Raw genomic sequence first — 234,834 nt, forward strand, 5'->3', positions numbered from 1 at the left:
TCACACAAGATGCAGCAACTGCAACGCACTCAAAGTCGTGCTGGTAGGCACGTGAATGCACTGCGCGGACAACACAAACACTTGACCGGCGCGCTTCAATCAACACAAACACAACGAGGCGAGCACGAAACGAATCAACCTGTTCCAAGACGACCGTAGGAACTCCGGATTGCGTAATGTTTTGTGGCGTTTGTGGCGCGCTTAAACTGTTTACCAATTGTAATTTAATTCTTTTCACAAACTGTGTCTATATCACATTTAAAAAAAGTTTCTTTTAATCTCCTATTTGTTGTTGTTTGTATCGTTTCCCTTTTGAAACACACTTGCAAATGTCACCATCGTGACTTTACGCTTGAAGACTTGACGACCGGTGACACTGAACTAGATTCACAAATCCTGAGAAAGAAAAGAAACACGGATAACGACAAGATAGTTTGGTTTTCCTGCAGATTTAATGCAGGGAGCGAAACATTTGCAAGCTTCTAACAAAAGAAAGGAAAGCAAAAACTCAAACTCAACAAACAAAGCTCGAAATTAAGTCGCTGAAAGCTTTCAACCCATTGATCGTGGGAGCATACATAAGAAGCGAAACAACAAAATGCGCACTTGAAAACAACATCGAGCAAACAAGCTTTACGCACACACCGACACGAGCATGCACACGCGCTGGGTGGAATGAAAACAAACCAATAAACATGGCAGAGAAGGTGGAACGCGATCAAGAGTAAGAAAGAAAAAAAAAACACAGCTACGAATTAGGCTCTCCGTGGCATGCCGTGGACACGCAACGCAACACTGGTGAAAAAGTGTAAAAGGCGATCGATGCTTGTGGGGAGATTTCTGAAACCTTTTTCGCTCGAGCGTTGGAGTTAGGCTAGGAGAAGTGTCCAAGCGCGGGTCTTTTGATTCTGACGAATGGAAACAGGTTTACCGTCCGTGTCTCAGACAGTTACAATCCATTCCGGAGCTACAACATCACACAAAAAAGTGTCAAGAAAACCCGAAAAATAGATATAATGTGATGAGGAAACGGTACAACTATTGATGCGTAAAGTGAAAAGCTGTTAAGCTATCTTGGGCCTCAAACAAGCGTAAACATTGGCGCACAACTTTAACAAATTTAATGCTAACTGAGATTCTCTTCTGGACTCTTGTGTTGCACACTCGAAACAGCCACGAAGCTAACGCCTTATCACTTGAAGCAAAAAAACCTAAACAGCACAGCATCAAAAACTTTCAGTTTCCGGCGAACACTCACTACGAAGTCTCACGAGCAGCTTATCAAACAGGGACCAGGGACCAATCTGGACAAATTGAAACAAAATCTTTAAACTTCAAACTTCGCGATCACTTGCGGGATCTAAACTTCCTGCAAAACGATATCACACACTACGGGGACACACGCGCGGAAACACTGAACCGTTCCGATGCAGGACGAAGTAGTGTCTGTCGGTTCGCCCGGCTGTCCGGTTGAAAATGGTTGTTCGCGGCGCTCGAAACAAAACCCGTAGCAGGCAGACACGCTGCGCTTGTGTGTTCTGGCGCGGATCGCTACCGCGCATCGTCCCCAGGCAGGGCGCAAAAAAAAAAACAGGGAGAAACAAACGCAAAACATCTACACCCCTCCCCCGTATGCACCCAAACAACCCACCCCCGAGAGGGTGGCGTTTCGGGACGTGACGACGTTGACGACGCGAGATCATGCAACAGGGCTGCTGCGTTGTTGTGTGCGAGAGCGGGAATTTGTAAGGGTGCGCGACCGCTGTGAGTGAGAGTGCATGAGTGCGTGATGAAGGTGATGTGGGGCGCGATCGCGAACCCGTTCCGGAATCATTCGTGTATGTGTGTGTGTGTTTGTGGGATGGACAGTCGAACGCTTGAAAAAATAGAGGTTGGGGAGGGGTGAATAGACGGGTGGTAAATCTTTTCGAAACGAGTTCCACCAACACATCGACAGAGGGGGTGATCGTGTTACCCACAACAACACACACTTCGTATAGGGCGATCGCGATCAGATGCGTTTAATGTCCAGCTGGTATCGATGAGTTTATGATCGCTCTCTCTCTCTTTCTCTCCCTCTGGAGAAACCGCCGATTTCATGATTGAAAATCGGTGGTTTTAGTGTTACACACACACACACGCACTTACACACACTGATCAAAAAGATCTTACACGTCGATCGCGAAGATGCGTATGCGTCTACCTCAGTGTGACGTTTTGTGTTTTTTCTTCTGTTTGTTGTGCTGTTGTTGTTCTCCCCTATCGGCTTTACCCCCCCCCCCCCTCCTCTCCCCTCTTCTCAACAGCCTAAACACGATAGCGTTAACGCATAATCATCACACGGCGCACGGTGATCCAAAAAGCGCAAGTCTCGTGAATGGGAAAATCCTTACGTTTGGGTTTTACCGGGCACACGACGACGGTGACTTCAAAAACCGGGAAGAGTGTGACCGATTAAAAATAAAATGACATCAATGGGGTAGCTAGGTGGTAGGGAAACACCGGGAAGGACTTCTCTCTCATCACTGCCACTCGTCTGCCTTTCAAAAGATACTGAAGGCTAGGATCGTGCACTTATGCTCTGTCGCACTTGTTCACCTATCGATGCTGCTGATCTCGTGCTGATCGTGTGGGTTGTTAAGTGTTGCGGGCAATTAATTAAGAGTACCGGTCACTATAGATGAGCCTCCCTAAGGAAGGGAGCTGAAAGCGACAGAGAGAGGGGGATAAAATGCGCCAGACGAGGACGATCGTATTCTTGAAGGGGAGAGTGCAAATGGCTTAACCGGTTTTGTAGCCGCTTGATAGAAGCTGGTAGTGTGGGCATTTCCCAAGGTTTTGGACACACCAGGCGTCTGAGCGACCGATAAGGCATTTTATTGTTGTGTTGGTGGTTAGGAACGAATCCTAAGGGAAAGTTTGTGTTTGCGGGAAAATTGTGCCACTGACCGGGATCTCGGGCCACAGGAAGGTGGGTGTGTGCATGTGTTTAGAATGTTGGTTTTACCCCCTGTTTTGGGTTCTATGCTGGTGCGATTACGGCTTTATAGGAAACGCGCGTTTTTTTTTGTTTTAATGTGGGAATCGAAAGCGAAAGGTGGGAAACTACAGATGCGTGAAAATGAGTGACGCTGGGGGTCTTGAGCACACTCGTGAGTGCGGTTTGCTGAGTTCCACTGCTACAGAGTTCGAGTACGGAGTTGGGTTCTGCGGGTAATTGATTAGTTACTTATTTTTACGGCGATTAACGCTAACTTTTAACGCTTTTTGCAGCATCAGGATGACTTGAGAAAACAAACTATCCAATGTACGGAAATAGGCCTTGGGGAAAACATAAAAATATAGGGCTAATGCCCGGATTATTGTATTCTGGTTTCCTTCCAACAAGTTCCATTCTTTCGATCGATGTGATCGTAACGTGTCATTGTGCTTATCTTTCACTTTGAGTATTTTAAAAAATGGGATCATATTTAGACATTCGGCTCTTGATTACGCTTCAAGTCGTGCTTAACTGATCGTTAAGCGAATGAAACAAAAATAAGGATTGGAAACAGCTGATTTCTGACAAATAATTAGATAAAACTCATGGTCGGTTGGTTTGCTAGTTTAGATAGAGGCTTTGAGTCATTATACTTCATTCGTCTGTCAGACAAAACTCGTATAACACTGGTTCCGGGTTAAAAGACTGCTTGCAAGATACAAACTCAAAGCAAGATTTAAACTTCGATATTGACTTTAGAAACAACCTCAATATTTCCACGAATCTAATATCTTCGAGGGCAACCTCACTATTATGAAATTTCTTCCAACTCAGCCACGATCGAGTTGCATGTCAGCACGAAGACACCCAGCGAACACATCGAAACATGCGTTATTGCATTGCAAAGTGTGAATAAGTAAAGCTAACTTTGGCGGGGAGTTAGTGGCCTCCGCGATTTGAGGAGTGGTGTGGAACACACTAAACGGAAGCGATGATTCATCCAATCAAAGTTGGGCGGTGGGAGAGGTTTGGTAGGTTGGTGTCCGGAATTTATTGCGCCAACTCAAGTGATCAAGTGTTCGATTGGGGGTTGAAATAGGAGAAGCAGCGATAGATAGGAGAGCGAGAGAAATGACTGCTCGTGAGGTGGTTTGGGTGGTAAATAACATAAATAACGTGCGAATCGATGAGTGTAGTGCTAGTCTATGGGTGAAATGTGCGATTTTTTTTTTCGATCGTGCTGATTCAAAATAATTGAAGTAATATTAAAGAAATCGGCATAAAATAAGCGACTTACCGTATGAAATACCAACTGTTGGAGAAGCAAAAACTGTACTGGTTTCTTGATGTTTTTGTCCGGAACGTGCAATCAGTTTATGATGGTAGGATTAATGAATCTTCGGTTAACTTGACGGCGACTTACTACACACACTAAACACACTTGAACACTGGGACACTGCACTCGGCACGCACTCTTACTCAAACTCTTAACTTGTGATAACACGAAGACAAATTGTTGGAGCTCCCGTTTTAGGAAACGGCTGTTCCAAAATCGGTTCCTTTTTATTAACTGGAAGTAAATCCGAGAAGAGAAAGAAAAGAGAGAGAGAAAAAAAAACAACCGATCAGTCTTGGTAAGCGTACTGACCTTCGACGTGGTACGTCAATAAACGTTGGCAATAATTCGGTAAAACCTGCCGACCCTTCCCAACCTCTCCCCTGTATGAGGCCCCTCTGAGGGAACCCTTACGAGAGCAAATCAATGATAAGAGAACCTGAAATCGTTCATTCAGGTAGCGCACCGATTCAGTTTAGATAAGTGAAGGAGGCTCAAGAGTAGCAACAGCTTCTAAAGCACCCAGCAAGATAAGATACTTGTGGGCTGCGAGCCTCCCGGTTTTGCTATGGGCAGGTGTCTGGTTAGGTTAGTGAGACGAGAACTGCTGCTACACTGTTGCAGTGGTGGCCAGGTGGTAGCCTTTTCAGTGTTTAGTATGTTTGTTGATTGTTTTTTCTTCTTTCTGTGCTTGTACGCGGGAAAGTACAACCAAACTGTTCCCATATGACGACACACACGCGATGCATCGGTGCGTTGATGCATCAGCCAGTCAGTCAAACGAAAACAAAGAACGGGGCTGCATTGTGAGTGTTTCGTGATCGAAAGAATAGCGAAAGGGACTTGGGAGAGACTGCACAAAAAAACCCCGTTCCGAACAACTAATCGACGTTAATTGTTTTGACAGATGAACCTAGGTTTCTGTCGCAGGTTTCGAAAACACACATAGACATACATATCTACGTTTGGGTCTAGGTCTAAGTCATCTTAATCGACCGTAAATTCCTAACCTGTAAAATGACGCCGTCTCCTAATCGTAAGCCCGAACGACGCTGATCGTGGCAAAACGATGATCCAGTGCTAGATACTGTATTTATTTGTTTGTTGTTTAAGAAAAAAAATGTTATTCTTCCAATCAAAACACACACGCACCAAAAACACGCGATCACTTTTATCTGTCAAAAAGACTGGGGTTGCTTTTTTTCTCCACACACTTTGCTCGATCAAACAACTGCACAAAACACACACTTTTTCTGCACTTGACGTTGGCTTGACAGAGCAGATAATACGCCTACTGGGATGTTTGGTTCTCGACTATTGTGCCGCTGTTCGAGACTGGGATCCGCTCTGGTTGACGTTTGCAAAGCTTCTGTCGCACGGTGTTGGGAAAAGTGTTCTAGTGTCCTTCCCAGTGCCAGTGCCGGCCGGTCGGAAAAGCGAGTGGAAATGCTGCTGGTTACACGTTCACACACATAGACGATTCGAAGACGGGAAAAGAAGCAACCACACACTACACTGGTAAGTCTCGAGGCCCAACGACGACGGGTTGGAGCAGTCGCGCGCGCGTTTACTCGTCCGAGTCACAATTTACACTCACGCGTGTACAAAGACGGGGAAGGGCCGCAACACTGAACGGGTGTTACTAACACCGTGATTGCGAATACTACTACCAACATCCGCTCAATCACTACTACTAGAAGCGAGGCGCCTCCACAGCAGAAGCGGATGCTGAAGACGCTGTTGTTCGTGGTAGTAAGCCACACCACTATGGTACATCCGCGTTTCGCACATCCAATGGATTCAATGTGCGAGACCATCGTTCGCCAACGTACCGTGCCATCGGCCCTTCCTTTCGCGAGGTAGAAACCGACGTTGCTGTTTGGCTTACTGGCATCGTTCCAACATGTGTGTGGGATAGAGAGAGCGTGCGACGAACGACGGTCTTCGCACTGTAGTAGGGCTGGTTCGTTCCTTCGTACGGGCAACATGCAACATGACCAATACTGATGTGCTATACTTTATGATGTCATCATATGTTGGCAGTACCAGTTTGGTTCGCACAGTGGAATGCACGCAATGTGGGACATACGTTTTGTGGAAAATAAAGTACACAATATTTGAAATTTGTACTAGTTAGAAAGGAAGTTATAATAGTCAAAACTTTATTTTTTCTTGTCATTAAATTTCTTTTATTTTTGAGCAATATTTTCACCCAAAAGAACAATTGTTTACACGCGCTTGTGCTTGCTGCCAGCTTCCTCTACACGTACACGCGGTTGCACCGGTTTCATAATACGTTGCCTACTTAGATTCCCATTAGTGAGCGACGCGGGAAAGCGAATCGGTTTGCTGGCACGGATGGTGGTGTGTTGTGATTTTGTCTACACCACACCGTTCGCTGTGTGCGTGCGTTGTATGCGTGCGGGGCGCTTGCGCATCAACAATACAAATTAAATCAACATTCATTCGACGCGCTACCTGTTTATCGGCCACATATTTGCGGTACGCGGGGCTCGATCCGGAAAATCCAGAACCCGGGCAGGACCCCTACCCATGTCGCTTGCCCCCTTTTTTTCGGACCGTTCGAGATGGGCGCATAGATCGAATTATGGTGGGTTGATGGTAATTGAGAGGTGTTCAATTTGTAGGTAAAAAAAAAATTAACGGGAACGGGCTGGGTACTGTATTTTTTATTTTTTTGGTTAATTTTTTTTTGCAGATTTAACTATGTTGAGTTAAATAGACCTAATAGGTCACGCCGGCTATCGAATGGCTTATTAGACTTGCTGATAGCACGTAGTTTAATCGTCAGTCCTCATTACGGGTGAACGGTCCAGACAAGAGTTAAACCCCGGCCTTGCCGTGTGAAAAAAGGAGCCGCTGTTGCGTGTACGAGCGGAATGCCCCATATGAAAAAAATTTACTGCAGATACTGGCAGTTTATTGAAGGGTAACAAGATACATTTTATTATGATGCCTCGTATCAAACTATCCACAGATGAATGAGTCATCTAGTGAATGTTTAGGGTAGACAATGTTTACTTACATTGGTGAATCATCTTTACTATAGGTCAACAGTATCCATTTACTGTCAAAGAGTGAAAGGCTGCACGAGGTTTAATACAGACAGTTAGGAACACCACACAAAAAAACGGTCCGAAGAGCTGGAATTACTAAGCAAGAACATGAATAATACACTCTTATGTATCTAGGGTTAGAATTCCGATCCCTATTGGAAATGATACTTTGCTACTTAATTGTGCTCTCTTAGTCATACACCACGTGGTAAGGATATGGCGACATCGAGTATCGCCAGGGAATAGTCGCGCCAAGATGACTCCTACCGGCGAAGGAGTCACCTGCCCAAGAAACCAAACAAATACGCGAGGTGCCCTTTCGTCGCTTGTGATTAGTATTTTAACATACAACACGCTTTGCGTGAGAACTTATGTTGCACCGGAATTCCGATTCCTACTCCCACTGGTCGGGCTGACTTTATCAAGCCTGATTATGCTACCGGATGACTCATCACTGCGGAGCATACTTTAAAGATTCGTTAGACTACGAGTCCTTTCCAAACCGTCTTGCAATCTTTAAAGCAATTCTTTGCTGAACCGTATCGTTGACATCATACTGGTCCGTGATTGGTTGGCGCCCTTCAGGCAGCATGGTTCGTTGATGTGAATTTGTTTTTTTTTGTTTGGTGCGTTCCCAAAAAAACCGCGCAAGTCCACGACCGTACACACCAACACAGACGCTTCATTCATGTTTTTCCCGTACATCGACCGAGCAATGCGAAGAACGAGCATGTGTTTGAGCGTGTTCGTTTGTATGGACATGAGGTGCTTTTAAGGGGGAAGTAAGGAAAGTATTGCCTGGCTGGGTGTCAGGCAGGCAAAAGTGTACATAATCCTTGGATGAGTTCTAGGAATTCTGGTGTTCTGACTAACAGACCCCCGGAGTTGACCGGGCGGAGCCTCGATGGAACGGGAAAATGGTGCTTCGCTCTGTAGCGGCATAGTGCTGATTCACGCGACCTGGTGAAGCTTTTCCGACATTCCCGCTACCAAGGAAAGTGAGAAGTTTTCACCAACCATTTCCTTCGTGTGGGGCCACCAGGGGCTTGGTAAGTTGCCGGTAATTAGGTACATTTTTCAATCGATTTCTTGTCATGCTTAAATCATTAGAATGGCGGTGAAATGCATGTGTGGGAAGAATGTGCATTTTGTGTACTGCGTAAAGCCTTTTGGGCCAGAATGTCCTTCGGGGGATGTTTTTTTTTTGTTTCGCGATAAAGAAACCGATTTACGACTCCAGAAGGTTCTGTTGGTAAATTTCTAAGAATTGAAGTGCAAAGTTTTGGCAGAATTTTTTGGCAATGGAAAAAGGTTGTTTGATTTCTAGGAATTGGATGCTACATTGATACCAGGACGCTGGTGCGTGGCTTGAAACTTTATTGATTTTACCGAGAACTCTCGCGTGACATTGAACCTGAACCCAGGCCAGAGCAGTTAAGGATGGGATTTTCCCGCCGGCAGATTATGGTATTGTTTCCAAGGCATACTGAAAGGTGGGTCAACATATTCCGGCGAATGTTTTGTGATTTATTCTGTTGTCATACTAAAGTTATGCTTCAATCGTTGGGATGTACACGTATCACGGGAAAAGGATAAAATTCTTAGAATCAGTTAAAATGACAGAACGTGCATCGACAGAACGTTAAACGACAGAAAATGCAATTTAGAGGTAGTTCGAGTATCAATAATGCAGCACGAAGACGTTTTCACTAGGGCAAGTGGGCATTTATTTTCAAATTTATTAATTTTATACGAAAAGAGATTTGTGCTTCCATGCTTAATCCTAGACTGAATTTACTTCCTTAGTAATAGGACTTCTTTTACTCTTTCTTAATGACAAAAAGGGTTGGAAGTTATATTGCAAAGACCGTTGATAAACATGTTTGGTTGAGAATTGTGTTTTTATCTTGGTTTGTGAAGAATAAACTCAAACAAGTCAAATAAAGAGGACTTTTACACCTGCTTTTGACTTGTCTGTTAATCCAAGCATAGCCAATGATGGCACACTTGCCTGCATTTAATGAAATTTTCCTCAAAATTCGCTTTTAAACGGCTTTTAAGTTGGTATCACTGAATATGGAATACAACCAGGTCAAGATTGAAGGTGTTTGGTGTACGCAACTTGCTCTTTCTCAACTCATGCATACTGAGAAAGCAATATGCAGCATAAATCGAAATATAAATGTAATAATTGTAATTTTATGTTCAAATCTTATGGGACGGACCAGTCGCAAGGGCGACAGTGCACACGGCAGGACCGGAGTCTAGTACGTCTAGGAAAGTCTAGTAAGCCATTCGATGGCCGGCGTGACCTAGAAGGACGTTAAGCCAAGAAGATGAAAAGATATTTAATACTAAATTAGTAAATTAGAATCAGAACAAAACTAAAACAGACAGTTTTCCATATCTTTGTTAAAAAAAGCAAAGAAAGTCGTAAAAGAGTAAACCACCCATATCATTTTTAAGTGTTCAGCGATGATGTTATTTTTGGAATATTTGAAGAAAGGTTTTTTACAATTTCCTTACCAATTGGCATCGCTGTTTACATTGCTCCAAATTAATAATTTATTTTAAACGTTATTGTTATTGTCCAAAGGTTGAGAAAATTAAACTGAATAATTGAGACCAGCATATTTTAGAAGCACCCTGTGCCATTGGTGAAAAGGAAAAGAGGTTTGAAATATTTCATGATTTGAATGAAACATTTCATACGAAACTTAAATTTTAATTTCACACGTTTTAGCACTTGAGAGAAGCGTTGAGGAAGTTTCTGTTTTAAATTGAACAACATTCAAAATTTATTGTAATATTATCAAAACACAAATCATATGAAACACAACAAAACATGCCTAAATCTTGGTTCCTAATCCGTTCGATTATGCACTAATATTTATTTCATTCCACTCGAAACAGTCTAACGCTTACACATTTTTGTCTGTTGCTTACAGTGAGAGTGATGCCTAAGAGATTGCGTTCATCTAACAAATGTATTACTGTTTTCAATGTTATCAATCTTCCATCTCCCAGCTCCACCCTCTCCTCACCTTTCCCATCGCTCTGTCACGTGCACGTGCGAGCTCACATACACACACACACACATACACGAAAAGGAAAACAAAAATCGTCGGCATATTCTTTTCTTATTGCTTGCCGCGATGGCACACGATGGTCAAGCGGGAAAATACATCAATTCCTCACACCGCACCTGCTGGGCAAAAAATCACTTCCCTAAACTCCCTCCCCGTCCCCGTCATATATCCGCAGCAAATGGCTAAGCGCACCGGTGGCAAATTGTGTGTGTGTTTGTGTAAGTGTGTTTTATTCTTTACGGCTAGCTGCTTGCATGCATGCTGCTTAGTGGTGTTCTGGTTTACAAATAAACGACGAGTGGAAAATCTCACTTCCGATCACGTGTGATCACCATTTGATCATGGTTATTCGAGTAATTTTTTGGGGTTTCTCTTCCTCGTGGGACTTTAATAGGATGATTTTGTAAAAGTTTTTATTTACTCCCTTTAACAAAGCCAACATTGCTTCATGCTGGCTCAACGAAAAGATCTTTCGAAAACATGTTCCCATTGAAACGTTCCTCTGCTCACTGCGTCATCGGTTATTACTCTACCGGTGTAGGCCCTTCCTGTATTGTGTTATTTGTGTATTATAGGGCTTTGTTTACATAGATTAAATATTTAACATCTAAATTTTGAACTCGAATTAAAAGCTTTTGTATGTGGTTCCACTATCTGTCACATCCGTCATGCCCATCCTGACACAAGCCCATGTATTAGTAGGACCCTCCTTGGTGACAGTAGACAAAACGTATATTTGATAAATGTATGATAAACATGTGTTATTGAACCCTCAACTGGTACGCTTCTCTTTTTGATATCGCTCGCTTACTGTCGGGAACTGGAATCGAAAAACAATTCACGGGAAATTAGTACATTTTTCCGTGCCAGATGATCCATTTCTTGTAGTGGTAGAAGAGGAAACTTCCCAATAAATACTCAACTTCTCATCGCAAAGTGGAGGAGTTTTAAAGGTTCTAAATATTAGAATTTTGAGTGTTTGGTTGGTTCGTACTAGAAGTAGGATGTTGGCGTTGCGTTTAGATTTTCTTAAGTATCACAGAATCAGCAGTATTTGCTTGTATTCGGTTCCAGTTTTAAATCGTTCGTGTTTAAAGGGAGACAACTGTGTTTGGACTGGTTTTGGAGTTCATCATTTGAATATTAATCTTATCATTTAATGCCCAGTGCTCCCTGGAACTTCGACCATCGTTTTCTTTCGCATTTTGACACGAACGTAAAGATATGGAATGAATGAGGTTGACGTAGAAATGAATGCCACCACGCACTATGCTACGACGCTTTGGGCTATAAGTATGGCTCTCAACGCAACGGCTAAGCACAGCAGAAGCATCGAACGGACACTTACGGTGCAAAACATTGCCCCTAATGGAAGCGCACACCACCTACAAGGGTGTGTATGTGTTTGTCAATATGCTCTAGGATCGTTACAAACAAACGCTACGGAAACTGGTTTAATTGGTGTCTAATCATGTGTTCTATAATCCTTATTTGTCGTTCAAACATTTCCAAATAATCCAATCAATTTTCCCCATTTAAACGCATATCGGGTAGGCCATTCAAGCGTTGGATCTGGATGGCTGATCTGATCCACATAAATGCAACTAGAGTAGACAGGAGTTTGGCACAGAAGAGGTTTGGTAATGGGGATTGTGCAGGGATTGTGTGTATCCTGATGCATTGGGTGAAGATCCAGAAGATCCTTACCGAATCGGTTGGATACAGAGAGGAATGTAGTAGTAGTGGTAGTAGTATTAGTAGTAGGGAGTAGAGAAAAATACAACCAAACCGATTTGGCACCAAAGAGAAAACGAAGTACAGAACGGTGCCATGCAGGTGTGTCCGGATGTACCATCATCAAAGAAGAATGTTTAGACCATGCCAAAACCTTCGGTTCCCTCGCTGATGGCGAACATAAGGGCTTTTTCAAAGTGTTCATAACTTTCGTAGTCTGGCAAGCAGAGTTGGTTGAAACTGAAAATGAGATATTAGAGTGATTAGTGCTGTAGAAAGAAAGGGGTTCTTCCGCAGTTCCTTACCAAGTGTGAGCCGTTGGGAGGTTACCAAACGTGGGAGCTGCAGTTATTTGAAACCTGGGATTTAACTCCTGAAATAACATAACATAAAGACGCTATTAATTGAGAGAGTTCTTAGAGCTATTGAATTAATTCTTAGGTTACCTGAAAGCCTCCTGGAGGTAATTGAGAGCAACCAGTAGTGAACTGTAGCAGACGTGCCATTTCTGTTTGGGAAAAATTACCGACAGCAGCCCAGAACCAACCAAGAACTCGACGGAACTCTGCTGAACCTCCGTTTACGATGTGATTTGCTCGGAAATCGGCAATAGAGTACTCGCCCGTACCACAAAGAAGTAGCTGCAAGAAGTATGTTGGAAATATCTTAGACCCTTACTTAAAAAGTATACATTTCAAGAACCTACCTCCAGCTCGTTCTCATCAAAAATGCTCAACAAATTATCAGGAATGATCCCATTCAACCCTTTCAGAAAGCTATCAATCTCCTCACGCACATTATTGCAGAGACGCTGCTGAGCCAACGCATCCAGGTACTGGTTCTTGGTAGCGTTCGTAACCCGCACCTTCGCCCCGTTCGGGATGAGCTCAACGGTTTTCTGCAGTTGGCCACTTTGGTCGTACATTTCCTCCACAAAGTATAGCTCCAAATTTTCGCTAGTGTCCAGATCGGTTTCGAGAATGTACTTGATCTTCGATAGGTATAGATCGGGATCATCCTGCTCGAAGTACTTGTAGTGTACGCGTAGTCCAATCAACTGTGCCAGAAAGGAGCGTGAAAAGCGTGCCCGTACGAGCTGTCGGTACGTTCCACCGAGGGCCGATTCGTACAAACACTTGCCGACGACTTTGCCCGCAAACTCGAAGTGTTTCAGCTTTAGATGGGGTGGACGGTTTGGGTTCGGGTGGACCAGCGCCTGGCGTTTGTCGTGGAATGTACAGAAAAGACCACCACGGGGGTCAAATAGGGCACTGCATACCAGCTCAAACCATTCGCGCCGTAAGCCACCCCAATCAATTCCTGGAGAAGGAAAGAATTGTATGAGTAGCTGGTGGAGTTTAACATCTTTGTAGATCTACTACCTTGCTCTCCTTGGAATGTAACCTCAAAATTACCACACCAATCGGATACCGAAAAGTTCTTCGTGGCCTTCATGCTCGACTCCAGAATTTTGTCCCGCTGTACCTTCAGGGATAGCTTCTCATGGTAATAGTTGGAATGGAACTTACGGACCTGAAACATTTGAAAATGGGAAAAAAGAACAAACCCTAACATAAGCACGCAGTGTCAGCTTGTATGGGGTTGCGTACAAGTCGCACTTCATGGTAGAAGAAGTCTTGCTTGTCTTTGAACGTTTCCGAGCCGCCAATGTTCTTCAGCAGAAAATGTGTGAAGGTGGCCGCGATGACGTTACGCTCCTTGGATGCCAGCTCGATCTTCGGCTGACAGCCATCGTCAATGATGAAGATTGCACCGTGGCTGTTATTCATTTGGATGGTTGATGGTGGAAGAAAATGGAACTGAAAGACAGAGTGACTCGTCGTTAGCTAGGCGGAGATTACTTCCTACCGTTGTTCATACTCACTTTTGTGGAAGGACAGAGTCGAAACGTTGCGATACGCTTGGGAATGATTTTAAGGATCATCTCCTTAATGGTGACCTGTTTCGGTCCCACGTAACAAAGCACTTTACGGGGCTTGGTCCACCGTTGCTGGCCATAGATGCTAAACAGCTTGGCCTCATAGCAGATGTTGTGCTTGCGCGAAGCAATATTCTTGTGTACGAGTGTCGTATCACTGCTGCTCAGCACAATAATGTCAAAGTCTCCGTTCGGTATCGGATGCGCTTCGTAGCTTACTATCGCCCGGAGACATACCGGTTCGGGAAACAGGGCCGTAAGACTAATGCGTGCGTTTACCTTATCGTACGAGAATGTGACCGCACTGCCAAACTTATCACTATGGTTACCGTAGAGATCGAAGATGTCGATACTGTAGCCCTTGATCGGATCACAGTCCGCCTCAAACTGGCACGTATTGCCGTGCTCATCGCGAGGCTCAATGTGCAGGAAGGTTGGTGCACCGGCACAACAAACCACCGTACTGGCTGGCCGGATAAGTCTCGAACGCCGTGCATCCATTGGTCCCGGGGCAAACGTCTTCACGAACGGGCTTCCCGCGATATGGCTGGACCCGATGAGGACCGAAATTTTGTACTGACCGGCAGTACGCACCGTAAACTTAACCTTCGCTATGTTGGCATTGTTCGGATCGGTAGGCGAACCGAGCTCACTGATCGTGACGATCTTGCGCGTACCCTCGGTAACCTCGACGAAGAACTGATCCGTATCACAGATGGGATATGCCTGACCGTTGCGCTGGTGAAATCGCACGGTAAAGCACATCGTACCACCGACCCGGGCCGGATCGGTCCAGTCCCAGTGTACCTTACAGTTGGCTGGCAGCAGATACTTCCCAGTCACGTACTGTAGCAGCGAGTGGCGTGCTTCTGGCGCAAGTGAGGGTTGCGTCATGGCGGCGAGTGTAACGAGACCGGCCACCGAGACCGATACCACCAGCATGCCGCCCCACGTCCATGCATCCTGATGCTGGCTCGACTTCACAACTGTGGACCACAGGTCGGCTTTTAAGGCTTCCAGGTTGGCTTTGGAGGTTGGCAGTTTTTGGCGGGCGGCCGACCAGATCGGCCAGTCCTTGCCGAGGATTTGGCTTGCCCGGGAATCTTCCAGCCAGTACACATCTTCCAGTGCCGTAACCTCGATGGCAACCAATCTGCAATGACAGTGATAGATTGTAAGTTATGGCAGGGTAGGATTGAAATGCTTAGTGTCAGGCCAGTCGTACCTGGAGTAATGATGCTGCAGTCGATGCTCCTTAAGCCACTCGCGAAGTATTAATTTCTGTTGTAGATTCAAGGCAGCTCGCTGAAGACGCTGTTCATCTCCCGGTGGTAGCTCCGGCAGGCGCTCTGGATCTCCGCAGCTCGAGAGCGTCGAGATACCTGCAAGTAGGTCATTATAAATTGTATGCCGCATTAGTATCGAGTTGTTGCTTTTTTTATTTTTATTATTGTGGTCATCATCTGGAGAATTGTGGACTGTTCACACAATATTCGTACTTTTAGATATTATTTAATAAAATTTCCCTAAAGTATGCAATTCGTACAACAAAGTCATCATTATGAAATCATTTTAAGTGCCAATTAGCAGCATTTCAGCTCTTTGTGTGCATTATTCGTATCAAAAAAGCCCAAACTAATGCAAATGGCAAAAAAGCCCGTATTGAAGCATGTGAGCATTCACTTTCCGCAGTCTAACTGTGATATTGCGCAATGAAACACTCGGACGTCGTCAGGACCTTTGCTTGTTGTGTTTGGGGGTGCGTAGGAGGATCCTGCCCCAAACTATCGCTTCCTATCGCCAGAGGGTTGTTGTGTCGATATCCCCAGTACTCCGGGTCGAGCTATCATGATGTCGGTAGTGCGTGCTACACGGTCAGGAATGCCCGGTAAAACGCAAAAAGCCCCCACATTTTAATGGACGCCGAGTGCACACCGTTCGCGTGGTGCATATTCCCGCGGAACCGATGCACATGAGCGTGTTTTATGGGTATTACGAAATTTAATTTACGCAAATGAAGCCGTTTCCTCGCCTAGATCTTTGGAAGGGAGGGTGATGACCGGGAGCCAGGGGACTAGGAATTGCATGCAATCGTTAGCAATGCAGCAGCAGCAGTAGTTTGCGGTCCTCACCGGCAACCTTTGAAAACAGAAGTTAGTGCAGCGAGAACCGCCAGCAAAAGGTTAATACAATTTAATTTTATTTTTATTGCTTCCCACATACACACATACAGCTAGCTTCGCACATACATATACAAACATTTCATTCCACTGTTGGGCGGAAATGGTTGGAAAGTAATAATGGCACCATCATGGGGCACCAAAAATTGAGCGATTGTTTATGTCTTCTTCGCCAACCGCACCACGAGCGAGTTCCACGAGCTACTTCCGGGTTTGTTGGCAAGGAGCGGACGTGGGGAAGCACGTATTAGATGCATAAAAATTCAAAATATGTATTACAAATGGCACATTCCGCGAAAATGGCGTTGTCATTGATTGCTAGTCGCGCTGCACTTACGCCAGTCAGCGCCGTGCGAGCGCTTTACTGCGTGAAACTAAGTTGCCCAGTAATGGGCCCAATGTATTATGAGCACGTACCCCGAATGTATAATGGTAGCAAAACTATTATTCCCACCATATGGTACGCTCGAAACGCTTCGTCAAGGACACAACGGACGGTGCTCACGCTCATACACACTTGTTTTGTTCCGACCGGTGTGTTTTGAAAAGAAGGCCCCCGTTTTCGGTATCAAATTCCGGTACCGGGCATCGATTTCACCAATCGTTTCGTACAAATCGAACCGGAACACACAAGCACAGGCAGGTTGGAACCACTCAAACCACTGCATTTATTGCCCCCTCTTGCTGCCTACCATCGATCGATGGAGCGCTTAGGATGAGCGCTAGCGAATGGTGGCTTTTTCTTGGAAAATGGTTTCAAATTTCCGAGTCTGTCCCATTTCTTCACCACATTTACCATTCGTAACAGCATGACTTCCACCCATCCGCCGGTCGGTTAATGGTTAGCCGAAGGGAATACTTAGGCTAAAGGTTATCATTTATGTGGAGGACACCCGAGGGTGTTCCCGATATGGCTGAACGTCGATCAGACCCAACAGGGGAGTGATTGAGCTGCCAAGTAGATTGTAGATGGACGCCTTTATTTACTCACGGTTAATCTTTTTTTTTTTTGTTGCTCTACCGGAAGAGAAAAAGAACGGAAGAAGATAACCACACTCAAACACGTTTATCGTGGGGTGAATGACAATAAAGGCTTGCTGCTGCACATAACATATTTATGGAAAGCAAAGTTTTTCATGTGGCCACAATTTGTTTTGGATAGCGTTTCGATGCTATAAAAGCACAGTTTGAAGGATTTCTTTTCGTACGATGTTCGTTTCTTTCCAAAAGGTGATTGTTTCGAGTGAAAAGGCAAACTATCAAATCAAACGAGGCGTTTCGAAGCGGTATTTCGATATTAAATTTGTATTCTGCATGCTTAATATCGAAACAAAGATGTAGATACAGGGTTTACCAAGGTCTAACGTCTTACGATTTGAACATAAATCACGTCAAGTTTGAGACTCAGGTCGGTAAGACTGCTCAGTCGTAAGCGTCTTGGCCGTACGATTATTCAAATTTTTGCATAAGATTAGACAGATGAAGTAGGATGACAATTTTGATTGCAAATTGTTTGATTTTGGATTTTGGGTTATTTCCTTTACAGCAAGAATGAGATCATCAATCACAGATGAACTTCTTCTTGGTTTTATTGACTCACTACGGAGGAATGAGGTTCGGATGAAATTTGACTCCCGGTCCTGTCAATACTGTTTCAATACTGTTTCAGGCCTGTCGATTTTAGATGAACATTGGTTCAAGAAATGTTCCTTATTTGTACAGTTTTTGTCAGTGCCGGTGAAATAACAATTAAATATACATCGGGCAAAACAACTGCATCTTCGCTTATAAGTAAGTACTGGTCATGGCTTCAAAGTTTTAGCTTTTTTCTTATACAGTTCCGGTTTTTCTTCAATTCATGTAGGATGACCTGGCCAGAACAATCTGACATAAGATTTTTTTGTGTCTGTCCTACTTTGTATGATAAACATTGATGATTTGGCCGGCCGTGAATTTTCCACCATATCTTATGCCATAAGCTATTTCTCTGAACATACGCGACAATCCTATCACCCGACAAACAGCATCAGAACCGGCTTATTGGATTTTGACGTATCAGCAATTTATGTGGAGAAATTGAGGAAATAGATTTAACTTTTTACTAGGCATAGATGCAATAGTTTAATATAATAAACATGCCAAATCCGCAAAAGGTAGCCAAAATAATGTGATTTATGTCTAATTCCCCGAGTAATGGTTATCACTAATCCTACACTTGTTTTAAATGTGTGATCATCCGCTATTTGGCATGGGAAAACACTGCAAAAGAAAAAAATAAACCGCAACAGAAAAGCGCACGCAAAGCACACGGAACTTCTTTAATTCCGTATGCCGGCATGCAAGGAAGTCGAAGGTTATGGGTTAGAAAAACAAGAACTTTTTAATTAAACTTGCCCTAACGGCTTTCTTTTCAAATTTTCTTGCCTGCATCGTTTTTGTTTTTTTGCCTTTAGGATAAACTTTCTATGGCGCAATGCAAAACACAGAGAAAGCGGGCATGAAATTCGATTTCAGTCCGAGAACGCGCGCAAAGTTGCCGTTTTCATTTCATTCACCATTAGGATTCAAATGCAAAAAAAAAAACCTAATGACAGCAACTAGCCAAAAAGTAGATCACAAAAAGCAAGATGAACCATGAAATGGAATGGTAATATTGTGTGCACAGGTGATCTGACGCTCGGTATGACATCTTCGTGACTTGTGGACACTTTTCGCTAAAGAAAAAAAATGGGGGAAAAGAACACTTTCTTTGGGTTTCTTGGCGTACAAGAAAAGCAAACACCAATCATTGGCACCGTGTTCCATTCCTTCTAACCCTATGGGTTTGCGTGCCGATGGGAATGTTTTATAAGCAATCGTTTACATCGTTACTCACGCCCGACCCGGTACGTGTTGAATTGCGAAATGAAGCGCGGTGGAATGTGGTATTAAACTCCCAAATAGGTATCACCTGATGCGAATGCGGGGGAGAAACTTTGTTGTTGAATGCCCGTTTTCTTAATGTTTGATTTTTAATGATTTTTCATCAACCAGTACCGTGTCACGTCGCTTAATTACAAACACTTCACGATCGCGCTGATGTTCCGTTTTTCGAGAGTTCAGATGTCAATGTCAAGGTTACGGGGGGGGTTTTGGGTTCGTTTTCTTGAAGAAACACGGTGTCTTTTGAGAAGGGTTGAAAATTTGAACCACAGCCAATATGAAGGGACTGTAAAGGGCACTTTCAAACGGCTTGGATTAGAGTTCTTGGAAGAAACTTCACATTCCCATCAATGGAGCAATGGATACATACAGAACTTATCTTTCGATCGAAGGCACATCCTCTAAATCGACACACCTGCACATGCACATTTGTCACGCAACAATCTTGCTTTGGCTTCGAGCTACACATTACTTTTTCGGTTAGCTCTGGCGCTTCGGGGGTTGCGTTGGCAGCGATAGTAATGGCCATCGATTTATGGCTCCCTAACGAAGGAAATATGGAGCAAGCTTCCGGACACGTTCGAGACGGTGCCAAACAACAAGTGCCTCGTAAAGCGAACTTATTGAGCTCAACGTTTCTCAATCACATAAAATGCTACCTCTTCACGAAGGCGAACGAATTTCGTGAAGGTCTCATTATGTGGTAACTTCAACCCTTTGCTTGAGGATAGTAAAAACGAAACTCGGGAAGAAACTTCCTTAAACTTGCCCAATCGCAGGCCGAAGTAACGGGGGTTACCATAACCACTCACGCAAAGCATCAAAATACCGTCACGATTCTGTCCGATGAAAAATACCCCCTTGAAATCACTGATATACTGACGAACGACCGGTACCGATGATATGGATCTGTGGAACTTGTGGCTTAAAATAAGTCCCAACATGTTCGTTTTGTTCGGGCAAGCAAACGAGCATTGCGAGCGTAAGGGTGAAAGGAAAAGCGTGACGTGAAAAACATCAGCGCGACGTGAAGTAATGCCAGTTTTCCAAATAGACACCTCCGGACGGGTTGGGTGCACCGGCGTTTGTTTTTGGAGGTCATAGGGTGAGCTCGGCTATATACCGAGTTTGCCGAGCCGAGTCCGTACGGCGCTAACGATCTGACTCAATGCAACTGGGATTGTTGGCCCCAACGCGCGGCGACGGCGTGTCAAGGATGCACCGGTGCCAGTGAAATTGCAGTAGCGTTCCCAGCAGTAGCAACAGCAGTAGCGCAAAGGTAAACGTCGAGCACTCACTCCGATTGCGAACGGTGAGGTGTTTAATTCGTTGCCGGATCTGGAAGCCATACACACGGTGAACTGACTTCGGCCATACGGTCGATGGAAGGTGGATCGGAGGCGGACGGTTTGGATATGATTAATTTCAATCAGATTTTCATTCCCCCACATCGGTTTGCAACAAATCCGACCTGATTGACGTTGGATTTTCACGCAGAGCCGTGGTTCAAGGTAAGGAGTGATGGTTGAGAGTGGTTTTTGTTGAGGGTTCTTTGTGCATTAAGTATCGATCACTTGTGTGCTTTGCTGCCGTTAGGATTTGTTGAGAGTGGAGTTGAAGGAGTTGGGGGAAAGCAAGGAATAGACAAAACAATCAGCCAGATTGATAAGTTGTTGTTCAATTTATCGCCGTACAATGTTGTACTGAACTACGGTAAAATGTAATATTTATTACACACAACATTTTAATTTCCTTTACATTTGTTTTTCCTTTAGGGCTTGTCTAATCGTCTATAATTTCTACCTATCAGAATTAATGAATGAACTTATTAGATAGAAATTATAAAGTATTCTTTAAATAGGTTACGTTAGAGAGCAGTTCTCTGATTATTTATTGTATCAAGTATTATGGCAGACGTATTTATGCACACATGCAATTGGAGTCGACTTCAAGCCGGAGCTGAACGCGTTAGAGGGCTGAGACGTGATATGCAATCACAGCTTGTTCCATGTTGCGACTGGATATCGTCAGTAGCGGTCGCCTAGGGCCTCGTCACCTGCTTGGTGCAAAGGGCCTAGTAAAAACGGCCACACGTTAGTAGCTTTGCAGTAGTAGCTTCGTTGTAATCGCCTTGTATTGGGGGCACTGCTTACGGGAATAACGGGCTCGCATACGTTAAGGGTCTCCTCAAAAGAAAAAGAAAGCTACCAACGGTCAACACTTTTGTTATGGATATGACATGGGCCCCAACATCTAAGCCACCTAGGGTCTACAACTACAACAATCCGCCACTGGATAATGTGCTACTTGGGTTAATCGTTCGATTATCTTCCCAAGCATAGGCTTCCGGGGGTGACCCGGTGTAGATGCGACAGCTGCGCCGGTGTTCACACGGCAGGACCGGAATCGAAAGCCCATTGAAACCGTTCCCGTGTTGTGAGGACTGACTACGTATGACTAGTATGTTTAGGAGGCCATTCGATCGCAGGTGGGACCTTCCACTGAGACTTTCCATGATGAGGAAATGACGAAATTGGAGTTGAGCAGGAGAGCCTATTAACTCTTTTAGGAGATTCCAGAAGATGTACTCAACCATAATCGAGCCTTATGGATAGTTTTTTTAAGACTTATTTTAAAATATTTTAATTCTCAGCACCAGATAATTGATGATTTTCTGAAACAATGAAAGATTGGAACTCAAAACTACGAGTTTTTTTTAGGTGAAATTAGACCGTTTCATTAGTTGGGTTGTTGCATCTTTAGCTAAACAATAACTTTTGTTATAGCAGAGATAATACCAAGTGATTATGAGGAATTATTACTACTCAAGAGGATTTTTGACCCTGCGCTGAAGTTGACAGTTTACAGGAAAGAAATATTTCAGTCTTCTCAATGCTGAATGTGGTATTTCGAAATGATGCTTTTGAAATATCTAATATTTTCTCATAACTCAATCTCACCCATTGTGTTTAGAATTGAATATTGATTTTGCTTTCTGTATAATGTAAAACAGATTAGAAATGACCGTTAATGAGCTAAGATAGTTCAATCTATATCGTCTTTGCCGAGTGAAATATCCCAATAAAACTGTAACAAAACGTTTTATCCACATTCGAACAACGATTGTACAATTCCAAAATACAAATTCATTCAATTTCCTTCCTTACGCCTTAAAAGGTGCAACGTTACCCAACATCCATCCTTCAACGTAACGCTTAATGCTAGTCAAACTTCAATTATTCCCTTTAATGGTACCCAAACTAACGATCATTTCCTTACACAATACCGGTCAAAAGCGGAAAGCTTTGCCAACTGTCCACTGATCGATGGTGTCGATAGGGTGTTGAGCAAACGCCCTATTATTCGCTCGCAGAAGGTGCGCTTTTTGGCAGTGGCTCAAAATCCATATGAAACATTTATCCCTTCGAAAAAAAAAAACAACGACAATTTGAACAGACTCAACGTCAACCATCAGCCTTCTCCGTGAGCCGCATTTCTCCGCTTGGCAAGCCGACGTGATTGGACAGTGTTTAGAAGGCGTATAAAAACGAAAAACAAAAACCAAATGCCCCAGTTACGCCATGTTACGTGGTTTTCCAAAAGGCCCAGCAAGCTTCATGTTGTTGTGTGGTTTGAATATTTTACAAACTCGACTCGTCTCGATGGGAAACGACAGCACACATCTCGACGGGTTAGCTATTCGTTTCCCGTTGCACTAATCTTACCCATTGCAGTGGCCTTTTTCGCTGAGGATGCTTTTTTGGTTGACTGCCAATCGAGCGAAACGAATTGAAGACTTTTACCGCACCGCATACGGTACGAAGCCAGATCCAGGGCTAGGCGAGCAAGCACGACGATACAAAAACCAGCCACATTTTGGAATGCGGTTCATACCCAAAGAATCCGGACGGTAGTAAAGCCTCGATCGGGAGGTGCCGCGTCTCCCAATGCGGCACTATCGATGATTGTGGAACCTGTGTGTGGGAGTTGGATGCCCACTTGCAGTGGCAGGTGGTTGCCAGCCAGCAGAAAAATCAATCAAGAAGCGTTAAAAAGGAAATAAAATATTGAAGGTCAGCGCACAATAACTTCCTTCTCCGAACTTATGTTTAATCTTCAAAACGCGCTATCTATTTACAGTTGCAGCAACGTGTTACAGTCGAGATAGTGGGACAAGATGCCGTCACGGTTAATTATTTGAATTTGCAAAACACCATAGCAAAAACGTGATCGGTGGCATCACGCCACTTGTGCAGCTGCAAGTAGTAGGAACAGTGATAAGAACGGAAAGCTTCCTCTATTGGCATGCTTGAAATAGCATTGTTAAATATTGTCCTAAGCTTCGTGACTGTTTCAAGTGGAAAGACATTTTAATCATGAAACACTGTATACAGGCCGCATACTCAAAACCCAGCCCCGTTTGATTAAAGTTTCTTGTGACTGCAATGCGCAAAAGTTCGGTGATAAAAAGCGGTAGAGCTATCGATAGTCTACACATCCCGATACCGCTGCTCACAAATTATATGATTGTGCAATCATTTAAATTGGTATGGTGCGAACATTAAAATTTCTTTCCCCATCTTTTGCCGCACTTTTCATCGTATGCACATTTGATTATGGACGATGTGCGACCTTGGTTGAAGGGTCACACACACACCGAGTGTATGAAACTCGATGCTTAATTAAGCGGCCTTCTACAATTTGCATAAATACACCCCCATCAAGGGTGCACGTTGTGGTGGGGTGTCCTGATACGAACCGATGATGGTTCTGTAGCTTTTTCTGTTCACTCTGACACACCAGCAAAAGATTATGACAGAGAGTTGAAATGGCTCCCGGTGTGTGTGTGTGTGTGTTGGATCGGATAGATGGGCTTCAATGTCGGTGGTTCGTGAATATGTATGGTAGCTTCATACGTACGGGAAGGTCCCTCGAGGCGTCAAATGGCCCCTTTGGTGGTAGTGTGACGTCGCTGTCGAGGAGGATTCCGGACTCCAAAAGCTTGGTTGACAGCGTGTGTTTGCGTTTTGTTTTTTACATAAATACATACTCTTGCTCGTAAAATGAAGCAAGAGCTAATAACGTATCTTATCTAATGCATATAAATCGAATCGTTTTTTTTTGGGGTGGAGTGAGACTGATTGTGCCAACGTGCTTGTGTCAGTTTTTGCCAGATAAAAAAAATCGTTGAATGAACCTTTAACCTTTTGAAGGCGAAATGGTTCTGTTTTTTTATAGTTTCCGATGAGTTGAGGACAAATAAGCAGAAGTAAATAAGAGAAGGACTAGAAGGATGAAAGCATAAAATGGTTCGCCGCCATCGTGGCTAGACAGGAATAGCGCGAGTTTCTTAGCAGAAGCAGCCCTGGCGATTAGAGCAAACGGAAAGGCAATTCTTCCCACTAAACCGAACCAAACCGGACATTAACTTGAGGATTATACGAGCTTGAGCAAAGTACTGCACAAAAAGTTTGGTGACAATTTACCGTTCCTTTGAATAGGGGAGGAATAAAATCCACAATCCGCTTCGCCTCGAATGAATATTCCTTACAATTCCATGTGACGGATAAAATGGGGAGAAGGAACAAACAACAAACATAAATTCCTATTTTTGCATTCGAACGCATCAAAGTACGTTTTATAGCGCCTCAGGGGAGTCAGTCTGTCTGTGGGGAAGCAACCATCACCACGAGTCCTGTTTGTTTGGTCCCGATGAATCGATACATCGGTACTTCTCCCCACACCAAGAGACACTTCACAAAAGACGTCACTCCACTAGAGCTAATAAATCGATATGAATACGATTGTGACGGGCAGTGCTATTGACAGGTTTAAAGCATGACACACAACAAACGATTAAAGCTTGCTCTACTTTTTTTTGTTTGCTTCATAGTTGTAATTTAATTCCTTGCTTGAAACTTGAACCGTTTTGTAGTGAGCGTAATGGGGCGTAATAAGCACATCGCCTGGTGTTAAAAAGAAAATTGAAATTAATATGTACTAGATGATGATGATGGGGACATTTTTCATCGTACTTTGTGCGTGCGTGTTTAAGTGCCATTCCATTTAATGGGTTCGGTATTTAAGAGGTATGACATTTGAATTGATGAACTTGCTTCTTTGGGAGCATTTTTTTTCTACTCCCTCTAGCGTCACAAGCAAACCAGTTACCAATTTTCTTTTGCTTCTTCCGTTCGGTGCAAAAACTAAAACAAAAAACTCATTTCCCCTGCACAAAGAAGAGGTGATTGTACATTTCCACCAATTAGAGCAATTTGAATAATTCACTTCCTGCATCATTTCTTCGTCGTCGTCGTCGTCATCGTCATGCCGGCAAGGGTAACACATTCGTACCATTTTCCCCCTTTTTCTGTGCCTCTTTCCCTTTCGAACGGATGCAAATCATTAAACTTTGCCCTTAACGTTGAACCAGCCTGGTGCTGAATACACTTACAACCAGGGCGCCAAAAGACCAAAAGGCTTGAGCGTTGGGGTATAAAACACCACACTAGCTTTGCGTGTGGTGTAAATGGGCTGTACGGTTCTACTACGGTGAACCCCTTTTTTCCGAAAACCATTTGCCAGGTAGTGCGGCACGTTTCCTTACAATACTTCTTTGTGTATTTTGTGTGTGTGTGTGCATTCTTCTTTATTTTTTCCACCCAAATGAAAGAAAAATTCAACTTGTTCGAGACTTGTTGAATCATTGAGCTTTTCTTTGATTTTTCGAGCCTTATTACTTTAATTTGGTTGGTGTGAAAATAAACAAAGTTAATTTCATCAACCACGCCCGTGCGCTGTTCCGGTCCACCAACAACCTTCCTTTTTTTTCGATCTGCTTCAGCAGTGTTTCAGTATCAGATTTTGAGGGGACGGCAAGGGACGCCTGTGAGGATAAAGATTATTTGTTTATTCATCAACACCTGCCCCGAAGCGCAGGTGAAGCGAAAGCGGACGCCTGGTAGATGGAGGCGCCTGGTGAGTGATGAAATTTTTGTGATTTTCATACCTTTTGGCACGTGGCAGACGGTGCTACTGGAAAGGAAGCGGCGAGTGTACTCTTCTTCCCCCACCATCCAGGGGCTCGTTATTAATACGGTATGAATCATAAATGTGTGAACGGTCGGCATGGTAGGTGCTTGCTGTAAGCTTGTCTGGCTGACAGCGAGGGCGATGCGATTTTCGTTGTTGCTTTCCTTAGCGAGAATCCGTTATAAGCTTTTTACCTCTTGACAAACGCGGGAACTTGGCGAAAGGGACATTACATATGCCCGATCATAAGCCGAAAACTGCTTATTAATGTGGTTGAACGAGAAAGGGATTCGATGATGCAGCAGAAAAATGGCAAGCAAGGGTTGAAAAATTAAATTTTCCTCTACTCATCGATTGGAAAGTGTTGGAAAATTGAATTTTCTTCTCCATTGTATAAGGCTTCTCCATTGTGATGCAAGCCCTCAGTGTGAAATGCCACAATAAAAGGTTGTTCGTCACTGTGCAGTAAATTTACTGTGCGTGTGTGTGTCTAGTGGCAGCCGCCATTGGTCCATGTCCGTGGCGGTGAATAATTAATAGAGACAGAGTTGACCGATATTCATTACATGCTTTATATAGCGGACGGTGGCGTACCGCGGCCCAATCGACCTATGCCCTTTACAGACAATGGTGTAACGTTGTGGCACAAGGCTGACTTGGGGTGTGTGTTTTTTTGTTGTATATCACCACCACTCAATCCGGAAGCTTGGAAGGAGCTAAAAAATGACTCCCAATCAAAAGGAAGGCTAGTACGAGGTTCTACATACAGACACACACAGACATAAAGGAAGAAAACTACTTCCTACTTGAAGGGAAGAATCATTCCGTGAGCATAATCCATTTGCCAGACCCAAGCAGAGAAGGCGCAATGATAATGATGGGTCGGGTGGAAGCAAATGCGCCACAAAGTCTGGCCGTGCTTAGTGGAAAGCTCCGGCGCGTACTCACCCCGCTCTGGGCGACCTGGTGTGCGGTGGCCCGCTGAAGGTCATCTCTTGTGATAATCAAAAACCCAACCTTGGCAAATGGAAGTGTAAAGCGGAAGTGGGAAAGTGTTTGCGGAAGAATGGGAGCCAGAAGGGATGAAGAAGAATGCTTCATGGAGGCACTTTTTTTTCTCCCACCGGTGTATGTGTGTGTGTTTGGGGGTAGTTTATCAAGGAACATATTTTATTCTTATCTTTCTCATTCTGGTTCGATGCTTTTCTCTTCAACTTTTTTTTCTTACCCCACTGTGTTCAATTGAATGGTTGCATAACTTAGCGGAGGTTGGTTTTGCTGATAGTGAAAGATTTCCTGCTGATAGAAAAAGTGGCTAGAGCAGGAGAAACAAAAATGACTGACTGAGATTCTTCGACAAACGAGCCAAACATTCGTGATTGGAAAGCAGCAGATTCTTGTTATTGAGAAGAAAGAAAAAAAGCGAGCAAAAACGCATTATTGATCGTCCAATTGGCTACATTACGTACCAAAAGAAGCAAGAAAAGGCTAAAACATTTCAGCTCAGCAAAACAGAACGCCCGATTTCGCCTTCCTCAGGGAAAGGACGAAGCGCTTCTTATCCTAGGTGTCAAAAGCGCTTTGGCAAACGAACACGTGAAGACTGTTTATGCAAAATTTATGTCCCAAATTTGTTTATGCTTGATTTCTTTTGTCGAAAACAGTCAACGCGCAGTGGAGTGGTGGTTTAAGGTGGAGCTGCCGTACAAACAGTTTCGTGTGCCCAGCCCAGTATGGCAATAAATTTTATTAGTCCAAATATCGTACTTTTGGTGAAGCTGATGACTAGGAAACGGACAAACTCGGAACCGTACCGAGTGCCTCACTGGATTGGGGGATGATTTATGGTCCAAACTATTTCGTACCCAGAGAGCAGTGGTGGACAGGTTCGCGTGAGTCTCGTGCCCTGGATACCTCATAAGCAGGAAGGAGAATAAGCACCCTGTCACACTGAGAATAAGCTCGGTAGCTCAATAAGTGTGGCTGTCGGGTAGCTCGGAAAAGTTGGTGCTCCAAAAGTACACTAGGATATGATAAATATTGCGGAAAATACACCACACGTACTGACCATTTGTTTTCATATTGAAGACATACGGCGATTTTGTAGTGTCTGGGTGTTGTGTTTGAATTGAACCTCTAAACAAGATCACTCTCAGCTGAGCACCCTTTAAATATGGCTTTAGATCGTTTCGGGATGTGAAGCGCCTTGAAGTATGCAATCCGCATCAAAAAACTTGCTTTCATAGCAAGGTGTAGCCACCGATCCATCTTGGATTTTGAAACTGACAAGACAGCAAACAATAAGTTAAATTATCCACAGATAAAAAATTTAACTTAGTCATACGATACGTAGTTTCGCAGATATAAATGTAGAGTCCAGGTGTTTTTATAACACAACCTTAAAACCTCTCCTGGAGATGTATATAGCACTGACCTAAAAAACCTACAAATATCTCACTTTCAAAATTAGCATCCGGTGATAATAATGCCTCTTTCAACAGTCGGTGTGGCAATTTTCGTGACAACGGTATGGTTTATTGCAGTGTCTAATATACGGTGCAAACGTTCACTTTGAATTGCTCTTATCAGCTATATTTGAGTCTCACAGTGATACTGCACTTTTTTCGGTCGGTCGGCATGGTCGGCTTCGGAAAAAAAAAGAATTGCCAAACCCACATGATAAAAGTGCTCACAACGTCCGGTAATAGTAACAACGGACGCTTATCCAAGGCAAAGACTCGCGTACGGCATCGTTAAATAATGAACAGCTAACAAGAGCAAAGTACAGTGAGCTCCACATGAGCCTGTAAGTGTGATGAACAAGGAGAAGTAGAAGCACACGGACACCGTCGCCAGTATTTTCATAACCCAAACAAAGTGCAATTAAACAAGAATAGAGTCGAAGGGCAACAGGAGCTAGGATGCTTAAGGATGCGCTCCCCGTTGTGCCAATTTTCATGAGCCCCCTTGTAGTGGGATTTAAACCACACCAGAAACACCAAGCAGGTGTAGGACCTTTTCCAATTATCTCTCTACATGTCGCTGGTAGCAACCGGCACACTAATAGTGTAACTCCGGCACTTTGGTGGTACATGATGCACTCGTTTTGCATGCGCCCGCTTCGGCACACAGAAAAACGAGCAATCTACTCCACACGGTCGGTGAGTGAGCAAAAGGACACTCTATTAGCCAGTGTGAAGGCGGACTGGCTGTCAGGCCACAATGGGTAATATGATAAAAAATAGGTGTCCAAGCGGCAACCGGTAGTGTGGAAACGGAAACCCTTCGTCACCGAACAGGATATGGGAATATGTAAAACAGGACTGAAGGCCCGTTGGTCGTTGTTCGTTTGGATATGCAACGCCAGAAGCAAGGCTGACGGATTACCGTGTGCTTGGGCTTGTACAGTGGGCAGCAAACAGGGTAGGACAAACTGGCAGCTGGTTGGCCCAATTCTAAAAGCGAGTGGATAAAAGATTATCGCAATTTGTTTCTGAACATCCTCATTCCAGAAAGATGAGTTGGTGTTTCACGACGTCACAGTAGCAGCCGGTTTAGCGTTTTGTGTAGTAGTACAGGTAGAGGTGCTATCAACGCGATTCCATTTTTCAATTAAACCATCCGTGCACGGTTGAAGGAGTGAGTGCTTATATAAATCAACGACTCGCCTCGTCTTTGAGGGAGGTTGTTCCACCCAAAAAAAAAAAAAAAAACATCCTAGAGTTCACTGTCACAAAACGAAAGAAAGAACGGAAATGGAAAGTGAAAACAAATCACACACTAGCCTCAAGGTACAAATCAGTAAATAAATAGCAATAAATTCCCTTTAGCTGTAGTAAATAAACAATTGCTTCTACGATGGTACGTGGCGTTCGGTACGGCGTGTTTCATAACGCATCGCATTGGTGGGATGATCGTACGGGAATGTTTACAGAATTAATCGCATTCAGTTTGACTGCTGTGATCTAACGCTGTGTACGAGGTGATGAAAGATTCAATTGATGCACATGACTCATAAGCTAGACTCACAAGGCACAGGGTTTTTGGAAGTGTTTTGCTGCTGCTATTAAAGAGTAATTTCGAGCTAGTTTGCAAACGTGTGGAATGTGTTTGATGTTACGAATTGTGTCTGTTCCAATGGGAAATGTTGGCATTGGGCCATGCTTTTTATATAAGGCGAATTGTTATTCTTCGAATAGAAACTTGGTGGGGGCTGTTGTAGGTTATTGGATATTGTTTTCATGAAACATTTATTGCATACACAAAATTCTCTTATTCATATCAGGAATCATGAGGATCTTCTTCTTCGTTTTGGCTTAACGATCACACCGGCCAACTAATGGCTTACTTGACTTGCTGATACGATGTAGTTGGGTATTTAGTACCGGGGAATAATGGTCCAGATAGGATTAGAAGGCCGGTTCTGCCGTTTGAATACCGGCGCGGCTGTCGCTCTCCCACCACAGGATCGTAGTGTATCCCCATGAGGATACACACCTGAACAAAGACTTGCAGAGAGGACAATTTTGGGGAGGGACTACTGACAAAATAGGGCTGTCCAAGGTCACCTTGAGCAGATGAGACTCGTACAGGGTACTACAGCGTAGGCGGGGTACTGCTCGGAATGTGCAGAAGTCAAAGAAATACCAGATCATGTCTAGATGGTCTAGTTCCATCGTTACTTCGACCTAGCGTTTGTCCAGTTTAACTTGAACACTGTCTAGAAACGGCAACGGTTGTCCAACCTGCTAGCTGTCCAGTTCATCTTGAGCGTTGTCTAGAAATGCACTCGCACTTGTCTAGTTCTACTCAGAAACCCTATATATTGATTATCGCTATTTCGCCTAAACTATTCGTTGGCTTCACACTTCTTCTTCTTGTTCTTCTTGGATTAACGACCCAATAGATAATGCCGGTCGTCTAACGGCCTACTCGACTTATTGGTTCCAGATAGTTGCATGGTCAGTCCTCACTATGTGAGACTGATACGGATGGGAAGTGAACCCCGGTTCTGCCGTGTGAAGATCATTGCCGCTGCCTGGACTGGATGAGACCGGACCACGCTTGGGTCACACACATAGTAACGAAATGGAATACTTTGTTGACACCATACACAATTTTTTGTTTAGGAGAGTTTTTTTTGTGAACAGAGATCAAAACATCTTTAAGATTAAGATTAAATATATTACATACATTCAGACGTTATGCCCTGATAATTAAACCCTTATACTTATTAATGACAGAAACCATGTACAAACACAAAAGATACGGAAGTAATATATGTAATTCTAGAAAAACATCAAATACCTACCAGACGAAACTGACACCGAATGACGGATGTTGGTAAAGGCAATCGAGTTGATTTCCGATTCCGGAGCCCACATGTTGTACATGTTGGCTTTGTGCGTTTCTTAAGCACTAGAGCTATATCACACAGCAAATACACAATCGCACACGCAACAATACTGATGTTTTGAACGAATAATTTACGGTTTGTATTTTTTTTTTTTGTTTCGCTAAATCACACGCAAACGCTTGCCACGTTCGTTCACGCGAAATACAATATAAATGTGCGCTCGCTGCATTCGCGGGAACTATCGCATATTATTGGCATATAGACGGGCGGTTTTGAATAATATGGCGCCGGCCACGCTTATTCCTATTGCACCACCGGTAACAATGCACTGTTTATTAAAGCTTTCGATTGCGACACGACCACCGACCGCTGGCGGTGGATGGTCTGACGTGGGCGCTGTGGACAATACGCAGCTAGGCACCTTGACATTGTCCGACGGCACGGCTCGGCAACAGTGAGTTTGCCGCAAAAAAACACCCCGTTTTCTACCCGTGATGTTTGATCACTCTTATCACACTGCTAAAATGGATGTTGATTTTCGACTTAGGCCACTGGCTAGGGATGGTTGGATGGCTCGCTCGCTATGTCTTTCGGTTTTGTATCACTTTAGTTTCTCAGCCACACAGGCAGCACAGGGTGCTCCGAAGGGGAAGGGATGAAAAACTTGGGCTATGCGGATGGTTACAAAATTGTTTGAACACTAATTGTTTCCTTGTGGTGAACATGTGCCACCCACTTGGTGTGTTTGCTTTGAATTGACAGTTTGACTTTCTTTTGTTCCGGTTTGTTGGTTTGTTGATCTAAATGCTAAATTAATAAGATTGGGGATTTAGTGGAGCACGCTATGGTGGTTGAGCTGAGAAAGCAATTCAATCGTATTAGACCAGGGTGCAGCAACCGGTGTGAATCGGTTTCGTACTATTGCCTAAGAATTATAAGTTTTTAGGAAATTTTCAAGGACGCTGTAAAGGAATATTAGTATTCTACTTCAATGATGAACCTTCATCAATGTTGGTTTATATTTAAATTATTTAAAGTAGTTTTCGCTTTTAGTTTCCTCTCTCAACTATATTTAAAGGGTCATTCGTTTAGAATTCGGTCACTCATCGCAGGCTGTGAAACGAGACATTTTTAACGTAGAAATATAATTTTTACATCAAACGGAAGGTTTTTTTATTGTTTTTTAACACAAAATTCAAGAAAATATATATTTCTTTATGTACGGATGATTTTTAGCAACTTTCTTTTGATAACTCTCACAGACTTCCGCACAAACGGTTTATCCACTTCAGCAACTGTTTTTTTCCAATAAGATGCGTGTTGGGCGGCTGGCAAATCTGGCCAGAGCTTAATTGGGTCATTATGAACTTTAATAAAAAGCAAAACATACTTTTACAGGCCATGATTTTCATAAACTGTCGAGTTGATAAAATGATTTGTTATAAAAACCCGTTTTTTGTGACCACAGCTGCAGATTGCTTGTCACAACATAACTTTGCGGGCAAATTTGTCAGCAAAAACGAAATTATATTTGTTGGGAACATCGCCCCGTGCTGTGGCTACATAACATTTTTGCCTCAAATGTATTTTTATGTACGTTTCGTCATCCATAAGAACGCAATGTAATTATGCTTCAGAGTTCTGTTTGGTTGCTTTGAGACACGAAAAGAGCGACAGTCTGCACTCAATCCGATTCTTCCGACGGTACTTATGCTGCACCGTATTTTTTTTTTAATATCCCCATCCGAAAGTCCAAGGTCAACCTGTAATGCTCTCAACATCTCCCAGTTCAGCTGACATTGTTCCTGTACGACAATTTTGTTCAACCAATCTAGCTACGGTTTGACGTTTCCAAAACCGTTTCCAAATTTATTCAAAAGCAGAAGACGCGTTTTTAAGGACTTTTCTTATTTTTCTCTCGAGCCAAGTTGAATTTTCTAACTGGGTGTGCACAATTAATTGTCTACGTTGCAGTTCCATCGTTAATAATAACTGAAACAAGCACGATCATGCCAAAACCACTCCATAAGAGGGAAGAGTGCTCCAATACTCATAGATGTCGAAAAATTCCATATAGCACCACTGGGAGCTTTATTTTACATAAGATAGAGTGACCGAGTTCTAAATGAACAATTCTTTAGTTGGCGCCGAAAAGTATGTAAACACATTTTATAATTTTTATTTACTTTTAAATCTACTTTTCAGATTACAAACAGAACTAATATAGCTCTTCAGTTGCTCATCCCTGGCAATATAAACCAAACAAAAGTCCGCAAATCCAAACAAATCGCAATGCAATACGTAATAACCTCGTTCGCTTATCTTTTGCAGCTGCGAATGCTTATTCCTTCTTCTAATGCATTAAGATGATTCATAGCTAGCTTTCTGAACTATTTTCTCTTGAAACGATTCATAGGCAAAAAAAAAGAATGATCAAAGTAATTACGGTTTTAAATACCATTAACTAAAGCACTTTTTCTTCAAGTTTGCTCCCAAAACAGTCATGGAGCGAAGGTTAGCACCTAACCTTTCCAAAATTGATCGCCTTCTGTATGTATTGTGTAATGCAGGTTTCTACTCGGACTGGTTGGTGTGTCGTTGGCAGTAGTTCAAAATTCGTTCCCTTCCCTTAAAGCTACAGCAATAAGGCAACGGCGAGAATAATCGCCGAATGGAAAACATGTGTTGAAGCGAAGCTGCTTATCATACGGAGAGTATGGTGATTTATCGTTAAAACTTAAAACGCTTTCAAGTGAGTTTTGTACCGATGCGAATCGTATCGCTTTACAGTAGCACTTTTTGCGAAATTTTGAGCTGACACAACAGCTAATTCAATCAGAACAGTGAGGTGGATAAATTGATTGAATTAACAACGAAAAACACAAAAAAAAAAAGAGCAGCCAAGCGAAATGTTTATCTGTGCGATGGGTTTTTGTTTTTTCTATTTTGCTAAAGATTATCAGACCCACATAAACTGATTTGTCTCTGTCAAATGAGATGGAAAGCACCATCAGCGACGGGCACCAAGCGTGTGGTAAATGAGATGGAAAGAAAGTGCTATCATTAGCAAATGGGTAGCCGAAAGCGCTGACGAAGACATTTAGAGAATGGAATATTGGATGACAAAAAGACAACTTAGAATAAACACAGGGAGTGAAAAAATTTCACATTAAAGTACGTCAGATGCTCAAGGTCGTGGGATTCAATTACATTTTGGAGTGATGAGAAGAGACTCATTTATGGAACATTATTCTTTGCAGGAAAAAATGTAGATTTTTTATTTTTTTTCTATAAAAAAATATCCCAACTTTGCTAATTAACAGGAGCAATCAGCATTAAATCAATCTCATTGCTCATTGCAATACAAACACGGTACTTCAACGATGAATTCGTCTTCATCATGCTTCCACGCATAGAATGTCCCAATATAAGCCAAACTACCACGCTTGACGAAATGATGAAAGGACAAACAACACTTGATTGACAGCTGCAAGCTACCCTCTAGTGGCTAAATGTCATTGCCAACAAAGCCGACGGAAACAAAAAGGGATACGTCGAAGTGTGTTATCAAATGTTAGGGAGTTTGGCGTTTTTCTGTTTTTTTTTTTTTGGCGCAACCCGAATTCGGAAGGAAGCGCAAAATCATTCGGCAAACGCGTGACTTGTCTCGCGCGTGGATGTGATTTTTCGCCATGCTCCAAAGATCATCTTGAGCGACTGAGAAGGATTGGCCTCTAACGATCAATCAAAGTCCGTCAGACTAGAAGGTAGAAAAGTCGAGGACAGAAGAGCTAGGGAAAAACCACGTTTCGCAAATACATACACACAGACTCAATTTTGTGTTTGTGTGTGAAAAACAAATAAACCTAAATGGACGTTTATTTTGCGAATAGAAGAAGCATTTTCCTTTTACACCTTTTGTCTTGGTTTTCTCCTTTGTTGTGCCATTTTCCAACAAGACAAGACATTTCACCATCGGGCGCGTGTGAAGAAGTGGTATTGATTTCCGTTTGTTTTTCTTTTTGGGAGAGAGATGGGTTGGAAAACTGATTTTGCAAGGCATTACAGCATACACATGGTTTGTTCAGCCTCCACGTGCCGTATTTAGCTAGCTATTTTGTGTTGGTGAAAAGGTGCAAACACTTCGACCGGGGAGATAAAGAAGGGAAGGCAAAAAGGGAAGAAAAATCCTCCAAAAAGGTGAATCTCAGCATCATCATAGAAGAAACCGAACACCGTAGAATGTGTTGTGTACGCAAGACGCGATACACAATGCGTCGTGTCATCGGTGTCGTTTGTTCTCGGTTCACTCGCTCCCTGTTGGGGAGCACACACACGCACAAACACAAACAAAACCACCCCAAAAAAAAAAAACGCTGCGTTACTGCAGTGTGTGGAACGTTGAATGAAATTTTCTCCCGAAAAATGCGAGTAACACAATCGAGTTTTCCTTGCGCTTTTATCATCAGCGCCGGTCGCCCCGCTCGGGATGAATGGGAAACAAAGGCAAGCGAAGCAAGCGTTTTGTGTGTGTGCGCGCATCTTTTGTGTCGTGTCATTGTTTGTAGTGGTAGTGTGAAACGGGTAAACATAACACCCGCCCGGTGGTTGTTCATATCGAAAACGTGGAAAATGAATAAGAAAGATGTGGAAAATCTTTAGCCCCTAGGCCGTATCGTTGGATTTGTTTGGATGTGCAGAAAACAAGAGCTACTGAGATCATTTAAATTCTCATTTGCGGTGACTTTTGCTAGATCTGGCTTCAAACAAAGCGTTGGTCTTTTACATTAACCCAGAAACTATTTTGTAAAATAAGTAATTTCGTTTTTGAACGAATTGTTCCGACATTTTACATCATTGGACACACAAAACTCACGTTCTCTTCGCAGCGCAACTTCACAAACTATTCACTTTAATCGCTACAATCCCATTTCCATTAACTATTCGCACACTTGCCCACGAAGAATACGCGAGTTTTGTTTTGCTATTTCCGGTTCATTCACTTCACACTTCATCACTCTCTTCAGCACTTAGTACGCTCGATTTTTAGGGGAACAACAGGCAGGACATCGGGATAACAGGATGATACACTGAGGACACGCGGATACTTCTTGCGTGCTTTGGCAGCCATGAACGAACGCGAAAGGCACAATGCACACTGTGGTAGGGATCTGGAGAGATCCACACAACTGCTTCAAGGAAGCGCCACAAAAAACTGAGGAGATGATAAAGGGTCTTCTTGGGTGAGCAATGTAACTCAAAAGGGCTGCGATGACTGCGTCGATGGAAACAGGGACAGACCCAGCCGATGGGCTGTCATCCTTTTGATCTTGAACACACTCTTGAACACCTTCAGCACACTAAAAGAGAGCTTAGTAGGCGAGGAAAAAGTGTCAGCCAGCGACAGACACAGAGAGAAAGTGAGAGAGAGAGAGAGTGTGTTTTTTCTAGGGGGCCTCTGCAGTCACCACACGCGCGTGTATATTGGCGTTTTGTTTGTTTGTACGCTTGTTTTCCTTCTTCTTTTGTTGCTTTTACTGGGGATGGTGTGCGAGAAGAAAAACACGGAAAAACGGTGCAACCAGGAAACGGAGATCAAATATCACACACACGCACGCACGCAAGGGATAACGCAACCGAAAAACGGGAACTGCGACCACAGTGGGGCAATGAACGTAGAGGGGTGGGAGTTCGAACAAGGGTTGTGGAGCAAACAAAAAAACAAGGTTTTGGGCTGAATGGAGTTAGAACTGGACTGGAGGATATGTTGCGATCTTCCAGGAGGTCGCACTCCGTATCGGACGAACGACTTACAACGAATGAGCAGCCGGAGAGTAGCGTCGATGGTTGTTAGTGTATATAGCTTCTGTTCTTTCGCTGCGAGGGGTGACCCACACGCTCTACCGTGAGCCAGTCGCCAGTCTCCCAACCCGCGGGTCATCGCGCGCTACAGAAATCGCGATGTATCTCGGCTGTTAGCGATGCGATATCTCTGTTGCGTTGCGTTTTTTAGAGCGTGCACCTACGAGTGAACGAGCCGGTTGTGCCCGAGATGGAGCCATGTTTAAGCGGGATAGCAACAGCGGGAGAGACACATGCGCGTGGCAACGGAATGCGGTGAGAATACATGTGAGAATTCGGAACAATCACATGACGGGTGGGTTGAAAAGTTTGTATGCCACGGCCATGTAGGCATTGTTGAAAATTAGAATTACAATTTTTTATGAAAATTGGTTAGTGTTCGGTTTGGTTTTTTTTAATCAAAATTGTAATTTAAATTATTCAATTTCTTAGCACAAAAATTTATTTGATGTTTGGGGAATTCTTACGATAAAACACTATCAATGTTAGTCTAAAACAATTAATTCACTTTATATTATGAAATTGACTATTCGATAATATAAGAACGATTAATGTTAATTAAGTCAATAGTTTAAAACTGTTTTATGAATGAGAAACAAAGATTTTGGTTTAGTTATTTACGGTCGAGCAAACTAGCTCTTCAGAGACCCCCAATATCAAGATTTAATTTCAAACAGCTTCATTGCTGGTTAAGAGTGACAATGTGGCGTCATGGAACATTAAAGCCCTTAAATCGGCTTTGTATGACAGGAAGTATTTAAAAATTTTATAGATAGAGCTCTTAAGTAAATAACCGTAAAGACTCCAAGTAAATTTCCAATAAGCATCAGTAATGACACATTACAATCAAACCGTCTTTGGACCTCGACCTCGATTGACAAAGGAGTAGGATATAAAACTATTGCATGAAGCCAAGTCCTTATGTTATTGCGGATACTTAGTTTCCGAAAGCATTAATAATAAAAACACCGAATGCCATTATCCCACTTGTTAAGACCCTATTAAGGATTTCAGACCCGTGTTAGTTAAATAATTAGTTGTAAGCAACGATCAAAAACATTTTGAAAATTTGAGATTTAATCCAAAAATTGCATTTCATCAATATCAATAATACTTATATGAGGAATTATAGGATAAGAGCGTCAACTAAAGCCCGATTAATTTTGATTTTTGAAGAGAATATCTTTTAACATAAAAACATACTATAACTAAGAACAGAAATCGACCATAACACTTATGTTCGAAAATAGATTTGGAAGACATTAAAAATAGAATTTCAATTTGAGTTTTTACCCTCAAACTTTTTCTTCTCTATTTCAAAGCCTTTTATAAGGACTTGTAACATTACTGTGGTCTAACATTTACACTTACGAACTATCTTTATCCAGACACTTTTATCAGAAATGTTGTCATGTTCATCAACCGTGCCCGGTGGAACATGACGATGTAGTACCTCACATTAATTTATGTTCTTCACCTCGCCCAGGTACGAGATAAGCAGCACACGCTGACCTGTTTTGCGGTCAGAACCATGCTGTAGGCTCTCGGCGTAGGTCTGGACACAAATGGACCTGTCCGATAAGGCAAGAATCTTTCTTTTCGCTGTTTAAACAACGAAACTTCAGGTCATGGAAATGGTCCCATAGATGTAGGACGATGTCATAGAGCGTTTTGATTTACTGTAATTGTGCTAGATGGGACATAAATCTAGCATTTGATACGTTTCTGCAAATGATTTAGTGTGCAAGTTGGTGTGCGGCGGGACGAACAGCAAACTCGTCCAGAAGACCGGGAAGTATCGGTAAAATTTTGTAAACAAATCGATGTCAACTCCGGTAATTCGTAGCATGCGCATTCGCTTGTGAACATTGCCAATAGCAACCTTTGCAACTAACCTGTACCAACCAACAGGTACTGGGGTGAATTTGGGGAAAACGATTTATAGTAGAACCTGCCAGCTTGATTCTACACCATTGCAATCTATGGTTCGAGAGCGTTGAACCATAGGAATCAAATATCACAGGTGGCGCGTCGCTTGGTGGAGGCGATGAACGTTTTAACCTAATTGAATTATCCACACGAAATGGGAGCTTCCCGGGTTTGAAATTTGGCAAGAATCGTCGGCCCCTTGGTATCTATTGGGAAAAGTTTGGTAATGAAAATGGATCCGATACACGAAAACTTACCTCTGTCACGGAAGAGTTGTTTGTATTTCCCCAGCTGATTGTGATCGAGCCACTCGTCCACGATGGTTGGCGTGTGCCGTTGGTACGAACCCGCCGACGGGTTGGAGGAGGGTGACGGTCCCAGGCGTCCAGCGCCTGGGTAGGATGTGAAAATTTCGTAATCCGCGGCATCCGCATTAAACCACCCGTTCCAAATGCAAAGGACCAGCTTCGACAGCGAGATGGTAAACGTCAAACTAAGCACAACAGCTACGAGAATTTTGATGCAACGCACCAGCATACTTTGATTGCACTGACCAGAACGTTCAACAGCACGTACACACACAGACAAGGACAAGGAGACAGACACACGCCACACGATTACCACATCAATCTTTCTCCAAAGGTCGAACTGTGGGAAAAGCGGAAAACTGTTCACGAAAATGTTTTCTACGTCCTCACGTACTTGAGGAACACACGCAACAGACACACCGCGAGCAGAAGAGTCTTCTTTTTCGGGTGGTTCCACTACATCCTGCTGTTGTTGTTGTGTTGTTTGCTGCTAAACAATCGTTTCACCATATCCAAATCAGTGCTCACGATTTCGCCATTTTGCCTGTCAACTGAAACCCCTTGCGCGTCGAGCCGCCGACGTTCCCGGTGTAGAACTCACACTGTTTCCCTGACTCGCTCCAAATGCGTTTGTCCCCGTTTATTTTCTTTTTTTGTAAGCAGGATGTGTTAGGCAACACACTGAAACTGAAACGTTGCTCACAGTAGGCCACGGGAGAGAGAAAAAGCGCACACAGAGTACATTCCGGTGTTTTTATTCCTTTTTTTGGAGTCCGAGTTTTCCCTCCCACAGCCCTGAGAGCGATTTTTCCGGCGAGTAGAGGTTGTGGGTTTGCGTTTGCAAACAATAGCACGTGGTGGAAATGAGAAACCGATGCGCTATTTTACTGGTGAGAGAATGTTCTCTTTTTCTCTCTCTCTCTAGCTGTGGTACCTTTTCAGAACTCTCTTCTGATTAGAAGGAATGTTAATGGCGTTTTTGGGTAGGACATGTGGTCATGAGGGTGACAATTTGCTGAAACCACATTTGTTTTCTAATATTTTGTAAGAAAGAAAACAAGAATTCTGACAGCAGTTCCCAAAAAAACTTTTTTTTAAATACTCTGTAAAAACAAAGTTCAATACAGAGTTTTTTGGGATGAACTAGAAACGTTCGAACGAGATCTGGATTATTTTCGAGATGCAGTATAGAATTTACCAGCGGGCTTGTGAGTATTTGGAAAATTGTTCCATTCTGCATGTAAATTATCGAGCGAGCCCTAATCCTGCGAGCGAGTCTCAGTTCTGGCAGCAAATTGTCAACTTCTTGAGCAGATTCCTGAACTGGTTTGACCATCACTAGTTCAGCTTGGAAATATATGAAGATTGCAGCACATTTTACCTATTTTTTAACTATTTAACCTAGCTCAAGAAAAATTAGTTATGTTACCGGTAGAACTGGACAATTTAAGACAGGTTTAACGGGAAGATTTTTAAAAATTTGTACCTATTACAATTTTTTTACAGTAAACAGAGTTGAAATATTTGTTAGAATTGTCTGATGGATAATGAGAAGGCATGAAACCAATCCAACCTCTAAATTGCCCTTTTAATTTTGAACATAGACAAGAATTGGCTGGAACATTACTAGCTCATCTTGGATACCCTGTATCAACGTGAATCAATGCGGCCAGAAAGTTCCTCAGGTTTACAGGAAAAAAACTCATAATTTTTTTAAATGGAAATAGTTAGTCAAGGTTTAAATAAATTTTTTCCTTCAATTTTCCTCCACAAGAAGTATCTCCCCAAGAAATCCAGCACCGTCAAAGCTTTTCTTTTCAAACTGCCAAAAGCACATCGTCAAAGTCTGAAAGTTTCGATTCAAATTGAAATATTTCAAGCCAGAATAAAATATCCTTTTCCAGTTGCACTGCTACCGATTCCTTTGAAGGATTTCTTTCGCATTTACAAAACTACAAAATTCACATCAATCACACAGCATTTGAATGTTAGGGAGAGATATCCGATTTATTCCAGTGTGTATGAATTTCGGGTTGTCATTTTGCGTGCAGTGTATCGTTTATCCGAATGGTCCAAATCATCCTGTTTCCGTTTCCGAGGTCCTATGGTATAAGGGGGGAGCGTTTACAGATAGGTAAGGGGAGCGTAAGCCGAGTAGGTGGCAGCAGCTGGGGCGTAGGCAGAGTAAGCGGCCGGTACATAGGCACCCGAGCTGTAGACGGTGGCAGCGGCCGGAGCAGCATACGTGTTGTACGCACTGTAAGCCGTCGGCGTGTAGAGGAACTGCGGCTTGGGGGCAGCGAAGACGGCGGCAATCAGGGCCAGAACAACGATCACCTGTTGCAGGAATGTGCGTTAGGTTTAACTCTTCCTCTTCAGCGAAGACTTCTACGCCAGTACTTACGTATTTGAACATGTTGAGTGTTTGGTGTTTGTTTTGGAGCTTTCGAACGAGCGAGCGCTAGATGCGATTGGTTTGTAGTCTTGCGTTTGACTGATGCTTTGGGAAGGATTTCGTTGCCTTTTTATACTGCATCGCTGTCATTCGAGCCGGTGCGTACGCATGGGAAGCGTATATACAAAACACAAGTATCCTTTTGCATTGTTCCCGTGAATCGATCGATCGGGAACACATGAGCGCCTCGACACCGGAGACGTCTTAGAACCAGTTTTTGGCTGTGGATTGGATGATCTTTTTATTTTGCCCCTCTACCTCACCTATCCATTAATAACTGGTACGCAGTGCTACGGGGGCTTGTTTTAGCTCCCGACCAGCCATTATTGTGGGCGAACGGTACAATGGGGCAATAAGTACGGGCTTAAAGAACAAATTTTAAGAACGTTCTTTTTAAGCAAGCAAGCCAGCGAAGGTAGCTCGTACATATGCGATAGACCAACCCGGTGGCAAGATCATGCAGGATCGTATGTTGTTTTTTATTTGTTTCTACCCTCCCAGTGCGTACAGAGCGTGAAAGATCAACGTTCTTTGGGCAGTGTACGAGATAAGTTTTAAAGTTCAAGGGCAAGATTCCTTTTTTGAGACCCGGCCCTATCACGTACGGATGAGATGGGACGATGTCTTAGCAAGCGAACGGTAATTGGAGCAGTGTGAAGAGTAAACGGCGTTGGCGGTTAATACTTGAGTCATGTTTTGTTTAGAATATTGTAGAGGGAAAAGGATTATTTGTTCAAATTAAGCTTTAAAGCTTTAATTAAGCAAATGGAATTAAATAGGATTTGAATGGTGTTAAGGTTTACGTTTTTAAAATTGGGTATTATTAGACTAAGTGTTTAAAAGCACACGTACTTGTTTTGTTTTTTTATTGTTTGAGAAACGGAGATCAAATCTCATCTGTAAATGGTTTAGTTTTAAGAAACTTTAGTCATTATTTCGTGGTCGTTAAGCCAAGAAGTGTTCCTTCTAGGATCTTTTTTCCACAAATATTTAAGTATCCCTATTCGGCGCAACATTAACAATGAGTATGTTGAAAAAGTTTAATATCAAATTAAGTGAATTTAACAAGACTTTAGCGAGTGCAATAAGACGTAAGAGAAAATATTTCAGAATTTTAAGAACGGTGCTGGACTTCACTCGGCAATATCGGAGATTCAATTACATCTGACCCGTCCCCTGTAATGAGGACTGCTTATCCAGGTCGTTAAGGCATGAAGGGAAACATTAAAATATTTTATTGCTGGCTTCTTATATTATGTAACTGCTTGCTCAAATGTCATTCATATTTATCAACACTTTTTTATCAAAGTTCTTTTCCTTTTTCTTCGCTAAACGTCCTACTAGGTCACGCGGGCAACACCGAAACCGCGTAGCTGGATAGTCTGTTCTCACTGCTGGGGAACAGTTAGGATGAGATGTGAACCCCGGTCCTGCGGATCGCATCTCAAAGTTCTTCTGCTTCTTGGCTTAATGTCCTGTTAAGGTGACCCGTATGGCTTACAAGACTTGCTGATACCATGGAGTTGAATAGCCAGTCCACACTAAGGGCGAACGGTCTGGTGGGATTTGAACTCTTGCCAGCCGTACCGTGTGAAGATCAGCGCCATTGTCGCTTTACCATCAGGCCGCATCTCACAGTTAAAAAAAAAAATTGACAATTGTTGATTTTAGTAGACGAATCGAAATAAAACAGAACTTAACATTAAAAGCTTAAATTCAAAATGCTTTTTCTCTGGTAAAATTTGTTTACTTCAATTAAATATTTTAATTATTCATAGGGAAACCCTTTAAAAATAATCAAGTTAAGCTGACAAACAGATTTTGTATAAAATGCTTCAAATTGTTTTGCGAGAATAGCAATTTAAATAAAGTATATAATTTCATGTATAATTTCATAAAATATTATGTGTGTTGTGCAGTTGTTAAAGTATGGTTGAACTTTTCTGTCCTCAGGACAAGAGAGAATTTTAGTTACTTACTCACCCAGTTTTATGTAGTACCAACAAGCGAGAGTGTAATGAACCATGCAAAGCTATTATATATTTATTTGTTCATTTAGTTGGGACTGGTTTGGATCGTGTGTCTTCTATAACTCGCAGTTCGTGCGTCCATTTATCAGAACCAGTTCCTTCCCGAAAGATTCTCTTCCCTTCCCAACAAGCTCTGAGGAGTTGATGGTCCTATCCTTCTTGAAGGGTTAACCGTGTCTTTGCTATATAAACCTCAGTGAAGGCTTGGTTCTAGTATCAGTTTTTGTGCAACCTCCAGCAGTGAAACACAACACAAACCACAAACCCCCAAACTTCAAGATGTTCAAATACGTAAGTTAAGAGTGGATGTTATGGCTAAAAAGAGGTGGGCTCTATCTAAACTTTATCATCTCAGATTGTTGTCCTGATGGCTCTGATTGCCGCCGTGTTTGCCGCACCCAAGCCTCAGTTCCTGTATGCACCGGCGTCCTACAGCTACAGCGAGAGCTACCGTCAGCCAGCTGCTACGGTGTACTCCAGCAGTGCTTACAGTGCTCCGATCGCTTACACCTCGTACGCTGCTCCTGCCGTGTACAGTGCACCCTATCAGGCTGCATATGTGTACTAAACCAGCACACCAGACCAGACCCGCTCGATACGAAACCCTGACGAGATCTCCGAACCGGATGCGCCAAAACTCTATGCACAGCTCTAGAAGCGCCCTCAGTCACATTAAACAGAAGAGTAGAGAAAAAAATGTAATAAAAATTGCTTCTTTTCGGTATTAAAACTAGTCACGGATGGTGTGTCTTAATTTTCGATTCTGGAACATTTCCGATCGTGCTTCCGTAGGTGGTGAATTGATGGTGTAATCGCGATTGACACCATTGACGTCCCGTTTATATGAGCGACACGTCGTTTCGAGCTGTGATTGATGCGTGTACAATCGTTGATTTGTATTCATTCTACAACCCAGCGCTGGTGTCCAAATCTGCTCCGCCTTGCGTTGATCTTCACTGATCCGATTTTGTTTATATCTACCAGGGATCGGCACACTTTAGAACTTCAATCTATTAGACAGTAATCTTTTTGGTGTTTAAAGTCCAGTTTTGAATTGTTGTTTAAAAAAAAATCAAACTTAATTTTATAGTATTTGTTCATAATGAAGCAGATTTATTAAATTTACCTGTTTTGCTGTGAGCTGAACATGCCAACGTTTATTATAAAGGATATTTTCAAAAACAACAGACTGTTGTTCCTGAACTTGTTCAGTACTGAAATGTACGAGCAAAGTATTACGAGTTACAATAATTGATAGCAGAACCGGTGAGTCGATTCGATCATCCAAAAGATCCACTACAAAGGGTCTCTGATTGTCAAGGGCTTGCTGCCGCAGCGCGTCGAGCGAAGGTACGCACAGTGCGATCAGTAGAACGTTTTGTCGAACGTGTCGAAGCCGGAACACCTAGATCTTGCGCTAGAAGCTTCAGTGGGCCAGCAAGCTATTTGCCGATGATGATGTGCTTTAGCTGATCATAGAAGATGAAAACGATAATTTCAAGGAGCACTTCAAAGCTCTTGACGGAACGTTTACGTTCGATTATTACACCGTTTACATTGTGGGAATAAAGCAGAATGTCTCTCTTGCTGGTAAAATACAAGGCAATGCACTTCTCGGCCCATAACTCTAGGCCATTTGTCTGGTACGTCAGTTCTGAAATTCCTCCAAGAAAAACTTCAACCAGTAGTTGGTCAGTTCGGGAGCGGGTTGGAAGGTAGATACCGACGAAGTGCTTAAGATTCTCAGGACCCTTTTGGTTGTATTGGGTCAGCACAGCTGAAACACGATTATTCGATGAGCACTCGGAATTTTAAACAAGAAACGATTATCTTATCTCAGACTATTAAGAATACGCTAGGAAGCATCCCTATCAATATTTCATACCAAGCAATATTTAAAAAGGATTAACGTATTTGTTAAGAAAAAAGTATTTAAACAAAGTTGGTGGGACAACGTTGGACAAGGACGTTGATTTCTTCTACAAACATTCACTCGGCGTCCAATTAAATCAGCTGATCGGCTCGATATCTTTTGCGGACCATGATTTGCCTACCCCTGGTTTAAACAACGAATTCTGCAAGCGTGCAAAACCAAAAACCGTCAACCGTTCAAGTGCAAGGTCGTACTGAAGAACCTTTAAAAGCAAGGTACAAAACAAACGCCCCGATCAGCTGCAAATCGAAGGTGGCATTGGTTGTTTGCGTTTGTGCGCGAAAGTGTGTACAAATCCGTGCGCTTACGCCTTCACAGAGGAGAGTGGTGTGTAGTGAACTAGTTCACATTTACCAAGTCTGGTCAGTGTTGTTACTCCCTTCTCTTTCGGATGTCATTCGCGCGCAAATCCAAAAATATAAACTTCAATGATGCCAATTCTGCCAACAGGCAGTTTGTGTAGTCTTGTTTTGTTCTGTTGGATTTATTATTTCATTCTCAATGTTTTCGTTCCGTTTAATTGGTTTTATTTTACGTTTCATTTACTTTTAATCGCTAGTTGATTTTTCTCCCTTTTTCTTTTTCATTTACCGCTTGTCACATTTCACTTTTCTGCCTCGTATTTCGTCGTTTCGTTTGTGGTGATTAGTTAATTAATGACGTTTTTTAGCTTACCAGAATCGCACCATTTCATCACCATGCGTTTATGTCGGTTTTACTTTTTTTTTTATCATAGTTTTCCATTTGTGTTATTTTTTCCTTTTTACAAATTCTAAGTTTGGTTTTTGAATCTCCCTTTTCGTTTTCCTCTCTTTTCTCTCAATAAGTCTTTTAGATTTAGTTTTCTTGTTTCGTTTTACTGCTTACAACATAGTTCTGTTAGTGTTTTCTGTCTTTTTCTTGTTGTTGTTTTTTTTACTAGCATTCGTTTCCACTACTATTTCCTAATGATTACCGGGAAAAGGACAAGAAAGAGAGTGTTTGTGGTGTATCTTCTAAATGCTGTTTTCTTTCGATTTTCTTGTGGTGTTTATTATCTTTTTTTCTTTTATGTTTCGATTTTAGAGAGTGTTATGCGAGATTGGCACAAAATTATTTAAAAACCAACTAAAACTTTGACCTTTTCTTCAGTTTTAAGCATGTAATTTGGTTCGATACGACAACAGATTGTAATTGGCAGTATCTTTGTCACAATCAATCAGAATCAGAAGCACACGCACCGATTACGGGGCGAATTGTGTTCCACAATCACGCCAATCCCTTGCGTTTTGATTGTTTAATAATTTGTTGCATTTGATACATCAGAGACACAGGGAGCGAGAATGTGTCAGGGATTGGTTTAATGGGTACTTCCATCACTGCGTTGTATATTGTTGGTGATAATAATTTTAATTACTAGCAATTAACAAGCACCGACTGCGACAAGTAGGGGTTGGTAGCTGCCCCGTTTTTTTTCTCTTGTTTTTCCATTTTACTTTGTTTCACATTCGTACTAACCACTGCCATCATCACCAACAACAATATGCCATAGCATTGATCCTGTGTTGAAGTCGAGCGACCGTTTGTGGATGAATAATTAAATTAACCCTTTCCGTGCCTTGTTTGGCTGGGAATGGCTGGTAGAGTACGGTGGAAAGATCATTCCTCAGTAATTGTAAATTTAACCTCTCGTTTTCTCGTTCTCCTATTTTTACTGTTCAATTCAATTTCCTGCTAACCACCCACAGCAACTGTCCGATTGCTCGATGAGTTATGGTTGATTTAATCCAAATTTTATTTACTCATAATTAACCATCCACGATAGCAGCAGCATTCGGAGTACTGCTGGGCGCATTGAAACGATAATGATACAAAGCGGATTTAAACAATAGGAACATAAAAAAAACAAGCAGAAAACTTCATGCTGCTTAATTATTTTATCCATTTTGATAGAGTAATGATCGATGTCGATTACGATTAATGCAGTGATTGGAGGAATCTGATTAGTGTGGGAGGTTTGATGCCTTATTTTTTGTTGCTTAATTTTATTTATTCACAACTAATTTAAAACAATACTCTTTAGAAATGCATAGGCATAGGTGAAGCTCTTTACTAGTCGATTTCAATGATAGTTTTCTTTTAATGAGGGTGTCCTTTCAAACTCGTACCACCAAATTATCATTCTAATTGATTTTTTATTTGAATGCTCAATTAAAATGCTCTGGCTAGTACGAAAACCTAAACATGGAAATGCGAAACGTTCGATATTTTAATGTTCAAATTTACATACACCTATTCACATTGATTTGCTAGCAACACACGCCCTGAAACATACAGCGCACACCACACGATTTAACAATTCCACGGCTACCAAAACACCACGGCAAGACATGGTAATGGACAAGCAACAGGAGCTTACCGGAGAAGCATTTTTGAATATGGCACTAATTATTCACAGCATAGAGTATTTAAAGACTGATCTCGAACACACAAAACATACATACGATCACTACGAAGCACAGAACCGTTCATGTACGGCGTGCGAAAAACATAATTATTTGAGAGAAAAACCAAAGGAAAAAATGAGATAACACACACACACGGAGAATGTTGATATTACCACACGGTTTGGGGCTCGTGCGTAATGAATAAATCATTTGTGTGGCGATAGGACGGTCGAGTTTATGTATGCAAGCACACATACACACCGAGCGGATTCATATGGTCCAATTCCGGTAGTTGTTTTAAGGGATGAATTTTTATTTCCTCTCGTGAGTGTTCTCGATAAAAAGGAATAAATGGGCGCAACCAAACCATCGCTTCTCTTATTGGTTAAAACTGACCATAAAAGAAATTAAAACTGCAAGAAGATTTCAAAACTGCATCACCTCATGTGCCTTGTCCTTAATGAAGTGCTTTAAAAAAGCTTTTCACAAGTAAAAATTATTATAAATCTATGAAATTTTAATGGTGATTAATAATTTGGTGTAAGATTTACAACAAAAAAGAATTTTTCAATTGTTACATTCTATGTTATTTATAAAAAAGGAACTTTCAGAAGGTTTGGAATCGAGAAGGGCTTTCAAGGCTTAAAATAAAGGTTTTATTGAAGAAAACTTGCATAATTTAGGCGTTTAGTAAGACAAAAGCGATTTTTATGGAGAAGGTTGTTTTAAGAAATTAATATTAAACAAGGAACATATTTTTCACACACTCATAAAACAGATGTAGTTCTCTAGCAATAGCAAAAGAAATTAAATATATTAAAATGCATAAAGAATTATTTCATTTGAAGTAATCTTCTTTAATATTTTATCATGAATTTTTAATAAAAGACCTGCAGACTTGACATGAAACTCGTCAGATATCTCAATATCCAAACTTTAGGCACATTACCAAAATAATTGCACACACTAAGGCTGTATTTGAATAAATAAAAAACTTTATCTTTGATTTTCTCAAATAAAAAACCTCAAAATATAAGTAAATTTCGTTTTTAAACTCGTGAAGCATCTCAAACACGGCTGTCAGTTGCGTACAGCTCAACTTATTGCATTATAATCCCGGTTGTGCCTGGTAAAATAAAGCAAAATGATAAATAAATTAATAGCCACCCGTATTCCCGTATTTCCCATCAGTTCCGCCCAGTCCGGTACATGCTATTTATTCGAAACTATAACATCCTTTCGCTTTAGATACCGGTCACCGGCGATGTTCAATCAAACAAAAAATTGAAAAGAGGAAACAACACCGAAATAAGATAAAAACACAACGATTCACCAAAGCGGAAACTCGGGGCCAGTGATTTTTTTCTCCATTTCCAATTCGTTTGCTGTGCAATGTTCAATACTCTGCTACGTCTGGCCAGAGGTCTGGTCGGTTGTTGGTCAAATCAATTGCATCTGTTAGAGCCGTTGAGCATCAACCGATTTTAAGCGGCCTTCCGGGGTTTTTGCACCCTCATGAATTCCGTCCCTCCGAGGGATTGTGGTTAGCTCGAAATGGTTTTTAATCGCGATATTCAATTTTCTACGCGCTGTTTTTACGTTTTTTTTTACTTGTTATAAATGAAGGAAAGCATACAACTGATGAAAAAAAAAACCGGAAAAAACATCCAGAAGAATGGAAAACAAATGTATAAAAAGCGGTCGTAAGTTTACCCTCCGAACCGTATGGTGGGCCTTGTTTGGGTTTTGGATCCGATTCCGAGGGTCCCTTGGTTGTATCTGGCAGCTGTTCCTTTCCGTTCTGTGCTGGGATTTAATTTAAATTTTTCTTCCCTCCCTTCCCTGTTTTTGCACCACCAAACCGGGGTAAAAGTTGCCTTTTCACCGTCATAAGATCGCAAACAGATCGCCATACTAGGAAATATCATAAATTATGATACGAACGATCATCAGCTCATCTCATCGCATGGTCGTCATGCTGGAAGCTCACTTTGAACATGCATTCCAACGAGTTATCCCACCCCACAAAGACGACGGTCGTCCGATGCTTAAAATGATAAGCAGTAAAGTTATCTTAATGCCGCTCTTCGTTAGCTGCCTTTGCTGTACATCGTCATCACCGATGAAGTGCAAAGCTGCTGCAAACGACAAGCGAATCTTCCCGAAAAGTTTGTCATTTTTCGATGCACTTTTCCACATCCACTGGGAGGGAAGATGGGGAAATTCGAGAAAGGAAAAAGGGCTCAAAAGCGAGGGGTGAAAACATTGTGCAAAGAAAATTTTAATTTAAACTTTATGAACGCGCGTTCGCGTGCGAAGGTGCAGCGCGTCCCCAATGACACGACGCTGCGACGGAACGCGTTCTGTTTAAACAATAACCTTTTTTTTTTTTGCTGATGCACTTAAGGAAAAAGAAGGAAGCAAAAAAAGGTGCAAAAAACACCTTCTGATCAATTTATAATTTGGAAATTCCTGCTTGTTTTTTTCCCTGGGAATAAATTGAGTTTATTTAATAAGTGAAATGCAATTATTATATCACTGGAAGGGTATGCCGAGGGATTGCATCAGCAAGGTCGAATGCATTTTACGCGATTCGTATTTACTGGGGCGAGTAAATAAATGTGCCCCTGTGCCGCAAACTGGCTGGCTGACGCTTCGTATGAATTTAATATTTTTGTTCCATTCGGTGCGCTTTTGTTTTTATCGGCGTTTGTTCTTCTCCTTCCATCGTGCTTATTTCTGTTTTAAAGAGTCACAATGAATTTTGTATGATTCGGTCTTGTTTTGATGCTTCTTTCTTTCTTACTTTTGCTTTGTTTCACGAGAGTGCTTGTTTGCTGGTCTGTGACAAACATTTCTAGAATTTCGTCTAGAAGTCGTTTGATGTCGGTTGGTTGTTATTTGGTTGAAGAAAAAAAAAATGGAAACATTTTCTTTTAAACAAAAAAAAGCTACATCAACGACATCAGAAAAGCTGCTCAACATCAATCTCCACGTGATGGTTTGCATGTGCATGTGTGGCCGTTCCATTGCTTTCAAACATTCATTGCTCGTCCTCGTAGAGGAGCTTTTGCAGCCAGCGAACGGAGTGTTTCAGCATTTGGGTTTTTTTTTTAACTACAAAACTATCTTTTCGTGTGCCGTTCTAACCGTACGCTTCGCACGATAACAGCGAGCCGTTGTTTATGAGCGAGGTTTCTTCTTTGATAAGGGACACTAGCAGCGTCGAACATGAATGCAAATCAGGCGGAATTCACTCGCCGACTGCCGTGGCACAGGCTAGCAAGGGAAATGGGTGACGGTTCTGTTTTCCATTTTCGCTTTCGTGTTAGAGTTTTAAATTTATTCATCACAGAAGTGGGATTTGGAAATTTTTGAAACCCTCACAACAAGCTTTGAAGGCGTGCTGCAGTTTAAAACGAAACCAAAGAAATGGAAATGTGTCAACGAAGTGCAAAATTCCGCTCTGTCCTGAATGAGTGAGAAGACATAGAAACTGGAGGAAATGCAAGCTTTCGACATACCTACAAACCTACACACACACACACACACACACACACACACATACAGATCGTTCCACTCGAATCGTGGCGCGGAATGAATTGAAACCTTTTTATCTAGTTAATTGCATCTGCAAAGTACTACCGCCGGTGCATCCTCTCGAGCTGCTGCACAGCTTGGGGACACTGTGCTTGTGCACAGTTGTTTCGTGTGACTGCAACGTCGGAACGACTGCAACGTACTCACGTCACCCGGACTCACCCAGGAACAAGGACAAGACGGCATTGAAAGTCGAAGGATTAGATACTTTCAACCAGTGTTTCGGTGCAACTGCAAAGGGAGAAACACTGGTAAAAAAGACATTCACCAAGAAGCTAAACCGTTTGTTAGGAAACGTATTTCACGCTCGTCTGTTTCCTCGGCATCAGGTAACAACAACCCACCCGAGTGTACTTAGCGCTCAAGGGAGGGATTATATGTGTTGGGATAGTTTTTTTTTTCCACCACTCTTCTCTTTCTGGAATCGTTCTCTATTTGAACAACGCTTATCCGTTGCCAAAAACCTGAGCTGGAAGCCTGCTGCACTGTTTCCACTAATGAGCTTATCCTAGGGGAAGGGAGGGAAAAAATAAAGACGGGGGGGTCAAGAATTTAATAAACGAAGCACATTTTGAACGATAATTGAGTGGAGCTGGGCTTAAAGGTTTCCCTTTGCTGATTTTTATTTCTTCCTTGCTTTTTGCTGCCTCTCTGTTTTGGTGACCCTTTTATCCAAAGGTGGGGAAAGTGACTGTGTCGTTTGCAATAGCATAGAGAAGTTAGTGTTTTGCTATTTTTTTGCTTTCAACAACGATAAATGTACTCCGTTTTACTTACGCTCGTGTAGCTCGTTTACAATACGCTCGTTATTGGGGTTGAAAATTTTTGAACGCTTTTTTTTCGCTTTTTATAAACAACAGATATCAAAAACACAACAGACCATAACTTTCGTTCTAGCTAGAGCTCATTCTTCTAGTAACTTTTCGCTTACATTCACATAAACACGTACACAATCATATTTGCCCAGCTATTAGTGTTTTAGCTGGGTTTGCCGTCCTACCTGCACCGTTTCGCTATTCAAAATGTACACATAAAACAAACGGCTGAGAAGTTGTTGCTTTTCAATATATCTAATCTACTAAGGGACCGGTTCCATTGGCTATAAGGATGTATGTGTGAGTGTTTGGTGGTGTGTTTGTGAGTGTTTTATTTATCCCAAGAGACCGCTTTGCTAAGGCAAAGTAATAAACTGTAGAAAGAATCAGAATAAGGTAAACGTTGTAATGCAAATTGCAGAACTTTAGGCGTTTTACAGGGTAGTGAGATGGCGTTCAATACAAATTTTGCCCAATTTTAATTTTAAAATCGGTGGCGTTAATTGCAATGTTTTTTTTGATAATCTTTCACAAAAGAAGCTGTCGCTTTGTCGTCATAAATTTGTGTACCAACATTCCGAGGAGTGTTGCTGGAATCCGGTATTAGACGTGACACCCTTCGCTCCTTAGTGTGGAGTGACAAGCCAACTACGTGGTATTAACATATTTATCAAGCCATTCGTTACCTGGTGTGACCTAATGGGTCGTTTAGCCAAGAAGAAGTAAAACCAGGAACGTGTGGTGCTTCTTGACTTGATTATAACAGAAGTTGAATCGTAAGTCTGAGGTCAGTCTAATACGATTGGTGATTTTCATGAAGAAACTGCTGTAAAAAAATATTTCACGATTAAGTGTCTAATTTTGAAAACGTCAATGATGAAACAAATCGAAAAAGTGTACAACTCTATTGCCAATATCCTGGTTTTTTAGTGTTGCATACTTGTAGGCGTAGCTTTCTTCCTAGAAATCAGATCAATGCACAATACTCGCTTATCAAAGTGCCTGTATTCTTACATATTTGCACCACAACCGATGCTTTTTTATGACCTTTTCAACAGCTTGTTACGTCCCTTCTTACACAAAGCTTTCTCCATCAAAGTGTATAAAGAGTAGTGTGTGAGTCTGAGTGTGTCGGTATGTGTCTGTGTGTCAATAAGGAATGCGATTTTCCTAATGATGATACTGCGCTGTTGGAGACACGCACACAGGCTCAAATGCTTTTTCTCTCAAAGTCTATTTTAACCTTGGCTGATGATGCATTGCCAGGGTTTCCTTATTCCAGGTTTTTTTTTTTTTCATTTGTTCACAGACTTCATCATGGAAGTAGTACCTCCACCATCTCCACACAAACGAGTCTAATTTCCGTAAAGTGACACTAAAAACTTTTCTCATCATGTCGCGACGTACCGATCGATCATTCGGCATCAGTGCGCTGCGTGTTGTTTGCTGGCATGCTGCTGCTGCTGGCCATTACGAAACGATGCGGAAGTTTTGCTCCATTGCCGTTTACCGTAGCGAGAGTTGCCAATTTCTCCTACCTTGTTTAATTTCCCGCCAAGGCCCAAGGGTAGTGTGTCGCGCGATGTGTCCGCGCCATATGCTTCACTTTTAGAACCTATTTAGGATTTATCTAGTTCGCTGTTTGCTAGTAGCTGGATTTTGGGAAAGGAATAGCAGGATCGTGTGTGGGACGTTAGCGGTGACCTAGAATCGAGCCTTGGTTAGGTCGGCGAATCGGTGATGCGTGATGGATAGGGCCGCCGGGAGCGCAACGGCCAAGAACCAAACGAACTTGAAGCACACGTCGGTGGGGTTCGCGTGTGCAATCGGACCACTCGACCCGCTCGTACCGTGCGGCTGCAGTGGATGGGTCGAGAATTCCTTCACCTCGGTCCAATCGCTCAGGCCGGCTGCGTTGCGAGCAGCGACCCGGATGAGGTACTTGGTGTCGGGTATGAGCTGCACCAGCAGATACGTTGCACCATCGGCCACGTCGAAGTCACGTCGGCTTGCCCGGTCCCAGGAGCGGGACTTTAAGTATTCGTCCGTCGGCATCAGCTCGAACCGGTACCCGATGACGGTGGTCGGATCGGGCGGAATGTCATGGGATTTGGTCGCACCGACGTCGATGTCGAGCGTGTCCGAGTTGACACCACGTAGCTGAAACTGTACGCCCGCATAAAGCAGCGGCCCCAGCCCAGAAGTGGAAGGCAAAAGAAAATGTCACGTTGAGCCGGATGTTGGAATGTTCCCACTGCCACTACTCACCAGACTCGGTGGGTCAGGTTTGGTGCCCTCCTTCAGGTGGATTTCCTGCGTAACGGTGCCGAGTTCGTTTTTAGCCTCACACTTGTACTTGCCGAATATGCTGCTGGTTTTTATCATGATCTGAAATGGTGCAGGAAAGAAACGGAAAACGGTAAAGAATTCTTTGCCCGGTGTCAGAGGTGTCACCCGGCACTACTGCAGGTTACCTGCAGCATCGACACGTGGCGCCCGTTGTAGATGATGTGGCTTTTCGGGGTGAGCTTTTTATTGTTGGCCGACCAGCTGAAGTTGGCCGGTGGTTCGGCGGTAGCTTCACACGTAAGATTAACCACACCGCCAACGTACCCGTACGCGTCCGTTACGGATGGTTTCCAGGCCGGTAGGTAGGGTTTATCTGCAATAGGAAGAATCGAATCGAGGAGGGTTGCATTGCTTGAACCGTACCCGCTTGCGCACATATGTACGTACGTTTGATGTTGAGTCGAATCGTCTTCTCCTCGAAGCTGCTTCCGGTGGCCGAGATCTGGAAAGCCTTGCACGTATACTCGCCGCTATCGTTCTGCACCACCTTCTTGATGGACATTCCGTCCGCCAGCTTGCTGTAGCGTCCGTTGTTCGAGACTGCGAGCACGGGCGGCCAGGTTTTGTGTTAACAAGGTGAAAAGTGAAGCGAATTTAAATAAAGATCTCTCGGGGTTGTCCGGAGGTCCGGAACAATCAAATTGTTGTTAGCATTCAAATTATATGCTAATGAGTGAACTGGGTGTAGGGAAGTTGTGCGCTGGGTGTGGTTCCGATAGCGATCGATAGCAATGTCAAGGCGACGGAAGGTGTGAATGTCATTTGCATGATATAGTCCTTCTTCCCTAAGGTAGGTACAAACAAGCTGCACTGAAATGGTTCCAATATCGTGAATGTGTCATGCGTATTGCATACTTTGAGGCGAATAAGTTACCTCGATGAAATAGAGCGCCCAAAACTATGCAATCGGAATAGTAAAATCTCTCCTGTGCTGTTTTGTTAGTCACACATTTTGTACGTGATTGGCGACATCAGAACAGTCGCTTTTGCACCGTTCTCGTAGTTTTCTTTTTCTCCCCTGAATGGAGACGCCTGGTGTTTTCTTGTACCATGTTTACACTCTTGTTCAACAAGCAAAGCATTGCAAAATACTGTAACGAGCTTTTCGCTTCTCACCTTCCAATGCAAACGTCATCGAGACTAATGAGTTTTTTTTTTGCTTGCCACTCCAACAAACGGAAAACCGAAAGGCACCACCGAAGTGGTAACTGAGTTTGGTAAGAAAAGTCGAACCTCGGCCAGGGAATCATTTCCCGGGAAGTTTGTGGCACGAGGAAGGGACACACTCACTCAGGGATGACTTTTTGTTTTTGCCTCTATATTAAATGTGCAAAAGCCCGTGGGTACCCGAGGCGTACCCGTGCGCCAGAAAGCCATTGAAGCGTGGAAGTTTTTCTTCCGGTGCTTCCTGGTTGTGGTTCTAGTTCTAGTTTCTTCCGGCAAGTGCTTGCACCTTATGGTCGCACCCTACGTCGAGCCTTCTACCACCCGCTGGCTTATCTGATGGAGTATTTTGTTTGTATGTTTTATTTATCGCCTTGTTCCGCTTTGGCGAGCGAGGCCGTGGGGTGGTTGGTTGGGTTCCGGTTCTTGCTGTAACAATTAATTTGAGGCACAACTTCTGACGCTTCCAACGCTAGAGGGTGGAGCGCCCGGTCGACTCATGATGCGATTTATGTGGTTTATCGTTTTCTTCTCGAGATCGTTCGCCAGTGTTTGCGAGCAAAGCGAGTTTGGTGGGAACATCGTTGCGCCAGATAGTTGCCGTTTCGGTAAGTTGTTGTTGGCAGTAAAAAGTGGTTTAGCTGCTGTGTACGGTGGGCTGTAAAGCAGCAGTGCGGTTTCACTTCCTGAACTGTATGGCGCGGCTTTTGTTGATAGTGGGAAAGATCGGTTATTCGGCGACGGAAATTGTAGCCTTTTCGAATAAGAAAATACACACACAGAAGCATACAAACGCTCCTGGAAGGTTGCTTGCTTGTTTAAGTAGTTATCCAAGTTGTTGTTGTTTGACTGCTTGGTTGCATCATTATCAGGCGAAGATATCTAAACAAGCAGCTATTGCTTCGAGTTTCAAGCATGTATTCGAGGAAAGTTTTGAGGATTCATTGAAATTCTTTAACAGCAGTTGCCATGAATTGTTATGGGTTGTGTGTATCCATTTTTAGTGAATAGGGAATGGAAAAAAGTTTCTTGAAATAGTTTCACATAGACGGTTTGGCTTTAGTTTCAAAACCAAAACCACAAAAATAAAAGGATTGTGTTATAGTGCATACATTTAGGCGCTCACATATGAAAATTATGCTTAGGTGGTTTTTGTTGTCAGTGGAACATAAATGAGATGATTAAATCTAAATCGATTGTGTGAATACCGACAACCACCATTTTTCACCTCTTTCCACATTATGTGGTATTGTTTCATAATCCATCATCATATAGGGCAATCTTGCATAATTATAAGAATGATTTTTTTTATATAACTATATTGTTTTGCCTAAAAGAATTATCTTTTATGATGGCCAAGCCTTATTGCTTTATAAAATATTTAATTTATAACATATTAACATTAAACGAATTTTTAAAAGCCTGCATGCAAAGCTTGTTCCATACGATAATATTAGGAAAAGTCAGGAATTTTAGAATAATTTCCTTGTTTTTTGCCTTATCCCGGGCACATTCGGTTGAATATAATTAACAAATAAATAAAAGCATTCAGTAAGGTGACACAGCTTTTAATTGTCTCTTGAAATCATCAACAATAGACAGAAAAGAAAAGTAGTAATTTAAAATGGGTATGAATGAATTGAATTGGAAATAAAATAAAATTTAAATTGTTATTTAACACAATCGAATTCTAATCCAGCTTCTTCGCTCATTGTTTGGTAGAGCATATTTGTATTGTTTTATTTATTCAAAAAACCAAAATTCTTCGTAAAGCCTGTACAATATTCAAACACATAAAACAATCGATAAAAACACAACACACAATAGCACACGCTCGTACCACTTTCTAAATTGAAAGGAAAACTATGAAACTTCACAAATGCTTACAACAAAAAAAAAAGCTTCTATCAATGGTAGCCAGTTTTGTTCTTGTTGTCCTCTCGTGTGCACGTGCATTGTGTTGGCTGTTGTGTGCTGCCTGATGTGCACTCACGTTTTATACAGCATTCAATTTCAATTGCCATGGAAAGAGGCACTGTTGGGATAAAACCCCTTTTATGAATCATTTGCTGTTAAGAAATCTGTTCCACGTCGGTGATGCTTTTTTTTTGTAACGTACACGAGCGACCCGTTGTACAGTGCCGCACACACATACACACAGTAGATGTACGTGGAAAAAAAAAACACACCATCATGGGTGAAAAGCTTTTAAAATCGTTGCCCCGTCAACGCGTACGTACGGTGCAGTGAGCCCGCCTGCAATATGGCGAAGACATCGTTCATCGCTGTACCATCAGCAACGAAACAATGCATGCTTCTTCACCATAATCATTGTTCTCTCTTTCCCTCTCCGCTTCCTTGGCACGGTAGCCCAGGTTGAAGGGTGCCAATGACAAGTAGACGGTGTAAAAGATGGCCATCATGAACCGGTAGCAATGAAGAGACATAAATTCTACCGCACGCTGCACGCCATTATACCTCTGCAGGCGATCAGGTGAGCGAGCGAGAGCTTTGAAAGCTTTCGGTGTGTGTGTGTGTGTGTGTGTGTGTGTGTGTGTGTGTGTGTGTGTGTGTGTGTGTGTGTGTGTGTGTGTGTGTGTGTGTGTGTGTGTGTGTGTGTGTGTGTGTGTGTGTGTGTGTGTGTGTGTGTGTGTGTGTGTGTGTGTGTGTGTGTGTGTGTGTGTGTGTGTGTGTGTGTGTGTGTGTGTGTGTGTGTGTGTGTGTGTGTGTGTGTGTGTGTGTGTGTGTGTGTGTGTGTGTGTGTGTGTGTGTGTGTGTGTGTGTGTGTGTGTGTGTGTGTGTGTGTGTGTGTGTGTGTGTGTGTGTGTGTGTGTGTGTGTGTGTGTGTGTGTGTGTGTGTGTGTGTGTGTGTGTGTGTGTGTGTGTGTGTGTGTGTGTGTGTGTGTGTGTGTGTGTGTGTGTGTGTGTGTGTGTGTGTGTGTGTGTGTGTGTGTGTGTGTGTGTGTGTGTGTGTGTGTGTGTGTGTGTGTGTGTGTGTGTGTGTGTGTGTGTGTGTGTGTGTGTGTGTGTGTGTGTGTGTGTGTGTGTGTGTGTGTGTGTGTGTGTGTGTGTGTGTGTGTGTGTGTGTGTGTGTGTGTGTGTGTGTGTGTGTGTGTGTGTGTGTGTGTGTGTGTGTGTGTGTGTGTGTGTGTGTGTGTGTGTGTGTGTGTGTGTGTGTGTGTGTGTGTGTGTGTGTGTGTGTGTATGTGTGTGTGTGTGTGTGTGTGTGTGTGTGTGTGTGTGTGGAATGAACAACATAAAAATGTTTTCGTTGGGCTCAGTGGCAATGTTTCATCCGGCAACGTTTTGTGTTGATGAGGTATGGGTAATGGCAATGAAGAGTGAAATGTAGCACTGAACTTACAGAACAGAGGTTGGCCGTTAAAGTACCAGGATACGGACGGTTCCGGATGTCCTTTTACCTCACAGCGGATGGTTGCGTCCTTATCTTCGACGGCAGTTTGCACCGTGCTTGTATCCCGGAAAGAAATGGGTTCTGTAGAAGTGCAACAGCAAAGAGTTAGAGGGAAAAAGAGGTTACGGGCAAAAAAAAAAAAAAAACGCGCAGCCAGCGTGCAGTAACATCGTTACACACGCTGTTATCCTTCATGGGTCATTTTTCTTATCCCTTACCGTAAACGATCATTTTAAAGGATTTTCGTAGCGCCGGAACGCTCACCCGACCCTCGGTTGCTGTGGCCGTCCCGTCCACATCCACCTCGCACGTCCAGTTGCCCTGATCCGACCGGGCGATCGCTTCAAATATCAGCACAAGCGAATCACCCTTGTCCTCGATGTGCACCCGGCCCTTGGTTTCGCTAATGACGACATTTTTCGGATTTCGCCACTTTAGCTTCACTTCCTGGTTCGTGTGGCTGCAGGTGACCATGCGCGACTGGTCGACGAAGTGGGCCGTCTCTTCCTCGGGGGCAAGCCTTAGCGTGTCGGCTACCGGGGCGGTCCGCTTGGAGATTTGTTGATTGCCATTAATGGAGGATGCTGCTGGAATGGGATGAGCGTATGGTAAAAAGGATTTATTATAAAATACACATTGTCAAACGAAAATCTGAAACAGCAGCAAAAACAGGGTCCAATAAATTTTGAGTCATCACATCGGAGATAAGGTGATTCAGCCAGATGCTCTTTTTGACCGTGCTTAGGAAACGCCTGTCCCCAAGCGCATGAATCATCTTCGCCATTGCTTTCGACGCTTCGTCCGATTAATTGTGTCAATTACTGGGCACCAACAGTACGGCTATGGGTGAAATTTGTTGTGGAGACGGATTGGAAGAGCGTGCGAGATAAAAGATTAATTTACCGCCAGAGAGTTTTGTGTGGGCTGTATCGCTCCTGTGGAATGACATTTTCATGCTTTCGTTGCCATTCTTTTCTAAACTCCCCTTTAGCCAAATGACCTTTGGGGTTAGTGCGTTCTGTTGGTGCCCCAGTGGGAATTGGTGCTAATGACGCACAGCTCTCAGTCGACAAGCATCTGATAAAGAGTGACAAATAAGAGGTGCTAACGGTGGTTTGTATTTTTAAAGACAGCTATGATAAACTACGCCTTAAAGTATGCATTGGGCGTAGCATAAAGTCGATAATAATCATCGTTTCAAATTGTTTGCTTAACAACACATAAAATAATAAATAATAATAATACAAAAGGGGCGACCCGGTGGTATAGGCGACAGCGGCGCCGGTCTTCAAACCGCAGGACCGGGGTTCAAATCCCATCCGGACCGTCCCCCCGTAGTAAGGACTGACTTACCTCACTACGTGGTATTCATAAGTCAATAAGGCCAGGCCGTTCTTACGAAGAAAAAGAAACACATAAAATACAGTAATATGGATTGACCAGATGCATTGAGGGAGTGAAGCCAGTTGGTAACATCAAATTACGTGCGGATAGAGTCAATATTCGGGATCAAAAATTCATGTTTCTCTCGGAGAAAACTAGGAGGAAATAATCAGATTTGGACTGGGTCTCTGAGGTGCAGGAGAGCCCTGATCTTTTTAGATTATATATTTTTGACGTTTTGAATGGACGTTTTGACATCTCATCGTTTAATGTAACTGATTGACTGACTAATTGGGCTTATTTTTGATCACAGATAGCTGACCGACGTCAAAGATTCGATTACTTATCTAAACATCACCCCTTCATAAATCAGGGGTATCAATGCTACTGGTAGAGTCATCTTTCAGTTAGGATTTCGACTCATTGATCTTAAACCCGAGCTTTCTCGTTGCCTATTCGATCTTGTGATGATCTTCTGCTGCATAGCATAACCATAGACAATGATGATTGTGCCTTCAGCGTATACCAGGATCTGGAATCCCTTCTAAAACGCTGGTTTTCTAAGTTTTCTTCCCTGAACATCAGATCAGAAAAAAGACAGGGAAACATATTTCCTTGACATAAGCCCTTTGGAGGAAGCAGTTTTTCACCTGGTGAGTTGATCATTGGCATTCTGATAATGCCAATGTGGCTTAAAACACAATCATTCAATAGTGTAATAGCCCTGCTGTTGCTGTACTCAAGCTTCCTTGTTGAATATTTAGGTAGGACGTCGATGACCGCAAGTTTCTAATCGATTTACTAAGCCATATATGAGTGAAAATTCTTCTTTTAAACCACCATAAAAAACAGCGAAAGAGAGCGTGCGTCAACGCCTCTTGGTATGCAATATGCATAATATTTTGCTTTTTATTTATAATTATATTTTAATTTTTTATTTCATGAGTTCGTTCCAAAACAAACAAAACCAAAGCGTGCAATTGGTGTTTGATTAAAATGAAGGAAATTTATAGATGATCAAAAAACACAAATATTAAAATGGAATTAAACGGTTTCATTAGTTTTGCTTTAGCTCTGAAAACACCATTCCCTTGGCGTCCGTAATGGAACACACTCATCAGCACGAAGCACAAATAATCACTCGATAATAATCAACAATCAGCAGCTCGATTGTTGGATTTGGCCGCCGGTTCAAGTGATCATCGCCATGGCCGAAATGGATACTGAGTAAATATGATTGTGGTGGTAGCATTGATAGTGGAGGTAGCTTTGGAATTGAAAAGTGTGCCACATTAAATTATACGATTGTGATTAGGGTGGTGTTAGCGTCACTTGTGCGAAACAATAGATGTGGCACAAAACCACAGGAGAAGCTTTAATGTAAGCGCGCATTAATATATGCATTTGTTTAACTAAACTTTGTGGCAAATGTGGTGCGCATTGAATGCAAATGTGATGGAAAATCTAATCATATTTAATTTGTATCGATTGTGTGTACATTCGGTGAAGCAGGAGCACGATGAGGAACAATAAACAGTCAATGATTATACGGCGTACGTTCGTGACCTACCGCATCAATGGGATCAATCGCAAAGTAAAGGTTCCGTTCGAAAATTGGCTTATTTCTATTTTCCAATGAGCATTCCATTTATGATTGTTGAGCTTGCAAAACCGGGCTTATCTAACGTTATCGCGTAAGAGCTCTTTTGTAATGTTGGATTGATTTAATTTAAAATCATCCTAATCATCTCTGCTTGCACTTTTTCCGCCACTCTTTTCGCCCGGCCCGTTTGTGAATCTCACTGCAAACCGGTGAGGCATTGGTTTGAATTTATGGATACTAGCAAAACAACGAATCGTAATTAATTGCTTAACGGCTTCCGAACGGCTTCATAGTGAGTGGTGAAAATAGGGCATAATGTGGTATAATGGACTATACGGTACGGTCAAGTACAGCGAGTACAACTCTGTAAACGTGTATCGGAGCAGCACCATGAACATGATAGAAACAGACGATCTATAAATTACATTCAACCACACTGACCACTGCGAATGGTGAAGCCCATAAAGAGGCCACGGGACGACGACGTCGACGAACGCCTTTTCGATTCCTTAAGAAGCAATAGGGATTTATTTGCGGCATCGGTGAGAACGGTTCGGAACGATTGTGTTTGGTGTTTGAGGGGTGGTTTTGGAGGGTGACAGGATTGGTAGAGATACGGAAGCGGAAGGATGTTTGTTACGAAACAGTGCAATTGCATACATCGGTTGAAGGATGTGGCCATTACGAGGCGTATTAGGTGAGCGTAAGGAAATGACCAAGCCAACACAACTTACCTTGTTTTATGTGATAAGAATGCTACTGACTAGGCCCACCCTAGTAAGTTGATGATGCAGTTTTACGAGCTTTAGTAAGCTTTCGAACGTAAGCGCCTGCCAGTATGCAATCTGGAGAGCAAAATGCGTCTTCTTGGCGATTTTAACCACATCGCACGTGTTACGAGATCAACTATTTGTTAGCGTCATGTTGTAGTGAAATTAATAATCCCGGAACCCCGGCGTAAATTTATCCTGTCCAAAATGTGGTTGCCCTTCACAGTTCCAAGCGTTCCCGGTGGCAAGAACGCCGGAAATGAAGTGGTTCCCGAAAGAAACTTACCATCCCACGCGGATGAAAGGTAGAAGACGGTTTCGATTGCCTGCCCTTAAAAGCTCTCATGATGGTTGCAATCAATCAAGGCTTTGGGTGCAAAAAAAGGGGGGCACTCAAAGTGTGAGTCTACACGGTTAAGCTGACGAGGCGGAAAAATGAAGCTGTTTCGAAGCGACCCGCATAAGTTTCGTTCCGATTTATCACCCGCTCGCTGTCAGTTTTTTGATAAATGTGTGCATGAAGATCATGAAAAGTAGATCGTCAACGGTGCTGAGTGGGATGCTAGAATGGAACGTTGAAGAAAGTGGTGAAATGAAAGCGATCTGTGGTTGTTGGGGGTCGGGTGGATCTGTCCCCGGTGGATTGAATCCAACTACACGAAATAGTGTAGTTGCGGTGTGTCACAGAAATTGCTTATTCACTCCTTACGGTCGTAATTCGACCAGAAACCGTTCCGGGACAGAACGGCTCAGAAAACCTCACTCAGTTGTGAATGTCGTGCCGCGAACGGGAGACGATTACTTGCAACATGAAGAAGCCCTTGAAAGGTTAGGAGTGCACGCATTACGAAGCGTTGGAATGACGATTGACTTGTTATCACCAAGTTGCTCGGTGTGTGACAGCGACTAGAAAGCGAGTGGTTGGGATAAGGGGACGCGTGACGGGGATGAGATTCAATTTTCGGATTTGTTCAGAATAGTTTGCATACGCGACGCCTCGTCCTTGCGTTTGTAGGTACGTGTGCGCCTTGCGGTTGTGCTGAGCAGTCGACACACACACACACACACACACGCACACACAGGAGTGACAGTTTGCTTTGATTAGCGATGGATGTAATCAAAGTTGGCCTGCTTCTGTGGAGCTATCGCAGGCACATATAGAACACGAAGTTCTTTTGATGTTCGGAGCATAGTAGGAATGGATGGAAGAATGACTCGTGGTAGCAAGAACTGTCGACCAAGGTTTTGTATTACCCTAGGACACATTTTCATATCCCTACATGCTTCGTGTGGTTAAAGGGAAGGCTCTAAGGCTAAAGCGAAGAACATCTATACGAGTGCAAGAGAACAGGTTGTAGCGGGAAAATCTGCAACATATCCAGTTTAGAAATCCCTCAATCAGATCCTGCTCCCTACAGGATAATTACCGCAGTAATCGTGTTTGTAGCACTGCATATTGTGCTTTTGGTTTGGTTCATCGATACCATGCCGTCGACCGGCTCACTGCACATTGTCACAATAATAATCATTCCATTCAATGAACTTCAACTCCGGGGGGAAAATGTGGAAACTTTGACGCATTCCATTGTGCTGGCAGATTCAGGTAGATTGTGTACTGTCTTCACGCATCTAGTATCAATTGCCAGGAGGAATGTTGAATCCTTTCATTGAGATTGACGTACCGCGAAGAACGTCTTTCGGGCTCTTTCTCTCCCTTTTGCAGATTGCTCTCGATAACATGCAATTTGAGATGTGATAGCTCTTCAGTTGCAGTGAATCTCAACACACACACACACATATATACAAATATATTGGATCATCAAAAGGATCTTCCACCGCAACCCAGTACAGCGTGTGGGAACAATGTGAAAGTTGTTTTGTTATGGCTTTACTTTATGGCATACTTTACGGCGCGTGTTCACCGTACGCGTTTTTAGAACGACTGTTAAATGGAGCTTTGAAGCACGCTTTTGTTGACGAGTGTGTGTGTGTGTGTGGTCTTGTGAGAGCTGAAACTCGAACCTTAGAAAGCTGGCCATGCGTTGAGGTAGGCTCTCGGTCGGTTTTGCTGGTGGCCGGCTGGAATAGTTGGAAAATTTTAATAAATACTTTACCAAACTACCGCCGCTATGCGATGTAATTGGACAGAGTTGAAGATGGGAAGGTAAACTTTTCCCTCTTTTAACCATCCATTAGCGAAGGAATAAAAACATAAGAGAACCTGTCAGGAAAAAAAAGCTGGTACCGTGGACGTGGACGAGAAGAAAGTAAAGTAAAACAGAAAGGTGGAAAAATAATGCAAAGTTTCGCATAATCTTTCACAAGCACATATTACAGAACTTTTGGCCCCGTGTTGACCTGTGAAAAAGTGATCTTTGGGGAGGGGGGGGGGGGGGAGTGGGGAGTTTTGGTATTTTTTCTTTTTGTAGAAACTTTCTTTTCTGAGGTTATTTTGGAATTGTGTATGAACGTTTTGGGAGGCAGTATTTCGTTTCTGAACTTACTAAATGTCTGTGTTTGGGTGTGTATTTGTGTTTTTTAGTAGTTATTTGCGACTTTTCGCATTCCTTTCCAGCTGCTTTACGAAAGGCAAACTTCATTTTTATCGAGTGCACGAAATGTATGCTCCAAACATGTATTTATCCAACAACCATCGAACGATCAGAAACAGCACAAATATGGCGCTTAAGCCTCCCTGTCTAGGGAGAATAAAATTTGATCAGCTGTTCTTTTTTTTTGTCCGTGAAGATTGTGGCAATGTTTTTGGCAGCTTCGGGGAAGCTCACTGCACTATTTATCACCGGTGGGATCGTTTGGACTACTCCGGACTGCATTTGCCCGGTTCGCGTGGTTTGATGTTCTTGTGCAAATGGTAAAGTTTTCCTACCAACGGCTCTCGGCATTATGGTCAGATATTTTTTTTACCATATTCCACGTACGAAACTGAGGGTTTTTTTGGCTTCATTTCCTCCTTTTTTTTTGCATGGAACAATTCTTTATTTTCCATCTGTTTCGCAGCTTTTTAGCTGCCGGCAGGGCTTTCTTTTAGGAAATGCAGACAAAATGAAAAGGAAGGAAAAACTTTTTTGATTAATTCCGATTCCCAGCTCCGTTTCCGATGGGATGCTTTTAAATATTTAACTGTCCCGACTCGATGGGCATTTTTGTTTTCCACTCGCGCTCTTTAGTTTGTCGTCTTCTGCACACGACCTCACCGGAAGGAAAGTGATGTATTTACACAACAAAACCCCGGATTCTTTTGATCTAACGGAGTGGTCTCTGGTCCGGCCATCCGGATGCTGCAGCTCGTGTGACAGTGGTCGATGTTTTCCAGTCGTGTCGGAACTGGTTCTTGTCGTTTTTTTTTTTGTTGCCAACCAAATCCCACCAAAACTAAACCAGAATAAATGTGACCAAATTTGGAAATTGTGCTGTCGTGTTTACAGTGTGGCTTTCTAGCAAACGGCGGGAACAGCTGTGGAAGAGGATGACCAGCGGTTCAAGGGTCGAAAGTTTTATCGCCGTTTGCATTGCATAGTAACAGGGTGATAAAGAGTGGTGTTTGAGGGGTGGGAGGGAGAATGGTTGGTCATTTTACCTCCTGCCGCTTAGTATCGTAAGCCGGAAGTTTTTGGCCAAAATCCTGAACTGGACTGGTGATGAATAAATAATCGTTTAGTTTTGGTCCTGCTTTATTTTTCTTACCAAAAGTGAGCGAGCACTCTCGTGCCCTTTAGCGTGGTGGCCTGGTGTTGAGGTAGGTCGTGGACAAGTGGAGACAAGGGGAAGTATGTGAATGTGTTCCAAGCTTCACAGCACACAGTTCGAAGTACAGTTTGAGTTTCTGGCTGAAAGGGTAATTGGGATTGATAGCAGCAAGATAAATGTTTCTCTAATGGATACATGCCCACCCGCACAGATTTGTCGGGAGCTGCACTGGCGAGAATGGAACATGCACAAGCGGACAGTCAGCTTTTCTTTCCCTTTGGTACATATTAAACAGGGCAGGGAGTGCAAAAACCGTTTAGCTGCAACGATCGTGCACACATTAATTTCCGGATTTAAGAAATAGTGGAGCTCGATCGACGATTTGTGCAAGGATGCGAGAGACAGAGAGAGAGAGAGAGAGAGAAAACTCTCACTTCCCAGGAAGTTTCCCAGGATATACAGACGCACACACACACACACATAGTTCATCCCATCCATACACGTCTAGTAAAGCAAACGGGACGGAGGAAAATTTATGTCGAACCGCGCCAAGGGCTTGTAGAACAAGGGCTTGGCGTATTAAAAATTCATTCCCGAATCATGCATTTCTGCAAAGTCCGTTGTCCGGACATGAATCAGCAATGAGCGTGTGGAGGTTGATTCTAATGGCTGTAAATCATGGGATAAATGTGGGCCAAACCCGGCCCAGCCCCTTGCCTGCACAGATAAAAACGAACCGTGAATTTAAATGTGGCACACCAAAGCGACAAAGTGCGGTCGTTCGGATCGAACAACGGCGTAGCGTAAGAAAGTGGTAGGAAAATGAAAAATAAATATCAAATGTCGAGACAAACGAGCCGGATGGTAAAGAAAAAAAAACCTGTAAGCAAAGATTTTAAGGACGAGTGTGTCGTGTGTGTGTGTGTGTTTGTTTTTTAACGTTGCTCTCACTCTCAACCCACTTTGAAGGATGTCTTTTTACGGTTCGTCGTTTCATCACAATCTCGACGACGGTGTACGGAGAACCGTCCGTCCTGCCGAGTTGTGCACAGAAATAGGCCGTTATCAATCATGAGTGATGGGTTTGGGAAGGAAAAATAGGAACATTTTTCATGCGTGGAATGGGGTGGATCGCGTTGCCGTTGGGTTAGGATCGGGGATTGAATGATAGGTGAATTATTTGAGGTTGTTAATCAATTTCCGCTTCCGTAGATTTCTTATCGGATATGCGACAACCGTTCGTGGGGGTTGATAAATTTTAAACCCGTGACGTTTGGGCATTTCAAACGATGGTGCGGTTCGTTTATTGTTTTTTTTATAGCTTATTTGTAGTAAATTGGAAGGGACGATTTTGTACAGTAATTTTCATTATAAAACTGTTTATTTCTTACAACTGCGAATCGATTCGAACATAGATAATTCGCTTCTGTGGCATACGTCATTGGAGCCGCCTTCACGCAAATGCATCACACAAATGTATGCATAGTCCGGGCATGATCATTTCTGCGAAGCTCAATGCAATAACAAAACAACTCGTAATCAAATGTATAGATTATGGGAACCTAGATGTCTAGCTTTTAAGCATACAGTGTTCGTAGAACCTTTCGCAAGAAGTTGATACTGAGTGAATTTGAAACATTCTTGGAAACTTTGTGTTTTTTTTTTAATAATTGATAGAAGAATTGTACAGTAAACAGCCGTAGACAAGACTATCGCATAAAAGTGTACGTAAACAGTTTCTAGCGTGATTGGTGTAATGTATTGTGGAATTTAATTGTTTTTTATGCTGGTGAGTTTGTTCCAGCTACAAGTCTGTGATGCAAAATTAAGGTTTGAGTGAAAAATTTCTCCTACTTTTTCGGTAACAGGTGAAAACTCCCTTGAGCTTGAATTTCTTGCCTGGCAAGGAGTAAATTGCCCCTGTTTTAGAATCCATAACCACAACGAGGAACTGCTGAATACAGAAGTATTCAGCAGTTCTTGATAAATTTGTTCCAATTGTATAACCTTCCCCTTTTCATTTAGTTTTACTGCCTGCCATTTCTGGGTATCTGACTTGTCTTGATGCTGGGTGTTTGATACCGTTAAAACAACGTTTATAAATGATAAAATGTAGTATAAACTGGTTACTTTCAAACTAAAACTGGTTGCTAAAATCTGTTGGAAAATAGTTAAGACGAGGGCTAGTCAATCCATTTCATGTGCGTGGATTCTACACATGGTTTTTGGATGATCTAGTTGGACTGTGGAATCCTTCCTGCTTGTGCTAGCAAGCTACTAGCAGTGTTCATATGGGATCACAATATTGTAGTTGAAAATATAGATAATAAATTACAGTGAAGCTAAACTAGAAACCCAATTACGGCGCGGTGCAATGAAAGTCTTGTTCGTTATTCATATAAATTTCATAACATTCACCAACATGAAGTAACAGGTTGGCTGATAAGTCCCCGGTCTAACAAAGAAAAACGTTTTTTTGTCAAAATTCGTTTTTATTATTCAACATAGTTCCCTTCAAGAGCGATACAACGATTATAACAACCTTCCAATTTTTTGATACCATTTTGGTAGTACTCCTTCGGTTTTGCCTCAAAATAGGCCTCAGTTTCGGCGACCACCTCTTCATTGCAGCCAAATTTTTTCCCTGCGAGCATCCTTTTGAGGTCTGAGAACAAGAAAAAGTCGCTGGGGGCCAGATCTGGAGAATACGGTGGGTGGGGAAGCAATTCGAAGCCCAATTCATGAATTTTTGCCATCGTTCTCAATGACTTGTGGCACGGTGCGTTGTCTTGGTGGAACAACACTTTTTTCTTCTTCGTTCTTTTTTCGTTCGTCAAGCAACCAAAAGTTGCTTGACAAAAGACGCTCTGTCTCACAAACTAATTGACATACAGACGTCAAATTTTGACACGAATCATTTGAAGGTTGGTGCTATATAAAAATAATATGCATTTAATACTAGCGGCGCCATCTATGGGCCAGACCGGGGACTTATCAGCCAATCTGTTAGATCGACAAGAATTACAAGAAATTCAATAGAAAATAAAAAAAGGCACATGTTCCACAGACGATTTCTTGAGAATTTAATTTCATACTACAAAGAAGGGGACTGCTTTCAGTTTAATTAAATCTGATGTTTGTTGAAATATTTCTTTTTAAATTGTAGAAAGTATCTTTTCTTTTAAGAGTTAATTTGCTCTTTAAAAAAACGACTCTCCTTTGTTGCGTGTTCAGAACATCCGCTGCACCTTCTCCGAAGACAAATAAAAATAATGCGATGATAATTTACACCCAAGGAAGGAAGCATATTGCCACCCAAAAGTGCGAAAGGGTGTCACCGTTGATGCATCATAAAGAAGTGTTTCCGTTCCAGCTGCTTGCTGCAAATGCGAAATGAAACAACAACAAAAATCCTGGGTGCGTCTGCCTTTGTCAGATACTCTGATTGGCACCATATAACTGAGGGGACCATCTAGAACAGTGCAGAACCGCATACACACACACACACACTGCACCAAGAATAGAACATAAAATTCCATTTGTATGGCAGGGTGCAATCACCAAATCGCGATGGTGTCTGTTTCACTCACTGTTCACTGAACAAAGAATCGCGAGAATGGCCATGACCGCAAACGTACACACTCCACACTGCTGTGTGGCGTCGTGCGTGTAGTGTGACAATTTCGTGACAGTTGGCCCTTGAAGAAAAAAGGGGATGGAAAAGGAGAAGGGAAACATTTTCCGAAACAGAAATCGCGACCAACTCCGTATGTTTCGTTGCTAGCAGTGTTCCATTCATCTTCCTGTCACAACTTCGATACCAGACGCGACAATGCGATTAGTTCGTCCAAAAAACAGCGCCTTTGGACTCGAAGGTTTTTTGTTTTTTTTGTTTTTTTTTTTTCGAGCACCAGAACACAACAATGACCTTGAGCAATTCGCGTGTTTCGAACGAAAAGTTTAGTTTAAAAGCAAGAACATAAACGCATACAGGACAGAGCACACACACATACACAACATCTGCTTATCCGTCTGTTGTTTGTTCTTTTTTTGTTCAATCCCTTAAGTCGCTCCATTCTCGAAAGGGCCACCACGCGACACATGGAACACTGGATGGAACATTTCCGGACCGAGCCAATCCAATTAGCTTTGCCGGGACAGACGACGATTGGAGTGTGTTTTTGAAACAACTCGAGCCAATTGTATGACCCACGACGGTACGATCTTGGTTGCGCGTAGTTCGCGACATTCACGACGATCTTCTTCAGTAACACTCACCAGCAATAAGAAGCAGGAAATTGAATCCAAAGTGCATCCGAGTCATGGTAATCCGGGGAGCAATCATTGTCGGCCGTTTTGGGTGCAGCACTGCAAAACACCGGGCAAGCTATAATCCTTTCCAGACGTTGCCTATTGTTTCACCACACCGACTCGCACTGACTTACTGGCCGCTGGTGCGATTTCTGGCGTTGTCACTAAAGGCTCGCGATAGCAACTGCACTCTTCACAGCATGGCTTGCATAGCAAAATTTTTTAACCACAGGCGCATTACAGGATCAACTTCTTTGCAATAGCAAAACATTGGCTCACACTCGCATACAATTATAGCAAACACTTGCAAAAACGTTGGAGAATCGAGTGGAAAACGTGAACACGTTAATTGGATTATATTCGATTATCGAAGTCTCCAGCCGTCCAGCAAAGCACTTGTAAAGGTGAGGGACATATGCACACACACACACTAAGATATTGAAACACCACTTCCTTGTGGATTGTGTCACCGATCGATGGATTTGTTTCACTTCGAATTTGGCACGAATGACGCGTGGTTCAATAACCGGCCCACCACTTTTCCCGTGGTGTCTGGATTCGGCCCACACAAGACACTTAAGACACTTGCAGATGCACACCGCACACAGAACTCGCTTAATTAGTGAACGAGCATCATCAGCAACACTAACTCCACTCACCAACCTCCACTCACTTGTTCACCAGCTAAACTCCAGCTAACCGAGGGTACCCAAGACACCACCCAAGACCACATACACTTGTCGAAATAAATTGAATTATCGTTTCGAGCCGGTCGCAGTCCGAAAACGCCTGGAAACCACTTAGGAGTGGGTAATTTTGCTCACCATCAATCTTCAATTTTACTCTTAGGAGCTTGGCATCACTTTAGAACGATCCGATGATCACTCCTACACCCGCTTCACGCTTCACACTCGGAATCGGTTTAATTTTATTCGATCAATCAATGTACACACACACAAGCACGCACAATCCCGCACACCCAACACTGCTCTTTCCACCACCTAACCTGTTGACCCTATCCCTTTGCCCTTTTATCACAAACCGTGACACTTTTGATTAGAAAATCGACTCCTCAACGATCGCGTGCAACGATGCTGTGGGGGACCTGCGCTTCCGTGTTTTGGGTTTCGTTGCGTGTGTGTTTCTTTTTTTTTATCTTCCTTCCTTTTGCACCAGCTTGCACCGAGACGACACTCCGCACGAGATTGAATACGGTCGCAGCAGTGAAAGGGCCACCATCCGCTAAAAACCCATTCCCGATGCGAAGGTTTGTAGGATGAACAACAACAACGCGTGAACTGCAATCGGTTCACCCGAACGGTTCGGGGCGGCGAAATGAACTACCACAAACCCGATTCTGGAAAGGATGAACGCGTGCGCTGTTCATCACCCACCGGGATGAGTGAATCGGTGAATTTGGAAATGGTCATCTGTTTGCGATTTAAAAAAAACGGATTCTGCATCGACACCAGAAGTGGCTCAAATCGTGCACGGCAAGCGGTCGTTTGTGTGTGCTCCATGAAATTACATAACCATCATCTACGAATGCCCTATACACGCACCGCTTGTCACATCGATCCAGGTGGCCGTGTGTCATATGTGAAGGGAGCTATGCTTTTTTTCTCGAGGGCGTACAAGACACGAGATTAGAATAATAACACCCGAGCAAGCTCGTTCAAGTGCAAACACATCAAAGTGTATTTTTGTTCCATCTATCAGCTTCCATGGCTTCCATTCGGCTGATGTGAAGTCCCGATCATTTGAGAGTGGTTTTGCAATTGCAACCATTTTCGAAAAGCAAGACAAAATCCGGCTTCCGTTTTTAGCTGCAGAAAGCTTCGTGGACAGATGGGGAGAATAATGCACAAGTGGTAAAGATTGAATTTCTATCATTTTAATTACAACCCAGTGCAGGATTGCATTCGCTGGTCGCAATGTGTCCGAAGCCTTTGATGGTTGGCAATTCAAGCCGCTTCATCTTATGCATTTCTGTGCTGTGCTTCTTGGCTTTCCAGTTCGTCTCGGTGCAGTGATTGAAAAGTTGTCCACCGATAAGTTGGAGGCGCGAAAGTTTTCCCTACCAAACGATCGGGCAAATGAACAACTTCAAGCGAGCCTAACTTTATGGTGCTGTCAGTTTCAGCGTGTTCGATATTTCTTTCCCACACACACACACACTCCACACGCATTCAATGCTTGGTGATGTGGCGCCATCAAGACGATCTGCCCATACTGTCTCTTGGGGCCGATGGGGAAGAGCAAAAAGCGGAGTGGGTGTGTAACTTACTGACAGGTGTCTTTTTTTTTGCTGTTGGTTGAATTGTAGTAGCTTTTATCATCTTCCATGTTGTACAAGGCAAGTTCGCTTTTTTTTCTTTTGCTGCAGAAATTATGAAGAAAAAAAAAACGTGTAGATGTCACAGCGTACAAAACGCCACAGCACAGTGTTCTACTAGGGAAAACATTGTCCCCATTTTTTTTTACACTTCCACAAGTGGAAAGGCACGTGATAACCATGATGGACGTTAATCGTGCACAAAGTTATAATAATTCCTACAACTGCTGTGTTTGTTTTATGCTTGCGTGTGAGTGAGTGTGTGTGTGTGTGCGCGCACGTGTAAGTGTTTGCGTCAGGCAGAAAAGACAGCTTTCTGCCCCTACAACATGCCGAAGGTAGGTCGAGATCATTGTTGGCTTCCAAAGCTTTTTTTTTTATTGCTGTTGTTTCGGTTGTCTTGCTGTACGCAAACACTCTTGTTTTTCTCTTTCTTTTGGTCGCTTCCACTGTATTTATCTTCTACCACCTTAACTGTAACAACCACAGCACAAAACACACTGGACAAGGAATTGAAGTGCGGTGTTTTAATGAATCTTTTTTATCCATTAGGACCGGGCGGTTCTGGTTATCTTGTGTGTTTTCTTGATGCCATTAAAGGTGAGGAGTGTATGCAAACAGTCCTCAAATTAGCGCGAATCGGCGAGCGTTAATGTGGTGCTAGTGAATGTTTCCTACTTCTTGGGAAATTATGCTTGGGGGGAGGTAAGCGTTTTTGGGACAAATAAGGCGGTTGAAGAGCGAAACGCAAAATGGTTCTTTTGCAGGACATTCCGAGGTGACGAAAATTTGAGCTTTTTTGCCATTAGAAAAGAAGTTCAATGGAAAGTGATTCGTCATTGAAATTGCATACCTTAAGGGGTACATCGGTGGAAGCGCCTAAAGATATGCAATTTATCTATTTCTTCAGAATCGCCCATGTCACCTGGGCTTTCCGCGGCACGAAAGTAGTGCACTAAACTCAAAATGTATCACAAGAAACTTTCACAACGCATTGAAGAACTCGTCTCGCAACCGATGGCAGCTGTCGAACTGATGAAGGGAAGCAGTGCGTCCAGGAAATGTCAAGAGTGGTCGAGAATAGCGGACAGAGGACAACATACACGTTCGAGATAGGAGAGCAATTAGTGTGTGCTTTGGAACGTTCCGAAAGACCTGCCCTCCCCCGCACAGGGTTCCCCAAAGAAACACCCGGAAAGCGTATTGTTCTCGCAGTAGTACAGTTGAACAAGAAACTTCGGGTAGTGTATGGCGCGGTTTTCTAGTTCTTCTCCTCTGTTCGAAATACTGTTTCCTGGAAGGCACAATCCTTTCACATCACTGGGACAACTGTGTGTCGGGAGATACACACACACACACACACAGACGCTTTTAACTGGCGTCGGAACGAACGTTCACTTATCATCGTCTCCACAGATACAACACTGTTTTGGAGCCTGGAGTTCCTCCGGTTGCTCGTCGCTTCCGTTTGCTTTTTGCTGCAGCTCTGCTCATCAGCTCACAGCTGTCCCGTTGTTCGTCAGGATGTATGCAAAAGCGGTGCGGTGTTGAGGGTTGCGTGAAAATAGAACGCGCGGACTGCGACTAGCAGCATCAGAAAGATTACCGGGGAGCGCCCATTGAAAAGAACTATCCCCGTTCGGCTCTCGGCGGGGGCGAGTGTGTGTGTGTGTGTGTGTAGTTTTCATTGAGATAACTGTAAATTATTAAGCATCGCTTACGTTAGCTCGGCGGTAGTGTGGAGTATTGTTTTCAAGTTTCCTCATACCATTGAAAAGGCTTCTTTTTTTTATTTGTGTGCCGATGAGCTGGATGTGAGAGTTCGTGTTCATGGTCGACCACCCTTGGAGCTAGAAGTTTTCGCTTACACGGATGCGATGATGCCACACGTGTTGTGCAGTTTTGCTGAAACAAAAGATAACGAAAGTCACGTAACGCAAATGAAACCGCCACCGACGAATGGCGAGTGGAATCCTACGGGAATGTGTTTGTGCGCCTTGGTTGGAACCATTTCCTTTTGGTAGCAAGCAAGCGATCTTTCGTCTCCATTGTGCGTGTTTGGTTCGTTTTCAGCACATCATTCACAGTTACAATTGATGGTTGTGTATTTTTGCGATTCTTCTGTGCTGGGCGATGCTTAAAGACATCCTCCCCCTTTGGGGTGTATAGAGTAGACGCAGTGATCAAATTTATGTTGTACACTCACAGGTTCTCCCCAATCATGAGGCTGCGATAGCATTAACTAAACCGATTCGGGTTTTGAGGTCAAACGCAGCAAAAACCCGATGGCTTTTGCTACAGTCCTACGGTACATTTGTGTTTTATTTTTCATGCACGTTCAGCATCCTAGCATGGCAAGCATGATGCTGAACATATTTGTGCACTTTTGCTCCATTGGTACCAAAAGTCTATCCAGTTCGGCAGCACTCGAAGGACCCGATGTAGGGCAGGTTCGTGCGTCAATGCACCAACGCTCACGGGGTGGAAAGTGCCGAGCGTCGCTAGAACTAGCGTGCAAAAGGAAAACCATTTTCCTGAAAATTGGATAATAAATTGAGCGACACAAATCAAATTTAGATACACGGAAAATTTGATCAGGAAAAGTGAGTAAATTCCAGTGACGACGGAGCATGGCACGGATGCGCACGGTGCTGGAAAATGGTATCGAAAAGGGAATAAAAATTCTTGATATGTGTCTCGGCGAAGGCACATCGAAGGCACTGCTTGAGAAGGGGCAAAAAAAAGGGGTGCATTTCCTGGTGAGTGTGAAAAGAAAGATTTTGCACAACGTGCCCGCCCGTTACCCGTCCGTTACGAAAATGGTGTGCCCTCCGATATTGCGCGAATGAATGATCAATATTTTAAAAATCAATTTTACACAAATCTTCCCTCCATTTACGTCCGCAGTCGAAAACGAAAACGTAGTGCGGGAGAAGTCAATGCGACGCTACCAGTGATGGAACGAAAGCAAAGAGAGAAAAAAAAAACACCTACTACAAACGTCAACCCGTTTCAAGAAAGCTCAAGATGCTATCCGTGTGAGTGAGTGTTGGTTGCCATGGTAACAGATGGTGGTTGCCTTGTGTTTGATTTTCCCAATGGGGAAAATCACACCGGTGAGCAAGCAAAGCGTTCCGATCGTGGCGACCCTGTTGCAGCGCAGGTGGATATGTTAGGTGCATTGACGACGGCTCAATCTGTGCACGGTTGGTTAGGAACAGGTGGTTGAAAAAGGGCATTCAAGGCTGCTTTATGGATCGTTTGAGTGTACTTGCACGGCTTGACGATGTTTCATGGGCAAGAATTACTCTTCGAGGAAAAAGGTGATGACGTCGTGTCAGTAAATAATATGCTTGAAGTGGTTTATGCTGGGAATTTTAAAATGTATTGTATAACTTTAGGCACATGTTGTACAGTGAGTCCCAAAAGTATTGGTCTAGTTGCGTATTTTATTCTAACAAGGGAAGTTTTAAGGTGATATGAACCTTCCAATAAGATTTGATGGCTGATTCATTGTGACTGACCCTGTTGTGAGGACTGACTTTAGAACAACTTGATGGCAGCAAATCTAGCAAGCCATTAGATTGCCAGCTCAAACATTATTCATTAAGCAACGAAGAAGTCGAAATTAATATATTAAAACATGTTTTGGTTCAAAATTAAAAAAAAAGTAAAATTATAATAATTTTACAACAATATTAAAAACAGCCTTAATCAATACTTCATCGAGTTTTCATATGTATCTGTGACTAATTATCGTTTTCCTTGCATCAGAATGATTAAAATTCACCCACCGATCATTCCACTTTTAGCTTCGACTATTCTGCTCTTTGCTTGATGCAAATGTGCTTTTGAAGATGAAACGTTTTTCGTTGAGCAAATTTTATGGTAAAACGAACCACCGTGATGCTTGTTTTTGTGAATGTGTTGCCAACTATATGTTTTTTAAATAAAAATTTTACAAACAATTCATGCTAGCCACCAAAAAGTTTGCAATCAGTTGCTTTATTTTCAATTTATAACTCAGCGTAAGCGCTGGGATTCATTTTTGCCGTAAAATATTTAATCCATTAGTCCAGCCTTCCAGGCATAAATGAACGATATGAAGCGGTGTTCAACTGTTTGATTTAATTTTTGTTTTCTCAAAATGAGTTGTAGATCATATAAAAACGATGAATTTGTTAGATTGCACAAATCACTTCATTATTTCCATTTCTTTGTTTGTTTCTTATGTCATAAATTTTTTTAAACTTTCTCTTTAATTTAAAACAATATTTGTTTAGTTTATATAATAAATAATACAAATAAAATTGAGTTCAAAACTTAAGGTTTTGCTGATTGGAACATGGTAGTACCTTGAATTAGTATGAAGAGCATTCGTTACAAAAATCGACTATAAGGATGCTCTTATCCTTTTGTCTGTAACTGTACATTCAGGCGACATAGTAATCAATCCACTGAAAGCACCCTGTGACTGTATGGAATTTACTATTTCTTCAACAACTATCTTGTTACGGCGCTTGTTAGTCTTCTACAGTAAAGATCCTGTCAACGCAGGACCGAAGTAAATAATGCAAAAGTTTTAATGAATGAAAGTTATGGACACAGATAAATGTAAGCTGTAAGTTTTTTTTTTTTGAAAGTGTTATCAGCTAAATGAGTCGATCTAAATCCCAAAAACTTATCACTATCCACTGGATGCACTGGATGGATACGGAATGGAAAGTTTTTCCTACCATCTTTGCTTTGCTGTTCAGTTTCAGCCCCAGAAGAAGAAGCAAGTGTAAATGGACATTTAGCCACGGCACAGATAGCTAGCGGGTAGGGGTGAAAAATAAGTTTTTCCTCATCCGCTACGAATCGCTTTTGTCGCATCTGCTTAATGTTTTCCGTTATTTGTTCCAACTGGTTGCAAGAAAGTACTAAACTTTGTGTCCAATTCAATCGGTTTTCCGTTTTGCGTGTCTGGTACGGTGGAGAAAGATGCATCACTGCAACGGCACTGTTATTTATTATCATTTTACAGATGAATTGAATGTCTGCTTTGTGTGAATATCCATGCGACCTTTATAGGTTAGAAAGAAAAAGTACGTACGTTTTGAGGACACTGAAAGAGAACAACCGTTGAATGAAAGTAGTACGAAAAGGAGCGACAAATTGTCGCTGGCAACAAACTTCCCTCTTTCGGTTGAAAAGAAACAACAAGCACATACAAACACAGAGAGCAAACTGCTCCCGGGGTCACTGGCAAACTCCGAAGCAACCGCAAGAAATAGAAACATTTTTGGGGGTTTTTTCGGGTACAGGGTAAAGTTTTCCGTGTGGCAAAACTTTTAATCTGATCGGAAGTTTGCAGGCGCACAGAATGTTCATTTCTGTGTCCAACCCAGGGCTGGGCGTCAGTTGTGTTGTGTGCAACATTGAGTCCCGGTGAAACCTATTTCTTTCCTGTGGCACTTTGAAAAGGGGGAAAAAAGCAAAACAAAACGACCTCCAAAAAACGGGGACATGTTCGAATCAATCGATAAATTAGTGCGAAGCAACATTTTGTAGTGTGATGTGATGCACTTTTATTGGTTGTGAGAATGGGAGCGGGAACGTTGGGGAGTGTGTGTCTGTGGGGACACAGACATTGGATTGGGAGCAACATTAGTACCAACTGAGTGTGCGTGTGAACCAATGAAATGAAGACAAGCTGTAAATTAGTGTGAACTAATGAAGTCATTGAAATGGAAATACGATACCGAAAACAAGAAAAGCACGTTGAAAAGGGATGGGTAGATAATTGTGATCATTGGATGCTCTGTTGCTCTCTTTTTTCCTTTCTTTTTATGCGTTCTATTCGTTGCTATCATGCATTCCTTTCAAAATGCACAGTGGTAATCGTGAAAGACATGTAAGAATTAAATTTTTTTCATGGCTTGCTTAGTTTATTCAAACAATAAAATCAAAGACAAACTATATTTTATCGTTCATTAACGTGTTTTGAGGCTACGGCGGAAAATTGCGCTTATCAAAAGTATTTTGCTTGTATTTTATTGAAAGTGTCACTGAATGTCAGCCAAATAATGGCAACGTTTTTTACTTATTTTTTGAACAAGATTATTAATTTTCTAAAATTTATGCTTCTACTTGGTTTATTTATTCAACCTATCACTATCACAACAGTATCTTAGCCATTTCTTGGGTAGCTTAAGATTAAGTGTTGTAAGTCATTTAGGTGTACAATAAATTAACGTTTTTAGCTACAAATCAAATGTTTCTTGAAATTTTTTTTTTGCATGGCTGTGTCAATGATATGCTTGCAAGTAACGCTCTTCATTTTTTGATGGAAGGTTGTCCTTTAAACTAACAAAATATTCATGGAGACGCCTAGTGGATGTAAACGCCCAGTGAATGGAGACGCCTAGTCATTTACGCAATTTTCAATAGGTTGACTATATGATTTAGTGAGGGGCGGCCTGGTGATGTAAGCGACAGCGGCGCCGGTCTTCAAACGGCAGAACAGGGGTTCAAATCCCATCCGCTCCGTTCCTCCGTAGTGAGTAAAAATCCAATTATGTGGTCGGAGAGTTTAGTACGCGACTCGATGGCTGACATGATCTTAGAAGGTCGTTGAGTCAAGAAGAAGAAGGCTATATGAGTAAAAGCAAGCAAAATTACTTCACCCAGAACTACAAAATGCATCAAGAAGACAAATTTAGTTTAGTAGTAAACATGTGTCAAATTAGCATTCTGATTACCGCTGAAGCATTTGAATCAATTGATCGAAATGTTTGTGTAGTTAGAATTTGAATAGAGCAACGTTAAGCCTCTTGAACTTGAAATTTAAAAACAATGTTATACTAAGTGCTACCAAATTTACCTAAATCAGTATTATTATTTGACATTTTCTATGGTAAAATCATACTAAAGCAAGAGTCCCATTAAATGAATCAAAACTCTTAAATGATCTGGGAACTCTTATCTCGCTCAATGCCCACTGTGAAATGATCATCTCGATGGATGTATGGTAATGGACACTACATTTTTATTTCTCTTTGCACATGTATGGTGTGCCTTGGGGAATGCACAGCGTCATTTACACTAAAATGTGTGGGAATTGTGGCAGTCGCACCCGCATCAGCACCAACAGGCAGCAATTCGTTCAATCTAAAGAGCGTTGTAAATAAAACCATAGAAGAACATAAAACCCATGGATCTATGCTTCTTTCGGGAGTGCTTTTAAACCTTCCTTTAGCAGTGCTTCATATCGTCCCCTTTCATAATGATATGTGGACTTGTGAGTGTTGTGGAAACTGATATGCTTAGTATGACTAATTTTAACTAGCACGTTTAGTATTTCTACTTTTCAGAACAGCTTTGTTGGAGCTTTAAATGATATAGATTACAAAATTTCGACAAATACATGAGCACTTTTGATTAAAAATCAAGCTTTTGAGCTGGGTTTTTTTTTCCCGAACATTATTTTGTGCAAATTGACGTTCTATGAATGCTTCCACTAACAATTTTCCGGAATGCCTAGGTGAGTGCAGTTTGACGTTGAGATATCGTTTCAGAAAAAGCTAGATGCATTGCTGTTGTGGTGGTTTTGTAAAATTGCATTCAATTGAAGAATAAACTCATTAAATCCTCGCCTCCAGTTTGTGTGAAGTGACGTAGGCTCGTGTCCGGTTCTGCTTTTCCTGACAGTAGTAAAACCAACAGCAAAACACTGATGGTCATCACCAGCAATGTTCAAAATATCGATTGTGCATTTCCGGGGGCGAGTTTAGAATATGCAAAACACAAAAACTCTCCGACACCGACATTTTCCATGGGACGAATTTTTGGAAACGAAAGCTGATCAAACTATGTGACCGATATTTGGAATGCGTTATGTTCGTACCGAAAGCATTAGAGCGAGTAGAAGGCAGCACAAAAAAAAAGTAGGTCCACTTCATGATTGCATTTCGCGAAAACGAGCTTGCGGATTGTTTGACTTTTCTTTCAACTTTGGTGTGCTCGATTTTTTCTGGTGGTCTTTCTAGTCCTTCATGTTAACTTTATCGTTTACACGTTCTCGAGTTTTCGAAAGCAGGTGGTGGATTTTTTTTTGGTGCGTGCAGTAGCACTCGCATTGCTCGAAGCTTTTTCTCTGTGTGCATCGGAAACTGTCCACTTGGATGACATTTCGCTCCTTTACGCAGGGGGCTGCAGCCTACAAATTCTGTCTCGTAGGTGTAGGAACACTTTCGGGCGCCAGTGGTGGCTGAGCACGAAATTCGGGTGATGATGTGATGATGTGACAAATGGATTCATCAACGCTATCGGACATGGCCGGATGTCTGCCGGCGCTGTCGTTGCTGGGCACATTGAAGAGGCAAAAAAGATGTCCCCTTTTCACCACTATTCCAGCACACTCCAGAGAGACAGCGCACATCGACCAGGGATTTGCGATGATCAATTCATGAGAATTGTTGCAATATGTGAGTGATATTGATGAAGGTCGACATTGGTGGCGCTGGTGGTTGGATGCGACACAGTGGCTGTTCGACTTTCCTTCGCTAGCAGCGCAGAACGGGCTGGAAGCCCTAGGTTTGCTCATTGAAATGCATTGAATGTGGCAATGCTCCATTGGGCGACCAAACGGTTCACCGTTCGTGACTATCGTGCGGAAAAGCTTCCGAGCGACGCCCAAACACACACACACACATACAGTCCGTTAGCTTTGGATAAAGTTCTTGGGGTTGTCGAGTGACACATACATGCGATTTGCGATCGATCTTTAGCACCATGTTGGATGGAATGTGTGGTATCACACTTAGAACCGGGATAATCTTGCCTCATGTGCACTTCAGAGTGAATTAAAACACATTCCCAACACGCGTGAAGTAGCACAGCGAGAATATTTAAATTTCATCCATCTTTCAGTTTTGATTGCTTGAAAAGGCGATTTTTTGGTTCGATGATGTTGGAAAATTGATTTCGCAGCTGAAATACTTGCTAAATAAGTATGAAACAATTACACAAAATATTTCCAACAAAAAAACTTCAATTTTAGCCTGAAAACGCCTAAAGTTATGCATTTTGCATAACACGCTACTGCTGTGCAAACGGTTTTGATTTTAATATTCGTACGTTTGCTCTATCGATTTGAACCGCAATAAATGTCTCGAAGCATAATTATCGACCTTCGATTCGCATAATCCTTGCATGTGCCATAACCACAAACACCTCAAATCGCAGCACGCAACCAACACATATGGCACGAATGGCGGCCTGTGCCATGCGGAAGCCGATGTGTGATTGTTTTGCTTTTTGAAACACACGCAGCCACACATGCACACGAAGAACCACCTATGGTAAACCACATACTCACACGCACACATGGCATAACAACAGGTTGGAGAGTTCCAAAGGCGTCACTGCTTAGGGAAGTAATGCATTAATTTTCTAATTTATATTCATCCCATAGTTCAAAAGTTCGGCTTAGGATTGAAACTTTCGGGCAAAACGGTTGGGGGGGAAAAACTCCGTAAGATTTCCACTCCAGTAAGAAAACATTCCGGGTGCCGAAACCGGTGTTTCTTTTGCGGGTGTGTTAATGAGAAGCATTTTCGACTTCATCAGCTTCTGCTTGGGGTAATCCGTGTCGAAGTGTTTCCACCGAAAGGACTGCAGAAAGGAGTTCGGGTTGACGGTGACGGGCTGCTTATGAGGTGATACATCATCCCTTCTCTTATCTACTACCTGCTCCCTGGCTGCTGCTGCTGCTACTGTAGACCAGAAGTTGTGGCTTTTCAGTAGTGAAAACTGACAAAATGACAGATCGGGGAATAATATAATACCAACCTTACTTGCGAAGCTGTCTGATTTCGGCAACTGGGGCTGATTTCATTCATATTCATGAGCGCGAATGGGTGGGAGAAGGGTGCTCATTTGGGAAGGATCTAAGTCCCGGCTTGGTAAGCCTCACGTAGTTCCCTGTTTTGTCCCTTCCTTTAACATTCGACTCGCTGGTTCGCGAATTGCGGCCGCAAACCTTGGGGCTCTAAGAGTAATGACTCGAAACACTCGAGTTCAGTTGCTGCAGTTGATTCGGCGAGTCAAAGAAGGCAAAACTTTTCACCACTTGAACAACCAACCGACCACAACTTTAGCTATTATTCGTTGTTGGGGGAGGCGCAAAGTCGTAGATCTAGTTCCTCCCGCCCAAAAAAAAAAAAGGAAACTTGAATGTGGACTTCGGGATACACACGCGGCACGGGCGCTCATGTAATCTCTTCCGTTGATGAGTTTTTAAGCAGTTGGGTGGATTGACCGGGAAGCTATCGATGTCACTCATAATTCAGCTTCAAACACCGCACACAAGACGTAAAAGCGACAGCGGTTCACCAACTGCAGAACTCTAGCGCCAAACAACAAAACCGAACCTATAAGCAAGAAGAGAAAGTCAAAAAACAATCGAAAGGAAGCGGTAGCAGAATCGAGACCAAAGGCACAATCCAGCACAAATCCCGTTGGCCATCGCAAAAAGCGATAACAAGTGTGCTAAATCTTTCCACGCGAACTGGCACCGTTTCAAGAGGCACCGACGAAGCCTTCCATTGCAGCACAGTGTGCGTTTTGCGAACACCGACGTTTTGCTTTCTGCTTTTGTTCTCCTCGATTCGATCGCCATGCAGCGAGCTGTTCCGCGTTATTGCAGGAGCTGGTTTTATAGAGGGTGGTCGTGGTAAAAAATGTTTCCATTTTTCAAGCGCTTTATCGAGTGGATCGAGTGTCAGTCAGTATGGAAGCCAAGCGAAAGTCGCTCGAATCGTTGCCTTTTCCTTTAATGCAGGACCCGGCTGGGAAGCTTCTTAAGTACTGGAGAAAAGAAGCATCTAACGAGGTTTTAATGTAAAAAATTACGTACATTTAGACTCGGTTTAAGTTTTCTGCAAAGCATATAGCAAATATACGCCCAAAAGTATGCAATTTTCGGTATAAATATTTTAAACAGATATTTTGATAAGAGAATTAATACCTTTATAAATCCTTTCTAAAGGCTTATTCACCCTCAGGCAACAAGTTTGTCAGTGGGACTATCTTTCTTACAAAAAATCCTCCCTGTCTTCGAACTGAACGTCTAGTCTAGTGCAATATCCACTTGCTTGCTGCTGGAGACTTCTTATGTCTTCGTGCAAAAGTACGCTGGACGAAGGATTTTGTAATTGCCAACCATTTATTCTACTTATTGTAGATTTTACAGCAAACAACCACTTCATCCTTGGACCAGTTCTTGGCCAGCGGGGATTGCCAATGGAATGCTTTGGGAGAGGGAAAAGTTAATTCAAATACCCCAAGTTGACGTTTGCGTTCTATACGCCAATTTATCAACGATTCAATGTAGAGTTCAATTCGTTAGATCAAATTGTACCCCACCCGCTTGCCACCTCCTTGCGTGATGGAGTTTGAGTAAATCTTTTAAAATGTTTTATTTTTTTATTTTACAACTCTTGAAAAGAAGATAAAAATAAAAAAAATCGATTGGAACAATTGAACGACTACATAATTCTTCCTCAACAAAGAAAGATGGGGAACAAATTTGCTCCCAGTGCCCCCAATCACATCCATCCAACTTCATGCCATCGAGCCCATTCTACAGGAGGAAAACGGAAAATTGATTGTAATCAAATTAATTGAGTGGGTTGTTGGCTCGTTGTCGGTCATGCTTTATTTCTAGGGCTACTGCCCCAATGCCCTTTCGAAAAGCCAACCCATGACCCGAAAAAGCGGAACAACTGCTCGAGGGCACACGAAAAGTGATACTTTACATTCCCGGCACAGTGGCACGCGGGATAATTGTTTATTCGTTGATGATGGATTCCAAAACCGGACGACCGGGATGGTGTATATTTTTCGATGTATCCATTTCCGATCACAGAAAGCACTTGGACTCCTGTGCTCTAAACAGTATTACTGTTACATTACTTACTTGCGTATTTAAAGTCGTCAGCTGAAAGACAAAGCAGCTTGAAGAAGGGAAAGGACAATACAGATTGCTATCGGGTCGATAATAATTACAGTAATGTTACGTTAAGTAATGATAGATACCTCCCAGATACTAGGCTTAAGCTCGGGAAGACACAGACGGTAAATAAGTTGGTAAGCCATTGTGATGCTTATCGACCTTCTGTCCGGACATTGTAGCACTCAGCACGATCTGATACTTTAATCGAATCCCTGACAAAGCTAGGGGGGGTCATGTTTTACATACACACACGCACATCCTCCAACGTACGTGAACCACGTTGGTCAAGGACTATTTTGCTATCCTTTTCCCAATCGGGACGAGATCTGGCAACAGGCCAACTATTCTTGGAACCACCGGTGAAAGTATTTTACAAAATCCAGAAAACACACAGAAACACACCTTTAGCGATCACGTCTTGCGGTGGCCGGTGTTCCGTTGTGCCGAGCTCCCGAGGCATCGGTGTGGTGTGGTTTTGAAAAGTTTTTAAACCTTCGTCCCAATGCCGTTGTGGTTGTTTTGTGGAACCACACTGTGTAGGGGAACAATGCGCCGACTTCAGAGTTTTCCTTCATGGTGAGAAAGAGCGAGAAAGCGTCCACAAATAGGCCGACCGAGGCACAGTGGAGATTGTGCAGAACAGAACAAACGGACGTTTCTGCGTTTGTGTGTGTGCTTTTTTAACTTCTGTCAAATTCAGTATCAGTTGCAGCGGGAAAGTGTCAGGATTAACAAAGATCATGCAAATGATAGTTTAAAATTTTATTGTAGAATGTTTCTCTTGAATATTTCGTTCAGTTGCTTTTATTATTTATTGTTTATGCGACAACATAAAATAGTTAGAATACTCTAGCGGGTGGGGTCTGGACAGAGGCAGGCCATTTGATACGATTGATAAAATCTGTAGAGGATATCCCGACCTCGAACATATCCGAAATAGCAGGGACCTGCCAGTTGACAGAAAATATGTATATGTGCTCAACAGTCGATTTGTCCATCGAGTCGTCGATTAGTGCTTGAGACGATGATCCCAGGAACACGATATCCTGCATTTGTACGGACTCCAGTCGCTTGAGCGCCCGACAAGTGGCAGTATAGTGTATAGTGATTCTACAGGCATTGGAAGATAAAGCTGTTGCATTACAATGATGACCTATCCAAGCAGTTGGCAATACCTTGAGACAACGAGATTTTTAAAGCATCTTGTCAAGAAAATCGTTGTATAGAAATCTAGAAATTGCCCAGATTCAATACACAATATTGTCTTTTAAGGTGCTGTCTGTTCTAAGTGTAAATGAAGACTTTTGGTGATTGTGATCGACTGAATTCGATCGCTATAGATTTGACGACGCAAAGATTTAACGTATGACGCTTGTACTAGCTGTTAATCTCGCTCAATTAGAGCAGTAATTAAGGATTCTCAAAATCTCAAGGATTAGTCTGAATATTTAAGCTTCGTTCACTGATAACAGGTAATTGCCATCATTAAATCATCATAGACGGAACATTTATGTACAACAGCAATGGTCGGAGGAGGCTACACTGAGGGACGCCGGAGGTTGCACAAATTGTATTTGACAAGTAAGGACTCATCTTCACAGAATAGGATCGATCATTCAGGTTGTAGCTGATCCAGTTCGTCAAGAACCCAGCTAGTCCAAGTAATTCTGGCAACCAGTGTCGATAGATTTGTTTGTGGCTGTCGAATTTCTCGACATAAAACCGTGCTGGTGTATACGGATGTAGCTGCAGGAGCAGGCTCGTGGACCAAAAGTTCATACGCTTTGGTAGAAGCGCATAAAGAAGTAATAATCACGATAGCCTAAAGGCTAAAAGTGCTTCACTAGTAAATCTGACACTGACTCGGTTGGAAGTTGACCATTGGATAACCGACTTCCGATAAAAATAGATTTAAAATGCGTCGAAGGTATACTAGGGCTTAATTAAGTATCATAGTGCAACTATGTTGAATATAATCATTTTGTTCAATAACAGTTCATTTGGGCTATGGTGTGCTTTCCTTAAACTTAAAGTAATGATTGCAGAACAAAAAAGCTTGCTGAAAGCTAAAAAGCAAAATGTCGCTAAATAATCTATTAATTGATTTTACTTGATACAATCTATTAATTGATACTACTTGATTTTTTTCATGATTTTTGTCCGCTTTTCGTCCTAGCGTGATGGTTTGCGAGAACATATTTCATGTATTAATACCCTGTATGTTGTACACACAGTACCACCCAAAGCTTGTATTGAAGTGGGTTTTCCTCCCAGGGGACAAGCTTATACCCGGCGCTGAACACATACAGGGAGGCCAGCAGAAGAGGAGACGCAACATCAGTTTGGCGTTCGTTTTAAGCTCATTGTTGCCAAAAAGGTCCGCAGGCTATTCATATGTGTTGTGAACATAGACGTTCATTCGTATGCGTGCGCTTATCGTCTGCTGTTGGTTCGAACTCGAATGACCTTTTCGAATGTGTTGCAATGCAATTTACTTAACTCGGTCGCAGTCATTCCTCCGCTGAACCGTATGCAGAAAGGGGAATCTTAGCCCTCGGCACCATCCGGATTGAGCATGAGACTGTGTCTGATTGTAAGTGTGTCGTCTTTCCTTACCCTTTCTTCCCAGCTAGCAGGCTGGTAGATCCATTTCCATGAGCAAGAAATGCTCCTCACGGGGGACATGTTGGCACCCTTGTTCGGAAAAGTGTAACTCGAAATGCTGCTACGGAATGAGTTGCACTTGCAGTCGGCTGCACAGGACGACTTAGCTGTTGACGGTTGCAGACAAATCGTGTTATGATCTGTTAAAATGCAATAAAATAAGTCATAAGGATGGGACGGGAAGTGAATGAATATGCAATAGAGAAAGCAAAGTTTTGAGAAGAGCGTTCCCTTTTTTGATAGGCGTATGATGTGATAAGTGATGCCGAGAACAGATAGCTTGTGGTGGAATTTATAATTTAATTAAAATGTGTGTCTGCGTGTGTTTGATCCATCCAAATACAAATATGGCTTGCGAAAGCTCCTATCCGTATAAAAAAGCCTTTAGCTTACATGCTCCAGAAATTCAACAATTTGCCCTACGCCAAGCCGTGACATTTTTGCACATTATACCGCATGGTTTGCAAGAGTGGTTCAAGATACGAGCGTTGTTCTAGGCTGCAAGTAGTAAAAAGCATCAGCAGGACTGTTTCCGTGCCGTCTAAACCCAAAACCCCGGCATGGCATGGCATGACACACGAGTAGCTGCTCTACGCAATGGTGCCAATTGTGTTAGGGCGTATGACAAACGAGGCAGTCCTCCTCGATGTTTGTCCCTTCCCGTGAAAAAGGAGGGGAAAGAAACATGCAGAACTGATTGCAGCAACACGTGAATCGACAGTTCGGTCGGAGAAGTCGGTGGTACAACGGCCTGGAATTAAAAAGTGACGAGAATATGCTACACAGAGCATGTGATCCTAAAGTGTCAGTGTTTTTGCCCCATGAATGCTCATTGCACCGGCAAAGACAACCAACCTAACCCAACATTACGGCAAGTCAAGTATGGTTCGTCCTAGGCCACGCAAGGACTTTCTTTTCACAGCACTTTCCGGCCACAAGCACAAGTGAATGTGTCTGTGTATGTGTCTGTGTGTGTGTGTGTGTGCGTGTGATGTGGTCGATAGATGGGATGAAAATTTGTCATATCAGCTGCACGTCAGGACACCGTGTTGGGACACAGTAACTCTTGCTACAGTAAATCTTCCCCCACGGTTTCACAGAGATAGGACACACATTTTCTAGCTGATGGAAAGGATGGTACGTCGTCGTGTGCTCTTGTGCTACATTGTACATATTTCATACGCATTCGGTATGACACGCGTGTGTGAAGAAAAACACTGGGACCTGATACTGCTAGAAATCATCACATCCGGTTCGAACTGATGAGAAAGCCGGCGGTACGTTCGCTGCACGGCACACAAAACCGGGACCCAATTTCACATTGGAATTGATTCGGTGCAATATCCGGCACACCATGAATGTGTCACCACCTTCCAATGGCAATCTTGGTGATTTGTGCCGTACTTTATTAAACCGTTACCGTTACGCGCCACCATGCGCCTCCATCGCGTTGAGCACGTGTTTACGATTATGAGCGATCGCCGACAAAAGGCATTATAATGTGAAACGCAAACGCGTCTCGGAACAATGCACTTCAACACAGATACATCACACCAAGGCAAGGGTGTTTAGTTGTTTTGTACTGCTCATAACAACGCTTCCTTCCAGAGTTCCGGCTTTGATTCACTACTGGCACTATGAACTGGACTCGACACAAAAGCAGAGCAAATTTAAAAAAAAGCAAATGTGAAATCCAATATAAAACATGAATTAAATAGGAAACCAAAAAATTAAACACGGCGTACTGATCGTACATCGGGAAATCAATTCCTATTTCATGGCCGCCGCAATTCAATTCCCTTTTTGCTCATGTTTTGCTGACCAAAACGGCACAAAAAAAAACTGTAACTAAACGGTGCAAAAGTGCATATTGAACCTAATAATAGTGCAAAGTTGATCTGTGTGTGCGTGTTTTATGGAGCAGCAAAAAAAAAAACGAGTGGACAGATAATAATAAAACCGCCCCGATAGATTCGTTGTTCGATAAACCATTTGCAGCTGCATCAAACGATTGTACCGGGTTCGCCTGCAGCAATAGAACCGATTTATTTGTTAACCACTCACGGGAAACGGGATCAATAATGGCACCAGCAAAAAAAAAAGCATAAAACTCCCCAAGTGCGTATGGGAGAAATTTCAATTGCAAGCGGAAATTTGATATAATCACGTGAGTGCGTTTTGAACTAGGAATAGGTCAAATGGTAGTTGAATAAAAAAAAAACAACATACTGAGGACCACACACGAGTTCGGGATGGTAATAAAACTGTTAAATAATTTTCAGCAATTGGTTTACACTTGTGAAAAACCGCTGCTGGACCAGATTGAAACGATTGATTAATTTAAACGATGGTAATAAAATTAAAATAAAAGACTTGCATCCTGTGCTTTTTTTGTTGCTTCATTTATTTTTCAAATTGTTGATTTGCAGAAAAATCAGTTACCAATAGTTTTTCGTATAGTTTGTTTGTATAAGATACTTTTAGGTCTGTTGTCCATTTTTTCAGTGTATCGTTTTATGATTTGGAATATATTTATTTAGCTTATTTAGTATTATTCGACTGTGAACACACTTATTTGTTTCTTTCTATAATAATTTATTGATATTTAAACAGTTTTGTAATGCACCTGTTAAATTTTATGTTTCTTTATCAGATTTTTTCTATACTTGAAAAACGTTGATTATTTATTTATTTACTTTCAATTAATTTTGACGTTATTATGCCGTTTTAAGTAAATTTAACATTTTCTTTGCCTATTATTGTTTTCATTTAACGATTTTTTACCATCGATCAGACACACTTGAGTCTTTGAGATTATTTTGTTTTTATAATAAAGAATCCTTAGAAAAAGATGCAAATTTTTACTGCCTAAAATATTGCTTAGAAATTTTGAAAAATTTTACATATTCAAATCAACTTTACGTGAGTGATTCTATAAATAACTGATAGACTATCTTCTACATACTTTATTTTTGAAGAAAGTTATAAAAAAACGCTATGAATGAAACAAAAATAAAATTATGAAACAGTCACGATAAGAAAACTAATGACAAAAAAAAAATCATAAAACAAAATCATGCTTAAAATTCGAAGAATCTGAAAACGTTCATCAAAAGTTCATGCTTCGTGAATCACACGGATGGCGCACCTGCGCAGAATCGTTCGTCGCCCTTCGGTTCAACACGAGTTCATTCGCTGATGTTTCTTCACGTTGATGGACTGGTTAGCGGATGTTGATGGAATCAACAAGAGGATGTGGCAGACCGATCTACTCAAAAGCAGAACCGTTGTAAGCCGAACCCCAATGCCTAATCCATACTCAATTGCCATAAAGGTTGGATTGTGTCAATGTCGTAGAGTAATTGATAATGATGGTATGCCGTTTGATCCGAGATGCAATTTATGAATGAAAGTCCACTGCCACTTACACAATAGAGAGCATAACAAACCGGGCTTGCTGGTGGAAGCTCGGTGCTCTCCGCGTGTCGAAGATGGCAAGGACGATGGCAGCCAAAACAGCAGGTCGATCGGCGCCACACTGTCGGATACGCCTTTCCGTTCGCGAGCCGTGCTTCCAGCGGGAAAGGGCAAAAGGCCACCGACAAAGAGGAAAATCGTTAGAAGCATAACGGCAAAATATGAGCAATCGACCTTCAGCGCGGTACGTCGGAGCGTGATGGGTGGGAAGCTGCAGCTGGCGACGGAATGGCCACTGATTGTTGTTGCCCGGGTGAGAAAGGCAAACTTCCTCCGCACTGTTGATTCCATTACAAGGACTCTCCTGGAAGCGACGCGGTTCGAAATGAAGCAAATCGAATCACACCACGGGGTAAGAGCGCACGAGAGTAGATGCGCTATTTCATCAACCATTGCCTTCGCCGCCATTTGCTTGCACGAGTGGACGAGTCGGGCGGCAGATCAATGATGATTAAAACGATCGAACTCAGCTATACCCTTGGACTGGTTGGGAGACTGTTTGTCTGTTTGCTTTACCATTCGTTGGGCTGTGTGGGCCGTGCGGGCTGTGTGATGGCCGTCCGATGAGAGATGATAGATGATGTTGTGTAAATAATGAAAGGCGAAACCGTAGGTCATTTTTTCCCGGGAAGAAAAGTTGAGCATCGCCATTCGGTGGGGGTTTGGTAGAAATCGAAGGGTTTATGCTCTTATGCTCTCGTCCCGTCCCGTTCGATTTGGTCAGGGTTGGAGTCGATATGCTCTCAAATATAATAATGCACCTAATCTTCCGAGCTGGAAAAGCGAGAACACCATCCCGTTATGGGAATGTCAAAATGATGAGGTTTTCAGGGGAATTTTAGGTAGCAAAGGTGCACCGATGCTAGCATCTTACCATTAATAATGAGCACCGGGTTGGATGGCTTTGAAGCTGATGAGATCGAGTTTGAGGTTAAACCGGACAGCTAAGACGCATGAATGTGCATTAATAATTTACCATCGGGTAGATTTTAATACTAAATTTGAAATGTGCCAAATTGTTGCCAAAGGGTTGTCACCAAACTGTGATACGCAACGGCACAGTTTCTATAAAACTTTTCCAATATGCTGTAAAATCGGTGACCGGTTGTGGAAGGATATTGTTGCTTATGCGATCTATTTTTGTAAGCCGTTTCAAAAGGGTTCGAGTTTACTTAGGAAACATATCGAAAGGTCATCATCGGTGATGAAGGATGGTTCTTTATAATGAATCAAAAAACAACCTAAATCGTTTCCAAGAAATAATATTTATGCTAGTCGATTTCACATGAAGGAAGACGCTTTTTGAATTATGATTTCGACATACTGAAGCTTGTTTAGGGCTGCTGCTGCTGTCGAATGCATTGTTAAAAAAATATCGCGGAAATCACAAGAAACTATAAACGATAATGTATTGACAATACGGTGTAAGTCGTCATACTTAAAATAAACAAATCAACAATGTCTTTTGAAGTTTGTTTATATTACAGCAGGGAAAATACGATGACCATGGTTGTCCAGATGCTGAAGTATTATGAGAACCATTCTTCACAGAAAGGAAGGATATGTTATGAACAGATATATTGTAATAAATAGTTTGAAATTCAGCATGAAATGAGGAAATTTTGTAAGTTAATGATGAAGTGTTGCTTATAAAAGATTGATTTCATGAAACAAAATATAAAAACAGTTTTTTTATCAGGAAGATTTCTTTATTCAATCACCTCCCAAGTGTCTTTGAAGTCTTGGTTCCACGGCATCTGACGAGATCGTGCGTTCATTTGATGATGCCTACGCTAAGGTCTAATCGTTTCGTTTTGAGCGCGAATCTACAGCGCATAGGACAGGTCGACACCAAATCGTGTTACTCGGATACCACGGCGTAGATAATCTTTTATAGTCGACTCATCTTATTCGAAACAGCACAGGGCTTGGAAGGTTACTGAATGTTCCAATACGGTACCTATTTAGAGGCTGTGACGAGGCTTACGTGATTATTGGTGTGATCCCGTCCATTCCCACAACTCCTACTGTTTGTCCGTCTTAAGTACGATGTGTGAAGGGCATACAGCACAAACAACACGCTGTTGCGTCGATCGAACCACGTGATGGACAAATCAACATGAAGAGCCAAGGAGACCACAAATATAGCTCCAAGCTACAGCGCATGGAATTTAAATATGGACCCTCGCTATGGGCAGTACTTCTCTCATTCATTACGGGACGATCGATAACGAAGCGTCTGATACACCCAAAGAACTCGCAAAGTAATATGACAAGGCCGTTCCATCGGAATAAAAAAAGTTAACAGTTTTCTGTATCGTAGGAGAATAGCAGAGAATCTTTTTACTATTGCACAATCAGTCAATCTTGCGTACGGTGTTACAGTTTGGACGGGAACCGTCACCCAACAATGCCGCGTAAAGGTCGGCTTGATGCCAAATTGAATAAAATAATAAAATAAATACCATTAGTGGAGCATCCACGGTGGCTTTAGCCTAAAACTCTAATACGAATTAGACATATTGACTGCTAAACACCATAATCTTGCAATATTGTTCGAACACTAAATGTGCTCGGGGTGGCCCGGGGGTATTGGGAACAGAGGTGCAGGCCTTCACATGGCAGAACCGGGGTTCAAATCCCTTCCGGACCGTCCCACGGTAGTGAGGGCTGGCTTTCCAACTACGTGGAATCAGCAAGTCTAGTAAGCCATTAGATGAATGACGTCACCTAACAGGTTGGCTGATAAGTCCCCGGTCTAACAAAGAAAAACACATTTTTTTGTCTAAATTCGTTTTTATTATTCAACATAGTTCCCTTCAAGAGCGATACAACGATTATAACGACCTTCCAATTTTTTGATACCATTTTGGTAGTACTCCTTCGGTTTTGCCTCAAAATAGGCCTCAGTTTCGGGCACCCACCTCTTCATTGCAGCCAAATTTTTTCCCTGCGAGCATCCTTTTGAGGTCTGAGAACAAGAAAAAGTCGCTGGGGGCCAGATCAGGAGAATACGGTGGGTGGGGAAGCAATTCGAAGCCCAATTCATGAATTTTTGCCATCGTTCTCAATGAGTTGTGGCACGGTGCGTTGTCTTGGTGGAACAACATTTTTTTCTTCTTCGTTCTTTTTTCGTTCGTCAAGCAACCAAAAGTTGCTTGACAAAAGACGCTCTGTCTCACAAACTAATTGACATACAGACGTCAAATTTTGACACGAATCATTTGAAGGTTGGTGCTATATAAAAATAATATGCATTTAATACTAGCGCCGCCATCTATGTGTCAGACCGGGGACTTATCAGCCAACCTGTTAGAAGGTCGTTAAGTCAAGAAGAATAAGAAGAAGAATGTACCAAAACTCAACAAAAACTTATTGTTAAAATGCATTTCGAGGTGTTATAGAGCTTGAATATTTTTTTTATTATTTCCATGCCATCATTGACCTGAGTTTCCTGCCAAAGAAGCTCGAAAATAAAACCAAAACAAATTTGAATTGTGTTAGACATAACTTGAATGCTTTTAGCGCTGGCTAGTTTTTGACTGTCAGTGTCTATCGGAAACAGAACGTATCGTTTTAGCCTCCCAAACGTCAAAATATATATAAAAATCGGCGTAGCTAATTTTTTTTTCTACTTGTTCCGCTTCCTCTTGACTTAAATGCATAATAATCAATAATAAAAACGAACCTTTCAGTTAGTTTCATGTCTTGAATCATTAAATAATAAAAAAAGTAAATCTTTAGTTTCTTTGATCGCTGTGTAAATGGTTGATTGCTTCAAATAAATGTTGAAAAATAAATCTAAAATTTGTATGAACTAAAACATATGCGTACTGCCATATTGTTACATATTATTTATAACAAAAATCCTATCTTACTTCTTTGACTAAAATGTTTTTTTAAAAATATTTTCAACCACAATAATATGAAAAAATGTTCCAAACCAGTTCATCCTGCTCACGTAGCAGTGATCCATTTATCTGTTGACAAAATATGCAACGCTTCATGATTGATAATGTCAATTTGTCTATGTTATAGTGTTTTTCCGCCTTCCAATCCTCGATGAGCTTTATTTTTTCTGAAAGCTTTTTTTCATGTGTAACCCAAATCTGTGGATTTCTTTTTCTTTCGCTGGTTGAAATGTGTGCATCCACACCAGCGGATGAGTGGAGTATGCTTTTTTTTCCAAACCCATAGTGCTCTGTTTTGTGTTATTTTCTTCTTCATTGCCCTGCAAATCTTACACCCACGACCCCACGACGACGCGAAAGCAATTTAACACGCGACCCAACAATGGAGTAAGACATGCTAAACTTTTACTATCTCCGCCTGCCGCAACAATCTTTCACCGCTGGGCTGTGATGTGCTGCAGCCCGTGATGTGCTTAGGGAGGGAGCATCTTAAACCCCAAATTGAATTTGTTCATTCTCATTTTCGGTGCAGTGGCAGCCGAAAGGACCAAATGCCTGAACCGGAAGGACCCTTTTCTGCAAGAAGGCATCTTCCTACGCACGCACACACACACACATACACACGGTGAAAGAAGGTGTGGAATGTTGGGGGAAAAAAATGGTGCAGAAAAGCGGCTGCTTTCCTGTGGTTTTCCATCGCGGTCGTCGGTGCACATTTAGCCGTGGCAAAAGCGAGTGAAACTACAAAACTGGCAGCTGTAAATTGAAATTTATTTCACTCTTTTGAACAGTGGCGCAAAACTTCATTTGACGCAGTCAGTCCGAGCAACACTGGCGCCATACTGCGCGCTGCCAGCTTCCTGCTTGGGAAGGGGTGAAGAAGAAAGGTGAAGAAGAAATAACCGGCAACACCATCAATGGTGGCGAGCAATGGTAAACCGGTTCCGGCGACGGTGCGTTGGTTCCGTGGCTCGTAATTTATGATAAACAACAATCGAATGAACTTTTGTGTGCGATATAGCGCCGGAACGTGGGAATTTATAAACTTATTTAAAATGCAGCACATTTATTTGCATCGTGCTGAGGGGATGAGGCGAAGTGGGCTCATTTGAATGCTGAAGCTTACACGACAAGCTTAGGCGAACCCAACCACAATTCAACACGTAAGCAGTGGCAATAAAAAAAAAAAACAAAAAACTATTGCGACTACACTTTGGCAACTACTTTTTGGAATAATAAATGAAACACTTCATGCACTCCTGTGCTGTGTGGATGATGAAACGGAGAGTGCTCACCCGTCCCACCCAAGGATTATGCACAGTTGTCGGTCGTGAGTGCATATTGTAACAAAAAAAAAGGCTTCAATGTGTGGAAGTGGTTTGAGCGTTACAAATTTCCTCAACAACACAAAGTTTTAAACAGCTGAAACATACAGGTTACTTCCGTGTAAAAATATCGGATTGAATAATTGATTGGTTTAATTGAATTTTCATAACATCAGATGTGCTTTTTTCTGTGCGAGCTTTCGCCCAACTGCTACCATCACCACCAATCAACCGATCGATCACAGCAAGCCTTGCGTTACAAGGTGTAGCAAAGTTTATCGGGTCGATTGTGCTGTGTCGGTCCAAGTAGCTCAGCAGCAGTATCCCTTGGCAACTTGACTGGATTGTTTGGAAAAGTTGCACCGTGTGCATCGGGTTGTGTACAGCGCACAGGGTTTGAATAAGTCAAACGATTTTTGTTTCTCGTCTCCTCCTTCAAGCTAGTCCATTTTTTCCATGTGTACCAAGTGATTGCCATAAGGTTAACTTTGTGCAGCAAAAGCTCGAAGCGATAATGTGGGAATGTGATGGATGTGAAGCGTTGTAGATGAAGTGCAGCGCGCCATTTTACTGCACCATCGAGTATCATGTTCTCCGAGACATGTTATGGCACGGGAGAAGCATAACGAGAGTCGTAAGAGGCGTTGGTGGTCTTGTTTCAGTAAACAGATGGTGCAGATATGTGTATGCTAAAAGCAGACTGTCCGTCCGTGCAATTTGTATGAGTTTAGTTAAGTTTAGTTTGATTGGATGATTAAAAATTATTTTTAGAAACCCAAAACAATCATAGAAAAAATCTATAATGAGCTGTATTCAACTTGTAAGGAAATTTAAAACCCCTGAAAGTATGCAAAGTTTTCCCATTGGTGCAAATGACAAAAGCAAAGTAAGTTTTTCATTAATTGCAATAATGAACAATGTGGCTTAGCATTGTATTGATAGCAAATAAGCAATCAAACCACACTTCTTAAGGCATTCAAACCGCTGGACCAAATCCGTTTTTAGGAACTATGTCAAAGAGCAATATTAAGTAAATAGCATCAAAATGGTATAAATAAAAAAAATGCATTTTGCGCAATAAAATTTTTATGATATTGTTATATTTATACACGCAAACTCAATTTTTATGTTCCATACATCACGTAAGAAACCCGTCTAAAGTGTACCAAATGAAGTACACAAAATACGCTAACGTATGCGATTTGAACAACCAAGCACTGGCTTATGTACTGTTTAAAAAAGCAGCTTTAATTGACTTGACAAACTTAGACTGAACAAATTGACGATGGGACCTAATAATGCCATTAAAACAGAATACAATCAAAGCTACTAAAAGTGATTAATTACCATCACTAAATGCATTTTGCCATCTACTTCACGAAAAACTCGACTGGGTGTAACTTAAAAATTGGCAATTAGTTGATAAGGTAAGCAAAACCTGTCCTAAATGTATGCAAAATAAACTACAAAGCATTCTTCTTATACTGCTTACACAATTTCAAATATTTAATATGTTTCAACAACGCTCTTCATGCTAATACAACGTACATCAACGTGCTGCAATTTGACCGATGCAATCGATAGTCTGCTCGACTTTCTTAGTTATTTCCACCCGGAGCGAACGACACCCCTTCATAGCACGGGAGGATCATTTTAAGCGAAGCATTAGTTTACTAATTTATTCAATAAGATCCATGTTCCGGCATCGCACTCGAGGCGTTCTGCTATTTTTCCCTGTGCGAGTGACTCTTGAACTAGGAGAAGTTTTTTTTTTCACAAAATTTGCATTCCCTGCTATATCAGCATACCGATAGGATCGGACAAGATAAAGTTGTTGAAATGATAAATTAAATCGCAACTCCAAACGCACACACACACACACACACACACACACACACACACACACACACACACACACACACACACACACACACACACACACACAAACACATACATACCTAGCTGTTAGAAGCAGTAGTTGATGTGCAATCGGTTCGTCCGAGCGTGTTTATGTTGCTTGCCAAACCAACAGTCAGCCCGTGTCGCTGCGTTGATGCTTAACTGTGATGAAAAGTTGTTTGAAAAGTGATTTTAATTTGCAGCTTTCAGCTTAGCTCGGTGTTGTCAGCTGTCGGTAGTGTTTGTTTGGAGTGTTTTTTTTATTTAAGTTTTGTTTTGTGCTTAGAAATTGTCAAACTTTGAGGCGACGAGAATGCGCTGTAAGAAGTTTTTGTGTTTGTATTGATTCGTGGAAGGCGTCAGGAAGTAGATTTGCATACCTTCAGCCGTAATTAAGGTGGAAGCCCCCTTTCAACCATGCTGATGGTACCGGTGCATGCACAAGGTACGAAAGTTCGATATTGCTATTTTCGTTGCACAATAGCACGCTTACACAGTGTGCTGCACTAGCTACTGCCTCAGAAAACCAACTAATCACTCCACCTAAATTATTCAGCCTCCGGATACCGGTGGATGCCAGCGAAATGGGGAGTGTGAGGTGATCATTTATTTCCTTCCATAGTTGAGTGTGTGTGTGTGTGTGTACTCTTTTTCCATTTCGTGGTAGCTGTACAAGGCTAATTATTATAGCGTTTGGGCTACTACGATCGCCCGGCTTGCTACATGCTACACCGGAATGTGAGTGCAAAAGGTGAGCTGTGAAATGAATTCAAATTAATCATGCCTCAACGGTATCAGAGAGAGTGTGTTGTGTGTGTGTGTGTGTGTGTGGCCTGAATGTTGGAAAGGTGAAATGAATGTCTTTCAATTCGTTCGAGTCAACACGGACAATAAAGGGCCCGCGCACAGATGGGTATTATTCGAAGAAGGTGTGGCCCGCATAGGTCATGGTGAAATTAAAGCTTATATTAAGATAGCAAAACTAAACTAGCCAAGTGGTACCGTTTAGTTTTACATTTCTAAAGTCTCCAAAGGTTTACCCTTTACATACCGAGAACGATGAAGCACACAGAGTAACGTTCACGACTAATAGCACGGTTGCGAAATTCTCGTGAGAGAAAACGAACTCCCCAGAAGCTCCGATGGATTGGTCGAGCCTCCGAGGAAACGGATTTTACCGTTCAATTTCCTTCCCGCAACTAACTGCCAGAAAATCCGAACTACTCAACCTGTGGCCCGAACCGACTGATGCCCAATTAGGCGTTGCGATGTTGCAAAGTTAGTCCAGCGCTCGGAAAGTACACTTGCCCAGGATAGTTAACCTCGTGTGCTACTCTGGGGAGAGCTGCTCACCGAATGGAGCCACCGACCAAGGCCGGACCATTAGTCGATCTAAATAAGGCTTAAAATATTCATACCATCAAAAGCATCTGCCACGGTTTGCAGGTTTGCAAACACTCCCGCGAAAGCGAATATTTTTATGATGAACTTCACGTTCTGCACGCCGAACTTTTGATGGGTTTTGGCCTTGTTGGTAAGGTATGATAAATTTGGTCGATTGTTTTTGGCGCATTGTTAAAAGGCACAGCCCGCTGTTGTGCTGTGTGTTAAAATTTGTGCAGATAATAGATGTGTGGCTTTCATGTGCATTAAGGTTGAGTGCCGAAGAAGGTGGAATGCAAATTAGTTTATGTATTTACGCTCGTTAGCGATACGCAAACAGTACACCACGTCTAAATCGGCGTGCTCAAACAAGCGCACACTCTGACGGTCCTGGTAGTACTTGGCGAGGAGCGGTTTTCTGCCGTCCTTAGGAGCGTTGAGCGAGAAGTTGGTTGGTTAGAATGCGCGTCTCTGATTTCGGTTAACCGTGGGAACAACTTCTTGCCATGAAAATCGGGCGTGAAAAGCGTTAGAAATGCATGCTATCATTAGCGCTTCAGATGAGTCGCTGGAAGGGTTCTGCGGGTATGTGTGTAGGTGTACTGCGGCGCCTAATGACAAGCATCTGACAACACTTTGAAACAGCTGAAATAAATCAAATTTGCATTCATTATCCTTCCTTCCCGGGGTGAAGTTCTCGAGGTTCAACCATTCCCGGCGGTGGGTTGCTCGGCTGCTCCTCTTATCTTCTGTGGGTGAACGCAGGCAGGCAAAGGAACCAACACGGGACAGGTAGTAATGAAATAAGCAGCATGGACCACTGATTCTCTGCTTCAAAGTGTGCGTTATTGCCAAGTGCGGCCATCCCGCTAAAGCACCAACTTAAAGCTGTCCGTGTCAGGTGTCTGCAATAGGGCTTTCCGTTTTGGTTTGGGGAGAAAAACCTTTGTTTGGGAAACATGTTTTCGGTACTGGCATCGTTTCATCCCTTTGCCTGGCAGCTCGGTAACAAATATGACTGACTGAGATTGTGTTTTAAAATGGAAAAGTTCAGTTCAATTAGTGAAAATCTGTCTGCCAGTTCGTCAGTACTGTTTGGAGGTTTTGCGGTAAGCATCCATTAGCTGATTAGTGTGGGTGCAGCAATGTGAGCGGACTACTTTCTGCTCCACAACATCATCAACATCATCATCATCACCGTGCGTGCGTGCGTTGTTATTGATTTCTTGGAGCTGGTTTACTCTGTTTGCGAAAAGGTGGTTAACAAGTTATTGCACCAAATTTTCTACGCCATAACGAAAATTCGTGGAACTTCGTTTTCTGCTCTTGCACTGTTATAGAAGAATACTAAAACACAACAGACCCATCCCAACGATACGGTGGTTAACCTGATGAAATGTAAATTATTGTATGTGTTCGATCAGTTCACTGGCAAAGGCATCCGGGCCAAACGCATCGGCTAGTGAATCCTGTTTGAAGTGAGCTTTGCCATCGTTCCGAGACGGGTCGAAATGCTTCTGGATTGATCATGGTGGCTGATGGCGTTACCATCGCCTGTCGCAAGCAACGGGGCAATATTCTGCTGATGTACATCGCATGCCCATCGTTCCGGCGCACATGCAGCATCGTCTCGTGTATGGAGCAACCCATTTCCACGTGGCGAACTATCAACTTACGGTGCATCCTGGGCAGAATTTTATATTCTCTGTGTTGCCTGTGATGAGCGGATGCAGTGTTGTGTCTAAAATCGCACAGTATGTAGCTTTCGATAGCTTCGGAACAATTTCCCAGAATGCTCAACAATAGCTGAGCGTGTGCTATGTAACGGATTCTGGGCGAACCTTAGCTGGAATGTAATGAGAAAAAGTGTACAGTACCTTGTCTTATTTGTTGCTAGAAGGGGTGATCAACAATTACAGGGAAATGTGCATGGGTTTTAATTATCGAAACGATTTCCGGAAACCTTATGATCGTAAGCATGATTGCTGAGTTTGTCTGCAGATAGCGGTTATTTAGGTTTATTTAAAATATTCTGTCTTACCCCATTTATGTGTTTATCTACAGAGTGATAAACAGATCACGGAAGGGGGTTTAACAAGCGAAATTTTGTTAAAAGCTTATCATAGCATACATTTCGGCGAGCTCGAAGTACATAATATGATGCAGATAAGGCAGCAGTCATAATAATGTTTTACGAGTTGTTAACAAACCGATAGAAAGAAACAAACGAATGCAACATTCACTCATTGTTAATTAGTGGTTATGTGACAGCAGTTCTAGTCTTCACACGGCAGAATCGGGGATAAATTGCCATCCGTACAGTTCTTGCAAAGTAAGGGCTCATTATCCAACTCCTTGCTAGAAATACTCAAGTGTAGATCGATTACTTTCGTGATCTAAGAGGTCGTTCTTTCAAGATTAGGAAGATGTGTTAGAAGAAATAGAAAAGGGAAAAGTTAATTAAAGTAAAAAAATATTGAAAATTACTTCATGCAATAATAATCGAAAAGAAATCATGGATCATTCAGCATTGTTATGGGTAAAAAATAAATAAAACTTTTTTTTGTTAAATTTGCTTAAATTAACACAAGGTACTCATTGCATACATTCAGGCGAATTGAGAATGAAAAAATTAAATTCCTGCCTTCGTATAGGTCACACCGGCCGCACATAATACGCACTCCTACCTTCTAGAAAAATCCAGTCCTCCACTCTGCAGTTTCTGTGGTGTTGACATCACCGTCCGCCACATCCTCACCGATTGCCATGGATACACGACACACCGAGCCACTTGTCAACTAGAAACTGATTTAACGACAATCCTATCACCCGACAAACTCCAGCAGAACCGGCTCATTAGATTTTTATGCATCAGTCATTTATACAACGAAATTTAAGCAATAGTTCAAACTTATACGATACCATATGCCATAATAGTTTCCATAGTTTATTAGTTTAATAGTTTTCCATAATATTTAAGCCACATATGCCATAGTTTTGTATTACATTAAACCATCCTTTTTTATACAGTAGAGAGGTGAATGTAGTCTCTAAGACTCAAAGCCTCTATAAATAAACGAAAAAAAAATATCATCACACTCAAATCAAGCTCTTGATAAGCTCCTAACAAATGAATATCTTGTTGTAAAGCATTGATTTGAACATATAAAAAAATGCTAGTCGCATAAAATTTCACATAGGGCAGCAATACTACAAATCACACATTGCTTACATTTTGGCGCAGCTGAGTTAAAAAAAAACACACACATTTTAAGTAAGACTGTGCTTCAAAGTACTAGGAGAAATTGAAAAGATTTTTTGTATTGATGTGTGCATACTTTACAACGCCACAGAATTTAGTGAAATTTTTATACGTAAGTTACTTTTTTACTTTTAGAATTTTTAAATGGGTTATTTATAGAGGCATTGAATTTCTAAAACTACATTCACCTCTCTACATTCATTTGAGTATTCTTAAAGCAATTTTTGTCTGACCTAAACGGAATAATTGCTCTAAGAAGTCGCTAAAGTTTAGCGATGGTAAATTTTCGATGCATGAAATTTGCACTCAAAATCAGTGGAAATCAAATTTGTAAACCACATCAAATCGTAGCACTTTACCAGCCTCCGCCAAACTCCAACTACAGGCACTCCACCATTCGTTCGTAGCAGCGATTGACAATTACAGTTTTAATTAAACATTTCCATGTTATCCATCCGTGCCCGACACGGGCAAGAGTTGCGTCGGTATTTGCGACGGATCGGGCATGTTGTAGCACACAACCCGTACCATAAGCTTCGAAAGCAACACAGCGAAAGTCGGTCGGTTGGTTGCGTCCCTGCCGAGCGCTTCGCACATCCAGGCAGGCTGGGCTGCCTGTTTCATTCATTTTTTCTTTCTCCCTCGTTTTGTGTGGTCGTCTTGTCGAAGCTGCAACTACTATTCGTAGCCGAAGGATGAGCCTTTTTGCTGGTGCAATGGAATTAGAAGCAAAAACCTCGGTACTACCAAACAATGATACAATCTGGCGTCGGGTTGGGCAGGAAGGAAACTGTGTTTGTTGGTCATGTTTTTGCATAGTTGTAGCTTGATAACTAACCCCATCATCATTCCCGGCGCTTAAGCATTCGGGTAGGAGACGGTGCTTAGTGGAAGTGTATATGAATTTGTAAAATAAAAACCTAAACAATACCAACCCGGGAAAGGAATCGGCTGTGCAGTCGTTCAAAGCAGGTTTCAAGCCCCAAGCCCCAAGCACAAACACACACACGTATCGTGCCGTGTTGGCTTAGTTTCAATTAACATGGAAATGAAGTAGCAGTACTACGAGTGGCAACAGTATCCTCTGTTTTACTCCCATTTACGCGAACGCGAACGTATTTTCCATCCCTTTGTTCTGTGCAGTGAATCGAACATTTACTTTCAACCGCATCAACGAACGACTTTTCGGGAGGGGGGTTTTTTTTTTTGGGAAGGGAAAGTTTAGCCTCATCCTTGATTGCATACGAAGCAAAGGACAATAATGCAGCTTTGCAGCAGCTTTCTTTGAGCAGTTTGTTTTGTTTTATTTTTTTTTCGTTTACGTACGAGTGAGTTTGTCCAGGATAAGAGATTTGGTGATGGTGGTGATAACTTTTCGCGGAATCAAATGGGATAAAAATGGCAACTTTGTGACGGCTAATGGTGTTTGATGATGGTGCTGAGATGTTGAAGAACTGTGACGGTGATGGCTTCGCAGTATGCAAAGTTTTTAGTTGTACACTCGTCGGAGCAGTGTAAAGTATGAGTAGGACACGTTGAGCAGCTTTTGAAACATTTCCAGCGTCATCGGGTACACGTTGCCCACTTTTATCTGCAAAGGAGAGAAGAATAAGCTGATTTCTTTTGGTCTTTAGAAGTGTTTAAAAATACATTTTTCATTATTTTAAAACAACAATAAAGTAAGAAAAAGGTAAGTTTGTTTGAAAATGGCATACTTTTAGGCGCTCTATTGTAGCTTGAAAAAATGAAGCCCCTAAAGTTATGCAAAGCAGGTAATTTAAAAAAAAACCTACCGACATTGGCCGCTGAGCTCGCGCAATGATGAGAACCAGCTTTTTTCTTATGTGTTCGTCATAGTCTGGCCAGGTTCCGTTGTAAATCGCATCTCCAATACCGAGACTCTGCAAAAAGCATGCATTCGACGGGCATTGTAAAGCACAAGCAGGTGAACCTTTAACCAACGTACCTGTTCCAGCACTTCATTCGCATGCCAGTAGAAGGCAAACATCTGCGAGAGTATCATGAAGATGTACGATCCAATCATTATCATCTGCGCCAACTGATTGCTCTATCGAAAGTCAGAATGAATGAATGGCCGCCCATCATGAGTGTGATGTGAATGTTTTTCTAAAGCGGAATCGCAACTTACAATGCTGAGCAAAAATAGCAGTGCGCACAACATCATCCCAAACGACAGAAACTCCAGCAAGCATAGATGGGTGACGAGCGAGTTAAGATCCTGCACGTATCTGTTCCGCGGTGGGAGAGAGAGAGAGAGAATCGATTGAGGGGAGGATTAATGGCTTCCGTTGCGGACCAAAGCGGACGATAGGAGGTCAATCCCGATCCATTCTACTTACTGGATGATTTGTTTGTGATACTTTAGACACTCCTTCAGCTCGGCGAACAGTGTGCCCGGGTTGCGACCGGTGACCGACGCGTCCAGCTGCAATCGTCCAAGCCGCTGCTTCAGTGCCGCTATCTGGACGAGCGCGAACAGTGTACAGGTCGCATAGAAGCTGGTGAACGGGATGTACATACAGCAGGCCGGGAAGGTAAGGTAAACCTGCAGGATAAACAGCACCTCGTAGGTCGGTGTGGCGAGTACGTCCACACCCGGCACGGTGACGCCGTACGGTAAGCCGCGCCCGGGCACAAACAGAGGATAGGTCACAAAGCAGGCACTAATGAACGCGCCGAGCCACAGGTTCGATATCGATAGCATGCGTCCGCGCCGTGTGTACCGCTCGAGCACGGGTCGAATTTCGTCATTTTTCTACCGAGTCGCGAGGCGAGTCCAATGCAAACAAAAGGGACGCATAATTTCGTCAGCTAATGGTAAACAAAAGCAGCGAATGCCTTACCTCGAGCAGCTTGTACTCTGCGGCAACGCCTTCGAAAAATGTCTCAAATTTCCGTCGATTGATCACGAGAAACGAGGTACGCAACTGTCCGGGAGCATCCGGTGCGATCCATTTTTAGGCGAGCGTAAATGTACACAAGAAGCAGCGGTACATGTAGGTAATGCGGTAGAGTGGGTGTATTTGCAGCAAGACCACTTACGACGAGGTTAAAGTACAGCACCGTAAAATATCCGTTGATAATGAGCTCGCTCATGTCACCCCAGGAGGAGTATAGCTTCAAGAACTGAAACACATTCAGTATGGCGACCGGTATGCAACCGACCAGGAACCGGGATAACCGCGGACGCCGCAAATACGACCAAAACAGCCACACTTTTACGTTGACGCCAATTATCGGGCACTCTTCGATGAGCATTTTCGTGCGAGACGTTTCCTCGTTGGAGGTGGTTAGACCAAACAGTCCGGAATATTGGTGCCGGCGAGTATTTATAAGGACGGCATTGTGGTGCTTTATAGCATTTACCCCGAGGGGCGGCCGATGGAAGGAGAGCAAAGTTTTCGGAGGGATCGAAATTGATTATAATCAAATTAATTGAGTACCGTGACTTTTTGAGCAAATGATAGGCTTCACTGACCACTGACTGCGCCGGTGCCTTGGTGGCCTTTTCCATGGGAAAACGAACAGTTGGGTGCATGTTTTTAAAGCTGCTTCGAACTTTGATTCCTGCAGCAATGAAACTGAATTGGGATAGGAAATTGTATCAACGTTTATCGATATCTCATTACATGCTTGAGGTTTAGATTTCCGTTTTGCGCCTGTGTGTTCGGTCCTTTTAAAGTGTAGCTTGTCTTGTCGAAAGGTGCTGGAACTTTTGCCATCAGCCGCTATTACCCCGTAGGTTGTGTGCCTATCCGGACGGAGACGTTCCAATACAGCACCAAACCTCTGCCAGTCATCTGCCGGCTGCGAGAAAATGTACGAATAACTACATCACAAGAGCCAAAGGGAATAAGGTCTACCCAGATATCGTCGAAGCGGAAGCATAGAAATGAAGCTCGATTCCGGAAATGCATTCAATGCAGCAGCCTGCGGTGAAGCATACTTTTTATTTCGGTCACTGGTAGAATAAAACACACTCGCACAGAAAAAGGGAACCACGAAGAAACGACACGAAAACGCCATGTGTTTGTTCAATTGAGACTCCTTTTTGTCCTTCTCTCTTGGTCAGGTCGGTCGGGAGACGAGAAGTTCCATAGCCGGGAGCACAGCGTCCAGACCAACACCGAGTGGGCATGTTCAGATTGGGCCGTGTTTTGACGATGCATTCTATTCATTTTAGTGTACCCCTTGGACCCGACCGGAGCTATGTATGGCAATGTGACTTTCTGCTTCCTTCATTCGGAACGTTTCGCAGCTCGGCGCAGAACAAAAACGCCTCCCGACACACTGGCAGAAGGAAGCATAAAATCCCATTTTGGAGTAGTGCCAGTAGTAGCCGGTCAACGAACATGAGGGCACGGAAGTAGGCAAGACGTTTGCTTTTTTCTTCTTCAATTTCCTTTCCTTTTAGAGATGCTTCAACGAACTGCAACTCTACTAGCGCACACATGCCACAGCGATGCGGCGAGCGGCAAGTAATGGAAATCCAAGAGGGAGTTTGGGGGGGAAAGGGGGCAAACGATTTTCCTCCGAATCTTTTGACTTTGTTCCCGTACTGGATTTCGTTTTTTTTTGTGTGTGTTCTCGTTCGCGAAAAAAAAAAACGCATCCACCAAACCGAGTTCGAGTTGGCGGTGCACATGTGAGGTTATGTCGTGGTAGATTCAAAACCATTCAATTCAAATTACGGCCCACCATATACAGTGCATCCCCGGGTGCACGCTTGGTTAGCCGCAGGCGCCCAGCCCGGTACACCGTGAGTGGAGTTGATTTTCATATCCCAATAAATTATCGTTCGTTTGCCAGTTTTTCTCTGCAACTGTGGGTTCAGTGCAAAAGGAGGCGGAAGTAGCATATTGGAAATTTATGAGGCTCGGTGAGGCAAGCGGATAGATGCAGCTGAGGCGTTACTTGTGATGCAACATTCTTTACAATCATTAAATCGCATGTATAAAATTGAGAACGAAATCATTTTCGTTTTTTTTTCTTTTTGCTATTGCCCTGAAGCTGCTTTGTGAACGAAATATTGGCGAAATGTGTGTCAGTAGCAGTGAGTACTCTTAGAAGGGCCATAATTTGGTGTGCTTTATGTGGATACTTATGTGAATAGTTATGTGATAAGTAATAAAGAGAAGAAATTCATGCTGAAAAGAGCAAACTAAAGATATTATATGAAGGCAATGTTATGCTCTAACTTCGATAGCTCGTAGTAGAGTTATGCCATCTCAAATACAATCCCATACATACCATTGAGTTTCAGGCCTTCCTTTAACGCTTGACAAGGGTCAGAAGGCACTCTCGAAGGGTTCAAGGTTTTCATTGACTGATTGCCGAAGTAAAAACTAGGTTACATACCTTTAGTTTGTCACTCAAATGAATGCAAGACTCTCTATGCAAAGGAGTATTTGAAGCAGATTGTGGTACAGTTTTGTTAGTATTTGTTTGTACTAGTTTTGTTTTATTTCCATTATGACGACTTAATGCCGCTTGGTCGTTTGTTAATAATTATTTCATTCCTTTGTTTATACTCATTTAAGTATACAATGCATCCACCGGGCAGGTAAATGTTACTTGAAAACATTTATTTATTTGTCTTTTTGCTTTTATTACATCAGAAACCATGTGTCTAAACGAAATTTTTATTTATAATTAATAATGATGGTCCAGTGCCGTATTGTCATGTGTCTATACGAAATGTGAGCTTGAAAATTTTAAAGCTTTTATGGGTGGGTTAAGTTGTAGTTCAACTGGGTCGATCGTGTCTTAGACACAAGCTGATATTTACATTTTTTCCAATGGAAAATAATACAATTCCCTTTCATGTTCTTCTTCATCAAAGGATTGCATTCTGACGAAGTTCCTCAGAAGAGAATAATATTTGAATTGAAATGAAGTTAAGTAGAGTCTGCAATTCGGATCGCATCATTGGTTTAAGGATCTGTAGAGGAATTTAAATTGATATTATAGACTTGTTGGCAACCTTTGTAGGCTTTCCAACGCCCTGACAGTAAGAAAGCGATAAGTAAATATGGAAAGAACGAAAGGAAGTAAAAAGAGCGTGAAAGGTTAGGATGCACTTGCGCTGGACTCGGTCAGCCGCCAGTCAGATATCAGAAAGCTGAAAAACTAAGCAAAGACTATATTTATGATTTTCTAAGGAATGAATCAATATCCAAAAAACTCTACGGCGTTTTGAAACACAAATTGTTTGAGGAAAAGGTTGTTCGTTCGTTGGGCAACGAATAAACAATTAAAAATTGTGCTGCGCTTTGCATACTTTCTGGCGCTTTCTGTGAAATGTATCAACAAAAACAAAAACGGTTCTCACTTTCATGAGAATATTTAAAGGCAACCGTGAAAATAGCATTAAAATTTACCTTTCCATTGCTGTATTACTGGATTACTGTAATTTAATTGTTTATACTGACGATAGGAATGAATTTGATCATTTTTGGTTTAGAAATACGCACCCGAAATGATATCCAAACAAACCATCGAAGCTCATTCCATTCATTAGCGTCCGTTTAATGATTCCTTGTGCAATGAAACAAACCATTGCCCATTGCCATCCGCACTTGTTCGCTATTCATAGCTCCTGTTTTGATGAATTATAAATCCAATTGCATAACTCAACCACCAGAAAAGCTGCAAATAAAACTGCTAACATTCCACACCTTTCGCAAAGGCGTGCCAACGAACAACTCGCAGTTCATTCGTGTTCGTGCGTGTGCTTGCAAAAAGTTTGGTCGCGTGCATGATGTGTAGTTGTTCCATAATTAATTACAATGCGTTGGCGCTGGGTGTGGGCATACCGTGCTGTGCTGCATTCGTACACCCGCCACACTACTAATCGGTTGTTAGTTTATTTGTTGATTCAAATTTAATGAAACTTCTAATGGGCAGGTGAAATTGAGCGTACCGCACTGGGCGCGCGTGCCGTTCGTGACGCTGCTACTGCTCCTGTTGCTTCCATTGGCCGTTGTTCTGCCGGGGACTGCTTCCCGGAAGGGCAGGAAGTTTTCATAAATTTATAAATTATGCATCCACCCAACCACTCGCCGTTCGCTTCTACCTGGTCTGGTCTGAGCTACCAACACGGGAGAGTGAAGCGTATTTGTTCCGCTAGCTTTTCAAACTTATTTCCGAGCTGACTGTGCTGAGCTGACGGAATGGTAAGCGCATGGTTGCATATTGTATGAGCCGAATTTAGCAAAACAGTTGTCGGTGCTTAGCGCGGCGATTGATAAAACATTGATTTGCTCAAGCAAGCCGATAGCCACCCCTTTCTCGTTGGTTTCAATGTTGGATTTAGCTATAAACGATCCACTTTTAGGGCATGTATTTTTCTCATTTCCTTTGCCATCTCATTTTGAATGCCGCTTGATTGAAACAACGAGCATTAGCGAGGAAGCTTTAACCGTAAGCCATCTTCATCGGAGAACTCTTTAAAAACAAGTGGATGCAAATTAACGCGCAGGAAGTAGCGGACTGCAGTGAGTACCGTTTTCCGCCGAATTTAATTGTCCATCATTTCGTGTACGGTAATTTGATTAGCATTACCACTTTCGCACCACCCAAAATGCAATTTGCATTCCAACCGTGAGCAACCGTAGCAGTTTCAAGCGATCCCTCGACTGGTAATGGTATTTTGGCAAAAGTTCGCGCTCGCATCCAAAAAGGACCAACTTTTCCAATATACGTGTGGCAAGTTCGCCCACACACCTCGCACGAGGGTATGCCGGTGTCTCGCACGAGACTGTTTTTGTGTGCATGTGGGTGATGGGATTGCTTGCCGCGATGCCTCATTTCGTGTGAATGTGTGTGACGAAGTGAGTCCGTAATTTGTGTTAGCCAAAGTTTCGCACGTGCTGCTCGCGGGTGGTAGCAAAAAGGTACTTCACATGGGACAATCTTACTGCGTAAGAATATTAGTAGTTTTGTCTTATAATTCTGCTCTCATCTCTTGCTATCACCTATCAAGTGTGGAATTGCCCAGGAATGAATTGAATCCTTGTTAAATGGGGCTGAAAAGCGCATCAAAGGCTCAGAAGAATTATTAAATTGCATAATTTTAGGCGTCTTCCGAAAATTTCTCATCCTAAGATAAATCCGCCTGAATGTATGCATTTTAAACTGAAAATCATATGAATCCTGTGTAAAAACCTTATCAACAACATTCTAGTGTTCTCTAACGATCGCCAGCTGCCTGCTGGGAACTTATTACGGTCGACATGACCATGTATGCGCGTATTTGGTCCCCTTCTAGTACCAAAAGGTGATCATTTGCTGCGTGCACGTGCTTTTACACCATAACATTTCCATAGCACCTGACCCCGAGAATCTACCGGTGTGCTGGTACAAGACAAAAGTTGCTGCTTGGTGCATCGAAAACACAAAAGTTCACTTTATTTCGTTAAAAGTTTCGTGATTGTTTCCATTCTCCAGCGATGGATGCATTGCCTCGCTCTCAGCCGTGATGCGAAATCGGAAAACAGTAAAGTTGTGTAACGATTTACGGTTCGCCCGGGTGTGTGGTCCTACTGGGGTTAACTTTTTCCTCTGCAATCAAACTGCCGAAGTTACAGAACCACTGAGATACAAAGCAATTGCTAAGAGAAAGTGGGGAGTGTTATATGTATATCTTGATGGAATTCGCTAACCAGAACGTGAATCACCGGGAGGGTTTTTGTGACACAAAGTGCAAACTCTTCAATCGATGCGCGAAGAAATGCAATCAATCAGTGGAATGCACTTTCTTTGCTATCTCTCCCCTTGCCCGGAGCGTCATTACATTTGTTCTCTTTGATGAAATGAATGAACGGTTCTGATTACAAATGAGATAGAAGTGAGTGGGATTGGATAAGAACAACTCGGTTTGGAAGATGTTTTTTCTTCGTTGCTCGAAAATCACAACTCAAGACTAGTGTAGTGCACAGTGTTACGATTGAAAACGTACTAAGAGAAAGCTGTCATCACCGCATGTGCAACCAAATCGTTCAGCTGAGCTTGAATTTTTCTTCTTTTCAAACCAAAATTCAGTCTTGTTGTTAACGAGAAAGAAGAAAGAACGATACCAAGACCAAGTGCATCAACCACAAACGAGAGGAAGAGAAAAGCTTGGAACCGCACACACACACACACATCCAGTTCGAACTGCATGCTGCCTGAGACCGATAGCAGTGTTGCCTCTATTGATTTCCAACCCATTTCCAATAGAATAACGATTCAAACGTTGATGGCAGATACTTACCACAGCTGGGAACAGTTGGCTACAGCACTCGGGCATTGATGGTTGGTTGTGGAGGGTCGAGATTTGATAGGTCAAACCCACTCCTCGATCAACTGTGGGTGATGAAATCGAGCGAGAAACGGAAACCAAAAACATGCTGTCTGTTGGTACGGTTAGGTTTGTGAGCTGAAGCACACAGGATACGTACACATAATGAGATTATTTGAGGGTTTTGGTATTGGCCAAAGTGAGTTGTTCGTATCGTCCGTGTGGGCAAACATTAGCATGACCAGTTCTTCGTTTAATGTTGTGTTTCGATTTGGAGCAAGCGTTTGAAGGCAAGGCAATTTTTGTAGGTTAGTACTAGGCGTCCTTAAATAGAAGGTTGATTTCGAACGATGAAAACAAAGAAAGCAGAGTTGATTTAATAAAGAATTCTATTTGATATTTCCGCTGTCCTTCATAGGAGTGAAAATCAAAATCCCAATTGGTGTTTATGCAATGCGCAGAGTATAACTTCAGACGGTTGTTAAGAAGCTAATAGAACATCCGGTAAAATTCGAACACAAGTTTGGTCAGCTTTTTTTTTATAATCGCGCGCAACACTTTCCCAAGCATACAGTGAATGATAACTATGGGAGAATTTTCGCAAAAAGATCAGTTTTATCGTAATTTTTCGAAGCTTTAAGAAAAATACACCAAAGTTTGTTACATTCTGTAATTTATCATAGTTATGTGATCACTCACTCACTCATGTTGGCCTGCTCTTTTAAATCCCTGGCTGCAGCTTCCCATCCATGTAGGCACCCGATCTCCGATAGGTCTTCACCTTCACCTGATCCAGCCAACGAACTCGCTTTTCTCCCCGACGTCTCGTGCCGAACTGGGGGTCGCTGACGAATAGCTTCTTGGCGGAGCATGAGTCCGGCATCCTCATAACATGCCCCAGCCATTGTATCCTGCCGGGTTTGATATCTGCTCCGTCAGGATATCTGCACTGCCAAACAGCTCAGCTAGCTCGTGGTTCATCCTTTTCCTCCACACTCCATGCTCGAACACACCGCCAAAGATGGTCCGGAGGATGCGACGCTTAAACACGCCAAGAGCGTTTGCGTCCTCCGCTCGGATAGCCATATAGGACCACCGGTCGAATCAGTGTGCGATATATCTCACATTTCGTACGGTCTCGAAGTCTTCTAGATCTCAGCAGACGGTGAAGGCCATAGTAGGCACGATTCCCCTGCACAATGCGTCGACTAACACGCTGCTTCCCACTCGGGCTCTATCACGATCAGAGCCTCCGGTAAGTAGGTATTTCGTCTTCGTCGCATTGATCATCAATCCAATTCATGATATCTTTCCAAATTTAAAATATGTGATGAATATCTTAAGGTCTAGAGTTTTAAAATATGTGATAAATATTTTAAAACTCAAGTATTATAAAATGTGGTAACAGTAGTGAAATATCACCACATTATTTTTAATTTACGATTACAAGCATATAAACAATATTATTAGTAAAATTCTTACAGAGTTAAAAGTGAGTTACAGCGACTCAAAAGTATTCTGCACCACAAGGATTTCGAACAAAAATCCCCTACATTTCACTATTTACTTTAAAACGCACATTTTTCATCATTTTCGCATCAATCATCTACCATTTTCTTCTATCTTGGTGACCATTTTACTTTTCTATACCATTTTAAAACAGTTGATACATTTTCCATACGCCTTTTAGGCATTTATTAATTATTTTATGTATTGGCTACTGTTGACAATACGGCAACGTGCCCTCATACTTACTTACTTGCTTATCAGGCGCTACTACCGCTTTGCGGTCTTGGCCTGGCACTACAGAATCCGGAATCGCTCAAAGTCCCGCGCCGTCGTCCGCCAATCCGTTAACTCGGCGTTGATGGTGGATGATTTCACGGCATCCTCTAACCTCAATCTGGGCCTACCACGCCTCCTCTGTCCGTGTGGACGGCCTAAAAGGACTTTTTGAGCTGGGTCGTCCGGTACCATGCGTCGGTCCCATCAGAACCTGGCGAGTCTGATTCGCTGCACGACGGTGAGGTCGTCATACAGTTCGTACAGCTCATCGTTGTAGCGGCTCCTCCATTGTCCTTCCACACATACGGGGCCAACGATCCTTCTGAGCCAACGATCCTCTTGAACGTGGCATGTCTCAGAGGCGTATGTGAGTACTGGGACTATAAAGGTACGATACAGTCCCAGCTTCGACCGTCGCGACAGATATTTTAAGGTGAGATGTTTCCTCAGGCTGTAGAAAGATCGGCTGGCCGCCAGCATCCTAGCGCGCAACTCCATCTCTATGCTGTTTTCGGTGCTGACTTTTGACCCGAGATAGTTGAAGTTTCGAACGACTTCCAAATTGCAGTTACCTATCCGTACATCACCCCGACGTAGTTCCAGGTTTCTTAGAAGGGCCGCTGATGGTGCCACTATCAATTTGATCTTTGCCTCGTTAATCTTCAACCCAAGGTTTTCTGCCGCCTGCTCGATCCTTTGGTAAGTCTCTGATACCTGGGAGAGTCGCAGACCAATGATGTCTATATCATCTGACACGGCACGGATGGCCCTCTCTAGCGCCAAGTTGAATAGGAGACAGGCGAGCCCATCTGCCTGACGCAGACCTTTGGTGGTAGTAAAAGAACCCTGACAGTTTTCCATCCACTTTCACCTGACATGTGACGTTGGTCATGGTCATTCTATGGTTGGCCGTCATACTTAATAATAAATAAATATTTTCTACTGTTTCATAGTAACATTTTCAGCCATTTGCATCATCTGTATAACTACGGTGCAAAAAACGCCTAAAGGTATGCAATTGCTGAACATTACACTGACCAAATCAATTTGAGGCTTCTTGATTCTAAGCAGCAAAGTGGGTAAAGAGACTAGGTGGGCACACCGTTTTGGCGGGAATCTCTGTTCATAATAATAAAAGCCGAAATTTTATCAAACATAGAACGCTGTAACGCTAAGCTACTGTCCTTCACATGCAAACACAATTCAATAACTAACAATTCAACCCAATTTATTTGCAAATGCATATTTGGACCTTTCCCAACAGCCCTTTTTAGCAAAGAAAAACCCTCTTCTTGTTTGTACACTCATATGTTCCACATAAAACATGAATCGGTTGCCGTACATGTGTATCCGTTGCATCAAAATCCATCAAACGTTATCATCGGGCGTGGCTGGCTGTCGAATGAAAACAACATCGATTGGGACGAAAAAAAAAAAAAAAGTCGCTCTACAAACCAAAAACAAAAAAGCTGACAAAAGCGATAGCAGCTAGAACAGCTGCATATAAAGCTCATGTTTTGCGGTTGCATGACCTGATCCTCGAAGGGATAAGCCTGCACCAAAAACAATCGGTGGGCCAGTTTGCAATCAACTATTCATGCGCACTATTCCATTCACTCGTTTCGCTCCGATCCCGCTTTTCCCAACATCGGTGCCTGCAACGTATCGGTAAATTCACTGAAAACAGTAGTTCCACATTTTTGGGACCGATTCCATGATTTGCCCGCGGGTTTTGCAAATGAAAACGAGGGATTGGCTATAAAGAAGGGGAAAAAAAACACCAAGCGATCCTCAACAACACCCACCGCCCGAGTGCCGGTCTCGTTTGCTAATTGTTTGAAAGCACATTCGACTCTGCCGCAAACATGTCACCCCTGTTGTGTATGTGTTTTGCTTCTTTTTTTTTGTCGTTCGTTGTTTTGTTCACTGGTGGTTTAAAAGAACTCAAGGATTTTTTTTTCATTATTATTCCACAACGGTGCCAGCGGTAATGGTTATGGCGGAACGGTACGTTTTGCGGTGCCAATGCATAATCTATGTGTTGGCGTGTAGAAATCGCGAAATATTGTGACATGAATAGTGACGATGGAAGACGATCGATGCGCATACCCAGCTGTGTTTGTGTGGTGTGTGTGTTAATGTGCTATGGGAAAAAATCTTCTCCAAATCAGATTTATTCGTTGGTTGGGTTGGTACGTGGCAGTGTCAGCCATGTTCGATGTGATGTAGTTTTCGGTGTAGTTTGAATGGAAATGGAGTCTTGGCTGTTGCAGCAATCCATTGGGAGAATCGGCGCAACGCGTCCGAGAGTTGGTGTTTCAAGTAAAAAAAGGATGAAGGGATGATGTTGGATGGCTTAACCTAGTCAATGGTTTACCTAAAAAAATAATTGCTTTAGTACTGTTGCACAATTGTGTGAGAAGCGTATTTGTCCTTTTTGTGGCTGGGTTAAATTTTTTAAATATAACTTTTATTTAAAAAAAAGATTTTGATCAAATGAGAACAAGAATGGCAAGTTAAATTTGATTTAACAGTTTGCGACACATGCATGGGAAAAAATGCTCGCCCAAACTTATGCAATATTCCTCAATAACATGGATTCTTGCCCAAAAGATCAACTTCCACTAACGTCATGTGTTTTACCCCTTTCGTCTCAACTAGATACGATTTCTCAGATTGATGTCGTTTACACCGATTTCAAATCTGCCTTTGATTTGCCCCCCACTCACTCCTCATTTCCAAATTAACCTGTCTTGGCATCCATACCTCCTTACTTGTCTGGTTCCCTTCTTTCCTGTGTAATCGTAGTTATCGAGTCTCCTGGAAAGGTTCTTTTTTTCTCCCTTTTCTTCAGTTGCAGGCGTACCTCAAGGAAGTGTCTTAAGTCCACTGTTATTTGTTTTGTTTATCAATGATAAACAAAAAAAAAAAATAATGTCAGTACTGTCCTTCCACCCGATTATTTCCTCTGTTTTGCTGACGACTTAAAAATCCTCTATCCTTAATCCTCTCCTTCTGACTGTGTTGTTTCTCAATCTATCCTTGACCGCGTTTGTGCTTGGTGTAATCACAACCGTCTTTTCCCTCTGTCCGACAAAATGTAATGTTATTACGTTTCCCCGGTCCCGCACCCCTTTTGTTCATTCTTATTCCCTTGACCCGGTTCTGGTTGAGCGTGTTTCGGTCATTAAGCACTTGGGCATCTTGCTCGACACGGGGCTCACTTTCTCTTACCAGATTGACTACATAGTCAGCAAGTCGAGGAGAACTCTTGGTATACTTAAACGTGTGGCCTGTGATTTCTCCGATGCTTGTTGTTTGAAAACTTTGTTCTATTCCCTGGTCAGATCGATGCTGGAGTACTGCTCGGTTATCTGGTCCCCGTCGGCAAGAATCCACATTGATCGAATAGAGCGGGTACAGTGGTCCTTCAACAGGTTTGCTCTACGGAAAATTCATTCAATTGGCGATCGATCCTCTGCTCTGCCCTGTTACGAGGACAGATGCCGGTTGCTTGGTTTTGCCGGTTGCCAATTTTTGATGCCTTACGTCGCACTGTGGTGGGCCGTAAAGATCCCCTCCGTATTGCCAACAAAATGTTTAATTTCTCGTCTCATCACTTTGATTTCAACATATCCATGTCTTGTGTCCTTTCCCGGTTGTTATCCACTTCCTAGTCTTTCCTTCACTTCCCTATTTTCTGTTTTGTTTTTCTTCTTTTTTTGTCTAATGCTGCAATTTATTCTGCGTACCGTTTAGGTTTAGATTAGTTTAGGATTACATGTTAGACTACTTGTACAGCCAAGGGCAAACATGAAATGAAATTTAAAAAAAACCGTTGAATAATATTATCCAACCGAGGAAAATGCTTAGAAGAAATTGTACAAAATCAGCTCAAGAATAGCTGCGAATAATGCACCAAGTCGTCATACTTAAACTAAAATAAAAATAAAATATTTTCTTCTTCTACTTGGCTTAACGACCTTCTACTTCACGCCGGTCATCGAATGGCTCACGCGATCCGGAGCGATCCGGATGGGATTTGAACCCCGATCCTACCGTTTGAAGACTTGCGCCGCTTTTACCTAAACCACCGGTGTTTAAAATAAAATATAAACTGTACATAAGGAGATCCGGCTTAACTGGACCGGTATTAGAATTTAATTCAGAGCTCTTCGTCTTGAAATTAAGAAAAAAAAGCGCACTATGAATGCCCAACTTAGTGAAAATAGCTGATGAGTATTAGTACATCGCGTAAATCTCAAATGTGTATCTTCTTCGTCTTGGTTTAATCATGATTGGCATCACGCCAATCATCTAACGGCTTACTAGACCTATTGGTACCGTATATTTGTATAATTGGATAGCCAGTCCTCAAATGTGTATAAAAACATAGATTCGAATGCAAGCTGGCAGGAGTCTCGACGTCCAAAGGTCGTTATCGTAGTTATTTCGATTTAAGGAACTATTTCGCAGAATGTTGCATTCTAAGAAGCTTTTTCGTTGTAGAAAAGCCATATCTTGCTAATTAAGCTGCGGAGCTTTTGCCCACGATCAGGAAAATTCCTGGGATACGATCTTTTTCAAAGAACCTCGTCAAAGGATGAAAGGAAGGAAGAGATCTTATTCTTGTAGCCTTCTTCCGGGGACTTTTATCGATTTATCTTGCTGCTTTTCCATCCAGAGGTTCCTGTTCGCTCTTGAGAGAGAGAGAGGTTCTGTTTGTCAAGTAGTCCATGAAATTTCTTAAATAAAATTCCAAAGCTTTTGTCCAAGGGCCTCACGATTTTAGAGTCCTTAATCCAGAGACCCAATGAATTTATCCCATGGTTTGTCGTGGCTTTGTTGAAGAATGGGTTTTGTCTTATTGGAATCTCATTTTTCCCTTAAAAATCACGATCTGCCCAAAGAAACAAGTCCTCTACTCTACAATCCTTTTCCATCCCTCTCGCCACATGCCATCCCTCGCTTAATATTTGTACTCCAATAATGACAACTGTTGGTATGACTTGGTAATTTATGATTTGTATGCTTTAAAGTGTTTTAGATGACTATTTATTAAGAAAAAAATCTTACAAATGCCAGGATTGCTAGTGATTTTCTTTTTAGCTATTAAATTGGATTGAGTGTACCAATACCTACGGATCTAACGTTATTCAGTATCAAATTGTTAATCTCATTATTGTACAGAATCCTTTAAAAGGGGTTTATTATTCGCTTCACAAAATTTTATCTTGTATGAGATACAAGCACGAGTCTCTAATCCCCGAAAAGTACTCAAATATATCCTTAATGACTACTTAACATGAACTCACCAGTCTCACATCACGAATCACCTTCATATACCGTTACTAATGTACTCAGGTACCAACGTACGTCCCGAGACAGAAAAACGCATACTCTTGGTGAAAAATGATGTCACAATGGGATGGCACGTAGAAACCACCCTCCACGCCGTGGCCAAGGCAATCAAAATATTATGGATTATTGCTGGCACTTAACATCAACCGACGATGCCCCGATGCATCCGGATTGAATGCAACTGGTTATGAGCTAATGCTCTGTCCCGTTTGAAGTGGTCACGTTCCCAACGGCGACTAGAATACTCCAGCAGCCCGGATAAACACACATACATGCATAGAGAGCATCGGACTTTATGCTTCGGATTGTGGTACGTGTTGAACGAATGTGTGCAGTAGCTCTTGCCCGCGTGCAATGAACCGAATGTACTGTGATGGAGAGTTTCAGCCCGTACGCCGGCATCGAGCGATACGGTGGAAAGTGTGCACATCGTGCATCATTCAAAAAGCTGACACAAATGTGCAGATGAATTGTGTTACTTTGATATTGTGAATTTCATAAATTGTGTTATGATACCTAAGCGTACAGCAGTAGAAACATAAAGATGAAAGTTGGGTATTGTAGTTAGTGCGCTGCTTCGGTTCCTTGTTACGAATTCATTCGATGCCGCCGGGGTAGGGTAAATAGTAAACTTTTGATGAGTGGAACCGGAAAAACGCTGCACAGGAAAAAGTTTAATTAATATTGCACTTTGGTGGCCGTTACTGTGCAGGTTCGTGCTGAACTTTAATGGAAACGCAAAAGGTAATTTCAACATAAAGATTTTAAGTGTATTTTTCTCCCGTTTTCCTCACTTTTTAAGGGTCTTTCCGGTAAAACATACAATAGAGCACATTTTACAGTTCTTTCTTGGGGAAAGTAAAATGATCAATTCTTCCCTCTCTTACTACGGTTTCATGCAAAGAAGTTCGTTTTTCAAAAAGCGACACAAAAATTCGATTAAAAATGCGCCCTTTTGCAAGCAAGTAACTGATTACAGCAATTCATTCAATGCTCGAAAGCAATGTAATCAATAAAAGCGGGCTCCCGAAAAAAAAATCCATACCTCCAATTGTTAGAGAGTATATTGTAACGTTCTTCCACGGGGGCGGATGAATAGACGAAGAAACCATACCTTACCGTAAGCAGAGCAAGGCTACCAAACGAAATGCAACGGAATGTTTGTGTCTGCATGGAGTGTTTTTTTTTTTGTCTCGCCAACTTTCTTGTATGTGTTTGAGTTTGCCGAATCGACAATATGTACGCTCGATTGGAATTCCAATTGATGTCGGAATAGTTTTTTGGCGTCTGATCTCCCATTCCCATGCGGGCTGACCGAATGCTGATAGAATCTTTAGCTGCAGAGAAAGAAATAAACTGTACAACCACCATCCACCAAGGCCATTGCGCTGTCTGAGAAAATCACCTAGAAAATCACGAATGTGTCTCGAAGTCTGGTTGTGAAAAGTGCACCAAAATGCACCAATGATTGCACTAGCGTACGGGCGTTATTTAATCTGTCACGAGATGCATTCCAAGGAGAGATCGTTTGGTTTTGAATTTAAGATTATCAAAAAATGCTTTAGGACGAATTTTATGTTACTTTTACGTGGTATTGTTTCGAAGCATACACCCACATTCATACACGTGCAAGCTTTGTACGATTTGCTTATCATTATCATTAGTAAAAATGCACTTAATTTATGTGTGTTTTAATTTCTTGTCTGTTGTAGGGTTTTACTTTTGTAATAAGAAGATTATAACAAAAAAAAAAACAATTTCTTTGTTTCAAATTTAAAAACAGCTTAAATAAGACTTGCAAATTTCAATGAGAAAATAATATGTAATGCGCATTGCATACTTTGGGGCTGTTTTCAGGAAATGTTCAATATTGCGCCTAGCGTTATGCAATTTCTTATTCTTCGTCCTACATTTTCCCAGCAGCTTAACAGATTCATTTTCAAAAGCCAATCTTGAAAGGATTTTAGCTATCCACATTCGTCAACCATCGTTTGGTGAGTGTTTCAGGATGCAGGAACAAAATATATAAAGCTCCACCAGCGAAGCATAAAAATGCTCCGCCCTACTGCAATCTTCAAAAAATGGTAAGATTTTCTTTTGTTTCAAAGTAAAATAATTTCATTTCCATCTCCTTCCTTCGCTTGCAGCGGTAGTGTTCATACTTGATTCTTCTTTTCTTTTTTTTCCTACCGCAAACGTGGGGTGCGCCATCTTACCCGTAGCGTTTGGTGCACCGTAGATGGAAAGAAAAGAGCAATTAATAGATACTGACGAGGTTGGTTTTTCACAGATGAACTGGCTCAGCGTTGGTGAGCTTTTTTTCTGTTTTGGCGGGGGGCTTTGACTGACGCTGCTGCAGGAAATTGCTAAGTGAACAAGGTACCGGCACTCGTTCGTGGAGCTCTTTATGTGCTTTTCAATTTTCCTCTGGCCTTTTTTTTTACGATGTGGTTGTATGCTAGAGATCCGAGGGAAAAAGGTAGAAAGTGGTTAGAGCTGAACGTATTTCCACCAGCTTTAAGTACAATTAACTGTTCCTGCCCGGAAGCCAATCGCTAAAGGCCCGAGTGTGAGTGTGTAATAGAAATGATAGTAAAAAAAAATGCATTTCACAACTGCACCGTATTCAAATGAGCCCATCTGTTCCAATGACTCTTTCGCCCTCCCCTTTTGCGTTCTTTGAAATCTTCTGACAAGGTGGAATGTAAATGGTTCTTCAGTGTGAAACAATGACAGGGTGGATACTCGAACATGATGTGAATGATTCATTTGAAGTCGAGAGCTCGAAAAAAAAAATTATGTGGACAACATTTAAATTCATTGCAAAGCAGTTTGATTGGCTACGGTTCAGCTAACAACCAGCTCACGTACTTCTCTAACGATCCTCTTATCGTAAAAGAATAGATAACACTAACATAGCATACATTCAGGGGTCGATTGTCCGGCCACTATGTTTTTGAGTGCTGTTCGGGGTTTCGTTTGATGCCCTTTTAACATGTGTCTTGTGCATTTTTCTCACAGCACAGCAGCAGTAGCACCAGCAATACATTTCAAATTATTGTTATCTAACAGTTGAATGACGGCACGTACCGATGCGTTAGAGGTTTTGGTTATGCGTCCCAAAAAACTTGTAAACCTGTTACCAACAGCGAAAAAGCTGGACTCTGTTCCATACCATCCACATGTATGTAATCAGCAACTCAACAAGTGACTTTCAAAGGATTTGCACACAGAAACCACCACTGTGCGCTGCTTCTGTTCAGCTCCTTCTGTCGGAAGAAATCTCGCTAGCTGTCACGATGAGTACGAGAGAGCTTGAGCGTAGAGTGCGTCACAAACGGTACATCATAAGATGTTCCCAGCATCCGAAGAAACGGACGCCCAGGGACACATGTGCTTCGATGCTGCTCGGGTGTGGTTTTGTGCAGGCGTCAAACCACCCAGCTCTGCACTGAAGGACATTGTTGTCACTTAGCATAAATAACTGGAACTGAAGAAGAGCCGTTTCGGGCATATCAACCCCTTGTCAGTGGCACATGTACACAATATCAGAACAGTTTCAGGCACACAATGGTACTGCACTTCACACACAAAAGCGATTGCTGTCCGGGCTGTTGCAAGCCCGCTTTCTTCAAGATGTGTACGTCATTACGCTACCGAGACGAGTTGTATGGTATGCAACGGGACAACTTCACACAAGGAACACAAGGAACACAGGAACGTTAACATTGTCTTATGAGTTTAGAAGTCAATCGAAAACGTTTCATGTCCCATAAAGTTGAGCCTTTTAATCGATATCATTCTTCATCGCAAATCGGTGCTGTGGAAGTGTTGCGAAACGATGAGAAATTTCCCGTCCATATCTATATCAGGCTACGATGAATCGATTTTAATCGTTTCTACGATTCAAAACATCTCGCTAGAGTCGGTAGTAAGTGTGTCTTTCTGTTGTATGATTATCGTAGGAATTTGCGCTCTTGAGCTGCTGGGAAGAGTTGGGAGCTTCATTTGCTTTTTAAATTATTACCAATAAACACATCCATTTTCCATTTCGAGCAAATAGCTTTTGGCCTAGATACATCTGATATACATTCACAACCGTAGTCTTACAAAAACCTTGGGAGGAGGAAGGTTGCATAAATTACTCACACCTTTCTCGCGTTCTCGGTTTGGGCAAAACCGATATACTGCAGCTGGCGCACTGCAAGTCGCACCAAGTAGACGTTCCCCTTTCGATGTGTTCAGCAAAAGGTGTTCATCCACGTGAACGTGATTCACCCGAACTCTGCTAAATGTTCATGATGTTCCCCAAGCCACGAGACGAGTATTTGGAATGGTTTATTTGCCTACAGCATCTCCGAGGATGAGGAAAACATTTTATGTTTGATTTTTACGACACATGACCCAACCTTCTTGGTGTGTGTGTGTACCTTTTTTATGTACTACCATCCATACGCTTCGCTGACAACGATTCCCAAACGGTCACACAGAGCCAGAGCGACACACGACAAAAAGGAGCCATAATCGAGCTAATTAACGCTTTCTTGGACGAAATTCGAATTAGATCATCCTTCTTCGCTACGGGGCATTACGCTTGGCGATGCGATGCCAATCTTCTTGCTGCCCTTGCTGAGCAGCGAGCAGTTAATTGAACATCTTGTCAACACGAGCCGACATCATCTGTTGGCGGGTCATCTGGAAGATTTTTTTCCCTCTCTTTCTCTCTCTCTCTCTACGAAATTGATTTAATTAAAAAGAATAAGATTCAAATTGGATTCACTGTTCGATGCAACCACAGCGGCCTTACGCCCGATCCGATCTGTTTCCAATCAAGTACCGCCCGGGTATCTCGTGCCAATTAATCCCCGTGTGCGGATGTGTATGTGAGTCGTAGCGTAATATCCCATCAACCCCGTTGGAAGGAAATCTGCAAACAAGTTGAGCGAGATGAAGGGAAAAAAGCGCTCAGCTCAAAGCAAAACCATCGACCAACACAACCGGGCGAGTGGAAAGCTGGACGACAGACAGACAGCGGATAAAGTCAACCTTCTGGCGCCGACATGGCGTCAACAACTGTGGCGCACGACCGTAACAGACAGACCGGAGAAAGTCTCATCCACCACTGGCCACCGCTGGTGGAAGAAAATCAGCCACAAACACATCGGAGCACATCCAGCGCCTGTCCTTTTTCGGGCGACACTTGCACTCGGCAGAAGTGTAAAAAGCCTCCCGCGAAAAAAATGGGGTAAAAGGAAGAGTGACAGAAAAATATGAATGATAGCTGTTTGCGGGCGGTTGACAGTTTGATACCTACGTGGAATGGAGCACTTTTTGGTTTTGTTTTTCCTGTTCCGCAATCACTCTGCAACAGCCGCGGCTTATCATCCATGCTGGGGAGTTATCTGAGGTTTTCGTTGGTTGACGGGAGAAGAGAAGTGCCTGTACGAAGGGAGGCAAAGTTACAGGGTTTACAGTTTGGGTTCGAAACTTTTAATTAAAAATAAAGTAAAATAATATTGATTCAAATACGAGGACAACGGATTTCATCTGCGTTGCAAAAATTGCTTCGCCTAAGGGAAGGATCAGAAGAGCTGTTATCAAGCAAGCCTAAAGATAGGATGGCGTAGAGCGCATAAAAGAACACAAAATGTAAGAAATTTTATTGGAAAGCTTTTTGCTCTAAAATTTTACTTTTCTTTGCAAAATACTACAAAAAGAATGTAAAATAAATTATTTTTGTAGTGTTTTGCATAGCAAAACATCGATAACAAGCCGATGGAGATTTTGATCGTAGCGCCGAAATGTATGCAATTCTCTTGTTGAATTTTTTGTTGAATTTAGGTTATTTTTGTAACGAATAATCTAGGATCGCATCCCTTTTTCTCTCTCCAAAGATCTCCTAATGCCTAAGCTTGTTCAGTAGTCTAAATGTTCTTAAACATTAGGAACTATTTTGAACAGCGGTTTAAACTTACAGATCATTAAAGCACGAGCGGAATGTTCCTAGTTATATGTATACAATTCAGAAAAAAATGGTTTCTTGACAAGCAAAAAACATGATCTTAAAAAACACAAACAAAAACTGTGTTTAAAAGGTTTTGTCACACAGTTTTGTTTGGCAGAATTTTGCTTAAGCAGATGGCAAGAGGTTAAGAAATACGGCTTGTCACACAAAATTGTCGTCATTACAAAATGATAAAAAGATAGAGAGAGATAGAGAAAGAGATAAAGAAAAAAGGAGAGGGAGAGAGAGATAAAGAATTATACACATTGAAGAGGAAAAAGGAATTAGTTTTAAAAATTTTCCTTTCTTTCTAGTGTTTACGATGCTGTACAAAAAATGTGTAACCAGTATTGCATACATTTAGGCGTATTCTAGAGAAACACTCAGTACTTAGAAGTGAGCCATAAAGTCTATCTTTTTTTTTTTTCTGCGCTTATCCGGGATTTTTTATGCATTAACGAACATGTTAATTTTTAGATCGAACTGTAAATTAACATTCGGAAAACTAAATATCAAATTGCCCAGAAAACCCCTGTACAAAATATAAAAGTTATCCCAACCATACGTACTAACCGCAACGAACCAACCAACCACCTTACCTTTCTTGCCTTGTTATATGCGTGACGGTGCGGTTTTTTTTTCCCTTGTAAAGCTGTATTTATGTAATTCGAAAAATCTTTAATCCTTTCGTTCTGCTAGTTTTTTTCCCTCCTCTTCCCATCCCACGAATCATTATTCATCAAAACGCGTACACTGGGAGGATTCTCCTAGTTAGGTTGGTTAGGGGTGTAGTGATTTCCGCGTGACCCAATCGATTCTTTGTGGCTCGTTTGTGGTCGTTAATCAATAGGGTTGTATGTGCTCACATTCACTGCAACACGCGGCAGTTTGTTCACCCAAACGTGCCCGGAATTTGCGAGCAAACATGCAATTCACAAACGTCCAATCAAGCGTTTTTAGATAGATATTTCGAGGCTTTTTTCGCGTTGTTTGTGCGAGCAACCGTACGAGCGAGCTTTATGGGGAAATATTTATCAAAGCACACACCCGCGCAATCCACAGTCCGCGTAGCATACTAACCTGTTTTTTCTGTTACAGGTTTGGTATTGCTGCCGGAGGATGAGCCGACTTCGGGAGGCGTTGTTTTTGCGTTACTGTAAAATTAATTTCCCACCAGCAAGAGTGTGCGGTGGCTGTTGGTTGTGGCCTCCGAATGCTAACGATCTGGCTCCTCATATTCTCGGCTTTGAGGGTGGACAGGGGCAAGCTTAGCCAAGAGGAGGAAGATGCGCGGTGGTTTATCAGTGAACTTCCAATTAATTATAGTTAAACAGTGGTACCGCAGCCCAAACACCGCGCCACGTAAAGCGGCACGATCGTAATGGTCAGCAGGGTAGAGTGTAGAGGCATAGGGCGGAGTATTTAGGTCGAAACGTTTTGGTCGAATTTGTACAGGCGCTTCTTCCCACAGACCCGCACCGTTTTGGTGACTACCGATGCTGATGCTGATGGTGCTTCATTGGCACGATTTGAAAAACCCGAATCCCAAAGCGGACCATTATTGACGTTATCGGACGTTACCTCTCGGACCGCCAGCAGGGCCACCAGGGCTGTTCCAAGGGCAGCCCATGTTTGGCAGCAGTTGGAAAGTCCTCTGTTTATAAACCATCAGCTTTACGCGTCGCAGTCCCATCATAAGCATCACAAAACAAGCTGTCAGCAGTAGTGTGCCACACATATTCCAACCATCCCAAACGCCACATTAGGGAGCATCCGAGGTAAAAACTTCCAATCGCCAGCATTCGATCTTGTGTGTCCACGAGCAAATAATGAACTTTGGAACCTCCCCATTCCCAAACAGTGCACAAATATTACGTACCAAAGCAAGGTTTATTTTGTTCGCTGGGGATTGTAGGATCGTTAGCGAAAAGGGCGAATTTGTGTAGCTACTACACAAACACGACCATCGTCGATTATCAACCTTCGATCCTTTGGTACGTTTTTTTTTTTCTCTCTCCTGCCTGTTGACTCAGTGTAACAGTCATCCCGGTCTACACGCTCGATAAGTTTTCGGCCGCTTACGGGATGCTGGCTGTCCAACCACCTGTGCCGTTCAGCGGGGTTTTTGACAAATTGCACAAAAATTCAATACACTCTTCCTGTGGCAGCGGCAGGGCTTCCCTTTTACGCGAAGGTAGGAAAAAGGTTGCACTTTGTAACCTTTTCGAGGTCCAGCAAAGCTCGGGCACACGGAAGCGAAGGTCGTGGCAATAAATTAACAAAATTATCATATCGTACGATACGCGCGAGTTTCGACGTTCCATTGTGAACGATTTTCGATGGGGAGGATTTAGTGGTGCGGTAGTGTGCTTCGTAACGTTGCACAGTGTAACACAATGGCTATTTGTTGCCATTGATTTTGTGTTCGCTTCAAGGGTGTGTCACACACAAACACTGGTGACATACATGTAAACAGTTGTAAATAAGCTTTTGTAAAGGAATGTTTGGTTGGGGAGATTGCATAACTTCAGGCGCTGTGACATTGTTTCAACAGTGACGGAACGAACAAAAACACTACTTGATTTTGAAATTACTGCTTAGGGTAATTACAATATGTAGAACTATTTCTAAATATATTTAAACTTATTCCAACTGTAACAAAAATGTGTTTTAAGAATAACCAACGAAGCCTGTTTAACATTTCAAAACTGTAAAGAGGAGATTTACGAAACGATAAGAAAAATTGCTCCATATTTCAATTCTAACGATTGGTTATACTTAGTCGACTAAAGAAGCCCTTTTTTAATGACTGTCAACAATTTTCCTTTTTTTAAAGCTCAGTACACAACCCGAGTACACAACTCACCCCGAAGATATGGTTTCAAGTAAGAAATGTCGCCAAACCATAGTGAAAGGAGTTTTATCTGTAAATTAGTTTTAAGTACAAGTACAGGGCAATCTGTTCTGATAGTGTCAATTAAAAAATCTCAGTACATAATTTTCACTGAAAATTATGTGTAATTTTAGCACAAAACTACAAGAGACGGTCCGGCCTCCTTGTATTGGTATGAATGTTTTCGTACGGCACGGCCGGGGTTCAAATCCCTTCCAAACCGGGCTGATTATCCAACTACGCAGTATCATCAAGTCTAGTAAGCATTTAGATGGCCGGTGTGACCTAGCCAAGCCATTGAGCCCAAGAACAAGAAGGCTACAATTGCATAACAATGACAAAACGTTTTATCGAAATAATTTTATTGATTTATTAAAGAATAAAGCTTCAACCAAGTTTTAACTCAACTCATATTAGATCAACTGAATAATGTCACCACAACGTTTCTTACAGAAAGCTCCTTCAAAACTCTCTGTTGCACCTTATTTGTCCCCTTTAACCAGTTATATGGGGCGGTCCATGCCCATGAATGCCGACAGTCCGTTCGCCCTTAGTAAAGACTGACACACCGTGGAATCAACAAGTGCAGTAAAACATTCGTTGATCGCCGTGACCAAGTAAGTCGATCATCAAAGAAGAGATAGAAGAACCACCCAACATTAGAATATATCAACATGTCAAAAATAAAATAAAATGTACCGTTGAACCGAAGTCAGAGAATAATCCATTGAGGGGTTTAAATTGGTATGCCTAATTAAGCGCTATGAAACGAAAACTTGAGGTGCTAGGAACTAAACTTTTCATACTGTTCTCTTAATAACAATATTTAATTGCCAATTTAGTAAGATATTGAGGAATTTTTGGAGCATTGCTATGGACGAAACCTAAGAACGAAGATATATTGGCGAACGTCACTAAACCGTCGTTAAAAGTCCTTGTCAAAATAAAAGGTAATGTAACAACAATCTTTTTTAATTCTTTTTAGCAATTTCTGTCTTTTTGTGCACGAACTCATCAAGCCAAAAATATTCAAAAAGAAAATAATTTTAATTTTTTGCTTTCTGCACGTTACTTAAAGCTATTACTTTTTTACATTTTGGTGCTTTTCCATTTGCTTGGCTGATCATAATGAATAACGAACTGACAAACCGTGTTGCACAATCTGCAGCAAACTTTTTGCTGCACCTCATTCAGCACGTGCTGATGGGTTACAGCATCCTACGAGCCGGTACATCGTTCCACCGATAGTACCGGTGTCCAGTATTTAATTCCACCCATAATGGTCTTTGCGTTTTGTTTTCACTGTCCAAGTGCACACCGTACGCCATCGATTTTCCTTCATCGCCTATCAAAACAGTGTGTCAGTGTGTCGTCGCTGGAAGTCGCCGTTGGGCTGCGCTGTATGCCATCCGAGCACCGTGTATCATTCGATGGATTCGGCGTGTTTTGTTCTGTACGTTGCTCAATAAAACCGACTCCGCGTAATGAACACGATGTCTGTACGCGTAAAAGCACTTTCCGGCGATGGGAATGAAAATGGGCGGCCAAAACCCACTCGACACAGCGTTCTCGCATGTACGAGTGCGTGTGTACATGTTTATGTGTTTAGCGGAAAAACACGACGCGTAGAAAAAAAAAACACACCTCACCATTGAAGGAGCAACCGACAGGTTGTCGGTTGAATCAGTCAGCCAGGCAGTTGTTCGTGTTTTGTGCTTTATTTCACGTTGTGCAAAACAGCCAAACCCCAGCCGACTGGTTGGCCCAGCTTGAAGACACGTTTCTGGGTGGTGGTCGTCGTTCTGTGTGCCACTCTTCCTTTAGGCTAATGAGTGGAATCCTTCACACAGTGCCGGATGTGCCGGATGTTTGACGCGCGTATGAGACGAAACGCAACAAACAGCTTCCGCCTTTTTTGGCGAAACGTACAATTAGTTAATTTACCCAGTGGGACACGCGGGAGGCAACTGCGAAGGGAGGAAGGTTGGAGGAGCAGTTTGTTGGAAAAGTTTTTCTTTCCCCCCCCCCCGTTTGGTTGGTTGACTGATTTCGCAGTTTTGTGATTGCGGCAGTGGGTTTGTCGCTGTGGGAATCATTTTAAAGCAAATGGAAGCGATGGAAAGCGTGCTGAAATGATGATTGTTTGCTATCATTTAATAATCAACGTTTGAAGGATATGCTATCTCGAATGAAAAAAAACATGATTTTTCTGCATGATTTGGTAAACTTATGTTTTCGTATTAAATTTTAATATGTAATCTACAAAGGATGCTTCAAGGGACTTTTATAATTTACGTTAGCAATTAATGAAACATAAAAATAATCACTAGCATAGTATATTGATTGAAGTATTTTGCATCAAACGTTCGTCAAAAACCTACAAGCAAACAAGTGAAAAAATTATGCGGGTGAAAATCCAAATTTTTAAAGCACATCGCGTGATTTTTGAGCATTAAGATTAACTTGATCAACATATTCAACCATGTTTACATTCCGCCTCAAAGTATGCAATCCGCTTAGCTTCACAGGTTAAAAGCATCCACTTATAACCGTTAATCATGATTCGCTCGCTTTTCAATGGCGAGGCAATTATGAAGTTAATTACAGAAATATTGGACCTGCCCATTTGACGTTAGCGATAGTAAATCATAATTCTATAAGGGGCGATATTCACACACCGACTACACCGTAAAAGCTCTGTTGATATTAGCTTGTGGATTTACTGCAGATCTTATAGTAGAAAGCGCTTGAAGCTGATGCGGGGGTAAGCCCAAGGGTGATTTATAATTAGAGAAAACTCAATGTAAATCTTTGTTAGTGTTACGAGATTGAACTGAAATCTGTGGCTGTTATCGTCCTTTAAGTATTCTCTTAAAGCTTCTGGTTTGTTGGACCAAAGCGAGACACAAGGTTCTGATGATTGGCCATTCGATCGTAGGTACTCTTCGTAAGCATTTTTCGTACAATGCCACATTAATTTAACTTAATATAATAAGTTTTTAATCAACAAGACTTCTGTATTTTATTTTTGACTTCGTAATTATGTCCAGGCCGCATCTTCTTAAGCCTTATCTTATATCTAGCTTTCACAATTCTTTCAACTTATACGCTATATGGAGTGTAGAAATTTCCTTTTCTTTTACTTGCAGTGCACTTTTGATCTGAGATGTGCTTGGCAGTGGATGATTCTGGCAGCCAGATGTCCCTTTAAAGTTGTCGTCTTCTCAGGTTCCTGTACCGTGTAGAATTGGTATTAGCTGGCAAGATAACCTATTTTGTATAACATCTAATACACGCATTCCTCCAACAGGAAGGTCGTCAACCATAGTAACTTTCACGCCTGCCAAATTTTCTGCACTTATAATTGCAATATTCTTGATATCTCATTCTCAGTTCTCAGTTTTTGGGTTAGACATGCGATCCTCTCATCACCTACTCCTGCCATCGTATCCTGTTTGCTTTAGCCACTGGATAAGAATATCTGTTGCTTCAAATAGCTAAGTTTGTTCGTTACTTATTTAACGTAATTCACGATCGCGTACTAAAGTAACTAAACTCCTCTACCATCTAGAGATTGTTGCCGTCCTCTGATACGCTGCTTCTCAGTCGTGTTTTATCTATCAGCAATGCCTCAAAAAGCTTGACTTGACAGTCTGTCGTAACAGTTTCTCCGGGAAGTAAATTCCCATAAAAATTCGCTGGAGTGAAGTATGAGTAAAAAACCCTACAAACTACCAGCTCATCCTTGTTGGTAACTTTCAAAGTGCAAGTAATTTGCCTTGTGCCACTAGACAAAATAATCGTTAAATATTCAGTGGTTAAAAGTTTTCCGAAAGAATCCTTTTTCCCGGGATACAGTGTTGAAACATGCATCGAATTTTAATTATAACATACGCGCAGGCGTTACAACACAGCCAGGAGAGCGATTCCAATACCACACAAATTGTAAAACATTGTAAATGAATCCCGTTTTAGTGCTATTTTCCCAGCCCAACATCGGGATAAATCATTCAATGTTGCCAAATCCGATCCCACAAGAGCATAACGTACATCATCATCCGTGCAACAAATTTACACCGAGTGCGTATAGATTCGTTCTCGCATTTCGCAAAGATACTAACCACTTCAGCATTGGACGCTTTGGAGACTAGCAAACAGCTCGAAAAGTGTTAAAAATCCAGAATCTAATTTGTTTCCCCGACAGCGCTGGTTATAAACCACATTTGTACGCCACTCCACTTCCGGTCCGAGTTTCACTGAACTGAAGGAAGGATTTTATGCCAAAAACCATCAAAAAAGCTGCCAGCAGTGTATCGTCACGGCATGTTTTTGATAGTCGTTGGTATTGCGTTGCGTTTAGTCCAATATTACATTTTGTTGTTCCCGCTTCATCACACAGACCGCACGATTCGGCGCTACATCAAACCAGGCGGGAAGTGTGAATAAAATACGCTTTCGTTACGGGATGTAATTCGGATTTTCAAGTTCCAACCATTGCCACACAGCTGCACGCTCGTATTTGAGCAGAAGCACGGCCAGTCCCCCGATGGAACCAGCTGTCAAGCGTTTTGAAGTCCGCAGCAAATGTGGTGTAGGGCAATGCAATTGGACGTGGGTACTGTGTTTCACGCGCAAAAAGCCCTGGCGACAAGCGAAGGCTCCATATTTCATGTTTAACGACAGCTGAAAGAAATAACCGGCGCGCTTATTCGAATTTGCGGACGCGGGAACCGGAAGCTTCGTCATCCGTTGGTACGTCTAGACGTTCGAGGGCATGTTTTTACTTTACTCTCAACTTCCACGCCCAATTATTGCGACAGTAAGAAACTATTTTAATTAAATGTAAATTTACTTTTTTAAGCAAGTAAACAACAAGCTAAATAAATGTTTTACAGCCAGTTTTTCATACTCAACAAATAAGGACAGTAGCTGTCCCGAACTGTACCAAAACTATTTCTTTTCATACAGAAAAGCATACTTTTTTTTACACAGTGCAAAGTTTCTTTCCTATGGTTTCAAAAGATTGTCCCAACGACGGAGAAACCTTAACCTCGGTACAATGCTCTACAAATACTAGGAATGGAATGTACGGATGGAGCTGAACCGACGTTCCGAAGCTTTCCGATTAGTACGGTGGTTGGGAGATGAAGTAAATTAAAGAAAAAACTTTTTACCAACTATCCATTTTCCGGCTTATGCCTTTCAAGCACGAAAATGCACCGAGATCTTTACTTACCGGCCATCACGATCATCGTCATCATCCTGATCAACGGTTAAGAGTCAAGGGACAGCGTTGAATGGTTTTTACGGCGTGGCCGGCTGGGGAGAACAAATTCCACTCCTTCACTTTGAACAGTCGACAGTTTCAAGTTTAATAATTGAAGTTCACCGAAAGTATGTGCTTGACGCACGGTGGGAATTTGTTGGGATGAAAGGCCAACCAAACAGCTTTTATAGGTGTATTTTAGTTGAAATGATGGTAGCTTTGTCGATGGTTATTTTATCTGGTGTCCAAGATCGGCGCAGATGAAGTAATAAATGATCAAGAGTATGCTTCAAACAGGAACTGTTTTTAGCAAATTTTTATAAGTTTTCTGACTCATTTCTGAACACTACCCAAGATTGAGTGGGTAATATACGAGTGTAATTAGATTTACATCAGTTTCAATCAAGGAGAAACCGACCATCTGCAAGTAAATACGGATATTTTTTGAAATAGTTTAAAACAATGTAGTTTCAGTAATTACAGTGCTGGAATATTTTGGTCTAGAAACTTGATTTACCAGCTTGGAAGTTACTCAAAAATGTTATACATTTTTATTTAGGCAAAAGAACAATCATACCTTGCTCTTAAACTTATTTTACACTCTGATTTTGCTTTCCGAATTCTAAAACGTTCTTTAAACGCGTGTAACGCAAATAGCATACTATTAGGCGCATATCATATTAAATTCAATTTTTGAAAGATTTTGTAAAATTTGTAGATTTAATTTGTATCCTTTTCACTGAGTGATTTATTTTTTTAATTTTTCTTTGTAGAAGCTTTGAGTCTCTTAAACTATTTTTGACTCTAGTGATTCATTTTGTGAGGAAAAAGAGTGAAAAAACAAAAAAAAAATCAAAGAGAAGTTTAAATAGCTGCAATGCAAGCAACGCATCTTATTTTAATCGTTCTATGCTGGTGAATTATGTGATAAATTCCAAGCATAACGAAGATTTAGCTCAATTGATTGATTGGTTGAATTGTTTAAATAATCTCCTAAAAGATCTACTTAGACACCGATTTACCAAGACTATGACTCTTACAGACATACAGTGAGCACGATTGTTATTATAAGTATAATAATAGATTTACATAATTGAAAACTAAAGCCTTTTTAAATCTAAAAATTCGCTTGAATTTATGAATTTATCCTTTAATCAGCTGATTTGATTTTTCTTGCTACTTCATGGCTTTCTAGATGATGATTTCTAGATGACGGCTCTTAATATGACTATTTAAACCAACACACCCAACATATTTGAATTTTCTTTTGACCAACTCAACATTCGCTTCATGAGTCCTTCAATCAAATGGTGATTCTCAAGATAGCTTAAAACATGAAGAAGATGTTACAATTGGCTTGAATCTTCTCCTCTTCTTCTTGAACCTTCTTGGCTTAACGACTAAGTAACACATGTACACTATCAAATGATTTACTATTTTTGCTTATACTACGTAGTTGGATGTTCAAGTCCTCCCTACGGGGGGACGATCCGGATGGGATGTGTACCCCAGTCTTGCTTTAAAATGTGTGGACCACACGAATTTTCTAAACAACAGCTTTATTTCGTAATTTATTTGGCAGAGAGGCCACAAGCCATACCTAAAATGTGTGTGTGTTTCAATTCCTCATGGATATCTAAGCATTGTTTGTCCATAAAAAAGGAATGATTTTTCCGAAAATGTTAACCTCTCATCGGCTCACTGTGGCCGTGTACCAACAGTAAGAGTGTGCTTAGTTCCAAATTCCAAGCGTTCCAAGAATCTTTTGCGTGTTTTGTGATTTTCTGAGCCGCATGGTTACATCAAATGTTGGGTTGGGATTATTGCTGCTCCATTAATGACCAATGTTGTTCGACCTCCTTTACCTCCGACGAAAGCTGAATGTGTGTGTGCGTGTTAATTGCTTATCCCCGGCGGAATTCCCTGCAAGAATCTTGAAGCATAACATTATGCCATGCTCTGGTATGCTTTGATGTCTACGCTTAAAGTGCTTGGCAAGCAGAGGATAATAAAAAGCGTCATCACATTAATCGATCAGATTGACATTCCTAACCTTCTCTTTCTTGCTCAAACTTGCTCTTGGTCGTTCCATCTCTTTCTCTCTCTCTCTCTCTCTCTCTCTCTCTCTCTCTCTCTCTATCTCTCTCTCTCTCTTTTTGCTCCAACTAACGGATTGATGTTGTTAACTCATTATGGCATACTTCGATAATGACATCAACGCTTCACTAACGCTCCAAGCATACTACGATTGACTTTTTAAATTTGAATTGCATCGATACGCGCGCGCTAGTGGTGTTGCAATTTGATATCGAAATTATAAATCCGCGTAATGCATCAGGATCAGGGAAATCACTGGAAGTGATGCTGATAGGGGGAAGAGTGCATTTCGATCTGCACTGAAATACGATAACCATGCATTGGGGAATAATTTCACAACAAAATAAAAAATCGTATTGTGGCGCAGTTCCGGGCACCGTTTTTGCATCGGTTCATTGAGCATAAGCGGGCGTGCGAAATGCGATTGCTAGTGTTGCAGCTTGATAATTGTAATCCGAATACCATCATTATACCCGGAACCGCTCCTGCAGCCGAATAATGCAGAGGAAAAATTGTAATTTTCATTGATTGGTGCACTTGCACCATTTTCCCCAAAACTATCCGAAACCACGACGAAGTGCGTCGTTTGAAGAGCACACGCTAGCAAATTTATGCGGTGCGCTTCTAAATGCATCAACCCAGAAGGAACAGGCAAAAAAGCGCATCCCCAGGTGTATGCAATTCAATGTTCCTTTATTGCTTTTATATGCACGGTGCAGAAATTGCAAAACGCAAATAATTGAATTTCGAACCATTCTAATCGTTTTGCGTTCGGTGGTGGTCCCACGGCAGCGAAGGTACCTCCTGTTTGAAAGCATTTTCCCACCCATTTGCTATTCAACAGGCACAAAAGAAAAGGGGTTTCCGCTTTTTAGAAATGTGTCGTTTTGTCACACAAGGTGCCTGGTTATGGTTCTTGCGTGTTTGTGTTGGATTTTCTCACGTCCAAATATGTATTAACCACCACCTTGCTGTCCTGACGTGACGTTAATTGTTGGCTTTTGCCACGTAAAACTATAACACGTCAAGTGACGAGACCGTGCGGTGGTGTTAAAACGACAAAACAGAAACCGTTTAAGGTGCAATAAGTAGAAGAGCAATGCGAAACGACCCAGTGGGCAAATTTATTCCGAAAGAATCAGTTTTAGTCCGTCTAAAGTCTATGGAATTGCTGAAGTTTTTAATGGTGTTTCTGATGGTTAAAAATTATTGATGGTAAATTTTGTTGACAACATATTTTTTAAGAAGTTGAAGGGCAATCACATGAACAAATTACGGCAAAAAACAACTGCGACAACTGTGTGAAATATTTCTTTTGAAAACAGTACGCACTTGATCGCTTGAACAAACGTAGCTCGAACTCAATGAGTATTAAACCTGATCCTTCTTACTCCAGAATTAAAAATTGGACCAAGGATTGACAGTTCGGCTTCGTGCTATCAATAAGTGTAGCAAACCATTTTTTATGTCAAAAACCCAAACCCAAATCCAGAATCTATGGCCGTCAATGCATCTATCATTTAAATTTGAATTTTCTATCTATTTTACACGATATTCCTAACAAAATGCTACTGTTCCGTTTTCTTTTTGGCTTGCGAAAGTTAAAGTTTCTACACTAATCGATTTTCTATCGGTTTGTGTGGATGGTTAAAGGTAAAATGCATTACAATATGAGTGAAAAACGCATAATTGTTGAGCCCTAAATCGCCTTAAATTTCGAGCAATTGTATTTGGTATGTAACGATACAAATCAACTGAGTGGTTTTCGTGTTTCGGGAAACAAATCTTTTTTTAGCTTTTATTTAACTTTTTTATTTTTTTTTAAGAAAAAAAAACTTCAGTTCGATCGAGTTTATCGATGGATGTGACAGCTGTAGGGTTTTCCTCACCAGGAAGCCAACTCCAGTCTTTTATCGAAACGCCTGTCGTTATGCTATGTGCATTACAAGTTGCACCTTACTAAAGCCTTGCGAAGAAACTGCAAGCTTGTCACATGGGAACGCTCTTCGCCAACCGCAGGAAAAAATAGGATAATGGAGCTTGACACTGGAAACCACCAATTATCGAATAAGGATACCGTGTATAAGCGGACTTTTGAGACGCCATTCCCCTGAGTCTGTCGCTGGTTCGTGACCATAGTACCTTTTACCCGGGTAGGGCCATAATTGGTACACGGTATCCGCTGTGGTGGGAATCATTTTTGATATCACGCGCGGTGTTTTTTTGTGTGTGTATGACTACCGTGTCCACCATCAGAAATAGTGTAGGAAGCAGAACAAAGCTATATCCGCGCTCACTGCTACACGCAAAACTCGTGGCGCGGGTTTAATTCTTGCTTTCATCTAATTCATTAGCGTGAAACATGGGCGAGAAATATCCTTTTTCCTGCACAAGGAGCTCAAACGATGCTCCTGAGAGGGTGTACACACCGGCCACAGGGCTGTCTCGAGTGTTCGCGTTTTTTTTAAACGATGATGAATTTTTCATTTCTCCACCCGGTTTAATAATCGAGGTACAATGGAGAGCAGTGAGGCGTTAGCAGGTCGGAAGGATAGAAAATTTGGTTTAAAAGCAGTCGTACGAAACACTTTCGGCATCATTCCCTAAGTGGTTTTTAATAACTTCATTCGTTTCGAGCGCTTTGTGAGCCTGGTTTTCAGTTCCGGGTCTCCGGGACCAATCAAAGGGAAAGGGTGAAAAATGGAAATCCTTGACTGTCCGCTACTGTCGGTGAATGTGCGCGTTTGGCGCTTTTGGTCGTTTGTGCTGGTGCACAACTGGAGACGCTACATCAGCATCATTCCGGTGACGGTGCTCAATGTGTTCATGTTTGCCGATCTGTACCGTGCGTGGGGCAACATCGAGGAGGTCATTATTAATGCTTATTTTGCGGTACTCTATTTCAATGCTGTGGTAAGTGGAATGATTCCCGGTGTGTGTGCGACGAGAACGGGTTGATTAATTTGTGGTTTTTGTGGTTTGCAATCTGTGTTCTTGGGATGGTGTTTTGGGGTACATTTGGTTGAATAGCTGCGAACTCTTATACTTGTTTACAACCGAGACAAGTATGAACGCTTTCTGGCCGGAGCAGCTGGCGTGTATGAAGAAATATGCGTAAGTTACACGACCAAACCCTTTGGTTGCATACTTTTAGGCGCACCTTGAATTAAATAGCATACTTTTAGGAGCTATCGAAAGAAATTTAATTTTACATGGTATACACTCAGTCTTTCCTTCTAGAAAAGATTGCAAAAAGTCGTATAAAAAATCCTGAAAAATCCATTTAAGGCTCTCAACGACGAAGCAATCACCAAACTGGTCGCTACATACACCAAACGGGCTCGCTTCCTATCGATCTCTAACCTAGCGCTCGGTGCCTTCATCAGTGGCTGTTTCGTAGTTTATCCATTGTTTACCGGCCAGCGGGGACTGCCGTACGGGATGTTTATACCGGGTGTGAACAACTTTGACTCTCCGCAGTACGAAATAATTTACCTCACCCAGCTGGTGCTAACATTCCCGGGGTGCTGTATGTACATTCCTTACACAAGCTTTTTCGCCTCGAGCACACTGTTTGGGTTGGTGCAGATAAAAACGCTACAGCATCAGCTGAGAAATTTTCGATCGGAAAATTTACGTGAAACAACAAACACGCTAAATCGAAAGTTGCAGAAGCTGATCGAGGATCATAAGCGAATCATTAGGTAGGGAAGGACAGAATGTGAAAGGTATGAGAGTATCGTATGTTAAGGATATCTTTACTCTTCAAGGTACGTGCAAGAGTTGAACGATCTGGTGACTTACATCTGTCTGATAGAGTTCCTATCCTTTGGCTTGATGCTGTGTGCTCTACTTTTCTTGTTAAACATTGTATGAAACTCTTCTCTCAAAGGCATCGGAGCAAGGCAAATTAAATCGGTTTACTTCTTGCAGATAAGTGTTATGGCACAAATCGTTATCGTTGGTGCGTATATCTACATGATTCTTACGCAAATATTCGCCTTCTACTGGCACTCGAACGAGGTACGCGAAGAAAGTATGGCCATTGCGGAGGCAGCCTACAGCGGACCATGGTTAGATGTGGATAATTCCATTAAAAAGAAGCTACTTTTAATAACGATTCGGGCACAGCGACCACTGGAGGTAAATGGAACCCTTGTATTAGTAGTGATTGCTTTTTTTATTTAGAATTCCTTCCCACTGTACACAGATTACCGTTGGCAACGTTTATCCGATGACGCTGGAAATGTTTCAATCGCTGCTGAATGCTTCTTATTCGTACTTTACGCTTCTCAGAAGAGTATACAATTAAATAGATGATGACAAGAACTGCTCAAGAGCGTAACACAACACGTACGCACACGCACAAACAGAAAGACCCCTTGCTCTTAATGCTTTCTTTAGCTCTCTTTAGAACCACGCTGTTTGGGGAGGTGGGTTGCTGTAAAATACGAATCAAAAGACTAAAAGCCACCAAATCGTGATAAATCATCCCTCCGGCTCATCATCACCGGCATCACCATCAATACCAGCGTCTTAAATTCAAACACGGCCAAACGAAAAGTTGGCAAAACTTTGCTCTTAATCTGGTAAACCAAGTGCTCCTAGTGAGGCGTTGATTACGTGATACGATTATTGTTTGGGAAGATACTTCTCGCTCAAGACCGGTGTGGATGATGGTTTGCGATTGTTCGCACATACACCGCACACCGTACGTAAACTTTTTAATGGAAGGAGGGCGAGGACATGCCGAAAAGTGGGTGTGTGTGTGTGAATGGAACGTCACTGTCACAGCAGTTCTTTTAATTACACTCTTTGCAAATGTTCGGTTTCAGGGTGACTTTGTTTTTCGAGCGTAGTTTGCCAATTAAGACTTTTAATGATCTTCTTCGCACACTTAAAGTGTTACCACAAATGATTATTGAAGGTGAGCTTAGAAAAGTATTTTTAGATTGCAGTTTTTGTAAAGAATTCAAAAGAACCTGAAGATGATACTCTCAAACTGATATTCAAGTTTTGCCATTCTTGTTGCGATTGAACGCCCTGTTCAGTAACGCCTGCCATACGCACTGGCTCAATGTAGTTGATGTGGTTGGTCCTTAAGAATTCCAAGCTGCAATTTAAATAGATTAGTTTCAAACAACTTAGCGTTGATTGAATAAAAAGTTTTATTATTTGTTTTCTTACGAACTGATGAAAAGGTACACGTTTTCATTGAAATATTTCACACAACAACAGGGCAAACGCATTTTATAGCATGCTAGATGCATTTTACATGAAATATTTCAACACGTGGATGCTTTGACAATTATACAATTTGCAATTAGACGTAAATCTTTATATATTATAATCAATTCCGGTTTTTATCACATTGTTGCATGTTATGCACGGTTACACGTGTAGTTAAATACATTTAACAGCGTAGCTGTTTGTTCTTCAGTGGGTAATTTCCATTCGAAATATGGCCAGCTGATTCTTTCTGAGCAAAAACAGTAAAAAATAGTAATATGTTGAAGTGTACCTTATCCCACGTGAGCTAGGTTGTGGATGTTGTTTCTGTAATATATGGTTGTAAAGTTGTCCTCTCTATATCTGCTAAGGAGTTGTCACCTCTTTGCAGCAACGTGCCGTGGACACTATCAACTGGCACCCAAGAAAACCCCTTACTTACGGATACCTTGTGGTGATTCGCCATTCCATGTCGTTGCAAGCATTAAGATGTTGTGGCTGGCAGCCCCACCACCGAAAGCCACTACAACTTTGTGAAGCTACAGCAGCATCCAACTCACGCATTGCACCAACAGTAAAGCCGCCAGTCGCAACTACATGTCGTCCAAAACTCTTTTATCTTTTACAACAACTTTTATCGATTCTGGATTCTGGGAAATAGCGACCGGCGCATGTCGACGCCACCGTTGCGAACGTGTAATAAACAAAGAACAAAAAAATAAAGAAGAACAAAAATAACAAATAAACATAACAGCCTACAATGCAGTAATAAGACGATAGTGCGTACAATCTACGAAAAGGGAGATGGGAAGGGATCAAAGGACGGTTTCCATCTCTTTGGCGAAGTCAAACAGAATCCGCGTATATTTGTAGTCCTTCTGTCCCAGGATATCGCGCATCGGCACCGCCGTGGATCTTCTTGATGCTCGAACTGCTGCTAAGAGTCCGGGTCTAGCCGCATCGAACTCCACACATGACCAGAGAATGAGGTCAATGTCGTGGTATCCGTTGCTACAGCTACAAACCTTGGAGTCGGCGTTACCTATACGTTGAAGATGTGCGTTCATCGCATAATGGTTCGACATAAGTCTCGACATCATGCGAATAAACACACGATCTACCGAGAGCCCGTGAAACCAGGGACGCAGGGAAGTGGAGAGATAGAGTGCAGGAACCTCCCGAGTTCGTCCTCATCCCACATGCTCTACCAGCGGGCCATGCACAGCTGTTGTGGGGTGTGAAGAAACTCGTGAGGAGGAATTTACCTCTCAAAAATGCTGCTTTTTCATTGCCGGGGATCCCGCAATGAGCAGGCAGCCATACAAGGGATATTCGGAATGCTTTATTGAACAAAGAGCTTAGAATATTTAGTATTTTTGTATAAAGCAATCAGAGCTCTTTAATGCCTCGACGGATTTTAGTACTTCGACAGCGCATATAAAATACTGGGTCTCGGAGGATTCGCGCTTTTAATGAGCAGTGCGTAACAAATAGCAGCCAGCTCAGCTACATATATAGAGCATGGCTGGCTAAGCTTATGGAAAGCTTCGGTGCATGCGTTAAATACACTGAAGACCGTGACCGCCTCCGGAGAGGATCCGTCTGTGTAGTACTGTTAAGGCTTTGGATGGCCATACTTATCCACAAAAATGCTGAGAACTGTCCTCCAGCGAAGATCATTTGGAATGTTCTTCGTGTGGCATGGAGGTACTGACATAAAGTTTGTCAAACAAACAAATTAAAGTTTCTATAAGATAATAAGAATCGTCGTAAACAAACGTGGGTTGTAAATACTTTCTCGTGGCAATATAATGATCAAGTAGTTCTAAAGTAACGTTCAAAAAGAAATATTTTTTACGTTCATTAGAATACATAAATACAAAAACCCTTGCATTTTCTAACACTAAAAGCCATTTCGATAAAACAGGGGATTGTAGGGATGCTACGGGTCATAAGATTATCAGTACACAGTAGTGGTTAACAACTCATTAATCTTTAATTCTAACGAAAGGTTCCGAGACATAACTAGCGTGTAGCGTCGACAAAACAAATGAAGGGTTTAAAAATTGGGTTCCAAGGGTTTGTAGAATCATGACCGGAATCACTGTTTGGACAGCAGGTAATGTCTTCATTTCGATCCTTGGTTACACTAGCTCTAGCTTGTTTGTTTGGTTGCTTAAAATGGAAGCACTTGACTGTTCACTTCTATCGGTGAATGTGCGCGTTTGGCGGTTTTGGTCGTTTGTGCTGGTGCACAACTGGAGACGCTACATCAGCATCATTCCGGTGACGGTGCTCAATGTGTTCATGTTTGTCGATCTGTACCGTGCGTGGGGCAACATCGAGGAGGTCATTATTAATGCTTATTTTGCGGTACTCTATTTCAACGCTGTGGTAAGTGGATTGATTCCCGGTGTGTGTGCGACAAAATCGAGTTGATTAATTTGGGGTTATTTGGCTTTCCATTCGTTTTCTGGTTACGGTTTTTTATGTGCTATAGCTGAGAACGCTCATCCTTGTTTATAATCGGAAGAAATATGAATGCTTTCTGGCCGAAGCAGCCAGGATTTACAAAGAAATTCAGGTCAGTCAAGGACTGTTTCTCGATAAATATTCTTCAATAACAGTTTTTTTTCTTTCAGATCCACAAAGATGAAACAATCGCCAAGATAATCAACACGTACACCATGCGAGCTCGTGGCATTTCGATTGCTAACCTAATGCTTGGAGCTTTTATTAGCAGTTGTTTTGTAGTGTACCCGCTTTTTACCAGACAACGAAGACTTCCCTACGGCATGTTCATACCGGGCATAAACATCTTTCACTCGCCGCTGTACGAAATTTCGTACATCGCACAAGCAGTTCTTACCTTTCCTGGGTGTTGTATGCATATTCCCTATACTAGTTTCTTTGCAACAAGTACACTGCTAGGAATGATACAGATTAAAACGCTTCAATATCGGCTCAGAAACTTCAAATCGATACTTTCGGATAGAGGTGATACGGATTTGAAACGGAAGCTCCATAAGCTGATTCAAGATCATCTACGCATTATTCGGTGAGGGTAAAATGTATGAGAAAGATAACGAAATGAGAGAAAAAAAAAACATTCTATTTGCTTTATTTTTAGGTTTGTGAAAAACATTAACGATCTTGTGACTTATATCTGTCTGATAGAGTTCCTGTTATTTGGATTAATATTGTGTGCACTACTGTTTCTACTAAATGTCGTGAGTTAGCATACACTATAAACTCTAAAATCGAAATGGATTCGATTCCAAATTTGATTTTATTTCATTGTTCTTTTTGCAGATAAACAACATGGCACAAGTAATGATTGTAGTAGCTTACATATTCACAATGCTTGCACAATTATTAGCCTTCTATTGGCATTCAAACGAGATACGTGAAGAAAGTATGAAAATCGCCGAAGCAGCGTACAGTGGCCCTTGGCTGGATGTGGAAAATTCCATCAAAAAGAAGCTTCTTCTCATCATGATGCGTGCTCAGAGACCGCTGGAGGTTAGCATTAGGAGGCACGATGAAAGAAATTTATTTCTAATGAGCTATTTTATATATTTCTAGATAACTGTTGGTAATCTTTATCCAATGACGCTGCAAATGTTTCAATCACTACTGAATGCATCCTATTCGTATTTTACTATTTTGCGAAAAGTGTACAGTTAAATGAGATGATTCGTTTTATTCAATTTAGTTTCTGCTTGAAGAATATTCGTGATTAATTGTAGTATTGTATATAAAATCATGTACCAAGTTTATACAACGAAAACGAAAGAAAATATTATCTTAATTTAAACCTCATCTTGCATGCAACATGATTTATAGCACCGCATGGTTTGCATGAAACCGTTTCCTTTAAACGCGAAATATTTCAACGAAACATTTCAGCAAATGGAAAACCGTTTCTCAACAACTACCATGCGTCTCCATCAATATATTTTTCAAATTTCTCAACTGAATTCAACAGTGGAAAAAAACACAAACACAATCAAATCTTGTATTATCAAAAAACAATACGTTTATTCCAATATTCACTTCAGACATGCACTCGCTCGCTCCGTACTGCCGCCACTTGCTCATGTCGTAAAAGGGAGTTTACTATTTTTCGAATGTAAAGGCGACTCGCTGCTCGCCTGTGTGCTAATGGTTCTCATCCAGTTCAAACTAAGGTATGAAACAACAGGAACATCACACACACACACACACACACACACGCACGCGTATTCATACCCTTGCTTCTCATGGGGAAGAGATGATTGTTTAAATCTAGACAAATATCGTACAAACCGGGGCGGGGAGGGTGCATATCCATATTACCACCTTCAATCGTCATCATCCTATTTACCGAGCTAGTGTCCCTTGCAACCAATAAAAAAAAAGGTGGGCAAAATCTAACAAACAAGAAGAAAACGGGACCGATAAGTACATAGCTTTTGGGAAGTTGCTTTTGATTGCAACTCGCCCACACTAACGTGCCTAGTCTATACAATAAATATTTCGTATCATGTGTCCATCCTCTATTCCCTTCCATTTCCCTCTGTATGTTCTCCTATTGTAGCTATTAAATAATATGTCTAGAGAGATTAAAAAAAAACTTGGCTAAACAAGGTACAAATCTCGGTCGAGCCGCCTACCGTCTACGTAATCTAAAGCGAATATAAACTAACCCCTCACAAGATGGCCACTGATGCTCACAGTTTTGTACAACATGTAGGAGAGAAAACTTTTCTCTCTCTCTCTCTCTCTCTCTCTCACTCTCTTCTATGGCTGGTGGATTGGATTTAATATGGGCATTTTGGCACAAAACAAGATACAAAGGAGAAAATAGCTTATAAACCCCCTAAACCTAAAGCGGCTGTGGCACATTATTATATGGTTGTTACATCCTACCCTTCGACCGTTTGCTACAAACAAAATGGCATTGTTTTTTTTTTGTTTAAATTATTTTATATACGCAAGAAGTAAGTACGCCACTCGCACCCACAAACTGTCTGGTTGTCTGGCCTGTTTTTCATCTTCCTCTACCTGTACCCCACTACGAGCTTATGATTACTATTTTACAAGCAACTTAACTGCTGATCGAACAACTAAATGAACCAAAGATGCAGAAGGAACAGTGGTGTTTGTCGGTTGTGAAATCAATTCGCGCTTTTGAAAAGAAAGTTGGGCTTTTGTTCTACAAATAACAAAAACATTTTGCACTAACACCTGGAATGTCCTAGGACAGCGTAATTGTGTGTAGAGAGGGAGAGAGAGAGAGAGAGGGTGGGAGAAGGGAAGTCTCGTTCATTAGTATCGTCTCAATATTATTCTGAGTCTGACTATATACAATCAAGTGTGCCTTTATACTGTGTCTGTCTTTTTACTTCTCGATAATTATTCATGCAAAAAGCGAGCAGCGTTATGTATGATCATCTCTCATCTCTCGCTCTCTCTCTCTCTCTATCTCTCTCTCCCTCTCCCTCTCTATCTCTTCTTCATTTTGCATTAAAACATTCACAAACACACCTAGAAACATATGCAGACACACAAACACGTATCGATCTCGCTGTCACTAAGTCACTAGGGCTACTACGCTTACACACTAATGCGCTAGCTGCTTCATCTAGGATGACGATTAGTAGAATTCATACATTTCGTACATTTGAGCTACCAAATTTCAAATTAAAAAAAAACATTAGGTAAAAGAAAGATCTTTCCTAAACACGACAAACACGAGATGCCTTTTTCTTTTCGCTTTTTTTTTTGTGCTCGGGTTTTAACAAAAAGAAAAGCGTAGAATAATAACTCTTAACAAAAGTAAAACAAAAAACCCCTCAAACACACACTCGAACAAAACAAAAAAAAAATACATTTATGGCACATCTCTTCCACATCGTCTCCTCCGCATTGCTTGCACTTGTCCCTTTTTCCTACATTAAAGGTGAAAAACTAGCTTGGTTGGTTGGTTCTGAATGCACAAATTACAAATAAATAAATCCACCCACTTTTTCCTGTTCCATTATCAATTACAAAACAAAAACGCACACACACACACATACACTTGTGTACAGCAATAAAAACGTTTACTCCTCCACGAGAAGACGCGCCTCCAGGAAGTGGAAGATCTCCTTGTACTCCTTGACGCGCGCAATCATCAGTGGCGTTAGCTTCTTGTGGTTGGTCGGGTTCGTCTTGGCGTGGTACTTGTCCACCAGCAGCTTTACGATGTTGATATGGTTGTGCTGTGTCGCGACGTACAGCAGCGTATTCCCGTACGCATCCTGCTCGTTCGCATTGAACTGATAGTGTTCGAGCAGATAGTCCAGTATTTCTTCGTGATTTTCCTGCACCAGATACAGCAGCACCGGTGGATCACTGTTGCGAAGCCGCTCGATACTAGCACCATTGTTGAGCAGGATCTTCACGATCGTTATGTTGTTGCTAACGACCGCCCGGATTAGTGGCGTTTCGCCGTGATAGTTAAGCTCGTCCACCGAACATTTGTGGTCAAGCAGAAGCTGCACCAGCCGGACATTACCACGCTGAACGGCGAGATGTAGCGGTGTCATGCCGGATCGGTTCTTGGCGTTGATGTGTGCACCGTACCGGATCAGATCCCGTGCCATCTCGTACTCGTCACGCTCCACACACAGATGCAGTGCCGTTTGACAGAACTCGTCCCGATGGTTTACGTGCTTCACACCACGGCTTGTCAACAGCTGAACTATATCACGCGAGCGTGCGTATACCGCGTTTATAAAGCACAGTGGAGCACTGTTCACGTCCACACCACGTCGCAGTAGCAGCTTCAGCATCCGGATGTTCCGATGCCGTATCGCCATATTGATTGGTTGAAAGTCCGAACTAAGCGCATTACCGATCGTCGCATTGTATCGGAACAAAAATCGCGCCAGCTTTACATTGTTGGTGTACATTGCAAATGCGAGTGCATTAAGCCCATACTCGCCGCACAGATCCGTATTCGCTCCACCATGTTCCAGCAAAACTCGCGCTGAACGAATGTATCCTTCCTTGCAGGCAATATTAAGCGGACTGTTCTTCACCAAATTACAATTGTTGACGATCTTCCGTAGACCCGGTATCGTGAGCAGGTAGCTCAGGATACGACTCCGATCGAACCCAGCCGCCACGTGCAGCACGTTGTTACAGTTCGAGTAGATGCGTGTTGGATCCACCTTGCAGTCCTCTATCAGGTAGCGCAACACATCCTCATTATCGTACTCGATCGCTCGATGCAGTAGGCACAGCTCACTGGAGAAAGCTGTCAGATCGGTTGCCGCATCGATCGTCTGTTGAACGATGGAGCGTGGGTTACCGTACTGAATCATCCAGAAGACTGGCAGCTTTTCATCTTCACTCATCACATTCAGATCGATTCCGGTAGCGACCAACACCCGAACGATCTCGATCAGATTCAATCGGGCCGCTAGATTCAACGCAGAGTACTTCATGCTACAAAGAGAATTCAGCTGCTCGTGAGTCATCTTTCCAGTAAGATCCTTAACAGCCGCAAGATTGCCCGCATTTACTAGCTTGTGCAAAATTGTCATCCCGTTCGCATCTGTACGGCTCCAATCGTAGTCAGCACCCAGCTCACCCAACAGCGCCTGCACAAATCGATGATCTTCAGAATTCACAAACAAATGCAGCTCGCCGTGTGCGTTGAAACGGTCAAGATACTTCCGGAACAGCCCCACATCACCCTGGAACATGCACAGATACAGCACCAGCGTTTGACGATCTTCCACCTTCATCTGTTCCAACGCTTCCACCATAAAGTGTGACTTTGTTGTACGGCGCAGCAGATACCGCAACAGCTTCTGCCGATCACTCTCGCACGTCCGCAGGTCAGCCACTGTCAGCAGATCGATCATCGCCCGGAAGTCACCGGCAATGGCACAATCAATTAAACCATAATGACACATCTCGTTGGGCATCAACGAACCGAACCGTTTGCCACCGATCTCGGCCCCTTCGTGCACCTGCCGCCTTAGCGTGCGCAGCTCCATTTCACCTGTCCGAATCGATTCGTACAGGGTGCTTTGCTGTTCGACCCACCGTAACCGATTGGCAAATTTGTCCGCGTAACACGAAACTGACGGTTTCGGTTTGTTGAAGTGTCGTCCATCCGGTCTTCCACCGTACAGTTCGTACGGATGGTTCTTGAAGACGATCGCGTTCAGGAAGATGGTTGCGTTTGACTTGAGTGTGAGACTTTCGAGCACCAACGATTCGCGTCCACCGGCAAGGAACGTTTTTAGGGTGTGGCCACTCAGCACGGCGGTACTGCTCTGCAACGTATGCCAACGGTTCGTACCGATCACGTTCACGGAGGTGAGAATTTCGAGCAGTTCTAGAAGACCGTATTCGAGTGCGAACAGTACGACGGGTGGGATTTCATCGAGCACATCGCACAAATTCTGCACATCTGTACATTCAAACTTCTCCAGTATTTCTACCACATCGTTCACCTTCGAATCGAATAGTTCTTGTAGCATTTCCTCATCACTTTCTCGTCGGGCGTGAAGATCGCTTTCGTCTAGCGGAGTTTGCTTTGTGCGGAAAAATTCTTCCAGCGTGTGGTAGCGTTGTTGCAGTAGAAAGATGTTTCCATAGTACGATCGGCTTAGCTTTTCATGCAATTGCTGGAATTCTTCATCGTTCAACGTTGGTGCGTTCAGTTCTTTCAACAGTTTGCGGGTATACTTCTGATATCGTACTGTCTCCAACGAAGTATGCGCTCTTTCACATCGCACCGGACTAATACCGAACAGCCGATCGGGATCCATCAGATTCTGAAGCTGTTCTAGATGGCGAACCACCTTCAGCGTGTCCTCGTTCTCGCTAATACTGCTGTACGGCCGGAGAAGCTCCTTCAGCGCAAGGTTTGCATCCGAGATCGAGATCGATCGCGAGATGTCGTACTTCTGGTAGCTCTGATGTAGATACGAATGCAGCAACCTTCGCACACACCCATAATCCGGATTCGCTTTCAACGCCCTATAAACAATGGCAAAGTTGGACAGTGTCACCCGTAGTCGCGTCTGGTGGTACTGCATGTGATAGAACCGGAAGTGAATGTTTTTCTCAATAAACGACAACAGCTTCAGCTCGTTCGACATTCCGATGTACATCTTCTTCAGCTCGTGCACAATCCGGGCCGTCTCCTTCTCGTCGTAGAACACGTGCTCAAACTTGATGTGACTGAGCGTGTGTAGATTGTGCTCCCCAATGTACCGTGCGTACGATTGCAGCTGGTCCGTGTTGCGCAACCGGTACGCCGTCCCGAGGAACGTTTTGTACGCCTCTATCAGCTGGATGTTGATGACGTACAGACAGAACCGATACACCGCTTTCAACCGTTCCTGTACACCTTTCACCTGTTCGCCTGTGAGTGCTTTGCTGAGGAAATATTTGCCCACGGTACAACGTGACGAAAACATTTCCCGGTGGTCAACGTCATCGGGTGTCGTGGAGGATAGTGGTGATAGTGCGTGATCCAGCAAACTGCTCAACATGCGGGAAAAAGTCGCCTGATGATGCTGCGACTCCTTGCCAGCATTCCCCACGAACTGCATCACACGCTGGATCGCCATCAGACAGAGTGTCGCGTTCGAACGATCGTCCAGATCGATGACGAGCGCATTCTCGACGTAGTACGCAATCCGCTTTACCGTGTGCATCTGCCAAATCTGCTCATACGTACGCCGAATCTGTCCGAACACGATGCGATGCCGACGCCGTACCGTCCTTGCCATCGGAGAGCCCTGCAGCTCGCGCGCACCCAGCTCCTTCTCGAGCAGCTTCGTCTTGTTGCGGCTCAGCTCGTCCAACCGGCGGGCCCGAATCTTTGCCAAGAGTTCGCGCCTGCTCGCCGCATACGCCACCTGTCGCTTCGAGAGGCGGAGCTTCGGATGGTATCGGTGCCAAAGTTGCCCCACCGCCACCGGTGGATGGTCGGCCTCACCGCGCAGATAGAGGACATAGTCCGCTACACCCCATTTGGTGTCGCGTTCCAGAACGCCTTCCTGCAGAGTGGCTAGCTCGCGACGGCCTAGCTCGGCCAGTATCAGGTCGTGGTCGGATGCCGCCAGGGGACCGGTGGACGTGGCGATGCGCTGCAGATCAACGCTGGCCCGCCGTCTCCGGGCGACGTACTGTGACAGCTTCTGTTCGCGAATGCAGACGATGAGATCGAGCAACAGCTGCGGTGTCCACTGAAACGATCGATCTGATCGTACCGAGCGTGGCACTGTGCCGCCCTTAACCAGCGTCCCGAGTTCTTCGCTTACTGCACGCAAAAACGTCACGATCATGTTCTTATTCAGCACCAGCTTGTATATCTCGAACCCAACGGTTTTCTCCAGAATGGACAGGAACACACTGCACAAATAGCTGAGCTCGCCTAAAGGGATCATCTTCAACAGCTTCCAGTCGGAACGGCCACAACATTCCAACCCATCCAAATAGTACAGACTCTCGCAGATAGCTCTCAGCCGCACCACAAACTCGTCGTCCAGATCGTTCAGGTTGTCGGGATCGTACCGATCGGTCAAGTATTTGGTATAGCTTAGCACTAACTCTATGCGCCTGTCAGCCTCTGTTTCGCCCGTGCTGTTCTGCACTTTACCGTCGGCCTTCCGTTTCGAGCTTGCGCCACCGGCCGCACCGAGTCTTCGCTGTCTGGCAACACTTCCCTCGCCCCCAACCTCCTCGTAGCTGTGTGCGATCAGCTCGTACTCGAGGAAGACGCGCATCGACCGATCGATCGTAACTCCCTTCACAGTCAACTCATCCAACAGCCCAGCGTACAGTTTCATCTTGGTGTGAATATCAAAGGCTCGCTTTTCGAGAAAGATCTTCAACAACTCCACCGACCCACGTCGAATCAGCCGTTGCAGGGCTCGCTCGTCCGGTACTCCGTCCAGCTCCTTACACAGCATAAACTCGGCCACATAATGCGAACCCTTGTCGAGCGCAAGTTCCGCCGGTGTTAGATCAGCATGGTTACGAAGATCGCAGTCGGCACCGGCGTCGATCAGTAGCTCGATCAGACGCGTCTTATTGTGTTTGGCTGTGGATGCAAGATGCAGCGCACTGTTTCCGTCACGCGTCGGATCTTGGTAGTCCAGATCTAGGTCAGGGCTTTCGAGTGCAGCCCGGACCACCTCGTACTGGCCACCGTGAATCGCCTCCAGGAGGGACTCCATATTTGGACTTTCTTTTGTGTGGGTTTTATGGCGTGAAAAACGATCGTGTGGGGCTCGTCTAAGTCATCCCCGGTTGCCGTTCTTCAAGATGACGCTCTGCAATGTACGGAAAAGAAGGAAAGGAATTTCTTACAGACAATGCAAACACAACGCACACAGATTGAATAAAGAGAACGCTAATTGCTAATTGAAAACAAGACGCATCTTTTCGTTTTGCTCATTTCCGCGCAATAACTCACGAGATCTGTGTACCGCGCGTTTTCGCAATTGTAATCCCTCACTACCAGCTATTTTTAATAATGTCAACGAACTGGGAACTTTTCAAAGTGTCGCTCGCTCCCGGCAAATCCAGCTATGCCGGAGGGAACCCGATCGCAACGGATTTTCATTCAAGCAGCTTCAGCAATTCATTCACATTCGTCCTGCATCCACTGCACCGACGTTGCATCCATTAAGCATCAAAAATTAAATTCTCTTCACCGGCCTACTCCCCCCATGAGCCCTGAGCCCCATGCCATCAAGACGAAACGGCGACGAAGCTGACAGGGACTCTCCGAGCATGTATCATAAGACGCATGACATGCGGAAACTTTACCCCGAAAACCTTTAGGCAACCCCAACGGCAAGAGGAGAGTTGGGACTGCTGAACGGCTGGAAAATCGACGCACTTCATCATCGTTTTCCACGCTTTACGCACATTTCGCACAGCATACGCGGGGGCACATGCACCGAATTCGATGGTACTAACGAGTTCTGAGTGCTGTGCAGTGCTCCACAAATCGACGCCGAACGCAACGATACGGAGAACCGCGCGAAGAACTACGCCCGTGTGGGGTGTACAGCATTTGGGACAGCACCATGCACGGCAGCATAACTGTACCGGTTGTAAATATATCCTTCCAATGGGTGTTCCACCTTGGTGTGGACTGTGTGGGGCGCGTTTGTGCGAATGAGTAGGAAGCCAGCCAGTACGAAAACGGTGACTGAACCATATCAATGAATGAAGCAGAAGTGGAGTTGAATGAATATTTCGTCCGCTCGGGTCCTCCGTTTAGGTCGTGCAAACACAAACTCTTCTTATGCTCCATCAATTTTGTCTTTTTTTTTTTTTTGATGATTTTTGCTTACGGCAATGAACTGTAGGTTGAGATAGGGACAGAATGCTTCTCTTACAACGAGTTGTTATGCTTTCGAAAGAACACTTTGCTAAGAGTACATGGATACGAAGGGTGAAAGAACGAAATAGTCGAAGATAAGACTAAAAACTAAAATGCAAGAAAAGATTTTTAGGTTTGTACACGATCTTATTAAAGCTCAGAAAATTTGAGATGAAGAATATTGAAGCGAATATTTAAGCAACGTCTCAAATGGGCAGAAAGGTACACTAAACACAAATCATTCCAAGAACATAGCAAAACAATTACAACGAGTTAGTACATCACATACAGAAACGGACAATAGATTAACACCCCTTTTGGGGTTCGATTTTCAAACTGATTTCAAGTTGATTTAAAAACCAGGTCGATTTGTTAAAGATTTTCTATAGCATCTCATTTTTATGTTTCCCGGTTTATTGCTTGCATTTATTTGATAACCATTGCCACCTAATTAGTGTGTTGGAGATTGTTTGACTAGTTGTATTGCACATGCAATTTAGAAGCATTCCTCGATTAGAATGTCATTCTAGCAATAGACATTATTAAAAGGAAAATTGGTAACAGTTTGCGCTAAAGAGAGTTATTATTTAATAAATTGAAATGAAATTCTTCTCATTTCTGTGAACTACGCATTGATAAACTGTAGCATTTTAAAGAGTATTTTTATTCCCATTCTGGATCAATAAAAGAGTACAGATACAAACACTTCGAGAGCTCTATCAAACACTGTCATATTTTTTGTTTACATTTTAAAAAGTTAGAGAACTAATTCCGTAGCTCGTTCATAGTTGAAGGTTTTGCTTTGCATAATATCAATTATTAAACCATATATTGGTAGCAGATAGGGGCCGGCCCGGTACTGTAGGCGACTGCGGCGCTGGTCTTCAAACGGCAGGACTGGGGTTCAATTCCCATCCAGACTGTCCCCCCGTAGTGAGGACTGACTAACCAATTACGTGATATCGGCAGTCTAGAAAGCCTTTTTTCGATGGCCGGCATGACCTTAGTGGTCGTTTACCCAAGAAGAAGAAGAAGAATGTGCTGTTTTGTATTTAAAAAGTAAAGAATTCATATTTTCTGGGGTTCTTGTTTAGGGTGTTTAATAAATGTATGAGTAACATAAAAGTAGATAATCTTTTTGGCTAGAGCTTGAGCATATTTTACTGCTTCGTATTTTTTCTTTATATTTGTTTTATGTTACATAAATGGTTATTCAAATATGAACATTTTAAACAAATAACTTTGAGAACGAGCAATGGAACTGGGACTCCAGATGCTGGTAGATATCAATGTGGTGATTTAATTCCTGGTGAAGTACTATTTAAAGCTTAATGATAAATTTTGTAAAATCTTTAAGTATACCCTGAGACTCATGAAAAGATAAGAGAGTTTCAAAGTCTTATCACGATCTATTCTCTTTCTTTTATTTTGTTTTTTTCATCATCCCAAGTTGACAAGAGAAATCTTCAATTCTGTCTATTTAAACTTGATTTTAATAATACTCTTTAATCACTCAATGATTTTTTGCCATTTTAAAACGAGTATTTTACGGATCAAAGTGAACAAAATAGCCATTTAAAATAAAAGATGAAACGATATCTAATGCCCCGTGTTCTTTAAACAAAAGGAACCTTTTCCACTTGGTGTTGTTTTGGTTGTTATTGGAACACTTTCAGTAAATAACAAACGGAACGATTTCATTATATCCGACTACTGTTTGTTCTAAACCATCTCACAGTACCACCATCATCATGCTGATGTGCGTGAAATGTAACTGGGAACTAGCAAGCCCTCCGCCCCAGGACCGCAATGCTTAGCTAAACCAAACTTCCAGCATCCATCCATTAGCTTTGCTCTTTCGGCGACTGTCACCTGTCAGGGAGGTAAACTAAACAACGATTCTGACAAACGTCCGCCCAACGTCGTCAGCCCTTTGCACGAAACAAAGGCCCGCGTGTCCCGCACGGGACGTTCACTTGCACTTTGCACAAGTGAGAAACATTTTCGGTCTGTTTAATGTTCTCGACGGTAGGCAACGCAATTTCGTTCCTGGCGTGCGACGGCGAAGTTGGCCCTTCGCGATGGTTACAAAATCTTCGACCAGAAGTGAAAACCTGACCATTCTTTGGACGGACCGAAGACACCGCAGCAAGCGTGTGAGCAACAGAAACATCTGTTTTATTTAAACTCATGTACTCCCCGAAAAATATTTCCGGTTCGTGCTTGAGAATCTCTCTCTATCACTCTCTCTGTCTCTCTCGCTAGTTGCAGAACACGTTGTGTTATTCTTGAGCCATCACAACCTAGCGGCATCAGGGTGCCTTTTGTTGTCTTCACCAACAACACGATTCTGTCGCCTGGAGGACATTTACATTCGTTTACATGTTCATAATCACCCTTCATCGAGATCGCCCCTTTTTTGTTGCTTTTGCCACCTCCGCACAATGTCACGGGATTATGGCAGTGGTGCTGGCCATTGTGCTGGCTTACCGAAAGGAATGCAAACACACTCACAAACCGACCGGGTAGAACAATAGCGGCCAGTGTCGTGCATCGCGCGCGCTCCACGATGACGACTCCACGCGGTCCACATGCCAAGCGACGGCGGATATGATGCTGCTTTTATTGTTCCTCTCCCTTGAGCGTAGAATGGTAACACTTTCCCGCCGCGTGCCGCTTACGTCATTTCGCCTTTTCTTCTTTGTGAGGAGACAAGTAGCTTCTTGATCACCCCCATCAACCAAGCACCAAGCCGGGTGTGGGACAGAATTGTTTGGAAAATAATATAAAAGAACACCACAACAGCCCGGGCCGTTGATGAGCTGGGTGTGCGTGGCTGTGTCTTGGAGACAGCTCTTCTTTCGAATTGATGGCCGTGCTGGGACTCGCATATGGAGCATGTGCGTGTGATGTGCGGATGCGTTTCACAACACCGACCAGTGGCAGCAGAGTTGAGAGCCGGGCTGAAGATGCTCAACAGAAAATAATAATAATCAACACATTGTTTAAGACAGCAACGATGATGATGATGATGATGGCCAACGTCGCATCCCTCGCTGGCGCATTTTGATCTTATCCACACGTCCACGCGCCACACATGCAAAATAGACTCACGGGACTCGCAAACACTCCGGCCGGACAGCGGATTGTGTTCTGAAAAATGGTGTGTTTTCGATACGCCCGAGCCCATCAAAGGGGTAGTTTTCTATCAAATCGCGATGTTTATCTAGCCGCCTTTGGCCGGGCATAATGGTGTCGCGGTACCAAATGCCAAAACAATGGTTCGTGTGTTTTGTTTTTTTCCCCTCCGCTTCGGTCGTTCGATAGTTGTACGGACATTTATATTTCTTCCGTCTGAACGGCTTGGATCCGTGGTTGGGATAGAAATAACATTGACACAAACATGGGTTTTGTTGTAACTTTTGATGTGTAAGATCAAACAAGAATTCACCAGGAATGTTGGGTAATTATTTACTAATCTTTGTATCACTTCAAAAAACTTGCAATCCAACAGCGATGTTTAATCTTGTCTTTTTTATGTTGAAAATATATCAATAGAGATGTATATCATCTAACTCAGGATTCCTACAAAATAAAAAAAATCTTTGCCTCGAAAGAATTTTAAACCTTATTGACTTGAATAAAAATATCCATAGTAAAATTATAGTTTAAATGAACTTCTAAGACATTAAACATTCGATTTTCTTAAACCGACGTGTTATCCTAAATTCTGAATCTTATTGCGTAATTTTTAAAAATTATCTCTCCTCGAAAAATCTTCACACTGATACCTTCTTGCGACAAAAAAGAAAAATTTTATGTTATCAGTTGTTGAGCACTACACATAAAAAAAATCACGTTATAACAAGCCGCAACTACCTATAATCGTCACATTAAAAATTAAAGTCAAACTCGCATTGTTCTTCGAAAGAATTAATTCTAATTTCTAAACCCCTGTGGAACTGATACTCACAATCTTCTCATTACAATCAAGAAGGATTTTCCTCCTATTGAAATTAAATCTAATTGGCTCTTTCGTGTGCGCGATACGATGCGCCAATCGACTTCATCAGCTACACCGACGGCAGCTCCGACTCCGGGATTAATTTCCGCTCTATCCTTCACTGGACACACACACACACACACACGCCCGCCGGACACTACCAAACCACAACCTTCATCGCTTCATTTCGTGCACAGTCAGCAGCGTAAGTATCACACAGCACAAACTTCAAATCGTAATCAAATCAAGGTTACTAGCACCTAATACGTAAGGCGTCACCAAAAGGTGTCAGTACCCCAGGTGGTTCGGTTTCAGGATGTGTAAGCCTTCCTTCTCAACCGACCATCGGTCCACACTTTGCCGGAAGAGTTATACTTAATGGGCCGATTTAGGGGGCCGCCCGATACACCACAATCACGAGCCACTCAATCACAGCTGCCCCTGTTGGACACCGACTCCGACTGGTGGATGACACTGGTTCAGGAGCAGGAAATCGATTCACTCGGTTTATTGCAACAAATTGCCGGACCGGACACGACTCTGCTGGTGCTGCTACTAATGCTCCATCACATCTTCACATCGTGCACCGTGTGCTGGTCAGTTATCGTTGGTCAATTGGTTTTCGATTATTTGCAGCACACACATACATAAACACTTGGAGTAGAAACCGGAAAGTGAACTACACTACACTTGGCGTGGGAAACAAATTGCTCTGCCTCAAGAGGATACCTGGGCACTGGATGAGATGGGACGCTCGTAAGCACACTCAGGCACACAATTAGTACGAATTTATGAATATTCCACAAATTATGGGATGCAATTAACACCATTGAGTTGATGATGATTCATCTGACTGGATTGGATATTTGCATGCTGTCGATGGCACTGTGCAAGTCTTTCTCTTCCGTAGAAGAATTGATGCACGACGAAGAATGGAGAAAGAAAAAAACAAACGGAACGAACGCCTCACTGTTGGAGCCTCGGTGGTATGCGCGCGCGCGAGCACTCTCGCGATCGTACTGAATGCGTTCGAGCGGTTGAAGTTGCATCGCAGCATCCACAGTGCGGAGGCTGATCTCTGGCCGAGCGTGAGAGACGTTGAAGAGAGACGGCTAGCTAGGATGGATTTTGGTCCATTGTGAGATTGGAGAGGAGATCATGCGAACAAGGAAAAAGTGAGAGAGGGACTCCCAACGCATTAAACAAAACCAGATTCCCCCCCCCCCCCCCCCCGAGTCTTTGCCTTCCATCTTCCATCATCGCCCCAACGGGGGAGCACGCGAGCTACCAAAACAACACCGAGCAATGCAGTGTGTGTTGCAGCACCTGTAGCACGTCACTGTTCCTGAAGAGCCTCTGAAGGTATCTTCACACACAAAGGGTGATCGGGTCGGGCAGGTAGGTGGGGGTAGATCTTGCGGAGGGCGCTTGGGCGCATTCGTCTTAGATCCCAGCGATCGGCACACACAACAACGGTACGGTATTGTGAATCATGGTTGTTCTCTTGCAACGCTTGTTTTCTTCATGCGATCCCATCTCCCCGGTACGTTCGGTTGCGAGCGCGCGCGCGTTTTGCCTGAATGTCGTTCACCACACGCAGCCTTAGTAGATCGAATTCCTTCTTTGTTCTTCTTGCGTTTTTTTTTTTTTACTGATGCTGCTGCACCCGGATAATCCGATAAATTGCAATTCAAATGGGCAGCGAAGACGCCACGAAGCCAGGGTGAACATGGAACAAAAGTAAATTAATTTACGCTCGAGGAGAACGAACAGGAAAGTAAGAGAGACACAGACAATGGCGACACACGCTGCAGATGAGCGTGGAGGGAGGGTATTAATATTGTTGCCTTTACTCGATGGACCAACAATAGTTAATTACTCCGTAGTTTTTACTTCGAACGAGTTATTCCATTATTTCAAAACCGACATTCGACGGGTTTTGTCTAGGAGGCATATCACGTCATTTGTTGCAACAAAAACCAAATGCAAAGGTTTACATTTGCAACAATGTTGTCGCTTGACTCATAAGGGTAATAAATCAATAAACCACTTCAGAAGCCATTAATATTTGTTCGTTTTGTTATTGCAATATTCTTATTGTGGATGGAGTTTCACAGTGCAGAATTGTTTAGGCATCTTCCTAAGTAAAAAGTTCATAAACACGGCCAAAGATGTATTATTTGTACCTTTCATTTTATCTCAGGTGCAGTGAGAGATAGAGAGAGAGATAGGGGGGGAGGGGGCGGCCCGGTGGTATAGGCGACAACAGCGCCGGTCTTCAAACGGCAGGACCGGGATTCAAATTCTATCTGGACGGTCCCCCCGTAGGGAGGACTGACTAACCAACTACGCGGTAGTCTAGTAAGCCATTTCGATGGCCGGCATGACCTTAGAGGTCGTTGAGTCAAGAAGAAGAAGAAAAAGAAAAATAATAATTAGAAGAAGAAGAAGAAGAGAGTGGCAGAGTTCAGTCCAACCTCTGTTACAGAGGCGCATTAAGACCTCTGGAGGCTCTGGATGTCCTTGAAGAAGATCCTTTCCACTTTCTGATGGGTCCCTTTTTTGCTGAAGATCCCGATTCAGTCGGGACCCCAAGCATCTGCTTGGGGTCCCGGTTTATTTTTGCTATAAAAGCTAATTAGGTCTTTCGAATGCATGAATCAAAATTCAGAAACCTTATTAGGACTTATTAACACCTAGTCTACTAGGCCTAGTCCTATCTAGTTTACTAAGACTAGTAGTAGTCTTAGTAAACTAGATAGTAAGGTAGTAAGGTGACAACGGCGCCAGACTTTACAGGACAAGACCGGACCAGTATTTAAATCCGATCAGGCCGTTCTTTCGTAGTGAGAACTGACTATCGAACTACATGGTATCATCACGACTGTTAAGCCATAAAGAGACCAAGAAGCCAAGAAGAGGAAGAATGACACCTACTCCGTCCGTCAAGATAGTCTAAAAAGCCTGTTAGTCAGACATCATTCTTATGAGAAGTTCAGCTCATATAAGGATTTTTGTCTTTTTCAACATTAAAATAGTACTTCGCTATCTTGATCTTTGTCTTACCAGATCTTCTGGATCTTCGATGATAGTCAATGCTAACGGATGGTTCATCTGTTCTGATGTCCTTCTAAACATCAGCTCAAACAAATAACCCTAATTCAACCTAATACACGTGGGATAAGTCGCCCTTTTGCTGTGCAATGAATCATTTCCCTTTTTGTTTCGTGAGTAAAGTAAGTCGCATTTTGTTTGTCAACTGCAGGCAGTCCGTTAATCAAGTAATTTTTGATTTTCGGATTTTTGAAACTGTCAACATCCATCATAACTCGCAAAAACTAGAAATACTTTTGAAGAACTCGTTAAGGAAATTGATGGATTACAGTTAGTTGTTAAAAATCTCTCGTTTAGCTCATATCATACAGCCTTTAGCTCAGCAGAGTAATGTTGGTGAAGCTTCAGATTTATTTTACTGTCATGGTGAGATTTCAATTTACTGTTTACAAGACATCTCTTCCATACTTTCGTCATAAGATGTACAATTTATTGTTACAAAACCAAAACCTATGAAGAAACTTTCCGTACAACGCACAAAAACAACCACAACTCCACCAACCCCGTCCATGATTGGGATGTCGCGTTCAATTATTGCCCTTGTTAAGATGAACATGTCGTCGCTCCCATTCCAAAAACGCTCTCCGTTGTCGTCAACATGCCCACACCACAAAAGCCACCCAAACCTACCTCGCTAACCGTCCACCAGCTCGCGTTAGATAACTCAGCGCTCAGCACCAGCGATAAACATCACAAACCGCACACGGAAAAGCCCAAATATGCACAAATGCAACAATCGCATCGCAATCGAAATAAGAGTGGAAAGGGAGGGGGGGTGTGGGGAATCCTTTTGCCATGTACAAAGTGGTCCATCAAGACCATTATCTACGTGCGCACGGTGGTTTCGGATTGCATCTATCAGGTTTAGCTAGCTAGGGCAGCTGCGAAACCAAAAGGCCGGGTTTGATATATTTTGCTGTTGCAAAATCGGCCACCCTATTCATAAAACTGTCTCCATGGCGGCTGCACTCGTTTGCCATTATTTGTGTCCCCGGCGGCCGGTGGTGGCTTTGCAGGTGCAACACGGAGCAACATACTGCAGGTGCACACCGCGATGGCAAGGATGGAGCATACGGGCGGACGACGAAGACAACGCACGAGCAGCAACAAAAAAAGCTGCTTAACAATTTTTTGAACAAATTCCTAAAGCTTCTGGTCAGCAACTGTGTGTCCCGAGATGTGGAGATTTTTTTTTTATTTCTTCTGACTCCATGCGATGATGCAATTGTTTGCCAAACCGCGGTAAAAAAACCTATCCGCTTCTTTGCCTACGTACACGGTGCGCTAGGCGACCCGCTAGGGCCACTCACCACCATCGTCATCATCATTCCATCATTCCCAGTTGCAGGCAGCCTACACCGTTCGGATCGGTGTCGGTGTATGTGCGGGAGCCTTTTTAATAGCTTTATTTTCACCCTTTTCCCTCATTGGGGGACCCCGGCGGGCCAACAGCATTTTCTCCCGGTAACGCTCGAAAACAATGTCCGCCCGGTCCGGGCACGAACGCATCACAGAGCAAGCACAGGCAAAACGGTCCGGGCCATGAATGCATTTTTACAGGTTTCTCCTTGTACGGTAGGGAAGGGACCACCGATACCTTCATCATGATCGCCACCACCTCGCACGCTAGGCTTTCTCTTCCAGCAGCCACTCTCCGGCAGTCTCTTTTATGGCTTCTCTCTAATGTTCGCGGATTGTCTCTAGGAGAAGAAAACAACCGGGAAGGAATGCATTTTTCCAGTGCATTTTCGCTCGCGCTTATCCCGGACATGCACGCACATATTATTCCGCCACCCCGGGACACCCTTTGGCTTGACAGCCAACATCAGCCGCTTCAGCCGTCCCTACCCCATTCCTCCTGCTTCCTCCATTCTCCACCCAGCACGATAAGATCTAGATATGTATTATGTTCCCGTTTGTTTCGTCCATCCGACCATCATCGCTGGCCCAAGCCGCGGTTCAAGCGATATAGAAATGCGTGTCCCTCCCCCCTAACCCCCGATGCCTCTCGCTTTCTTCCTTTTCTCTCTTTCGTCGCACCAAACCGGGCACCATTTGCAGTGCGATAAACAACGCAGCCGGACACCGACGGTCAACGAAGAAGCGTTTGTTGCGAATCGGTCTACGCCGCTTCTGATCTGCGCGATCTGCTGAACGATCGTACAAAACAACAATCATCATAACGACAACCACCTTCTACCACCCATCCGCCCGACAAACACACTTCTCCCTCTCCCCTCCCACCCTAGGTGCTGATAATAATAATAACAATAATAATAATCCCACCTACTGCAGAACGAGCGAGCCAGCCTCTCGAGGGGAAGAAAATTATGGAAAATCGTTACCCTCAGCCTTCGCTCGAGCAGTAAACCTTCCCGAAGCGAGGGTTTCTCTTCTAGCGCAGCATTGGAATCCCGTCCCGCGGACAGTTTCCCTTCAGTGCACTGTTCGGTCACGAGGTTTGGCGTTGGTTGGTTTGGACACGCTATCGCCGTGCCGTTCGGTGGTTTTCAACTCCTTTTTCAGGTCGTCGAGCACCGGCACCTGAAAAACCGTGAAGACCTGTCCTAACGCGTTGGTGCCGTGGTGGGCACCATAACAGGTACACACGGCACACAGCAAATGCCAAAATAGCCTTTTTACCAGTCACTGCTGCCAGGAGCCTAAGTCCACAGTCGGCCCAAAGTCTAAATTCCGCGTGCAAGTCGCGCTAGTTACCACGCGTACAAAACTTTCTCTTTCCATTGGGCGAATAATTTTCGTTGTTTAGGATTTTACACATTCATATGTAATTATGGGTTTTAATTGAGACCACGATCCGACGCAGGAGGGTGGTTCAAACACCACCGCTCCCCTGAGGGTGTTGTCTTGACACAGCCATTTTGCGCAAACGCATCGTATCGAGCGACTAGCTGCAGTTCGTGACGATACATTCGTGGTGTACAAACAAATTAACCAACAAAACAGGAGACGATCGAGACTGGGAACCAAGACGAGAGCACGAGAGAGAGAGAGAGAGAGAGAGAGAGAGAGAGACTGGGTGAGTGACGGAAACGGTATTGATTACGCGACATGTTTGTGGTCCGGTACGTGCGGAAGCCCTGCTGCCCGGGCTCTGTTGTCTTTCATTACTCCTGGCTAGCAAGGGGTTTGCTGCTGCCCGCGGGCTGCTAGCCATCTGTCTTGTGTACGCGCAATTGTCGCGGAAGATAGACGAAGCAACTTGATGCTAGGCATACGGAGGTGATAGATATCGTTTCCGGCTTCAGATCTACGCAATACCCCTCATTATCCTGCCATCGATAGGAAAAACCGAGCGGATCGATGAAAGTATTATAACGAGCAAATGATACACAAACACACACACACACACACTTCGTCCAATCAATACCTTATTTTCTTTGTTTTGTCCCTTTCTCGACAAGGTTAGTAATTTAGCTAGTTTTGTAAAATAAAACAGGGTTTCTCAGATGATTTAGAGCACCAACTTCGAGCATGAACTGCCAAATATCAAATCCCATCCGGATTGTCTTCTCATACGTAGGTCTTTACGAACTGGTAATTGCAGCTTAGCAAGTCAAAAATGGATTACTTAAATCGCTAATCGCTTAAGTACCAGAGTAGGGAGCTACACTGTGTCTAGATTTGAAGTAATTTAATATGATCTTCCGATAGACGTTTGATTGAAAAACGCTCCTCATTTTGGCTGTTGTCGGTTGAAGGTATGCACATTTGTAGAAGATTTTACAAGCACCATCAACTGAAGTTTCTGAGTGATGGCAACATAGACCCTCGTTTGTGGCTTGAACATACGTAGAACACTCACGTCCTAACTTAGGTCCAAATTTTACAACAATCAATCAATCCCATAATTTGCATCAATGCAGTTGCATGATTGCATCAATGCAGTTGGGTGACTGAAATCTGTTCCGTATAAAAATCTACGTCTTGCACCAGAAGTGAGAAGATGTTGTAAAACTTCATAGCACGTCCTCACACGGTGCCTGACTATTTCCAATTTTATTGCTGAGGGATAAAAACTTGACTGTGTTGGTTGTATTATCTTATTTCCATGGGCTAGTTGGCTTAATTGCTGAGACTGGAATTGCGATATCATCTGGAAACTTTTTCCCCTTTTTCTGTTCCGTAAAATTATGTCTTTAGTGTCATCTCGAAAACCCTTTACTTGATTAAAAAGTAGAATTTTTAATACAAACTATATTTAAAAAGGAGGAAACTATTTGGGTAGCTTGTAACATTTCATCCAAATTGAACTGTTATCGTTTTACTAAAATTTTATACCCTTAACCAACAACATCACCCTCAAAAGTTGCTCTACAGGAACTTTAAGAGTTCACACACGAATCATTCCCATTCACCGCATCCGAAGAAGACGCAACACTCGATGAAGTTCGACACGAGGATCCCAAACGCACCACAAACACCGCAAAACCCCCACTGAAAGACAACGATCACCATCAGTAGGTTGGATGGATGAAAAACACAGAAATAAATACTGCATTCGCATGCGCGCGGGCTTTTCTGCTGCGATATGCAAAATACTTTCGCAATGACCCTCCCGTCCACCGGCGCCACCGGCTACCCACCGCCTCCCAACATTATGCACCGCGGGTGACTGCAACTCAACTCATCCCCCCGCTTCGGGATGCAACGAAACGATTTGCAGCGCACAAAACAACAAAAGATTTTTATTCTCCATTCGTCGTTCGCTTGACCGTGCACTCGCTTCTGCTAAGCGTTAAAGCGATACGGTGCCATAAAACAAAAAAATAAATGATAGCGAATGGGTAACGGGCCGTCGACCGGCGGCTCATCGGTCCGGCCTGACCTGGCTGAGTCCCCTTAGTCTTCGGGTTGGGACAGGAAGCGGTGTCCGTCAGGTGACCACCACTGCTGGTGGAGGTGTCCCGTGAAATAGAGAGATGAGACCTAAGACAGTAAATTCAACCGAACGCATTGCACTGGGCCCGGTTGGGTTGCGCGCACACACAGTGACAGTGCAATTGCAACCAGCATCCGAGCTGTCCGAGCTGGGCAGGTCCCATTAGGAGCTCCAGTTCCAGTTCCAGTTGGTATCCTGGTATCCGCGCTCGACCAGACGAGCCGCACAGTTTAAGCAAAATTGAGTGCGAAAAGATAAAACGCTCTGCAACTCGGTTGGTCGGTGCATCCAGCTTCATCCGTAGGGCGCGAGCGTTGCAGGTGAACACTTCAACTCCTCCTCCTCCTCCTCCCACCTCCTCCAACGGACACGGATCCCAGAAGGCTTCAACCCTGCGTGGCAGTGCACCGGTGTGCATTTGTGCCTTTTATAAATAGATAATCATTTCGCTGTAAACGGGATTATTTCATGACATGACGATGGATTAGATCCTACTCGATAAAGCATGTTGTTGGCGTGTTGTTGTTCGAGGTCCGGGTTGTCTTCCCTCGCTCACTCGCCGCACCGCACCACGCATTCCACATTTGCCGCAGAAGAGCTGACACTCTTCACGCAATGTATTGCTGCCGTTGCACCCAGTCAGCGTATGCAGATACGCAACCATTCGCTCTCGCACACGGTGTGGACGCTAATGGACGCTCCGGAACGGTTCCACCTTGGAGATCAGCCGTCCGCCCTGCTGTACGGCGGTACAGGCTTTGCCAGCTAATGAGAACGAACATTTGGAAATATCGTGCATCGTTCGCTACAAAGCCATGAACTGGTTGCGGAAACGCAAATGCAAAGATGGCTCCCCGTTTGTGTATGTGTGTGTGTGTGCCGTTATCGCTGGTTTGATCCAGCGAAGAAGAAGCCGTATGAAATGGGGGAAAGAAAATCCGATTTCTTTTCTAAGTCATCGATCACTCAGGATTCTCCACCCGTGCGATGGGCGATTTAAGTGTTACAATGTTTTGTTCGTTATTTTATTCATAAATTGAATATGCAACAATGAAGCGTGTCGTGCGGTGCATATCAAACGGGTTTATGCTTAAACTGAATAGACGCGGATAGAAGAAGAGAGGATTTCTAAGCAATTTCCAATAGTAATTAAACAAAATTTTATTTTCATGATTGGTGCAGCCTGAAAGTAGGCAATGCAGGCTTCATTCAAATTTGAGTTTAACAAAAGAACGATATGAATAAACTGCGAGGATTTAAAATCGACATCTAAGCATTAATAGCATGCAGTCAGTGCTATTAGTTGTATTTAGAAAATAATTTATATCCCTCATACTTGGTGGTTTACTTTCTCAAGTATCTTCCTATTGAAGACAAATGGCAATAACAAAGTCGCAGCCATTGATCCAAAAAAGAAAATATTTACTAAAATACGGCGAAGGAGAGTATAAAAAGCACACAAAATGCGGTAAAGGTTTGGAAAAAAATGGATATTATAATTGATTTGTGAAAGAAAATTGTAAATCTTTGCAAGTCTCCTTTTCGATCATTCGATCAATCAAGAAACAATTGAACAACAGCAGAAAACGAAACTGATTCTTCTCAATAACAGCCGTTTCCGTCGTAACATATTTACTTTAATCGTCTCGTAGGCATTCTACGTTATGAGACTTGATTGAAACTTGGAAGATGATTTCGTTATTTACACTTAAGTATTGCTGATTACATCCACTATCCACTACGGGATATCAATAAGTCGCGTAAGCCATTAGATGGCCTCGGTATGCCCTGGCAGGACTGCTCTCATTTGCTAGAGAAGAATCAAGTAAACTCATATCAAGATACGATGAATTATTATAATTTTTTGTGTAAATTAAATTCAATTGAATTCGAGACAAAATTTCGCATCTCTAGATTTTTTAAGCGTGTACGATTTTACTCCAACAAATTGAATTCCACCGTACTCTAACTTTTCCACCAATCCATCTCCGTAAAAGGGCGGCCGTAAAAACACCCAATTGTACTTAGCCCGGATAGCATTCAATACTGTCATTTAAGCTTCCATCGATTCTACCCATCTGCTTGCGGGATAATTTTGTCCTCCGTCTGCTAGACATTCTGGCTAGATTTAAAAACAAAGCACCCGCTCGAACGCGATGATCGTGATGTGAAAAATCATTCATCTGTCCCGGCCAGTTTCTCCGCACCCGCACCACCACCGCCCGTGACAGCTAACCGTGCATGGGTGAATTTTCTTTCAACTGTCAACCATCGTTCGCCGGTCGGTTAATTTATTTCACGGAAATAGGAAACGACAATGCATCTCGCAGCAGCTAGGCCGGGCCCGGGAGCCAGGTATCATCCACAGCCGTGCCCATCACCATCATCATCCAGCATCTTATCGAGGGAGGCGGTTAATAATTGAGTCAAGTCACCCATTCGGCCAAGACCCATTCTTCGTGCGCTCCTGTTGCGATGGATTAAACTGCGCTCATCTACACCCCTGATCATGATGACTCGATCATACTGGTTGGGTATGGGTTCCAGTCCGTCCGTGGTTTTGCCGGTAGTGGAGGATTTGCATACCCGCGGTACGACCGGCCAGAATCCATAATCGCCACACGGGAACAAAGAAGGCGGTGGCGACTGTTTCACCAAACCGAACGGATCGACCGTTCCGATGCTAGCCAGCAACTCCCATGCCACTGCAGTAGCCGCCCCGATGGGCTGGGGCGGCATCGATCCTTTGAAGTTGATTTTCCTCCCGCTTTTACGGTCTGACAATTCCTTCGCTCACCGCTGACGGGAATGGATCTTTGGGAAGATTTTTCCCTAACTCCTCCCTTTAGCAGAAACACACACACACAGTGTCACCGCTTTGTTTCCCTACCGCCATTAATCGATCCGAATGGATCAGACCCCGTCCCAAGGGGAGTGCGAGAGGATGTCCCGACGGAGCCTGAGTGAAAAGCCTGACGATCGCCCATGTGACGATCATGTGAAAACCCTTTCCGGGATCGCACAAACCCTTTACTATGGGGTGGGTTTTGCGATGCGATCCGCTACTTTTCAACTACTTCAATTAAATTCAATTCAATTATTGAATGATGAATGCAACGTATTGTGTGTTTTTATTATAATTTACCTCGTCGGGTTTGTTTTTTTTTTTTGCTTCTTCTTCTTTTTGCTGCTCCTCTGCTTCTTTCTTCTTCTACTTTATTTTTCTGTGTATAATTGGAAACATGATGTATCAATGTTTTACGGCCATACATATGTCCATTAGGGTGTGGTGGAGCGCAAACCGCGCAAAAGATTTGCCCCATTCCCGCCCATTTGGCCCGACGGCGGCTTTCGTGGCCTTTGAGCCTTTTTCCGCAGACAATCAAGTGCAGGTTTCGTACCGAGGCGTGCAAAAGCCGCGACAGGAAGCATTCCGTCTTCGTATTTGCGCGATCGATCGATCGAGCAGCGTCACAGCGATACAAACCAAAGTCGCACAGCCGCAGCGAGAGTTACACAAAATGCTTAAATTATTGTTATCATTTGTTTTGTAACTCTTCCTAGTGGATGGAGTAGTGAGGGAAGAAAAGAGAGAGAGAGAGAGAGAGAGAGAGAGAAAGAGAGAGAGAGTGAGGGAGGTATTCGGTAGTGTGCGTTCACCGGTGCAACGATACACTGCATCACACCTCCATCGGCATTGGGATTGTTGCAGCGTGATTGTTTACAATTGCAATTGCCGATACAAAAACGCACACACACACATGCTCACAGCTCACGAAATCTGTCCCCATGTCGCTAGTTAAACAATCGAGCAAACAGCCACCCTCCCAGGCGTCACCCGCCTTGGAGCTCACCTCATAAGGGCGGCATTTTTTCCTCTGATTTTCCACAATATTTATGCTGCACTGAAGCTACGGGTGTGACGTCACGCGCCCCAATGCCGCCAAACGGCTTGCAGCGGCGTTGAACGATTTAGGAGGCCCGCGGTCGTGGCGCGAGACGAGCGCTCAACGGGAGCGAAAGACATTGTTTATTGTGTACTTTTTGCCGCACTTTCCCAACCCTCACCGGGCGGGCTGTTTCCACGAGCTCCACTCACAGCAATTGACAATCGCGGATAAGGTCCGTGTTCCCTCCCCCCCCCCCCTCGGATTGCAAGGGGGAACCCCTTTTTCGCCGATCGCCGATTCGTGGCGGTGTCGGCATCGGTCCCTTTGTGGTTGCTCTCGTTTAGCAGGTCCGTTTCGATTTATCCCTTTCTCCCTTCCCCGGAAAAATGCTCCACAAGACTTTCGGTGGGTTTTGTGTATAGAATTGATGGCACCATACAAATGGTGACATTCGACGGAAGAATGGAATTGATAGGATTAATTTTTAAACACTTATAATTGCGCACCGCCTTCACGTTTATCAATTCAATGTATAAGGTTCACCAGCGGGGCGGATCGGTCAAGATCGCTTTGGTGGGGATATGGGATGGGAACGATTTGCATTCGGGATTGATGGGCACGAGGGTTAAGAGTTATGGTTCCGTCAGGAGAGCCTTCCGAGTGGAGTGGTGGAGTTTCAGAGTACTTTACGAGGCAAATTAACTACGGATTGATTTTCTCCAACTTCAAACAGGACCGTTCAATATGGTTTAATTAAATAAGGATATGATTCTTCTGTTAAATTGCTAGAATATTTGCTATTCGACGAGAAAAAATGGTGCCTCTTCGTGTCTTTACGCTGAAAAAGCGTGCCATTTAACACTGGCGAGAATGCACTCAATTGAAAAGTGGACGATCGGTCATGGTATCGTTAAGCCTCGCAGCAGTATACTAATGCATAGTCGTCCGCCACCAGGGTTTTTTTGCCATTTATCCGAATGCAAACCTTAAAACACACACACACATATTTAGCCGCAAGGTATGGTCTGACAAGCACAATCATTCACTCCACAATTCCATTTGCACGCGAGAAAAGATCAATCTAAGTCATCTAACATCCATCTCGCAAACAGCCTCGTCTGCCAACGTCTGCCTGCTGGACAGAACTTACCGATAGTGTATGTATTTCTTGCTGGCTTGCAACTATTCCTCCCGCAGTTGAGTGTGGCTCGATCCTTCAGCTATGATTGGTGGCAGCTGTGAATGATAGACGTAGAAAAATGGACATGCTTTAGACGAGAGGATCCAGCAAAAAACTTCAACATCGGTAAAAACAACAGAACGGAACGGAAATGATTAAGATAATTCTTAAAACAAACAGCATCGTTTCGTCCTCCGGTCGCATCCTCCCTCCGACTCCTCCCTTTTCTTCCCTATCTTGCCAATGCAAAGCATGGACCTTCCTCAACAACAATTATGAGGTCATAAAAGATTACCAACCAGTCAGGACAGGGTTGGCTCATTAATCAAAGTGCCAAGGCACTAGTACTGGCACTACCAGCCAGCCGGTATCTCAAACCTGCAGGAACACAGTGTGTTGTAATGTTTTAGAGGGAGGGAGAGAGAGAGAGAGGAACGAAAGAGGAAAAAACTCAAATAAAAGACAACCAATCCTCCCATACCTAGGCTTTATACAATTTAAATGCAAAATATTATAACGATGCAACGGTCTGGCGCGAGCTAAATGAAAATAACCCGACCACATAAAACAAAACATTGACAGCACACACACACACACACACAGCACCAGGATATGCAGCCAAAGTAGCAGCACCAGCTTCACTTTGGCCTGGGAATTAGAAAAGATGCTCCCTTGTGGGGAGCTCACGCACGCCATTCTGTGCGCGGTGGGTTTTTGATTTTTGTACCAGCTTTTGTACCATCATCCCGCAGCAGTGCAATTCTTTTGCCATCGGGTCTGCCTTTGGGATATGGTACGGGTGCCCCCCCTCCCCCCTTTCATCCTCTCATTCCCCTCTCGATACTCCCCTTTGGGAGTTCAGAGATGATGTTGTAAGCGCTAGAGATGAGCCCAATGGCGCGGTGAAAGTACGCTGGTTCGAAGCCCTAACGATCGAAAGCCCCATACAAAATAAACGACTTTTCGATGCATTTCCTTTAACTTTTTTTTTTGTTTTTGCTGTTGCTTTTTATTTGCGGCTGCATCAACAGCAGCAACGTTTATCGCTTTCATGCTGGAATCGTTTGCACGCTATAATGTGCCTGCAGGGTAATGCGAGGAGGGCTGTGTACTTGGTGTAATTTTGCTGTGGTTTTTTTTTTTTAGATATATTGTTTATGCCCTGAGGGCTCAAAAAGGTTGCTGTCCAGTGATATTACAGTGGGTTGATAAATACACATACACGTTGTTGATTAGATGCAAAAAAAAAAGGAACAAACTGTCGCGTGTGTCATTTAAATAAATTTAATGTTGGGACGATTGTCAGTTTTGTAAAAGGCAAAGTAGCACAAAATAAAGGAAGTATTAAGAAGAAAAACATATTTCATGTCCCTAGACAAGCTAGTAAAATTTATAAAAAATGTAGCTTATTGTTGTTTTAATTGAAGTGTTATAACATCCGTAGCAAGAATGATGACAAAACCAATAAAAATATCTCTTTCCGACTGTACAAATTGAATTTAAGTTTTCAAGTGTAATTAATCATAGAAAGGTCTCAGGGTAAAGTAAAGGTAAAATAATATTTTCGGTTCCCTATTCACTACATTAACTCATCCTACTAGCGTTACAATAAGTCATACAATACTACCAATAAAAGCAACCAGGCAGAAGCCTTTGTCTACACACAAATGAAAATTTGCTGCATGCCTCTTTTCAGTGCACAGAATACTCAGATTCTCTTTAGAAAGTAATTTTTAAAATAAGATATTAAATAAGCATCATACTACATCAAACCGGTACGGAAAATAGTACGGAAATTTCAAAGCAAGATCCGTAACATGACCCCTGACATAATTTACCATTTCTTCTGACAGTTTGTCAGCACTGGACAGTGGACTGAGGCTATGCTCCTGGAGGTATGCAATATAATACTTTTAAAAACTATATAAATAACAATATGAAGCAAGGCTGTCCTTGGAGTACAATAAAATTGTAAAATAAATAAAGCATTAAAAACATCTGGAGGATTACACCTGTCTGGAGTTTACATCACGTAATTTGTTGACATTCCTTCTTCGTATTGACATAACGACGTTTGTGATCACGACGACTATCCAATGGCTAACTTGGCTTGCTGATACCACGTAGTTGAACAATCAGTCCCCACTAAGAAAAAATAGAGCAGGAGGCTATCAACTCACCATGATCGCCATAGTTCTTCGGTTAAGTTAGTAATGATTCCTGTTGGTTTGGTTCCAAAGGACATCTTAATAGTTTTATAACTAAAAATTTAAAGTCGATATTAATGCAGATAGGCAGGCCAAACAACTGTCTAATTTTTTATCCTATGTGAGACTTAAGCAACAATTTTCAAGCAAGAACAATATTTTAAAAATTGTAATTGTAAAAAAGCGTTACGACAGCGTCCACCCTTCTAGGGTGGAATTGAAAAACCTGCACATTTGAAGAAGAAGAGCACGTTTGTAACAATTATATCCGGTCAAAAATTTAGAAGACCACTTAAAACGGTCTATCGCCTTCGAAAGCTAATATTTTGTAAGCTGAGATTACAATTTGTTGCGTGCTTTCAAACTCAACTCGAGAAAAATCCTAGTTTCTGAGCCAGAGACAGTGCCTTATAAAATCCTGTTAGTTTATGTTGTTAAAACAAACTATTTTACACCTTTTTTGCCGGAAATAAAATTTCTTTAAGTGAAATGGCGTCCACTTAATTCCTATTTCAGCATTAAAAATTCACTACCGAACCAGCAGCTACTAGCTGCAAAAGGAACCGTTTTAATATATCAATCTGCCCTACATTACAAACCGCTGCCGCACAAACATAGCCTTCCTGGCAAAATACTTCCATTGTTGGCCATTTAACAACGACAACAACAAGCCCGACGCACCGCAAAGCCCCATTATGTCGAACAAAACAACAACAACCACCGATGGATTGGAATTTTCCTCAGAGCCCAAGACCCCCCCCCTCCCCTCCTCCACGTTCCCCTGTTTTCGGTGAGAAAAAGGGAAAACTTCCCCTTTGCTTCTTCCCTTTCCCCATTCCCTTAAGAGGAAAATGCGACCACAGTGCAGCGCAAGGAACCATCCAATTGTGTCGCACCGATGCCCGTACGATCGGCAAAGTGAATGGCCGGGGTACGTGTGCAAACTGGTTTGGTTGGGCCGCGGGATTGTGTTCGTTCGCACCGCAATTATTCACACCGATTCCGGCTCCGGTCAAGCCGATCGACACGGAATCGGGCCGATTGTTTGTGCCTACACACAGCGCACATCGTTGACATTAAAGCTATCATCCAAGACCGATTGGCTGACGCTAATTTTCAGACAAAGGTAAGCAATCGTTCCTCGTCGCTAGGGAAGCGTTTTTTTTTTTCGCGAAATGTAATAACGCTTTAAACTCGATCTTCATTATAATAAGCGTCGTTTTCACGTTCGAACGCCTGAAAGGATGGACCGATGGGAGACTGGTCGAGTGCCGGTTGATTAAACGCAACGCATCGGCGCTAATAAAAAGCCCCGTTAGCTGCGTTGTGCACCTTGCACAGCTAGCATTCAGCAGGTTGCGTTATCTATTTCGCATTTTCGCAAACACACATCCTTGCACTGGGCGCCACAGAGTGCACGATCGTTTGAGCGAACGATAAATTTAATTACTCCCAGGGTAAGTAAATTTCATTTGCACCGAACCCGACCCCGATCCGGTGTTCGAAAAGGTTGTTTAATTAAAACGCGAGCCCCACCGGGGGCTGAAAAATGTTTCCGACCGTGCCATGCCAGGGCAGTCCGGGCGTGCCATTCGAACGACGACAATAATAATGAAAAACGGCTCCGAAGCTTAAAAACAAACTCAGCCAGGCCTCGGTCCGGAAAAGGTTAGCATTTGTTTGTAGCGGGATTCACTCCCTGGCGTCTAATTTACGTGTGGCACTAACATACACACACACACTCACATAAAAGGGCGATGGAGAAGAAGGAATGGAAGGGAAAACAAGTTTTTCATTAATGCGGTGCAGGTTCTGGAAAATGTTTGCATCGCTCGTTTAAATACGCATTATAAAGCCGAAGCCATAGTTCCGCACCGTGTTAAGTGCACGGCCCTACTAGTACTACTGTCCGTGTTACTGCTACCTGTCCGGGACGGGCAGTCACGAAATCTGTTTCCAAACGCTTCAAAGTCTAAACGAAAGAAGAGAGAGAGAAAAAAAAAACCGGAGCATCACCACCATCATCCGAACTGGAGGAGGAATTTAGTTTTCCAACCCCAGCGCTGGAAGAGTTCGTGTTGTGGTTTTGTATTTTGTTTTGTTTTTTTTTTTTTTGCGAAACGCAACGCGTTTTCTAATCCCTATGCCCGCGATTGAATGGTCACTTAACTGTTTGTGAACCATTATTGCCAACCCATCGCAGCAAGTCGTCCGACCGATCTACCGACCAAACCGGGCAACGAACTATGCAAAAATCAACACAGATAAAAACCAATTTAGCATCCTTCGGCAGACCGCTTCGTGCAGACCGGCCGGAAGAAAGGGTGTGTGGAGGGTGGCACTTAGAGTGGCTGAACATCTTCGCCCAATCCTTCCCAAGAAACGACGCAGTTCGACGAGTGGAATAATAAAGAAACTAAAATAATTAAAAAAATTTTTTTCTTTCGCTCTATTGCTTCTTCGCTCGCGGTTTTCTGCTTTGCACCATTCCTAGCGCAACTTGGCTGCACTGATAACTGCAATGCCTGCTAGGTAGCAGGTGAACCGACTGCACAACGGCGGCTAGGTTGCGATAGGTTGGCAGGTTGGGTGCAAAAAGGGCCAGAGAATAGTGCAAAAGCAAGGCAAGAATGAGCTCGAACACACAAAACCGGGTTTTGCTGCGTTTCGACATACGACATACGTACAATTATAAATGATCGTTGCACTGGAACATCTTTCTTTCTTTTCCCTTTATTTCCACCAGGATTTCTCCTCATTTACACTACAGATCAAAATCCACTGCTTTGCGCAAAAATAGAGGGGAGATTGGAGGAGAGGAACGGGGGCCAGCTGGTTGAAGATTATCGCAAATCCTGTACGGCCAAAGATTTATTTCACATGAACGATTTTATCTTATAAGTGGTACGTTTTATCTGTATCTGCGCGTTTCGCGTGCAGTCCACGGTTTTGTTCGTGTGTTTCAGATGCATTCGCCTATCGCTAAAGCACTGTACCATAATTACAGGGTTACTTACGGTTTTGAAATGTTAAATGAGATTTCCTATTTGTCGCAAGGACTCTCTATATTCGTGAAAAAAAAAAAACAATTTAATCCGTGACGTGCCATTTCTATTTTTTTTTAATTCATTTTACCCCTCGTTGGAGAGTTATTCCTGTATAAGGAAATATTATCTGGACAGGATCAGATACTCGGTCCTGCCATGTGGAAAATGACGCCACTAATGCCTAAGTTACTAATCCGCCTCAAGACCAAAACTTTGGCTAGTTTTTAATAATGATTTTTGACAATTGGTGGCTGAAAGGATGCTAGCTCTTCAACATACAGCCCTATTACTTGTAAGGAATCATTCCCACATGTCTTTGTCAATCAATTTATCCGCTTGACTTTTTATCTTTCTTAATTTAATACACTATAGTAATGAATTTCCAGAAATTGAGACAAAAGTATTATTTGTCCTTTTATATTTAAAATAAAAATACTACAATTCCTGTGAGCTAAAACGAGCAACGCACCTGGATTCATAAATAAATTTGCCCAATCCACCATTTTTTTTTTAATTCAATTCTTCAATTCATTTCTTCGATTCACCACGAAAATTTCAAATTGCACGTTGTTTATAAATGTCATTAATCAAATAAAAAAAAATGTATTTCGAATTTTTTTTTTCAAATTGTTTCGATTACCCCTTAGGGGAGCTTATTGACGATTCCACTGGCTTATAAAAACAGAACGAAATATTATAGAAACGAAATATTCGTCAGATACTCAAATAATTTTAAGAATTCAATGTGAAGCTGATTTTGCAGAATAAATTGAAAACCCCTGCAGTACACGGTACTAATTGTGTTACTACAATTTCTAATTAATTTTTAACCAATTCGCCAGTAACACTTTCACAAAACCCTTTTCTTGTGACCTTCTTTACACAAAACAAATCTACGCTCTCTCATAGCCGCTCGAAAGGTGCGTGTCTAGTACGGGGCACGGGAGCGCTAATTTTTCCAAGGTGTAAAATAGAAAAAAAACCACGTTAGAGACTCCACGTCGGACAAAGCCCGTAACTCCCACAGGCATCCTGTTGCCATGAAACGGGATCTGGCGCATTTGCGGAGCATCCGGAGGTACCGAAGGCGTGGGACGGCCGGACCTAGGAGCATCCACCGCTAGCTTGCCCGAGCCCGAGTAATCGAGCGTACATTGTTACAACAAATGGTTGGAGAAACAATAAATTTAAAGCAACGGCACGAACTGCACCACCAGGTACGAGGGGGCAGCCAAACGAGGGAACGGTGCAGGAACGGTGCAAAACGAGAAAACAACTTTTCTTTCCGTTTTGACATTCGGTCCGTATTCGGTCCCATAAGCATAATGCCGTTTTTGTGGGGGGGAAAACGGTGATGGGGATGGGTTGGAACGGCTCCATCTCACCTGCTCTCCCTTCAGGATAGATGTTTTTCTTCCCATACAAGGGGAGCTGGTGCATCTGGTGCATCTTGTCAGCTTTGTCTGTTGCGTATCCTCCGTGCGTTTGCCGGAGGATTCTGCATTCATTCTGCGCACCTTCTTGCTGATCCACTTGTCATCGGGGAAGGTTGTGCTTGTGCAATTGCTGGCGGGAAATAAATGAATGCAGGTTGAAGCCCTCCGGGGGCCTCTACCTTTCCATAAGGATGGGCCGAGAGTTTCCTTTCGCTCGCAAACCGCAATTGTCCATTCAAATATCTCTCTAGTCAGCGCGTGCGTGCGTGCATGCGTGCGTGCCCACTGTCTTTTGTGTTTTGTGTGTTGTCAGGTTGCTGTTGTTGGCTGGCTGGCCCACAACCGTCAACCAGCAGAAAAACGGCACCAGCAATTTCGCCATTCACTGCAGCTAACGGTGATGGAATGCTTTTGCTAATCAAATCATTTCCATTAGCCCGGTAAGAATGGGACATTTTTCCAACTCCGAACCGCTGGAGGCAAACACGGAAAACACAGCATAATTGTCCCACTCTTCTCTTCACGGGGGCTCAGGTCATGCATCGTTCATTTGGGAACGAGCTCATTATTTACTTCTAGGGAACTATTTTTAAGCCGTTGCCCGATCGTCCTGATCGACTGGATAGAGCCAACGAAATTGTCAACCATCAAGGCATCACGCTTTCGGTCTGTAAAATCTTTTACGCCTTTTTCCGCCGTCTCAAACCCTCACCCTTAAAAGTCCCATTCCAGTTCTTTCGTGAAGGGATTAATTTCAAACTCAATCCCTCCTTCCTCCCCGACATTGTTTACCGCCCGCAACTAAATCTGCGCGCGAATAGTACGACTGTAGGGCACCAGGAAAGAACGGTGGACATTGGTCAGGTTTGAAGCAGAAGTAAAATGAAACCTGTACGGTGTCATCCGTTATCGCAAAAGGTGGAGAACAATATCTCTTGGCTGCTGCAGGAATAAATCACTTACCAATGGAGGGATTGCTCGCATCTCGCATGTGGATCGGTGGAAAATGGGCGAACCCACGGGAAGGGAAGGGAGTGAAACCCACGGCACGCGGTACACGGGACGAATGTGGAAACGAGAGCGTAATTCAAAAAGCATCAAGAATGTTGTGTAGAAACATAAAACAAAATGCAGAGCATCGCACGCTTGTTTTTTTTTGCGTTTGTTTTTCCGTGCTTTCTGTGGCTAAACGCTTAAAACACGTTTCACTTGGCATGGGTACGGAAATTGGGGCTGGGAAGTTGAGAAAGGGCAGTGATGCCCGAACAGTGTACAACTAGGCGCACTCACAGTGGGTGAAGGATGGCAGCAATAAACCTTTCATGGGACATGGTGTAAAATGAAGTATGTTTAACAAATACATTTAAGCTTGAAAGTATTTAATTTAATATAAGAGATATTTAGAAAAAGGCTACACTTTAGCTGGGTGGAAGCTACAAATTCTAAAACCTACAGTCTTGTGCCTCATTTTGGCTTAACGACCCCCGCTGTGACATGCCGACCATCGAATGACTTACTAGATTTTATTATTTGACACATAGCAGCAAAGTCAATCCTCACTACGGGGGAACCCTGGTACTGGTCGGATTTGAACCCTGGTACTGGCCGTAAAAAGACCGGCGTCGCTATTGCCTTAGCCACCGGACCGGGCCAAAGTGGTGGTGACTTAAATAGGAAAACATCAGATATTCTGATGAATTTTACTTTAGGATCTTCGAGAGGGAAAAAATTGAACCCTCAAAACAGAGGCTTTTACGAGTCTAGTTTATCAGTGTGTATGGAGAGCAAACAAGCACGATACGCGAATATACAGAGACTAGTAGAGGGCGAACATTTGAATTTTTGCTATCCGCAAATCATATTCTGGATTATCAACGTGAAAAATTAAAGACATTAGAAAGCCGGAGCAAACAAACATCGAAAGGCTTGTTATGTGCGAATAAAAGAGGTTCAAGTTGTGACACATCGTTTAGATCCTCTAAACGATGTGTCCTTTAAATAATTTAAATAATTCTACTTGCTGTCTGGTGGTAAAGGCTCCATTAGTCTGATTTCCCTACTGACTACGTGGGATCAAAAAATCTTGGAAGACATGATTTGACCAACATGATTCAACAGGTCGTTGCACCAATAAAAAGAAGAAGAAGAAGAAGAAGAAGAAGAAGAAGAAGAAGAAGAAGAAGAAAAATTTCAATTAATCATCCATAGTCCACTAACTGAGAAGTTCAAAACTGTTTGAGCCAAAACCCAAAGACAAGATGATCAGCCCTTTTGCAGTTTATCTTACTTGAAATAATAAAATGTCTAAATGTTCCTCTTAATGCTAGGGTCTAAAAAGGAGCTTTGCCTCAGTGAGTTGACTAAGCTTAACAAAATGGAGAGAAAAATCCTGGCCAACAGGGTGGCAATCGGACGGCTCCAATTACTTCAAGAATTCAATCAAGAAATTTAAATTTAATCGAAGAAGACCATACCATCTTCCATTTTTAAATAATACGAACTAATTTCTATGCATGGAATATTATCTAAAAAGAGACACTTTTGTATCCCAAAATTCACAATAAATTGTATCAACGTAAGTTTATGCTACAAATAAAGCTATGCAAAGACCTCAATCCAGTTGAAAGTGGATGGGCGCACCCCAGCTGCCATGCTCCTGCAAGGGTTCAGTAATCAAATCAAAGCTCTTTATGCACACGGCTTTTCTCATCTCCGAGAGTGTATGTGTACGCGTTTGATTGTTCTGAAAAGCAGATAAGCAGCAGCTAGCGGGAAAGGTGACCCGATCGGTCCGCTTCGGGTCCTCCCCGTGCCGCTTCCCGAACGGCAAATGAACGATTACCCGATCCCGGGGAAGCGAAAGTTCAGCCAAAGAGTACGAAACGCCATTCGCAAGGAAACAGGTTGGATTGACCGGATCCGCTCCGGACAAGCGACGAATCGCGGCTGCAAATCTTTGTCGCCCGGTCGTCGTTGCTGTCCCACCGAATTGGGAATTGAATCGGGCGGCGTGATGTTGATAAGCGTGCTGCCGGTCGGTGCAAGTGCAACCATTGTAGCCAGGATTGCACATTCCAGCGCGTTTTCGAGAGTGATGTACAACAGTGGTCACCCGGGGGTCGGTGATGTCGCGATGCCCGACGATTGGTTGTGAGGGTTTTCAACGCACGATTCCTGTGATTGCTCATTACTAGACTGCGGAGAGAGAGTGTCGAGAGAGGGTGTAACAAAAAAAAAATGGTTCTAAGCTAGAATGTGGATGCCCAGCGCATCCGACCAACGGGGGAGTCTCGAGCGATTGCGAATCGCTTCAACAAGAAGCGACGCCGTCGACAGACCGACTCCGACGACTGCAAGGCAAATAAGATCGAGCATTACATAAATAATGTAAACATACACATTAATCAATTAAAAACCGAAGCGTATGCGAGAACCCAAATGGCGCACTTGGGGCTGATGGCATCCCGTGACTTGCCACGCCGCCCTTCTGCTCGCGCCCTCCCGGTGCGATGTGGGGAGGAAATAAATTATTTCACCGTTCAAAACAGGCGAAAATTAAAAGCCCTCTGAGCGCGTGGTTCGTGCCGTGCCGTGGACAAAACTGGGCGACGAATGGAAGGCGACTTCCATGCGCCTCCTTACCATTGCTGTAGTCAAATGATATCGCTTGGATCTTCTTCTCCCGCCTTGTCTTCCCCCGGGGGTTTCCCCTCGCAGACGTACGAGGACACATATCTTCATCGTGCTTTGTTTGCCCGATTCGCAGTCGCGTTTGGTAGAGAAAAAAAAAGCAGAATCCGATGGATCGAATGCTCTGCAAGCTTGCAAGCTCCAAGTGAAGTCATTATCCTACGCCTCATTGTGTCCCTGACCGAACGCGAGGGACCATGATATATTGAAACATGCACTCAACTTAAGCGGATACGTTAATCGGCTGCGTTCAAACGTGATCCATGCGCATTAAATTTCGTTTCATTACGGTTCCTTTACCGCATGGGTTCTTTGAATTTTTATTACCAGTCTTAGATCAACACTTAAAATGAATCTTTGTCTGTTCTGCGAATTGTATTTGTGCTCAACTACAGCAATCGGCTAACTCAAACAAGCAATCGCTCCGCCTAATATAAAGTGCTCCATTGCGAATTGATTTCCATATTTGCACCACTTGATCGTGTCACACCAAACAATCACGTCCGACGTATGCATACGTGGGCAAATCATTACTTCAAGTGGTAAGGTACATGCCATTACAGCGCTTCACCATCGTGTCGAGTGGGTTTTGCCAAAAAATCCCTCACCAACGGAACCCCACATTTGCCATACGTCCTTCCGATTGGGAAGTCGAAATATGCTAAATAAATATTTCCACCCTCACGTGCTTACATACATACGATCTGGAGCTATGGGTAGGAGTGTATGTGAGTGTGTATGTGTGCAGCATCCAACAGCCCGAACAGCAGGAGCAGCAGCATCGTCTCGCTTCTCTTTAAACGATGTAATGCAACGGCCTTGCAAGGAAGAATGCATGTTTGCTCCACTGCATCCATTCCCGTTGTGCTTGTTCGCTCTCTCTCTCTCTCTGTTTCCTTCTCTTTTCTTTTTTTCTTTTTTTGCTGTACTCTACTTCCCGTGCGCTGTTCCGTTCTGCCTTATGGATTCACTTTTCTACACCTGTTTTCCGAATAGCTTTGCGAGCATTGCTCTTATTACTTTTTTACCATTTTCTTTCGTTCACTTCCAGATAGTTGGAGCTGGTTTTCTTTTCTTATGTGTTGTGTGTTGGATATGAAGAGTCATAGTAGAGAGAATCATAGCTAATTTTTTACGTGAATGTAATACTTAACTTAAATGCAACCAAAAAAAAAAGCGAATAATTCCCCAACTAATAATTAATTTAATGTTAAAAAGCATTAATAAAACGGAAAAAAATTCTCACTCCAATACAAAATCCAATAGTTCCCCCGGTTGAATGCATCCCACCAAACAAGAAGCAAATATAAGCACGAGCTGCATCCAGGACATTTTCCGTGTTCATGCACATAGTTTTGGTTCCTTCCGACCGAAAAGACCCGATCCAAACACCTACACAACGCTACGCTTATGTACAGTTGGCACCTTTGAAAAGTTGGTACACTGGTTCCTTACCAACAAACGAAGCACTCGTGAAAGAACCCGAACACATTGAGTTCTTTCAAGCATAATGCACTTTCTCTATGTTGGGGGAGGCCACATCAGATCGGGTGCGAACGACCCGCGGGATGCAATTGTCATTTTCCACTCGCTTCCAATTTTCCACTGTCCTTTCTATGTATCGCAAAAACTAACGCTCACCAAATCACGCTTATTTGTGAGAGAGCTACGAGAGAGACAGATGGAGAGAGAGAGAGAGAGAGTTTCCCTCACAAAGGGGAAAACCATTCGTTCTCTCGCGAGCTTTTCCATTTTCCCCAGCACGTACAGCAACGGGGCACACTGTTTGTCCCGCTCGTTTGGAAGCGTTTTTCTATCCTGCTTTGGTTGTTCGCAAAAAAAACCCCTGCTCGTATTGTGCGATTTTCATAATACAATCCCCATTGTAAACAACAAAGCACGCAGTCCGGGAAAATGGGAATTCGAGGGGAGGTTGAGCGTGTGATCTCTTTCTTGCAAAAAAACCGGACGAAACAGCACGAACCCCAGTGTGGGGAAAATGCTTTGGCTGACAATTCTTTTCCATTCTTTTGCTCGCGAATATGCTTTCGTTTGTGTCGATTTGTGTCTTTGGGGAAATGTGGAAGGGGAAGGGGGAAAGGGAGAAGTCTACGTTATCCCACCCCCGTACTCCCACGCAGCGGAAATAGTCCACCCTCTTAGCTGGTCGTTTTCCGTCTCGTTCGCACATTTACGCCGTTTGCTTCTTGCACACTTACCAAGAAGCAGGCAGCCAGCAGGAAAAGCTAATTTTCTGCTGATGGAAAATATGATTTGTTACATTTACCGATGGAATCATAGTTCCAAGAACTATCGAAGATGGTGAATTCATTTTCAATTGTAAATGTTCGTCCGCTCCGGTAGGGAACGATAATGGGGCGAGGGGTAGTTGCTGGCATCTAGTGATTTGATCACTTTCCTAGGAACAGGTTGCCTCGAAACATACCTACCGACGTCCTACTAATGTTTACCTTCTACACACTGACGACATTTTGCTACCGTCAGGCAAGAACATGCCGTCAATCGTCAACCATTTGATGTGGAACGAAATTTTCATCATTTAATTTGCATTCCATGTAGCTGCCTCGGTAAGAGGACATCACTTTACCCTACTTTCTTGCGTCAATCGATAGCACAATTGCTTGATAAAGTGTAACTAGAGACAGGGCCTGGGCCCTGGTGCCCCTACTAACTTCCAGCACCGAAGAAAACATTGTTCGCAGCAAAAGCGTGAAGCAAGCAGAGAGAAATAAACAACATGTTGCCTATCTGCCGTCAAGATAGGCAGGTCTTCCTGCAACTTTATTGCAATCGCAACAGGTAAACCAGAACCACCCGCCAGAAAAGCCGCGCCAATGATAAAGTGGTCAGCTTAACAAAACTAACGATCATCCAAACAGCCTTGCGAATCGAACACAGACAACGGTGGAGTCTCCTTTCTACTCTTCGTCGTACTTGCTCAGGAATTCTTGCACAACATGGAGACGCACGGTGGCTAGTTGCGTGGTTTTGGGAAGCCTTTGCCAAGTTGCGTACCACACTGCGCACCACAACTAGCACGCGAAAAGCGCGTACTTGCGCAAAATATTATTCCAGTTTTTCATTCACGCAAGCATGTTGTTTGGCGAAACGAGAAGAAGCCATCGAGGAAGCGAGCCTCCCTCGAGGCGACATGTCCAGACGAGGTGAAGGAAGAGAGAGAGAGAGGCAGCAAAAATAAACACGAATGCCGAGCTGAAAAACTAACTAAAACCCACCAAAAGAGAAACTCATTTCCACCGAGGCGTACATCATGCGCCGCGCAATCGCTGCCGTTAGAGATTAGCGCGAAAAGGGACGGGACCGGTGCAGTTTTTTTATTTTGCAAAATAACCAAGCCCAGAGCTGCAAGCTTAAAACTTGCGCAGATAAAAACAAATAGCAATACTAATAACAATAATAATAATGCTAATAGTAATGAAGAAAATGTTAAAAAATCGTCGCTAATCAGTCGAAACCTGTGGCCACGGTACGGATGGTGGATGTCTGGAGAGGGACGGCTGCACTACATCAGAGCGTACATAAAACCTGTCGCAGCATTTTACCTCCGCGCGCGAACGATAGGCCAAACTGTTATTAGCACCATGCTTTAGCAGAACTGGCCCATGAGTATGTGTGTGTGTTTTTTTTTTTTAGGACGCTCCAAAGCCTTGGTAGGTGCTCCAATGAGAGCAGCCAGCCAAGTCAAACGCACCAAAACGACGCGAGGCACTTATTTTCATTTTTATTGCCATTTTTTATGGGACCCTCCGTTCGCCTGTCACAAGACCCAACGTCCCCTTCCGCGCGAATGTTCTGCCCTCGGTTTTTGAGTTTTGCGTGCCACCACCCCGGACACTGCTGGAGCCGATGCTGGAGCCCCGGACACGCAAAGGCAGCGTGTTTGCGGGCTGCTCGTCCGCTCCGGCTCGTTCTCTTTTGCTGGCTTCTCGATGTGTCTCGATAATCTCAAACTCTTCGAACGGTGCTCCGCGAAGCGCTGTCGTGATACGGACCATCATGTACCCATGCTGGAGAGGGGGTTGGTATCCGCAGAAGAAGAAGAACCTCTCCCCTGCTTGTCCAGCGCAGGGTGGTATGTAAATGGAGGGAAATGGGATTGTGCAGAGGGAAAGCCCGGCGAGATTGTGAATAGATTTCTTCACTAAATGTCCACAATCAGCGCGGCCAGACGACCCGCGCCATTCGCAAAATGGGAAAAAAAAACTTCGTGGCAGTGTTCATCAGGGAACGCCAGGGATGCGGGGAAGCCTGAACCCACGAATATTGCATTGACCGGTGAGGCGGGTGATTTGGTGAGGTGGTGCGGAAACAGAACAACAAACGGTGCAAGCGAGGTGGGGACGGTGCCGACCACAAACCGGTGAGACCGGCAGACCTACAGATATCATCCCAACTCCAAAGATTCAATGGCGAGTGGCAGGTGGTCGAAGGGTGCGGTACGGTGAGGCAAGCCCGAGTGGCTGGCAAAGCTGGCCAAAGTAATGAGCTATCACATTAACTATGCGTTTAATATGAAGCGAGTAAATTGCGACATCCATCTCCTTACTTATGAAGCAATAAAAGTGTACGTGAAGACATTTTCGCAACTCTGCGTCTGCTGTCGGCTGATGGGAGTTTTAACGCTCGGCACTGATCGGTGGCACCTCCTTTCCCCCGAGGTACCAGAGACGCGATACATTGCTAAATAAATTGTACTAACTGTTGGGTGACAATACATCGCTTTTTTGTGAAAAAAATGCTGAACTTTGTTCCCTGCATAGGTGCATATTAAATTGGGATTCATACGACATTGATGATTCGGCTGCTATAAAACAGGGAATTCAGAAGAAACGTACCTGTCGTTGCGGCATGATGACAAAAGACAGCCTTGGGTATTATTTTTCCTGTTTTCTGAGTCTAAGTGCATAGCAGTTAGCTATGTAAAAAGGCCTAAGTCAAAGTGTCTGGCAAGAAGAGGGAGTTGAGCCTGACATTATTACCCGCAGTGTCCTATTAAAGTAGCTGCAAAAAAAAGCTTCAATATCAAGAACTAGGTATCGATTACGCTATCTTCGAGTGGCGAGGATGGTGGAACTTCTCGATTAATTAATGGTATTAAGCATCGATTGTACGACTAAGCAATAAAAGTATGATAAACATGTATCGATTGCAGGAAGAGATCCGGATGCGGGGTCAAATCTCATCTTAGGACTTTTCTGCTGTACGTTGAATACCAAGGAATTCCAATTCTAAGATGAAGTTCAACGCATATACGTCAGGAATATTACTTTTTCTTTAGAACTTCTGGTCTATAAACTAGCTCTAACCATGCTAGAATCAATTATTCTTCGCTTATTAAAAATTTGCTTCTTCCTCTTGGCTTAACGATCTTCTAGGTCACACCGGCCATCTAATGGGTTAGCAGACTTGCTGATACAAGGGTATTATACCATCACTGCCGAGGAATAATCCGAAAGGGAATGAATACCGGTCCGGTCTTGTCATTTAACGATTGGCACTGTTTTGGATGTACCGGCACAGTGGTGGCCCAAAGATTGCTTTAAATGTTAAAAATCATGTCCTAATTCTTTTGACGTCTATTCAAAAATTATTGATAAGATTTCATACTTTTTTAATACCTCCTTCGTATGGTAAAGCCCTTGAAAGCTAGATTCCTGCTATTCTCCCCAAAAACATTGTTAGGTCACTCGCTTAAAACATAAGCCCTACACAATGAAACGCTCTACTGTCTTATCGCTACATCGCTCCTCGCGGGAAGGACGCCCTTTACTAGTTCTCTCCCACCCTTGAGACTGGATAATGTTTCATTAGCTACGACCATGTCCCCGCGAGCCAAATGGCCCTCCAACAACTCGAAACGAAAGGATGGCAGGAAGAACGTTGATGGCTGGTAGCATAATTAAAACACCTCAATCTCTAACGGTTCCGCAACTCGCTCTAACAACTGTCCAACGTGGACTTGTGTGTGCTATAAAAAAAATTAGCTCTCGTAACGCTTTTCGTCCCAGTCCCAGCCACACACTGTACACACGCTTGTTTTTGATCGTAATATATTTTTTATTTGCCTACCCCTCACCTCCCGCACCCCTCTAGGAGAAGGCCAAACACCTTAGAAACTTAACTCTTCTTTTGTATTATCATTTCATTTCCTTTCGACTCGTACTACCCTTAAAAAGTGATCGCCACATTCCGCAAAACGACCTCCCTTTGTTCCCCTTCCCCATCCTCACTCCCTTTTGGCGCTCACGTACAGTCACATTTGGCTGATTGAATGGACAAAAGATTGTAAGTATGAGAGGGAGAGACAAAAATCCATAAACGGACAAATGAAGCCAAGTCAAACGTTTCAAGCAAAACGCATTTTTCCTCCTTCATGCGCAGAAGGTACGAGAGGGAGGAAAAGGAAACGGTAACAAAATTTAAGACAAAAGCAGGAGGAAAAAAAAAACACACACCCCGGTGAGATGATCGCACCAAGATCGTGTGGTACACGTTCCATTAAAAACGGAAAAAAACAACCCTTGCCATCGCATCACTTGTGGTCTTGGGCCGCACATCTAAGCGCTGAGCAGCGATAGAAGACACATATGAAAGGCAAAACGTTTTAAAACAAAGAATTTAATTATGTTGACATTCGGTCGTTTTTGTTACCCATTCCACTCATCTCTCTCTCTCTCTCTCTAGCTCGCGTACGCTCTACGCATTGTGTTATCGCTTCAGTCTCCTGGTCACGTCACCAAGGCAGCCATCGCTTGGCGTTGCGGTGGAGAGACTTCATGTTTTCTGTCGATTGTGCTCTTAATAAACGTTTCTTGCGTTGCGATCTTGGTGCGTTTTTGTTCAGTCGACAGTGGTTGCGTATTTTTATTATTATTCTCGCTTTCTCACCCACCCACTCTGCGCCCGTCATCCCCATGCTCGCAAGGGCTCATCTTACCGCGATCGACGTCGTAGCGGCCTTAGAGATGCTGCGCTTGGAGCCACCAGAAGCTGGAGGATGCGAGCAAGTTTTCTCATCATATCACCTCACCCCGAAACGGACGAGTCTAAATGGTTGAGCCTCAAAACGGATTAAGGGTTCGTTGAGTGGCAGGTTGGCTGGCTGGTTGGATAAAAGTTTTTGCAACAACAACAACAACAACAACAAAAAGCAACACAAAACCCGAATGAGATGCACCCGATGCGAAAGTGCATTGACGCCGCGTTTGCTGGAATGCCTGCGCGAAATGCGAGCGAAAGACAAAAGGCACAACAATCATAATACGCAAGGAAGAATTAAAAACAAGTTCATAACAAATAATGTGTAGCCGGTTCGAATACAACGGAACGCATTCTCTTGCTGGTTCGTTTTGATGCATCGTTTCGATGCGTGCGGAGTGCGCTGGGGAAGCGAGCGAGCGAGCAAGATGAAGCGTGCAGATGAAGATCGAAATCATCTTTGTCTGCTTATCTTTGCCGGACTTGCTCGGCGATGGTAGAATGCAGAATGCAGAAGAGCAATGAGAAACCCTTTTCGTAATGCAGCATGCACACTCATTATGCAGCTTATTGCTTAAGTTAATCCATCTTCTATTGGCAAGTTGCAAGCAGCATACTTGCTGGTTTGAAGTGTTTTAAACGCATCTGGGTGTTTTTTCTACAACTTCCGCAGAAAGAGTGAGCAAACTCGTCCGTCCAGATATTTGCCTGCATTAAAAGAAAAAAAAAACCTAATACATCCCCAGACTGCTAACGACGATCGTAACAGATCGTAGCAACTTTGCACCCAAACCAGTCACCCAGCAAGTCAACAAAGTACTATTAATCACTTCTATTTTCTTCCCGATTTCCACTCCGCCCAAAAACCCACGTTCGACGCCTGCCAATCCGAAACGTCGAACGTGAGAAAAACGACGGTTTTTCCTTCCACTTCCAGCCTCCGGGAGTGGGCTATGGGCAACGCAAAAAAAAGGGGTGCAGAAAACGAGCGAAACATCATCCTCCCACCTTTCGGGAAGGTATTGGGGACTGGTGCGAGCATGAAACATGATCTTTGCTGGTTTGCTGCTTCAAGCGTACGTACCATCCGATCCAACAGTCGGGTTTCGGTGTGTTGCCTTTGCGTGTCCATTTTGGGGTGCATCAAAGCGGGCCGGACCGACCATGTCCGCCCGTTACGTTTTCTGCAAGGACGGTTTCGGGGCGTTTAGGTGTTAAACGTCACCTATAAGAAAATGTGGACCGAAAACAGTTCAAACTAAAACGGGGATCAATAAAAGCGTCCCGAGTGCCAGAAGAATGCAAGGAGGGGAGGTGTAGCATGTGGAAAAGAAATAGAGAGAAAGACTGGGTAGTTTGAAATATTACTTCCATTATGGAGATACCTTTCACTGCTAGTTAAGCGCGAAGGCGAATGGGACCTGTCAGACTTGCACCGTCCGACAATTGCAATTTCGCAAGTCTCGCCCGGAAATGATCGCAAACGACAATACAAGCTTCAGACACGTAGTAACGAGCTGTTTTCCTCAGAGTTCCTGAAATTCCAACCGCCTAAAGCAGCACTGAGGAAGTAGCTCAGTACATTGGGTTGCACTTCTTCAAAGCATTCTAACCGACGGCCTTCAGACAGACCGATCGTGATGTTGATCAATTACTTCCCATTGTAAAGCTGAAGCTTGGTAAACAAATTGTTACCGCTTTTCTCGTAAGAATATCATTTTCCCCGGCTTAAGACTGCGTGTGTGTATGTTTTCGGCGTTCCTTTGTTGGTTTTACCCAACGGTGCGGGCTATTAAAGTTTATCCACTACGCGCGCCCGCGCGCCTGATGAACAACTATTCTCACTCGCCCCCAGTACGGTAAATGAAATCAATCACGCACGAACAGCACCCGAGTGTGATAGGTTCTCTTCACACTTTTCGCCCACTAAAATTCTCCTCTACTTCCCCCCCCCCCCGCCCCCTTCCCCCTTGGTTGGTTTTGTTGTCTAGCACAAGTGATCAGTTGGACGATCGATGGAAGGAAAAGTACTTTCTCCACCCTCTCCAGAAGCTCGTCCAGCAGCCGGGGGAGATGATTTCAAACCTTCTGTCTATACGGGAGTATAATTTATGATCGTACCAGTTTTCCACCACACCGTGTGGCCACACACACACACGCGCAGTCATTTCATGCACCATCGCAGCCTGTCCCACAAGTCCATCATTCATTCTACGTACCAAAGAGACGCGTCGGCTCAGTTCACTCGACACGATTCATCTGTCCGTTTATCCATCCGTTTTTTTTCCCCGGGAGGGCCTCGTTGTTTGCTGGAAAGTCGTTTTCCAAGTTCTTCTCCCCATCCCTCCGTACTCTTACTGCCTTCGTCTTTCACCCATTTCTTCCCTTGTTCCTTTGCTCCTCACAATACGATATTTTCCACTTTTAATTGCCTGTTACATCATATTTTTATTCGGCTTTCGTGCGTGTTTTGCCCCATCTTCCGCACCCTCACCCCCGATCCTGATCTGCTGCTCGTGAAAACCAATCATCACGCCCGGCTCGGTATTCTAATTCGGTATTGCGCAAACAGTGCGGCCGCTGCTAGCCAACAAAGTGATGCCGTTCCGTCATTATTTTACCCAAAACCCTGGATTCTATATCTCCTTTTCGGCCACCGCACGAGCAATGCAAACCACAATGACTGCCCATAGAAGCGGGTCGCCACTTCGATCATCGGAGATCTTTCGATCACGGGGTCCACCACCTTTTTACCGCTCACCGCAACCGTAGGAAGGGAGCGATCGTTTTCCTTTTCGGCGTACGATCGCTTTCGTCACAGGGCTTTGCTGCTCTTGCTTCGTGCACCTTACAGGTTACGGAAGGTTGCAACATGCTGTAGCAGGTCCCTTTGCAATACGTTGCATCGATCGACTCCGTTTCCATCATACGAAGGCAAACGATCGAGGCAAAACATAACATTTAACGGTTGGTGAAAATTGATTGTTTGGAAACATAAAACAGTCGCTCGTGTGGGGAGGAACTTTATAATTTTGCCACACTTTCCACAGCGTTGTGTGCTTGTGTATGTTTTTTTTTCTTTCTCTGTTTTTCTTTCCCTATCCAACCCAAGTGGGCTGGCAAAGGTGGGTGAAATGATGAAGAGAAGCACATTATAAGGCAGCAATAACAACAACGAACCGTTTGCGCGAAAGATCACAAGAGTTCGGAGTTAGCCCCCTCATCCCTGCTCCCTGGATACACGCACATATAAGTGGATCCCTCTCCCCCCTCCTCCCCCTCCCCCCTCGTTAACCTCAAACCCCAAGCGGAAGTACGAAACGTTCAGTATAGTAGCTTCAGAACTATACGACCCCACCCCTTGGTGGGGTTCCTTCCCTTTAAAGAAACGTTTCTCCAACTACAAAACAATTCCATAAAAGCAGCCAAAACAACAGCGAAGCAGAAACAGAAAGGATGCCGGGTGAAAGGGGTGAAAACAGTTTTGTTTATAATACGACCCGATAGAGTCCGTAAATAGAAACTACTACCATATAGAGGTCCCGGCTTTCCCGGCTCAACTGAAGGGCCGATCGTTTGAAGATGCACACCTTCTCCTCTGACGATGGGCCCTTGCGGTGGGATTAGGGGTTGCGGCATGGTGGGTATGCGCGGAAAAGAAGCTGAAGTGTCTTATGACACATATTTTCCAGAGCAAATATTGTTGTTTTCATTCTTAGCCTGTGGATGGAAATTTTAACCAGCGTGAATTGGACTTCAAACAAAAGCGACATAAAGGTGACAATGAGGCGTGTTGATTTAGAGAAAAGATGGAATTGGATTTTATTTTTGGCTTATTGGGACGAATAGAAATTTTCGCTTGTATTTCACTACTCTTTTGCTATGAGTAAGGCATGTGATTTTTATAAATATCACATTAGACATAACATATGTGCATCAACCTAGAAAGGAGTTTGTTGGTTTGATGATATGTAATGCCATTTCAAATATCCTTAGCTTAGTTTGCATGATGGCAATGGTTTCAAGCAATAAGCAGCATGGAATTCTAGAAAATATCACTGTTAAACATAAAATGTGTATCGGTCAACTTGCATGGCGATCGCAACCGAAATGTAAAGTTATTTCTTTACTAAAACATCAAATATCTAGGGTTCCAACCAGCCATTTTTTATCAAGAGATCTGAATATTCAAATTGAGGCAGCCATGTAGTGTTTACACCGCAGAGCTAGCCGCAGTATTTTACGCACTATCGACGATAGCAGCGAAACCTTCGGACCAGCACTTCATCTTCACTGATAGCCTGAGTGCTATTGAAGCTCTGAGATCTCCGAAGGCTGTTAAGAGTCAGGATTTCCTCACCATCGAAATCATTGAACTGCTCGGCTCAATGTTCGATAAGGCGTATAGGATCTCGCTAATTTGGGTCCCTTCTCATTGTGGAATTCCCGGCAATGAGAAGGCAGACTCACTGGCCAAAACAGGCGTTAAAGAAGGCGCTTTTTACGACCGACCTATCTCGGCCCAGGAGTTCCTTCGTTTTCCACAGCAACTTTTCCTGTCTCGCTGGCAGAGCATGTGGGAGGCGGATGAACTCGGGCGTTTTCTCTTCTCGATCCCTCCGCAAGTGTCCCTGCGGTCTTGGTTCGATGGGCTCTCTGTGGACCGGGCGTTCATACGGATGATGTCTCGACTGATGTCGAATCATTTTGCGTTGAATGCTCATCTACAGCGTTTAACTCTGGCTCAGACAAAAGTGTGTGGATTCCGCGACGTGGATCACCTTCTGTGGTTCTGCGTGGAATTTGAAACCGCAAGACCCTCCTTGATGAGCGCAGTCGGGGATATCGGCAGACGAACGGGTACTGAAATTAGAGAAGTGTTGGCTACCAAGGACCTCCCTTACATGAGGATCATTCACCGATTCGCACAGAGACAACGGTCTTGTCCTATGATTCCACATCCCTAGTATCCTTTCAATCCTTATTCGTATTCCACCATTCCTTTTTTGTTAAATGTTGTGTTGTCTATGTTTTAAGTGTATTTTTTGTAGTGCCACGGGTGATCCGATGACTGGGCAATAGCACTCGAGGGCGATTCCAACACTGCCGTAAAAGGGAGGCAGGCGTTGTAGAAAGTGCAGTGTTCTCCACTCCAGTCCAGTTTTGGCACATTGAGTTTGATAACGTTGGCGTCGGGTTCGGGGTGTTTGGCGGGCTCAGTCTCGTGAGTAGTGAAGTCGCTTTCGCTGCTGCGGGATAGAGCTTGTCGATCATCCTTTGATTGGACGTTGACTAGAGTGAGCTTGGAATGTCATTGCTGGACTGCACTGGAGAACACTGTACGAAGACAAATAAATGTGCTGTCTAAACAATATTTGTTTGTTTGCTGCAGTCCAGACCAATCCACAAAGGACAACAATAGAACGGACACAACACCACAATAGCCGGAATTCGCATGCAACCAACCACCATCGATACAATAGCCACAGCAATAATACCGGACCATCAAAACGCACATCATCCACCAATGCATCATCATCATCATCATCACCATCACAACAACCATAACCGAGTATGCCCGGGATAAGGCAAAGAATAAGGAGGAAATGCCTTATAAATCTGTAATAATCTATTCAACACAAGCGGTGTTGACAATACGGCACTTGACCGTAATAATCAATTATAAATAAATAAATGAATAAATAAATAAATAAAATTATCTTTTTCATCAGAGAACCATCAGTTTCTAGGACTTAATCAATAACTTGTTAGACGTCGATGCTAAAGAAGCTAGTATTTGTTCATCATGATCGGGGCGGTTGGTTGTCCTTCTGTCCTGGCATCCTGCGGGAATCTAATGAATCAGGATTCGAAGGCCCTCCGAAAAGACAGGGGGTTGTATCAGTATCAGCGCAACGATTTTCAAAAAAGCCGAGCTGTTTGACGATGCCGGACTTTGAGGATACCGGACTCATACCCCACCAAGAAGTCGAAGCGACAGTTCACAGTTCGGCACTAGGCGTAGAGAAGCACAGCGAGCCTGTAGGATGCATCAAGTGGATCAATCAAACCTGTTGGAGATCGGATGCAGCCGTGGATGGAGGACAGCAACCCTGTACCGAATATCCTGGATACTGATTGGCGACCTGGCCATGTCTACGCGAATTTGCTCAACCCTGAGAAGGGTAGTATCTGTGTGAAGTGTACCAAAAATTGATTTTGAAAAGTTAAACACTCAAAAGATTTTTCCGTCGAATAAACGCAGCTCATGTTATGAGAATGACACCAGACGACCTAGCCTTTAGATGGATGACCAACCAGTGAGACGCGATAAGGTAGATAAATTCAAAACATAATAGCATGGAAGTAACCTTTTAATTAATTTTTGTTAACAGGATTTACAAGATTGTCCCCCAACGGACAGACCAATAATTTAACTCCCTTTTTTTTAATTGATAGAAATTAAATTAACATCCATTCTCTCATCATTCTTCCACCATAAGAGGACGTGCAAACGATTAAACGTAAAATCCAACACAAGCTCCGTTTAAATTTCACGCCATTGTAAATTCCATCCCAGACCAATCCATCCAATAATCAAATGAACGTTCCAAAACCATGCTAATTTCCCCAGCCTCATCGCCACAGTCACACACCCGATAATGGAACTAATGAAATGGCAGGAAACACGGTGCAGTGCTCTGCAAGTTGCCAAATTTCGCACAGCAGTACACTTCAAATGCTGAAGCATAAAACGGTCGTAAACACGGTACAAACGTGTTCACCAATCGAAATGGAAATGGGAATTAAAGTTTACGTTCTAAAACATTTTTCGCTCGCTCTCTCTCTCTTTCTCGGTGGTCAATCGCGACGACACCCGGCACAAGAATCGGGAATCGTAAGCTGTGTGTCCGTTCCGTTCTCGGGAACAGCCCTGGGCAGAATGCTAGCGATAATGGCAATGATCATAAAAACGTGCACAAAATCTCCTTCTTTTACGAAACCAGACAGATCGGCAAAAAAAAAAAAGAAACACCGAAAGCGTTACTTTTATTCCGTTCCATTCCCGATTCGATGCTGGACGGTTCGTGATGGTATCATTCCTTTCCTTTGTGCGTGTGACATGCTAATCGCGAAAGTGGAGTCGGTATTGGAGTTGGGTATGAGTTGTTGGAGGTCTTGAAGGAGTACAATTAAAATGCCGTTTGTTTGCGTAACGTGTCCAATGCAAAGATATTTGTTAAACTCTATTTTTGACTTCATTCATGAAAGTCTTACAGTCTGTACCAGGCTAGGCTTTATATTTCGCACGATGCAACACTGCACAGTGTTAAAAATCTGTACATTCAGGTGAGATGACAAGGTTTTACAACTCTCCTTTGCCAGTACTGGCGCGTAAAACCGTTCGGAACGGTTTGGGTTTTAATTGCCCATAGTCCCCCCCAAACATTGGATGCAGCAAGTGGCGATATACTTAACGGCCGACACTCATCCCGAGCTGCGGATGCGGGGAAAAAAAATTCAATCTGACTTTTTTACGATATTCACACGCGTTGCAGTCTGGCGCTGGTGGTACGAAGGCCGCCAAAATTGTGTCTCCTGCGTACGTTGATGTTTAACCTTAACGTGAACCAGAAGGTTTTACCTTCCTTCTGTCAACGTTCCTGTGTCGTACAGCCAAAAATGGTGACGCTCTTAAATTGTCGTCACTGTAATTTATGTAAATTTTCACCCATTCCCAACCGGACCAGCCGGACTGCGAAAATCTTCGGTCAGTAACGGTGTGGCTTTAAAATTTGTTTTAATTAGGGTTAAAGGGTTTCGATTAAGAAGTCTCGAAATGGGGTACCCTCCCACACCGGCTGTAATTAGTGTTTTCCATTTTTAAACCCCCCCCCCCCCCCTCCCCCTTAACAGAGGAAAACTTTCAGCCGATAACGAGCCGAAATAATAAAATGTCGCTTCCAGCGCCTAAATGGCTGCAATTCATTTTGGTCACCGCGTGCCGGTTGCCCGGGATATGCATCCGTTTTTAATTTTCCCCCTTGCTAATCCTGGTCGTTCTGGGAAGGTTGAATTTAGCGTGGTACAATTTTCATGAGGCCACAGAATGCAATTCGCTTTTCCATCATCGCCCCGTAGTAGACGCAAAAGCGGATATTTTCAAATTGCTTTGTTTTGGTTTTTGTTTTGTGTTTTCCCCCGATCCCTCTCGGCAAAACGGTAGCCCTTTTAAAAAAAAAAAACGGACGCTTCTTGCGGAGAATAAAAATCGATAAACACCCTCGTTTTGCGCGTTTCCTCACACGCCCCTTCCACACCGCTTCTTGCTAGACTGTTCACCCTGACTTGCAAACAGCCTCCGGGGCGATGTTGGTCCTTCATTCCAGCACCGGCAGGGTACCGGTGGGCATCATTCAAGCCTACGAGCGTCCGGAGTACGCCGACGCACTCAAGTACACCGTACCGACCTACGGGAGGAAGGCCAGTCGCGGGAAGCACGGGAAGCGAACGAATTGAAGAATTGAACGAGATGAAAACATAATCGGGATCGAGGGACACAACAGAAGCAGCAGCAACAGTACGGAGTGGCGAAAAAACAAAATACGACCGCTTCTATCCATGATGGAAAAGCGGGACGGGGGATGCGTTGGGTCGGGAAAAATGAAAATGAAAATTGTATGAAACCGAAAAGTGAACGACGTCGAATGGACACAGACACACACACACACACACAAACACACCGGTGAATAAAACGAACAGCGGATCAACAACATTACAACGGAAAGGTGGCTGCTGATGATGATGATGTTGTTGTCGAAAAGCATTATCAGAAGGGATGGAAGGGTGGGGACGAGACGGAAAGTGTGGACCCGGATGGCCATCCACACAAATATACAAGCCGGGTCCTTCCCTCCGGAATTCTGAACGGGAAACCGATAAGGAGCCACGGAAATGGAAATGAAAAATGAGGAAAAACAGATAACCGTAAATTATTGGGGTAAATGGAAATGGATTACGGGTGCTGCGTAGGGCAAAGCTGACGATGGCCATCAGCAGGGTGAGGCAAGCAAGCAAGCAAGCAAGCACGAAAAAAAAATAAAGAGGCAGCAAAAATCCATCCCATCGGATGAGTCCACGGACGGACAGGTGCAAAAATGTTCGCTCTTTCGCTCTCTCTCCTTGTGGCAGCAATTCCTACGCCCAATGGGGAGGAAAATCGACTCCTCAACCTCCCCAAAAAAAAACACACACACACACACACACATATCGTATTTGGGTGGTTTGGGCAAGGTTGATAAGGGAGTTGGAGATAATGGAGTTCCACGTCAGGATAAATAAATACATACACATAGCTAGCTAGCGAGCAGAACGGTGCAGGTGAATGTTGGAGAAAATAGCCAAGTTCATCAAGTCTCGGAGGTTGGGTGGTCCACTAGTAGGAAAGGAACAAATGAAGAACGACATTTGATGCCCATACCGTTTTGCACCATAAAGATGATTGGATTCGCACCGAAACAGTTGTGACCCGGGAGACAACAACCAATGCGCTGTACGCGGATCTCGTGTTGGCAACAGAGAAAATGTCGGCAAAAGACGGCACAAGGTTAAAAAAAACGTTTTTTAGATTAAAATTGGCATGTGAGTTATTCCAACAGCACGTGCAGAAAGCATTAATAGAGTATTATCACTGTTTTTGGAATCGCTTTTTCTTTTTTTCGTTGCTTCCATTCCTGTTTTGATGGGGTAATGGGGCTTGTCTGGGTCGTTGATATAGACGCCCAAAGCAAACAGAAACAAAACATTGTGAAATTAAAATAATAAAAGCTGGTCATTTTTTTTTTTTTTGTGAACGCTGCCCAATTTCACGTCCTGTTAGGCCCGTCTGCTTATCAACCAAGGAGAACCATTGTTAATCACGTGTTGTTACAATTCGTTTCCAAAATTCTTCCTCACGAAATAAATACTCTTATGTGCATCAGCGTGTGTTGTTTTGTTTTCCTGATCATTCAGCAACTCTAGACCGTTGTTTTTTTTATTATCACTAGATTATGATAACGAACCGAACAGCCGGAGCCGGATGAGTGATGGTTGCTTTTTGTGTGTGCTGTCTCTATTGAGAACAGTTGGAGTTGGACATTGTTTTGTCCCCCTTTTTTGTAGTGATTCCGATTCCGAAATAGAACCGTCCTTACGATTGCCACACAATCACCGACCTAGCACAAAACCAATTGTTGATTATAGTATCTGCATTTGGTTTATTATTTCCTCTGTGTTTTAAATAGAGTCCTTATATTATCACTCACCACTTGTTTGATTTTCCCTTTCTACGTTTCCAAGAACAAACGTTTTAGTTCCAACTTCCCGGCGGCGGATCGCTTCTTCGACAGCTTTACAATTTTTCGTTTATTGACACGTTTTGTTGTACACTTTTTTTGCACCTGTGACACCTATCAGCTGTATATTTTTATTCTGCATTCCACAAGCACATTTATTACAAGAGCGCACCAATTTCCACTAGTTTTTGCTGCACAAGTTAGTAGAAAAAATTTAACGCTTTTTCGCTTACACTTTTTCTATCTGGCGCTTTACATTGTCCAGTAACAGTCACTTATCACAACACTAATCATGGCACATCACATCCGTAACTTGAAACTCTGGCAGAAGGGTTTTTTCTTCTACCAGTCTGCCCATATTCCCTGCAGAAGCTCTTCTGGGCACTCTGCTGCAAGAACAATGCGTACAAGACACACACTTTACGCTTCGCGAACCGTACACGGTTAGGCTGATGGAACCTGATGGAACCAGGACCGTCCGATTTATCCGTTGAAGCCACCACCGCGCAGAGCAAACCAAGTGGAACTCCGAAAAGAGAAGGCTGAATGGCAAAACGGAATCGCGCGTCCGCGTTCGAAGCTGGGTACTGTGCTCTCGCGAACTGTTTGCTTGTACTATTGCTTTCTCTGTTGCTTTGATCGTGAGAGTTTTGTGACGGTTCGCTCTCCGGTATGAAGGGCGCACTTGCTACTTGGATGCTGCCTGTGATGCTGGGATGCTGCTGCGTTCACTACATATACATATAACATTTTCATTGATGGGGCAAGACGATGGACTGTAAGGAAAATCCTTATCCGTCTGTATACCTTCCCTTCTAATCGTGGTCACCTTCACCCCACCCTCACCCTCCCCCCGCACCCCGCACGCACTCATTACAACCACACTGAGAGCGAGGATTCGCGTTTTTTTTTGATAATAGCAAACAATAACATTCATCTCACTTCGTAAGAAAATTCCACTCACTCTCTCTCTCTCTCTCTCACTCTCGCTCTCCCGAAACAATCTCTCCCATTCTCGTTCTCATCCCTTCTTTTCTCTCTCACACATTTTCACCCACCACGCGAAACAAGCGACAAATCGTTTGCATTCTTCCGCCAGCGTGAGCAAGCGGGTATTGTGCGTGAGCGAGATGACACACAGTCTTCCCGACGAGGGGGCCAGATTTTCCAACAATTGCCAACATTTTCCCACCACCACAGAAATGTATCGCTGATGCTTTGCTGTAGCGAGAGCGAGAGGGTGGATTTCAATTTCCTCGCTCGCATTGTGCATTATGAGCGTGTCAGAGAGAGAGAGATGGAGAGATAGAGAGAGAGAATGAGAGGACATCTGGTGGAAGGGTGGAAAATTGGGAAGAAAAGCACTGCACTTCGTTTGCGTCTTAATGTACACAGGATCAGCGGAACGTAGCAGATGGGAATGTAGCAGCTCGTGTACATGATGTGCTTGATGTATTTCCCGTCTTTTTTTTATGTTCTAATTTTCTTTTGCCCCCTTTTTTTAGCACACATCTTTGCATCCCTAAACGGTCGAAGACCTTAAGCGGATTAAAAGAAGAATATTCTTATCTTATAAACAAATCCCTTTACATGTTTAGAATTCAAATCAACTAATCACATGCGTAGCTAATATCCTTTTTGCTTCCTTTGTCATCATCGTAATTACAAAATCGTAAATCGTAATTCATTCTCAGACGAGTTTCTTCTTTGTGGAAAATCTCTCTCCTATTAACCCTTTTCATCCTTATCGCAAGTTACACACGACAGACGCGTTACTCATGTAACGACTACCGTCACGCTACCCAGTTTTCGTCACGATTTTAAATGGCTGTTGTCCCTCGAAAATGCGGAAATCAAAAGCAAAGAAAATTGTAGCTGGAACCCCTAAGGGAAGAAAAACTAATTTTCCAGATCTTTTTTTACTTCTGGCTACTCCAGTAATAAGCGAACAGAATGATGAGCTGAAGATTTCTTGACAAAACAGTTTAAAAGTCGCAGTGGAAATGAGAATATCGATTCCCATCCGTTTGTTGTTTGTTGTTTTCACCCTCACTTGTAAGTGGAATTACCAAACCGAGAAGACTCCGACCGCCGAACGATCCCTAATAAGATGTGGTGAAGAAGGAGGGAGGTAATAGTAGCAGCAGCAGCAGCAGCAGTAGTAGCAGGACTTGTGTGTGCGGAAAATCGTTTGATGATTGACGGAGAAAGAACACCGACCATCACCAGAAGGAAAATCCCTAGACCACTCGAATACGCATACTTCCCGTTCCCCTACTAAACGCGACTCGCGACGACTGAAGATCATCGAGGCGGAGGAGGAATTGTTAGCATAACAACACCCGGTACATAATCAGTGGCGGACTTCTTTCTTTGACGAGCTTGAAATGATTGTTTACATCCACGCAATCGACACGCCGCGCAGTTTCCTCGCCGAAGGAGAGGAGCATCTTGAGTGGAATAGGCCGGGTGTGTGCCGGTGCAGAAGTCGGAATGAAAGATGGTAGCAAATCACAGTACCGACTTCGTCGTCTTACCGACCCGGGGCATGAGACAATCTGGAATTTGATTCGTTTTCTGAAGTCGATTTTGAAGTCTGTCAATTGATGTAACAACATCAGCGACTTCCTAGGGATGGGGGTGGGGATGGGGGGGGACGCTTGGGCTGGATGAAATGAAGGAAAATTCATTTCCCGAATGGTGATGCGATGCGAAGTCAAAGCAAATACACAATACAAACAACGCCAATAGGCACTAATAATTCGTTACGTGGTGCTATTTATTTTTGTTTGTGCAACGTTCAAAACCGGGCAAACAAAGCCTAGCCCCGGCCGAACATGTTTAGCTACCTTGATTCGTTGAGTTCCTTCCACGGCACTTACCATTCCCATACCAGCATGCTAGAAAGTGTCCTAAAGCGAGGAAAACTCGTGGAAAACAATTTACAACATGAAAGAGACTGCTTGCTGCTGCACTGCTTGTAAGGTCATACGCACCAAAGTGTCGATCCTCTGTCTGGGATGGATTAATGTTTACGATCGAACAGTTTACAGTCATGCGAAGTTAATCGTCTTGTCGAGAAACACTTGCTTGATGCTGCTTAATTGACATTTTACTTCTTCACGGTAACTATAAAAACAAAGCAGTTCTTAACCTGGACCCGTTTAAAATGGAACAAATCACCGTTGAACGGACTCATCATCAACATTGAAACGATTTCATTAGGATGTAATAAAACTAAGTCTTCGGAGAAGTCGCCCAGTGTGACAAAAGCAAGCGCGAGAACTTATGTTTAGTGTGATCGATCCGAACAGATCCATAACCGTTCACCCTGATCTTTGTGCATCGACGGTCACGTTTATGGTGAAGCAAATTTTCCTTTGTGTTATTTATTGGCTGTTTTTTGGGGTAATGTTCAATGAGCGACATAATTTAAACACAATCGTTAAATCAGACTTCCAAAAGTTGTCTAAAAGTTGTGAGTTAATTTGTTCTCTTTCGGTGATTTCTGAGCTGATCGTATTCGATGGCAGTTACCTCATATTTCACTGGGAGTATAAGCAGAAGTAATATTTGCTGAAGTAAATAATATTAATGTATTAAATTATTAAACTTAACACAAACTTTGTTAATGTCAAAAAATATGTGAAATATTGTAAAACAATAAATATATGGGACTTTATTGTTTTAAAGCGATTTACATACTTTAAAGCAACGTGTAAGCTGTTAACACCTTGACTACCACGACAGACACATGACGTGGCTGACAGGTTTTTTTTTCGCTCTGGCTACGTCATCCATATAGAGGCTGGAACATTTTGAATTGAAATACGAGAAAAAATGGGTTTTATTATGTTTCTATTCTCATTTATTCAATGATTCATAATTATATGATATCGGTATTTATTTATTCATCGTTTATTTTCGACGAACAATATGAACACACTCAGCACATAGTTGAGGTTGATCGGGACAGCTTGAACAATATGTAAACGATCTTTTAACAGTTTCACGCGCCTTTTTTCACGTCAGAGACTTGACGGATGGCTAAAACATGATGTTCTTGTTGCGGACTGGTATTAGTTGTATTTTTGAAAGGGTATTTGTTACAATTCAGAAGCAATAATCGCTTTAAATTCTCTTAGGACGATGATTTTTTTTTATTACTGTTTTAAAAACGACTAAGGCGTTTACTACAGAGGTTCCCTACAAAAGCTACAATTGGTGATTATGATTTAATCGAGAAGGTGCTAGCGGCATTTAAACGAAAAGGCGGAAATTCCCTAAGCAAATACTATCGTTTCGAAGCGTGATTCGGTGCCCTGACGGGCAGTTCAGTGGACAAGTATGGTGGCAGTCAACGTGTTTAGCAACATCATTACATCTCATTAAATCTTCTTCCTTGGCTCTACAGCCCGACGAGGAATTGGCATGTCGTTACTGTCCGTTTACCATAAGCCAAATTGCATTTGTTTCATCTACTTTTGTTTCTTCTTTCTCTTCCTTGGCTCAATAATTGCTAAAAGTGTTTCAGAGGGATCTGCATTACTGACTATCATTATTAACAAAATAGAAGAAGGCTTAACTAATAACTTGGATTTATCCAGAAAGTCATAAAAAAATCCCACCAAGTACAAATTATGAGAGACAAAACAAGAACAATTGCTTAGACTCGTAGTACTTGAAAAATCGTCGATAAATTCGAACTCGACGGTGAAAACCCTCGGGAAGAATCCCCCAGAATTATTGGTATATTTGTTCAATGTTTATGCTGATAAATAAAAACCTCTCGAAGTATGGTGCTGTAGCTACAAAATGTTCCGATTTTTCATGCAATTATGCTGTCGCCTTAGAGCCAGTTCAGTCGGTCAGTGATCAATTTAAATTTGTTAACTATATACTGTCAACATTTGTGTGCATGATCAGCTTATTTGTACCTCTTGCTCAAGCCGGGCCTCAAAAAGATCAGCCATTGTGTAACGTTTCGAATCGGTCCTATGATTCGTCAAATATTTATCAGATTCTGGCACAACGGAAGAAAGATAAGTCTTTAGAGGGGAAGCCTCGATCTGGTTGTCTGATCATTTTAAGCGACAGGAACAGCGACTGTGATAGATAATCAGTGAAATGGATGTCAAGTCCTGTCTTTTTTCTACAGAACTAGCAGATTTTTCTACATAACTTTAAGATTTTTACTGCAAGGATCCCATGCATTTCTACTTTAATTGGTCCTAGTTACGCCAGTTCACCAATTTTCGTAGAGGAGAATATATCTAAATAGTTTCATGACCCAATTCGAGGATAAATTGATAAAATAATCGATGCATTTTTCAGGGGCCGGGAAGTATCCCGGTGGTGTAGGCAACAGCGTCGCCGGTCTTCAAATGGCAGGACCTGGGTTAAAATCCCATCCGGACCGTCCCCCTATAGTGAGTACTGATTAACCAACTAACCAACGTAGTATCAGCAGTCTAGAAAGCCATTTTTCGATGGGCGGCATGACCTTAGAAGGTCGTTAAACCACATTTTTTGTTTAATCATTTAACATAAGATCTCCAAATGATAATTACCGCTCCTTGATAATTACTTCTTGTTGGCTTAATGATTTAACTAGGTCACACCGGCCATCAAATAGTTTACTAGACTTTTTGGTACCAAAAAGTAAGACAGTCGGTCCTTACTACGAAGTAACGGCCATGGTCTAGCCGTAAGAAGACTGTTGCCGCTGTCGCCTGCACCAATGGGACCCTAAACATAACTGACAGTTAAGTTAAAGTCAACTAACATGAACTAAGTATTTGAATTAACTCTCCAAAAATACCTCCCAACAAACAGCATTGCAAACTTTTCCATCCAAGAACCATCTCAACCCTTTCCAGTACACTAATTACCAGCAAAATATCTGCTGGAAATCGTTTTCTACGTTCAAGATCGCTCCAAAGATCTTCAAACACCCATACACTAAACAATCGTTCCGGCAAAAGATCGTCTCCATCGCAGTTCCCTCGCCCGCTCAACGCAACAGCTCATCCCACAGCTTAGACAAGCTGTCAAATCCATCATAGCCGCCGTAAGAGAGACACTAAACATCGCAAACCGGTCACTCAAAAATGGAAAGCCGATGGAAAGCTGCTTTAAACAAGGAAAATCTACACTGCCACACCCTCCCCCAACTGCCTCACGTGTGCGTGTGTGTGATCGGGGAAGATTTATTACCAACTCTCCTTTTCCCTTTAATCTCTCGTGCGCGAATGTTTTGTTCTCAACAACAACAACCACCACCACCACCACCGCCCTCACCACTGTGGGCACCCTGCCGGGTTTTTGGAAAATATATTTACTTAAGTAGATTGATTGTAACAATAAATTAAGTTTATTTCGGACCGTGTAACTAGTGGTTTGAGTTGTGTGTTCGTGTACCGGCTCGCACTGTCTCCACCGTGAGCCGTAGACCGGAGTTGGCCGATGATTGGGATTTTCTTTCCACCGAAGTGTCTGAAACACTTGATCATTCTCGGCATAGTTTTCCGATGTGCGTGTGTGTTTGGTTCACGCACGCGGGTGCTTTTTACGCAAGAGCTGTACACTGGCTTCATTCATTCCGAGCTGCGTATGATCACACAGAACCAGGCACCAGAATCGCAGGCATCCGGCAAACCATCCGACAATGTCCAGGGCGTGAGTGTTCACCGAGTGGCCTGCGACTGAGTGTGAGAGGGCCGGTCCATGTACGATGTGTGGCTCACTCATTTCCACAAGAAAAGATTTATTTGTTTCTGTCCGTGTCCGTGCGGAAGGTGCGGAACTATGGGTTCGGTTGTTTAATCATGCCGGATTACGGGCGAGAGAATTTCGAACTGACTCCCTGCGTCATGTTCTTGCCCGCCCGCCCGGCCGCCCGCCACGGGCCGTGTTGATTTGTGTTGTTTGCCAAGATTAATGGAAATATGAATAGCTCTGTTCAGTGTTGTCTGTTTGATCTTCTATTCTGCTGCTGATGATGCTGCCACGTCTATTCCCGCTTGTTATTGAAGCAGTTGCATTCGCACAAAGTGATTTCGCTAGCCGCGGCAAACATCCAAAACGGAGGCGCGCATGTAGTTATTTCGCCGCTGATAGATTTGTTGCTCGTTTTCGAAATCTTCACGCGAACGCATGAACGAGCTGCTCGCATTGAAGCTGCCACCAGTCAGTTCATCATTTCGTGTATGGGGCGGTCGGTTTTTTTTTTAATTTTATTTACTCTAGCATTTTCCTCTAAACAATCGAGCATTGAAGTATATCGTTCCAGTTGTGTGTTTTCGCCCTTTCTTTCTTCGCCGAAAACACTTAATACACTAAAATCTCTCTCAGTCCATTAAATATTAATAGCTCCGCTTTTGCTAAGCGTTTTCCCAATAATTTACTACCTGTGCTACCCTTCCTGAGTAACGAAAATGTAGTTCATATCGTATCCGGATCCGATCAGACGAATTAACAGATGTGTGTGACAACATAATCATCTTCATCCATCGCATCGCGTAATCCTGGGCCTTCAGGCTTGGATTTTCTACTCAGTTTTAACCCTTTTCTCTTTGCTTTGCTTCAACTAACCCTCCCTCCCTTCCCACAACGATATCGCTACATTCCATCGGCTGTTCACGGCGCTGTTTACGGCTTCATCGGCACATTTCCACACCAGCGATCGGGATGTAGGTGTGGCGGACATCCTCTTTTACCCCTTTCCAACCTTCCAATGCATACCCTCCCATCCCCAAAACGCCACTTTTCACAACGTGTTTTCCAATAGTAAGTAAATTAAATTCACCTGTTTGCCAGCCACACTCCATCATCGGCCGAACAACATACGGAACATAAACCATCCTCATTCGTGATCGCCCCCGAAGACCGAAGCAAACCGTAACGCAGCTGACGTGCTTATGTTTTCTCCATCCCAACCCCGTTCCCCCATATTTGATGCTCGTTTTTTTTTTTCGATGGAAAAATAGTCCCATCCCCCCTCTCACCCAATCCAGGGGGAGGAAAGCGAAACAGCAAAGTGTCACAGGCGTTCCATTTCGTATTGTTCCATGTTGTTCTCTTGTAATTTTTGAACGAAACGTCTAATAAACATAGCGCATTTCACTGGCATAAATCAAAATGCAAGCAAGCGGGAAGGCGAGGTTGAGTTATTTTGTTGTTATTTTATCTAGTTCTTCTTTTGGGGTGGATTGTGTTTCTTCGAGTCATCCGTCATGGGAGGTTTGGTTTTACGTGTTTTATATTTTCTTGCATTCCTACAGTGTTTTTCGCCTTGTGTGTAGGATCGGAGGAAAGCGTTACCATATAATTGTTACGTTTGATAACGGTGTCTAGAGGTTTTGCAACGTTCTTTCATTCAAACGACTGTAACTGCAAGAAATTTAAAGGTTTTCTTGACAATTGAAAGCGTTGAGTAATTCAAAAATGGATAAATTAAATTTTGCAGGTTTAATAAATTCATGTAGTATTGAAAATATTAGCACTTGGCACCTCAAGCAGCTTTATGGCAATAATCTGACTAACTATTAACTGTTCTAAATTGACTATTTGTTTAACATTGTTCTTTGCTCTTCCTTTACTCCTTTTGGTCCTTTGCTGGTAGACCTTTTTGTTGACAATATCATTATTGAATAAATGGTGCCTGCAGCTCTCTCAGTCTCTTTGATCGATAGTTATATGCCATCAGTTAGAAGGATTAATGGAAATCTTGATTTTCGTCCCCACTTTTGTTATTAGAAAAACGCTCTACATCACACGAGGCTGTTCGAAATTTATTTATATATTTATTCAATCATTTAGTTTGATTTAATTATTATTTATTTCTTCGATTTATCATAAACTACGACGTTACAATGCCGTATTGTCAACACCGCTTGTGATGGCTAAATGGGGCCGCCCGGTGGTATAGGCGACAGCGGCACAAGTCTTCAAACGGCAGGACCGGGGTTCAAATCCCATCCGGACCTTCCCCCCTTAGTAATGACTGACTATCCAACTACGTGGTATCAGCGAGTCTAGCAAGCCATTCGTTTTCCGGATGGTGATCTAGAAGGCCAAGAAGAAGAAGGCATTTCCCCCTGATTCTTTGCCTTAACCCGGGCATACGCGGTAAAATATACTTATTAATCGATAAACTAATTTATTTAAAAAAAATCTGCCTCCAAGGATTAAAACAGTATGCACAGTGACAACGGAATATGTTAGTCGAAGAAATGCTGAGAGTTATCAAATGCTACTTGCCCTTCAAGAAAAGGATCGAAAACGATGCGATCAAAGGAAGGACGATTTTCAGGTCACCCCCATACATGAGTACACAAACTGAGGGAAGCATATTAGCACAATCACTCATACTGTAATAAAAGAGAACTCAAAACACTGCCCTGAGGAACACCTGTCGAACCAACGAATGGATCAGAAAAGGAACCTTGTAAACCTATGTACTCGTTAAGTTATATTAAGGAGTCAAAACCTTAACGAAGACATAACGGGGCTTGCTATGTCGAGGATATGTTTACGAAAAAAGATGAAACAAGAGACATGTGGAGGAGGAATTTCGAAAAAATGAAGAAAAAGATATTATAAAGCATGGAAATGAAAGCAATTGGAGTTGGTGATAAGAAATTTTTAAACCCAATTTTCATGGATCAAACTACTAACACCTTTAAACCATCGATTATAGTAGCTGTTTGAAATGTCGATTTGACGCTGAAGCTGTTTCATATCCACTACGCCCTGTTCCCTCGTAGTGAGAACTGACTATCCAACTACGTGGTATCAGCCAGTATAGAAAGCCAATCGAAGGCCGGCGTGACCTAGCAGGTCCCTAAAGCTGATCCAGCAACTTCTGGATTTTTTCAGTGAGGATAAGTGAAGGGAAATGTATATTTACAAAGCAATTAAAGACCAACATACGCCAGGGAACAATATCTTCTTGATTATTATTTTTAAAGTTTTGTTCATCCACCAGAAATTGTCTACATAACATAACAAACATAAAACATTACCACTAAGAGAGGACACAAGAAAATAATGGTTGGAAGTTGAAATAAATAGAATAAACAGCAAGAAGGAACATGGAAGAATCGTCAAAGAAGCTGTCCTAAACTATTTTTAATTAGATTAATCGTCAAATGACTAGCAGACGGTCACGATGTACCGTCACCACCTGACGGTACATCGCTACTACCACCAAGTTCTGTGCCGGTGGCGGCTCCATGCTGGCTTAAGCCAAACACTTCTGCGCGCACCACCGTGTCCTCGATACATGAAAAGCTATCCGTCGGTTAACGAACAATAAGGCACCCGGAACCGACGGAATCGTAGCCAAACTGGTCAAAAAAGTGGGTGCCTAACTAGAAAATGAGGTTCATCAACTTGTTACTGAGGTATGGGATAGTGAATCGATGCCTTGTGATGGGAATCTCGGCATCATCTACCCCATATACAAGAAGGGAGATATGTTGGACTGCAACAACTACAGGGGTATTACGGTGTTGAATACCGCCTTCAAAATATTCTCCCTAATCTTTCAGGATAAGCTTGTCCCATTCGGTGAACAGATAGTTCGAAACTGTCAAAGAGGATTCCGAAACGGAAAATCTACCACTGACCAGATCTTCACCGTGAGGCAAATCTTGGAGAAGATGGCTGAACAGCAGTTGAACACGTACCATCTCTGCATAGATTTCAAGGCCGCTTATGATAGCATAGCCAGGCTAAAACTCGGCGAGGCCATGAGCTCTTTTGGAATCACGGCCAAACTGATCAAGTTTGTTAGAATGACCATGACCCACGCCATGCCAGGTGGATGGAAAACTCTCAGGGCCCTTTGCTACTACCAAAGGCCTGCCTCAGGCAGATGGGCTCGCCTGTCTCCTATTTAACTTGGCGCTAGAGTGGGCCATCCGTGCCATGTCTGATGATACAGATATCATTGGTCTGCGACTCTCCCAGGTATCAGAGACCTTCCAAAGGATCGAGCAGGCGGCAGAAAACCTCGGGTTGCAGATTAACGAGGCAAAGACCAAATTGATGATAGCACCATCAGCGACCCTACTAAGCAATCTGGAACAATGTGGGAGTGATGTACGGATAGGTGATCGCAAATTTGAAGTCGTCCACCTATCTCGGGTCGAAAGTCAGCACCGAAAACAGCATTGAGACGGAGTTGCGCGCTAGGATGCTGGGGACCAGCCGGTCATTCTATAGCCTAAGGAAACATCTCACCACAAAAAAACCTGTCGCGACGGTCGAAGGTGGGACTGTATCGTACCTTTTTAGTCTTAGTACTCCGATGGGCTGGCCATGTTATACGCATGGGGCACCGGACGACCCAGTTCAGAAAGTCCTTTTAGGCCGTCCACACTGATAGAGGAGGCGTGGTAGGCCCAGATTGAGGTGGAAAGATGGCGTGGAATCATTCGCCAACAAGACCGGTATAACGGATTGGCGGACAACGACGCGGGACCGTGAGTGGTTCCGGATTCTGCTGCGGCATGCCAAGACCACGAAGCGGTTGTAGCGCCTGATAAAAAAAATAAAATAATCGTCAAATGGAAGTAAGCTTCGAAGCCTAGAGCATTATATGAGTCAACCATTGAATAATGGTCAGGGGAATAATTGGTTCGCTATGTATGTTTATAGAATTTAGAACAGATAGAGCACCAATGGTATCAATTATGTGAAGGAAATAACTATGTTTGTAATATCTCTAGTCTTATATCCAGACTAGTCTTATATAATATCTCTGTAATATAAGGGTAAGAAGCATGATTCATACATGGTTGATAAAAAAGCTTTTAAAAATTTCGAAAATGATCATATGGCTCATATTTTTTTTTATTCATAAAGGACGGCCAGGCCGTATTGCTCATATGGCTGATATGATTTTCCACAAAGAAAAAACAAATTGCAAGGTAGTTTTTTTAATTTTAGGAAAAAAATCTATCCATTAATAACCATCATTAAAACGTTAATATAACGAACCATTAATATAACGAATCACAGCAATGTTTCTCTCGATCTTTAATACAGGGTGAGAAACACAGTATGAAAAGAGGAACATAATCTTTAATTTCTGCATGTGCTTTTCATTAATTTGAAACGTAAAAATATTTTAATTAATAAAAATCTACAAAAGAATAAAATAATGCAAACGAAATCCAAGATATACATAAAAAATCAACTTCTACGATCAGAACCGCTAACAACGGTTGTCTTCCTTCCTTGAACTTATTCAACGTCTCCACGTGACTAACAAAAAGAAAACTCATCCGTTCCCCCAACCCAGTGCCCCCACGCCCCCCTCATCTCATTCTATCAAAATCAGAAGAAAAACCTTCTACCTCCAGTCCACACGGTGAGGCACATTGTGGTGAGAAAACATGCATTAATAACGAAATATGTTTATGGCCACGGGGTGCTGAAATAAACGAAAGAGTTAAAATTTCAAACAAGCACCCAGCCCCACACACGCACACACACACATGAGGAACCTCCATTTCTCTCCCCTTTTTCCTCCTTCTCCCTCCCCACCGCTCAAACCGATCAAGCAGAACTGCGATCGCCAAGCAGCGAGCTCTTCCCATCATAATAATATTGAATAAATTTCAAATGAACAGATTAATTTTTTATCGCCTCGGCGTTACAGCAGTACACGCGTGTTCGTGTCCGTCAACCACTTTGCAGCTGTGAAAGAGTCGATCAGAGCAAAAAAAAAAAAAAAAAGACCGTGCACACACAAACAGAAAAAGAGAGGGACGATAAAACAACAAACACAAAATTAAAGATCGCTTTTCTTCTGCAGCTTCTGTGTTAGCGCAGAGGGACAGGCAGTTTTCCTCGGCCTCGTGGCACGCGCTCGCTTGTTCTATGCGTTCTGAAAGGGGTAGTGGAGAACGTCCTGAAACCCCTTCCCTCCTTTCTCTCCCTTGGAGTGGAAAGGAGGAACCTTGAGGGGAACCCATAAATGTCATAAAGTTATTAAGAGCAGCAGCACTCACTCGAACGGCTCACGTATCGCGACTCGATATCGAAGTGTTTCGCTGTCCGGTTTGCCCCGAAACAAAATAGCTGGCCATTTTCCATTTGCTGTTTTTCCAGAGCTATTATTCATCCGTCGATTTAGGCGGTGGTTGGATTTGGTCGTGGGGCCCGTGCCGGGGTTGGGGTTTCGGATTCGCATCACTGTTGTGTTCCGTGCCGTGCATCGATTGCTTCATCAGCCGTTGCCTTGTTGTTTTACACCCGGGGTGCCGTTGGTTTTGTTTTGATTTTTCCGGAACCCATTGCGTGATTGCGTCAATCGTGGACAACCGGCCGAACCAGTGCAGAAACAGAAGCGACCAAACGGGTGGGGGCAGGTGGTTCGATCCCGGTTGAAGCGAGCGCGTATAAAGCGTATTAAAATACGACCAATTTTTCAACCTGTCCCGAAAGGTGGAATGTCATTATTTCGTCGTTCGGTCAAAGGAAAATTTAAAAAAGATTATTAAATTTAGCTGTAGGAATGAATTTCTTCATTCTTTTTTTTCCAATCCTCGCTTTTTTTTAGTGCAACTTTGTGGAGAAAAATTCACTTCTTCACACTGATTTTTTTTTTTTGCTCGGCCCAACCTATTTCGACTCAATATTGTCGCTTAAAAATAGTGGACTCTTCATCTTCAAACCACCGCGTTATTCGATTCCTACTGCCATTCGGTTTGTTGTTGAATTTCGGGGAAAGAGTTGGAAAATTTATTTCCGCTATTAAATACTACTGACGACACCTCGCTTCCGAGTGTTCCGAGCTCAAACACGTGGAACGATGTCATGCTGGAGCTGCCGACTTTCCTAACCGTCGGATCGTTTTTCTTCCACCACACACAGACACAAGCGCACATGGGATGCCGTCCGTTTGGCAGTTTATAACGAGCCAAATCAACATTCCGGTAACTTTGTCGTCGCTGTGCGAGTGGCCGCGGCACACACGTTACGCGTTACGGCCCCGGCAACTTAGCCGGTCCGCTGCCGAATGTGACCATTTCGAATGCGTGGAGCCGTCGCTTCCTGGACGGTACTTCAAGCTCAATGATGCGTTTATGCGTTTATGCTACGCACCGTGCCAGTTGTCCTGCCTGGCCTGGCCTGGGCTGGGGAGGGCCGGTGATTTAGTGAGCGGAAACGACTGCTTACACGCTACAAAACGTAGTACGTTGCTTTGAATGGAACGATCCAGCATCCTCCCGTCTGATGAGACGAGCATGAATAACAATCAGGATTTTTGGCGAACAGCTGGTGCGCGGATGGATAATTAAAATGATTTACTGTTGTTTATTTGCTGGATGTTTGTTAGGAAAAAACATAAAAATGATTACATCTTGCTTTTTTATAAATATTACCTTTAAGTGATATGTAGTCGTGAATATTCGATCAATCTCTTTTATTAAATGGCAAAAATAAAGGAAAATAATTGGGATTCTTTTGAAGGGCAGTTCTTGGCCTTCGAACACTTAAAAATTCCCTTCCCCAAGTCAAAAACTTTTGTACGTATAAGCTCGATTTTAAGTAATGCATAACAATTTTATTTTCAACTTTTCAACCAGAAACATCGATAAACAAGTGACAACTAAACCAACTAATTTGATTTCAAATTTGTAAAAATTTAATAATTTCTATAAACACTTCAACTGTTGAATGCAACTGCGCAACAACTACTTCTTCATCTTTTTTGTCAGCTCAAGGCACGTTGTGATGGCATGTATCTGATCTCTGACAAGTTTGACTGATCCAGCCACCACTATGTTTCACTACGCATCCTCAGCAGCTGCCTCAACCATCGTATCCATCCGGCTATGACAACCGTCAGGGATATGTGGGCCACCGACAGCTCACCAAGCTTGTGGTTTATTTTCTCTAACACGCACTCCAACTGCACGTTGGAGTCTTCTTGATCGCAGGAGTTTGTTGAGTCCGTAGTAAGCACGATTCCCCTGAACAATGCACCTTCGGATTTCGCTGGTTACGTTGTTGTGCGAAGCTACGATTGTACGAAGGTAGCAGAACTCCTCTACCACCTTGAGATTGTCACCGTCAACTACTTTCAAGCGGGGACTTTCTCTTCGTCACATTGATCCAGAATCTAATCTTATCGGTCTCGCGTTTTGCCTCAAAAAGTCGTTACAAGTGATTGTTAGAAGACTGAACTGAACAAACATTTTAATCCAAGCAACCTTGCCTTAGCCGCAATGATTTCTTCTGATTTATGCGGCGCCTACTAAGACTACTAATAAGGCGGCCGATTGGAAATAGGCTGTCAACGGGTCAATGCAATGTAACAGAACGATGATGTTAAGATGATCAAGAGAACGATACCGGGGTGATCAACGGGACAAAAAAAAGGAAAAAAGGGAGGCCCTCGTAACAGGGAGCTGGTAACAGTCTTGGCGAGCGGATCATGGTGAATTTTAACATTAATAAATTGTAGATTACTGAGGAAGACAACACACAACAACTAATAGACCTGAACAACAACCACACATCCACAACCGAGCATCCGGAATAAGGCAAAGAATAGGGATGAAATGCCTTATTATCAATGTTCGCTGTTCCAGTCTCACATGGTGTTGACAATACTGCAACGTGCCATCACACTTAATAATAAATAAATAAAATAAATTATAAATCAATTGTAGATTTTCACAGTGAATTTCATTGGATTTTTCACTGGAAAAAGAATTGGATGGGACCTAGCTATTTGGTCATGATAAAAGTTTATGGTTTTTATAGATTTTAGTATCAAGATCTTACGTTTGTTTGCTTCTAATCTTTATCGCTGATTATCGTAACCAATCACGGCATCAGCATAACGATTTAACTCACAACATATGAAACATACGACTTGAAACAGTTGTAAATCTAGAAAAAAAAACTATTGTTGGAAACTTTTATGAGGTTCCCAACGCCCTGTTAGTTAGTAGGTGAATAAGAGAACAAGAGAGGAAAAGACAAGGAAGAAGAAGTGGAAAAAGTCAGGACGAGCTTGCCCTGGGATAAGACGATTAGAAACGAACACAAGCGTGTGCTATTTCGTTCTTCTACTCGGGTTTACTACAGCCACTGATAAACTAGGAAATGCAAAAGAAGCCTCATTTTCTAACAACTAAAAAATTCAGCAAAGCTCCAGAGAAAGGAATTGGAACTTTATGACAAACTTAGCAGCCAAACATTGTCTAAAAATCACCATTCCAATGAACCTACTATAAACATGGAAGCAACAGAGCTGGCAGAACGTTACGTCGTCGAACGTCGTAGCCTTAGACAGTAAACAGATTGTGTCAACACGAAGTGTCACCATCACTCTCAGAAGGTAGTTATGATAAGACAAACTAACCAGGCACACAATAAGTTTGTTTTATTGGAAAGAATGATAGCCTGTCCTCCAACGATGGCCAACGATCCATTTCTCCTGCAAATGAATAAAATAAATGAACGCTTAAGTACTCAAAAGCAATCATTAAGCTACGAGAGACATAATGACTAGGAAATCCTCTGTAAATTAATCTTCATAAACTTCAGCGTCTTAATGACACCAGCAGTTTCGGGAAAAGAGAGTTTGAGCGAATTTACTTTTCCTGCAACAGCCTTAAAAAGCTAACCATTTAATTTTTTTCTTTTATTCGTGAGAAAAAATTAACTGCCTGTGTGCTGAGTAAATTTATTATTATACGTTAAATACTCGACTTAATAAATTAAATCGATCAATAAACAACAAAACCAGCTTAACCCCGTAGCTATTGCTCGAAAGACCATACCAATTTGTCACCATTATTAATCACTGTCAGTAGCGAAAGCAATTAGATTTTGTTTTTTTCTTTTAATTGAAATTTAAACTCCTCCTATCGCACGGCAAGCTCGTAGCAAATGTAGTACAATGCAGCATTCAAGGAGTTACACTTTCCCTTCCTTCTTTAACTTTGCCGGTGGTGCCCACCGTTCCTAGCTTCCCTAACCAGTGCAAAATACCACTCGAAAACAAACCCATCCGCACCGGAAGATGCAAACAATTTCATATCACTGCACAGCGAAACCAATCCCGATGGCAATATTTCCGTTTTTGCATCGTCCAACATCAGCAACCAGCAAATGGTAAACGCAGGAACTCGGCCGTTCCTGACGACTGACAGATGACACTTCGTGTTCCGGAGGGGGGTTGGTGGAATCCATCCATCCCATCCGGCCAACCGGCTGCCGGCGGGTGCAAGAAAAATTATTCACGTAATTAAAATATTTTACTCGTTGGAAATAATTAGAAGGAGTTAGTTCTGCTACGCTAAATACTTCCGCGTCACGGGCTCGCGGTTTTTGATGTGGACGGCCCTGTCACACCTTTTCCCGAGATCGATGTACCGTGCGCTGGCATATCCGTGGCTGTTCAAAAAAAAAAAAAAAAAGAACAAACCACCACCTCATAGACACAGTCCTTTCGTTCGAACCGTGCGGGTGTCGTTTGGCGAGTCGTTAGGGCACACGCTTTATCATAAAATACCACCGCAGAAGATACTGCACATCCCCGAGTAATGGGGCAGTGCAGTTTGGAGAAAGGAAAAAAAAAACACCCTCCTCCGAACGATGACGGAAAATAAAAGCCGCACAATTTTCGCCATGCATTTCAGGTGCATCCCCACGCGAACCCGAAACCAGCTCGCGCAATAGCAAGCGCAAGCTAAAAAGTGCACAACCGTCAACCGTCAATGCAATGCGAATGTACACGGGGGAGGGCAACAAATTTTGCCATCCCGCTCTTTTCCGCTCCGCGATGCACCATGCTTTTGATGCTGCTGCCGTTTTGCATCGGTTTTGTGGTGTGTGTGTGTGTGTGTGCTAACCGTTTTTTTACTTTCTTCTTTCCAAACGATTACGTGTAATTTAGTGTGCTTGTGGTGAATGAAACCCTGACGCAATAGGGATCGTTTGTAATAATCGCTTTTGAGTGCAGGGTAGCAAGAAAAAAAAACCGTAACGAAAGACGCACCCGCAAGGATGTCACGTCGGTTGCGTTGAAGGAAAAAATAGTTTTTCATGGAGGAAAAAAAAATGAAACAAACTGTTTAATTAGAGAAGAACATGAGACTACACTTTTCCGGGCGCATACAGATCACACGCCCTCGCTTGCACGGGTTTACTTTCTTTCGCATTTGTATCAAACGGTTTCATTTGCAGGGTTTTGTGTGGGATGTCTATTCTGTTAATTTTAAATCAAATTGACGGTGTACTTGGAAAAAGTGTTCAAGTTTAATAGATTTTTCTAACTTTGGCGTCTGTTTAGTGTTTTAGATATCTTGCTTGATTGAATGACTGATTGTCTGTGACTACACACAACATCAATAACACCTGAACGATTCTCCAATCCAACTTAACGCTGTATAGTTTGCTTATCGTCATCAGTAAATCACGTCTTTGAGGGAGAAATGAATACACATTACTAGTCCACAAAATTCTGTTCAAATACATCCAAAACAACCTATAATTTTTAACGTGCAGATGACTTGATTTTAACAATCTTCTGCGAACAAAATTATGCGATCCAGGAAATTCCAGCAATACACGAAATCCACTATAAATCGCACACTGATACGATCGAAAGTCCTCTATGTTTACGCATCTCTGGACTAGGCAAACAGAAACCGCCAATGAGCTCGCCATTTTCGAACGATGGGTGTTAAGGACAGAGGACGAAAGCGAATAAACTACGAGCTAGTTGAGCTGTTTGGCTATCGCTCGGCGACCCGCTCGGCACGAGGTGTAGGATTGTAGCCCTGGATCGGGATCTTCTAGTATCTCCAGAGTATCCCCAGTAAAAGGCAAAAAAACAGGGAGGGAAAACCCTGCTAATCTAGATTATAAAAGAAGTCAATACATGCGCGTTGACAATACGGCGCAAGCCGTCATACTTTAAATAATTAAATAAAAATAAATAAAAGGTTGATAGGTTGAAAACAAAAGATCACTGGCTCTGGACTGGATTGGATCACTGATGGAAGGTTGGCCGCAATGACAAACTGTCGAAATTCGACTATATATAGTAAGGTTCTGTCAGTAGAATGACTCAAGATTTACTAGTCTGTTCCTGTTCATAACCAAAGAGGATCTTTGTTTTACCGCAAACTGTGTATATCATCATAATTTGTAGATTTCACCAAACGTTTTGTAGGTTTAACTGTTAGAGACTCGACGTGTTGATACCGCGTAGTTGGATAGTCAGTCCTCACTACGGGGGAACGGTTCAGATGAGATTCAATCCCGCTCTGGTAAATGATCGAGTTGAAATATTTATCCGTGAGTTATGCATGCTATACTGAAGCAATCCTAAGAGAAAATAGCTCAACTCAAACGTCGATTCCCAAGAAAGTCTTCTTCTTTTTCTTTTTCTTCTTCTTCTCCATTGACTTCACAACTGTGAAGTTGTTGGTCGATTTCACATCCTCGCTGTGTGATTATGACCTATTCTTATCATCCTTCGTTTCTATCCAAGGACCATATCACCAAATGGATATAATTTTTAGCTTAAGTTACTCGTAGTGTTTATTAATTATGTTAATTATTGCCAATTGATAATCACAATTAGAAACTTCTTCGCTAGGCAGCAGTATCGCAAGAGACCTCGTTGGATTATCGGTAATGGAAGCGAAAGAATTCTCTTCAGCGTTTGAAAGAATTTGCAACAAAAAAGGAATTAAAAATTTCCCGCCTCTAACTTGCACTAACCAGGAAAAACTGAGTCTAAAAACTTAAAAAAAATCTTGCATACAATTGTCAAAAGTACAAATATGTTTCATCATAATTAGCTGCTAAATCTAATACCTCAAATTATTTAGTGAGAAAAACGCTAAATAACTCACAAGAATACTATCATCAAACCCCTGTTTAGTACTCTTCCCCTTCGTAAATGGCAATGCCAAGAGGACTCGCTATTCTGAAAACTCACCACATCCCAAATGAAACATTATTAATCGTGCACAAATGAGCAAACAAAACAAACTATCCAACGCGCGATCACGATCAGCACGCGACGCTCCGTCTCCGTAATCACGGCCAACACGGTTCACCGATCACGCTGACGAGCAAGGATGATGTTGCTAATGTGCACATCCGCACATCGTAAACAAAAGAAACATTGTTCGTCGCCATTGTGTGCGGTTCATTTGTACATCTTTGCACCATCGCCGATACGCGCCCAATACGCTCCCATCGCGACCTCGGAAGCTTGTTGATTTCGTCATCAACAGCATCATCATCATCATCATCACCACCATCAAGTCATCGTTCACTTGTCCAATCACCCAACCCAACCGAACGGCGTGGGGTGGCTTTCCATTCAAAAAGGGCCTTTCGATGACTGTGTGTCTGTGTGTGCGCTTGTGTGCGATACCATCTAATGAAACTGCTTTTCTTTTCTTTCGCCCCGGTACTGTTCCGGATCCCCGGACGCGGCCGCCGCTCGCTTTTCTTTTGCCACGGTCCGGCTTTGTTTCTTTTGAGAAAACAGACTATTCATGCGAAAGCACCGAGCCATCCCTATCCCATTTTTCTTCTTTTGGCATCATCCTGGTGGACTGTTTTTTTTTTTGTAGTGTCTGTATGTGTGTGTGTTTTGTTTTCATTCTTCGCTTTTTTGTTGTGTTGTCGTTGCTGTTGCTGCTTCTTTTATTCCGGTGAAAGATTTTCCGCCAGAGCAGTGAATGGCGTCCTCAGCACCACATGCCCGTTTTGCCCGTCACCTTCTCCAATCCTGCCGCCAAAACCCCAAGCAGCAGCAACACAACAAAAGAGTGGTGAATGAAAAGCGAACAGCAATGGCTGCCACCAGACAAAACACCACATAATACACCACAAAACGTACGCTTAACAAATACATCCCCTTCGCGTGTTTGGGGGGGGGGGGGGGGGGGCGCAGGCTAAGCTGAGAAGAAGAAAGCGACACGGAAAATAGCACACAAACAAAACGGCAACAAAGAAAGAAAGAAAGCCGGAAAATATCCCATCCCGAATGGAAAAGAACAACATAACTCGAACGACCGCGAACTGCATACACGGGACGGTAATGTTGGCGGCAGAATCATAAAAACACGGGCCACCAATAAACAGGTTCCGCTCAGGCAGTCTTTCGCTAACAACACGCTGAAGAGACGGCCTTTGAAATCCGATGAGCTTGCCAGTCGTCCGAGGACAAAACCAGGCAAGGCAAGCGTGTTGGAAGCAGTGAGCTCTTCTCACCAACTTCCGGCTTGGGGAAGCACATATCTTTTCGCTACTTTTAACTCCCATCAAAGCCCCAGCGTCTCCGATCTCCGAAACGAAGATCTCCCCCTAAAAGAAAAGAAACGTCCGCTTAGCAATAATGCTCGGGCGATAAATCCAGAACGGAAGCTGGCTGGCTTCTTCTTTTTTTTGGGCTAAAGGAACAATGATTTTTCTATCACTTCCGGCCTGTTTGCCGTCATGTCGGTTCATCGCCTTGCAGACAATTTAATGAGTCTCGGCGTGTATATTATCGGAATGTTTTAGGATCGTGTCTTCGTTGCGTTGTTCGGTTTTTATTGTATTTTTGGGGTTTGGAAAATCTGCTCTTATGCCACTTTATTGTTTTACGATTCAATGGAAACAGTGCGCGTGTTGTTGCGTGTCAATAAGAGTGGGGCAATCACAGATTATTCACTTTTCTTTACAGCTACTGACAGCTCAGATGGGACTTAAAACATCTAGAGCAAGAAATATTTTCATTTGCAAAACACAATCCACCAAATCGCCCATTATTTTTTGTACTGCACAGATGAAATATGAAAAAGTTATGAGATGCTATAACCATAACAATTTTTGGCGAATAAATAAGACATTTAAAGCCACTTCCCGATGACCAGTAGCGAAAAGGTCCAATGGAAGAATAAAGCTTTTAAAGGAAAACCTAGCTAAGAAAGTCATTACATACAGGAAAAATTTAGAACACCAGTTCCTTTCAACTAATCGTGCAAAATGATATCTCTTATCGAGCAATAAGGGTTTTAGTTTGTTCATTAATTTATTCGTCCACCGAGAACGGTTTAACGAGGATACAACATTTTAATTAATTATTTTTTTATGATTTGTTATTAATTTTAAGTTGTTACTCACAAATACCTTGATGCCGAAAAGCCTTGATGTTAGATGCGTCAGAATTATCCAACAAGATTTTCGTAGAGCAACTAAGTATGGAAGTATGTTAGAACGAGAACCAGAAAACTTCAATTTCTTGAGTTGGTCCCTACAGTAAATTGTATTAAATAATATTCCATATTATAAAGAATGCTATTTATTTGCTATGTAATGATCGTATTATTCAAAAGAATTTCTCGGATGTTGTCTTCGGATCGTTCCATCAGAATCACACATTTTCCATCCTAGTATCCGTAGCTCAGGCAACTGTCCAGATCACCTAAACGTTTTGCAGCACCGGTTGCTTGGATGCGTGAGTCTACAAAAATATCGAACCAACCAACGACAGCATCCGAGTGAAGAGGTCAATACAGGGTTTTCACTGGTTTTATCGAAACATTCAGCGAGTTATAGAATCGTTCGAGCATACTATTGACTCGTTCGGCGCGCTATTGACGTCTTCGGATGATTGTATTGATTTGATCGGCAGTGCTATTGACAACCCTTGGTTGGCACATTTTTCTCCTGCTGTTCCTGGGATTCATTAACGAGTTGCCACTTGCAAAATAACAATTTACGGGCGCTCCAATCGATGACACTTTTGTTTTGGCAGTATTTAAACATGCCGGTTAAAAAATTATATCCATTGACAGCAGGAGAAAAATGTGTCAACCAAGGGTTGTCAATAGCACTGCCGATGAAATCAATACAATCATCTGAAGACGATAATAGCGCGCCGAACGAGTCAATAGTTTGTTCGAACGATTCTATAACTCGCTGAATGTGTGAATAAAACCAGTGAAAACCCTGTATCTTCTAGAACTTGTTCATTATATCCTCAAAAACCCTTTAAGCGAAACCTTGTACAAAATTTGGAAAATACTTTCATTTATACATTTCAGCATGAATCGAGATTTAAAATTCTTTAGCTAAGTTGCTTTGGAAAGCAAGCTTCAAAGTGTTTAATTTATGCTACATCAGCAACGATCGAGGGGTTTCAGTTGCATTTCCAAGACAAATCCCTTCGTTTTTGAAAACAGCGCCACTACCAACTAGATTACTGGGCGTCCGCTTCAGTTTTAATGAGCAGCTGTTTCAACACATGCAGAGGCGGATCTTCCTACGAGCGCACTGAGCAGGGGGCCCCTCTGCTCGAAAGCGGCCCTGAGCTGAAGCACAATACGAATTGGTTATTGAACATACTGATGGAAAATACTGGTGAAATAGGATTCGTTGGGAATTGATATCATCCCTAGGAGAGGTGGTGAGCCCTAATGAAGCGGAGGTTTTTAGAAGTATTCTACGTTAGTCCAGGTGGTGTTAGGATACTATTGATCATTGGAAAACAAGCGTGTTGTGTTGTTCGGCAGGACAGCGTCTGTCAGTCAGGTTTGCTTATTTCCGCGAATTCCGAAATGATCCGGATTGATCAAAACTAAAAACTATCGGCCAACTTCTTTTACTCCCTTTAGCCTTAAAATTATCAATTATCATTATCATTATCTTTTATTATCAAACATGCAAAAAAGAAAATACCACGAGTAGTTGAGATATTATTAAGTCAGTGCACGTCAGTGCAATTCGAGGTCTTTTCTATGTTTTTGAACATCAATCGATAGAGTTAAAACATTAATCTTCCTTGTTCCTACTAAAATGAGATCAACTGCACTTGATCGTTCAAGGCAAACCAGTGCGGGAAGCAGCCACCTTAATTCCACTTCCCGGCACGAGGAATGAAAACCCCACAACGTTTGCAAATGTATAACTATCAATTTTCTAATTTGTTGTGCCAATAAACGAATCTCCCCAAATCTTCCCCCAGTAGTGCACAGTCAAGGTAACAGTAGTCGCTTCCACGTCAGGTCGAGAGTGCGGTGTGTCTTTTGCCCCCTTTTCAAATCCGAATCACGCTGGCACGACAAACACAGCTACAGAGCGACCGATAGGCCCACCGTCTCCCATGACGACACCGTTGACGCTTGCTCTGATTTATGGAACAAGCTTCGTTTCATAGCAAAACCCCCCACCCCACCCTTCCCAACCAACCCTTCGCAACGGTGTCCTTTTATTTCATGGCTTTCTTCGACGATGTTTCACCGTGACATGCATATAATGAGCGTTTGAATTATTATTTGGTGTCATAATTACTCCGTCAAAGCGCAATAAACAAACCAACCTTCCTTCCTTCATTGCTTGCCCACTAGCTGGGGAGTAATGAGTGTTTGTGTGTCCTTGCCCAGTTTATGAGCTATCGGAAACACAATCCCTATTAACCGGTTTTGGGACGCAGTGACAGGAAAACGTCAATCCTAAACTCTCGAGCAAACCCACCCAGAGGGTGGAAAGTTGGTGGTGTGGTGCATCACGCTCGGTTGGCAGCATTGTGATGATTGATGGGGCAATGTGGTGGTGAATCGTGCGGACAAAAACAAAAAAACACACACCCGTTTCGGGGAGCACCTGGTAGTGCGCCAATAACGCCATGCCGTATTACAATCGTACTACGCGACCTTATCGCGTCCACTCGCGTACTTGGCACTCAATCCATTGCGGTCATTTATTAATCTGCCCGTGCACACCTGCAGGAGATAGAGGTGTCCACTCAGGAAATGAAGGACGGATCTGTACAGTTGCAAGGGCGTACCAAGAGCTGTACACAGCTTCCTGGCTCTGCTGCTTTCTTACGAACAACAGCCAACCCTTAGCGTCCATTAACGGGCACTAAGAAAGAAATGGCCGGAAACAATCACTCCTTCTTGGCCGTAAATTCTGACAGCTTTGGTATTTGCTCTGGTTTGCGATCCAAAGAAATCGTATTTATAGTACAGTCCAGTTCAGGTCCCGGACACAAGGCAAAAGTCTTTCCCAAGCGCTTCACAAAGACGTCATCTACCATCGATAACGCTCCGGTACGGTTGGATGCACAGGATTATCGGAAATTGGGAAACCTAAGTGGCTGTCCGGATTCCGGGCTTGCCAGCTTCCAGGGCCCTAACGGTCCCAGAGTAGTAATTATCTTAATGAATCCCTTCTTCGTTCGGACAGAATAATAAAACAAGAATACCACCAACAACCAAAAAAAAATGGACCTGTTTCAACCGTTCGCAATAATAATGTTGCTTGTGTGTGCTTGAGATGAGAAAACATCTGCCCCAGCAATACATAAAACTAAACACACATACTACACACAGCATCCCTCCGGCAGAATCCTCAGTTGGGGATTGCCGGTGGCAAAGGTGTGAGGAATCCTTTCTACTTTATTAATCTCATATCTCTACAAAGCACGCTAAAAGCGGAGGAGTTTGACGCTTGTGCTGTGCAGTTGTTCTACACTAGTCCTGTCCATATCCACATCCACACGTTCACCGTCTTGGCCCTGGCCAACCCTTTCACATCATGTGTGAGTATCCTCAAAAAGGGAGCACACATACAACGGTAAGCTTCAGTGTGCACGCCCCAGCAAAATGGGGAAAAGTTCAAGCGTCTAAACACAAATACATCCCGAAAACAAATAAAAATCGTTGATAAATAATTCATCTGTACAAATACCTTATGCTCGTACATCCAGAAAACTCCTTTCTCCAATTTCTCCACCCTCCGGTCCATGCCTATCTGCCGGTCCGGGGTCTTTTCGTGGAAATCTCCGACCGAAAGATCCTTTCCTTGCGCTCCTTTCCCTCCCGAAAGCCATGTTGGACGCTCTATTTCTCTATCACACGCCCACACACACACACAGTACCACAGGATGTGCCACACATGCATGCATATCACACACAGCCATCTCCCAATCCTCTAGTAGCAAAAGTAAACCATCCGTTTATGCCTTCTGCTGGTTTTGTTCTCTCATTATTATCCTCTCAACTTCAAACCCATCACACACATCGAAGCTGAACCCGGTATTTCTTTTCCTTCTCTTTTTTTTATTTATCTATTACCTTAGTGGACGAGGAAGAGTAGGAGGCAAAGTTGGAAAGGAGCTCTTTCATTCGCATCTTGCTACATACGCTAGTGCACAAAAGTTCTCTTTGTCGGGGCAAACGCGTCATGCCATCACCATGACAAAAACGGGCTTGTGCCAGCATCGTGACAACGTACCTTTGGAATGTTGTTGGTTTTTTTTTTATCTATGTGAGGGAGTTCTGGCTCTCGACCTGAATCTCTCGAAGCGCCAGCGCCCCAGGTGACAGTCTTGTTGGATGAGACAACCCTGGTAAAAAAAATCCTTAGTAGGCGAATTACTACTTTGCGTGAAGTGTAATTCGAATTGCATACTTTTAGGCGTTTATTAATCTAAGATGAAATACGATATCCAAAGATGTTTTTCGAAAAATGATAAACATAGACATGGGTCCCAACAAATTGGTGGATGCTGCGAGAGTTGAAGATGTTTATTTTAAAGTGGAAGCGCTTCTTTTAGATTGACCCGATTTTCGAAAAATATTGAAGCCTTTTAGGCCTCTTATCCTAGGCGTTGAAGCTTCTTGGTATACCGAGGGTCCTGGTGGATAAGATACCATAAAGAGAAGGTCTCTTCGCACACGAAGCTGTTATTCAAAGCATCTTACTTCAGGCTCAAAGACCTTCGTAAAGAGACTTCTTAGGTAGTGCTACTTAGATGGTGATCTTTGTATAAGGCCCCTTTGACTTAACCCCTTAGGTGAATGAACGAGACCACTTGCAAGAGACTTCTCGGAGAAGGCTTCTGAGCAGACGAATTATTTGATGATGCTTCTTCGATGCGTACTCTTGTGTTAGGCTAAAGGCATGAACGAAACTTCTTGGACAAGGCTCCTTGGACGAGACTTCTTCCACGAGACATCCTGGATTGGACGTCGTGGACGAGACTCTTCGATGAGAGACCCTAAACAAGGTTTGCTGGACGCGGCTCTTTGACTCAAGGAGCCTCTTGGGTGAGGCTCCTTGTACGAGGCCTATCTGGCTGACGATACTTGTAGAAAAAAAAAAAATTTTGCAAACCCCTTGTTTCCTTGAGACTCTCTGAACGAGGAGGAGGATATTTATGCGAAGACACCTGGAAAAGTCGCCTTAGTAACACTCAAAGATAAGCGACTACAAAGAGAAATCCGGACCTTCACAAAAAGCTACGAAATAAACTAATTTACTCGCGACTAGGCGGGTTGATAACATCTGAAAAATATTATTATTTTAATTATCCTGCATCAAATTTGAATTAAAACTTGAACTGCTTTTACCGCCTGTATGGTAGTTCAATTCTAACACCAAAAAGCTACCTCAAGAAAGCGCTGCTTGAAGCTTATTTATCCTCCCACATCAAGCCACATGCCACATGGGACGGATCGTGGCAGGAAAACTCACTCGAGAGAAAATGGAACAAACGGAAACGGTGTTCCAGCCGTGTACCGTTCCATTCGAGGGCGAGCGCACACGCCCGAGAGTGTAAAGGTTCCGTGTCCGTGTCCATGTCCTTTGGGGAGCGCTGTGTACCGAAGATGTACCGAGACATGTACCGGGCAGAACGACACATTCGTACGCCGTTTGCAATCGGAGCGAGCTTTGTGTATTGTTGATTTTACTGCGGCCATCTCTTTCGTGCACAGAAAAGGGACCAGATTTTCCTTACCACGGAACTCGCACACAGACGCTGCGAATGGTTTTTGTACATAAGCAACTAACAAACGAACGAAATAAGCTTTCCCAGCACGGTTCTCTCTCTCTCTCTCTCTTTTGCTCTTTCTTTTGTGCTCTCTCTCTCTTTCTCCCTGGTGCAAGGATGCGGGAAGGGACACACTGGCTAGGGACTATGGAAAAGGCAACAATTCCTAGCTCCAGCGTGTAGCGCTCAGCCGTCGGGGGCCTAAGAACCCCGGCTACAAGAGCTTCAAAGGAAAAAGGTATTGTAGACGGCAGTTACCCTCCAACGTCCCTCCCGTTCTTTAGGGACTAATGTGTGTGTGTGTGTGTGAGAGAGAGTGTGGCAAGTACTCGTGTTTGTTTTTCTCCTTTTCTGCATCCAAAACCCGGCTACAGAACACGAAACATTGGGTTTTGTACTGCGCGTCGTTGTCTGTTGATCGTCGGCATCACCCAACATCCAGCATGGGGGGGGTTGTTTGGGTGTGTTCGTTTGCGTTTGTACCCGAAATGGTGCAAGTTTGTCTTGGGGCTCCTCTAGGTGGAGAGGGGCGAAGGAACTCCCACGACAAGTCCCGATGCAGGCATAACCTACGCCATCGCCACGCTCGCCCAACTTCATTCCAATTCTTCAAGGGTTTTACAGGGACGGAAGTTTTTCGCATGCATGAAAATTTTCTTTTATTTGATGTTTGTTTTTTCCTGCTTTTCCTTTTGCTCGCTGCTTTCCTTTGTATAATCGTTTTGCGTGTCGAAACCATGTATGTATGTGTGTGTGTTTTTGTTTGAATATTTCCACCACGAGAGTTCCAGGTCGGGAAAGGATACAATTAATTAGAAAACCCAAACCCAAACAACCTTTGCCGTACACGATTCCATCCGATTCCGGATATTAGTGAGGAGTGAGGATGAAAGCATCCCGGCCACACAAATCCTGGCTGGAAGAAGGTTCGCAAAAGGGACACCGGGGTTTAGCGAGAACAAGAGGCATTATAAATAATCTCATCGTTGTTTTATGCTGAGTAGACGGTTACGGAGCTCAAGGAACCCTGAAACCTCTAGTAGAGTAGGGGTAAACGCATCCTCAGAAAACCGTTCGCTCGTGACGCCTGGGTACGCTAGCAGCGAAGGAATTGTCACAATCAAAGAGATTTCCCGTCCCGTCAAAAAGATCAAAACAAAACATCTGTCATCGGAACGAGGGAAGACAAAGTTTTTGGCAATTACATCCGGCCCTTCCGAATTGTGAGCTCTGCTTTGTAAACGATAAGGAATTATGTGCTCTCTTACATTAGGTTTTCATTTCTTAAGATTACCCCCCCCCCCCCCCACCTCCCTTCTGCATCCACCCTCGAGGGGGACGACCCACATTCAGCACAGCAAAATCAGGCAAAAGAAGTTGATTAATCGCATCGGACACGCCGCATGATATCTAAACGCTTTAATTATCCGAACTGCACTGATTGCAATTTATGCCGTGTGAACGTCATCGACTTGGTCTTGATCGCGTCCAGGAAGTCATACCCCCCCCCCCTCTCCCCCATTCCCTCCCTTCTCCCTTCACCAGGCGTTGAAAGATCGGGGCACCGGTTGACGGGATATCACGGAAGACAATTTTAACCCGGGTCCACTGCCCCGGGGGGCAACCAGATTTCGGCCATTCGCCATTCATAATTCACAGTCCGCTTGAACCGGAAATGTCATTTAATTACCTACGCGCATCGGGACGCAACATGGCGTGCACGGACGCACCGCACGATCCGCCAGTGCGATGTGCATAGGTTCGAGCGCAACGAGCAAACACACCCGACCGGTGCCGACATGTAATGTTTTGATGTACAGATCGTCTAATTTTTCATACCGCAGCAGCTAGCCCGTCGGCTAGCGGCGACACTTGTCGCCTTTTGTGACCGGGCGATGAGTTTTGCCGCCGGTTGTGGATGTTTCTTGGAGCGAATCCACCTGGAGGCTAGGGACTACGGAAAGATTCCAACTGATTGTGCTCCAAAGTAATGGAGTAAATGCAATGCCATTTATCATTCGTACACAGCGATAATGTACCAAAATGTGTGTTCCTTCTAGCAGATCGTTTGGATGAGCTGAAAGTTATGGCTGAAATAGTATTTTTTGGAAACACTTCCATTGACTTTGTATATTAGTGCAGGCGACAGCGACGCTTGTCTGCTAACGGTAGAACTGGGGCTCAAATCCCTTCCAGACCGTCCCTCCTTAGTGAGGAGCTGCTTTCCAACTACGTCTAAGCCTAAGTCTAGTAAGCCATTTGATGGCCGGCGTCCTTAGCCATTTGATGACCTTAGAAGGTCGTTAAGGCAAAAAGATAAGTAGACAATGATACATTATTGACTTCATCGGTTATTGACTTCATCGGCCCCTCTGGGTTTAATAATCTTTTGACAAATTGTTTACTAGACTTGTCCGTTACTTGGATAATCAGTTCTCACAACGGACGAACGGTTTGGATGTGCTTTGAGCCCCGGTCCTGCCGTGTGAAGGACGCTGACTCCGTACCACAGTTTAACAGTATGTTTACTTAATTACTAAGATGGGAGGAAACATCTATAGGGTAGGACAATGCTAAGGGTAAGCTTCAGGAAAGTTGCAGATCGTTGAACGGAATCATTGATCGGAAAATGGGAAAATTTTAGTCAAACAGTTGGACCAACATCCACCATGAAGACAAAGGGGAAACTTCTCCCAAATCCTAGGGTTTGCCAGGCGTTCCAAGCTTCGCTCAAGTCGTACCGGTTAAGAAGAAGTATTTAACTGCACAGCGAGATAGTCATCGACGATTTCCCTTATTTCTTCCGACAGAGTGGGAAGGCACTCCTTGAGTGCAGGACCAACCACCAGATCCTCCCAAAGACTTACAGTCACTCCAATAATTCTACGAATTAGCAGGCCAAACGGGGAAAACCCTAACTACTGTTATCTATAAACCATTTAGCGATAAGGAAAAAAATATACCGACGGTTCGGTAGATGGTAGGTAACGATGGAAGATGGTTGTAACTATAAAGGCCATTTAAAACCCCAGTATTTAATCATACCTCTGAGAAATGAATTCTATTCAAAATTGACGATTTTTGCCTACCGCTGCTTCACGATAGAAAAACCTTGCTTATGGTAAATGATCGGTGAAGTGGTTACGTCATGAGAATGGCACCGAACAACACAATCCGTCTGTTTAGAACCCGAAATCACAAAAAACTCACAAAGAACGATGGTCTCTGCTTTTTATGGTGTTAACATGGGGAGAGCATCTTCTATCCAGAGGAGAAGGACGCATCTTCTTCTTGGCTTAACGTCACTCACTAGACTTATGAATGAATAGTAATTCTCACTAAGCAGGAAAGTTCCGGAAAGGATTTGAAACCTGCGGTCCCGCTATGTGATGATCACCACTACTGACTGTCGCCTCAACCACCGCGAGAAACATTTACAGGACAAAATTAAAATAAAAAAAAATTTTTTTTTTATCGTACGCATGGACAAAGGAGGCATATTCGGGTCAAATAGAAATGGAGTGATGACTTTAGAGCACTTCTGCTGCGGGCCAAAACCTTGCAACTTTCAGTATGATAGTAAAACAGACCTTAAAATACAGTTCAACAACGTCCGATTCAGGCTTTTTAACTGCTAAATACCGACAAATAACTATTTTAGACCTACGAAACATCCACTAGGACATAACCCTCACCAGCTGCAATGGCACACATTGCAATACTTTTCCATCCCAATGCGTCGCGATACTTGCCGCTCTTTGCCTTCTAAATATGTCGCCCAAGCACAACCGTCCCTCTGCAACTCTCACCGAGACTAGCCGGTTCGCTGGTACGCTGGTGTAATTCATTCATCTGCTCCAATCCCGTACCCAAAAATCTCGTGTCCCATTTCGCCAATCCGCCAAACGATCGTACAGGAAGAAATTCACATTCATATGCAAACGTTCGTTGCCCGTCTAGTGTGCCAGTGTCTAACCCGATTGTCCCGATATTGGAATCGGCGTGTTATTTCATCTCGACTATCCCATCCATCTTACCGCAGAGCAAAAAAGGGAGGGGGATCCAGTCCAATGACGCAATATAGAGACAGGGAGACAGAGAGATTGGAGGGGTTTTTTTTTTTTTGCTATTCGTGGTGATGGCAGAGTGAAAGAATTAATGTGATATTTTTAATTGGAACACGAGCTAAATATAACAACACTGTCCACACCTGTTCCTAATTTCCTGTTTTGTGCACAATCCACAATCGAATTGTGAAATTCTCTGACGGGAAACTGGGATCTCTCGAGGATGATGATGATGCTTTGACTAATGCGTTCAAGAGGTTCGTACCGGCTTAAACGATAGGCTTTGGTGCTTGCGTTCTAATTAATGGTCAGCATAAAAGCCCTTGTCTAAGCTTGTTCTGTCTGCCAGATTCCCAGGGATACCGGGTACGATATAAAAGCTTCTAAGTGATTTATATCAATTATCTTCAGCTCTTCAGCGGTGAACGCTCCATCCTTTGAGGGTCCTCAGGCGTAATCGTATCGGGCGATTATCCCACACCGGCCCGGCAGGGTTCTCAAGCTCCGGTGAGCCTTGCAGCCCACTCCGTCCATTATCGTAGGTGCAATCTTCACGTGCATCAGAACCTGGCCGTGATTCTCTGTTGTTAACTGACCGTACAGAGATGGGCGATTGCCTTCTCACTCCACATACACTGGGATGGACAGTTCCGTTCTAGTACGTAGCAGTGCTCTTTGCTCCACGGCAATTACTATCTCGCCTACCACATACAATCAATACTCTTTCTCTACTTTTTTGTTATGCCCTTTTTTTTTTTTTTTTTAGCGTTAACGGAACACAATGATTGTTTAAAAAGTGTGCTTAATAGTGCACCACCGAGCTAGTTACCGTGCTCTCTTGGAAGGGTCGTGTTAGATGATAAGGCGCCGGCAATGATACGATTGGCATTCGGTCGGTTGAAATGCTGCTCGTGAACCATTTGTTAGTAAACACCGGTGTAACACATTGTTGCGTTCCGGGGCTGGACTTGTTGCTGGTACAATGTACAATGGTGAGGTGGGTGCAGTAGAACATTTCAATGCAATGCAGTCAATCGTACAGTTCAAATGATTCACAACAAAATAGAATTCTATCCATTTGTTTATGCACAAGAAAGTAAAAAAAAAAAAACATTTTCGAAATGAGAAACTTGCACATACTACTTCCACTTCCGCTTCCTATTATTTCACTCCTTTCAAAAGAAACACACACATTCGCCATCCAGCACTCCTTATTTGCTCATTCCGGAATTGTACTCCGGAATCCATTCTGCAAGCCCGACAGGCATTTTCCTTTCATCCTCCTAGATGCTCGCTTGCTTGCCTTTCCTTCATATCTCTTATCCTTTTTTATCTCACGGCACTATACCTGCTTGACCAGCATCGTACGGGGAAAAGCTTTCGTCCAGCGTTTGCTCGCGTGCAGGAAAATCTTCAATAGGACTATTTTTTTCTCTCTACAGAAAACTTGCTCGCCGAGTTATTGCTTTTTATGCAGTCCGGCGGTGAAGATGGTTCTACACGACTATAACCATTTTTTATTTATTTATTTATTTTATTGATCTTCTTTTTTTTAAATAAAGTTGCTACTTAAATTCTTCAAAAAAACTTCAATCTGAATAAGAGGTTTGAACTAAATTTGGAAAATAAAATAGATTAAACATTTTTACGAGTCCACTATCACGACTTTAAATCAGATTTGTGATAAGATTTGATTGAAAGAAGAAGCGTAATCATACATCCAGTAAAAATCAGCTCCTGTATTTAAAAATGTAGCCATTATAATGTTATCATTCAATTTTGGAGCAGCTAAAGCTAAAAAAAACGGTCTAATTGCAATAAAATTAAAAAATCGAACTGAAGACTACTTTTACTGTGGTGCTAATCTTGAAAAGGTCTTACAAAGCGTTAAAAAAGGTGTTCTCTTGTTTTCGCTTTCTTCGTCTTGTGATTCCTGTGAATGAAAACTCAGTCGATTTTAGTGGATTTTATATAAGCAAAATAAGACTCATTGTAAAGTTTGTTCTTTGTTTTGCGTTTATAAATTAAAATGAAAAAGGTTTGAATAAGAGTTTACTTCTGTAATATAATTTAAATGGTATCAATAAGCGTTACAAAACATTAGCCATGCAGATGATACTAGCTGTCAAAAGTGACATTTTACTAAGCACCATTTATGAATTAAAATTTTAAATCAGTAAAAGTGCATTTATTTCCTCCCGATTGTAAAATTTCCTATTTTAATAAACCATTTCCCATTGCTGGCAAAAAAAACCTGTTCAACACAAAATAAAGGGGGCGGGATGGGGGTTGGGGAGGGGGGGGGGAAATCCTCCACACAATTAAAAGCGAACAAATGTCGAACGAACTCCATTGATACACCCGAAACAGCCGGAAACAAGCAATCCCACCGAAAAGCATTCAAACATGCGAAAATGAGCTTTTTGCCGTTCATTATCTTTCCGCTCGGGGGAATCCGTTCATCCACCACCGTCCGCATTCTCTTTCTTGTATGTGTGTGTGTGTATGTGTGCATCCCAACTGCAACGAGGCTCCCTCTCCCTATCCCTGGAGAGAAAAAAATACACACAACAGCATCCCACACAAACACGAACAAAGGCAAAAAAGCTCCACCGGGGGGAAGCACATGATCGGAGGTTACGGAAAGCGAGTGTACTGATGCATTGTACGTTGCAAACCGCTCGTCTGTACTCCATGCAACCGTGTCCTTGCTTTCCAAGGCCCTTTCATTCTTGTGCTTGTGTGTGCCACCGTTGCCGTAGTCGTCGTAGTCAGCAATAACATCAGCGTCTACTGAAAAACCCCGTGGTCAGAGTAGGTTGTTGGAGCAAGAAAAAGCTGGGAAAATGGCTTTGTGTGTACAGAGGTACCGTGTGTTTCGCGCTCCTCGATTCTTATTTTCCCATTTTCCCTAACAATATGTCTCTCTCTCTCTGTCTCTCGTTCTATCACTCTGTCTCGCTCGCTTTATGTTGAATGTGGTGTACCCCACAAAAGCGAACCTTCCCAGCTGCACATACAACAGCGAGCGAGGATAACAGCAGCAGCAGTAGTAGTAGTAGTCGCACACAATCTGCTCCTTTCTCTGGAAAACTCTGGAGCTCCCTGCGCGTTGTCGTTTTGTTCGGGGAAGGATGGATAGATCCCCCGACCCAAATGCACCCGGGTAGCCTAGTGGATGCCACACAACAGCATCGTTGTACCATAAATACCACCCTCTCCTAACCTTCTCTTAACACCTCTCCTCATCGCACCGTAGCTCGAAGGACATCAACCATTCGTTGTAGTCCAACCGGTGCCGTTGTCGTCGTTGGATCCTGGTCATGGCACCACGGAACTCTATGGTGCACACGAGCAAAACGGGAAAGTAATACACACACACACACACATAGATACAAGAGAAAAGCAAAGGGGAGCGCTGCGAAAGGGGGGAACGGTCCGGAAAAGAGAAATAACATCGGAGCGTTTATTTTCATTACAATTCAATGTGTATACAAGGGACCCCCATCGGTAGGACCCGGGTAGGACCGGTACTGTTGGTGTAGCTCAAGTTTTTCATCCACCCAACTCAAACCCCTTGCCTTTTGGGTTGGTTCCACTCCAATGGCACCAACGTCTCCACAACTGGAATGGAATAACCTTTTATCCTCGCCAAACATCATCTCGTTGCGCTCGATTCTGGAAGGGAAAAATCCCCGGCACGGATGGAAGCAGCCGGCAGCATCCCCGGCCTCCACCACCCCACCTACCCTTGAGAAGGCTGATGAATGCACAAAACCCGAGACTGGATCCAAAAACCGAAAACCTCCCTGCCCATCATAGCGTGAGTC

The 234,834-nt window shown here is 43.1% G+C and overlaps 8 protein-coding genes across 13 annotated transcripts; 3 read left to right on the top strand and 5 right to left on the bottom strand.

Moving 5' to 3' along the window:
* Positions 1-12,324: 12,324 nt before the first annotated feature.
* On the bottom strand, positions 12,325-39,994 carry LOC126564003 (apoptosis-resistant E3 ubiquitin protein ligase 1). Of its 5 annotated transcripts, none has more exons than XM_050220902.1 (10): positions 39,884-39,988; positions 39,694-39,802; positions 15,381-15,537; positions 14,102-15,308; positions 13,836-14,036; positions 13,599-13,749; positions 12,923-13,536; positions 12,663-12,857; positions 12,522-12,589; positions 12,325-12,456 (listed from the first exon to the last, which is right to left on the bottom strand). In XM_050220902.1, exons 1-10 carry the CDS (start codon positions 39,971-39,973, stop codon positions 12,354-12,356), a joined length of 2,895 nt encoding a protein of 964 aa, XP_050076859.1. In that variant the 5' UTR covers positions 39,974-39,988; the 3' UTR covers positions 12,325-12,353. The 5 variants fall into 5 exon arrangements, with proteins under 5 accessions (XP_050076859.1, XP_050076858.1, XP_050076855.1 ...); XM_050220901.1 differs by having other exon boundaries at positions 39,694-39,766; positions 39,848-39,988; XM_050220898.1 differs by having other exon boundaries at positions 13,827-14,036; positions 39,694-39,994.
* On the bottom strand, positions 30,101-153,154 carry LOC126563786 (uncharacterized). The gene is made up of 2 exons (XM_050220525.1): positions 147,969-153,154; positions 30,101-30,113 (listed from the first exon to the last, which is right to left on the bottom strand). The coding sequence occupies exon 1, from the start codon at positions 153,128-153,130 to the stop codon at positions 147,983-147,985; it is 5,148 nt and encodes a 1,715-aa protein (XP_050076482.1). The 5' UTR covers positions 153,131-153,154; the 3' UTR covers positions 30,101-30,113; positions 147,969-147,982.
* Positions 41,869-42,270, bottom strand: LOC126565724 (uncharacterized). Its single transcript, XM_050222928.1, has 2 exons — positions 42,149-42,270; positions 41,869-42,081 (listed from the first exon to the last, which is right to left on the bottom strand). The coding sequence occupies exons 1-2, from the start codon at positions 42,158-42,160 to the stop codon at positions 41,869-41,871; spliced, it is 225 nt and encodes a 74-aa protein (XP_050078885.1). The 5' UTR covers positions 42,161-42,270.
* LOC126565720 (uncharacterized) lies at positions 44,448-44,797 on the top strand. The gene is made up of 2 exons (XM_050222925.1): positions 44,448-44,520; positions 44,585-44,797. The coding sequence occupies exons 1-2, from the start codon at positions 44,509-44,511 to the stop codon at positions 44,795-44,797; spliced, it is 225 nt and encodes a 74-aa protein (XP_050078882.1). The 5' UTR covers positions 44,448-44,508.
* LOC126564578 (neural cell adhesion molecule 2-like) lies at positions 54,704-71,740 on the bottom strand. 2 transcript variants are annotated; one of them, XM_050221655.1, is made up of 7 exons: positions 71,674-71,740; positions 60,150-60,515; positions 59,881-60,012; positions 55,740-55,892; positions 55,478-55,665; positions 55,272-55,391; positions 54,704-55,169 (listed from the first exon to the last, which is right to left on the bottom strand). In XM_050221655.1, exons 1-7 carry the CDS (start codon positions 71,738-71,740, stop codon positions 54,708-54,710), a joined length of 1,488 nt encoding a protein of 495 aa, XP_050077612.1. In that variant the 3' UTR covers positions 54,704-54,707. The 2 variants fall into 2 exon arrangements, with proteins under 2 accessions (XP_050077612.1, XP_050077611.1); XM_050221654.1 differs by having other exon boundaries at positions 60,150-60,518.
* LOC126565003 (odorant receptor Or2) lies at positions 105,450-107,239 on the bottom strand. The gene is made up of 7 exons (XM_050222138.1): positions 107,024-107,239; positions 106,825-106,908; positions 106,321-106,736; positions 106,110-106,209; positions 105,927-106,028; positions 105,754-105,861; positions 105,450-105,551 (listed from the first exon to the last, which is right to left on the bottom strand). The coding sequence occupies exons 1-7, from the start codon at positions 107,237-107,239 to the stop codon at positions 105,450-105,452; spliced, it is 1,128 nt and encodes a 375-aa protein (XP_050078095.1).
* On the top strand, positions 139,368-140,979 carry LOC126564984 (odorant receptor Or2-like). The gene is made up of 6 exons (XM_050222118.1): positions 139,368-139,580; positions 139,698-139,781; positions 139,956-140,371; positions 140,438-140,537; positions 140,601-140,810; positions 140,878-140,979. The coding sequence occupies exons 1-6, from the start codon at positions 139,368-139,370 to the stop codon at positions 140,977-140,979; spliced, it is 1,125 nt and encodes a 374-aa protein (XP_050078075.1).
* On the top strand, positions 144,078-145,583 carry LOC126564985 (odorant receptor Or2-like). Its single transcript, XM_050222119.1, has 6 exons — positions 144,078-144,290; positions 144,397-144,480; positions 144,539-144,954; positions 145,027-145,126; positions 145,209-145,418; positions 145,482-145,583. The coding sequence occupies exons 1-6, from the start codon at positions 144,078-144,080 to the stop codon at positions 145,581-145,583; spliced, it is 1,125 nt and encodes a 374-aa protein (XP_050078076.1).
* Positions 153,155-234,834: the final 81,680 nt, after the last annotated feature.

The sequence above is a fragment of the Anopheles maculipalpis genome, chromosome 3RL (assembly GCF_943734695.1).
Source record: "Anopheles maculipalpis chromosome 3RL, idAnoMacuDA_375_x, whole genome shotgun sequence".
In the NCBI taxonomy this organism is placed as follows: Eukaryota; Metazoa; Arthropoda; class Insecta; order Diptera; family Culicidae; genus Anopheles; species Anopheles maculipalpis.

Excerpts from the sequence above, each read along its gene's own strand:
- LOC126564003 (XM_050220898.1), bottom strand. The coding sequence starts at position 39,973 with ATGCTGGTGCGTTGCATCAAAATTCTCGTAGCTGTTGTGCTTAGTTTG. Across the intron at positions 14,037-14,101 it reads GACTCTGTCCTTCCACAAAA|TTCCATTTTCTTCCACCATC; the intron begins GTGAGTATGAAC and ends TCTGTCTTTCAG. Across the intron at positions 13,537-13,598 it reads TACATTCCAAGGAGAGCAAG|GAATTGATTGGGGTGGCTTA; the intron begins GTAGTAGATCTA and ends TTCCTTCTCCAG.
- LOC126564984 (XM_050222118.1), top strand. The coding sequence starts at position 139,368 with ATGGAAATCCTTGACTGTCCGCTACTGTCGGTGAATGTGCGCGTTTGG. Across the intron at positions 140,372-140,437 it reads GATCATAAGCGAATCATTAG|GTACGTGCAAGAGTTGAACG; the intron begins GTAGGGAAGGAC and ends TTACTCTTCAAG. Across the intron at positions 140,538-140,600 it reads TACTTTTCTTGTTAAACATT|ATAAGTGTTATGGCACAAAT; the intron begins GTATGAAACTCT and ends TACTTCTTGCAG.
- LOC126564578 (XM_050221654.1), bottom strand. The coding sequence starts at position 71,740 with ATGATTGCTCCCCGGATTACCATGACTCGGATGCACTTTGGATTCAAT. Across the intron at positions 60,519-71,673 it reads TTTCCTGCTTCTTATTGCTG|CAGCATCCTCCATTAATGGC; the intron begins GTGAGTGTTACT and ends ATCCCATTCCAG. Across the intron at positions 60,013-60,149 it reads CTTTAAAATGATCGTTTACG|AACCCATTTCTTTCCGGGAT; the intron begins GTAAGGGATAAG and ends GCACTTCTACAG.
- LOC126565003 (XM_050222138.1), bottom strand. The coding sequence starts at position 107,239 with ATGCTCATCGAAGAGTGCCCGATAATTGGCGTCAACGTAAAAGTGTGG. Across the intron at positions 106,737-106,824 it reads CAGAGTACAAGCTGCTCGAG|AAAAATGACGAAATTCGACC; the intron begins GTAAGGCATTCG and ends GCGACTCGGTAG. Across the intron at positions 105,862-105,926 it reads CGAATGAAGTGCTGGAACAG|AGTCTCGGTATTGGAGATGC; the intron begins GTACGTTGGTTA and ends TGCTTTTTGCAG.
- LOC126563786 (XM_050220525.1), bottom strand. The coding sequence starts at position 153,130 with ATGGAGTCCCTCCTGGAGGCGATTCACGGTGGCCAGTACGAGGTGGTC.
- LOC126564985 (XM_050222119.1), top strand. The coding sequence starts at position 144,078 with ATGGAAGCACTTGACTGTTCACTTCTATCGGTGAATGTGCGCGTTTGG. Across the intron at positions 144,481-144,538 it reads GGATTTACAAAGAAATTCAG|ATCCACAAAGATGAAACAAT; the intron begins GTCAGTCAAGGA and ends TTTTTCTTTCAG. Across the intron at positions 145,419-145,481 it reads GTGCTCAGAGACCGCTGGAG|ATAACTGTTGGTAATCTTTA; the intron begins GTTAGCATTAGG and ends ATATATTTCTAG.